This window comes from Lissotriton helveticus, chromosome 5_1 (assembly GCF_964261635.1).
Source record: "Lissotriton helveticus chromosome 5_1, aLisHel1.1, whole genome shotgun sequence".
NCBI lineage: Eukaryota > Metazoa > Chordata > Amphibia > Caudata > Salamandridae > Lissotriton > Lissotriton helveticus.
The window spans coordinates 1,483,284,490-1,483,572,847 of NC_136065.1; the positions used below are offsets into that span (position 1 = coordinate 1,483,284,490).

General features: G+C 44.5%; 1 protein-coding gene across 2 annotated transcripts; it reads right to left on the reverse strand.

The window, feature by feature from the left end:
- Nucleotides 1-5,695: 5,695 nt before the first annotated feature.
- On the reverse strand, nt 5,696-149,039 carry C5_1H6orf132 (chromosome 5_1 C6orf132 homolog). Of its 2 annotated transcripts, XM_078644484.1 has the most exons (6): nt 147,593-147,864; nt 46,084-46,181; nt 19,305-19,380; nt 15,658-15,971; nt 12,599-15,609; nt 5,696-7,267 (listed from the first exon to the last, which is right to left on the reverse strand). In XM_078644484.1, the coding sequence occupies exons 1-6, from the start codon at nt 147,726-147,728 to the stop codon at nt 7,177-7,179; spliced, it is 3,726 nt and encodes a 1,241-aa protein (XP_078500610.1). In that variant the 5' UTR covers nt 147,729-147,864; the 3' UTR covers nt 5,696-7,176. The 2 variants fall into 2 exon arrangements, with proteins under 2 accessions (XP_078500610.1, XP_078500609.1); XM_078644483.1 differs by having other exon boundaries at nt 12,599-15,971; nt 147,593-149,039.
- Between the last annotated feature and the right edge of the window lie 139,319 nt (nt 149,040-288,358).

The window sequence follows — 288,358 nt, forward strand, 5'->3', positions numbered from 1 at the left end:
TATAACTGATGAATTTCAGTAGGCGTTACGTTGTCACTGAAATTTTTAACTAACTAGAATGTCACTTTAACCTTTGAGAGAGAGAGGGGGAGAGAGAGAGAGGGGGGGGAGAGAGGGAGAGAGAGAGAGGGGGGGAGAGAGTGAGAGAGATGGGGAGAGAGAGAGAGAGATGGGGAGAGAGATGGGGAGAGAGAGAGAGAGAGGGAGAGGGAGAGAGAGGGAGAGGGAGAGAGAGGGAGAGGGGGAGACAGGGGGAGAGAGAGGGAGAGAGAGGGAGAGAGGGGGAGAGAGGGGGAGAGAGGGGGAGAGAGGGGGAGAGAGGGGGAGAGAGGGGGAGATAAGGAGGGAGAGGGAGGGAGAGGGAGAGGGATTGATTTAACTTCTAGAACAGGATCCTCAGTGCAGACTTTAAAATGGACGTCTGACGTAGGCCAGGCGAGCAACCATAGCAACACCTGCTATTCCAAGTTTGCGAGCTCATGTAAGAATGTCTTTTGAGAATATCCTTCCAAGAGGCTCTAATTTGCCAGCATTCATCCACCGTGTCCTGCATGAGGGAGCGATGTGGTTATTATTATCACGATTTATAAACACAGCTGTAAGCCTCTCCACAGTCACACTATTCCTCTATCTGTTTAAATGTACTGCAGATGCTCTCTTGCCTTTTTCTTATTTCAAAAACGCAGCAGAATGGTAAAAAATAAATACTGCATGAAAAGTGGCCACATAAACTTTTGGCTGTTATCGTACGCAAATTATATTTTGTAGCATTGTAGTTTGAAACATTTTCTTGAGAAAATATCTATTGATTTTTACATACACTTTAAATATGTTGTGCAGCTTACCTTTAACCTATAAAGATATTAAACGTATTAAATTTAAGAAAAATTGAAAGCCTTACGGTAAAAGATCTTTAGTTGTCTTCTTCAGTACTGTGTTAGATGCAATGCTAAGCTCCTTCCCCATGACAACACATAGAAATAATGTAGCATTTGCTTACAGAAGCAAGCTATATTTTTGGGGTTGGTCAATTACCGAGGTCATAAAACCTGCTAATACACACATTCCGATCTACAACTATAGGTACATATTCCCAAAGAGCACGAATATTTCTTTTTTCAAGAGTTCTCACCACAGCTTTCCTTTTTATGAGAATGGGATTACTTGATTCCCCCAACATTTTTCATGCTCTAAAAGTTTTGTAAGTTATCATTTTCATGTATTTTCAGAGACTTGATGTTTCGATACAGAGACTCTCGTTGTTTCAGGTAAAGTGAGTGGACTAGTAAACATGCCTAAACATAATAATCATGTTAGTAGTACCTAAAATATATTGTGTTGGGTAATCTTTTACTACAGGGAGATAGCAGAGTGACCACATGTAAAACAAGAGGCAGCCTATTTCATTATTTCTACATCTACCACTCTTCCTTTATGGTGCCAATCCTGTCAAATATTTGAAGGCAACCACTGAGGATTGGGAAAGGTTTAATCTGGAGCTACTTAACCTTCAGTGTTGAGATTTATTAGAAATACATTATGTCAATGCTTTTTATTCTATTTAATTTTTAGAACTCCGTGCAGATTTTCTAGGTATTTTATGGTGACATTATCTCTACATTTTGAGATCAATCTCATGTAATTTTGGGGGGTATTTCCTGATGATAGTAAAATAGAGTTTTGGAAACACTCAAACTTACCCTAGGCATGAGGATAGTTATAGACTGCATGATAACATTTCATGCTTCTGTGTTGGTTCTTGTAGTCTGCATCCTGCCAGTCCTACTTTCAATAATTGAATTCTTTCTGATTGCTTTAAGAATGCCTTATTCATTCGAAAAATAAATACTTAACTCTGAAAGGTGACATGAAAAGTGATATATAAAGAATACTATTTCAAGTCCTATACGGTTGGAGGAAAAAAAAATCTAATTGAAGTGATGGTACAGTACATGTCTGTATAACAAATACTGTAACATTTTAACCTGAATATAAATTATTGTCATGGTTTTGAGCAGATCCTTTATCAGCAAGACAAATTTTTGAAGTTCGAGAAGAGAATTTTCATAGTATCGAAATAGAATAGATAACTCATATTTACAAAGCTACTAAATTCGCTACACATAAATGACACCATATTTCTTCAGTTAGATTCTAAAATGTCACACTTTGCTTGTTCCAATAGAAAAACTTCACTTTGAAACTGAATAATGTCTACAATTCAGCACAGAGTCAAAAGTAGCCCCCTCCCTTTAGAAGAGTCTGTACAAGACATATGCTTTAAAATTGAGCCTGGGCGGAGTTCCGCAAAAAAACCTCAGACACACTACGCGGAGCTCCGCAAGAGTGCGTTAGATAAATGCCTTTCGTAGTGATTCTCAGTTCGAGCCACTTGTCCGCACTGTGCAATAATCACGAAGTGCACCATGCACAGCGCAAGCGAGCGCTGCTTCCTTTCTGCAGCTCGAGTAGATTTTTACTCGAGCGGCAGCTTTCTCAACGCGATCGGACAGTTTCTCACTGTGAGCGATCACAAGCATACGCGACCACTCGTAATGAGAAATCTGACCGCCCGTGTTGAGAAATCTCGCCGGTTGATTTTCCACGCTCACCAACTGTATGTTGACTATCGTGAATGAGGAAAAATCTCGCCGGGAGGTGGATTTTCCTGGCTCGTGCTCGTCAATTTGACGTTGAAGAACGGGAGCGAGAGAGAAAAACTCAGCGAGCTCTGCGTAACGCGGAGTGCGGAAATCTCTGCAAGTGAAGCGGAGTTTACCACCCAGACTTGTTTAAAATGACTTCACTCACAAAGAAATCAAGATAGATACATTCAAAAAAGTACGGACTCAAACACCGGTGTTCTTGAGACTTCTATAGATTCCAGTATTGAAATCAAATACTTACTTATTTTTTTACACCTAGCAAGCTTAGACTCCTCATTGAAATCCAATGAAAAACTGGGCTCATAATTCCTTTTCACACAGCATACTGAAATTTATGGAGTGAATTAGATAACAACCGGTGTATCTTCCGAAGGGTTTCTTTCAGATCATCCTATGCCCTGTCCAGCTACATTGGCAGATACACAACTTAAGTTTACATAACGTTGTCATAAAATGATTCAAATATTTTAAAATAATATACCAAAATGAATTATTTTGAGCCATTTTATTTATAGATAACCAAATCTTTTCTTTAACCTGTTTATCAACAATTTTCTTTATATTTTATTCGGAACATAAAATTGCTCAGTGTATTAAATAGGCATTTAAAGAGTCTACAAAGTCAGGTCCACTGAACACAGAAAATAATTTCAATTCTATGCAGACTGCATTACAATAAAAACAAGGGTATACTACTGAACTGTAAAATATAAAATATGTGATTTCAATACAAAATACATCCTGGATACTTTTTTAATTCCAGCTAAAGCTGCCTTTTATTCTGAGCAGTAACACTGGTTGCGTACAACATGTAGGATAATAAGGTCCTCATCAATGCAGACTTCAAACTCATATCAAGGACTCCTCACAGAGGCAAGTGTTTTCAACTTTTTGATTAACCCCTTGCGTGCTCGTGACGGAACCATTCCGTCACGAGCCACGGTGGGGCTGTGCTGGTGACGGAATGGTTCCTTCACGTCCCGGCCGCCGCGCCTGCGCGCTGCAGATTCTGCGCCTGCGCTGGACGTTCCATTAAGCGGGCGGGGCCGTGAAGGAACCATTCCATCACAAGCACAGCGCCATCGCGGCTCGTGACGGAGTGGTTCCGTCAAGAGCATGGTGGCGCCCGGCAGCCCCCCTCTCCCCTAGCGCCGCGGCGGAATTACCGCCACGGCCAAGGGGTTAATCAAAGCAAGGGATCGCATGTTAATGAACCCAATGTATTTCGCAATGACATAAGTGATTGATGTGACCGTATCAGCTATTAAACTGTCTGTGCTGCGCTAATCCACGATTGGAGAGGGGGGTAGTGAACAACAAGGCTGGTTTCATTCAAAAAGAAGGCAATCCCCTTACTCTCATTCCATTCATCAGGGATATTAGGACTATGACATCAAAAGCTTAATTTGGTCATTGGATAAAAACAAAAAAGGCCCAGACGTTTAGGAGGACATATATAAAAAAAGTTACCGGGTTGGAGATTAGATGCAACTGTATAAAACTTGAGCGATTTAATACCACGTTGAGAGGGGTGTCAGTTGATTTTATTTATGGATGGTTGTGAGAAAACGGAAATTGTCCAATATTTAGCATCTGCAACAAACACTACAGTGTCCACCTAAAGTGTCACTGTACTCAGCAACAATAAGGTCCGAATTGAACAGATTAAACTAAGGAACTTTTTGACAACAGGTTTCTAACACAGTTTTGCTTGGTTTTATTTGCTATCCCTTCACTTTCATGGGATCAATTTAAACCAGTCTTCTGTAGCTCTTGGGGCAGATTATTTCACTTGCAGGCAAATTTACTTCTTTTCTTTTCATGGGTAAGGATTGTGCCCTGTTTCCATTACAGAATTTGCAGTAAATACCACCCGATTTGCTGAGTTCAAAAACAAATAAACACTTAACATGTTTAGATTTCCATGAAAGTGTGCCGTTCTACATTAAGACCTTGGGCTCACAACTCTTTCTGGGATTTGGTTGAATGTTAACGTTTTCTCGCTATCAAGTCATCCAAAAATACCTTTTCTTAAAGCACTGGTGTGATGTCAGGAAAGAGTAAAACATTTAGGCTGAAGCTCACATTCGACACTTACTGGCCAATATTCCCATTTAATAAACATTAAACTAGGATTACTCACCTCAAGAAGTTTAATCTAAGAAGTCTGTTGCTCTGCTGCAAATATAGGTAAAATAACAATTGCCTCCAAATGGGGCTTGATAATACAAGCGTGCGTATGTGCCCTTTTCTTGTAACCTTCCCACCCAATCTGGGTCTGAGATTGAGTGTGTCATGGTTGAAAGAGGAAGTACGGAGCAGTGCCTTGGATACTCAGAAAGGATAGCGCCTATTGTAGAAGAACGGACTGGTGTAGGCCTGCTGCAAATTTCGCTAAATCCATATTGACCAGAATCAACTTCAATCTATGGTTTTCTTTGGAGTAAACTTTATAGTGGTTGCTTATCACCCATAATAATCAAGGCAAGCCTCTTCTCCTCTAGTAGCTTCAAGGGCCCCATGGTTTGGAACTAAATGGAAGGCAGGAGTAGGGCGTGCAAGTTCACAACAGCTGAGAAAAAGATTAATGTATATTCTAGGTTGCTGGAACAGTGATGAAATGGGTGACACCATTGTCTTTTAAGTGTCTGATCTTTGCACTGGAGATTCATCGTCATTTGAAGACTTCACTGATGAGAATCATAAGTGAAGTCAGCTTGAATTTAGGTAAAGAGACAAAATGCAAAAAACATTTAATGTCTAGCATGGGGGTGCTTCTCAGTGTTCTGTAATCTTTCTAAGCGGACACTGAGGCTGTGATAGGTCACAGACTGTCCATGGCTTTGCCTGGATTAAAATACTTGAAACACGAAATCCAAGCCAATTGACTCCAAACTATGAATTCACACCTCCAATCTCGCCAGGCGAGCAGTGAACGCACTTCATAAATAAAGGCAAAATATCTATCCTTTCTTTTGGAAAGCAGGGGCACTTTTACACATTCAGATAGTGAAGAAAATGCACAATGCTGCAGGAAAGTTCCCAGTTTATTCATAAATAATATAGCATTATCATTAAAATATATACAACTTAAGAAATATTTAATAAGTTTCTCCCTAACACTTTATTTTTACATAATACACTGAAAAAAGTGCTTTGAATAAAACATATAATAGGTGTGAGAGTAACTGAAAAGTGCTTTATCTAAAGCATGCTTTTTAGCCCCTGTACACTTCATTAAATATAGCCATTTATTTTACACGTTCTTAATATATTTATATATATTTATATATTTTGGTACATCGAGGAGAATAATTGGACCTGTTAGTTTCTCACCTGGTTGCAAGTGTGAGCCATTGGGCGTAGCAGATATCGTTGCTTAAACATTATGCGTATGCAGGGCTTGCAAAGAAAAAAATAGAACGTTTACAGCAGGCACAACCTTAACATGCCTAAACACACCACGACACATGCCTGCTGAGGATAGAGCGAACAGCCACCTTTCTGTAACCTGACAAACCTGTTTCCCAGTCTAGAAAAAAAAATTCTCGCTTTGTAATTTCTAGTGATGTTTAGAAATGATGTTGAGTTCTAGGTCTGTGATGACTGAATGGGTCAACGTTGTAGGTTCAGCGGTCAAAATAATTAGTTTTAACAGTTTTGTTAAATAATCATGCACACTAGCGCAGAGAGGCACTCGGAGGACATTTGTTGAAGTTGCACTGTTGCACGTTGCAATTCCAGACAGTTTAGAACTGGGCCGCAGGACAGCCCCGCGTGAGTGTGGGCACGCGACATTGGCCTTTCCTTCCACGTTCCTGGGAAGCTCCAGAGGGGGGCCTGGAGTGACAACCTGCATACGAATGTGGCAGCTCCTGGTGAAGACTTTGGAGGGAAGAATCGACTGAAACAGCTCGACACTAGTTTGTGAAAAGCAACCTACAGCGCACTTTTTAAGCCTCTAACCCCTGCACAGTCACCCATGGTACCAGGACAATAAAAAAAACTGCACTCACCATGGTATCAAACTAACAAAAAAAACTTACGAGAACATGTAAAAGAAAGCTCAGCCTGAAGAGAAGACACATCTGCTGAAAACGGGGGCGATTTGATACCAGGTTGAGAGCTGAGCAATGTTGTTTTGTGGTTGCTTTATAAAAATAAAAAATAAAAGATTTGTTCATTTTTTTAACAATTGCATCAAAAACACTGTTATTGATACTGTTCATTTGTTAGTCTATCAGTAGAATGAACATAAGGGGTAGACACAAATCCTAAAATGGCACTCTGTAAGGAATCCACTTTTCCCAGTTTTTAGCGAATCATCTGGCACCTTGGACTCTTGCAGGCCAGAAACCTTCTGTTTCGAGAAGTCCTTGTGGCATTCAATGGTCTTCAATGGTCTTCTGGGATGGCCCCGGGTCCTGCAGCAGACCTGTGAATTTAAATCCCCTCAAAGCTCGTCCATTGGCTGCCTCAGCGGGAAGGTGAAGCGTTCCGTCGAGCCCCTTTAGTGGCGGCCCCCTTGTTGCGTGTAAGAAATTGGCTGTCTTGTTCCAGGCCTCACCGTGAACGTCGAGCCCGAGCCACCCTGTGAAGTCCTGGAAGGAAATGAAAGGAAGACAACTTAAAACTATGGAACGAGACAGCAAAAGAACATTCAGAAAAAAGCAACGCAACTCATGAGGCTGGAGGGATTCAGCATTAGATTTCACAATCTGTCTATTAACATGAGCAGATCTTCCTTTAGCAATCTGGGTTCATTCGTGTTACGACGTCAATACCTCAATCTCCAACACTAGGTGGGCAGTTGTGATTTACTGTTGAATGATCAGACAAACCAGGTGAGCCTATGAAAACCTTCTGCACACCCAGCTTTTGTGCCAAAACACAGGGTAACAAAACCCTGGATGACCATATGAGAACTCAGGGAGAAGACTGAAACATTCAGATTAAGGATTTTCACACAAACTGTGTATGAGGTTTACACACAATGGCAATCCAGTCTCAGAGTAATGAAACTTCCCAATCAAATGACTGCAGACAAAAGATGTACCAATATTCCGATAATAAACTCTGTTACTAGGCAGACCATTGTTAGTGGTCTTCGGGTCATGTGGCCAGACCCAGTACCACCGTTGCCTTTGAGACAGTCTCTAGGATGTATGGCAGCAGGGACAACAGGGGCAAAACGAGAGAGAGAAAGAGAAATGAGAGGACTAGAGAGAATGAGAAAGAATAGGAACAGAGGACGTGAGCAGGGCTGCTAATAGTTAATAGTCGGACCCTGACCGCGTCTGTATCAGTCTCTGATGCTAGTGCTTGAATTGAAGAGCCTTTGTTACCCCCTGGGAAGTTTCTCCCTACTGAGAAGTGTCCATTTTCTCCAACTGCTCCCCAGAGAAGAAGGGTGGGTGCATTTAGTTTCAAATGAAATAAAGACAAGTATTCAGAGCCTAACTGACAGGAAAATGGGCCGTCCTACAATACTCACTCCTACGTTGGGGGCAGTTTTGTGCTTCTTCAATCTCAAGATACCAACAGGGGACCCTGCCCCTGCACAAACTGTCCTGGCACCACAGTGGGTGTTCTGTAGAGGTGCTCAGCCCGAAGGGAGGTTAGGAAGCCCAAGTGCCTCGGTTTCCGCAATCCTGCTGTGAGCGCATGCTTCTTACAGGATTCTAACACACTGATGCTCAATACAAAGGGACAGCTCTACTATGGCTTATTCCAAACATTTTTACCTGGCATACAATCTTCCCTGCCAACTACATCCAACGCATTCACAGAGAGTATCATTGCTTCTCCTGAGTCATTTCAAGTGCCTCTTCACTGGATCTTCCCAGAAGCGCCACGAGGCCTGACGAGACACCTCCAAGTGTATGTCCCTCTATTGTAACCTCCCCCTTGGCCACCACAACCCTGTCAATGATAACTTGTGAAGTCAGGCAGACGCCCACCTCTACGGACACTGCGCTCCTCACGCTGCCTCATCTTCCATCAAAGCCCTCTTCTGCGGCTGAGCATCCGGCGCTGTCCCTTCACCAACTCCTAGGTGTCTATCGTAGATGAAGGTGCGCGAGTCTTAGAATTCCCATCTAACACAAAAGTCTGCCCAACTCATAAGATGGTGTGGCAAATGGGAGGTGGAGAGGTCCAGTAGGGTTGTACCGCTGCCAGTGGGAGGGAGTGCGGGATTATGAAAAGATGATAACATTCTGGAAGCCCATTAAGCATTGAGGTGTCTCCATAAAGTAGGACAAGAGCCTGGTAAAACCTAGCGATTAACAGAATTCTGATTTGAGTTCATCCCACGGAAACTGACACTTGTAGGATGCACGCTCCCGATGAGGGAGCTCAGGAGGGTTTTTTCCTGTGCGTAACCTGCTTGTCACAAGTTTCAATGGCCGCGAGAGAGCATGCATGATTTCTAGCTGTCTAAAACGTGTGAACCAAATTGAAAAAAACGGTGAAAGGCTTTACATAATCGGGGGCATCTCAAACGTGCACGTGGCCCACTACTCTGTGCCTGGAGTTTAGTTAAAACCAGATCACAAAAATATAGAATATGACGAAGATGTGTCAGATCGCACCATAATAAGGGGGCATTACTAGTGCGCACAAATTACGGCCAGTTTCATCATCACGCATTTAAACATTAGACATCTTTAATGTCTGAGTCACCGGGAGCTACATTGACTTGCCCACAATCACACAAAGAGCCGAAAACAAAATTCGGGAGCTGAGGTCCACGTTCAAAATGGGTGGATTTACAAATGCTAATAATGTGCTTAGAATTACAATTCTTTGCTCCACTTTCTAGGAATAGAAACATTTGACTATCTGTATCGGCACAAACGATGTTTATGAACACTAATATCTGAAATAGATGCACGTTTGCCAAACATGGCTGGATTTACTTGCTGCGAAGAAACAGCTAAGAAGGATGAATAGAAACACGAGTGTTCCGAGGATGTTCATTTATTTCCACTTTAAAACAGAGAAAAATAGGTGGAAGAAACAGGTATACTTTTGTCTGCCTTTGCAGCAGACAAACAGGGAGGAACCACGGTTTTTCCACTGTTCTTCCCTGCGTGTAATAGAAAATACATTTAGATTGTGTCACTGTGAAACTTTAAGTAGCCAATGAAATCGTATTTATGTAACAGTTTGATCTAGCGCATGCGCACCGACTGAAAAGGTATAGTTGTGCTTTTCAAATACCAGGAACCACGACACAGGGTCTTAGAATGAACTAAAGAAACTCACGAGAGGAAGTAAGAAAAATAGTGGGGAGACTTGAATGTTTGGTGGAGGGAGAGCATAAGGAGAGACAAGGGGAAATGTTAGGAAAGTGGGGAGGCAACGGAGGGTAAGTCAAGGCTGTGAGGTGAGAGGCAAGAGAAGGTAGGGAAGTAAACGTGGGGGAGAAGACAAATGAGGAGGGGCTTGGGGATGAGGGAAGGGCGGGTCAGATAGAAAGGGAAGGGAAGCAGCAGGGAAAAGTGGGAAAGGACTCAGAGGAGAAAAAGAAGGGGGTGAAGGTAAGGACGTGGAGTGGGTGGAGATTGGGTAAGAAGAAGAGTGGGGGCGAGTAAGGAGGAGAAGGGGAGACGGGGAAAAGGAGGGAAAGGGGTGGAGGGTAGGAGATAAAAGGAAGGAAGAGAGGGAAGGCTGGAGTGTGTAAAAAGAAGAAATGGGAAAAAAGCAGAAGAGCGACATGCGCCAGGGAACTTAGCGGAGAGGACTCAAGTATTTGGCTAACCAGTTTAAGGGTGGAAAAGGTCGCGGTGTGGATAAGAACATCTGTGCTACAACTGAGACAATGGGTCAGATATAGTCTAAAGAGATAAAAGCTAATAATCAGTTTTAAATGTGGACGACTTCTCTGCAGAATGCTTTGTAATTCTTGAATCCACATTGGCGGATCAGGATTTATATGAAGCTCTTGGATAAATATGTTTTCTATCTAAATAAATTTGAATTCATATAATGAAAAGTAATTCTCAATTCAGTTCTCGAATCCAACGGCATAGAAACCACTACTTTTGTCAGTTTTTTACACATTATCCCATATTTTTCTAATCTAAATTCCACAAAAAGTAGTGATAATATTCACACCAACAAAGAAAAGATTTAAAATTTGGTTTAACCTTCATTTTAAATTTATTGCAATCATACTCAGAATTTGTTCTGAGCTTGAGCAAATAATCCTATACATATAAATGGTAAAATGCAACTTTTGGGGCCATCTATAGCTATGGCTTCCCTAGACCAATGTATACAAAATGTGTGGAAAATATAGGTGGGCAGATGTGTACTCTTGAACACTTCAGGCAGACTAATCAAACTGGGTAAAAGTAATTAAAAATCAAAAACATTAGCTTTGTCAGATCAACGTAACCCAAAAGGGGAGCACCTGTTCCTCTGTAATATACTTCATATTAGCATTCCATTGCGACACTCGGCTACATTCATTGTCCAATTAATATATTTTGGTTTTCAGCAACCACCACAAAAGATGGGCATGAGTGCATCAACGGCGCCACCTTCTGTGATTCACAATCTTCAGCATATTACTGTGACTTTAAAAAGAGGAAACCGTATGAAATATCCAATTCCATGTATTGAGAGACTGACAATCTAAATTTAAATCAGCCATAAATCCTAATATGAAATGTACACATTTCCACTGTTCTAATTGCAAAAATTCAACCTTTTCCACGAGAAATGATTTTCACATAGTTGTAGAAACAACATCTTCTTCTTGGGCTATTGAGGCGAAGGCAATGCTGAACAGGTAGGCATTCCTGATTTCAATTGGCACACTTCATGGAAATGATGTAGGCTGCCTCTAGGCTTTTTTGCAAATCTAGAAAATATGAGCCTCTATCGCACTAAATCTTAAATGACTACCTGGGGTTCCTCTGCATTCTAGAGTAGAATTTAAATGGAATGCCTGGTTTGTGTAGCCATTCATTATGCTGCAGTTATTTACCTGGCAAATATATTGGAAACCTCAGGTGTTATCAGAAAACCTAAAGTATTCCTAATCTATGGTTCTAGATGACCAAATGTAGGAAAAGGATGCAAGGAACGGTTGATAACATTAGCATTTTAAATGGATTCTGGGTATTACAATATGTCAGCTCTTACTGTCAGAAAATGAGAATTTCTCAATTTGAAAATATCTGCTGAATAAATTAACATGGTCTAGGACGGAGATCCGCGAGACAGCAGATCTACGATCACCAATGAACTTCCGAGTTATTGTGCCATCACACACTGCGTCTGTTTATCCCTTAAATAAAACACGCTCTCCACAAACATATCTTCAATCCTGAAATAGAGCCTTATTTGCAGAATTCTGAGAGTCAATGTGACTTCGCATGATGAGTGATTGCACTATAACAACTACCTCTACATTTACGGTTTGTGTAGAATAAGCATGATCAATCAGTTTTGTTGCCAACGCAGGATGCAGCCTCCTTAACCAACTTTCTCAACAGGTTATCTAGGGAAGGTGGAGCAGAATGGCAGCAGCAGAACTGAGGGACTTCAGAATGACAAACTTCAAGGTGAAAAATGAGAGCCTGCTTGAAGGTAAGAATGACACCCAGGTCCTTGGATTCAGGAATCCGCTGGTACCCAGTGGAAAACTCCTTATAGGAACTATAGGGCGCACATTATTTTTGTCTACATACAAGCTAGCCTTTTGCCATGTTTCCTTAATGAGCCATAACTATATTTTAATTCACGAAATGCTATTGTGACCGCAACGCAAAACACGTCAGTACTGCCACAAGGCAGTCTCATCTCTAATGGTATAGGACCACTATTTCATGTAAAAAAATAAAAGTTACTGCAACAAACAATATAAATATTACTGAAACAGTGAGAATTCTAAGTGCAATTCAGTCATTTAAACCTACCGTGCTGCTGTTTGACCATGAGAATATTCCCGATTCTGGGCTATCTGTGTGACCTCCTTCACAACAGAGCTTGGCAGCATTGATCGCCCTGGAGCCTCCATGGATGTTCTTCTCTGCATTGCAGCCTTGGATGCGGTGTTAAATCGCCGAGCATCTGAATCATGTGAAGAGCTGTACTGTCCGAAGTTCGAGTTGTAAGGCATACTCGACATTTGAAATCGGCTCGCCCCAGGAGCCCTTCCGTAGCTTTGTGGATGCTCAGGCTCAGGCATATACAACCGCTTCTTAATCAGAGAGCGGCTTTGAGGGTCATTGGAGAAGCGGGTGGAATTGTAACTTGAATAGGGGTCATAGTTCCTTTGATTTGAAGTAGTCTGTGAAACGAGAGGTGCGTGTGGTACAGAATTATGGTCAAACCTCAGACGATTAGAGTCTCTGTTTATGGTAAATGTTTCTACTCTGACTGGTGTGTGGCTCTTGGGATTAAAGTCCTTTTGTGTTGCTTCTGATTCCAGGCAGGATGTTACTTCAAGGTCATTGCTAAATTCAGGAGGCGGTGGTATCAAGTCTACATTATAGGCTTGTTCATTGTTATCATTGGCAACTGAATATGGAGTGGGAGAAGCAAAGGAGGAGACTTGCATGTCTGCGGCCTCTTTTTCATGTAGCCCACTAGAAGACTGTGGAAGGTTCTGAAGGGATCTGGTTTTTCCCAAAGCCTGATGGTCCTGATTTTTCCAGTTTTCGTTTCCCATAACTGTAAACGGTGTAGGGGAAGTGAAAGAAGATATCTGAACATCAGGTGAGTTATTGTGATTGGCATTACTGGAACTCTCAGTCTGATGCCGAAGACCTAGAACTTGTCCTCCAATGCCATCCTTTGGAGATAAGGATTCATCATTCCTTAAACTCAGTTTGTTCAAAATTCTTTCTGATGGACTGATCCAGGGCTTAGGATCTGCTTGCTGTTGCTCCACAGAGGTGGGCATTCTACCATTGTATGCGGCTGAAATAGTATTGTCTTTTGTTTCCGACATGAGTGGGATAGATTTCGGCTTGACAACAAAAGAATTTGGACTGGAATTACTAGGCCGAAATATTGCAGCCTTTGCCTCAGGCTTGACAGAGCTTGAAGATTCAGACAGATTTCTGTGCTCCCTGGGTTTTGAGAGTTTTGCTTTTTGTGCTCGCTCCTTTGCAGCCAGTAGTAGAGCCATGGGTGAGCCAGCTTCTACCTTCTCTCCTGTAACTGGATGCTTCAGTTCTGTGCTTTCATTCTGAGATTTCTGTGGGTCGTCAGAAACTGAATAAAAATGAGACGTTTCTGAAGATGTTGACTCACTGTCCCAGGACTTACTTGGACTTGCTGGTTCATCATGGGCTTGTGTCAAAGAAGACATGCTACTAACAGACACTTGCCTTCCATGATGTGGCTTGTATTGCTGTAACAAAGTCTCAGTTGAACTTTGAGGCACCTTTGTGGGTGTGACGACCTCTGTGGAACTAGGAAAGGACACCGGTGCAGCAACCTGACTTTTTGGCATGGAAGGGAGTGTAGGGGAGGCTGGGTTACTACTCGATTGTAGGTAATCCGGGGGTGGAAGAACGATGTCCCCAATCTTATTACCAGTACTTATATTTGATGTCCTGTAGACCCCATCTTTGTTCTCATTATCCCTGGGCAACGGCAGGAGTGGAGCAATCTTTATTGGAGGCTTGGTTATTATAGGTTCTCCTCTATTTACCAGATAGCTACCAAAATTGTCAGATTCTTTATTTACATCCCATCTTTGCCTTGCATTTGTAGATGATTCCCTTAATGTATCATCGTTTTTGGGCATCAACAGTACATGGCTAAGGTTATTTTTGAATAAACTAATATCCTCTTGTGACTTTTGACTAGTGTCTTTAAATAACTCGGGTGGGCTAAGAACTAGGGTTTCCATGGCCTTTTCCTTGAACTGATCAGTTTTAGGATCATGTGATATTTTTCCATTCGCTCCCATTATTGGCATTGGTGGGATGGCTTTCTCCGTTGATTTGGTAGAGTTAAAATCATCAGATCTTTGCAAATCAGCATTAACATCTATTTTTTTTTGTTGTGTTGAAAATTGTTCTCCCTTTTTAGACATAAGATGTTCAAGGTTGTTCTTGAGTCTATCAACTCCATTGGCCTGCTTTCCATTGGTCCTTGCAGTGAGCCCATGATCATCGCTTGAATTCGGAATTACAATTTCATTGACATTTTGACGTTTTCCATTTGTTGGTATTCTTGTATCCACAGGAAGGGTGTTTATTTTTAAGTCCTGGTTTTTCTCATGTTCCATAGCGGGTGCAGGTGGGGCCTTTATCACAGGTTTAGGTAATTCATTAGGCTCCTGGCTGGTTGGGCTGGAGGGTTCCTCCATCATGAGCATGGATCTTCTTTTGATAATCGCTTCTTTTAATGAGAAATGATCTGGGCCAGCAGGAAAGAGAAGTTTGGCCTCTGCTTTTGGATTAAAACTCGAGGGAATTGGGGACCTAGCCATGGATTTCTTGGATTCACTGTCTGGCTCATCATAGGAGACGTCCTTTTTTTCTTGTGTTATAATGGAGGAAGATCGAGCGGGAGCTGGAGGAGGAACTTTGAATGACTTGGGTAATGTTGCAAGGGGATCTAAATGTGATTTGGGTCTTAGGGTTGATGGATAGACACCACCATTTGAAGAGATTTGATGCGTTACATTTGATGGCATGTTGGATTGCAAAGTATTTAAGCCAGTCTCTGATTTCCATTTGGAGACATTTTGTGGTGGCTGTAGAGCATGGGCAAATGCAGGGGTTGGTGCTGTAGGTGGAGACAGGACATTTAATGGTGGTGCTGGAGGGACAACTGTTGAAGGTATAGATGCCACAATCAGCGGAGGTGGGGCCACTGGTGGAGGTGCAGGTGGGGCCACTGGTGGAGGGGCTGGTGGGGCCATTGGTGGAGGCGCCGGTGGGGCCTTCGGTGGAGGCGCCGGTGGGGCCTTCGGTGGAGGCGCCGGTGGGGCCATTGGTGGAGGCGCCAGTGGGGCCTTCGGTGGAGGCGCCGGTGGGGCCATGGGTGGAAGTAGTGGAGGACATGCTGAAGGAGCTGCAACTGGTGTAGGTGGTATGAAATCAGGTGGACTCGGTGAGGTGGGAGACATGAAGGAAGGTGAAGGTGGCTTCCCTTGAAATGAAGGTGGTGGAGGAGCAATATTTGTTGGTGGTGGAGGCGGTGGCATTGAAGGTGGTGGAGGAATATTGTCATCATCATCATCTAGCTGCTCGTCTGAATAACGGCTTGTCCTCAAATCCCCAACAGAACTGTACATCCGGTAGTTTCCATTGACCTTTGTCCCATAACCTGCATAAATCAAAGCGTAATAATTAGAAAAATACATTTAAATGGTGAAATTGATAGACTTCTATAGGCTTCGAAACGCTATGGCAACAGAATGTGACATACCTTATAAAAGATTTGGATCCCTAATTTCACAAGTCAAAAGCTGTACACATTAAGGTCCTTGTCATCATTAAACGTAATGCTCAAGCTTAGACTGACTCCAGGCTATCTCCATGATATTACAATTGCAATCAAAAGGTGTTTTTACTAGCAATGAAGACCACTATTAATCACACACTTATTTTCAACATACAAACACTATAATGATTCATTGCCCCACCAAGACTTCTATTTAACACCTTCATGCACGCAAGATCCCTTTGTCAACTAATATACTCTAATATGGACAATCATCCCAGCTAGATTGTGTTTTAAGGTAATCCTAATGTTGGGATGAAAGGCAAAAATGTGACAAGTAAGTGAATGGTTCAGGATAGGACCAGGAACAGGATCCTAGAGGAATTCCTGCTGTGGTGTCATGCAATGGAAGGAAAACAATTCATCCCTGGCATTGAATTAAGCATGCCCTAAACTAGAGAAGAGAAAAGAGCAGACCCTTGATCAGGGAAGAGAAACAGTAAGCAGCAAAGCCCAGCAAACTGAAGCCTTGAAGGAGGTAATCACAAGGAAGTGAGCCACATAAAAGCTATAGTGCAGCTGGCCAGAATTAAGCTGAAGGATACAGAGTGGCAGAACAGTATAAAGCCTTCTAGTGTGGTGGGCTATCCTCGTCAACGAGCCACCACATACCATTCCTGGCTCTGTTGGTTGGGTGCACCAACCGCATCAAAAGAGGGACACAATAGTGTTTCCTTTTAATCTGCATTGATAGGATGGTGCTCAGTTAGCTGCCGCTCACCGCTACAATAGCTGATCTAATGATCGTATTCTTTTCACCTTTATTGTTTGGGTGGATTACAATCTTTAGTTGCAGTTAGAATATCAATGTGAAGTCCTGCTGAATAGTTCTGTCTCATCAACATGAACAACCCAGTGGGTTCCTGTAGGCAACTAAAAACCCCAACTGTCAAGATTAAGCATACAGATCTGAGATGTTCGGTACTATAGGATGCTAGACCGTCTCCATCACAAGCAGTCCTTGACTGACTACTGACTTAGAGACCAACTGGCCAAGTAATTAGTCTTACCTTTGAAATGTGGCAGTGACCAAGATACCCATTACCAGAGTTATGGTGCCCCCAATTAAACCAGCCATATAAACTTTAGAAACAAGTCATGTGGCATCCTACACTTCCGTCTTTGCAGTGGACATCTACTCATTTTCGGTGGTGGGTTTCTAGGCACACTGTCCCCAACTATCCAAGTTGTCCTACTTTGCAAATGGAGCTGTTGAAAACCTAGGGAAATGGGCAGACTTTGAATAGGACTTCGGTTGAATTGTATATTTGAACAAAACACTACCACCTTGATTCTGGTAACATGACTGAGCAACAGTGTTGAGAGTGAAAGAGGAACGGAAGGCCTTCAATATAACACGTAAGCTTTGATGCCTTCTTCAAAGCAATGGCAATGCACAGCACTTCAAAATAATGTGCCGGGAGATGGGCAACTTTTGGAGCTTTCCGTACAGCCTGGAGATGTAGTCATATTTTCTAAAGCCAAGCAGCAGCTGCACAGGTAAATTCTGTATATTTTAGAGTTTACTTAAAAAAGCAGCAAGGAGCCCATAAGTTGAGGCATTATCATCACAACCAAACCTTTCTGAGATTAAAGCGTTGACTAACAGCAAGGAGAGGATTAAAAGTGGACACCTTGCATGCCCAGTAGCAGTGCACACAACTGATTCCCTGGTTGCACATCACAATTAACAACCTTACTATTCACTTGTATTTCAGAAGAGCCTCCAGGACATCATGAAGGTTATGGAGGCACTCTTTAAGGTGGTGACAACCAATATCCTTTCAAAATGCCCTGAAGATGTGGAATTTTTCCGTAAATATGTATCTCCTGGACAAAAGGACAGGTTAGAAAAAATGCTGGAGTGTGGCTCACTGCTTAGAGGAGGCAGACCTGGAAGCAGAAGTCAGCCCGGGACCAGGGTTCAATTCCCGGCTCGGCGGGGTCTTGAGTCCTAAAATGTCCATGGACTCGACAATTCTCGCTCCGGTGCCTACTCGATTCACGGGTTCACACTCTGCGACTCTGGGCAATAGCTTGCTTAATCTCCACAACGGCCCCTCGCGGCGGGATGCCTGGCTTTCACCTTGCGGATACCCTGCCGGGGTTATCTCACAGGGGAATACCAGGACGGGTTCCCTAAGCAAGCGCTTATAAACCGCTCGGTGATTTGCGCTATATAAATTCCTGTACATTTACATTTACAAGGAGTGCTAGTGATGAGAGTTTCTCGGTGACTTGAACATAGTCAGTTTAGGCTGACAGAACTACAGCATGTAAGACACCTGACACCCCACTATAACATAACATAACGTGTATTTGTAAACCACAAGTTCACCAAAGTATATCTTGGTGATGAATAGTAGAAGTTTGAAGTTTATTGTTACCCAACTCAATGGTACTCATTTTATCGACCACAGATGGATGAAAGGCTGAGTGGACCCGCTGGGATTTGAAACTGTGACCTTGAGGTCGAAAACAGGCTCCTACAGTGGACGCATTAGTCCACTAAGCCACCAGCCACAGCAGAAGCTCACATTCTGGACAGGCCCGAAGGCACCATCAAATTTAATCGAGTCCCACAATCTAGAATTACAATTATGGTCAAACTTAAAAGGTTCAAAAACCTAATTTCACACTCTTTTGGGCTCTTTACCATTGTGAACTTTGAACCAGACAAGCCTTTCTGTATTTTCCAAGACATAACTTGTAAGTTTTAGAATGAAATGGCTTACATACATGACATTCTAGCAAAGATTAGACTTTGCTGTACATGCCCTGTGACCTCACTCTATCAACATGCATGGGAAATCGCAAGCAACTGGAAGTAAGTTACCCCTGGAACTTATGTCTCGTTGTGCTTATACCCTTTAACTTACTGACACCAAGAAATACTATACAAAAATACAGTTTAAAAAAGATTGCCAATAATATAAGCATAAAAAAGCAAAGCCTTAAAAGGTTGAGACATCTTCGTTCATTTTTTAATTTGAGTGAAGACAGAGATAGAAGTGAAACATTACATGGACATTGTTGCCCATTACTAGGTCAGACCATAAAAACAGCCGCCATTTTGTTTTCCCGACAAGGCACCCGCATTGCAATCAGCTTCTCTGGTTCTCATGGTGCTATAAAGCGGTGATCAAACCATCTTACCTAGTGAGGTGTTGTCCACAAAACCGAATGGAACCGATGGAGTTGGCACGGCCAGTCCATGCACTTCATGTGAGTTCTAGAAAAGGGCAGGAAATGGAACATAAATACATTATAAAAGAAATTTCAACCAATGTAGTAGTGTGACCTTTACATTCACCACCAGTCACTTAGATTTCACTATTGGTTAATCTTCATCTTCCAACCTACCAGAAGAAGATTGCTTAAGTATTAGCTGTGGCACATACTTTTACAGCTACGGACTAAATAGTTTCAACAATCAGTATCGACGGCACTTCCCATCTAAGGAATGAAGACAAAGAATCCAAAGGACGCGACAAGGAGCCCCGCCCAGGAGGTGCTCAAATGAGATGCTCCAATTAACAGTTCTGAAACACTTTCATAGCATGGATTTGAACCATTTTGTTACATCTAATTAGCACTGAAGCCATCATTACAATATTCCCTTTCTTAACGGCAATAACTGTATTTAATAATAACTGTACTTAATACACAGTGCTTCCTTTGTGCAATGAGGCCATATCACCAACATCACAGCAGCAGCAGAAGCAGTAGAAGCATCTTTGACTATTTGGCTCTTTATAAAATAATATGATGGAGGCCACATGCTGATCTGGACCACGTCTTCACTTCTTTTTCAGCAGAAGAACTCGAGGCTGCAGCATGTAGGAATTGTGATGCATGACGGAAGTGGCGGCTGGTGATATTTTTAGTCAGTGGGGCACAAAGGTCCATTGTGAACAGCACTAAGCGACCAACCAAAGCGAGGCCGAACATCTCTCCCACGGGGAATAGGCAGGGTCTCTGCAAAGGGAAGGGAAATCTTCCACTTTGTGGCCCCTCTCTCCCCCTCCACTCCATGTTGTTCGCCCTCTTTGTCTTCAGACCAGAAGGCTTGCTGTGTCCCCCCCCCCCCCCACATGAATTTTGGCTATACAACTTCAATTCGTGGTGCATGGGGGAGAAGTCACACCGATTAAATAATGAACGTACAAAGTTTTCCTTTCACGTTCTTCAGTGACTTAAAATTCCAGCAAAATGTCTGCTGAACATATGTAATGGAACAGGAGAACGAAATTCTCACTGAAATAATTAGTTCAGACATTCCTATAGGCCGTGCCTGTGATTTGTTCAAAGCTAATTGCACGAAATAATCTGCAGCAAACGCACAATAGAAAGAGGGTCCTCTATACAATACATTATTTAAGAAGTTATGGTTTGTATCTCCCTAAAATGTATTTTGATTTAGGGGCACTGACGGTTCATTGTTTAACATGTTTACCCACATGAGATGTTAAGAAAAGGGGCAATTCATGTTAGTTGCATTTTCTGGAGATAATGATTGTGTATATATGTCTATCTATATGCAAGGGAGTGCGGTGGCAGAGACCTCAGCACACCCAGGAGGAAGTTAAGCTCCACTCAGGACCTACGAAGTACTCATGTGCTGAGCTATGCCGCTAGCACTGAATTGAGATGGAAAAGCAACAGCAGTTAAGCCTCATATTCAGGCCTTATCAAGAAAGGATCCAGGGTGACCACTTCCCTCCAGGTCATTGCAGACACTCTTTCCAGGCATGGACTTTTATGTCAAAGGCTTATACATCCTAGGTCTTATTTTGCAGCTTATAAACTAGATAGTCGTACACACCTGACGTTAGTACTTTGTAGTTGTAGTCCTTTAGGCATTGAACATAAAACACACTAGCAGGATCTGTTGGTGGAGAATGAACTCTACTAGCCAGCGTTAGGCCTAACTTGGGAGGAAAGTTTAAACAATCTTAGTCGAAAATCTGCCATTTATACATTTCTGTAAAGTTTGGTTTTAGCTATAAAAAAATCGCAGGTTTTTGATAACCACAGGAAGGCTGCAAGCAGTTTTTCTCAATGGGAGTAGGCACTTTAAAAACAAGTGGGCTAGCAAAACAACTATATGTGATCTGAATAGTTCCTAATATAAATGGTGTATTCTTCAGTGTTTGACACACTACAGGTAACACATGCAATTAAGAGTCTGCAGACCACACGGTGTAGATTGAAGTCCTGCAGAGAAGGCCAGAATGAAAGAGTGTTTTCTGCACTTATGGCAGGTGCAAGACAAGGGACGGGGTTATGCAGAACTGTAGGACATCGAAATACTTCCTGTGCTGTTGCAGGAACACGTAATTCCCCACCTTTTGCCGCTCTGTTTTTATGACCGTACATTAGAAGGTATAAAAATAAGAGGCGGAAATGCGTGCAGCTTCGGAGCCCAAGATCCCTGGACAGTTTCGAGGATGGATAGAGTTGCTATGAATGCCTGCTTACTAGTACCAGTAGAGTAGTGATTCTAATTGTAACAGTATTAGGGTTTCATATGATGCCTGCTAACCCTTTTGTTCTGTAAATAGTACGTGTTAGTATTTTCTGGTGCACGTTTTATGGGCCTAACAGGACTGACTCTGAATTTCAAGTAATCAGGGGCAGCTCTAGGCTCATGGTGGCCCTGGGCAGGAAGCGTGGGTAGGGGGCCCCGGAAGAGGGGGTCCGGGCGGGGCGGCGGGTGGTCAGGGTGTTTGGAAGTGGAACAGAGCCGGAGGCTGCCAAATCCCTGCCAGGGGCCACCACGCAAATATGTATCCATCCTCAGAGGATTATTATAATAGGGATATATATTGGCGTGGTGGCCCCTGGGGTTTGGTGGCCCTGTGCAGGTGCGCAGCTTGCACATGCCTAAGGCCGCCCCTGAAGTAATCCACAACTCTCTCCAGAGGCACTTTGAACGCTGGGCTGTCTTAGGAGGGGTGTAGACGACACGAATTGGTGTTGTGAGAACATGACATCAGTCTCCTTGCTTGCAGATTTTTCTCTGGATCCTTATCTAGACTTTTGGCTGTGGGCATGACCCGGCTGACAATCCAGAATGTACGAGTGCAACAGCAACATACACCATCACTCAGCAGCAGCTAATGATAGGTTCTCTCACAACAACCATGAGGGTTTGCCTTCCTTTGTCTGTGTCTTGGCGCCACCCGCTCATTCCCAGGTCTTGTGACAAGTCAATAACCCTTTGCACACAAGCACCACCCAAGCTCCAAGTGGATGTGGATTTTGGTGGATGAAAGATAGAGCAAGAGGCCGAAAAGCTCCATCGGGTGTATTGAAGCAGACGCTCAGGCTTCACTTATATTGGTCACCCGCTATTGCCCACAGGCACCACAATTATCTCAGGACTGAATCCTCTGAACCCACCAAGCAAACCTTGGCCTGCAACATCTGGTAAGAATATCTGCCCAGGACCTCATGACTCGTGAGGGATATTCGACTACTCCCACTTTTTTCCTCAGAGAAATGCATTGCAGGAGATGAACAAGAGGTCTTGGCATGCAAAAAAAAAACCAAACAAAAAACACGATTTTGTCTCTAAAGACCTTCTACCCACAAAGAAAGATTCACCAAAATATAAACGTTAAAGTTAGTTAAATATTACCACTTATTAAATGTAATATTTAACCGACAATCAAAATTTGTCAGCGAGGGAATTATAACCTAAAAATTGACAATCTGTGGCTAAAGAGCAAGCTAGTCAAACTTTTCAACCACACATGAAAACAAGGCTGAATCAAAAACACATAAAACATAAGTATTTACAGAGAGATGTCAGCCCCAGGCAGACTCCCATCCTCCCGGTAATGCCCCTTCTATGAACCTTGCACCCTCGCACTGGAAGCAAACTGTTCTGTGCCCTTTGTGTACACTGCTCTGCTGAGCACACTCTCCTGCTCGGTTCCTCCGGTTTTAGGTTAAACAGGCATTCCTAAACTGTATTTGCATTCACCAAATGCCTGCCAAGCCTTGGAGTTATTTATCTTTTACAGAAGTGCAGGTGAGGCTATTTGCATATGTTGCAATTAGAAGAGGCACACCGAGAGTTGAACGCAGATACAGATCGGGAAGTTTAGCTACTACAATTCAGAACCTCATATAAAGTGTCAAGATTCCCACCTCTGCTCTGCCCCTATGGATCTTCGGTCTCTAACCCAGGCTTTCTTAACTCCACTGACTGTTCTGCCTTACCATCTTCGGACAGATGGCTGACACTACTTTGAATTCACTCCCCGCACTTTGTATAGTAGTACTATTACTAGCAGTAGTAAAATTAATAATTTGTTTTATATAGTATTTTATACGCCACTTCTGGGAGCTCAAAGGAACATATATTATAGTCCAGTTAAAAGGTCAACACCTAACCGACCCTGGAAAGTTGGGATTCTGGGTTGGCCTGGATTGGATCGGTTTCTTGCTCTAAGCAGAAGTTCCTTAGAGTCACTAGTCACTTCACCCTCTACAGTGCTCTACACTGCAGTAGTAAGTTATAAGACAGGGCAGGCTACCAGAAGAGCAAAATGGGCAAAAATGAGGTCAGTGTTAAATCTGAAAACCCCTCTTTTCTGTTTTCTTCGGAAAAACTTTAAGGAGAATGAGAAAATGTGAAGCAGGAAACCATAAGAAAGCTACATTGCTGAACAAACCATTTTGTTAAGTAGTGTCACCAGAAAGTGATGTGAGGGTCCAGAAGACATTCAGTAGAACGAAGGGAGTTCAAATGGCAAGACACCAATGAGAAAGGAAGTCCAAGTGGAGGTTCCCAAATGTCGGGCTGGACCTTTAGAAAGAAGCTTTCTAAGATGGAGGAGGCACTACTGGGGCCAAAGAAGCTCTCAAGAGCTAAAGAAAAGTAGAAGGCATCGACAGTCCCCAGAGTCTGAAGCAGGAATGAACTGTAATGCTGTACACTACTCAGTCTGACCAACTGGTACTGAATGAATATAAGCAATTATAAAGAAAATAGCTGCCAATTATCTTGAAATTTCAAGGTGGCATGAATTGAGTCGACTTCGCTTCATATGAGGAATTGTCATGTCAGACACATGTAATTTCGTTTTTGTACAGACTGACCAGGCAACTGGAACCAGGCTGTGTGGTGTACATACTTTCTCAGTCTGCTGTACAGTCTTCTAATCTGTGTCAAGGTCACCTTTCTCCAGAGCTGTACATGACCTTTAAAAAACAAATTATTGAGGTGTGCTGAGGCGATGAAGGATAACTTTGAAGGAAGCTGGGATGGAGACAGGTATTCTCAGCAGAAGTACACTTCTTCCTAGAGCTTGAGAGGGAACAGCAGGGTAGCGAGGCAAGGAGCTCAACTCTTTCATTATTCTCAAAAGAAAGTGTTTGAATACACTAAGATCAAAATGGAATGGCTAGCTAGTGGTGTATGTGCCATTCTTTCGGTATCCCTTAGCAACATGAGGGTGGGTAGGACCTAGAAGCCTATGTGCCTGGACCAGAGGATGATTGCAGAGGCAGGAAGATGGCATGCCCAAGAAAGTACCTTCTGCGCATTTGAGAGAACCTGCTTGGTTAATTTGAGAGCGTTGAAGATTCTAGTGAAGTTGGTACTAAGCATCCTAACGGTGCGCACCTTGGGAAAAGCCCCCCATGCTTTGATTCCTACCCTCCACCTAGGCGGGCCCCAACTTGATAAGGCTCCCAATACCCGAGCAGGTTAGCACCAGTCCCAATTGGTGTGTGGTCAGTTGAGGTGGCCAGCCGCCCTTCAAATGGCCCCGATTCTGGCAGGGTATGTGGCACTATGCAAGACAGACCTAAGTGGGCCAGATACAAGTAGCACAAGCAGACATAGTATTGCCCTTTGTATGCTCGGATTACATTGCCAGCCTGTGTAGGCATGTACTTTAGATACGAATTTGTGCGCACTGTGGTTGACCCACAGGCGGGCTCCTCCCTCATGTATGAGGATAACTGCTTTTTAAATCGTTGTATCCATCAATGTAATATACAATTTGAGTCCTTATTTTATATATGTCAGATAGTTATGGTAATTTTATGAACTGTTAAATATGAACTCAATATTATGATCGTGTGCGTTTTATGGCTTTGATGGCCGAAATAAAGTTTTATTGACTTGAGAAGCATTATTACAGCCACCAACCTTGTGGGCAGGTTCGGCTCCAGGTCAGTGCCCTTACGTCTGCCTGGGTAGTGTTGTCCACTGTCCCGGTGGTCTGACACCCTAGTATAAAGCTTTATACATTTCCCATCCCTTATGTCCGAGGGATGTAAAAAAGGGAGAAGAATGGACAGTGGCTTGTCAATGCAGGCCCACAGACCTGCATGCTTTCTGTTGCATGGTCCAAGTTCCAATTTCCTCTTGTTGGATGTGTCTGGAGTGGAAGATGCTGCTGGGAGTAGGAAACGGGTGGTCGGTGGGATGAGTGCTCTGATAGTAAAAATACAGAGAAACAGGTGTAATCATGGCTGTACTACCACATGACCTTTGACCATGCTGTTGCATCATTAGTGTTAGCACAGGTGTCTCGGCCTCTTAGTGAGACACAAAACATAGTCCAAAAGGTCAGAGTCAAACTGTCAGCAGTACTTAATTAGTTTTTTTTAAAAATAAGCTTTGAAGCCTGCCGCAGCACACTACCGAATTACGGGGTTGCTACAAATGAAGGCTCCAAACTGTTGATTCCATCTATTGCCTCTTTCATCCACCACCCAATAGCTGCTGCCTCTCACGCCATCTTTTTTTTAATTTACTACTTTCACCTTTTGTCACTGTTTTCCTATTTTGCTTGCCTTGTGAAAATCAGTGTGATTTAGCGCCGGACGTCCTTTTGATGACTGAGACATATAGTTACGCGATTCAAGGAGTGGTAGAATGTCGGGTACCTTGTGTGGATTAGACAGTGGTATGTAATAAAGTATGAATCTCCAAGAAGTCAGGTAGTTGGTTCCAAGTAGTAACTTTATTGTTATTAAGTTACAAGTAGTATAGATGAGCCAAGATGGAATAAGCTGTAAAGTATGCCCCACCAGGAGCAGGATAACCTTCCTGCTCAGCCTGCTGACATCAACTGCCTAACTCCCTGCAAACCACATTACATGCAGTCATGACATTCTATAGGCTGAACAAGAGGAATGAGCAAAGGAAGAAGAAGGGCATGCAAATAACATACAACATGGTACCGCAGACGCGAACCCTCACACTGCTCAGAGCAACCCTCCGGGCTTGTGGTTCATTGCTGTCACAGTACAGATTGTGCTATCTTAGATACTATCCCAGTAGGGCTCGGAACTCTGCTCCAAGGTATTTACTCCAATTAGGATAGCCATGAGGTACCTGGATTTAAAGAAACACAGTGGGCTCTGGCTTTCAGAAACTACAGCTGAACCAATGATCAAGAGGACCTTGGTATTTAGGAGCAGTGTACCAATGTGCAATGTTTTTTTCTGCCTCCCTTGTTATTGCATTTAATATTATGATTTACATCCCACATTCTAGTATAGTCCTCTTCGAGGAATAATTGTTGACCGCTGCAGCAGCATGGACATCCATGAAGAAGCACTCCAGCTGGCCATTGGCTCCTCATTTTCAGAATAAATCTTCAGAGAGTTTTACCTGCTGGTCTACGCCTCACCTCTTCACAGTCAGTGATGAGTGGACATGCAGGAGCCCACCAACACATTTCACTTTCACTGCCGTACAGCTGTTGACTCTGGTTATCAGGGCTGCTGTTTCCATGCTTGAAGCTGAAGATACACCCTCATACTAGCTGTGCACAGTCTCTGTGGCATGTTTTCGGGCAAGGTTAAACCTGGCCTTTTACATTACATACGGCTATGTGTTGTTCTAGTGCCTGGGTAAACTGATTGCAGTTTGGGCTATGTCCAGGCTATAATTGGAGTAATTAATCACTTTTTAAGCGGACTCAAGCTATGCCTCTGCTGCTACTTGGGTCACCCACATTCCAGTTTACTGTCATCCATCTTGCATTGGTTTGAGTTCCAGATAGTAGGCATCACACTGTTGCAATGGCAGCCTTCTTGGATTGGACTGCCATTCAATACACAGGCTAGCTTCATTTACGGCCATTTTGGATTGTACTGCTTAGTACAAGAAACATTGTTTTGGATATCTAGAATTACCTATGTACATTTTCAGCTTTTGCTCTGCCAACTTTATTTATTGCTTCATACTTTATGACTGCTATTACTCACGTTTAAAAATGGTTTTTGCTCATTACTTAGTCCAATTCACACTATGCTCACAGCATCGTAGGAAACCACTCATGAAGTGGAAGTCTAGGTACCTTCGAAAATTAGCTCTTTGCCATAGATGGGGTAGATGTTGAAACTAAACAAAAAATCAGAATTACTTTACAGCCACCTTGGTCAAAAGGGGCAACACATGTTTGACAATCTCTCTTTTGTGATTGATGAACCGGTGTTATCTGGCGACTGGGGCAAGTATGCCCAAGCCATTGCCAGACTTCAAAGAAAATTATCTGAAAAACCCAGTGTTCTTTTGGAACATTTCAGCTTCTTCAAATGGAATCGGAGACCAAAGGAAACTGTAGACGGAGTACATTTCAGAACTTCGGCATTCAGCCTCTACATGCAATTTTGGAATTGCATTTGATGTGTACATTAGAGACTGATTTGTCTATAGGTGTTTTTCTCCTATACACAAATTCAAGAAAAACTCCAATCCCGTAGAGATCCTATTATTACAGAAGTCGTAGACACTGCCAAGAGCATGGAACATTCCATTATTTCAAGTAGGATCATCACTCAAGAAAGGAAATCAATGTCTTCTGCAACAGTGGTACAGGCTCAATACTACTGATGCCATTTCGGTGGAACACAGAAGTAGTAAAAATGCTTTACGAGCATCAAATACTATATGTTTTAGGTGTGGTTCTAAGAATCAAATCGGTAATAATACTAATTGCCCAGCTCATGGCAAATGCTGTGTTCAGTGAAAATTACATCAGTCACTTTCACAGAGACTACAGAAGTTCTGACGTATCTGTGAAGGTTAATAGTTTGGATGCTACTTTAGAGGGTTGCTCTGTCATTTGTCGGATTTAATGCTACCCTTAGATGTTGTTACTGATGTCAGCAAAGTTAAAAATCCTTTATGTGAAGTCACTGTTGGCTTTAAGTTAATGCTAAACATGCTAGCGGATTCAGGTGCTCCCATTACAATAATTTCAACCTCTTTATTCTTTCAACAGTGTGGGGCAGACCACTCCCTGACAGCTCCTGAGGTTGACCTCAACACATACCGGGAGCAGGTTATTGATATGTTTGGCTATTTTACAGACAGATGTGTCTTGGACGCACCATCACAATTAAAATGAATGTAGCCAGGAAGGGCAGATTCATAGGTGGCTGGCAGCCTCTCGCCAGGTTAGGACTCATGCTGGTACCTGGCGATGACCTACCAGTCAGAGTTGAAGATGCTTCAGTGTAATATAGATCACATCATTTCTGACTTGGTTACAAATTTCCTGACATCTTCCTGAGAGCTTCAATCATAAAACCAGGGTTATCAACACGTGTGGACAAAATCAGATTAAAGAATAATACCATTCCCATGGTAGCGAAGGTTAGACCGGTTCCATTGAGTGTTAGGGAAGAACTCAAGAAATTGCTTGATACTTAGGGTGCTGATGTTATGATCCAACCCATCAACTCAGCGGAATGGGTCAGCCCAGTTATTATTGTGCCCAATAAATCAGACGAGATCCGCTTCAGTGTTGATCCCTACACAATTAAAAAAAAATATTCTCATGGATGGTCACCCACTACCCAAAATACATAGAATGCAAATCAACTTTGGGCAAGACAAATTCTTTAACCTGCTTGGCCCGAGGTCTGCCTCCAACCAAATCCCTATAGCTCCGGAATCTCAAGAACTTACTATATTCATTACACTATTTGGTGCCTACAAGTACTGCAGATTACCAGTACTTGTAAGCCTCAGTACCAGCGACCAGTGTTTTTCAGAAACTGATGGACACTATTTTAATATACATAAGAGGAGCACAAGCCTTTCAGGATGATTTACTGATTTTTGCAAACAGTGTATACGAACATCACACAACTCTTGACAAAGTACTTAATGTTTCAAGCAATAAATACAGTATCGCTTTACTACATGACAAATGCCAATATTTAGCACAGGAGGTTTACTACCTAAGTCACACTATTAGTGAAAAAGGTAAAGGACCTACATTTTCTTTAGACAAAGCTATTGAGGAAGTAGATGCACTCAGGGACAAGGACACTCTTAGTTCTGTTTTTTATCTCATTGAATATTATTTGCAATTTGTGGAAGGGTATCCTTTTATTATAGCGCCTATGTGCAACTGACTCAAAAAGTGGGAAATTATGTTTGGTCAGACCATGTTGATGAGGATTTAAAGAAAATGACTAGACTCATTTTCTCTGCTACTGCCCGGACACCTTTTATTGCTGGTAATAAATGCTTGTTGACTGTTGATGCCAGTCAAATTGGGCTAGGAGCGCTTCTGTCCCAATCTGTAGACAACTAAGAATGTACCACTGCTTTTGCTTCACGCTGCCTCAAAAAAACTAAATCTACTTACAGCAGCCTTGAGTGTGAGTCACTTGCATGCTGTTGAGCAGTAGAGAAATGTAAAGCTTTCCTGGGGGACACACACTTTGATCTATACATCAATTACAAACCATACTCTCCAGGTAAATGGAAGGTTTCCTTAACTCGCATCACATCAAACACCTACAAGTTGCTTTGTACTCTCCCACCTCAAATGCCTTAGTTGAGAGGATAAGCATATTCCTTAAGGAGGGAATCCAGACTGCTCTTGCAACTTGACACATGTTGAATTGTTTTTACGACAAAAAGTTTAGTCTGATCATGTGACACTGCAAAGTACCACTGGGGTCTCTCAGTTTAAGCTGCTGTGCAACAGAGACCCATGGACCGGGGTGTGTCCTGAACGGATCTTGGAGTTAAAAAAGGAATCCCCCACATTCACTCTTTGTCAACAGGATTCTATAGATGCCACGACAAATAGTGGTTGTACTAGAGCTTCATGCTAAGGAAACATTTGGTATAAACATCATGACAAAAGTTCTTAGAGTGAGTCTGGTTCCTCATCAAAAAACCACTAAATTCATAAAGGCAGAAACTAAATTCATGGGCGGAGTACAAGCGGCGAAATAATCAAAAGGGTCTTTACTAATTTCTGGGAAGGTTTGGTGGAGCATGAAGTATTTGATGAAACTTACCCCTTGAGAGGCAAAACAAAATTTCAATGCCAGAAAGAGGAATGTCAGCGACGTTATTAATGGTGGCAATGCTCTTGATGGCGCTTGGTGGCCTCAATCACAGGATACCGTTTCGTCAAGTTCTGGTACTATACTGAACAGGTTCAGATCACCATTCAACGCTACTTTTTCCTGTTCCATGCCACATTCACCTGTGAGTGTTGCCAACAATACATCACCTAACAGCTTTAACTTGAGTGCTTGCTCTGATGTGTCGCTATCGCCCCCTGTTAATAATACTCCCAATCACAACAAACATATATTCTGCTAGGATTGTCCATGACTAGCCACTTTATGGATTTCTCTGTAAGTGAATGTATTGTGCTTTTCCCAAGTCGGTTTGTTTTTGTTCATCTTGATATAACAGAAAAGGTGATGTATAAATATGCAATGGTTTATTTATTTCTCCTATGTTATTATTTGGTATGATCTACATTCCACAATCCAATAGCGTTTTTTTATTGCATCCTTGTCAACCACGACAACAGTTGACTCTGGACATCCACGAGGAAAGATTTCAGCTGGACATATCTCAAGAAAAAAATCTTCAGGGAATTTTACCTACTGGTCCCTGAATCATCTCTTCACAACCACATAGAAAAATGAGTTGGCTTGCTCAGCCTGGTTGTGTAGTTAAACTAGGTCATTGAGACTCCGAATTAAGATTAAACTTAGGTTCATAGACCCAGAAAATAGGCAAATCCAATCAGGGCCGGAGTAGGGAACCACAATGAAGTAGGAAGGGGGTGCAGGCCGTGCCGGGTGTCATCACTGAGGGGGGTGACAAAATGGCAAAAATATGTGATTAAAAAAAAAAAAGAATTTTGGGTTCAAGACACTTTTTTGAAAAAATAATATTTAAAATGAGTTTAATAACTTCGTCTGACAATTAATTAACCTCAACACGTCAACATAATACGTATTGAAACTTTTTTATTCAGTTAACAAAACGCAACGAAACGCGGCTGAACTAGACGCTGTGTAGTGGAGAGCATATGCATAAGGAAGGGGAGGGGGTGTTTCTTTCCGCCGAAGTCTGTCTCTGCAGTTTGTACTCGAGCGAGACGTAAACAACTGGTGACTCAGCCGGCAACCAATCCTATCCACTGCTGTGCCGGTTAATCCCCCCACGTCATTCTGTTGAGTTAGTTGTGCATTATTACTGAAGCTTATAAGTGCCATGCTGAATTAATTTTTGTTACATTTTTTAGTTAATGGAGTCATTGTGATCATCCTCTTCTCTAAGATATTGAGTTTGGTAAGTAACGTAAACGGTATGATGCATGCTATTTGTTTGTATTTGTATGTTAAGCCGGGGGTGACAAGACATTTTCCGCACCGGGTACCACCAGACCTTTCTACACAACTGTGAACCAAAAAGCTGCCCTGGCAAAAATGCTCAAATCAGCCCCACTCCCTTTGTCTCTTTGTGCAATCTCTTGTTATCCATCCATCCATCCATCCATCCATCCATCCATCCAATCCTCTATCCTCTCTGTCTGCTCTCTCTCTGATTGCTTTTTTATACCTTTACCCATTTTTCTCTCAAAGCCTCCCTGTGTCTGCTGCAATTATGGTTGGGTTGCTGGGAAAGTGTCAGAGGGCCCAGGATCGGCCTTGGGCTTTCAAAACTGATATGCAGGGTCCCCAGCCCACCAGGGAAAATGCCCGGTAGAATAAAAGGCCTGTCGGGCCCCGGATGCAGTAATTTCTCTGGATAGATCTGCTAATTTAAAATCCACCCCTTCCTAGCAACGAAAAGACATAGAGTCATTAAGTTTGTTTAAATGGAGACCAGAAGCTGCCATGCTTAACGCATAAGAGAAGTAAATACTTGTTTGCAGGTTCTATGAAGTTCTGTACTGACGACCAGATGAGGTCGCATTATCACACCCATTAGTATCAGAATTCAGTTCCAAAACGCCCCCTCACCTCAAAGTAGCACCCAGACTTTTGTAGTCTGCTCTCTGTTTCCACTCTCACCACTCCCACTTAAATTACAGACTTTCCCTTTTAGGAAGATGCAACTCCAGAAACTGACACCCACTCATTTGACGTGGAATATTCAGTAGGGAAGCAAGCACGTGCCCTGCTCATTTGCCTGTTTGAATGACTCACCGTCAACTGAAAAATAGTACCGCTATATTGACAATATTTTTGACTGTCTCCTGTTTTTAGCAAAGATCAAACATCGAGCAAATGAACGAGAACGCATCCTAAACATTCTCGAAGACATAGCGCTGAAAAGTGATTAGCAACGATAAGAACATAACGCGCGCAAAACATGCAGAGGGCGGGGACACCGTGACTCAGGCGAAACGACAACCTAAAGATAGATGAGCAGGTTCCGGCAAGTGGCGCAGCAGGTAACCCTCGCTTGGCACACACCCTGCACAGCATCCTCCCTGCCGGATAATGCAATTACTCTTCTGTTTGAAACGGGCACTTAACACATGATGGGAAGCATGCTCGGGGTGGAGGGATGGAAGGCTACAGCCGCTGCTTATCTCGGCCCGGTCATGCAGGTGTTTACAGACACGTGGCGGAAGTATTTGTTGACATGCGCATGACGACATCATCACAGAGACTGGATGCGCGTTTATGTCCATCCTCCACACTGAAGATCGGGACTTATTCTCAGATTGAGGCGTACTTCGTTTAATATCGATCAGTTCCTTCATTTCTAATATGGGACTAGCTAATATTGTAAACCTGCCTTTGATGTTGTAGTGACCTTCAAGATTGTTGAACGGTGGTATAGTAATTGGTGCTTATAAGTTTCCACTCTGTTGCTCCTGCTGTAGTCTGTTGGCAAGACGGCCCTCTTCAGTGGGTACCAAGCGTAGGGTCTAATCTAGATGCAGAAGTGGCATACATGTGACCCACCACTCAGTATGTTTACTGTGGACGCATGGACGGCAGCATCTGGAATGGTCATGTGGACCACACAGGCCTCCTTAGATCCCGAACTTGATCAGGCCCCGGATGCCAAAAAGGGGCGAGATCTCTTATGTTGGCACCCAATTGTGGAATGTATTACACTATTCGGCCTTCCTCATTGGCACCTCTCAGCCCTGAGGATTGGACATGTACAAGTACTGTGGTATGTGCATAGTTCATGCCCACACATTCTGGCGCCGATTCACAGTTCCAGACGTGTCACCTTAGCTGTTCCCGACATCCACTTAAAGTCGAGTCTCGTGTTTTCAGAAATGTCCTGATGGCTTTTCCAGGAAGAAAGAGCTCCATGCCCTTAGCATGAGACCAGCTGTGATATATGGTTTAGGATTGAATGCACACACTGCAAACGTGCACACAGTCATCGTAAGCATTTTGAGAGCTCTAGGCAGGACATTCTTTACGGGCTCGAGATAGGAAAACTTTGCGTTGTTTTATTACCCATGACGCGAAACAATATTGACTAATGCGTGAAAGGCTGAGATTGGTAAATAAAGGTGAGAGAGGGAACTTTCACTTTCTCAGGGTCCCTGGACAGGTGCTCACTTTGCCCATGCCTCCAAAAGTCTCTACAAAACACGCTCATGACAAAGGTATTTCTCCGGAATATGCGATAAATCCACCCACTCATAACACAAATAGTGCAGACTTGCATTTTCGCAGAAGTAGGTTTTAATGCATAAAACCTACCCGGTTTTTACACTTTTGGATCCCTGTTTTAGACCACTGCTGTGGGGCACATCTTAAGAAAGTCTCTCTCACCAACTGTACCCCCGATGGTAAAATGGTTTTGAGCAGTAACCTCCTTGTCTAACCTTAAAATGCAAGGTCAGCTGCTGTCCAGCTGTTGTAAGAGGCTCTATGTAGGTTACCCATTAACGTGTGCATCGCCATATCCACAAATGTGCAGATTGAGCGAGGATGTTTTGTCTGTCTTAGGCTAACACCTGTGCCAAGGCAGCACTCTCACAGATGAGGCCAAGACTAAAATTAATATGGTCTGACTGGACACCAAGAGCGACTCCACTATCACATTTTGGATACAGTGCAAAGTGTTTTCACTGTAAACTATATGTGCATAAATTGTGTTTTACGATCTCCAAACCGCCCTATGTGATAGAGGTCGGAGTAGGTGTCTTGTACTCACATTAATCGGCCAAAAACACAAATGAGCACATTTTTACTTATCTGGGGTCACATATTAAATAATTCTGCTGGTTTCCCTGAGCTGCCTTAATGAGATTCATACACTGAACGTCCATGTTGAAAGAATTAATTGGTTAGCTGCCCAAGCCAGCAGACAAAAGCCTCCTGAACACAATGTGCTCACCTTAATTAAAGTAAAGTCGTGTTCTGCAGATAGAGGAAGGGGGCACTGATGAAATCTCTGTACCTTTTAGAAGCATCTCCCTGCAAATTGTCTTAAAGGATGTTCCACACACGTGACAAAGGACTGGGAGGAATACCTCTGCTTCTCATCATTTGAAGTAAGTTTTAGAGGAAAGAAGATATCAAGTGCTCCCCACACCTCCTTTTCAGTCTAACTCAACAAATCTCTTGTAGTGCCCTCGCCCCCAAAAGCGGTCACTAAGCTGCACCCATGGCGTGCAGGGAAACAGATTGAACCTTTTTGCTACTCTTTCTCGGGCTCTTCTCTTTATCCATCCTTTTGCCCAGCAGGACTCTGCCCTGAGCACCGTAAAGAGCCATCTTTCTCCTAGCTCAGCATTTCTGCAGTTGCATAATCAACCACCCCTCTTAAAATCCCCTATTGTAAATAGGTTCTTGAAAGGTTTGCAATACATGTTTCCACCTTTGCCTTTCTTCATGCCTCAGTGGGACCTTATTCTTGTCTTAACTGTTCCGATGTGTGCTACATTAGAGCCATTGCACAAATGTCCTCTCAGGCTTCCTACCATCAATACGGCCTTCCTGGTGGCAACATCGTCCCGTAGGGCCTGTGAGCTTCAAGCCATGTCATCCAACCCTCTATACCTGATCATCTACCCAAGACCAGCTGGTTTTATGGACTGGAGCTTCCTTGCTGCTCAAAGTTGTCACTCCCTTTCTTGTAGTCCAGTTCATCACCCTGCCTACTTTTTATGCTCCACCACATCCCTCCAAGGAAGAAAAGGGACTTCACGGTCTGGACACAAAAAGAGCTTTGTATTTCTATCTTGACAACACAAAAGAGTTTCAAGTGGATGACCAGCTCTTCGTGAGGTATTTAGGAACAAAAAATGGAAAGGCCCTACAGAAGTGGACCATCTCCCATTGGATCAAGCTCTGTATTAAAATCTGCTACGCATTGGTCAAGAAGCAACCCATTGAGGGCTTGCATACTCTTTCCACCAGAGCTAAGGCCTTGACCACTGCCTTAGCACACAGAGTTCTGGCCTTGGACATCTGCCAGGCAGCAATGTGGGTATCTATGAACACATTTACCAAGCACTCGGGATGGGAATTGTGCCTGTTAGTCCCTGCAGGACTTCTTAGTGTGAAATTGTTTCACAGGCTTGAGGTTTTGCTTGGGTATCTATTCGAGGGTAAGGAATCTACAGTTAGAAGTCCCTATCAGATGAACAAGTTACTTACCTCAGGTAACACCTGATCTGGTAGAGACTCTCTAGCTGTAGATTCCTTACCAACCCCACCCATCCTTCTTGCTCCGTAAAAAGATTTCCAGGACATGGTTTCCACTTTCAGTCCCCTAGGTTTCCACACGAGTCCATCCACTTGAGTGCATCTTGTACTTGAGTTTGCCGCACGGTGCAGGTCTGCTACAATAACTCTTATGTGTGGTACTAGCACCAGGAGACCCATTAGCGTAAGGGCTGTGCTTCATGAATATTTTTTTGTTTGTTTATTGAAGCAGGCAGGCTTGGTTAGGCAAAGCTTGGCTCAGCCAAGAAACGTGCTATGATTTCAGAGGGAGTTGTCACCTTGAAACTGTCCCACAGTGCAACTCATGGACAGTGCAGGCAGTAAGCTTGGTCCTTTGAGTGTCATAAAGGGGTGGAACGATGGTGGGACACCACCAGGGTGGTTGGGTGCCAGTCTAATCAAAATAAACTATCTCCCTTTTTAAATCCTTGCACGTCTGAGGAAAGGATTGCAAAACTGGTGCTTGAACCATCCAGAATTGATGCACCCTTGTCCGTACCTGTGGACTCTTGGCTTGTATTCTGGACTTCAGTAGACTCTCTTGTGACTGCTCCAAGGACCAGTAGAGGGTGGTACTTTGGGAGTACCACGTAAAGGAGATCCCAATGACTTCTCTTGACTGAAGCTCTTAATTTAGCCAGGCACTACAAGAAGCAGTCCAAGCTCTACAAAATTCCAATTTGTGGGATATCGGGGTGTCACCTACGCATTTAAGAAACAACGTAATGCCATAACAAAAACCTGCTCTCTGCAACAGGATCAATCAACTTTAGCAAAGAGAAAGCCTACAGCAGTCTCAAGCCACAGCCCTATTTTGATCAAGGGAACTCTTATCATACAAATGCTCCAGTTAAGAAGTCTAAAGTAAGGTGTTCATCCAACTTTGGATCCAGCACCTTCTTGGATTAAAACTGCCATCAGTGAATCTTGAAGACTCTGTGACTCTGGGGAAAAACATGATTCATATTCTCTGCACCTGCCCCATCTGGTTTCCTGAATGCAGTGTTGTTAAGAGCGATTTTCAATCAAGAAAAGATATGCTCATGTATACAAGCCCTCATGATAGCACATGCAACTAAATGCAAGATTTGCCAAATTTTTGGCAATATTTAGTACAAAGGTAAAAGGTCTGCTGGAAAAGACGCTTACAGACATGCACTGTCACTTTAGTACTTTTTAGTTCCATTAACTGGACAGCAATAAGATCACATTGACAGATGGAGCCATCTCAGTTTTATTAATTGCGTCCCAAGCGCATGCTAAGAATGCGTTGTGATGATACGTACGGTCATTTTATTATTTATAAGCTGGCCAGCAAAGAAATTATAAACACGTTTAGTCACTAACAGTTTTAAGAACGTGGATTGTTTAAAATTAATGTTATTGTTGAAAACTAGCACCTGGTTTTATTTTTTAAAACTGTGCGTTTTGTATCACCAGATAAAATGTGGCAACGTGTAATGGTTTCAGTTAACTATGCACTTTTAAAAAATACATTTACATTTAATTGCCTTCTGTGTACTGATCCTATTGTGGGTGCTGCAGGACTAAGCAATACAGGCACTGGGGAGTGTTGACAGCGAGAGTGACCTGTTATGGAGGATCATGGGATGCTGTTGACAAGAAGGCCTCCAGTGAAGAGACAATCAGTGCTGGACAGGAGATCATGTCTAGTCCCTTATAGCCAAAATGATGCTAAGGCGTAGGAAGCAGTGTGAGAGGTTGCCGCAAATAACCCAGAATCCTTGCTTGAAATTTTGGGGGTCACAGGGCTCCATAATGCTACCCCTGGTGTCCGAAGTGTACCGTAAGTAGCCCCACGCAACCAGCCCTGTCAATATTGGTACCTAAAGGAGCCCAACGCAACAAAGACAGTTAAATTCAAAAACACTTTTTGATGCTTTTGATTGGGAGCCCAGAGGGATTGGGTTCCTGACCAACCAAAAATAATCTAAGCATGATCATTCGTTTTGTCCTGTTGATCCCATGAGGATTTTGGTTCCCCTGAACTCTCCCTAACCTAAATCCCCCATGGAGTCTGAAGCGCTAAATTTAGACTATTCCGTTAGAGGTGGTGGAACCTGGTTAGTTGTCTCCACAGCCAGTGTGGGAGTAAGAAACTAGCCACTTACACCCGGGGTGCCACAAGAAAGCATTAGGGAGAGAAGAAAAGCCGGCTCCACTGCCTGGCATGGAGAACCCCTTGTCAGGGAGTGAGGACCCGGCATACACGTGATAGGCGATGCCCGAAGAGGGCAGAGGCACCCACCTTGTAAGGTTACTGCATCTGCCGGTTCATTAAAAAGTAAGAAAAAGAAAAGTCAATATTGACCACCTGTGCCATGGATGTATCAAATACAAGGCCTTTGAGCAAACGAGCTCCCCCACGATGCTCTGGGGCCTAAAACATCTCCATATTTTTTGGGGATGTTATCGGAGGGGCAGGGAACACCCACGTCATTCCGTTTATGTTCTCTGGCCACCTGGAGTTGTGGTGAGCCCCCTCCAGCCTGATGTGCAGGGAGAAAGATTATGGGGTCCTAAGTCTCCCAGAAGGGAGAAAATCAGTGACCAAGGTGAGAATTTGGCATCATTGGCAAATCGTTCCTGGGGAAGTGAAATTGTGTTTCCTGTTCTGGGTCCTCAGTGGTTGCTCGGTTGTTGACATGTTCCTCACCCTGTCAGGAACCAAGACCTTCTGATAGTTGATGATCGATGTTAGTCAATAAACTTACAGTGTTACATATAACGTTGATTGTCAAAGGCTGTAGGTCTGCTTTAACATTGCGATCCCCCTTAACAATGATCGCAGACCTGTCTTTTAATAAGTGTTTTACTTCGTATGATTTCTTATAGGCACTATAGGTTCTTGTCTGGATTTAGGGGGTTATGTGCCCACTGTCCTTTTTATTTAGTGTATGTATTTTGCACACCAGACAGTTTGCGAGGCCCTTTAGGAGAGCATCCACACGGATTTTCCACCTTCTATTTAGGACACGTTTCTATGTATTAAAAATGTTTATCCTTTAACAAACAAAAGCTATGACAAAATAATCATTCATTAAGTGTTATTTGATAAATTGATCATTTCTGAGTTTATAGCCTGGAGCATCCCCCTGGGTCAGCTTTGACCTACTCTGCTCTGCCTTGCTATCCAGCGAGTCAAGTGCTGAAAGGGGTACTTTGTTCCCAGTTTAAGGATCGGCAGTATGGGGACACCAGCGATGAAAAATATCAGGTGACACAATTGAGGGAAAGTATTTGGGACATCGTGAACCGGATTTTTCCACACTGTCCATGCAGTATCCTTCAGAAGTGACATTATAAACGTAAGGGGGGGGGGGGGGAGGGCTCTTATTCCAATGCAAATATTTAATCTATCAATCGTACATTCTACTCTAATTCTCGTTCTTTAAGCTCCTATAAGCCTCTAGCTCGAGTCTTAAGTAATTTACTGAATTTCTTTATGGCGTGGCCTGTGATCACAGGATGGGTTGGCTGTGCCAGCCACGTTTATGGCTGATAATATTTAAGGAGCTGTTTTCACGGAGGAGTGCATGCTTTCTGACAAGGCCAAGGGAATAAAAGAGGTCATGGCTATATGCAGTACGGTAAGGGAGCCTTTGGTGTGCTGGCGCGAGATCCTGTCAAGGGGATGGGGGAGCAGGTACAGCACATGAAGCTAGAAGCTTATTGCTTGTATAAACGGGCAGACATCCCTGCCCCTCCTGAAGGAGTCTTTGCTTTATTTAGCCCTCAGTGATGGGTCTGATTGTCAGAGAGATTTTTCCCAATGAGTCCTAATTTTGAATACATAGCAATTTCGGTGACCTAAACTGTAGCCACATTTTCTAGCTGAGGCGTAGAAGGATGGTTTCCTTTGTAGGTACCCCAGGAGATTTTTACAAAAAGTTTTGTTGACTGCACAGTGTGTTTGCATCTTTATTCCACCTTGAGACTTTTAAGAGTCTTCAGGGCTTGGGTGATGCATTTACTTAGTAGCATCGACAATAAAGCAGCCTCCATTCACCAGGGGCTTCATCTAGCAATAGTTGGCACTACTGTAAATGATTTCCAGAAAGCAATCACACATACTTCAAATTGTTAAAAAGCACCGTTTCATGTTACATACACCGTTCAACTGGTTGCAAAACTACCTCAAACACCAAAAGTCAGTTCTGACTAAAGCAGTATTCCTTTTCCAGCAACATGGTCTATGTTAAAACAGCCTGGGTATCAGAGACAAATAATGGAACTTGACTTCACATCTCAAATGCCCAGTGGTGTAGCAATGGGTGAGGGTTGGGGGGGGGGTGAGTCCCCCCACTCTTACCTGCGGCTGTTGGGCAGGAATTGCTAGCAACCCCCCCCCCACGCTTTTACCTGCAGCCGTCACGGGTCGCACAGGAATCGCCAGGAACATCCCCTGCTCTTACCAGCGGCCGTGCGGCAAGAGCAGTTACCGCCACGGGCAGCATAAGGTCTAGCTAGGCCACTGCAAATGCCCCAAGATTGTGGCAAGAAACAACTCACAACAAGATCCTTGTAGCATTCCAAAGGAGAAAATGCCCACCCAGCACACATGCGCAACTAGAGGATCAGCCTTCAATGAATTATTTCAACAGGGAAGGATTCCTAAACTCCTACACCCGTCACACTGCATGTGAATCTCACAATTTGTCTCAACTATCAATCCTATCCATTGAAAAGGATACTACCTCTTGATAATGTTGATAAGAAATTATTCTTTAACACATCCTACAGTTCAGGGATGAACCTTAGCAGCTCAATTGCTTCTTTATCATTTCCCTATGTAAAAAAAATAACTATATTTTATCCCAGCAGCTCCCCAAAATGGCCGTCCCATCACTAACATTTCTATTTTGTTTTAAGGCCCTACAGAAAGAGTATGCTCCATCTACAACCTTAGAGATTAACAGAAAGCAAAACAGCTCCATTACCGAGATTGTCTCCACACTTCACAAAAACAGGCCAGTTATTTGGTCTTACTCAAACCTAATTCGGCCATTAATATCTTGGGACAATTAGTCTGGATACACATATGATAGTGGTGTCCGGGAGTCCAATCCAGCTTTGTCCTTGTGTTGAACTTTCCTCTTGATTTTCTCAGTCTGGATTTTAAAAACACCTGTCGCTTTTCAGACCCTTCCTATGTAAGTGAAAACCCGGAGAGGTGGGCTACTTAACGTTCGTTCTTAACATCTACATTACATCAACCAGCAATATTATTGACCAGTCAGGAGCTTAATTTCTTTCCTATTTTCTGGTCGATTAGCAACATCACAGATGACAAGCTAGCAAGAATGACTTGGATAGACCACAGCCTCATCAGTTTCAGCATACCCATTCCATCACACCACAGACCTACCCACACTGAACTCACCCACTGCAGCTAGAAAAGCATTACAGAAGAGGACTGGGCTTCTGCCTTCTCTGAACACACCAGCAACTTGCCCAAAGCCACCAAGAACCTAAACAGCTAGATCACTGCATGCACCAACATCCTGGCTGCCCTTAAGCACTACCCAGCAGTAAGATCCCTGCCAGCGGGTATCTGCTACACCGAGGAACTCAGGCTGGCCGAGGAAACACCACTGCAATCAACTGGAGTGCAAATGAAGAATAAGTCAAGACACCACAAAGACTTCTTCAAATCCACCCTAAGACTCTCCCACCAACAGGACACCAAGCACGCTGCTCTTGCAGACCACATCAATGCCAGCACAAATAAGTGCAAAGAAATCTTAGCAATCATGAAAGATTTCACAATGCGTTCTGCCGCCTCCTGCAACACCACCCCCTTTCTAGACTTTAGCAACAAGCTCTTCGAATTCTTCTTTAACAAAATCACCTACACATACGGAAACTTTGACCTTCAATCAAACACTATCAACCTCCCATCATGGCTTAGGAACAAACCCTGAATTTGTGGCCCATCATCACCATGGTCAAATGCTCCTACAGATTAGTGTAGTACTAACACCCATCCTCAACATCTCCATCGACTCATCCACATGGCTGTGATACCTGGAAGACTTGATCTGTGTCCGGCAGGCCCTGCACTGGTTATCAATATGGAAAAACCCTAAGTCTGTCCTAACAAGAGATATGATACTGGACTGCCTCTCCCCGTATACAGGTTTGGAAATGCCCTGGATTGGTTATGTTAAGACCGTTTATATTCGTATAGGGATGGAATCTTTTTTTCCTGGATCCCTCGACCTGTGTTTCACTAAATAAAAGGTGTGTGATGGAAGCTTTGTTCCACCTTGAGGAGTCTCCTTGTTTCAGGAGTCTCCGAATACGTCCAACGGTAATAAGATATTTGGATTTATACAACACAGATACCATCACTAATTATCTATGAACTGCTCACAGCAGACGGGAACGTTCACTATTATTTTGTTTTTGATCAGGCACTGTTAAGTACCGGTTACGCCTTTCCCTGGGCTATACACAGCATCATGATAATCCATATCTTGCCTGTGTGAAGATGTTTCTAAACAGACTATGCTTCATTTTATTTTTCTGCAATTTTTACTCACAATATTCAAAGTTGTTTTAACCCCTATTTTAAAGAAGTACTGTTATGACCCAAATCAATGCAGACCCACTCTTAGATTCTTATTACTTTTACATAATGATGCATGGACTTTGATGCACTGATGAGATATGCTGCTGTAATTTGGTAATGCACGGGATATTTTGTCTTTCTAGCTGAGACATTTTATGCATTGTCAAATCTTAATCTAATTTGTTACGATGTAAAATGTTTATCATTTCCGGTTTGTGAATAACTTTTATGGCTGCCACTATGCTGCCCAAAAAGTTTTGAATTGTATTGTCACAGCCACATTCCTGGACAATTGGAAGCACATCCTGCTCAAGGGAACTCTCCACTGACCCAGTCACGCTCTCCAACTACAGACCCATCTTCCCTCATGCCATACCCAACCAAGTTCTTGGAGAAAGTAATTAACTGAAGCTTCACAGACAACCTTAGAAACCACTGGTTCTTCGACTACCAACAGTCTGGATTCAGACCCAATGACAGTGCAGAAACTACACATCACTGCCACTGACTACATCCGCATGATCCTTGACAGAGGCGGCATTGAAGCCCTCATTCTCCTGGACCTCTCAGCAGCACTTGGCTCAGACTCCCACACAATCCTTATCAGGCACCTGCTGGAGATTGGCATCCAAGGACAGGTTCTACTCTGGAGCTTCTCTTTCTTAACTGAAAGAACACAAGTTTTCAGACGGATATCTTACACCTTGGAGGTCCGCACACCCATCTGCAGAAAATAGTCGTTCACACTTTAGTCACAAGCAAGTTGTACTACGAGAACACCCCATACACCAGGATCACCAAGCAACTCACCAGAAGACTGCAAACCATTCAGAATGCTGCAGCTAGATTCATCCTAAACAACCCACACAGAACTCACATCATTCTACACTGCAGGGACCTACACTGGGCCTCGATACAAAAAGCGCTCATTTCAAACACATCACACACTCATTTAAAGCTCTACAGAACTTAAGCCCCACCTACCTGAATAATGACATCTCCTTCTACTAACCTCCCAGCCATCTTGCTCTGCAAGTCTCATTTGCACATCTCTCGCATACACAGAACCAGATCAGGAGGATGGACATTCTGTTATATCATTCCTAAAGCACAGAAGGACCTCCCACTCAGAGACTCAACCTCTCTTCCTGAATTCTGCAAGAATCTAACAACCTTATTTTTCAATATCTACCCAACTCTAGGCAAGGCTAGCCACATTCACCTACCTAGCACCAGGATACCCTCACTGGCAATAGTGCTCTTTACAAATAAACATAACAGCAACACTAAAAATCGGTCCAACCCTCTGTTAAGACCAAATGTAGGTTATAAGCAGAACCATTTATCAACACATGATTGTCTTAATTTTGCAATTCATGGTTCTCATACTTGGTGGTCAAGCAAAGGTCAGGTGTGAGAGGGGTCTTTAGCGATACAAAAACCTCAGTCAGATCTTGGTTGTATCAGAATTCTTGCTCTACCAAACTTTAGCACAAGAGGTGTTGTCTTGTATTTGTGCTCTATTCTGTCAGGTTAGAAAGGTTGCAGTAAGGCTTTTCTTGAATGGGATGAGCCGATGGTAATAAGTTGCCGGGTAGTGACATGTGGGCCCCCTCTAATGGCTGTCTCAAGGGCAGCAGCCTCTTTTTATCCTGGGCACTCCTGCCCGGGAGAGCCACATGTATGCCCTGCACTGGATTGTGGATGGGGGGGGAGTGAGGATCTCCTGGCCTCTCCCTGTCCATTAGGGATACATTTCTCTGGGGTAACCATACCTACTTTTACAGCAGTTCCCGTGTGTCCTACTGCGAACCATCCCAGTGTGAACCTCTACCATAATCTAACATGGCAAACACCTTTCTTCTCCTGTTCAAAGCTACTGTGCCCACCCTAGAAGTATGGACAGGGAAATGGACAACTACTCCTCTGTGGTCACTTAAAACTGATTCTGCAGGCAGCTCCTCTACCACTGGGGTTGGAGTTTGGTTGGCTAGGAAGACAAAAGGTAGGCAGGCCCAAGTGTGAGCTACACCTGCCAGTGACATCCTTGGTGATATGCATGGGGCTGGGAACAACCCTCAGACCATCCTGTCAAGGGAAGGTCAAACTCTCTCCACAACCAAGGTCTTTGTCTCAGTTCTGGGGGCAAATTTACACACTATCAAAAAGCTATTCAGCTGCTGAGTGACAGCTGGACGCTGAGGCACATGAGCTTCTATAGTCATGTTAAAGGTGACTTTTCAAAAGTACCTTTTGTGAAATTGGACTTTAGCAATAAATTGTATTGTAATAAATATTCTAACAAGTCCAATAATTAACTTTTAAATGGTTCCTAGGCAAAGATAACATTATTTAATTTTAATATTAACTCCCAGTCTTATGGATGTGCTAACCCCGCTGCAGTGAAAATAGCTTTTAGGGCCCGGTCGCTGTAGCTTTGCTTTTAGATACAATGCACTCTAAGCATTAAGGCTGACTTAGGGATGACTTGTTAACATTTGCAAGGAGGGTTTAGGGCTGTCAAAAGGGAGTTATTTTGACAGGTCAAATTGAAATTGAAACCTGCACAGGCAAGTTACTGATGGCAGGCCTGCCGTCATGTTTTGCATGGTCACTTTAGTGGTGGCTCAATAAGTGCTGCATTCCACTAGTGCCAATTAACTTACAGGCCATGGGTAAACTTTGCACTGTATGCTAGGGGCTTATTCACAAGTTAAATGGGCTTATTAGGAACTATCGCCAATTTCAACACATTTTAGGGGTTGGAGCACATGCACGGTGGCCTGGTTAGCAAAGTGCCAATGCACAGAGTCAAACCAGCAGCACTAGCCCAAACAAAACAGGGAAGGTGACGCAAAGGGAGGCATTTTATTAAATCAATCATAGTCTAGCATACAACTGTAATCACATCTGCAGAACGCATCTGCAGAATGCTGCACTTCAAACTAACCTTGCAGAACTTTCATGCTAGGGCTATATGGAAATTTGACAGGCGTGCACAATACTTCATCCCTCACTGGGGTCATCAAGCTCCTTGCCTTCTTTATATAGGACAACTTTAACATACTAAGTTTGTCTTTGCAGAGCAAGATATTGGGAGCCACAAGAGCTTAGAACAGCCCATGAGAGTAGCACATCTTTCCGACAGGAGCAACTATGATTTTTTGTACCAGGATCATACAGACTTTCCCCATACGCCTGTGGACCAGCCTTTTTCCTCCCTCTCTTCAACAACCCCAGATTACCATAATGGCCGAGAGCTCAAAGCATTACGTGCATCTTTGGTCAACGCACTACGAAGATGCTATCCATGCTGTAAGTGGACATGTCTCTGTCCATAGGCTATGGCAAAGCTTTCTTGCAATAACATGTACTCACATTTGATGAGAAATGAAGAAAAGGCCGAACTCTTGGCCGGGCCTGGAGCGTTGCAGTCCCAGACTCATCTTTAAAAGAAAACGATGGGAGCCCTCCATCTGTGTGACAGAAACAAAATACAGTATTAAGATAACTAACGCATTTTAATGAAAAATGCAACAAATATTTTTGTATAGAATAAAATACGATGTCATTTGTTCACTTTTTAAAGTCCATAAGAGGTTCAAGGTCACTGGTCCTGGTTGACACCACGTTTGACAGTCATGAGTGTGCAACCTCATATAAAGTCCAGCAGCCCAGCACCAAGATCCTCCCACACTGTGCCTTCTTCCCTCCTCGTTATAGAATGCACAGAGTACGCAAATCTACGACAATGCTTTCATGAACATGTTTACATCCCTGGTTTGTGTAGCCTAAAACTCACACAGGGGCCAGTGTAAACACTCTATAGGACTATTATGGTGGTTCAATGTTTACAAGTTTGAGTTCGAAAGAGTAATTTTCAGGCAAATTCTGACCTTTTGCAATATTTGGGTCATTAATCTTGATTTTGAAATAGTGGGTATTGCACTGATTTGGCAACCTCTTAACAACGAGAGTGAGGCTAGACTACGTGATGGAGAATCATATCCTCGAATGTTGAATAATCAACATTAAGAGCCACACAATGTACATCGAAGATACTTCGCTGCCCTGGATGCCAGGATGTCTACCTACTTATCTACCTGGAGTCTGCAGTCTGGCCCCCTGGGCACTTGGTGAACCTTCCATTTTATGACGCTTAGCTAAGAGCTCAGTAGACGGCTCAAATGTCCAGGTTTCAAAATGATAGGATTTCTTAGATTCATATGCAGCATCATCTAATGTACACTGCTAACAGTTGCAAATCTTTACAGTTTCAATAAAAAAAAGTTACTATTCCTTTCGCCTATCACAATAAAACACAAGAGCACTCCACAAGCCACACAGAAATGGCTCAAACATGCGCCCTATGCTTGTAGAAACACAGTATCGACCTGCCCGCCACCATCCAAGGACAGCAAATCTAGCCATGGCTGACACGCTCAGACAGTTTGGCTAGTGGAATACTTGCAAGAATGCAGCTCCACGTGGACAGGAGCGAGCAATCCTTTTATGTAAGGTAAAGCACTGCACAGTGCCCTCAGTCAGCACAACCAGACTCCAACTGCGGCTCAACAATGATCAACCAGCTTCTACTCAAGCTTCTACTCGAGCATGTAAGAATGCCACCATCTTACCTTCCATAACTAAAGCATTCTCAATATTCAATCTTTCCCAGTGCCTATCTCACCTACTCATCCAGGCAGTGGAGGCTCTTGATCCAACCTCCACCACTCAAGCAGCAGAAATTGTAACCTAGTGGTGAGCGAATCGCTGTGCAAGGGCGAGAGCGGTGATGAAACAGATGTTGCTATCCTACCCCTTTTCACTGGAGCCTCAAAAGGCATATACTAATACATCCATGCCAACATAGCCAATTCTGGCGTTGGGATGCATGTCGTGGTACTGGCTCCAGGGCTCCCTCGCTGCAGGACATTCGAACCAGTGCCTGCATCTTCTCTAATAGGCATTTGTGTGGTAATGCATGCTACAACAGGCCACCACAAATGTGCACATGTTGTCTGTGCAGCCTCCATGCTCTATCTTTTTCTGTGCATCTAGGTTTGTGACATTTTTTATTCCGTTTCGAGGTTGATAAAATTAGTTCGTTTAACTTGGATAATTAAAACTCTTACTAGTCAGGTGCCAAGGACTGTTCATTTTCTGGTAGATGCTAGAGCTGAATCAGGTCAGTTGCACCCAGGGCTTTAAGTGGAACAATAAACTGGGGGTGCTCTACAAGGGTCGTGGTAAATCTCTTAAAGGGGTGTGGCCTATCCGAGTAGGGACGTGGTCTAAATCAAGATAACTAGCACTGCTGCTCACGGGATCCCTTTAATCCCCCGGTGACTTTCTCCCAACTAAAACTGTGCAGTTTTTCTGCTTGACCTTTTAGGTTGAAAACCGGGGCTATCAAGGGCAGCCGAGTATAAAGAACATTATTTTTGTGCCCGTATCACATCCACACACTCCTTTCACTCTCCCCCCCCCACATACTCCTCTCTCTGTTTTGTCTTCCTCTCTTTCTGTAGGAATGAAGGTCCTCTACTGTGAACTTAACCTCTAGAATATTTTCTGCCTGACCCTATAATCTCCATATTTGGTCATTTGATTGAACCAAAAAGGGTCAACAGGCATTTTGGTGACCAGCTTTGTTTTTAGGTTTACATTTTATTTTCGTGAATCACACAAACAGCATCTAACAATGCTGTTTGTATGCAAATACCATCAATATGGAAAAGCCGCCATACAGTAGTATCTCACCCAGGAATTATGTTTCAGCTTTTTATTTTATCTTCATTAGTTTATTTTTGCAATTTTATATGGTGCAGACTCAACCCAAAGGCATTGACGCAGGAAAGTAAAAAGTACCCTTTGGATAATACACATCACAGAGTCAAAGATAAGCATTACAGAACTAAAAGTAACAAACAATTTGTTGCAGCGTAGACAGTCCCTTGCCAGGATACACTTGGCTGTCAATCACAACGCACGCATAAAAAAATAAAGATGCAAGTTTGTAACTGGAATCTACATTATACAAGCTCAAACTAAAAAACGATTTTAATCAAATTGTGGGGATAACCCACTGCACTTACAGATCAAGAATGGGGCTCCACAGGTGAAAAATGGTGAAACTAATTTCCCAGACCTCTCCAATTCAAAACATGGCGCCAATTCACTAAGTGAAAGTCGTTTAGGTCCTGCTGGAGCAGGCTGCCTGGGGCAAAGGCGCAACTAGAGCCAAATTTCTGGGGAGGGGGTAAGGGCTAAGAAAAAAAATTCGGGGGGGGCTGAATCTTTAATCAATAGGCAGAGTGGAGCTGCAGGGGCTCTTAAAAGGGGCGAAACAGCAGCAAGGCCTCATTAACAAGCAAATTGTCTTAAAGACCTGTGAAGTGCTGGGGTGCGGCTGTGTGGCAGTCGCGGGCGGGCTGACACAGACGAGGGGAGGGGGGGGCACTGCGCACCTGACTGGGGTCCTCTGCCTCTTCAGTTTTTCATCATCCCCACACTGGCACCACCACGACGTTGCTCCTGCGGGAAATCCTTAGAGAAAATGGCTCTCTTAAAGGATTTCCCTTCCTCCAAGAAAGCTCACCTTGGCATGATATCATGCTGTGGACGTCATGCCGTGACCACTACTCAGTGAGGAAACTAAGCTCTCACTTCAGTAGCATAGGTTTAGAGATCGCATTCTAGCCCCCTTAGCTGTAAATTCTTCTCCCAAAATGTCACAGACACGTTACCTAAAAGAAAATGTTAAAACATCACAGCAGCAACCACCAGGGCTTTAAGTGGGCAGAGTCTGAGCACCGGCAGTTTTTTTTTGGGGCCCTCGAAACGGGTCGGAAAAAAATAAAAATAAATGAAGGACTACCTTTGCCAGCCGCGAAAATAGAGCCCCTATAGAGACTCATTTCGAGGGCCCCAAAAAAACCTGTCAGTGCTCAGACCCGGACAGACTTAAAGCCCTGGTTGCACCACACACACCCCTCTGTATTAATCTGAAGGAGGATGGCAGTGTCTGAGCTTAATGCAATTTTTAAGGATGGTATTAGGAACTGCTTTGGTTAGTTTGTAAAAAGCGAATCCCTACATGCCAACCCTCCCGATTCAGACTGGAGACTACCGATTTCAACGCTAGTCTCGATTCGTGTATGCAATGATCAGATTTCTCGCCAGGCTTCTGCAGACAGGGACAGGTCTTGTGTGAGTCAGAGTATGCACTGCCAGTAACCTGCTACTGCAGGCCAGGGCACACCATTTTTTGTCACACTCTCTCTGCCAGCCATAGCACTTTCTCTGTGCTTCTAAATTATATTTTCATTTAGTCTCAGTACATGATAATTGAACCGATTGAGGCCTCAATAGAAGTCAATGGGAGTAGATCTCCCACTTTCCCCTTATAAAATATTGGCATTAATGCAAATCAAATTGCAGAAAAAGAAAAAACAGCGTCATCCCTAGAAAAAAAACGGAGTCACTGTCAAAAAAATAAAACCAACCACGCCCCTTTCTTCAGTCTCAAGGGCACACCTCGCGAGCCCAGGCATCAACATAAAAACCTGCCTCTACGTCATCGAGTGCGTACGCGCCCCACGGGGCTGGCGTCTCTCACGTGGGCGAGGTTATGTGTGCATGCGGAGACAAGAATGAATGTTACACTGGAGTACAGCTGGGCAAAACACTGCAGGTATCTAAGCTACCATTCCTGAAAGGAAATGTTACAACTCTTGATCACTGTGGCTTCGAATTTAGTCTTTTTGTAACAAATGATTGCTGTATGACACTTAATTCACTTGTTTACATTGTGATTCCAATCACAGCTCAAAGAATACGCGACTTTGTTAAAGCCAGCAATGGAACCAGGGACTGTTTAAAAAAAATAAAATGGCAATTCCATTTACAGCATTTTCGCTGTTCTTGCAGTATGTCAATTTGTGGTATACACTTACTTCATTATTTGTTGTGTATACATAAAATGTGGAAACAAATACATGTTATTTGCTTTCAAACGTGAAAGACAGGTTAATTTCAGTTTCTTTTTTGTTACATAAGCAGAAAAAGTACAAAGTGTAAATCAGTGTGCTCACATTTAAATGCGAGTTTCTTAGGACCAGAGTTTCTCTGCTAAATTCTTTGTGTTACTATTTTATAATGCTTACATTTGTGACATAAAATGCAATAAAGCACGGGCTGCATGCCTAAACATTTCTTAATTGTTCGTATGTAAACCATCCATTCTATATTGCCCAAGCAGCAGAATTCGCCTCACTTTTTACACCAGTGCAGTGTTGCAATGTTTCTTTCACAGCTGTTGGGGTCCTGGTGATAGGGAGCCATATGGCCACCCTTCCAAAAGACTTGTGTCTATTGTAGTTTTCTTAAGTTGATGCCCCCTTGCCGCGATTGTGTGCCCGAGGCAGGAGTTTTTGTCTAACTGGTCTTAGTCCCCACCTGGCTGGTGGGGACTAAGATATTCAAATACCTGAATTCAGAGATACTGTCCTCCGCAGCATCCAGACCCAATCGCTGAAGCCTACACAGTGTGGAAGTGGGAACTAGCCAATCAAAAAGCAGAGTGACAGGTGTGTGCTTCACTCTCACAAGGCGGCAAAGGTGGTAGATGAATCATTTACAAGGAAACCCGCTAGAGTAACATTAGGAGGCGGACAAACCAAGTTATCGTTTAAGGCATCTCCAATCTAATGCAAATGTCAAAGACTCACCTTGATTCAATGGAATCAGGGTGGTGTTGACTTTTTATCCACACAAGATAAGATGATGGAAGAGGCAGGGGCTGGTTCACAGTGGTAGTAGGAAGCATCCAGTGGGAGGAGACTGGAAGACGGCTGGCTGGACATCCACACACTCCATCCATTTCATCACATTCACAGAACGAGTTTCTCAATCATTCCAACCACTGTGCCCATTCACGAGCTGGCAGGAGCGGAGTTCATGCTTCATGGACTTTGGACCATTAGGAGGTTGAAATTTGCAGGATAGATTGCAAGCTTTACAGTCTCTTCCTTGAGCCGGAGAAGAGACTTACATGGCATGAACGTCACTCATTCCGATCTTATTAGTATGGGTTCTTACACAACACACCTCAAGCCATATAACACCCCAGCGCTGTACAACAGGAGGCGGGTCTACAATGTTTAGAAATGAGGGTATTCTCCGTGCCGGCATCCATGAGGTACATAGTTCTGGACAAGGAGTCCCTTGGAAAGGATGGTGGTCTTCATCTTCCTAACGTGGAGAAGTGAAGGTGCTGCTCTCTTGACCTGTGTGGATCAGGGATTACAGATCCTACGTGCATTGCTATATACAGAAACTGGTTAGTGCACCACGAGGAGACCAGTGGTTGCAGAATCCCAGCAGAATTCTTCATAGCTGGATAAACACCCAGATCACCCTGAAGAGTTTCTATTCCCAACATCTCCTACACCAACCACCTCTAGAAGTAGTCCTGGCAAACCCCGGGCACTTAGACCCTCCGTGAAACCCTCACACTTTCTGGTGTTTAATGCCATTCTCCCTCTGTTCTGCCACTGTTTCACTACCGATGGCGAGTCCCCCCTCATGTACAGTGCTCCACTGCTTGGTAGCTAGGTTGATCGCAATCTTGCACATTGGGTGAGTTAGGTCAGTAGGCCAATGCACCTGTTGTGGAAATGATATGGAACAGCAATGAAACAACACGTTGTTTGTCCTAGCACTTTAACTTCATTATGGTTCATGGGAAGCCAATAATATAAGTGCGTGTATGCACTCAGTATTAGATGAAAAGGCAGAACTGGAAAACGTTGGCGAGATCTAGGTGAAAATCCGATTCAGAGATTTCATTCTCCAAAGGTCGTTAAATTGAGAACCCATCGAATTAGGAGGGAACTTTTTTAGGGCTTCGTTGCTGCAAGACTAAGACAGCAAGAGGTACCTAAAACAAGTTGTTTCTTTGCGATAACAGATTTAAACCTACAACATTCAAGACAATGGAAACACGGTTTTTCTATATTTGCTACTACTGCTCTACATACACACACTCACTGCTATGGAAACGCTATTGCCATAGAAAGCGCCATCTTATGCCAGAAGGTCACTTAACAGGGCTTTCGGTTACGCGCACTGGGTGCCAGGGTTGCCGGCTGCACCCATGGGTGAAGTTGAGAGGTGCACACCCTACTTTATGTTTCTGCTTCTCGCACTGTGAGAACGCAGAGGAGTATGCCTGGTTGGGGGAAGAGTGGTGAGTCAGGGAGGAGTGAGCAGAAGGGTATGCCTGGTTCGGGGCGGGCAGGTGGGCGGGTCGGGTAGGAATGGTTGCCCAATGATATGGGCCCAGACTGTTTTCGCTGACCAAACCAGTCATGTGCACTCGCTGCCTTTTCTCTATGTAGGCTGCATGCAATCAACAGAGAAAATGGCCTCCCATAGGTGCTCTGCTGGGCGCCGTCCGCACAAAATCACAATGCTGCCATTGCAGGGTTGTGATTAGTTTAGGGGAGGGAGGCTGCCTGTGGCTGCTTCCTGTTGGGAAAACACAGTACCGGACCCGGCCAAGAGCTGAGGGGGCACAGGAACCACCGACTCGGTAAGGTAAGTTAAAAAAAAATTAAATTCAAGGCCGTTCGGGCTCACTCACTAAACTCGCCGTGGTGCGCTTCAATGCACATTTTAGGCCTCACCACTTTTAAATGTCACCAGCCACCACTGAAAAGGGCCAGTCCTCATGGAAGGTTACAAATGAATACAATGAGGTACTAAGGCGAGACTAACAAACCAATAACGAATCAGAAGCCAGCATTTGCAAAGGACAATGACACAAGGCAATGAAAAAAGTTCTTGTTTAACAATACCAATAGGGCTTTGGGGGGGGTGGCCACCAGCGGGAGGCCTGCCACCCCGGGTGGTTTTGGGGCCGAGGGAGGGGGCGGGGAATAGCCAGCACTGTAAGTGGGTTGGTTTTGGGCTTCGTTGGTAGCGTTGGGCTGGGGTGGGCTGCTGTTGGGCTGGGTCTGGGCTGGTTAAGGATATAACCAGCCATTTTAGGTCACAAGCCACAATTTCGGAGGCAGTGACACAGCAGCCAGTCAGGGTGGTTTCGGTGGGGCTCTCATTTCTTTTTTGGCCTGTCTGTCTTGCTGATGCTTTCCTTCTGTGTCCTACTTGTGCCTTTCCTTCGGGGGCATGTGGGGTTTTGTTGTCTTGCCTTGCGGTATAACTGGAGGGCAGGGCTCGGTGTTGAAGGTGCCTGGTGTTGAAGGTGCCTGGGGTCGCTCGTGCTGTGGCTCCATGGGTGTTTTGTTTTGTGGCATGGCGGGGGAAGTGCGGTCCGTGGTCTGGGAGCGGATAGGCTGCAGGGGATTGAAGAAAAGGGTGCCCGCGTGGTGCCGGCCGAATGACGTACCTGATGGCTCGTATTGAAGATCCTCGCGTCGTGGAGGCCCTTCGTCTATTGCTGGAGGCGGGCCGCATGGACATTGTGCGGCCCGAGGTCAAGGTAAGGCCCCTGCAGCGTGCAGCCAGCAACGCCGCGGCAGCGGTGATGGCCACTGAACTGCCGCAGGTGCGCCTGCGGCGGAAGGGGGACAGGGCCGGAAGGCCGGAGAGGGAGTGCGGAGCGGCCACACTGCGGACCCAACTATGCGAGGAAAGCGGCGGGCTGGAGGGAAGCGGGCTGCTGCCAATAGGCCAGCCTTGGAGTTTGCGGCAGGGGGGCGGGCAGGGGAGCAGCGGACCGAAGCGGGAGGGGGCGGGGCCAGAAAAAAGGTGAGCATCACGCTTGCAGGGAGTTGGTGGAGGAAGGGGGAGAGCCCCTACACAGGAGGACGATAGGGGGGGCGTCACCTTTGTAAATTGAGGAATCAGGGGAGGAGGGAGGAGGGAGGAGGGAGCCGGGGGGACAGGGGGAGTGGCGCTCGTCAGAGGGGGAGGGGAGTATGGTGTGACTCAGTGGGTCGCAGTCCCCGGGGGTGGTGGCAAGGGGGATGGAGCTGGGGGAGGCGCTGACTGGTTGAGGGTAGATGGCGGGTCAGGGGTTGGGGCGATGGTGTCCCATCGGGGGGTTCAGGAGGGGTGGGGTGCGTGTTCAGGGGGATGGGGGGTCAGAAGAGGGTCAGTTTGGGGTCAGCCACGGGGGCAGAGCTCATGGGGGTGGGGGTGGGTCGGTTCGTCGGGAGCTGGAGTCTTTGGAGTGGACCGCCGGGGAGGGGGAGGACTGTGGGTGGGAGGGTAGGAGTGGGAGCAGGATGGGCTCAGGAGGTGGGGGGACTGACGGGCGAGGAGGGGTGGTCACTCGGCGGGATTGGGTTGGGCGCCCGTGGGGGGCTTTTGGGGAAGCGGGCTGTGTGGGGGGACATTTTTCCCCCGGCATGCTGTACTCAACCTCTTTTTCTTGGCAGGAACGTGTGGCAAGGTGCTCGGGAGAGCAGCATGCGGCTCCACTCCACCGAGGGGATGGGCCGGCTCTGCCTTGTATGGGCGGTCGTGCTCCACCGAGGGACCAGGCAATGGCGCACACTGGGAGGCGGGGCAGTAGGTCCCCGCCAGCCCCACCCCGAAGGGTCGAGACGGCCGCTGGAGGACGGGGCGGAGGGCAGGAGCTGGGGAATGGCCTGTGGAGGAGTATCAAGTGGAGGGGAGGAGGGAGAGCTTGGATTTGGCAGACCTATTGCGGGCATGTAGAGAGAAGGCTGGTTGAGTCGGATGGAGCCCCGAGGGGGCGGCCGGGGTATGGAGTTGGTGGAAGGCGCCGGTGTGGAGCAGGGTGAGATGGTGCAGCTGGATTATGAGGAGGACACCTCGAAGGAAGCGGAGATTCAGGAGGGGATGGGGGAGGGTTGGGGGGGAGCGGTGTAACGATGTTGCTAGTGTATTACAGGAATGCCCATGGAGCGCCTAGAGTGACGGCCCCCCTGCTCCAATGGTTAGGCGGCGGGATCCAGTGCGGATGCCAGCCTTGATGCCAGGTAAGGACGGTGGCGGAGTAGGGAGTGGGTTGGGTGAACCTCTTTGTGTGAATGTGTCGGTGGGGACGGATGCTCGAGGGGGGAAGTTGGGAGTGCGTCTCAGCAAAGGGCGGTATGTGAAGGGCACAGGAGTGTGCCCGGATGGGGCGACGTCAGAGGGCGCCGGGTGGTCCGTGGACGGTAAGGTGGACTGAGGCGTTGGTGGTGCCGGTGCGGCTAAGACGGGCGAGGGAGCCGTCGGGGACAAAGGTGGTAAGGAGAGCTGTGATGTTCCGGTGCGCAAGCTTCCCTACATGGGTGTTACAAAGCCACTGGGGGCGCACCTGTCGCTAGCGACTAAGGAGAAAATATGGGAAGGGGAGTATGTGGAGATCCTGAAGCTCCTTCACAGGGAGCTAACGGCAAAGGAAGGGTCGAAGGAGGAGGAGCAAGAGTTGGCTAGGTGACCCAAGGTGCCCTTGACAATTGGTCAGCGGGGTTTCTGATATTCGCCAGCGTGTATTGTGAGAAATACCCGGACCGGGCAGTACATGGATGTGATCAGGCAGGCGCATATCACATATGGGTGTATGCCTGGTCACACTACGACGAAGAGTTCTGGGTGTGCTTGGCGTCGGATCCGGAGGCAAAGTGGGGTGAGCTTGATTCAGACTTGTACCCCCAGACCGGGGGGGGAGGGCGAAGTTTGGCAAGACGATTTATATGACCAGCAGTCTCCCACTTGCGGCATCCCCCTTTTCGGCCCGCCCTACCCGAAGGGGGTGGGGCAGGGAGAAGGTGCCGCAAATGCCACAGTTGGAGCATGATGGGATTTTTAACTAAGGCGCGTGTGGCAGGCAGTAATGTCGCTTTCGGCATGAATGCTCCAAGTGCGGGAAGAGACACCCCGTTGTGCGATGCTGGGGAGTCGAGGGGGTGCCCAGAGGCAGCATCCCGCGGCGGCCGGGGCTCAGTCAAGGGGCGGGAGGGGGGTAAAATGTGGGGGGCAGGAGTTGTGGGAAAAGGCTCATACGCCAATTAGACTGGAGCGTCTCGAGCCTTATGCGCGGACGGTTGATGCGGTCACGTTGCGACTAAGTTTTTGGGAGGGTTTCCGGCTGAGGTACGAGGGTCCGCGGATCACCAGGTGGGCGAAGAATTTAAAATCAATCAATGCACACAAAGGGGTTGTGCGGGAGAAGTTTTTCAAGGAAGTGAGGGAGGGCAGGATGACGGGTCCCTTTCGGAATTCGCCCATTCGGGATCCGATTATCTCGCCTATCGGTGTGCCCAAGAAGGAGCCCGGCCAATTTCGCTTGATACAACACTTGTCGTGGCCAGAAGGGACATCGGTGAACGACTATGTATCGGCGGAGCTGACGTCGGTGTCTTACTCGTCCGTGGATGTGGCAGGGAGGCTGGTGGCGGCGGCGGGGGCCCTCGGGCAAAATGTGACATTAAGTCAGCGTTGAGGCTGCTGCCAGTACACCTGGCGGATCACCAGTTGTTGGGGATCCAGTTTGACAGGGGCATTTTTGTGGATAAGGCATTGCCCATGGGGTGCTCGATTTCGTGCGCATTGTTTGAGCACTTCAGTTCGTTTTTCCAGTGGGCTTTTTTCCTGGTGCACAGTCCCAGATATGGTGACGCCCTATCTGGACGACTTCTTCTTGGTGGGACGGCCTGGTTCAACGGACTGCCAGCAGCAGCTGGACGGTTTTACGGAATTCATGGGCTTCTTGGGTGTGCCCCTAGCGCCGGAGAAGACGCACGGTCCCAGTACAGTGCTGTAATTTTTGGGAATTGAGCTCGACTCGGTGGCCATGGAAGCATGCCTGCCAGAGGAGAAGAGGACGCAGATGTTGGCTTTGGTGGGCGGTGTTGGAACCGGGACTACCGGTCCACTTAGGATAGCATGGCACTGAGTGGAAGGCTAAATCTAGAAGGCTTTGGCTACATACTTGCATGACACACACTACAGCACCCCAGTGCACATTCACCAAAAATGACACCACACCGTCTTTTTTAATTAGAAAATAGTGAGGCTTTATCTCTGTGTATTAGAAAGGAGGTATGAAGGTTCCAATTAATAATAAATTAGGACTTAGTCATTCGACTTTAGGAAAAGAATCATTACATAAATTATACAATAAATCACATTTCCTCACGGCTGTCAAGCAACAGGTTTCTAAATACATTTAGTGAGACAATTGATTAGTTAGAATATCACCCATAAAATTAGATCAGTCCATTAATTTCTACTTTAATAGGTGTAAGTTTCCACTTGGGCCGACATTCTAGTTAATGAAATAAAGCTCTAGCCAGCTTCTAAGTCAATTTGTGTAAGCAGTAAGATTTCTTAAAATGAGATTAATGACAATCTTTTCATACTGAGCGCGCTATTTCTTCTCACTCCTGCGCAAAGATGACTTCTTGGAGGCTTACTTAAAAGGGAATTATTGAAGTCTGGGACCCTCTTTCATAAAATGAGCCATTCACGACGTGCTTGGAGAGGTGGTTTACTTGGGGCAAGTTTGTGGCTCTTACAATCATCACAATTTGCCCCCTTCTTGCATGTCCCTTTTTTTACTTCAGACCCTCCCTCCTTGGAGCCCCCCCAGATACCTGTGAGCACGATCGGCGCCCTTGTTACTTCTTCCTGGAGGCAAGCTGAGGAGGCCGCACTACCCCCGTCTTCCCGCTCAGGGTCTCCGTCGCTTTACCTGAGGTGGGGCGGGGGCCGCAGCCTAATTGTGTTGCGCAGATTCTGGCGGCCACAAAGCGGACGGGCCTCCGGGCGCCCGCTCCCATCCACCGGAGCGGCAGACGGTGAATGAATCCCTTCTTCTGGTGTTCGCCTCAATGAAGAGCTCCGACTTCCTCGAGCCAGGCATCGCGCTAGGCGGGAGGTCGATTGCCTAGCGACCACGCCCATGAACTTTGCATGCTGGGTCGTGAGGGCGGGCCGGACTTTCTGCAGGCGGCTAAGTCTTGCGTTGTTCGGTTTGACGCTGCCACATCACCATTTGCGGTTGTCGACGGGGACGAAGTAGGACTTGCGCATGTGGCGGGCTTTCCTGGAGCGCCTCAATGGTATGCCCATGGTGCCCCCGAGGATTGGGAGTGGGACGTCACCTTGTCATCTGATGCGGCGGGGGTTGGCGGCTTCGGGCTTTACTGGGAGGGAAGGTGGTGCGCTGAACAAAGGCCGCAGCATTGGCAGGGTGAAGGGCAGAGCATTGCCTTTTGGAACTCTTACCGCTGGTGGTGGCGGTTTCAGTGTGGGCACGGGAGCTGGTGCAGAAACGGGTGCTGTTCAAGGTGGACAACATGTCGGTAGTGCAGGTTGTCAATAGGCAGTCGGCCAGGGACCAGGGCCGGACTGGGAACCAAAACCGGCCCTGGCAAAGTGCTCGGCCGGCCCGCTTTGCCAGGGCCGCTTTTCGGCCGATTTTGTTACAGGGCCGATTTTGCAGCTATGCTGCAAAAACGGCTCTGTAACAAAAACGGCCCCCAGGGCCCAAAACCGGCCCCCACCCTTGCGGCCGACCGGAGGATTGCCCGGTGCACACAACGGCCAGTCCGGGCCTGTCAGGGACCCACAGGTGTTGAAGTTGATGAGAGTTTTTGTGCTGCGATGTTTAGAGCATGACATTTTGTTTCAAGCTCGACATGGGCCAGGGGTGGACAATGACACTGCGGATGCTTTGTCTTGTTCACAGTGGCAGAGGTTCCATGGGCTAGCCACTGAGGCGGACGAGCGAAAGACGCTGGTGCCAGTGGACTGGTTGGTGGGAGAGACCGGGTCGTACAACTGGTAAGAGCCTCGGTGGCCGTTTCCACATGGAAAGTGTACGAACAGGCATGGGAAGAGTTTTTGCATGGTGGAGCAGAACGACAGAGCGATCTGTGGTGCCGGGAGGAGCAGGTGGTGCAGTTTATGCTGAGCTTGATGGACAAAGGGTTGTCGAAGGTGACGATCGCGGGTAAACTGTCGGCCGTGGCTTTCTTGGGGAAGTTGTGGTGGGGTTATGCACCGTCGGCGGGGGAACTGGAGACACGTCTCTTGGAAGGTTGGCGAGGGAGAAGGGGATCAGGGTGAGTCAGCGCCGGCACATTACAGAGAGCCTGCTCGCGGGTGTGTTGCGGTTGTTGCCGGTGATTTGCCATAATCGGGGGGAGGCCATTTTGTTTTCCACGCTCATGTCGTGGATGTATTTTGGAGCCTTTAGGGTTTCAGAATTGGTGGGCCTTAAGGGGGGGGCAGGGGTTCTTTGGGGGGAGGTGGATCTGAGAGCCCAGGAGATAGTAGTGCGGCTGCGGCGTTCCAAGACCGACCAGCGGGGGGTTGGAACTTGGGGGGTGTTGGGACCAGTGGGGGACTAGGTGGTTTGCCCGGCGGCATAGGGCAGGCGCCTAGCGTCCAGACGGCGGGAGTTGTCGGGCAAAGTGTTTGACCGGGTTGGCAGGGGCAGGGTGACGGCGGCTCAGTTGTTGTGGGTCCTGCGGCATGCCCTAAACGTCATGGGTGAGGACCTGAAGGCTTTTGGGATGCATTAGTTTTGGATCGGAGCGGGGACGGCGGCGGCAAGGCAGGGTTGGGGGAGGGAGGACCTCATGCGTCTCGGGCGTTGGAGATCGGACTGTTACAGGACATATATCAGGATGAGAGGGTTAGGGGCGGAGCAATGAGATGAATGGTTTTTCCGCTCTCTTACATATGTGTCTTTGCAGGTGCAGTGACGGGGCCAGCTGTGGCAGTTCTGGAGATATACATTATAGGACATTCATTTGTAAAGCGAGCAGAGAGGGCTGAGTGGGAAAAGCAATGAGGTTTGAACTTTGAGTTGGACCCGAGGTTGTTTCACTGTCAATGGCAAGGAAAGGGGGGGCATGAGATGGTACAAATTAATACCAGCATTGAACACAGTTGTCAGGGAGGGGTGTGTCCGGATGTGGTTGTTATTCACTTGGGGGAGAACGATTTGGTCCAGTGCAAGGGGTTAGCGTTGGTATAGCAGATGAAGAAGGACCTGTGGGAAATACTGCGCAGGTGGGCTGGGTGCGATGTGATATGGTCAGAGTTTGTTCCAAGGCAGGTTTGGAGGGGTGCAGAGAGGGTGGCGGCCATTGATAAGACTCGGAGGAAAATCAACAGGGAGATTAAGGTTTTCTGTGAAAAGGAGGGGATGGGTAGTATGGAGCATCCGGAGCTTAGGTATGGGGCAGTGTACTTCTTTCAGGAGGACGGAGTTCACCTGTCTAGGTATGGAATGAAACTCTACATTGTTCAGTTGAAGGAGGCACTGGACAAGGCAATTGGGGTGTGCAGGTATCCAAAAGTTCAGGTGTCCTAGAGGGGGCGAGGGGGTCAAAAGTCGTTAGTACGTCTTTCGAGTGGCGGTTTTTCGAAGTATTCGGGCAATTTTAGGAGGTCTGGGTCTTACCGGGGAGGGGAAGGGGGGCAAGTACACAAAGTTATTTAGCTAGGTAGAGAGGCAAGTTGAAAATTGGAAATTGCTTTCATGTTTGTTGTTTGGTGGGAACCATGTTTAGGGGAGGGGGTGGAGGGTTTGTTAGGAAAAATTATATTTAGCGAGGTTTAGTTTTGTACGGCACAGGCCAAGAGAGTTTTTTTCTTTGTAAGGTGCACCTGCTTCCAATAAAGCGGCCTTTGACACACCATAAAAACGAGACTGTGGTCGGTGCTGCCCCCCCTCCCCGGTGGGCCCAATAGGGCTTTGGGGGGTGGGGTGGCCAACCGGCAGGAGGCCTGCCACCCCCGGGGGGGTTTGGGGCCATTGGGGAATAGCCAGCACCGTAAGTGGGCTGCTTTTGGGCTTCGTTAGTAGCGCTGGGTTCGGGTTGGCTGCAGTTGGGCGGGGTTTGGGCTGGTTAAGGATATAACCGGCCATTTTAGGTCACGAGCCACCATTTCTGTGGCAGTGACACAGCAGCCGGTCAGGGGCGGTTTAGGTGGGGCTCTCTCTTCTTTTTTCCCTCCTGCACCCCCTGTTGCTTTGGTACCTTGCTGGGTTTTTTGTGCTGATCGGTAGAGTGGTTGGTGTGAAGTGGTTATTGGAAGGGTTTTCTTGGGAGCCGGTGCATCGGTGGGGTTTTTTATGTAGGGGGGGTTTATGTCGCTGGAACAGGTGCTGTTGTGTTGATCAGTCGTTTGGGTGGCGGTTTATCTAAGTATTGGGGGAATTTTAGTTAGAAGGTCTGGGTTTTACCGGGGGAGGGGGGGTTAAGTACACAAAGTTATTTAGCTAGATAAAGAGGCAAGGTGAAAATTGCAAATTGCTTTCATGTTTGTTGTTTGGGGGAAACCATGTTTAGGGGAGGGGGTGGGGGGTTTGTTAGGAAAAATTATATTTAGTGAGGTTTAGTTTTGTACGGCACAGGCCAAGGGAGTTTTTTCTTTGTAAGGTGCACCTGCTTCCAATAAAGCGGCCTTTGACACACCATAAAACGAGTCTGTAGTCGGTGCTGCCCCCCCCCCCCTCCCACGCATGTGTGGTAGGTTGAGAGATAGCTTGCCAGAAGGAGCATGCCTTAAGGGCCCACATCACTATATCTGGTTTATGGTGGAGGGGTTTTTCAAAACTGCACCTCTTGCATGACATTGGAAGCATTGCGTTGTAAAATTTTTACAGAGCTAAAATCACCTGGCGATTGCTTGAAATAAGGTAGAGACAGTAAATGTTTTTCGAGCTCTCAGTACAATTACTTACATATTTAGGGTAAATATTGCGCTTGACATTACTTTGGCTTTATTTGCCCAATAAAGACGTGACAAATCCATCTGTGCCTTGCTTTTCCTACCCTCATTCTGCCAGTCACCACAGCCTTACTGTGGGGAAAATGGAGTTCTCAGCAGGCGTTCCCTGACATGCAGCTGATTCCGCCCCTGCCCTGCCAGTCTGCTGGGAAGGCTCCCGGTGCTCTCATTGGCTCTGCTGCCTCTTGCAACTGCATGACATGAACCTGCAGAGAAGCATCGAACTCAGGCTCAACCACCGCCCTCAGAGGCAAACACTAAAGGCCAGACCTCGAATTGCAGGCAATGAGGACGTGTGTCAACAGGTTGCAGAGGGCTAAAAACCCTACCATCGCCAGAAGACTTGCATTCAAAGTAAAACTCTTTGTAATTGCTAAAATATGTATATTTTTTAAATGCGCATAAATGTTTATAAGCTAAAAGGTAAGGAACCGTTTCAGATATTTATAAAGCACAATATAGTCGTTTCTTTTTAATCACCATGCACTGGTCACAATTAGCAGTTCTCAGCTGCCAATGTATAGAGAATCGCAAGTCTCTTTGATTGCAACTGCATGATATAGAAAGTCCAGATTGGAAGCCAATGGCATTATGCTGCTCCAAGTTCGATATGACCATGCAAGGGGGTTCTCCCACTTCTGCTCCGTTCATTCCAGTAATGAAGAGACATTGGTGCTCCCTGTCTGCCCAGATACTCTGCAGCCTCCTAGAGCTATCACAGCAGGGTTTTTAGTGTCAGAGAAACTGTGGGCGCACTGCCAGTAGTAGACGCACAAGAGATTTGTATCTCGGAGAAAATAATAAACTAGTGGTGCAACTGGGTGAGTGGAGAAACCCTAATAACCACTCATAGGTTAAACCAGCAAGCTGGGAGAACACAAAGAATCAAGGAAAGGAAACCCCATGCACACACACATGTACTATCAGTTGCATGTCTTATTGCATACGTTAATTAATTAATTTCTGATAGTACATGTGTGTGCATAGGGTTTCCTTTCTCTGCAGCCTCCTAGTCCTAAGCAGTCAGCACTTTTTGTGGGGCGGGTGCAAAAACGAGTTGGACATGTACCCAAAATATCTGGTTTCAATCCCAGCTACCTAACTTGACTGTGTGACCCTGGTCAATTACTTTTCTTCACTGCACCTCCTACTCTATGATCACATTTGAGAGCACATTAAAATAATTGACCTAATTCAATGCACAATGTACACTGGACAGACCTCTCTATTGTACCTGGCTTAATAGACAATAACGTTGCATCATCTACAAAAGTCAAAGCTTATAGAAGAGGCACAAGACACATGACGTGCCTTTTCAATTATTAATAGAATGGTCAGGTTACCAGGGGTGTGGATCACTAATTCTAATAAAGGCCACTCAGTGGAGTGCTTTGATTGAATATGCTAAAGTGAAACCATCCAAAATACACTTTGTTTCTGGTTAAAGGTTTACACCGCCACTCTAAGTGAAGTGGCAGTAAGCAGCACCTGCTGTAGGGCGGGCTGTCCAGGGCAGAGGTAAGGTCCACTACCTTCAGTCTCCGATGCACTGCTCCTCCAGGCAGGTGAGCCGAGGAAAAATATGGACCTGGCCATCACCGCTTCACTACAACTGCCCTACTGATGCTGGTAGGAACTCACTGGGCGTTTAGAGCACAGGTGTGCCCTCAAGGCTTGTGTGCCCGTGGCCTGCTGCCCACAACCAGCCAGCACGGAGCATGGCTTGTCAGCGTGGGCATGGCCCGTTTCATTGTGCCAGTTATGATTACAGTAGCTTGCACCTTGTAACATGCCGTGTGCGCCACTAAACCTGGTCGCCATAGGGTGCTGCATTGAACCTTTTCAAGGATCAGGGCCTGGGGAAATGGCCATCTGCCCCCATAGGAGGTGCTGGCAGCCTCTCAGATAGGTTGGCCACACTTGTCCATGTCAATGCAACAGCACAGGTCAGACTCTAAACCTTTTCTGCAAATGGTTAGGCCTTGCTCCGATTTTTCAGAAAAAGCGGGTTCTGAAACAGACCCCACATTTAGAATGTTACGCTTGCCCTAAATTTAGCAGGTGAACCAGATTACTCAGGGGAACTCGTGGTGTAGAGTCAAGGTGACGGAGACTCCAGGTGTCCATATGGACAGGGTACTCTCAGCAAACGGCAATGAATATCTTGACTTAACCTCTGCCGTTGTGCATGGCGATACTTTTAACCACAGTGACGCAATAGCACAGACCACTGCTTGGTAATCGATACAACAATCTGTCAAGATCGCGATTTGAATCCGGATCGCTCGACGGGAAATGGTCTAAACACGGTGCTTAAATTGTTCAAAGCACGCTGGAGCCAGAAATAACACAGCTCGACTAAGCTAAGTGTTTGGCTAATGTACAGTGAAAAACAAACTCTAAAACTTTACTATGGACACAGAACAGATGCATCACAAGCAATACTAGTCCGAAATTGCCTCACAATCTCAACCAGGTAGCTCCGGCGGCAGCAATGCAGGTTTCATTCAACAGAGAAGGGGTACAACATACACAGCAGCTAGGCACACGTCCCAGGTCTGCTTTCCCTCTATTGTGCAATAATATGGCAGCCTCTCTCACACTCAGGCTGCAGCAGAAGCAGTTTATTTCACACCCGCAGTAAGTTTATTTCACACCCGCAGTAAGTGCAGCGTGAACGGCGGCAGTGCAGACACACATAGCTGATACAACCAGGCATGATCCAGAGGCCGAAGTGGACAGGGGAACAGGGGCCACATTCCCAAGCTCGATTCATTTCTTCAAAACAGTTCCCATAATTTTATTGATCACCCACCTGCTCTGAGTGGTTGAGTCGCAACATGTTGAAAGTGGGAGGAAGGGTCTCCTCTAGGGAGAAGGGAGAGGCAGCTAAAGAAACTGGCCCTCCCTCAAGGGTCCCTGCACCTGGCAGAATGTACATTTGTGCAGAGTTTTAATCGGAATATCTAGATCCTATTTAGGAGTCAGTATTTGCTTTAATTTACGTAATCTGGAATTTGGTCTTTTAAAGAAAACCTGTAAAAAGCTTTGCACTAGGTACAGAGACTATTACTAAAAAGAGAACTTTTAAAAGCACTGTAAAAATGTAAAGACAAATGTTTTGCACTTTTTATAAACAGCCTATTTATACTGCGTGCAACCTCTCTTTTACTGTGTGTAATGCATTTTTAAACTACTGATTTACATAATCACAGTGCTTTTTGTCACACACTTCGACCTCTTATCACTAAAAACACACATCACTATTTCCCCAATGCACCGATCAGGATACAAATAAGTGACCCTCCGACAACCATAGACATCTGAAGTGATCACATTAACCATCCGAGCTTTCCTACCAGAAAAATGTATTTCCTACAGATGAATTTAATTTGCATTTATTTTTCATTTAAGGAGTGTTCATTGTATTTTACATGCAGTAACCTGTTAGTGAAAGGCCAACAAACTAGTTCCAGAATATTTTGTTATTTTTAGTCCTATCCTCGATGTTGTCAGGATCACTGTTCCCACACTTTCTATATGCACTGCAACCGCTGGCATGATCAGTCCTTTTTCAGTCACGCAGCACACAGGTGGACAGCATGAATGCAAGCTTGTTTCACACGCTGTTAATAAACTTTACAATGAGTAGAAATGCATAACATTTATAGCCAGGGCGTAAGTCCTAAATACATTTTTTTTTTTTTAAAAAGAAGTGGGAGGGACTAACCAACTCCGGCCGTATGCAAGTGAAATCATGGCGCGTTACATCATAGCACGCGACGTCGCACATGGTATCTATCACAGGAAGGGACATCACTGTAAGTGGCATCACAACCCTTGACCTCACAGGAAGTGACATAACAAAAAGTGACATCAGATCTCAATACCTCTGACATATGTGTAGCAATTCTATCACAAGTACATTTAAGTGCATTACAAGATTAAACGAGTGAGACTTTGCGTCAGGGTTGTGTCAAAAAAGTAACTTAACACCAACACAAAATATGGACCTCAACTTATGCATTTATGTTTTTAAAACTCTGTCTCAAAGAAATTTGCAGCAGGAAGAAATTCGACAATAAATATGTTGTGCTTAATTGGTGGCAAAGTCTGCCTTGTAAAATATATTATGGGATGAAGGCACCTGCTACAAAGATCTTTGTGTGCCCAGTAAATTTCAGGGAATAATAATAATTGTAAGATAACTCTGGAGGTTAATGCATTTGCTGGAGAGATCTGTTTTTTGTCTAGCCCCAGTTTTGAGTCATGTGATCATGTTTTTATCTCTACCTGATGTTGTTTTTGCATTATTGTTCCTTCCTTTCCTTCCTGATGTAAAGCGCTCTGATATCCTCTGGGATCTTGTTCGCGCTACATAAAACTTTATAAATAAAAAGAAGCATTGATGGTTAATGTGTCTCCTGCAGAGCACGTCATGTAACATGCAGCTGACAGATTTGCATTTTATGGAGCAAGGTAAGTGGGCTTCTGCTTTTAACACAAGGATCCTTTTGTTAGTTGCAGTTCATAAACTGTAAACCTTCCAATATAGCACAGTGAGATATGAAGGGCATGCGACTCCTACACCTAGTAGCCATCACAGACTTATAGAAGGCACTCTGTAAATTCATTTGCACACGTTATTTATTGCCAATGTATAATGTTAACATGTGATGTAAAGTGCTCTGGCACCCTGCACTGGGATGAGTAGAGCTATAAAAGAAATAAAACAAAATAGTGCTATTCAAATTGTTATTTGTATAAATAACGGGACAGACCAACATATCTGACATTCTGGCAGTGCATGCTTATCTTTTATATACAGGGACTGAATAAAGTCAAAAGCATGCCGCTCTTAAGTGCCTGTGAAGTGATAAGCTGTGTGCCTTTTTCCCCCCCTCCATTGCATTTAGGTACGAGATAGCTCCCAGTCAGGATACTCGAACAAAAGGAGGGCTAATGGCCCCTTAAATTAGGCCTTTGTTTTGGGCCCAGCTGGAATTTAAAATAAGTACGCTCCCTTTCTGCCTCCACGTTGCTGCTCAGAATGCAAGCAGACAACTTGCAGGCGCTGCTGAAAGTATCCCTGTTTCTGAAGCCTACACCGGGACAAATTCAGCATATTTTAGTGGGGCCCAAGTTCTTGGCAGGATGGACCCTGTCCACCCTTTGAAAATAGTGGGTGGACGTGTTACCCATGTGTAACCCTGACTTGTGTCCTGAGTACACTACATTCTGCAGCTGTAGACATTTTCCTCACAACAGTGAAGAGGTACAGCACAGACTGCAGCAGAAATGAGTCACACCATGTTTACAATGCCCTCAAACCCGAGGTACGACTGTCGGGTATCGAAAAGCAGCCGGTCGCGGTAACCAATGAGCAAAGGCCATTAAAAATGGTAGCAACCCTGACCGCAGGTGAGGATGTAAAGGGGTTTGTTTGCCATTTTTAAGGGCTGCGAGCTGGGTTGCTACTATTTTTAATCGCCTTCACTCATTGGTTACCGCGACATTCTCAGCAGTTACACTTACTCCAGTTTGATTATGGAATAATGGGCACTGCACCAGAGTAATGTGCAGAGTGTTCCCTTGACTCCGTTTATTTAGTCTTATATCTATATATAATTTCATTCACTGACTCATTGGAGACAAGTTCATAAACTCGTCCAGCATAGTATTGTGCTTCTAGCTTATACAAATGTGTGTGTTTCTGTTTTGTCTGTGTTTCTTTCTTTGACCTTGACTTATGTTGTTGCACATCAATGGAGAGTTCTACGTGTGTAGAGACTGTAGATGGTAGAGTCGGACCTTATGCATTGTTCTTGGGTAAGGTCCCTCTTAATAATTTTTGGGACGAAGTATACACGTTTGAGTGAGGTGGTGGTGTACACTAGTGCTTTCAAATTCACATTGATGCAGATGTTTGAAATGTGCCTCTTTACGATTCCTTTTGTAGGTCTATCTGACCCACTCAACTACCCGTTGCCACTGTGCATTGTTGATCAAGAAACAAACCTGAGTAGATTTTTGATATTATAATTTGTACATGTTTTATGTAGCTGACTGACAATACACTATGGTCCTAAAGAATGTCTGGAACATCTAAGTCACGAGGGTCAGAAACATTTTGACCATATACAGGGTGAATATTCATAACCCTGTCTCACTATGCTTTTAACCTCTATCCCTTTGGACATAGGAATACAGTTGTCTTGCCCCTATTGAGATAGTTTTAACACACGTTTTTGTTGCACTCTGCCCCTCACTCGTAACCTTGAGGTATTAATATATAGACGTGCTACTAAAAACACTCCTGCTTCTTTCCTGTGGAAAAGTTGTAGCCCACACTGGGTACCTTACGGTTCCAGTGTGTGGAGGGACTCAATGATGAAGCAGGTCACCCTCGGATGAGTGAGGGTTCTCGTACAAACACTTGTAGTGTCCCCACCTTTTGATCCCATTTCTTTCGTTTTTCTTGCTCCTCGCTACTCTATACTCCGTGTGAGCAGAATAGTTTTTGGAAGCAGTATCGGACATAATTTTCTATTTAATACCATACACTTCCCCTTCACCCTATGTGTGAGATACACAAACGAAATGCAATCACATTACAGCACAAGTATCTTTAGCTAATTTTTAAGACAAAGTACTTAAGCATTAGCAAATGCAATGTCTCTTTGCTTATAACTGAAAATGCAAGTCAGACTTACTCTTTTGCCAATGCTCGTTTAACCTGCTTCACTTCCTCCCAGTCTCCTAAGATCCAATGTAGAACTTGGATACAGATTCGCAAATGGAGATTAATAACTTTGCTGGCAACTACAATAAAAAGCTCAGTTGTACCACAACAATAATGGGCATTAAATTCATCATGTTCCAAGCATTTACCGCCTAAAAATTAGTTATACAGCAACACTTGTGCAACTGTTCCTGATGCTGCAGCGGTTCAGCCGCCCTTCCGATTGCAAAGAACAAGAATTTTTTTAGACTGGCTTCTGATTGGCTGGAGACTAGCACTCCTCTCCCACAAAGAACAACATGTATGTTGCTTTGAGACAGTGTACGACAAAATATAAAAAGCCTGCCAGTACTTTAAGCTACTAGCGTCACGAGAACTAGTTATTCACTGTTGGTGAAGACTTGGACGTGCTTTTATCCTTGAGGTTTAGAGGAAAAAAAATAGGACGATAGGAAAAATAGCCCTTCCTCACAGTCCCCCAGGCCTAGCACAAGGGAGACTTTTGTTAGAGCCTAGGAAACCAGGACATTATTACCGTGTTGTAATTGATATGAAAGCACTAGCAGTTGGGGGTCAAATGTCTCTTTATATTTTTATAGTCCTCAGGCCCTAAAGGTTTCCTGATATATCAGTTACTTGCACTGATTCCTTTTAGAAACAGGTTAGTCTCACCATTCCTTATTTAGTTCGACTAATTTATCAACTCACAAATTGAATATGTCCCTTTACCTTCATTACATTATTTTATTTACCTTTTACAAACGTTCCAATAAATCATACTGAAAATATTGGCAAGCAGTCAAAGAGATATTAAGAGATAGGTGGGCAAAGCAATGTACAAATATATTACAGCCACGCAAATGGCATTTATACTTTTTAGGTCTAACTCACAGCACCTACTACAATTTCTCCAAGTACTGCCATCTTGGCCTGGGGAACCAAGGTTTCAGCAACTGAAAATTCTGCATTGGGAATGTGGGAGATCGGGCTCAGCTCACATTAGAGCCGTGGCCTTTCTTCCACATAGTCTGCCACTGGAATTTCCAACATTCATTTTATGAAGAGTGTTTTAAAGCACGAACAGATTAGTACATGTATATTAGCAAAAACAATGCACTGGAATACTTCTATTCTGTTTTTACGAGGAGGAATGAATACTAAAGAAAAAAAACACCAATAAAAAAGTGTTATGTGCACATCAAGGTACAGGTGGTCAATGGACTCAAATTACTTGGCAAGGTTCGGTTCATTTGAATATACCATCAAATGTCTGGGACTCCAATGGGCCATTCCGAGGCTAGTGGTAGCTCGTCCATGGCCAGTGAGTGGGTCTTGGACGTTCAGGCTATAGCCAGGTACATGGTTCAGATGGACCACAGCTTTGTGATTCTGCTTCCTGGAAAGTGCAGGAGGCAGCACTGTTAAGTGGCAGACCAACAAACCAATGACAGACGCAGATGACAGCAGAGAGCCTGCAGAACAACCAAACCATATTCAACAGAGCCACTGCTACGCCAGGACCCGTGCTGCCCGTCACACTGAGAGTGTGCACCGAGAGCAGGGGCAGCTCCGGGGCATAAGTCGAAGAAGTGAGCACGCTTAATGAAAATGGCAAACCCACGGCCTTGTCTGATATGGTAAATATTGTAACTGTTATAATACTTGTTAATAACTCAAAATGATGAGATCATTGATTAGGAGTAGCTCTCACTAGAGAAGAGGCTGGAGTCTCCTGATCGTGTAAAAGACACACAATGGCATGGTGAGGAAAAAAACGATGGATTTAGGCCCAGATCTCTGTAATGGGGTGAATGTTTGACATTGTTCTGCATTCTTTCCATCAACTGCTCTTTTTCCATTTGTCTCCTGATCGTGTGCCATCTCTTAAGTGGATCTCGCATCTGGAGACCTTTATCAGCTCCACTTGCACAACTCAAACGTTGACCAAGGTTCGAACATTAATTCTGGTGTCTAGCTGTGATTTCATTTCCTAAGCCTTTCTAAGGCAAAGTAGTACCACGGATAACATTTGGTCTGGGAACTGAAGGGATGCAGTCCCACCAATGCTTACAATAACAGAAAGTAGGAATTATAGACGGGCATTTGGATTGCCTCCATGTACATACATACAGATAGAGCCTAATGTCATGAGCTAGAGTTGCCGATAAAATGTTTTTGTTTATTTGTAGAAATTTAGCTTCAAGGTTGGCCAGAGGTCCTAAGTTAGATCAAACTAGCATTGGTAAAACCAACAGGTCTGTTGTTGGCTGCCAGCCTTTTGGTTTTGTCAACGTTATTAGGTTCTCGCCTAGCGATGCAGCGCATGCGCTGCTCGCTTTGGCGAGACCTATAGTGGTTGCTTTGTCCCCCGAAGGGAGACAGGAGGTGGCACGCGCGGACAGGAGATGTGCACTCCGTACGCATGCACATCTCCTGTCTCTGAAGGGTTGGTTTTGTTTAGTCATGGTTTTTGGGAAACTTTATTCTCAAGGAGCTGCCAGGACCATGGCAAAATTAAAATATAATGTTGGCAAAAATCATAAAATATTTTTTGGCCCCAGAAAACACACTTTGCCATAGCACTCCTGTCAGTGAAGGGAACTACTCTGTTTGGATGTGATTTTTGTAAAGAACAAAGTGCTTCCACTCACAGTGAAGTTAGCCAATGGCTGAAGTGGGTTGACCTATTGCCCCATGCTGTATATTGTAAATAATAAATAAGTAAATAAATGTATAAATAATTTTAGTAATTTCAAAACACCTGGCTCACGCCAGAATTATAAAAGAATGTGTACAAATGAAAAAGCAACTAATGCAAGTTTTTGCAAGACATAATTCTCTGAGAACGATGAATCCATTCAGAATGTAATGCTATAACCAAAAAGGCATTGAGCACGACTAACTTAATGAACACTACAAATGATATATTAACTGAATCAACTGCCCTCAGTTAGTCACCGTTATTGTTTGTAATCTCCAGATGGCCTGCAGCAGTACCAGATTGACTCTCCTGATAGAGCCACTGAGAAATTACTATTGACATTGAGAATTTGGATATTTAACATATTTGCATGGATTGGACTAATCCAACGTTCACCTCAAAATGTCCTTCTACTATTGGATCTTTGTTTCATATAACTATTTATTGTCCATTATCGTTGGGAAAGAGCCAGAGGAAGCCCCACTGATCTTTCTAACTGGGACATCCAGATATGTAATTACGAAAAAATATAATATCAAATGTAGCAGTTTAATATTGTAAATATGTAATAGGTAGACATAGTTATGTAAGGAGCCTGGAATTTGCTTATTGAGTTGTACTAAGAGCTGTTTTTTTATATAATGTAAATTTTACTGCCAGAAAGTAAACAAATTAATAATAGGCAATGGGAAAATCTACGATTTGCCGCATGACTTTATAATGAAGATAAATAGAATTAAATGAGTAATTGAACATCTATGATAGGAACTTCAACTGCTTGCCACGCTGATGTGTTGAGAACTCTATCATGGATTCAGATTGCTACAGACAGGCAAGCCAGGGAGGAGGTGGCTGGGCGCGGTGAACAGGCATTTCACCCACAACACAGAACATACTTTACAGATGGGAATCTTAGCAAATTTCTTTTCGGCAATGCGGCCCCCAGCTGTGGCTAAAAGCAGAAAAAAGTACATTACGGAATGAAAAAAAAAAAAAAAAAAAAAAGAGTCGGTGTTCAGCCAGAAGCAGACAAATACCTTTCGGATCGGCTATATAAGCCATTTCTAACTAATACAGACTACAAATTGTTGACCTGAAGGGGATTTATGAGAGTGCTGAACAAGTATTCGATGACATTCTAGAGATTGCTAATAATAGGACGCATATGCTGCCAGCCTGTCCACATTCCAGCTCAAATATGCAAGAGCTTTGATTAAACTAAGCCTATGACGGGTTATCACTGAGGTACAAACAAGCAAGAGCTGCATACTCTGCCAAGGGCTGTTCATGAACCAGGATGGTAAAAGGTATTGCCCAACATTTTACAGTACACTCAGCCACCCCAAGTTCTACTTTTCCCCTGGTATGTGACACATCATGGTCATGAAATTGTTCACATTGCTTATCTGCATTCTCCCAAGCGTGAATTCCTTTGTTTCACTTCCTCATTCATATTTTCCACTCATCGTTGTGTGTATTAATTTTTTCTACCATTTGCTATTCAATTATCCAATTTTCTCTTACGCACCCTTTTGACTACACTTTCCTTGATCCTTTATTTAGTTTTTTACATTTCTCCCGTACTCCTTCCATTATCTCTCCAGCAAGGCTTCCTTCCTACATGCTTGTGGTTGGTTTTGTGACAGTCAGCAGTCACGATGAAGAGTCTTCTCACTTAATTTGTAAAAAAAACATAAATGCCAGGAAAGAAAGTTTTATCTCAGAAACTCATTGCCAGCACTGCCAAATGCGGTATTGACATTTGTTTCATCTACCACCAGACACTCTTTCCCTCTTTATCTCCATTTTGCAGGTACTTTTCACTTCTACTTGTTCTCTTTGTCTCTATTTTCCATTTGTTCCCTTTTTGCATCTTTACCCATTTTTACCTTTCTCTCTCGTTCTGTCCGAGACCCTAAAAATAAGTGCTGCAGGCAACCAACTACAATCACCAGCCCAAATTATGCACTGGAAATAGAATTTGTGATGGTAATGTTGGCCTAAACTTTGGCTCTCCGGGCCTTACCTGATTCTTTAAAGTAAGCAGCCCTCAATTATGAAATAAAAACATGCACTTATTTGTTACCAGAGTTAAGTTGACATTAGTTAGTTATTGAAAGGCTTCTCTCTTTCTGTGTAGCCGAGCATGTTCAACAAGGACCACTATAGGAGGAGGCAGAAAGAGGCATTCACTGGCAGATTCACAGTGAAGTCCATCCCAGCAGTCCCATCCAGCTCTGCTCTGGCAACAAAGTGCCCAAGCGGCTGACCCAGGAAGTGAGGTGCATGCAATGGCAGGTCACCACTGCACAAGATGTCCATAGTTAAGGCATTATTCCTAATTGAAAAAAAAAAGAAGGCACACTAAGTGACATTTATTTACCCAATACTAACATTTCTGTAGCACTTGTGAAACAGGCAGTGTCTGAGGGGTGAGAACTGTGGGCTCCGCCCTACTGCTAACTTAGCTGGGGAGACACATTCATAGGCCTCTGTGAAATATTTTGTTACTAGGCACTAAGCACACATGCTAGTGTAATGTACGCATGCATTTTCGTTGGATCATCACGTTCCTTCCTCGTCCTGGGCCTGCTGTTTCCAAGATTGCCTCCCCCAAGCTGAGTCATGAGCCAGCCCCTAGCAATAATTATCCAATTAGAGGCTCAGGCAGTGTGAAGGCCTTTTGACGAAATGGGCAAAAGGGAAAGCAGTTCTGAAGAGGATTTGGAAAACATACAGCAGCCCTGCTGCGTGCATTCCTCTTTCAAAAATTATCTGCAGCATAGCTGCCCACATAATAAATAGCTATAGTGCCGGTCCTGGAAAATAAGTGCTGGTGCAGAGCACCAGAAACCACAGGCACAAATTAAGCACTGTCTAAGGTAGCGTATCTGAAACCCAGACATGTTGGGCCTGGAACCGAGCCAGACCTACTTAAGCATGTACAATGAGTTGACTCCACTCTCCTCCCCGGGAGGGTTCTCGTCTCGCCTTCCTTAAGTCAAACTAAAAACATGAGGTAACATGGTGAACTAACAAAGCAAGCTCTAATGGTATCAGTGGTACGGCAGGCTTTAGGTGGGAGACGGGGGTCTTAGCCCCCCCAGTTTTTTTTGGGGGGGTGCCTGAAAAGGGGCTCTAGGGGGCTCTATTTTCAGGCCTCAAAGGTCAAGCTTCAGTGTGCTAGATTCAGGCAACTTGCCTTCTGGTGATGAATGCATTCTTTATGGTGAAACAGGGATCCAGAAACTGTGTTCAGAGTTTCAGCTGCCAGCAAGACATACTATCCAAGCTTTTAGACTTTTCAAATATTTTGGTAGAAAGGAAACCCCTGAAGCATTAAACAAGTTAGTAGTTTGCATGGAAACACTGCCAGCCAGTAATGCGGATTGCGAGAAAGGTTTCAACGCAGTGAACTTAATTGCTAGTCCAACAAGGGCCTCTCTTCGTGTAGAAACCACTTCCTCATGCTTATGGGTAAAACTCAATGGTCCTCCATTTCAAACATTTGACGCAAAACTGTATGTAAAGAGTTGGCTGGCAAAAGGTAGAAGGTCTGCTGAAGAAAATTGTTGTGAGAAACCCCAGCAAAATAGACAGTGAATATCTTCAAGGGTTTTGGGAAATCCTGCAATAGATTTCTAAGTAATGTAAATCATTTTTACATGTTTTTTAAAGTGTTTGATATTTTATGGCTTATACTTAATAAATATACTTTTTTGCCTATTTTATTATCCTTTGCTTGATGCAACTTCATAATTTTCTTAAGCACACAATGCTAGTTATCTTGATTTAGACCACGCCCCCTACTCGGATATGCCACACCCATTTAAGAAATTTGCCATGCCCCTTTTAGAGCACCACCAGTTTTTTTCCCACTTAAAGTCCTGGGTACAGGTGTGGTTTCTTCATGGAACAAACTTAAAGACTTTATGGTGAACTTTTCTTTTACAATGCACCACTGTTATGTTTAATTACTATGGTGTATTTGTCGTCAATGAGCTTCATTTCCTGAAAATATACTGTGGCCACTGACAAGGTGGATCATATATCATGTGCCGCCCGAAAGCCGGTGTCAGGGCGTTTGCCAAAAGCAGTATGCCAAGAGATGTAAGCTCACACGTACAATGGAAAATGTGAAAAGGTTAAGTCTAAGAATAAAAAAAACACAGGGCTCGCTGAACAGGTCACACATAACATGGGGCGCTTGGCAGTAGTGGGAGTCTAGCGCGCCATAGTTACACAGGACATTTGTAAACTCAAAATGTTTGCTTTCACCTTGAAGACACAAAAAGTCTTATACCAGTTGCTTTCGGAGCAAATATGTTGAGCAAATATTTGCACAGCCAGTGGCAACATGCACGTGGTGTGCAGAAGAACAAGCCACTGTGCAACTCCCATCGGCACAGAAGCAGAAACAGCATGCCTGCACATGGATTCCTTGTTTGTCCCATGTCAGTGTCTCAGTAGCTCTTGCTGTGGTGAGCTTCTTTCTGCTGGAAAGTTCTTTGTTTCATGTATTCACCATATCTTCAGTGGGAAAAACATTCGAATGATGCTCCTAAACGCGTCCTATCCAGATTCAACCGCTAGTTCTAGGGTTGGAAGCATAGATGGAAGTCACTTCTTTCAGCACAGAGCACATGTCTGCCGGAAAGTCAGAACGTCGTGTGGGCTGCACTTGTTACCTACGTTTGTCAGGTTCACAGAATGGCCTTTCTACACCTTTCACTTCTTAACACTTAAGGATAATGTTGAAGCAGACATTTCATACGAGAGCAACAAGTAGATATTTATTTTAATATTGCAGAATCAGGTCATCTGGCTGTAGGTGTTTTTGGTGTCACGCCTTACAAGGATTCCTACCTACTTGACAGTGGAAATGCTGTTAGTAAACATGTTAGTGTCGCAGCTACCCTGCATCAACGCAGCAGTTTGAGGTCCTTACTAAGAGTACGGGTACGAGCTACTCTGTCCATCTACTTTTGCAACTCTGTCTGTCCATCCACCTTTGGAACCCTATCTGTCTCTACATCTACCTGTACAACCTTATCTGTCTCTCTATCTTGGCAAATCTCTGTATCTTTACAGTTTTATCCGTCTGTCTGTGCAGGCTGCTTGATCTGTGCAAGCTTCTGCCTGTCTGTGCAAGCCTCTCGGTCTGTGCAAGCTTCTCGGTCTGTGCAAGCTTCTGCCCGACTGTCTCTGCAAATCTTTCTTTCTGTCTAGCTTATCATTTCCATCGGTGCAAGCCAGTTTGTGCAAACCTATCTTCCTGTGCAAGCCTCTCTGTCTGTCTATCTGTTGGTGCAAGCCTCTCTGTCTGTATGAAAGTTTTATGAAAAAGCCTTAGAAAAGGCAAAAGGCTGTCAGCCAATGTCAAACCAATTGTCTTTTTTCGGTCTGGTGTTAGTCAAGACATTTTGATTTTTCTACAGATTAGTACTACAGTTACTAATAGGGGTTTTCAGTCAGACTTCATCCATTAGTTTATTGCTGGGTCATTCAAATTTTTTCAACCACTTCTTCATGCATCATGGGGCAGTGGGTCAGCACACTTCTGTCACTGGCTGATTTCACTTTGAGCTAGAAATGCATAAAAAAAGGGGTGGATGGAATGCTTGAATTGAACGTAGCCACTGGTAATTACTCAGTTTGCAAAACAGTCTTGCCCCTACTCCAATGGGAGCAGTCCAGCCTGAACTGCCGGGCCAGGTCCTCCCAGAAACAGAACACAGGCACCCCAGGACCAGTTTCTCTCTGATTAGGGCTCATCAGCCAGGTATAGCGTTTACAAGGAGTACATCCACACACAAAGTAGTCCTTGTTGCCATCAGGGACTACTCTGGTAATATGCGCTTTTATTAAACAAAAACGTTTTTGGGGCTTTAGCAAATGAATTGTTTAGATTAATGGCCCTACTGCTCCTCCAATAATAAGGATCTGCAGAAAGTATGTCCAAACAAAACAAGAATTGCAAAAGACAAAGAGGCTTTTGGCCAATTCCAGACATATTAGCTATGCCAATGCTTATTTTTTAACGCAACAAAATATAAATATAAAGTAGACAATGATGGCAACTGTTTGTAATTCATTTGTCTAATGAATACCAAGTAGTTGTCCCTTCTTTCTTTTCATATCACATAACAATTAGACACATTTTCTATGAGAACTACATTGCTGCTCTAATATGGCGACCTATTGTTAGGGGATTGTTTCACTTCTATTAATGGGACTGAGCGGGCATTCCCTGCAGGCCGGTATCCTGAAGGACTGGACTTTTATCAGTACCAGCGGTGCCAGGGAACAACACCTATAACCTTCATGGGATACCTGTTTCGGCGCACAAACTACAGAGACACGGGACACTTCCTTAAGCGTCAAAGATTCAAGGTTTATTACTGCAGGGAACACAGAAGTCACGACAAGTACAACACGTGCAACTTGGGGAGACTGCTTCAAATTGGTTCTGTGGATCGCTCCTTTTATACAGATTTTCCCCATAGGACATCATGATACACAAAGTTTACAACCGGTTCCCATAATTATTCCTCAGAGGGGTCGCTTTGGTCACTTTGAAGCACATAAGGTCCGGAACATGAGTGCGGAAACATTTGGTGGTTCCCAACTGTAAAAACCCATCTTCCCAACATTAGCAAATTCCAACCAGCAGTAAAACAGATCGAAATAGGAACTAAAACAGGTGGAGAGGAAGATGGAAACAGTGGGCGAGTCGAAAAGGGTGTAAAAGGGGAGGTATCGGGAAACACGAGATACAGGCATCAAAGGGACGTGCCTAATGAGATGTACGGCTGAGACAATAAACTGGCACGGCAAGATGAGCCTCGAGCGGGGCCATCTGCCTTACAGTATCATCCCCCTCATCATAAAGACACTTACAAAGAGCATGTGTCTTCCGCAAATATCGTGGGAGTCCCAGGGTCGCGAAGCGGACAGTGTCCGTTCGCTGCCTACTTGAGGGCAAGAGACAAAAAATGGATGCCGTATCTAAGATGGAACCCGTGGGTACAAATGGAAAACTCACATATCAAATGAACGGTACAAGTTAGCACAGCGAAACTGCGCACAACTACTAGACTCGTCATTTACGGTTCTTAGATACCAGACTCGACCATATTCGTGCGAGTCGAAAACACCACCTAAAAATTGTCACGGAACCTCAGACGCTCCTTTTGCCCTCATGTAGGCAAGCACTAGTCGGAATCATATTCGATATTCATCAGACCCTCGAGATGTTGTTGCAGCATAGCTCTGTCCAATCGAGACCCTTTGGTAACAGGTGGCTGTCTCATACACGTTGTAGCACAGAGGCCACATAAGGCAGGACCGCACTGTACACAAAGGCAACACGTGAACAGGAACACTACAACGACTCCAATGATCGTCAGAATTTTCCAACCCCAAGTCGACATCAGGCCCCAAAACCAACCAAGTAGCGTCCAATCCCCTACATCCACGTGTATGGATTCGGAGATCTTATGCAACCTCGAGATGGCTTGATAGACAGTCGGAGCGTTATCAGGAATAAAAATACAGCAAGATGAATGGATCACCTTACAAACTCCACCTCGGTCTGCCAAGATTACATCTAAAACCATACGGTTTTGTAACGTCATAAGTCTGTCCGCCTGAAGTTCTGTGGTGATATTACCAAGGGCACTGGCAGTAATATTAGCTGTCGATTCTACCACTCGAGTCAACTGTCTCAGATTCCTACTATTAACCATAGGTCCCCAAAACGGGAGGAAACCCTTGAAAAAGTCTCCTGCCTCTTGACCGGCAGTATCCTCTTCGCTAATTACGCCTCTCACAACTCTAGTCTTGTGATAATCTGCATCTACAGTGAACGTAGGAGGCAACAAGTTGGCAATAAAGCATGCACCTATAAAGTCAGAGGGTAACCATGCATATGCACGATCATGACAAATAAAGTAGGTACCCTTGGCAGCCAGGAACACAGGGGAGGAGACCATTGGCAGAATGTAATTTTCAGTGCAAGCACTCTCTCCAAGTCGGGCTTTCGATCTACGGCCGCGACCTATTAGGCAAAAATTACCAATGTGGGGTACGACCCATATCGGAGGCGAGCTTTTAAGCTGTTTTTCATTAGTGAACACACTATATTCGCCTCTACTTAGGACCCTATAGGCTTGTACCTCTTCTTCAGGGATAAGCGAAAGATCATAGATATCGCTATCTAAATCCTCTATTGCTATCGATAAAGTTTTTTGGTACGAAGTAGGACCAGAGTAAGGGGAACGTGGTTCTCGAATGGGGTGGAAACCCAGTGCGCTTCGGAACATTGTTTGAAATGCTCGAGCAGACCCTTGGGAGCTATACGGTAACACCAGATATGGAATTCCCTTATCCGTAGTATGTGGCATCAACCCACACACCCAACAGTTAGTAGTGTTTACCACTAACTGATGCTGATGAAGGAGTTGAATAAAGGAATTATTGCGGAATTCTGCACGTCTAGCCTGCTCGTGTTCAGGTAGGATGTGAAAAGAATGAGGAGAAACAGTGGAGATGAAGTTAAAATCAGGGGTAGGAGTAGGTGTGATAGAAGACAAGAAGTGAAACATTGTGTAATACACTGCACCTACCAAAAATGCAGAAATAGTCATGAACAATACGAATATTTGAAATATGAAACATTTGGTACGACTGAGTTGCTGCAGCTTGAATCTTCTTGCTTGAGCTCTTTCCAAGTCCATCAGCTTCGAAAATGCCATTCCCTATGACCGTCCGCAACGTTTCTTGACGCACTTCGTTCTGTGTAGCAATAGTCAATTCCTAGGAGTTCCCAGGAATCGACGGTCTTTAACCTAGCGTCAAGACCTACTAACCAGGAGGAAGTACACGCGCGGCCCTACGGTCTTTATTTCAATATATATATATATATATATATATACGCAAAAACAATGTCTCTCAGCTGTGGAAACAAAAAGGTGTAAAGAACGGAGCTCGATAAATATACAAAATAATTGTAATAACGTGAGTGTTTTTACAGTGTTCAGGGAAAACGGGATAATGCACTTATCAAGGGACAGAACGGATTTTTTTATTAGTCTCTGGTGCTTGATCGCAGAAAATAACGAGTTTTCCCAGAACGTGTCTGTTCATTAAACAAAAGATCTGTAGAAGGGACAACGCCCTGTTGATCAGCTGAATGCTCTGGTCTTGAGTTTTCTGTTGACAAATGTTCAGTATTGCCTTTTTGCTGCACTGGGGATTCTCCGACAGGTTGTGCGTCGCTGAAAGGTACAAACGCTGGCAATCCTTCGGTTTCAGTTGATGCAATGCCTTTCCTCACCCACGAGTCTGCTGGCAACGGAATGGGGACTTTCTTGGTGTGGGTGGCATGCACCCAATTTCTGCGCCCCTCAAGACGAACTGCAGTTCTCGTGGCAAGGAGGACTTGGTAGGGTCCAGTGAATCTAGGGTCCAAATTGTTCTTGCGTGAGAAGTTGCGCGTCACCACCCAATCTCCGGGTTGGAGTTGGTGGCCTGGACCCTCCGTCTGTGTTGGCAATGCTTCGTGAACCTGTTGGTGAATTAACCTCAGTTTAGCAGTCAAGTCATGAAGATAATCGATTAACATTGGATACTCAAGTTCACAAAAGACACCTGGTCTAGGGACCCCCCAAACATTGGCAGGACGACCGAATACTATTTCATAGGGACTGAGCCCTACTCGGGAGTGTACAGTTGCCCTTGTTGACAGTAATGCTAAGGGTAAAGCGTCAGGCCACGAAAGACCTGTCGTAGCCTGAATCTTTGCTAGTTTTAGTTTAAGGGTGCCATTGTACCCTTCCACCAATCCTGCTGATTGTGGATGGTTTGCACTATGAAATTTTTGAACAATCCCTAATCCGCGACACACACTCTTCATCACGCTCCCAACAAACTCACTTCCGTTGTCTGACCACACAACCCGAGGCATTCCGTAACGGGAAAAATATTCTTTGAGTAAAATTTTTGCCGTGGACAAAGCCGTATTATCCTTAAGGGGGTAGGCCTCAATCCATCGGGAGAATGCGCACACCACAACCAATACATACTTCAAGTTATTACATCTTTCCATGTGAATAAAGTCCAACTGGATAACTTCGAAAGGGTATGCAGGAGGAGCAAAATGGCCAGGTGGAGTGGGAGTGCCCTTACCAGGATTATGCATCAAACATACCATGCAATTCTTAACCAAACGTTCAGCACATTTCGTAATACCATCATTCTTCCACACAGGAAACAGCAATTTACAGATACCTTTCGCGCTAATATGTGCTAACCCGTGTGCCATAGTCACAACAGCCAGCACATACGCATCAGGCAACATCCATCTTTTCTGTTCCGACAAGTCAATCCAACAACCATTCGTATCCAACTTTCCCGTACTTTCTTTCCACTTCGTCTTTTCAGTCTCGGTAGCCTCATTCTGAATGGATTTCACACTCTCAATAGTGTTTTCACACATACTTGATTCTGTAGGCCACCTAACCGAACTCGTCACATACATTCGAGTGCTAAGGTTCCGGGCAGTTTCTTTAGCAGTTTCATCCGCAAATGCATTACCACAACCAACATCATCCGTCACTTTACAATGCGCACTACACTTAACAATCGCCACTTGCTTAGGCAACGTAAGTGCATCCAGAAGATCATTCACAAGCTGGCCATGCTGAATCTTCTTACCATGTGACGTAAGGAATCCTCTCTCTCTCCACAGTCGTCCAAAACTATGTGCCACACCAAATGCATACTGGCTATCTGTAAACACATTCACTCGTTTATCTTTAGACAATACACATGCTCTCGTCAAGGCAATGAGCTCAGCAGCCTGAGCTGAATTTTGACTCAACCTTGCGCTCTCCACAATCGTTTTCAATGTAACTATAGCATACGCAGTTGTCACATCACCATTCGGTAATTTGAAACAAGAACCATCCACATACAGAGTACCATCGGGATCTGTCAATGGAGTATCCTTTAGGTCAATGCGACCCTTGGTTTCTTCCTCAGTTCTGAGGTAGCAGTCATGTACTGCTTCACTGCTTGATTCTGTGTCGATCGGCAGCAATGTTGCTGGACTCAACACATTACATCGTTTTATCCGTATATGACTGGCCAGCAACGTCAACTCATACCCAGACAATCTTGCGCTCGTCAGATGTTGAGTTTTCGTTCGGTTTAATAGAGTGTCGACTGCATGCGGAACCATTACCGTGAGCATATTACCCATGACTAGACCTGCAGACTGTCGAATGGACGCCGCAGCTGCCGCTGTTGCCCTTAAGCAACTTGGCAAGGCTCTTGCTACTGGGTCTAAAGTCGAAGAAAAGTATGCACATGGGCGTTGCTTACCACCAAAAGATTGTGTCAAAACACTCAACGCGCAACCATCCCTCTCGTGAACGTATAGTGTAAACGGCTTACTGTAATCAGGAGTACCCAACACAGGAGCCGAACACAACGCATCACGCAATTCAGAAAAACTTTTCTGACATTCTTCAGACCAAGGTACTGGAGATGAAACATCCTTGCACGTAAGGGCTATCAATGGTTTTGCCAACAATGAAAAATTTGGAATCCATTGTCTGCAGTAGGACGTAATACCTAAAAAGGCACGAACATCTCTCTGGGTTTTCGGCACAGTCATTCGGGAAATCACTGCAATTCTCTCTGGGGTCAACCTTCTCCCTTCTTTTGACAATAAGTGACCTAAATAGGTAACTTCTTGGCAACAATACTGTAGCTTCGAAGGTGATACCTTGTGGTGCAAGTCATGTAAATAGTGCAATAATGATACTGTAGCCGTTTTGCAAATAGCTTCTGTATCAGCTGCCACTAAAAGATCGTCTACGTATTGAATCAAAGCTGCACCTTTAGGCAATATAAAGTCATCAAGCTGACTTTTAAGTGCTTGGCTGTAGATTGATGGACTCTCACAGTAACCCTGTGGAGCGCGTTTTAGCCTAAAACTGCGACCTCCTAATGAGAATCCGAACAGGTCTCTGCTTTCTTCTGCGATTGGAATACTAAAGAAAGCATTCTTTAAATCGATCACTGTGAACCAGGAGGCAGATGCCGGAATCATTGTTAGTAAAGCCGTAATGTCGGGAACCACAGGAAATTGCGGAACCACTATTTTGTTTACCTCTCTCAAATCTATAACAAAACGATACACAGGAGGTTTAGTTGGGTCAGTTCGTTTCAAAATTGGCAATACAGGGCTATTGCACACGTTTCCACGAGTTTCTTCAACAACACCCTTTCCAATGAGATCATGAATGATTCCTAACAGTGCTCGTTCGCCTTCAAGAGAAATACGATATTGAGGTAACCGCGGTAATCGCGCATTTGGTTTTAATTGGATCACATAGGGTGGAATGTCTAACAGACCCACATCATTGGGACCTGTGGCCCATAAGGACGCTGGGAGGGAATTCAATTCCGGTGGGAATTTATCAACCGATAAATACATGGGAGAGATCACTCTCCTCCCCAATGTAAGTTCCACTCCTTCAGGGGAACAATACAATGTTGCATATAATCGTTTCAACAAATCCAAGCCCAAAAGATTTTCACCACAGCCTGTAGATAGAATCAGTGGAGCCGTTAGCTCACGTGGTCCAATCATAAGAGGCAAAGGGTTAGAGACTGGGTTACTAACAGGGGCGCCAGAGAATCCAACGGAAACATTCGTTAAGCCAGACAAAGGTGCGCCAGGGAGTTTTGAATGCATGATGGAACTTTTCGTCGCACCAGTGTCTAACAGAAAAGGCTCAACTACACCCGATGTAGTCACTGCAACGTAAGGCCCACTCTGATCGACCGGAACTGACACTACTCCCTCTCTTTGTCTTAGGCTGTCCTAGTAGTGGTCATTTACAACAGTCTCGTGGTCTATATAATAATCATCAACATTATATTGTGCAGACTGAACTGATCCCGCATTTCGCTGGTCAAAATAATTATTTGCATCCGATTGATTCTGATGACGATCAATCTGATTGTGGGATGAACCACGACCTCTACCACGTGGTGCCTGCTGAGGACCACTGCCACGATTTCCTCGAGCTGACACACCATTTAAACGGTCTTTTAAAGCAAGACACTCATATTTCAGATGTCCCTCTTTCCTACAATATGCGCATTGATTATATCCTAGTGTAGATCTGGGATCAAAGTTGTCAGGACGCTGCTGCATCCTATCAGGCTGTGCACGGGGTCGATACTGCTGTTGCGCATCATTTTGGTTCGATCGCGGAGGGTATGCTTGCTGCAACAAAACCTTCGTTTTGAGTTCTTTCGTTTTCTTTTCTACACGATCACTTTCTTCCTTTTCCCTATTCTCATAATACTGAGCCGTTGCCAATATTTGCGCAGGGGTTGAGACTGCCCACGCACTTTCTGAATTCTTTAATTTGTTGCATAGCTCAGGCAGCAAATTTGACACAAATTTGTCAACGAATAACCGCTGACCTCCCTCAGCGCCCATGTCCTGGCCGCTGTGGTCGATAAACGCTTCCTCAAACCTCGTAAAGAAATCCGAGACGCTTTCGTCTTTCTTTTGCTTACAAGCTGACAACTTATCCCAGTTCACCTTCATCGCTGGCATGAGAGTTTTCATGAGCGTAATGATTCTCTGAGGCAAATCCAAGATCATTTGTTCAGGTTTAGCTCCACCAACTTGTAATGCATCAGCTGCTAGCAGTGCAGCCCAATCACCCCCTAATTCAACAGCGTGATTGGCTTGACGAATTTTAGCCCAAACTGGTTGCGGTACAACATTGCCAAACAACATGTCGATGTCGGCAATATTCATAATAGAAGCTTCCACCAGTTGTGATAACTCCTTATAATAACCAGCCGGATTTTTACGCGGATCGGGTAAGGATTTCTTCACCTGCAAAACTTCCGATCGTTTCCATGGAAGATGTATCCATACCCTTTGAAAATGCGGCAGAACCGGAGGGTTAGCTTGCGGATCTCCAGGCACCCACAGTGGCGGGACTTCTCTCATGGGATACTGACCAGGAACCGCTTTCCAATTCTCAGTGGTATCATCTAATGACACTCGAGAACGTGCTGCGGGTCTAAATGCTAATAAACGTTCCACGGCACGTCGTACATCGTCACCTACAATCATACCATTCGAAAAGTTACTCTGGAGTTCAATTATGTCGGACGGTACATCATCTACATCATTATTGTACCATTCTTCCCTCAAAAAGTTACACATTTCCTCAAATACGAATCTCTGCGTAGGCTCATTAAACTGAGAAAATGTATCGAACACTACACGTGGAGTGTAATTGGCAGGATGTCTTATCCACCTATGGGCCATTGTTACTAACGTCTCTTTCTCCCTACCACTAGGGATCTGACTCCGTCTCTGAGGAGTATCAGATGAATCCGACGAAAATAACGGACCAGGAAGGGGTGAATAAAGGGTAGCAACAGAATTAGGAACACGCTTACGAACAGAAGGAGAAAGAAAAACAGGAGCAACAACATTAGAGGTAAAAGAAGACATAGTAGGAACGGACAAGGTAGTCGGAGAAGCAGAAACAACAGTCTGAGAAGGTACAGGTACAGGAGCAGTAGGAACGATAATAGATGGAGGTACAAACGTAGGGTTAACAGCGGGCTGACCCGCAGCCGCTGGAGCAACAAGAGGAACAACAGGAGGTATTACAGGAGGAACTACAGGAGCAGTAGCACCCTGTACATAAGGAGGTGGTGATTTCATCAAGTATGATAGCAAGGGATCCTCCTTCAAATCTTCTTCTTTCTTTTCTAATTTATTCGGTAAAGCTGGGTAACATTTATCTATTTTCATATGATGCAATCTAGTAGCTATTTCCAGGTCTTTTTCTTCTTTGTCTTGTCTACATTCTTTTATAGCTTGCATTATCGGAACAAATTCTTGCTTTTTATCCTTTTTAAGTTGTTTGATTTCTTTCTGTTTGGCCTCTTTACGCCATATTCGAAAGGAATCAAACATAGCTGGCCTAGCTTTCTTTAAAAATAATTTAGCCTCAAGATTATCTAAAATCAAAAGTTCAAAAGTTCCGTGTGGTGGCCATCTAAGGTCACCGTCCTTCTTCGTGTAGCGGATCCAGTAATCATTATAGATTATGGGACCCACACCGTGTCGACTATATAGATCATGTATCGGAGTTCCAACTGGAGGTATCGGACATGAGTCCTCCAACCGGGAGTCCATTGCGCAACATTTGAAAATACGAAACAAACCACTATGGCTAGGCATCGTGCACACTAACCTAGTATCAAACTTCAAGGATTACCGAAGCAATAAAACCTCGTGTAAGTCAAAACCCTCGGTTTTTGGCAATTGCAACTGTCAAATAATACTAAGAACCAATACTAAGAACCACAAATGCAATGGAACCATGCAATACAACAAAGCCGTAAGGCTATTACAAAGCTCGGAGAGCTATTACCACAAAGCCTGAGGAGGCTATTACAAAGCTCAATGAGCTATTACAACAAAAACCTTAAAGGTTAACACCAAAGCTTTCAAAAAGCTAAAAACAATCACTAAGGACTGGGAGCGACCCACAAATACTTAACTCAGAACTTCAATGGCGTCACCAGGAAGGCCCGTCTATCGTCTCGCTTTGTACAAAGATCTACGCCGGGCGTCGAAGACAGGTCGACAGTCAGGGCATCGGTCCATTGCAGCCGTCAGGAGGCGGGAATCTTCGCAGGGAAAAACTTCGGGCCACTTATTTCGACAACAGGATCGATGAAGCGGGGTGCACCTTCCCTCGGAGATTTCACACGAAGTTCCTCACGAACATCAGGCTTTGGACCGGACCGGTACCGCTGAAGTCGCCCCACGTTGGGCGCCAACTGAAGGACTGGACTTTTATCAGTACCAGCGGTGCCAGGGAACAACACCTATAACCTTCATGGGATACCTGTTTCGGCGCACAAACTACAGAGACACGGGACACTTCCTTAAGCGTCAAAGATTCAAGGTTTATTACTGCAGGGAACACAGAAGTCACGACAAGTACAACACGTGCAACTTGGGGAGACTGCTTCAAATTGGTTCTGTGGATCGCTCCTTTTATACAGATTTTCCCCATAGGACATCATGATACACAAAGTTTACAACCGGTTCCCATAATTATTCCTCAGAGGGGTCGCTTTGGTCACTTTGAAGCACATAAGGTCCGGAACATGAGTGCGGAAACATTTGGTGGTTCCCAACTGTAAAAACCCATCTTCCCAACATTAGCAAATTCCAACCGGCAGTAAAACAGATCGAAATAGGAACTAAAACAGGTGGAGAGGAAGATGGAAACAGTGGGCGAGTCGAAAAGGGTGTAAAAGGGGAGGTATCGGGAAACACGAGATACAGGCATCAAAGGGACGTGCCTAATGAGATGTACGGCTGAGACAATAAACTGGCACGGCAAGATGAGCCTCGAGCGGGGCCATCTGCCTTACAGTATCATCCCCCTCATCATAAAGACACTTACAAAGAGCATGTGTCTTCCGCAAATATCGTGGGAGTCCCAGGGTCGCGAAGCGGACAGTGTCCGTTCGCTGCCTACTTGAGGGCAAGAGACAAAAAATGGATGCCGTATCTAAGATGGAACCCGTGGGTACAAATGGAAAACTCACATATCAAATGAACGGTACAAGTTAGCACAGCGAAACTGCGCACAACTACTAGACTCGTCATTTACGGTTCTTAGATACCAGACTCGACCATATTCGTGCGAGTCGAAAACACCACCTAAAAATTGTCACGGAACCTCAATCCCACATGGAGCAAATGACCTCCTGTACCTTCAGTTGTTACTTGCATGCAATGATTTACAGCTGGGAGCCGAGGACAGTGGAATATATCTCAGATGAACTTCAATGAAAAACGCAATGGTGGTTGCAAACAATCCCTGAATGATCCACCTTATAATAAACATGTCCAACAGCAAGCATGTGCTTCAGCACTGCCCATAACTCATAGTACTCGTTATACATATCGCCATGCCAAAATACATCAACTCTATCAGCTCGTCCAGCACCAATCTGCTAAAGGGAACATGCTCACTTCAAATAAGCTGGTGGGCTAACCTAAATATCCCATACTGGTTGCATCATTCCTAGTCGAACATGCATTGGTAAATCCAACAAGTCTGTCCGTGGTAAGCATAAGTGGTGTATTTTAAAAAAAAATTAGAACTATTACAAAATGTTAATTAAAAAAATAACCATCGCATATCATTAAGGCTACATGAGCTTACACGAAAGCAGTTTTGATCAGAACAGGTGTAGACATATTTTCCTGTGATGTGCACTAAATCAAAGAACGATGAGTCTTATTGGAGCAAAAGAAAAGTACTATTGCCTTTCAAAACAAAAAGGAAACGGATAAAGAAAGGAAAAGGATGCTGGCAAAGTAAAGTACTGGGACACTGAAGTGCACTTTAAGGCAGATGTGCACGTTATCATGCACAATATCATCACTCACTCTGCAGGACAGCCAATACTGTATGCTGTGGTGGGGGAAGCAAAATCTGAATGACAGTTGAACAGATCAATGGATGAAAAATGCTGACCGAAGGACCCTCTATGTTTGTATACATGTATTATTTTTGTATGCATTTTATTGATTACATGAGGTTATTCAAAAGCGCTCTCTGGGTGGCCAGACCGAAATTTGAAAATCCAGCCTGTAAGTCAGATTCCTCTATAGGCAACCAGTAAGAACAGGGAACTTGATTCAATACATAAACTGTCAATCCGGAGAATTCTAAGGCAGCAGCAACGCCCTGGATTTCGAGGTAATGGCCTGGTCTGAGAGGAACTGCGAACATTCATTCATAGCTCACACCTCTTTCAGAAACCCTCCGAGCACTCACAGACGCTCAGAGGCGGCCAGCACTGATCGGAGGTAGGGGGGCAGGAGGGTGGGGGTTGAGTGGGGAGAACGGGAAGCAGGTCTTAAAAAATATTATATAAATTTAAAAAACGTACCTTTGACGCTTCCTCGCTGCGTCTCTCCAGCGTAGTCCCATAGTCCTCTCTCCCTGGCCTAAACAGGATGCACACCCAGGCTCCCAGTCAGCCAATTACAACGCTGCCTTAGCAGCATTGTGATTGGTCTGAGCGTCGTGATTTGGAGCTCAGATGCTGACTGGGAAGCCTGGGCATGTTCTCCACACAGGCTGTAATGCAGCCTGCATGGAGAACAGGCGAAGTGCGCAAGACTGTTTGGCCAGCCCAAGAGGGCCAGCCAAGCAGCCACAGCGCAGTTAGGAGGGTGCTAACACTCCACCCCTGCCCCCGCCCCTCTCATGCAAGGCTGCAGGAAGTAGGACAAAATAAAATGATAATAACGTGAGTTATTTTATTTTACCTTTATTTCGCTGATAAAAAGCAGTGGGGCGACGCTCCTCCGCCTTCGCGGAGGAGTCGCCACTGCGAGTGACACTGCCTCAGCCACTACTACTGCAAAATCCTGCATGCACCCTCAATTCCCCTCTCCTCTAACTGTCCTCTTGTGTCGAGCATGTGGAAACAGCAGCCTGATAACGGTATGCAAATATACAATAAATATTGGTCCATTCGACAGTTCGCTGCTTATCTCCTGGAAGGCCTGCACATGCTGGCACCGTAATCCTCCGGCCATAAAAGGGAGCAGGTTTAGAACAGTAAATGAGTATTGACATCATTGAAAGTATACTCATGCCTGCAGAGGACTCCTCTACTGACATAAAGGAATGCACCAATGGACATGTAAAGGAACTCATTACTGACATACATGCAAAGTCTTGTATTATGCGCTATAGAAATGCAATGACAATACAATACAATATGCGTTTAAACAGCAGGTCTCTACCAACCAACTGAAAAGTGTGCACATGGCCGTCTACCCATGTCATATGACATGCAGAAAGGAATGTACATTGGTACACGGTAATGAGTTACTATCTTGAAGGCAAACATTTTCATCCAAGCAAGAAATTTCTCCACGGACTCCATCACTCCTGAATTTAAAAGCATGCCCATTATAATATTTTACTTGCAGACATAGAGAAAGTATTGCTCTAGCAAACGCTTGCGGACCAACAATGCGATTTGGTACTGCCGTTCAGAAAGCTTCGTAAAATTGTGTCCCACTGGCCTCAAAGCAGTCGGGTTTGACTGCTTTGCAAGTGGACCGGATTTTTGAACTGATAGATGTACAGATATTTGCACCGCAAAGCGCCATTCTGAGAGAGTCATAGAAACTACTGCTTCATAACATATGAGACAGGATTCCTTCTGCAGCTCTTTGAGAATGCAGGCCGACCGACTCGTCGCCGCAGGGGACCCTCATAAGAGGGCAGACACCGTAGTGCCACAAGATGGCAAGTGCACCAGCCTTTTGGGTTCCAGCGGCTGGCAGCCGCTGCAGGCACGTCACTTCCGGTAGGGGGGTGGAGGGGGGGGGGGGGGGAGGGGGGATATTTAGGCTTCCCCCTCCCTTTGGGCGGCCTCTTTGTCGTCTCCTACTTCCCTCGATGTTGCCCTCCCTGCCGCTTACCCTACATCTCTGGGGGTGGGGGGTGCTATGCTTGTAATATTTGTTATTTGTGTTGCAGGAGGAGTTACAGGATGAGCCAGAGGCGAAAGGTACTCAGGAGTACCCTATGCAGAAGCACAAAGGGTGCTGAGGCCCAATATCCCCGGGAGATCTGTGCGGTGGACCCTAGGGTGCAACGGCACCCCGTTATCCTACGGGCGGTTGGTTACCTGGACAACCGAGGGTCGCTTGAATGCTCCGCCCCTCATCGGACATGGGGGGGGGCTATCCGCTCACTACAACCGCAAAGCACCGTCTGGCCAAGGCCGCGGGCTACTTGGCCTATCAGGTGGCGAGGGGCGGCTTGCCTTTGGATCATCTGTAAGATAACCCACCATGTTTTGGCATAAGTTATGCTAATAAACCTGCAGCTACTTTTTTCCCAACAACAAGTTGTCTTGTCTGTTTATTTATTGATGTACAACATGTTTATTGGGGGGTTGGTGTGCGGGCCGATATTGGCACTACGGGCTGGGAATGCAAGGACGGAGGCCTGGGAGGGACAGCAGACTGCTATGTTTCACAGACAGGAGCGACTCGAGAGCTGGGGGAGTTCTCCTTTTGATATCGCCTCCTCCTGCGGACTCAAAATCCCTAACGAAGGACATTTTGTTGCTTTGACTTTTTGCAGGTTACAAAACCTGTGATTTTGTGATTTGCAACCAAAGGTTTACCAGGGCTTTAAGTGGGATGAAAAAACTGGAGGGGGGGGTCTCACAGGGGTGTAGCCAATGTAATCAAGGGCGTGGCTTAAAAACACTAAAGCTAAAAATATGTGCTTTGCATAGTGTGCCCCCCACCCCGACTTGTATTATGCTGCTGTTTCTGTCATTGAATCCAGTTATATGATACATGTAACATCATACTTACAACAAGTCAGGACTATTGGCTTTGTCAATGGTTGTTAGTTGCTTAAGATAAATAAGCAGCAACTATGGCTTCTACTTAATGCCCTGTTGACACCACAACAATGTTGCTGCTCCTGAGTTTCAAAAAGAGAAGGGAAATCCAGAGAGAAAATGACTCTCTTTGAAGGATTTCCCTTCCCCTGCAACTCTCACCTGGCATGACGTCATGCCCTAACTTCTCCACTAGTGAGAAGTGAGTAAGCACGGGCGCAGAGATGTGCCCGCTGTCACTGCAGTCCGGAAAAAACCGGACCGCCCGTGCCAGGGCATAAAACAGAGCCCGATAGAAACCCGTTTCGAGGCCCCCTGATAAAAACTGCCTGTGCCCAGCACCGGTGAGACCCAGCCCACTTAAAGCCCTGGGTTTACCACAGCAGCCTTTAACGAGGTAAATATAGATCTAATACAAGGTTCAGCATTTTTTTTAAATCAATATAAAATTGTCTTTGAAGATGAATGTTTCAAAGTTTCAATTTAACATCTTTTTATTATGAAGATGACAAAACGTAAGGGGACAGCATTGTCCTCATCATTTTACTTTTTGTTGTTGCCAAATGAATGTTCACAGGTGCTGCAAAACAGCAAACAGAGGTATGTCTACCTGGATGCCACAAGACAACATCTACCAATATTTGAAACACAAGATACTAAGGACACACTATTTTCTTTATTCCTATGGACATGCCTTTAGGAATCATTTCCCCTCTCCTTGATCTCTGCAGTGCCGTTTAACCAAAACCTTACCTATTTGACTTACTTACACCAATTCTCCTCAAACTCAGGGTCACTTCCCACCCAAGACAGAAATATGAATTTCATATAACCAAAATGCACCTTTGAAATATTAAAGTAACATGTGCTGTAAATAGTCCTGGTTAATTAAAAATGCAGAATGATGGAATGCACCATTTTTCACCCACCGGGTGGATCTTTCCCTGTAGTGGTAAAAATCTCCTTTAGAAAACGGCCACACCGCTCATGCTGTCTGTGGATACATGGCCTTCAACATGTGCCAAAAAGGTCAGCTTCCAGGTATTCAGATTGTCTAACAGCCAATTTTAATGCTTTGAATAGGAACCATTGGTTGAATGGCAGCCAGTCACATTGGGTGAAACAGAATGGTGTTTCTGGAACAGGTGAGCAGTCTGCACCTTATGGGGCATTTTTTTAGTCCAGGAAGATAGAGGCTGGCTTACACTGGGTATGTAGGGCAAAATAAATTCCACAGTGGTCAATTGCTGGCTGCAGAAATGTGCCCTACTATTTACTGCTATTTGCCCCCATTCACTGATCTGGAAAAGGGTCACAAAAAAGGCAGATTAGTCTGACGATCAAAGATCTGCAGAAAGAAAAAATACTGTTTATCCACCCCTAATCATGATCAATAATATGATATTTTGTTGCACTATTACTATGTTATCACAATAATGGATTGTAACCACCACAGTCTTTTGGAGGCACATCTCATCATTTCATGAATTGTTTGAAATTTAAGAACTACTAATATTACATTGCTGTTCAGTTAAAGATGCATTGTTATAAATGTGTGATATTATGGAACTGTACCACACACACACACAATTAGATTTGATTTACCTGTCTCATTAGCTAAACAATAACCCTTGTAAAACCTTTCTTCAAACAGAAACTGTCTCTCTCATGATACTTAGGTCAGTCTTTCTCATCGAAAGTGGCAATACTACTAGTGCCTGACAGATGCATAATCTAGACACATCGCCCGTTTCACAATCTCACATGTGACAAATTCTAGGTGTTCCCCTCTCCACCCAGAATAAATCATTCCTGAACCAAAAGGCGTAAGCAAGAAGCCTTTGTACCATTCCATACCAGGTCATTTCTCATCATGTAACCAGAAAGACGAGAGCTTCCTATTTTAGGGTTGGTGAGTCATGCCACATGCGCAGGTCAATCCCATACATTTTGTAAAAGACTGTCAAGTCCTCTGGATGATGTGCAATTGGATAACATAGTTGAAACTTTATTTTGGTGCCTGAAAGCGTATTCTATCGCATACAAATTGAACTAACAAAGAGAAGCCAGCAGCTCAAGTGAGGTCTTTAAAGTATGTATTCTTGGTTATCCCAGATTCTTTTTATGCATTTGGTTACAGAAAAAGGGGGAAGAGGCTTGGGTGTTCTAGGTCAACAATGCATAGGAAAAGTAATCTCTTGAGAGGTCAATCACAATTGAAAAATGAAATATAGAGGCTTTATAGCAGAGGTCTTCAAACTTTTGTAGGTTGAGCCCCCCTCCAGCTGATTTTTTTTTTAGATATTGGGCCCCCCTCCCCCACCTGACAAATTTCTGGAATCAACCGCCATGCGCACATTCCGGGCATATCCAGCAAATAATGTTCAATACAATAAGAGTGTTTAGTAAACTGCAGGTTTGTGAGTGAGTGTGGTGAAATGACAGAGGCTTATTACACAGCTCAAAATACCACTTTCCAAGATAAAATGTTCATGAATTGCTTGTACTAAGATGCTTTGTTTCACACATGACATGTGCGCAGGAGTGTGGGGGTACGCAAACATCAAAAACCTACAAGTGGCAGAAAATACATTTCTCCGATTTCTCCTAGTGGTACCTAAAAGCACATCCACCTTTTCGTGCCATACAGAACTGGGAATCTCCTATATAACGGACCAAGTAAAAATACAGCCACTCCTTCTTTGGCACTGTATATGGTCGGGGGATAAAAACACACTTACCCAGCAAATTATCCTTGATTGTATGACCCTGGACCACTCACTTAAAATTGGTTGGCTAGCATACATAAAGGGTTTCTTATACGACCTAGGATTGGAAAAACACTACCTGGATCTCTTTACAATCCGGTCATTATCTAGAAAGGCCTTACAGGCGCTCTTATTGGCCCACTTAGAAGAAATTTGATTAGTGAAAGAAGCCTCCAAACCATCTGTTCAACACTGTGTTGCTGTTCAAACAACTCTATCAACACAGCCATATTTAACCTATGATCTTATCATCTTCAAGAGATTTCTCTTAATAAGATTTAGATTAAATATCTTTCACCGTTTGGTTGCTTTCCCAGAAAGAAATAACTGGGACTCAGTATTATCTGTACTCCTGTGTGACGAGTTCTCAACCCAGGCCACCATTCATACTCTCTTTTTTTGTAAGTTTTATAGAGAGCATAGAAAGATTTGGCTGACACCCCTACTAAAATATGTTGGAATAAGAAGATGTCGTCCGGCCTTGCTATCTTTACAATTGCTGAGTGAGGAGTGGATGTCGGAGTCCATTGTCAAATTTTTGAAATGTATCTTTCGACATCAACTAAATCTGTAACTGGGCTCTGTTTAATATAAATTAATTGAGTAAAAAGTGACTGATGTTTCCGCAGATTGTTTTAAGTATTTATAATCCATTTGTTTTTAATACTATATAAATTATAGTGAAATGCATTAAAAGCTTCCTTCTTAGGGCCTTGTACTAAATGTCAGTATTTCGTTTTAAAGATGATCATGAAATGTAATGGTTTCTTTTTTTATGTAACTGCTTTTATGGTTTTTTACCTGCTAAAAATCGAATAAAGAAATACTTGACTTGACTTGACACATGACATGGATTGATAATAACTCCACCAACATAAATGTGACAGGTGTGCCTGTTTTTCAGAGACAGTCAATCTGTGGATGGATTTTTGCTACTGCCATCCTCAGGTTGTGCTCCACATCCAGTCTTGAACCGTACTTAGTCTTTAATACCGGACGTGCTGAGAACCCAATCTCACATAAGTAGGACGAGCTGAAAGGCAAGAGTGTTTTGAAAGCAGTTTCTCCCAAAGCTGAATATTCAGCAGACATTTTCAGTCAAGACAGGGACTGTAAGGGAGACAGGGTTGTCAGATGTTTCGAGCACTCCCTAGCTCAGAGCTGGGACAAGAGAAACAAATCTTATCTAGAAATCATTAACAAACATTTTAGGCAGCATTATAATGGGATAATTGCCCACCAACCAGTTATGTATCCGAAGACAGTTGAAAGCCCACAGAGAAGGCGCTGAACAAACACCTAATTGAGAATTCCTTAGTGGTACGATAAGTTGCTGGCCTGAATCAGTGGGGGTTTGGGACACACAGGCTTATGTTTAAAAAAATAGAAATAATAATAAATGAATGATGTTGTCTATTTTACTTCAGAGTAATGTTGTCTGACAGACTTTGTGATGGCAGGGACATGTTAGGGATTTTGGGTGCCCTGGGCCAATACTATTATGGGGCCCCTGTTGAGTACAGCTTTGAGTTTAAATGATTTACTTTCACCTCTAGTTTAGGCTGGATCCCCAGCAAATAATATTCTCCAGTGTCGTTTTTCAAGTTTCAAAAGTTTTTATTATACTTCTTTTTATATCCATTTGAGTTGTGTATCACTCATGTGGTAGTATTTACCATAACTTCATCACTATGTACATCCAAATTTATACATTTAAAGTGGCCTCCCAATGCATTTCGGCGTACATGCGCCTTTATCAAGGGATCTGCAAATCAAGAATGAAGTTAATTAGTACCACTATACTATCGACCACTATATAATGCCAATACATCACATTTTGTATCTACATCAGTTCAACCGCCATAGTTCACATTAATATTCTCATCATAATAAACAAAATATATACATCAAATGTCGTAGCTGTGTCTAGTTCATCAGTTTATACATAGCCTGTGTATTTCATCAACCAATGTGCGTCGTTCTCATTTTCGCTATTACCCACTTTTCATATGGCGCATACAAACATACGTTCTATCCCTAAGGTCTACATTATGCTCTATTTCGGTGCACGGGTGGTAGCTCTAACATTGCGCCCTCTAACATTAAGACTGTGTTCTCGCTTACCCTGGTTTAATAAGCTCCGTAACCTGGATTAACTGCTGCTCCGCTGTACTTCGACCTGGGCGTACAGAGCCGCGGGCGGGAAAGTTTTGCTTGCCGGAAGTTTACCATCTAAGTTTGAAGGTTTAGAGATGCCGGGAAATGTATTTCACCGGAAATTTATCCCGGCATCCCTAAACCTTCAAACTTAGATAGTAAACTTCCGGCAAGCAAAACTTTCCCGCCCGCGGCTCTGTACGCCCAGGTCGGAGTACAGCGGAGCAGCAGTTAATCCAGGTTACGGAGCTTATTAAACCAGGGTAAGCGAGAACACAGTCTTAATGTTAGAGGGCGCAATGTTAGAGCTACCACCCGTGCACCGAAATAGAGCATAATGTAGACCTTAGGGATAGAACGTATGTTTGTATGCGCCATATGAAAAGTGGGTAATAGCGAAAATGAGAACGACGCACATTGGTTGATGAAATACACAGGCTATGTATAAACTGATGAACTAGACACAGCTAAGACATTTGATGTATATATTTTGTTTATTATGATGAGAATATTAATGTGAACTATGGCGGTTGAACTGATGTAGATACAAAATGTGATGTATTGGCATTATATAGTGGTCGATAGTATAGTGGTACTAATTAACTTCATTCTTGATTTGCAGATCCCTTGATAAAGGCGCATGTACGCCGAAATGCATTGGGAGGCCACTTTAAATGTATAAATTTGGATGTACATAGTGATGAAGTTATGGTAAATACTACCACATGAGTGATACACAACTCAAATGGATATAAAAAGAAGTATAATAAAAACTTTTGAAACTTGAAAAACGACACTGGAGAATATTATTTGCTGGGGATCCAGCCTAAACTAGTGCCCAAGGAGTCAAGCCAAATCACGTCTTGCCTTTATTTTTATGTTTACTGGTTCTCCTGAGTGGGGAGAAAACCTTGGAGCACAGTAAAACAACGAAAGATACAACTGTAAATCTAAGCAGTGCACGAACTAAGTCCATTCTTTACTTTCAGCTCTGCCATACCCTATTTAGCCAGGCTACTAACGGTGCACAGGCACTGTAGTCGAAATTCTAAAAGCGTTTACATCCAATATTCAGAGATAGTGATGTGTTTTCACTGTTGTAACAAAGCACCAGCCCACTAATTTTACAGTGAATAATATCTGTGATATCCTCCAATTTCTCATATGTGAGGATCCGATTGGATCTAACTTTTTTATGGTTAACTTTTTTTATGGTTTTTGCATGAAACAAACACATTTCTCTGCAAATAGTAATAGACTCCCTCACATCAATTAAATTAAAAAGAAATTAAACAAACTGTATTGTTAAGAATCGGTTTAGGAATTATTCTAGTCCATCAGTGCAAAAACAGAACTGTCTCTATCCAAGGGCCCCTGGAAGGCTGGATTGCAGTGCATTTAGATGTCTCCTTTTGTAAATTAGGATGAAAACATGAATGGGGCACGACATGCCCATACCTGTGTACAGGGGTGAGTGAGGAAACTTTACGGAAACTTTGTCTCCTTTCTGGGAAGAGCTAACTCTCCCAGGAGTGGGTTAATTCATACAGCTGAAATGCTTCAGCAGCAGTGGGAGGGCAATGGGCCTCGTCTAAAACTGAAAGTGTGTCTGTTTGTTTCTTTTCTTTCGGTTTTAGCAGAGGAGACTTCTTGCCTCCCACTGCAGCTCGAGCATGTCAGCTACGAATTAACCCCCTCCTGGGACGGACGCAGGAAACAAAGATAAGATTGGTGTGAAACGCGTGCCCCCCCTGGGATGGTGTCGCGCCCTCCCCCCAGGGGGGTGCGCCCCACAGATTGAAGAACTCTGCTTTATAGTGTGTTGAGCCTTGAACCCCCAACATATATTACATCTTCTTTTAAGTCAACTCAAGGAAATAAAGCTCCCCAAAAATATTGGGCAGTGAGAACAGAAAGAAGTGAAGAGGCTGAATCTACAGCAGATCTTGCTTAAAGTCATACCGCCAACATCAGATCTATACTCTGCGACAGAGCAAATTATAACAGTGCCCGTGATTTAACATTTTGTGCATGCATTGAGGAATAGTAAAGAACTGCATCTGCACCAGTTCTGAAACTTAAAAAGAATTCATTTATGTTGTGGTACTTACTAAAACCTTCCAACAGATACACTCTTTAGGCAGAGTTGTGTTGATTCTAAGGACTTAATGATCACCACAATGAAGGTGTATTTTTATTTAACATAGTTTTATGTAGCATGAACTTGACCCAAAGGTATCGGGTATCAGAGCGCTTTACAGAGCACCAGTTGCGTTACATGAGGACACAATCATTTTTATGGCTCGCCCCTCGCGATGCAATGTGTAGCACTGCTCACGCAGGTGAGAGCCCTTTTGTGGAGGGTTCCAAAACGGACCCTGGAATCGCACACGCTCGTGCGATTCCTTTTGGTCCACGGTATTGGCGTTTGCAGTCATCTTTTTTAGAAAGACAGCACCAATAGGCCAAAGGCGGTCGCGTTGCTCCACCCATGGCCTATTGGTGTCTGTTACCCGCACGCAGACATCTGTTTTCAATTATCGTGCCCAGACACTGGCGCGATAATTGAGAACAGATTGCTTGCTGTGGCGCTGGCGCGCACCACTCGCAGTCTTGTTTCCCTGTCACTGGTTTGTCTCAGCTGCTTTCATTACCTGTGTATTTTGCAGTGCTTTCTTAATATCTTTTCTACGTCTGTTTGTTTTCCAAGGCATGATACCGGCACGAAAACGTTTGACTGCAAACATCTATTGTGGGATATACTCTTTACTGAGAGGAGACATGAGTCCTCACTCCTTTTCTTTCACTGCACAGCATGCTAGGCCAACAGCCTCAGGCATACTACGGTGTCCTGCCCGGGGTCAATTTATGCTTCCTGTGTGTGCTCAAAGGCAAACAGCAGTCGCTGTAACCAATTAGATTATTTTCTGCAAACCTGCATTTCTCTGACTCAGAATGGACGGGACAGGCTCAGGTTCACTTTAATTGATTTTAAAATGTTTCTCTGGGCCACACCGGACAGCAACATGTGGAGTTGTAGCCGAGCCGACCTACGAGCTGACCTAAAACTGGCAGACACCTTCTCAGTGCTTCATTTTTAAAGGAAGTAGAGCCCATATGCTTACATTTGTTTTACAAGCCACTTCTTCCCACAGACTGGTGCTTTAGTATCAATGTTAATCAAAATATACACACAAGAACCTGATTGCCTATTTATTTGTAACAAACCAATCTGTAATCGTTTCTAACCCACTGTTACTTCGAAAGATATTTTTATTCCATTAACTTACATTATTCATGAAAACTTCTTAACAATAACAGAAACTTAATTAATATGCTCTTTCAAATGTGCTCATTTCTTCCAAGATTACTTCTAAAGTATGATTTTTCATCACAACAATTTCATCAAGCACAAAAGGAATGAATAAAACGAACCCCAACTGATCTCACATTCATACCAAGCATTCCATCAAGCATACTCCAAACAATACACCCCCTCACCTCCCCTGACCCCCCCCCCCCCTGCCGGATGTCCTCAGAGTGGCACAGAGAGGAGACCCCGCTCTGGTCTTCCATCAATATGTCCTGGCCAGGGGTTCAACACACGGTCAACGGACGTTTAGGTGGTCTTGATAATTCAAAATTACCTTCGTAAGGGCCACTTCTTCAATATCCATTTTCATATCAAAGAATGAGGTTTGTGTTAAAGTCAAGCTCCAAATTTCCTGTTTCTCCATATGCCATAATGTACGTATCGTCTCCAGACATTATGTTCGATAGTCACAACCTTTTTTTTTTTTGGTTTCAGAGTTAGGAGCAGGGCAAGTCTTGGGGCTCCGGTTACCTTGGCTCCACATAAATATTCAGCTCCAGGCAGAGTTAAGTGGGCCAGCGCATGTCAGGCTCAGCACCGGCAGTTCTCAAAACCAGGTGCTGAGACTGATTAGTATCAGGCTCTCTCAAATTTTAGGTCGAGCCTGGGCATCGTATGTGTTGCTCTGCGAGATATGCTGTATTCAGGTAGGGACCTGAAGTTCCACCCACTATCAGCCCATATTTTTCATTGGCTTGTGTCATTGACCACTGTAAACTGTGGCTGTTCATTGGTCAATAGGCTTAGTAGTCCATCCTTAGTACTGGCTGGTCTCATTTTGTAGCCTCCCATGTTGACACCCCTTGTTAAGTGTGTTGTTACTCGGTAGGCCTTAATTACAGCCTCCGGGCACTATTTTCTCAAATAGCTTTGTCCTGCCTGCCGTCAGGCTCTCTCCAAACGCTTTTTTATATTTTTATAGCTGAACGTATTTACAATGCTATAGGTCTCGCTTTTGCGAGAGTTTACGCAATTGGCATTGTAAACGACAATGCCTTTTATTTATCGGTTTTAAAAACCACATATAGATAAAAGGCATTGCCATTTGAAAATGCCAATAGCTCAAACTCTTGTAAATGCGAGGCCTATTTCATTGCAAATGCTTGTTTTTGTTAGGCACGGGGAGATTAAGTTATTTCCCCAGAATCACAGGATGTTCAGCGTAGTTGTCGAGACTCAAACCCAGTTCCCCAGATTCAAGGTCGACCGCCCTAGACGTTAGGCCAACTCCTCTCCCCAAGTGTAGAATCATACACTTCAGAGGACTAACGGAAACAATACCTCAAGATATTACTTCTCCTACATTTCTGAAGTCACAGGGTGTACTAATATAACCTTCTGGCTTGGGAGGAAAGATACTTCTTTCAATCGCTGTTATTTACTCTAACCCGAAATGCTTACTTCCTTATGTGAAATGGCAGAAACAGAAAGAAAATTGCCAATAGTTTGCCACTAACCTCACTCACATCTTCCAGAAATAATACAGATTGATCATGTTGAAAAAAGAATAAATGGTTTGTGAAAGGATTTAAATTCAGGGTTCTAACAGGACATATGTTACAATCCAGGTTGTGGATAACATAATAAATGAGATCATAACCTGGAATAATTGAATTGTACACTACACTATCAGATTGCCAAACCAGTCTTTGCTTCAACCACACAATACCTGTGAATTTGTGGAGCTCAACAAATGTCATCGCATTCCTAGTTTTCAGCAGGTTTCGGAGCTTTCCCTCCTTTTCACCTCAACTTAGAATATTTCAGCCATTGAAGAGTGTTGAGGCCCAACCAACCTCGAGAAACGTCCTACCTTAACCGCTCCCAGTATTTCAGCCAAGTGATTAATTTTCTTTCCCGGTGACACGCTTTGTGACTAAAGTCTGTCCCAGATTTCCATACCCACAAAACCAAAGAAAGCAATTCGCATCTAAGCTTTCTCATGTCCCCCATCTCCACCCCTACATTTTAGGCTGCTCTTAGCTAGCATTTGCTACCGGCTTCCTATTTTTCACTGGCGGGCAACACATGGATTTGGTGCTATAAATTATTTTTTTACATGAATGCCCGATTTCCAGCTGCAATAAGTTTCTGCTTTTTGATCCTACATATTCGGTGGCCGGTCCATTGATGTAACAGCTGGCAAAACGAGGTGCAACAATGGTTATTGCCGAATAGAAATCTGTAGGCCTTTTGAATGCATTTCAGCTTCGTTTATATTCCCAAAATGTTATAATAGGTCATTTACCTCCACCAGTGGTCTTTTCATGTTTGATTGTCAATTCACTGCAAAAATATTTTTGATAACATCTTCCTATCAAATTGAAGCAAACAAATTCACACTCCTCTATTCAAAGCTAGATCCTAGTTAGGCAAACGTGGTGTCTCTAAGGCTGCCTAGTCTACCCCTCATTCATACAGGACCGAAACGGAAAGCAAGTAGTACCAGCACAACTTTCGCATCAAAAACAACTCCGTAAATCTCCCAACAATTTAATAAATTCATATAATATTTTATCAGTAAAATAATGCCGAAATGACACAAATTGGATCAGCCACTGAAAGGTTAAAGCTCCTTAAAGTGATACTTTCATTCCACATGGTTTCTCCATTCTGCATAAACAGTCAATGAAAGCTCCTGCTCAGTACTCACAAGTGTCCAATGGAAGATTATTGTTCCTCCAATCACACAGCCCAACTCTCTTTTAGCCGTCAGTCAGGCCACAAGGGCTGGATGATAGTCAGTCGTCTTATGCAGACTGGCACAGTTCACAGCTACCAAATGTTAGAGTTTCTGTAGGGGTGTCTCTGGCTTGGGTCCCCAGAGTAAACAGTTGCTCTGATCTTTCCAAATCTGCTTAACCCAGAAGATAGAACTTCGCTCCGCTCTTTCTCTGCTTCTAGGTCAGTTCTTGATGTTGACCCAAAGTTCTCTCCTTTTGTTTTCAATTTCATGTTGCAGAAACAAGTATTTATCAAGTCAAGTGCCAGACCAGCTACATCTTGTCACTTGCACTGCTTCAGAAGAAGAGTTCTTTGGTGCTCTTGGGTGGTGTAGTTCAGTCTACTGGGGGAATCAGCGGACACTGAACCTTTACTATAATAAAACACACAGGTCTGGGTCGGAGTGGGCCCCATTTGTACACAAAGTTTATCAGGTTTGATCCACCTCCAAGTACTGCACCTTCTAGGTTTATGGATCTGGTTATCCATTACTTCTCAGAATTCCAGCTATGTTCCAGTCTGGGGTCAAACGGAATCAGACCCCACACAAGCCGCCGCCACCCCCCCCAATCCTCCCACACACACACTTTACTGGGTCTGTGTTTCTAAGTCTCCTAAACAAACAGTTAGCAGGAGTATGCATGTCACTAGATCAATTCAACCCAATTATTCTCAATCAAACACCAACAAATCTAGCACCTGGTTAAAGGGGCCGGAGGAGAGGGTATTGTAATTCACTACAGCTACAGATGTACAACATGTTCTCCTTTATGACAGAGACCCCACTGAATGTTGAGGGCAGTCCACACCTTTAAGAAAGTCTACACTAGTAACATTCAAAAACAGGGCTGCCCTTGTTTAGCCCATTTAAATTGTTTTTTTCTCATCACTGGTTTGGTAACCTCACATCTTAGGGTTCAATGATGGACAGGCGGAAAATGTATCTCCCCCATCCCTTGTATCCCAACCTTGCCAGTTATATTGAAGATTCAGTGAAGGATAGTTCTTTCATCTTCTCTTGGATCTACAAGGAAGGTGACATACCCCATCCCCATTTCCTCCTCTGCAGACCCCTGTGATATAGTGCAAAGGGAGAAGAGGACATCTGCATCTCTCTCCTGCACAGAACAGGCCGGTTGAATGCAATCAAGTTAGGGCTCCTCAAACGTTTCATTGAAGCAATCTATTTTCCTTTAGTAACAAAATGTCAACAGTGTCCTAACAAAGCCAAGAAATAGGATTTAGAATCCTCAATTGAACGAATTGAGTAACCATGAGCAAAACTCTGCATGTCCACATTTTCTTAGTTCCTTTATTTGAAAACCGTGGGCAATATGAGGGATAGGCAAAACCCAAGTTTAAGCAGCATCTATAGGCAGGACATTTATGTGAGAACCCGGTGAATAATAACTTTCCAATGGATGAGTTCAGATATTTCCATAAACTGACAGCTATGATTTATTTCATTTCAATTTACTGCACTTATATGGTGCACTCATCCAAGTGTCAATAGGCAAGGGGTCCATTACGTACGGTAAAGAAGTAAAATAGACAAAAGGTACATTCTGTACGGTAAAGCAGTAAAATCATTATTAAATAGGGGAATATCTAGCAGGATCCTCTAAGAGATGTTCCCTTAGAGCAATAAAAAAGAAAGTCAAGGCGGAACTAGTGCGAGTAAAAATTCCCAAATCTTGGCAGTAAGGAAAGAGAAATAAAAAATTTCTTTCAGAGAGAGCAGAAACAAGAAATTGAGTTACTGAAAAAAGATTCTGAGAGGGAAAGTAGATGCAGATTTGCCAAGAAAGACAGGGAGGGACAATATCATGAATTCATAATAGACAGTGCACTCGGGCAAGGAGGTGGTCTCAAAAATAGCCATATCACCTTTGAGTTGAAGCACTTGCCTCAACATGGGAGTTATGATGGATCAAAAAATATTTCCAGTAGCCTAAAAAAACTAGACAGCAAATCACCTACTCAAAAAACTTTACACAACATGCATTTGACTATTAATCAAGTACCTGACATCTTTCTCATGTTAACTTAATGTTATTGTTTAATGCTTTTTTTTCCAGACGGAAAATACATAAAAACAGCAACCTCGTGTAATAAAATAACAATACTTCAACAAAGGACACATTACTCACAATCATTAACATATCAAGGCTAACATGAACATTTAAAATGTGGAAGCCATTCTTTGGAACAAATAGATAAGTATCATTACTTACGCCAATGGATCAAATAGGGCAGGCATTAACTATCTTGGGACAACCTGACATGTATAAATGATAAAACACTTAGGGCCTCATTACGCACCATCGCGGGTTTCACTTTCGACTTCCGCATTACGATGCAGGCGGTCGAAAGTGAAACGGGCCGATCATTCGGGCTGGATTCCGACGGGCTCAAGGAACCAGTCAACCAGTCGGAGGCCTGGCCGTAATCCCTATGGACAGCTGTCCGCTATAGGGATTACGATGTCAGTTTCTGACAGGCTTACCATGTCAGGCTTACCAACATGGAAAGCCTGTTGGGAAGCGACTTTGGGGCCCCTAGCAGGGCCCCCTTCAGCCTGCAGCTTCCGGTTGGGGGCTGAGGGGGCACCTGCGGTGCCCCCCTGTTAATCCCTGCATCACGTGGTGCCTGCCACGCGGTGCAGGAATGAACAAATTCTCTTATTTCTCTATGGGAGCTTGTGCTACAACTAGTTTATGGCCGCGTGGTAGGTATTAACGGGGTAAACCCTTTCCTCACCGACCTGGGTTAGCATATAGTTACAAAAAAATGGTCGGTTATATAACATATTCTGGCAATGAAATCATCGTTCAATTATAGAGGTACACACATGCACTACGTAACATCAAAAATGGATTTAATTCAGCAGGAATTATTAGTATCCAGTACTTTCATAAGTATTATATTTCATTTCATACAATACAATTTCTGAAAATTTCAATCAAAATCGTGCTCGGTGAGTGTCAGAGAAAAGGGGGGATTTCAGTAGGATGGGGTGTGGTTGGAATAGAATAAGGGACAAAGAAAAGGAAATTGTATTGTATGAAATGAAATATAATACTTATGAAAGTACTGGATACTAATAATTCCTGCTGAATTAAATCCATTTTTGATGTTACGTAGTGCATGTGTGTACCTCTATAATTGAACGATGATTTCATTGCCAGAATATGTTATATAACCAACCATTTTTTTGTAACTATAGTTTATGGCCGCAGCACAAGCGCCCATAGAGAAATGTGCGGTCGCATAGTAATTCTCCGGTTGGGATCGCCGACCAGACGTCGGTTGGTCCCCATTCCGCAAAGGTGTTCAACATCGTAATAAGGCCCTTAGTGATATGTAGGTTTCAAGGTTTAAGTAGAACTCTTTTTTTTTTTAATGCAGGTTACAATATGGGACTCTAAACCTAAACTCTTCAGGATAATGCTTGCCAAAGTCAAATAGTAATCAGGTTCCATATAATTATTCTACTTTGTAAAGTTAGACTAATGAAAGTTCTAGCGTAGGGGGACAATAAATGCACAATTTGAAGTAAGATGTTAGACATCCTTTCATAGGCTAAAGAGTTGAGTCAAAAGCTGGTGTCATGAAAGAATGCTTAGCGTTCAATAGCGGATACTCTCATCAGGGGATATGTGAGTAAAAGTAAAATAAATAATAACTTTTTAATATATTTTGCAACAGCATTAAAGATCGAAAGGTAATTTCACATAAAGATAGTCATTGCAACAATTTGAGTCCAAAGGGCACTCATTTAACTAAATGCCCTTCTTTAATTCATCGTTTGGCTTGGAATCTATATTGTGCTCTTACTGTTGTTACTAAATAGATAGGAGGCACTTGTGCTTTACACAGTATTACAAACTCTATTGCAATCAGTTTCAAAAGGGACCATGTCGGGCATGTCCTAATAAAGCAACATGGTGGAAGCCGGTCTGGCAAAGTGTAGAAAAGAATTGACCAGCCATGTGTGGATGGATGTGTACGAAGCGCATATTGACAGGTAACAGACTCTCGTCTCGCTGGGACTTGAATTCTATAAAATATCGTAGTTGGTACATACATTCCTGCGCCATTGTTACTGCAGAATTATATGTGGCAAAAAATGAAACATATCCTCACCCTAGGAGTGTAAATTACTAAAACGTATTCGGTCAAACTAATCAAAAAATGCCGGAAAGCGCGCATGCATTTAGAGAATGTGTAATATTCACTGGAGGTCATTTGCCTGGTTCTTTTGTCACCAAATGTACAAGCCAAATGCACTAATTGAATGATCAAACGTTTCATCAAATAGAAACGTGGTAAGAAAGCAAGTAAATACATTATTAATGGAGTGTAACCGGACTTCAGGCATGAGGGATTGTTAAATATGGAGTTAGCTACTTACGGAACTTGAAACGGAGTCCCTATGATCATTGTTTAAAGCAAGACACGGCTGTAATTAAAAGGAGGGGGTAGAAATCGGCAGAATACAAAGGAGGAGGGGCGGACAATTAAGAGGAAAATAATGAAATGAAAACAAGTACTTCTTTCTACAGACCTGGAACACTGTGAGCTTCCACATGCACTTATGGTCACATGGGCTGGAGAACAACCCTGGCAAAGTGCTTGAGGATGTGCCACCCGCGAGTTTGGACTGGCTTATAGGGCGCTTTGGTCTGTTTACGTTCTGATGGGCGTTACCAGAAACATTGAATGCAGCAAGCAACTAAACATCAGGTTGCCCTTCCACGTCAAAACACCTATGAATGGTATCTTTACAAGTTCAGTACAGCCTCGATTTGCAAACTTTTTTAGTCATTTGATTCGCTCTTGGGGACCGCTTTTACTTTGGTGCCCAGGTCAATTTCCTGTCCCAGCCTGACCCTGGAAAACTACCCTCGGAATCCCTCCCGCCTAACACAAACAAGTGTAACACTGTTGTCAGTTCAACCCCCTCCTACGTTCTCAGACTGTAGATAAATCAACCTCCCTGAGCCAACTAACCACAAACACTAAAGCCTCAAGTGCCAATATTCTTTAAAGAACTGATGGCCAGAGTGAGAGTGAAGAGTGAAGTCGCATGGTGACCCAAAATAAAGCAGAGACTGAGAAGAAGACAATCTCTCAAAATCAGACTTCTACACGCAGTAATTGCTTCACAAATGATCTTTGCCAGTGAAGCGCTGGAGCAAAATACTATTCTTTAGCCAACATTCAAACTGGCTCTGTCAGACCTCACTGTATATGGCGGCACAAGGACGAATCGTGGACTGGAAGCTCTGCTGAAAGAGCTTTTACTTTTAATATACTCATTCTTCGCTTTGATCGCATCACAGTTTGATTGTTATGTAATGGTTGGTAACTGAACTCAAGAACACGCCTTCTGTAATTGCAGGGTTTCAAGTGGTCCCATGTAGTCAAGGAATGCAGGACCAATCAATGGTGATGAGCTCAGAAACTTTGTTCTCACAATGTGCCAACAGAGTGCTCCCTGGCAAGGTACCAAGGCAGCCCCACACCAGCTGAAATGGAACAAAAGACGCAGGAGCTGGCCATGTAGGTAAGGGGGGCGGGGGGAGGCGCTAGACGGCAATGTAAAATAAAATTAAAGAAAAACACTTAACTTGCGCTCGCTTCATGGCAGAGCGGTTTTCTTTTTTCTTTTTAATTTAATTTTACATTGTTGTCGTCTGATGACTCCCCCATCAACACTGCCTCCTCCCCAATCTTACCTGCATGGCCACTCCTGAGTAGATGAATTGGGAACCATATTGAACACAGAACGCCAGAGAAAGTTCTGCTGATCCATCTGGATGTCATACATCTTTCCATTTAACAGAAAATGGCTACATAAAGAACCATGAAAAAACAAGAATACATGAAAGGAGAGCCAGTCACCATGTGGTGCAGGCCTGAAAAACACTGGGGGGCATATTTACTAACATTTCATGCAATGCAACGCAGCACAAGAAGTTGCTGGGCTTTGCTGCACAGCATAAAAGGGAGAGAGCAGAACTCTAGGATATTTTGAAAGATATGGTATAGGTAGTCTCTCTCCAAGCATTGGTGCTTGTGGTTGCCTAGCGCCAACTCAGACACATGTGCGTCATATCACAAGGGTGCCTGCGTGGTGGTCATAATCGTTCTTGTGCAGGAATGGGCACAAAAACTATCCTGGAAAGCTATTTCCTCTTTCCAAATGTGTTGCAAAATGCAACATACATGCAACGCGGATAAAAAGTGGAGAAATAAAGGTATTTCTCCTCTTTACGCCAGCTTCAGGTAGAAGCAGTAGTCGGTGCAAACTCATGCTTACAAATCTTTGTAAATATGGTTTTGCGTCAAAATAAATGGATGGATGCATGGCAACACCCATGCACCAATCATGTAATGTCCACTTGTCGGGAGGTAATGCAACGCAGCGCTATTTTGCATGGCTTTTTAAATCCCAAAATAATTTTGCATCGGCGCTCTGTCAAAAAAGCGACACACCCTCTACGCAAAATCTTAGTATGGGTGATTATCTTTGGATGGGCTGTATGTTACTCCCCATAAATTATTTGGATGCGTTCCACTCCCTGCCCCACAGTGCCACCGTATTAACGTAAATATTCTATATATATGAGCCCAATGGTTCAAAGTGGTCGCCATGTTGCTCTGCATTGATTTCAGATCATGCTTTATAATCGTTTGCAGCTGATGGATGCTAGTTTTGTAAGTATGCACATCATCTTTTCTTAACAGGATATGGAGTACAGATGCATGGAAGTGGCAGCTGCTGGAAAGCACCATATTTTTCACTGAAGCCTGTGCACTACAGGAGCCCCCATGAAGGGCAGTGTGCCTGCTCACCAGTGTAGGATGAGAGAGCTTGCAGGAACCAAGGAAATGCATCATAGGCGTCTCTGAGGGGGCAGTTACACAGTTAGGTGTGGTGCTGTGCAAAGCTTGCTGGGAGGCAGGGTTGAGAAGGAGCAACTGTGTAGGGTGGCAGGCGGCTGGGTCTGAGGCGTTGGATATCCACTAGATGCAAAAAAGCAGCGCTTAAAATGTTTCTCCAGGTGAGGAATGGCTGGATCACGGCCCGATAGGGTGAAACAAGGGCCTTCTCCGAATGTGGGTTTCTGGCACCACTGTTAGGCTTATGAGGCGTGTGCGCGCTCAGGCAGTTCGATACCAAAATGCAACAGTCTGAAATGGGCCATTAGAAGAGGTTCAAGGCACCACTCTATACAGAGGACAGAACACTACAGAGTTTTCTGCTGAGCCCTCTGGGTAGGACACTCCCCATTGGAAGGTTTGTTTAAAATCCCAGAAAGAACCTCTTGGAAATGGTTTTGTCGCCAGCAGTTTCAGATTTCTACCAGCTGCCTTTCATTGGCAGACCCATCAACCTCATTCCCCTCTGAAGAGTTGCAGTGGATTTGAGGCGCCAAGTCGGTAACAGCGTTCAGGGCAGAAAAGAGTAGGGAAATAAAAATCACAACACAGGCTATGGGAGGGACGCTGGCAAGCCCTCAAGGTTGACAGGACACATTGTACTGTTCCGATTGCTGCGAGGATAAGCAAATGAAAGACATGTGAGCCAGAGCGGAGGAAATACACAACAAATGAACGCATGCTACAACCACAGACATATAGGTAGTTTTAGAGGAGACCGCATATCCCATAGCTGGCCAGGCTGTGCAACGCTGCCCGGTAGGACTTTCTCTGGTGTGTACAGTGATTTCTTTCTTTAGCTCTGGTCCTAGAAATAGCTTTGCTGCCTTGCCAGACTGCTGTTTTTACAAAACTTTCATAAATAATATTTATAAACGGAGGAGAATTTGGTCAGCAGGCTTCATTCATTAGTCTGTTAAATTATTGTTTGCATTTTGCTTAGGCCAACCTCAGCAAACAGCATGGAACACGGAGTTATGTTATTGGCGCTTTTATAGCACGCTATTCACCAGTGAGGTTACTCTGGTGCTTTGTAGCAGGTGTGTGAGACCAGCCATGGGGCTTAGTCAAAAAGCCAGGTCTTCAGCTTCTTGTCAAATTCGAGAGGAGAGGATATGGCTCGGATAGGTTTAGGGAGGTAATTTCAGGATTTATGAGCCAGGTACGAAAAGGCGCAGCACCCTGCTCGGCTTTTGTGTATGCATGGGGTGTCTGCTACTGAGACACATGCATATCGTTAGTGGTATCTGGAAGGATGGTGGAAGTGAACATGGCTGTTCAGGTAGGCATAGCCAGTGTTGTGTAGAGCTTTAATCGTATGGGCAAGGACATTTAAGTGTGTGCGCTTCTGAATGGGGAGCCAGTGGAGTTCCAGAAGGTGTGATTTGATGTGATGTTGGCTCGGAGTGAGAGGTTGAGGTCTATTCTGGCTGCTGTGTTTTGGATGGTTTCCATTCTTGTGAGATGGTTGGTTATCCCTGCGCATAGGATGTTTCAATAGTCAAGTCTGCTGGTGAGGAGGAATTGGCTGATCATTTTGCTGGTGTTGTCTGGTAGCCACTTGAAGATTTTTTTCAGCATCCTTAGTGTGTTGACACAGGCCGGGTCCGCAGTGCTAACTTAGGCAGTCAATTCCAGTTAATAGTCTATGATGATTGAAAGGTTTCTCGCTTGTGTCCAGGGCATGAGTTTACGTCCAAGGTCTGTGGGCCACCAGGTGGAGTCCTATGGTGAGCATTCTTCCCAAAACTGTCATGTCAGAGAAGTCTTGGCAGAGTTCAATTTGAGGCAACTGGATTTCATCCAGGTGGCTACTTCGGTCATGCATGTAGTGAACTTGTTCCTGGTGTTGGGTGTTTTGTCCAAGCGGGACAGTATCAGTTGCAGGACATTGGTTTAAGTGAGGATGTTTTTGTTGTGAGCGTGTATGATATCTGCCAGTAGGGTAATGTAGATGTCGAAGAGCATTGGACTGAGCGAGGAACCCTGCAGGTCTGTGCAAGTGAGATTGCGTGTTTCAGAGGCGTTTGGGTTCTTCCGGTGAGGAAGGAGCATATCCATTCAAGGGTGAGTCTCTGGATGCCTGCTTTGTGGAGTTGTTGGATTAGGATGGGGTGGGTGAGGTCAGCTGACTTTACCCATTGGCCTGATTAACTTTGAGTGACTGCTCAAAGCTTGTAGACTATTATTCAAGTCCACTAAAAATAGTTAATTGCTTGGCAGTGATAAACCTGTTTCAGAGCGTGTTTTAGTTTGTCTTTAATACAGGCAATTTTTTTTTTCTGGGACTGCATTTTGGATGACTAGTTAAATGGTGATTTATTTTCGGTCTCATTTTTAAAGTTGCAGTTACAAAGTGTTTAAGTGATACATAACATTGTAGGTGTCTGCACTTTGAATGTTTGGTTGGTGGAAATGTATTCTTCTCTTCACAAATAATCGTCAAATCCACAGCACAATTAAAAGGCTTGTTATTTCAAAAACATCACAAGTAGAATGGCTACTTTAGTGAATGGTTTTTAATTGTACTTTTTTTGTAAGCTTAATTCTTGGGTGACGTCATGCTTTTTAAAATTTTATGGCATATGCTTGCAATAACAATAACAAATAAATGAACCTATCGCAGTAGCTTGCGCAAGTGAGATCTATTGGGTTAGACAATGCATGGGTGCTGTTGACTCAGCAATCTGAAAGTTCACCTCTCAGAAGGGATTAGCAGTTGGCAGTGGCGGCTGATAAGTAGGCGGGGGGGCTGGCACATTTGTGGTCAGTGCATGCATGCGTGCAAGGCGAGTGGTGAGTCTAAATAAAATAAATAATCACTTACCTTGCTTGCTGCACGACGTCCGCCATCCTCCTCGCTCCGGTCCATGTTCTACTCTGTCTCCTCGGGTTCCAGCAAATTCCCCTAACCAATCCGGATACTGCTCTCATGCTGCCAATCAGCATAACAAGAACACCAGGATTGGAGGGAGCGGCCTATCTCAGCGCCCTCAAGAGTACTGGAGGCCTGTGCTTTCTCTAACCCAGCTGTCCAAAATAGCTAGGTTAGAGAAGTTTAAAATGTGAATGTCTGGCTGGTCATGGCAAGACAGCCGGCCAAAAGACAAGGGCACGTTAAACTGATGTGCACAGCTCACTGCTGCCACTTAGTAGAAACCTCCCCTCCCGGCCTGACACTCTGTTTAGGATGAGTGGATGAAAAAGAAAATGGTAATAAATTAACTTTATTCAAATTTTATTTTTCATCTCTGGGGCATTTTTGGGCAGTGGGGGTGACGCTCCTCTGTCCTAAAAGAGGAGCCGCTCCTGGCAGTTGGATCAACCCAGCTATAAAGCATCTCAGTAACTTCAATGAGGAAATGAGTCTCATTAAAACACTATACAGTTCCGATAAAGAAGGTCAACATACAGGTACCTCCTGTTGAGCAGAAACTATGTCATAAAGTGTCACACGAATTTCAAAGCTCTAGATCAATATATTCACTACAAAATGGCCGGCATCACCCAGCTGCCTGAAAACTAAGATGAGATCCCACAAACCAAATATGCAAAGACAAACTTTTGCATGCCAAGCTCTAAGAATACCGAATGAGCGTACGCCTAAACCCTATTCTGTTTACATTCTGAAAGGCAATAAATACATGCAATAAATATATATACACATATTGTTGCAGCAAGGACATAAGTCGTAAGTGTAAAAGCTATTTGAATCACAAGGACTTGCCCTGTCGCAGCTTTTAAATTGCCCCTAGGTATCTGTATGCCTCAGAGGTTGCTATGGATGAATTCACGGACTGGGCAAGCAGCAGTGATCAGCCTATAAAGTAGTCAGAGTGAATCGGTAATGATCCAGCATGGAACATCCATCTAGTACAGATCACATCCACAGTATATTTAAAGAGTTCTTCTAGCATATGTCCTTGGAACAGTACTGGTCACAGATTTGCAGGACCTAGTAAAATGCTGCAATTGATTTGGAAAAGAAAACTGAGAAAGAGGGAGAGAGAGAAACACTTGTAGCGCCCTACAGGTTTTCATATTTGTAGCCACTCTCAGACCCTGCTCAGCCCACAATCCCCTTGCTTATGAAATGCTTACATTTAACTGCCCCTTTGCTCGGAGTCCATTGGCCATCACCCTCAGTGGTTACCTGTGCACTTCTTTCGTTGCCCACACAGAACTTCTGATAGTCCAACCATCTCGGACTATCCTTCAAAAACTGCTAATATATTCAACCACAGGGTCAGGGCAGCAACACTGACCTGAAGGCAAGTTGTCCAGGTCACCCGCTGCTGGCATGAGAGCGAGAAGGTGTTTCCATCAACCTGATCCTACCTACACTGTTCAGTGTACTAATGGCTGGGCAATACTCATGAAAGAGCATTTAAAGGGTGCCGTGTGGCAACGTCGTGGCTCAGGGCACAGTAAAGAGTTATTAACGTGCCTAAGACATGGATTTTTTAATGTGTAATATATAAAATCAGCTTTTTCCTTTTAGACAGTACTTGCCTTTGAAGAATACTTGGCAGCAGACTAGGTGCCATGCTACGAAATTGACTCTTATGTTGTGCAATTCTCCACAGGGACAACCAGGCGCTTAGTGAATTGAAATTTCCAAACTATGTATAGATCGCAGAGCCTTGAGAAATCATGCGAGGCACGTGATGTTCTCTGAAGAGTAGCAAGTTTGTTGGTTAGTGGATGAGCTAAATATTTCCCAGTGTAAGATTTGGCAAAATTAGGTGTTTGAAGAGAAGACTGGGCATAGGGGTGATTTTATACTGCCCATGTTGGTTATGGTCTGAGTGTATTGCAGGTGGCTCCAGCGATTGCTTTGTGCATGGAGCGGAGGAGCTGAAAGGCAGTTCATGCTTAGGATGACAGGAAGTGCATTCACATGGTGATAGAAGTGATGCAAGCTTTCCTTGTGGTTCTAGTCATGGCCCCACATACTCCTTTTTATCGACTTTGGGTGCCGGCTAGCCGAGTGTTGGTAAGAAAATAATTACGGTTTCTTTTATTTTACACTACATTTTTCTTTTCTTTCCTCAGAAACATTTTCACTAAATATAAAAGTCGAGTCCAACTCCATTATTTTAATGTATTGAATCATGAGGGTAAGTGGTGCATTGGAATAATTACTGAAATTAATGAATTGTTTTGTCAGTTTCGTTCAACTTCCTTAGGCGTACCACGCTGGTTAAAAATGAAGAGGTTGCGAGAGAGCGTGTCCAGACAGGAGGAAGTCATTTAAGAAAAATAGTGCTCACAGACTGCAATTAAAACATACAGTGTAACAACACATGTAACAGAGGTAGTCCTCATGGGAGGTAAGGAGAAAAGGAGGGTTCCAAGGAAGGACTACTAAGCCTAGACTGGGCAAGCGCTGTCTAGGTGAGACCTAAACAAAACCAGACCTGACAGACCAGCCCGTCAGACACTGCCCTTTGGCCCGATAGGCTAGTCCGACCCAAAGTACAAGACAACGATCCTAGATGTGGTTGAGATGATGGCACGTGGTGCTCAGTGGAGAGGCTAAGCAGTACGACAGTTTGCATATTTACTTGTGCAGGATGATGCTACTCTCTTTGGAGCAAGTGTAGCCAAAGTTAAAGGGGTTGGTCGGTTTACTGTGTTTTTGAGACTAAGGAGGTGGAGGTCTGAGGTAATTATAGTTCGCATGCTTGATCTTTAAGATAGGGAACATTCCCACACTCTCTAGGCAGCACATTCCAAAGGCAGGGGTTGAGCAATACAATACAAAGCACTCTATTGTCATGACAAAGCCAGAAACGTGTTGCCAAAGTAAACATGAAAAATGCATTAAATATTACAGTCTGTCCTGTAGTGTCTGAGTTACTAGGATTTTTTTTAATCCACGTTTTATGAATGCATAGTTTAAAAAAAAATTCTAGGATGAAGCCTAGCCTTTTTTTCCAATCAGGATTTATAGAGCGTGGCTAATCAGACGATAGGGTATCCAGGCGCTTGCAGGTCCCGGAGGCTTATTTGAACAGCCGCGTCCTGAGGGCCATTCAGAATTTCAGTATTAGGTTCTACTAGCAAAGTCTTTCTTTTTAAAGCACCATTTGAGAATATAAGATCCTTCAACAGCAATCTACACTAGTAAAACTGTAAGGAGGGACAGGCTGACTGATGACGTTTTGTGTGTAGTAGTTAGTAGAGTTTATTGTGTAGGCTGCAAGCTGCCTGGGTGATTAGCCGATGGGGGTGAAAAGTAGGGGAGGGGTTAGCCATCTATTATTTTGACCTCTAGAGAAAGCACTTTGCACGGGGCCCTGTGTACTGCCAACAGCTTGACTGCTTGTGAGGTGAGGGTCTGTCTGTAAATGGTAAACAGAATTCTTGTGGCAAATGTAATAATAGTAAGAAGGTTACAGTGTGTAATAAATGAATGTTGCAGAGTCCACTTGATAGGTTAAGATCCTTTATTCAGGTTCCTTCCAGGTTAGACAGACAGGTTACTTTGTAATGTAAATAGATAGGAAACCCCACCAGGAGCTCGCTGTCGTTAGCTCAGCCTCAGGTGATCAACTGCCACAACAGGGAATAGAGAGGTACAATCAGCTAGAGAGACATCCTGGCATTCTATGATGTCATAAGTATTGTAGTATTGTCTAGCCAGAGAGGAACAGTGAAGATTGTATTTACTACACATCCTCTCTCTTTATGGAGTAATAACAAAACAAAGGAATAATTAGCAATAATACCTCATATGTCTCAAACAGTAAGGAAATACACATTTTAGAACAACCAAAAGTAGTAGTGTACGATAAAAGATGACTTTAACATGAGGTATTATTATTTGAGAAAAGAACAAAGATTAAATATTATGACATCAGACTATGACATAATATATCACATCCCCTCTCCTTAACAAAAGAGTGAAACAAACTAAGACTACCCTCAAGACAACCCTTGATGAAGAAATGTCGACACTTGAAGTATGATAAGAATGTAACTCGAATCTTTCCTAAATGAAGCCCTGGCCAGTAGCCACAAGAAGGTAGACTCAGGTAAAACTTAGTGTACACACAATCTTCTTCAATAACAGGAGACTTTGAACTTCTCCTGAGAAGGGTACTCTGCAGGACAGCATGGGCATTGACTACCCAAAAAAACAAAGTTTCCCCTGAAAAGGGTACACCGCAGAGCAGACTGAATATCTCTGGGAACAAAAGCATGGAGTAGCCTATAATACTCATAAAACATACTATGGGCGTTGACTACCCAAAAAGAACACATAACCTCCCCTGAAAAGGGTACACCGCAGAGCAGACTAGATATCTCTGGAAAAAGGGTATGGACTAGCCATAAATACTTATGGAACATACTATGGGTGTTGACTACCCATCAACATCCCCGAACAACCAACCATGGCATAGACTACGACTGACACTTACATCTCCAGGAGAGGGTATAGTGCAGTAAGGACTATAACCCTGGGACAAGAGACGGGTATGGACTATCCACAGACATCAACATCCCCAGACTAAGGTACAACTATGGGCATGGACTACCCACATAAACCAACATCCCCAGAAGAGGGTACAACCATGGGCATGAAATACTCACAAAGATTAACTTCCCCCAAAAAAGGTACTCCACAGGATAAAGACACTAACCCTGGGACAAGATATGGTGCATGTACTACACGCAAACATCAAGTACATGGGGCATGGACTACCCAGACCAAATTAAAAAAAAAACACCTCCCCTAGATAGGGCACAATTCAGGATACCAACCCTGACAACTTGGATGTGTATTGACTATCAAAAAAAAACACCAAACTACATCTCCAACGCAGACTTTCACAGACTTTTCATATGAGTAGACAGATTTGCCATATTAAAAACACACATCATATTCCTGAAAAAAAACAGTGTTAACTAACAAGTAAAGATGAATTAACTGCAACACAAATAAATAAATAATATGAGATTAGCTCCGGTGAGCGACCTCTCACCCGGGGTCTTTGTACTCTGCTCCCTGCCGACGCCACTTAAGTCCCTGCAATCGCTGTTGAATTTCGCCATGAAAAAAGGAAGTGATCCAATGTATGAGGAAAGTTCTTTCAACTCCGTAGTTGCGCACTTTCTTGAAAAAGACTACTGAAAATTGTTCATAGTGCTGGACTGGAATTAATTCAACTCGTGTGCCAAAACTGATTGACTCGGCAGCACAGATGCGTGAACAAAAGGTAGTCATTATGCCAAATGAGAAACTCCTCAAAAATGCCTCGAGCTCCATGACGGAATTTACAGCACAAGACGCTGTTACAACAGAAGCCTGGAACAGCGCTCTGCACGCTATTACGCCTCCGCCGGATGGTTCACGGCAAAGACGTGCTGTGTAGAGTGGCGAGTGATTAATGGGCAGACGTCACAAACAGTGAGTGGAGCGAGGCAGGTAGCGCGCGGTGTGTGTGCGTTGGGAGAGACGATAAAAGTTTGAAATTGAGCGATTAAACTGCCCGGCCACAGTGAGTGCAAGAAAACCATTAAGAATGTCCTTTAAAATATGTTTAACTTACTCTGAAGCGCGAGGTCACAGTCATGGCTCAGAAATATACACAAACCAGATTATTGCTCGAAAACAAATGTTCTTTTAGTCGTCCCACAAGTACATCAATATCCGAACATCAAACGTTGACTTAGATGTCATCTGATGTCTGAAAGCTCTGGTGTTGCAATCACTAGGAAAATAGTTCCCAAAATCGCCGAAGGAATGTCAAAGTGATGGCAAAACAAACACACTTGTTACTGCCTCTCACAACTGGAACACAGCTCTCATCAGATTTTCTTTCTTTCAAGGTGCAAGGAAAGAGTCGATTTGTAACCAAAAGACATTCCAGTAAGCACTTGTTTCCAATGTTTTGAAAGGCAGGTATGCAGATGCTGTATATAAGTCACTTACAGCATAAAAGGCGTAGGTTGCAGGCTGCTCAAAGACACGTAGACAAGAACTTAAAGACACCCGCCCAGGATGCAGGCTGTCCAGGTGTGATGGGACACTGGTGGGGTCAGCTGGGCGTTACCTTCTTTCTTATAATAGATTTTCTTGTCAATTCTTGATTCTTTGAGTTCCTTCCTTTAACTTGAAAAGTCCTTTAAGTAGTCTTTACCACGCGTAGGTTCCTCCTTTTAAAATCGTCGCCAAGTTGTAATAAATGAATGTTGCAGAGTCCACTTGATAGGTTAAGATCCTTTATTCAGGTTCCTTCCAGGTTAGACAGACAGGTTACTTTGTAATGTAAATAGATAGGAAACCCCACCAGGAGCTCGCTGTCGTTAGCTCAGCCTCAGGTGATCAACTGCCACAACAGGGAATAGAGAGGTACAATCAGCTAGAGAGACATCCTGGCATTCTATGATGTCATAAGTATTGTAGTATTGTCTAGCCAGAGAGGAACAGTGAAGATTGTATTTACTACACAGTGCTTTATATGACAAAATATATAAGTGCAGGTACTCGCTGTTTAGAGTACTTGTTTGTTCCTCATTAAAATGTATTGCCACGGGTACTGAAAAGTGCAGGTACTCTCGCTTTCAATGAAAGAAGTGCAAATACTTGGTACCAGACAGTACCTGCCCATTTAAAGGACTGAAGGAAGAGGACGAGAAAGTATACTTAAGGAGGTGAAAGATTACAGCTGGTAAATCATCACAGTAGTCATTTACTAAATACCAGCATGAGTGTGATTCACTGCTTAGCGAGTGACCCTTCTGCATGGGAGCGTGGGACTGATCTCGGATACGGAGCTGCCTCGCCTGCTGCCTGTGGCAGAGGAGAGCATAATGAACACAACTCTGATGGTGGACTTCACATGCTCAACCAAGTTCCTTGCCCAGGAAGTGGGATTTGTAAGATCAGGGACCTGAGTGGTGGGGAAATAGTGTTATTGGAGCAGGAGAGCAGGGAAACACATAGGGCCTATTTCAAGTGGACAAGCCATGGAACAGAAGTATGTGTTAGAACAGAGTGTTGTCTGTAGATGTCCTCTGAACGAATGCACCAGGCCATAGGTTGAACATGTACACACACTCTGTCCGTACGGTGAAACTAACATGCAGTGGCTGCAGACACAACGTATTTGTAATGAGTGGTAACAATAGTTTTTACATAAAGCAGTGATAGTTACTATTTGTGGAGGGTGTTGCATAACATCGAGTAATATTGTTATTTCTCTCTGGTTCTCATTTTATTGACCTCAGGATATTAAAAGACTGAGTTGGCCCTGTTAGGATTCAAATCCAGGACCTACCAATTTCTAGGCCCAAACACTTTAGGGACTGTTTCACAAAGGCATTTATGAGTATGTGAAGTAGTACCCCTGTAGTAATACTTCACATATTAAGTGACTTTGTGAACTGGCCTCAAAACATCTGAAATGGGAACATTCAGTGATTATTCACATACAATTAGTACAAACAGAAAATACTGTGATCTCGTAACACTTTTACTTTTAGTGAGTTGGACATTTCGAGGCTAAATCACAACAACATTTAGGAGGGATATCTTACTTATAAATAAGGCTCCCTGTTTTCCGTTTTTACTGTTTTTTATAGATAAATACAGACAGAAAACCATTTATTTTCTTGTCTGTATTTATCTTTAAATGTGGATAAAACCAGAAATTCCAGGCTTTTTGAGTAATTGCAAATATACTTTGCCATGACTGCAGGCCAAGAGGTGTGTGGATTGATAGGTAAGACACTTAAAAAAAAAAAAAGGAATTTTAGTAAAGAGGCTTTAACACCAGTAGTATGCACAAGGCTGATACTGAAATGTGTATATTTTCATATAAGTGCATTTATTTATCTGCTGTGGGTGTTCATATCACTGACACCTGTCAGGCATTCAAGCAGGAATGCATATTTATTGGGTACATAAATGTGGAAATATACCAGTTTCAGCTTTATTTTTTCCCCCTTTACAAAACCCATAATAAATATGGATAAATACAGAAAGTTGACAAAAAATAAATATGGATAAATAGACAGAAATGTAAAAAAAAAAAAAAAAATTACCATAAAACCGGGAGCCCTACTTATAAATGCCTTTATAAAATGTCTGCTTTGACATCAAAGTCTGCAACTACATTGGAAGGGACAACGCTGAGAACCAAATAGGAGGAGTTTGGGCCTGCTCTCTAATCATGCAAATTCTTTTGCATTAATACAAGCTTCAAAATAAGCAAATATCAAGTGCAGCATGCACTCCTCCCCGTCACCACTTGTCACAGACAGGCACAGCTCCTGCTCTGGGGTGTTAGGGCCTTGAGAGAGAGAGAGAGAGAGAGAGAGAGAGTGGTAGTAAGCTGAGACATTGAGAACAAACAGGCTGAGAGGCAGGATGGCAGCAGGGTGAGAGGTTTGGGGCAGCAGGGTAACAGGTTAGTAAGGTGAACGATATTCGGAATACAGCTTTACAAAATGCAAACTAAGACCTGGACTAAGATATATTACTGGATCTCAAATATTCACTTTTAATGCTAGTGTTCCGGGTGCAAAGGAGGCAAGGGCACCCTATGTCAGCGTGGGATGCAAATGAGGCACTCCAGCCCCCAGGCCATTGGATGATCATGAGAAATTATCTGCTCCTAAAAACAACCAATTTCCGGTAACCAACCTTAACACAAGATCTTTAGTGAAACATCACTTGGATATTTTTCTCCTTTTGACTGGCCAAAAACCAGACATTCTTTTCCTCACAGAAACGTGGCTTAACATGGACTCTTCCCCAGATATTCTAGCAGCGCTACCTGAGAACTATTATATTCTGCAGGTAGACCGCGCCCCAGGCAAAATGGGTGGTGGAGTTGCTGCCATCATCAATAAACGCCTAGTATTTTCCAAATTGACGTCCCTTGACCTCCCGGCTACAGACAATATGGTGATTAAGCTGGACTCTGGGTTAGGTCCCCTTATATGTATCTTGATTTACAGACCTCCCCATAGTATGCCCGCGTTTCCATTCTCTTTGTGTGACCAGTTGGCCACATTGGCCACTGATTACACTAGGATACTGTTGATTGGCGACTTTAACTACTGGCTGGATAGCATGTCTGGGGATCCGGTAGCAAGTGAGCTTGTGGATCTCCTTGCTGGCCTCAATTTCAGCCCTCATATTAAATCCGCAACCCACATCAAAGGGCATACATTGGATCAGATCTGGAGTTCTAACCTCAGTATCGCGCCCCCCACTATCTCCCCCTGCATATGGACCGACCACTTCCTGATCCAATTTTACATCTCCATCTCTAAGCCACCTATGAGTATTGACACCAGGGAGGGCCTGATCAGGAAATGGGGTTCTCTGGAGACCTCTGCCTTTCTCGGTAGTTTGGAGAATTCAGTTCCTGCTTACAACGCTAATCTGTTGCCGACATTTCCCACTGGCTTGAAAATGCTAGCAACATACATGCCCCGTTGAAAACGTCAAAAACTCTGCGCCAATCCGAGGCTCATAAATGGTTCTCCTCGGACCTAAGGACTATGAAACTCACTGTCCGCCAGAGGGAACGGGAATGGAGAAGGAACTATGACCCCCTTGGGAAGACCCAATACTTGGCCGCTCGTTCCACCTATATGAAGGCCATTCTCTCAGCCAAAGCGGAGTATTTCTCCAATTACATCGAAATGTCCAACAATAAATCGAAGGATATCTTTTCCATCGCTGATAGGCTCACAAATCCTGCAAGAACCCAGCCCAAACCCAAAGCTACACAAGAATTCTGTAATACTCTTAACAAGTATTTTCAGGAAAATATTATGCTCATCAAGGCTAGTATCCCAGTTACTCTTCCGATCCCCCGGACACCACTTTTCTTCCTAATGAATCCTTCCTTGATTACTTTCCTCCTTTGGATGTCCCATCTCTGCTCGCCCTGACAGCCAGGGTAAAGTCAGGCTCCCCCCGTGACTGTTGCCCTCCTCACATCCTAAGAGAGGTAATCTCCGCTTTCCCTCTGCCTATATTAGGCGCCCTCAACAGCTCCCTAACCTTAGGCACGGTACCAAACTCATTTAAGGAGGCAGTGGTGGTACCCCTGCAAAAAAAGTAGGTACGGAACCCACTATCCTGTCTAATTATAGGCCAATCTCTTTGCTTCCATACCTGGCCAAAGTTTTGGAAGCTCACGTCACAACCCATCTCTCTAGCTTCATCGAGGAGTCGAATTTTCTGGACCCTGCTCCAGCTGGTTTTCGACCAGCCCACTCCACCGAAGCGGTCATTACAGCAGTTCTGGATTCCCTACGCCTTAACGCCGACCTGGGTATCCCTCAAGCTCTGGTCCTGCTAGATTTGTCGGCTGCATTTGACACGGTCGTCCATGACATCCTTCTCGACCGTGTCAAATCAGCCGGCATTCGTGGCCCTGCACAAGATTGGATTAGATCCTTCCTTAGTGACCGCTCATAAGCTGTTGGTCTACCTCCCTTCTCCTCATTAAAACTCCACACTACCTGCGGGGTCCCTCAGGGTTCCCCTTTATCACCTATTTTGTTCAACATTTATATGCTCCCTCTGTTGCACTTATTAAATTTTTTAAAGTCACTACTTTTAATTATGCAGATGATCTGCAACTTACTTTCACCATCGACGACTCCCCAGAATCTGTGCACCAATTCCAGTCCACCATGCTCTCCATGGGCTATTGGATGGACAGCAACCATCTCAAATTGAATCCTGAGAAGACGGAGCTTGTCCTCTTTGGGAAAAGCAAACTCCTCTGGGGGCCACATTATTGGCCGTTCAAACTTGGGCGGCCACCTACCCCGTCCAAAGTGGTTAAAAGCCTAGGGGTACTTATTGATGATGAGCTCTCACTGAAGCCTCAGGTCAACGCAGTGGTGTCATCCTGCTTCTTTCAGCTGCGGAAAATAAAAAAGATTAGCCGAATGCTCACTCAGTCCGCTCTGACCCAGGTTGTGATGGCATTGGTACTTTCTCACTTAGACTATGCAAACGCCATCTATCTGGGCCTTCCGGTGGCTCTCACTAAACTGGCTCAAAATCAAGCTGCCAGACTTATCTATCATCTTCCACGCTGGCAATCTGCCAGACCACTGTTGAAGCAACTTCACTGGCTTCCGGTTATACAGCGCACACTCTTTAAAACTGCCTGCATGACATTTAAAGCTCTTCATGCACGCAGTTCCAGGTTCATCCAGGACCTTCTGCCCAAGTACGCCCCTCCACGCAATCTGCGGTCTGCTTCTCAGATTCTCCCGATTGTCCCTCGTTTTAAATTCCAACGGAAGGGAGGACGCAGGTTTGTCACGCTTGCCACTAAACTGTGGAATTCCCTCACTTTAGAGATCCGCTCCTCCACCACTCTTCTCCAGTTCAGGCGGCAGCTTAAAACGTGGCTGTTTGTTCAGACGCCGGCCTAGTTCTACATCTCTCCTCCCCGGGCTTAGTTTCCAGTTCTATCGGTTTGTGCCATGAAACCCCCGGGTGAACGTGTGCTGTATACATTTTTGTTAAGATAAGATAAGAACCTAGACCTTCTTTCTTATAGGAGCTGCTCATGCTGTAAAATGTTCTCTGAGTGACATGTGGTACGTGCCCAAGGATAAGAAAATATAGCAGGACTATACATGACATCTCACCACATCAATGTAACACACACTTATGGCGTAATAACAGAAGAGAGAAGATTCTAGATCAGGGGTCTCCAACTTTTTCTTTAATAAGAGCTACTTATTTTCAATGAAAATCATTCTGTGCTACTAATATTAACAGTATTGTTGAGTTGCAATAGTGACCACATCAGACAAAATCACATTAGTGTCCACCCTCTGCAAAATTACCACCAGTGATCACCTCAGTGCATCAGGCAGGGTTCCCAGAAGCAATTTAAATAAAAAAGGAATTTGTCAATTTAGAATGCCTTTACAGGGGAACTACATGATAATTATAATGGCAACGTCCCTGACAGCAAGGTGATACGTTTAGTAATACGTCTCCTCAATGCCAAAAGATGTATCACTCAAACACCAGCGTTAAATATATCTTGCCAATTCAATATTTTTGTTTATAAAAGGGCGCTCAACCTCGGACCTGGGAATCTGGGTTCGAGTCTCGGTAACGACGCTAAACATCCTGTGATTCTGGGCAAATCCCTTAATCTCCCCGTGCCTAACAAAAATGAATGTGTGTCCTCATGTAACGTAACTGGTGCTATGTAAAGCGCTCTGATACACGATTCGGGTCAAGTTCGCGCTATATAAAACTCTGCAACAATTTTGGCATACATACATTAATAACTTCAGCTAAGCAAAAGCTTTTATGATTTTTTTAAATTTTTGTAACTCAATTCAACACATGCTGTTATAGAAGCCATGTCCGTCTTCAGCGGACAGGAACTTTTATTGCTTCAAACGAACCTGGGTAAAATGTGGCTCAGTGCACTCACGAGAGCGAGAAAGAGGGGCGATGCGAGTCTGGCAGGTAGTCAAAGTGAAGAGCCTTTGAGTGGCTCTGTGGCTCAACTAGAATAGCACTGTAATGTGGGATTCATAGTTTTCACCATTTATTAAGCACAAAAGGTTCCATTATCTTCTCTCAAACACAAAGTTATTTTTCCCTATAAAGAGGTATTCGTTGGGGTTTTGTTTGCAATTGATTACGGTGAGTTTCTCAACCAGCTGGCCTCATTTATATGCTATAAGCAATATTTTCTAACCTGCAATGCCTACCGTGATAAAGCAAGAATAAAACAGGGATATACCAAAGACAGAGTGAACCGGTTCTACACAGGAAGCAACCAGAAATTACCCCAATCTAATTTGTCACAACAATAATTTAGAGGGGGGGGGCTGAGGACGGGGGTGCGGACAAAGCAGGCACAGTTGCTAAATCCTGGAAATGCTAGCTCTACTTTCTCAGTATGGACCCTGCAAGGATTTTGGGTTCTCAGAATCCTCAGGAGAATAATATTGACCTTTCTAGGCCGAAACCTCAAACATGTATGGGGTGGTGGTTGGTTTGCGAGCGCAAATGAGTTCGAATACGACCAGCAGCGTGGTGCCCCTGAGCCTTATGGCCCAGTTTTACACCTCTGATTAAACTAACAAACTAGGAGTTAAAAGGATTGCAGGTACACAATCAAGCCATTTTTACACGTCCCTTTTTCTTTTTTCAGTGCGTTCATAAGAAAAGAGGCTTCAAACCTTCGTTCCTCAGGGAGAAAGACAACGTTGGCTAACCAAGCTGTTTATTCATAAATGCCTCACAAATCACTCCTGTGGGGAACCAGTTGATGCAAGGGCATGGGAAGCTAACACGCTCACCTCTGATCACACATCTCAGATCAGAGAAAGAGTAGCCAAGATATCAAAATATGAAAAGATCCAAATGTTCGCACCGTGCCCACAGGCAGGTTACCACAGGGAGTTATTTGGTTGAACTATTGGACCAACGAACAGCGGAATAAGAAATAGTATGCAAAAGGACTGTCCCCTGATGCAGGATATGCAGCGTCTCAGTAGATGAAAATATGACTAATTTCTAACTGGAAAGCCCACAAGATCAGGACCATAAAAAATGATTCCTTAAAATATGTGCCATTATTTTGTCAAAAAGATGCTTATCCAATCGCAGAATTGTGGTATAACACTACCAGTTGGCCATATTTGGATACTGCAACTTCCTGGGGCCTCTACCCATTAAAAGACTTAAATCCTCATCCTTGATAATAATCCTATACATTAGCAGACACCAGCCCAGCATTTCTCTAGATAATTACTGATGTGCCACCCCAACCATCCACTGACTGTCATTGCCACTGAGTGTGGCCCACACGGGAGTGTGGCCCACTACCGTGTTACAAAAAGTTCTGCAAGGGCGAAGTAGATATCTGCTCAAAGGAACACAAAGCGTTGCGGCACCATTAATTTCAGGACTCCAACAATTTCATCACCACTCCCTCCGGTACCAACCACTCACAATTATATGTGTGACTAGACATGGGCCAAGCAACCGTGCCAGTAATAGAATGAAATGAATGAAATGAAATTAAATTTGATTTATAAAGTGCATGGCTGCCCGAAAGCGTCCCAGCGCTACAGAACAAAAAGCAACCTAAGATGGAGGCCGATTAGTTAAGGGTCATCGGGAAAGAGAAAAGTTTTAAGAAGCTTCCGAAACTTCCAATAATTGGGTTCAGTTCGGATAGTCACAGGAAGGGTATTCCACAGCGATGCCGCGTTGACCGAGAAACGCCCCCCCCCCCCCCGAGCGTGCCTTCCTCACTCTGGGGACGATGGCCAAGTTTCCCCGGTCAGATCGTAAAGTCCGGGAGGACTTGTACGGGTGGATCAGACTCCTCAAGATGGGGGGTCCCTTGTCCCGAAGGGACTTGTGTGTTATACAAAGAGATTTGAATTTTATTCTTTCCCGTATCGGGAGCCAGTGAAGAGATTTTAATGCTGGCTTAGCAGAAGTTCTTAATGAGGAGCCAGTAAGCAGCCTAGCTGCTGAGTTCTGGACACGCTGGAGGGTGTTGATGGTTGCTTTGGGTGCCGCCACGAACAGGGCGTTGCTGTAGTCCAGTCTAGATATTATTAGAGCCTGGACTAACAGCTCCCTGGACTGGAAAGGCAGAAGTGGAAGAACCTACGCTAGCCACTGTCAATGCCCAAAGTAGAGTCAACAGACCAAAGAGAACGCTGAGCAACAGAGATTCTTGCCCCTGACTGCAAAACATCAAAGATATGCAAAGCTGTGTGATGGTTGTGATCTGCAGGCAGAGGTCTACCAGTTCACATCTCTCTGTACATAATGCCCTAGAGGACCAAAGACTTCAAAAACCTCTGAAGTGCAGTCTTTTGCTTGAGGTTAAGAACTCAGCATTAGGGTATACCTGTGGACTCCCATGCAGGACTGAGATCACTGCATTCCTGGCTAGTAGAGCATACATTTATTCTTTGGCCATAATGTCCCTTCAAGACAATGACCTTTACCGCAACATCCTTCCAGTGCCTGATTACAAAGAATGGGATACAAAGCCGAAGGCATACAAAGAGAGGGATGGTGCCCCTTGGGGTATGTAGGGATGGTGGAAGCAAGCCAGGCTGATCCATCCAGTGCTACTAGTATTAACCCGGCTCCCATGATGGACTAACAACAATTATATATCCTTTGAAAATATAGAGGTCATTGGGGACTGATGCTCACTCCTCTTTGGACATAACTGAGCGCACCTTCCCCGCTGAGTCCCCAAGCCTCTGCCTTAGGGAGTGGATGAAGGAGACTAGCTAACCCCCTGATCAGGATAACCTTGTGAAGAAACTGAGAAGGAATAGGCTCTACCGCTACTTCAACAGAGGCGTCCCAGTTCAGCAGTCAGTCACAAGTAATGGAAAAAGGATGTTTTCAGCTACTCTGTAACCTTAAGTTCCAAAGTGAACTTCCTTAACTCAGAGGGTAGCTCTAAAGTTTAGCTGCCAGAAATGAAAATTAGGGGCTACCCTTCTTGTTTCTTTCTATCCTAGGATATTCAGAAAGCCTTGGTTTGCTGAAATGAAAGATCTGGTTGGGAAGCAGGCAGAAAACTATCCCTCAGATATCATGGGCCCTTCTTGTACGTAATCACCAAGGCCTTATACTGAATAGGTTTCCTAACTGGGAGCTAATGCAGTTTTTCAAAGGAGAAGCATTGGAATGCTGTAGCGGAATGTTAAGGACTACCCTAGCCCCTGCATTTTGGACCATCTGTAACTTCTGGGCCCTAGATAAAGTGCATTTGCATATCCAGTCTAGAAGTGATCAATGAATGCACTATTGTTCCCCGGGTAGGATCAGGAACCAACTTTAAGATTTTCTATGTTGATCTTAATAAAGAGAAGCAGGTGGTAATGATGGTTTGAATTTGCGGGACGGGGGCGAAAAAGAGCTCCTTATCAAACTTGATTCCTAAATACCCTGACAGTAGAAGACTGAATGAATTTCTCTGATCATCAACGCTTAGCTCATGGCGACGGGATGTTGCTAAAGAACAATATTTCATATTTTTGGGAATTAAGCTTTAGACTGATTTGCTTCATCTGTTGACCTTATCGAAAGAGATCTTCAATAAGGTGTCATCTGCATATGACACCACTGAGACCCAAAGATTAAATATTTTTTTTTAATTAGATATATATATATATATATATCTCTATATCTATCTATCTATCTATCTATCTATCTATCTATCTCAAGGCTGGCTTCTTTGGAACACAGAGTCTTTTTTTTTTCCAGTAATTTTTTTATTGAATTTATATATACAAGGTGCATTGCACTTACAGGGGTAGAAGTAAGGCGATACAAAAAGAAGAAAATACAAGAGGCAAAATAAACGTCCCGGGGGAGAGTGGGGGGGGAGGGGACAAGGGGACAAGTAAAAGTAACAATGGCGTTTCTGACCGGTTACATAGTTCTGGCGCTGCATCATGTTCGTATAGTCTCGTTGTTCTTGTCTCGGCTTCTGGCCCGTCCCCCGCCCGCCCTGTTCTTGCGGTTGGGCTTGTACGAGTTCATGTGGCCGGTGATTTTGTCCAGTTCGCGGCCATTGATTGTCCACCCCCACAGTGGCAGGAAAGGAACCAGAAAGAGAAAGTGGGAGGTATAGGGAGAGTTTTGTATGGTTGTGGTGTTGGACGGAGCGCATTACTAGCCTAGGACGGGTTTATGACTCCCTCGGGGGCGTTAGCTAGCTGCGGGCGACTACGGTGGTTTGTGTGAGGACAAGTAGTTGTCCAGAGAGAGCCACATTTCGCACTTTGTGTGTGTCTTTGGTGTGTGGTCGGCCGTTATGGTGTCCGCCCCCCTTAGGAAGTTGACTCAGTTAAACCAGGTCTTGAAGGAGGCCTTCCCTGTGTCTTTCCAGTTGTTCAGGACTGTCTTGACCGCCGCTGTGAGTAGGAGGTCTATCAGGTCTCTGTCCTCTCTGGATTTGATTGTTGGGGCCATGAATCCTGTGGCTAAGCTGTGAAACTCGAGCTGGAGTGGGGTGCCTAATATGTCGTTTATAAGTTTGCCTATCTTGTGCCAGAATTTTTTTACTTTGGGGCAGTGGAAAATCAGGTGTGCTAGATCGCCTTTCTGTTTGTTGCAGTTCCAGCATGTGTCATTTTCGCGGATGCCTATGGAAGCTAGGCGGGCGGAGGTCCAGTACACTTTGTGTATCAGCCAGTATTTGGTCTGGTCTAGGGTGGTTGTTACTTTCCTTTTCGAGGTAGATGTCCAGTGGTCGGACTTTTCTCTCTCACTAAGTTTCCTGCCCATTAGTGATTCCCAGTATGCCGTGGCCTTGTTATTTAGCTTGGTAGTTCCTGGGCACAGTGCTTTGTAGAGGTGCGCTACCTGGTGTCCCGTTTTGTTTAGGTCAGTGGCGTATTGCAGGATTGAGGGTGTTTGCTTGTTGAGGTCTGCCTTGCTGATCGCTACTTTAATCTTAAGAAAGTTGTATAGCTCAATGCTGTCTAGTTTGTATTAATTCTTGAGTGAGTCGAAAGTGGTGTGTGTGCCTTGGGTGTGCAATTGACTAGCTGTGGAGATGCCGTGCTTGTACCAGGAGTGCATGTCTAGTGTTCTATCCTTGTATTTGATCTTGGGGTTATGCCATATGGACTCCCACTGAGTGTTCCTCACACTTGTGTCCATCTTCCTGTCTATCTTGAGGAGGGCTGTCTTGGTGTTCCTGAGTATGGGGTTGAGCGTGATCTCAGGGTGTTCGGTTGCCGTGAGGAGGTCGATGGGTTCCATTCCTTCTAGCAGTCTCCTCTCTAGTGAGAGCCATGCTGGGGTGTAATCTTGTTTGGGGGTGAGCCAGTACAGCCCTTGTTTCGCTATGCATGCTGTTTGGAAGGTTTTGAAATTTGTTATATTTAAGCCCCCCAGGTCTTTGGCAAGTCTAAGTTTTTGCAGGCTAATTCGGGGTTTTTTGTCTTTCCACAAGAAGTTGTTGATTAGTTTATCCAGTTTTTTGTGGAAGTCCACTGTGTTGATCAGCGGGAGCATGTTGAGCATATAGTTCACTATCGGCGTGAGCATCATTTTGACTGTCTCTACTCTCCCCACCATGTGGTGAATTTGGGTGACCACCCTTCTATTCTCTCCTTCAGCTTGCGCAGTATTGCCTGTTCGTTCTGGTCTAGTGTGGTCTTAAGGTCTCTTTCAAAGAGCAGGCCCAGGTAGTTTATGGATTTTTTCTGCCATGTTAGACCTGAGTCTCCCACTACCGTCTTCGTGGTGTGCACGTTCAGGGGTTTGCACTCTGACTTTTCTCTGTTAAGTTTGTATCCTGATACGTGTGTATACTGTTCTATGGTGTCCGTGAGAGCCGTTATCGACTGCTCTGGGTTCTCAGTTGTAATCAGGATGTCGTCAGCGTAGGCTGCTAGCTTGACCGTTTCATCGCCTATGGGAATTCCTGTTATATCTTTGTTCGACCTTATCATACTGAGCAATGGTTCTATAGCTAGTAGGAAGAGGGCCGGTAATAGCTGGCAGCCCTGTCTGGTGCCGCGTTCTAAGGTGAGTAGTTCTGATGTCCCTCCGTTGACTACAACGCATGCCTTGGGCTCATTATAGAGTGCTAGTACCATCTTCCTATAGTTAGGTCCCAGACCAAATTTTTGCATGCATTGGTCCAGGAATGGCCAGGACACTCTGTCGAATGCCTTTTCTGCGTCTAGGGCTATCATGACTGCAGCGTTGTCGCCCCTAGAGGCGTGATTGATTATGTGACAGAGCTGTCTGGTGTTATCATGGGATGTATGACGTTACAACGCATACTTTTACTCCGCATACCATTACAACGCGGTATTTACAACGAATACCGTTACAACGCATAGCGCTTTGGGGTGCTGGATAGTGGTAAGTATAATTTACTATTCTAACTCCAGTCCCCGTGGACCCTAGGGAAGGTGTTGGATAGTAAATTAAACTTACCTCTTATCCTAGAGCGCCCCCCAGCGCAATGCGTTGTAATGTCATGCGTTGTAATGCCCGCGTTGTAATGGTAGTGCGGAGTAAAAGTTGCGTCGTAACGGGTGTATACCGTTATCATGGGCCATCCTGTTTTTGAGGTAGCCTACCTGTGAGCAGTGTATGAGTTTGGGTAGGTGTGTGTTCAGTCTGGTCACTAGGATTTTCGCATAGATTTTGCAGTCCACATTTATCAGGGAGATTGGTCTGTAGTTCTTAGGGTGTTGCGTGTCTTTCCCCTCTTTCGGTATTACTATAATGTTGGCTTCTGCCATTGTCGGTGTCATGCGGCCTTTTTGGACGCAGCTTGAGAACACGTCTGTCATCGTGGGCCTGAGTAGAGGCAGGAATTGCTTGTAGAATCTCGCTGTGAAGCCATCTGGGCCTGGGGCTTTGTTGTCTTTGAGGCTACCTACTGCCTTTTCTATTTCGTCGCCTGTGATGTCTGATTCTAAAGTCTCCCTCTGTGCTTCTGTGAGTGTGGGCATTGTGATATTTTATAGGAGTGCTTTCCCCCCCATCACTGCCTAGGGTAGGATCCTCTTTGTAGAGCTGCTCATAGAAGTCTTTAAATACTTTAAGTATTTCTTTGTTTGCGGTCTGTGATTTGTTTTTGTTATCTGTCACTGCAGCTACTGAGTGTTGCTTTTGCTTGCTTTTGAGGTGAGAGGCAAGTGCTTTCCCTGCTTTGTTGGCGGTGCACGGGTTTATAGCTTTATACTTGTTTATCCAAGTTCCTGCCCTTTCACTAAGAATTCTGTTTAGCTCGTACTTCTTTTTCGTTAGTGTCGTGAGGGTATTTCTGTCTTTTAAATTGGCCATGTGTCCCGTCTCCAGGTTTTTAATTTCCTTTTCCAGATCTGCAATATTATTGTTCCTCTCTGTATTTAGTCGGCCTTTGATGGAGAGTATTTTGCCTCTGATCGTTGCTTTTAGGGCGTCCCTTAGGGGACATCTGCTTATTTTGGAGTTGTCGTTAAGAACAAGGTATTCTTTTATTGCCACCTCTATCTTTGCCCTAGCTGTCGTGTTCTTGAGTAGGTCATCGTCAAACCTCCATCTGCGTGTTGGTCTTTCGTTGTGTTTTCCTGACAGTGTCAGGCTGATGTGTGAGTGGTCTGAGATGGTCCTTGGGCCTATCTCGGTTTGGTCAATAGGGTGAGTGTGTGAGTCTGATATTAGAATGTAGTCGATCCTGATGTAGGAGTTGTGTGGATGCGAGTAGAAAGTGTATTCTCTGCCGTCCGGGTTCTGAAGTCTCCAGGGGTCTTTGAGTCTGAGTCTCGTGCATAGGTACATCAGAGTGTTCCCCCTGTGTGAGTTTTGGCTATGTATTTGCGGGTGTCTGTCTATTGCTGGGTCTAGCACCTGGTTTAGGTCGCCTGCCACTATTAGGAGGTCTTCTTGTGGTAAGGTGTTCAGTTGTTCTCCGCCCCCTCTCCCAGAAGAGTCTGTCCTCTGTGGTGGGCCCATAGATGTTGCTTACGTGTATTGTCTCTTCCCCCCTTGCTAGACTGGTCACCAGGGTTCTCCCCTCTTTGTCAGCCTGTGAATCTTTTAGTACTAGCTTTGACCTCTTGCTGATTAGTGTAATAACCCCGCTCTTTTTATTTTGTGCGGGTGAGCCTATGACTTCGCCTATCCAGCTGGCTTGGCGGCGGCCTATATCTTCCGCTGCGAGCTTTGTCTCTTGTAGGACATATACGTCGCTTTTGAGTTTTGCCAGGTGTTCAAGGACCTTCCTTCTTTTTACGGGTGGTTGAGACCCTTCACGTTAAGAGACACTACTTTGATTTTGGCAGAGAGGCGGCTGTGTTGGTTGGGTGTCATTTTATGTATTGTGTTCTTCGCAATGTGCCTTGCTTACTCTTGTATGTGTCGGTGGGTCGACCCGTGTGTCGTGCTGCATGTTCTCTGGTGTCCGGGTATTTGTGGCAGTGTTGCCTGTCCTTGTATGTCAGTAGCTGCCTATGCGTTCTCCTTATCAGAAGGTTCAAATGGAGAGGTGGAGAAGAGAAATAGGTAGAGTGAAGAAGAAGAAATACCCCATATATTTGCACCCATAACCCCCCCCCGAAACCCTGGTCGGTGTTTGTGATGACAGGCACTCTGGTGTTCATGAGGTAGGTCGTTGTGGATTGTAAGAGTCTACTATATGCATAGATTAAAGTTCGTTGGCTAGGGAGACGGCGGGTGTTAGAGGTAGATAGTAGTGAGGTAGTTGCGTTGCTTCTATCTGTGGCTGGGATGTGCGTTAGCTTTTAGTCCGATTTCTCTGCATCGTCCGGTGAAGCGCTTCTTTTTGCAGCTCCTGCGCTCTTGGTTTCCTTGTCTTCTGCTGGCGGTCCATGTAGGTATCTTCTTAGGTCCTCCGGGTCATCGAAAAACATTGTTCTCCAGTTGTCCATGACTTTGAAACGTGCAGCGCTTGCGAAACTGAAGTTGAGATTCTTCCTACGCAGCGCATCCCTTAGTGATAGAAATCCCTTTCTAGCCTCCACTGTGGGTTTCGAGAAATCTTGTGTTAGAATTATTTTGTTGCTTGAAAGCAGATGTAAAAGGAGAGAAATGTGTAGCTTGGGAACTGTCCAACAGAAAAAGATTGAAGCCATTACTGTGGAAGTACTTGAATTCCTGTGTCCTCCAAGTTTTCTAATAGAATAGTATGAGACACCGTGTCAAAAGGCTGCTGACAAGTCCAATAGGATAAACCTGATCTAGGTTTACCTTAATGAATTCTGCTATTTCTAGTATGGTGGTTCCAGTTCTCAATTCTAGATGGAAACCAGATTGAGTTCTATCGAATAGCTGTTTCTCTTCCAAAAACTGCTAGAGTGGTTTGTTGATCATCTTTTCTAACATGCTTTTAAATTGTTGGGAAAAGAAAGATTGGCCAAAAGTTACTCATAATGATTTAATCTGCATTGTTTCTTTTCTATCCAGCTTATACGGACCACTCTTGGTTCCAGGGATCTACTGAAAAGGTCATTCAAATTATGATTGATCACGTAAAAGGGCAATTTTTAACTTGTAGTGGGCAGGGGTGATTCTTTTAAAGATATTTTGTTAAATGCATTTAAGACGGGACCTTTGGGTTTAGCTCTCGCAAAATCTATTCTTTCCTGGGTGGTTATATCACCCTTGCCATCAAAATTGGCATAAACATTTTTGTTGTGAGAAAGAAAGAAAGAAAAAAAATCAGACAAGTGGTCTCATTAAATCTGGGAAGGAAAGACACTTTGTTGATATGCTAAATTATGGAGAAAGGAGTGGACAACTCTGAAAATCTCTCTTGGGGCATAATCGCAAAAGAAAGTTGGGTGATAAAGGACTTAGGCTGCGCTATACTGTTTAATTTAAAAAAAACCTTGTAAAGCATCCTTATATGCTTTCTTTGCCGTGTCCTCATGGTTTTCGCATCTAACTGTTTACAGTGCCTTTTGTCTTCTGTGAGACCAGGGAAAAACCAAGGAGAGTACGGAATCAATCCTTTAAAGGGGCTTGGGTTTATAGGCGCAATTTAGTTAATGGCCTGTATGAGCCTGTTATTGATGGTGGTCACATCTGCTTTCATATTACCCCTAGGTGTTGGCTAGCAGGAGAAAGCAAACCTGGAAGGTTCTTTTCTGAGATTGTATCCTATGCACAAAATGGTTTGGGTGTGCCAAGGTTGTGTGACTGCTCTCCCTGAAGAGAGACATTAAAATGAACTAGCCAATGATCCGTTCAGATAAGGTGATTTGGTGTGCCTAACAAATCACGATTGTGGCTTGCTTTATGAGTTGGCCCTATTTACAATTGCATGAGATTCAAATCAAGTAAAGCTTCTTTTAACAAACTGCCATACAGTCAGGGTGTTCCTTATGAACTTTGAAATCTCCCAATGCAGTAAAGTTTGAGAATTGGATAGAAAAATCCCTAAAGCATTAGCTAGTTTCACGGGTGGAGAAATTAATGCTTCAGAGAAGCAGCAATTAGGAACACTTTTATTTGAAAACAGCACACCTTATGTGTCTTGCAAGTCTTAAATGTTGGTCATGGGTGCACAAGAAGTGGGAAAATGCCTCAAGGTCCCACCCCATCCTGAGCCGTCTTGCAGATCCAGCTGGATCAACGAGAACCCGTCTGGAATAGCACAAGCTAGATAAGGCACCAAGGATTCCCTTAACTAGGTTTCAGTAAGAATAACTAAGTCCCACCTGTTTTCATTCAGGAGGCTAAAAAGGTCTAGCAAGGACCTTACGTTAATGAGGCATGCCACAATCTGATCTGTCATCGGGCAGGAATCATTATTAAATTTATTGCATAACACCACTGCTTTTTGACTGGTGTCTCCTGTTATTTTGTTTAGTACACACACAGGAAAAAATAACACGTGGGACAGGGGGTTGTCCAATTTCAGTGGGGAGACAATCGGGGAGTATGGCTGGCGCAGGACGTGGGCCTGACGGATGCAGATGGGGTTGCATTTGGCTCACCATCGGTGCTTCTGCACCCATTCAATAGGCGGGGTAATTTCAACCCAGCTCGGATGCCACACACTAGAGTGCGTCATTCTCATAATGCGCCTCGGTTGTGATGGGCCTCTGGGTAAAAAATGCCTTCCTATTTCCCTCTGCAATAACAGACTGGGAATTAGGTTACTGTCCAAGAAATCAGGAAACAGTATTTTTAAAATTACCAACCTAAAAATCACAGAGGATTAGGCAAAAACCTAAAGTGCATAGTGCTGTGCCACAAGTTACTGGCAGCGTGACTGAGAACCATTGTCCATTAATATGTGGGGTTATCCAAGTCAAGCTCGGTCACCACACACTAGAACACATCTATCTAATATGGTGTCTCTAGGGTGGAAATGTCCTCTGTGCAAGATCCTGTTCAAGAAATATGGACATTGGGATCAGTGACGGCTGCTATTTAACAGCAGTGGTAGGGGGGTAGCCAGGGGCAGAGGGAAAGAATTTTACAAAATGTAAACAATCACTTAGTTGTGAGCCGCCACCTCTCGGTCCTCTTCACCCGCTTCAAGGACTCCAGGGTAGGAAGCAGGAACAGTAAACACCCAGGGGCATCCAGGCTCCCCTAAGCCAATCAGAACTCTGCAATGCAGCTTTGTGATTGGTCTGAGTGCCGTGGTTCAGCGATCAGATGGGGACAGGGAGCCTGGGCATGTTCTCCACCCAGGCTGTAATGCAGCCTGGGTGGAGAACATGCAAACTGCACATGGCGGTTTGGCCAGCCCGATTCGACGGCCCAAATCTCCATGCACACTTAAGAGTTTGTGACCCACTCCTCCTCCAGCTCCTCTGTGAAAGCCCCGCCCTGACCCTACCCTGCAGAGCAACAACGGAAAAAGAAATCGATGATAATAATGAGCTGCCCCCGATTGTGAGAGTAGAAGGGTGATACCCTACCCCTATGATACTGCTTAGGAACCCTATGAAGTGCTTTTCACCCGCTGTGATTCAAGCATTCCGATTACTAATCTTTTTAAAGTGTGTACTTCTTCAGCGGTTCTAGTTTAAGTGGCTGGTTCGTTCTACTTTAAGTGGCTACTTGTTGGTGTCAGATCACAGTTTATAAACAAGCTTCAGCCTAAAGCATAGCTCGCCACCCCAGCTGAAACAGCTGCAGCCTCCAGCATGACTCGCCATTCTGGTACAAACCGCATTTCTAGCTAGGCTTACCTATGCTGCTATTGGGCTGCCAAATAATATTTAATCAAACTTTGGCTAACCCTATGATTTTGAAGAAACAACACAGCGATGGTCAGTAACTTATTGTACTAACTCTGAAAATGCACCCAATACTTAGGTTTTATATTTCTTTTTGAACCTTAACTTTTTTGCATTAAAAGGAGAATTTTGTGAGCTAGTAAAGTATAAGTAAAATAATTTGCACGCCTTCCTCTATGCAAATTGTTTGTGCTAACTGTGCATTTGAACCTCTCGCAAGATATTTTAGCCATAGGCAACACCAGGTTGCTGTATGTATATACATCTTACTACCAAAACCAATTGTTTCCTATAGAAGTGAAGGTCAAGGGCAGACTGGTCTATAGGGCAATCACATTGCTCAAAGTGCTGCTCAGACAGACCAGTGTGTGGGTTATTTTTTGGGCTGTTCCTGGGCCTGTTTTAATATTAAAAGAAATATTGTCTGCAGCAATCTCTAATCCATGCAGTCATCCACACCAGACGAAACACCTATACAGCGTATCCTTACAAGTTAAAAAATACCACAGTTTGCAAACATGGGACAGTTTTTTTTAGCTATCTAATTCACTAACTTTTTACTAAGTTCCTAAGGAGCCAAAAGGTAGAGTTTGAGTACAGCCCAATAGTTTGCATTTCCTTGATATGGCCACCAGCGAATGGAGAATACCTCTGAAAACGTTACACGAAGGAGTGGGAGACAGGGATTCACCTGACAACTACTAGACCTGCCCCCTTAAAAAGGATTGTATTGTTCTATTTCAATGTCACATTTTTTGTATGTGCAGAGTTAGAAATAAAATACTACTTTTTCTTATAAAAGCAAGCAGTTGGCTGACCATTGATTTATTCTTAGGACTGCTTGCACCCACCCACCCACCTCGCCGGACACACACTCGACGCAGTCTTCTCTTCCAGCACAGACATCGACTTCAGCCACGCCACAGAGCTTCAATGGACGGACCACAGCTGCGTCCACTTCACCTTCAAGAGAACGACGACCCACCACCACCAGCAACAGGCCGCCCGCAGAAGCTGGAACAAGGTCACAGCAGACCAGCTCGCCACCTCCCTGAGCCAGCACCCCCCTGCCAGCTCAGCGAACCCCAGCCAGGCCGCCGACAACCTCACGAAGTGGATCAGCATCTGCGCGGACGAGCTCGCCCCGCTGAGGACCCCGCCCAGCAGACCCGGAAGCAAGAAAGCCCCGTGGTTCACCGACGAACTCAAGAGCTCCAAGAAGAACTGCCGAGCCCTCGAGAAAGTCTGGAGAAGGGAACCTACACCGGACAACAGGACCTCCTTCAAACTCGCCACCCGGAAGCACCACCAGCTGATCCGCGCCGCCAAGAAAACAGCATTCAAGGAACGGCTGGACAACAACGCACACAACTGCAAGGAACTCTTCAACATCGTGAAAGAGCTTTCCAACCCCAGCGCAGGAAACAACGACATCACCCCATCGCAAGACCTCTGCAACTCTCTCGCTTCATACTTCCACAACAAGATCGCGGACATACACAACAGCTTCAACAACCAACCTACGCACACCATGACCGAACAGCCACCCCCCACCACCGCCCTCCACGCCTGGACCCCGGTCAGCACCGAAGACACCATCTGCACGATGAACTCCATCCACTCCGGATCACCGACTGACCCCTGCCCTCACCACGTCTTCAACAAGGCCGACGCTGTCATCGCACCCCACCTGCGAGACATCATCAACACATCATTCGACACCGCCACCTTCCCTGAGAGCTGGAAACACGCCGAACTCAGCGCCCTACTCAAGAAACCAACAGCGGACCCCACCGAACTCAAGAACTACCGCCCCATCTCGCTCCTCCCGTTTCCTGCCAAAGTCATCGAGAAGACCGTCAACAAGCAGATGGCCGCCTTCCTCGAGACGAACGGATCCCTCGACCCCTCACAGTCCGGCTTCCGAGCCAATCACAGCACCGAGACCGCCCTCATCGCCGCCACCGATGACATCCGAGCCCTGATGGACAATGGGGAAACAGCGGCCCTCATCCTCCTAGACCTCTCCGCGGCTTTCGACACGGTCTGCCACCGCACCCTAGTACAGCGCCTCAGCAACATCGGAATCCAGGACAAGGCGCTGGAATGGATCATCTCCTTCCTCGACGGGAGAACACAGAGAGTCCGCCTACCACCGTACAAGTCAGAGGCCTCCGAAGTCATCTGCGGCGTCCCTCAAGGATCATCTCTGAGCCCCACCCTCTTCAACGTCTACATGAGCCCCCTCGCGGCCATCGTACGCAAACACAACCTCAGCATAATCTCCTACGCCGATGACACCCAGCTGATCCTCTCCCTGACCAACGACCCCGCCTCCGCCAGAGCCAACCTGCACGAAGGGATGAAAGAGGTAGCCGAGTGGATGACGACCAGCCGCCTGAAACTGAACTCTGACAAGACGGAGGTCCTCATCCTGGGCTCTTCCCCCTCCGCCTGGGACGACTCCTGGTGGCCTCCCGCCCTGGGCACCGCACCCAAACCGACAGACCATGCACGCAACCTGGGCTTCATCCTGGACTCCTCCCTCTCCATGACCAGGCAAGTCAACAACGTCTCCTCGGCGTGCTTCAACATCCTACGCATGCTACGGAAGATCTTCCGGTGGATCCCCACCGAGACCAGGAAGACCGTCACCCAGGCCCTCGTCACCAGCCGACTGGACTACGGCAACGCCCTCTACGCCGGTACCACCGCCAAGCTCCAGAAGAGACTCCAGCGGATCCAGAACGCCTCAGCCAGACTCATCCTCGACATCCCACGAACCAGCCACATCACCGGACATCTGAGAGACCTTCACTGGCTCCCCGTCAACAAAAGAATCACCTTCCGCCTCCTCACCCACGCACACAAAGCCCTACACGACCAAGGCCCGAGCTACCTCAACAGCCGGATCAACTTCTCCGCTCCCAAACGCCACCTCCGATCAGCCAACCACGCCCTCGCCGCCGTCCCCCGCATCCGAAGAGCGACTACAGGAGGAAGGTCCTTCTCCTACCTGGCCGCCAAGACCTGGAACTCCCTCCCGACCGACCTGCGCCTGACCCAAGACCACCTCTCCTTCAGGAAGAAGCTGAAGACCTGGCTGTTCGAGCAGTAGCGGCACCCCCCCCCCCCCCCCCACCCCCCAGCGCCTTGAGACCCTACGGGTATGTAGCGCGCTCTATAAGTGTCACTGATTGATTGATTGATTGCACTTGGAGTTACGAGTCGGGTTCACTGGTCTGTTTCCGCATCAGCTCCCCTGCCCCCCTCCCCTTGAGGGAGCCTTTTGCTCGATCATAGCTACCACTGAAAGTCCAGTGCAGAAGGCATGCTAGACCCAGTTGAGCAGTATTCATAGTTGATTGGGCCCCAAGATATCTGGAGTAAAAGGCATTGAACACCACGTTTAGACCCAGTAGCCCCTACGTGGCCTCTGAAAGGGGTCCTGACAACTGCCGGCATGCAGTGGGGTGCCTAATGTTTAGGAGACAAAAATATAGAGGTGGCACTTATCCATTTCCAACTTGCATCAGTACTGCAATGAATCCAGTTTTTTTCTTCTATGCAGGAAGGGGACATGCATAAGCAACACAGGTTTGGGAATTGATCTCAGCACAATGTCCATGGATCATTGAAGGATTTATGTAGGGATAGAGGATTCCCAGGAGTAGAGATAGGGAGGTCCTTGCTAATTTCATTAGTGACCAGTTTGAGATACAGGGTGAAAGGGAGAAGGATGTAGCGGACTCTGGGGAGGGAACCATGTTAGGAACCTAGAAGAGAATGCTGTAGACTCAGGCTCTAGGATCCTCTTAGCACATATATATTCCAGACACACGCAGAGTGTGTCCCTGGATGCATTTTCTTGAGTTTTACCAAGACACTCACCACCCTTACTTTCCAGAATATCTCAGGTGTGCACACCACCTCCTTGGAGAGCTCCACTGGCTCCCTATTACCAAACACAGTAATTTCAAACTCCTCACGCACACATACAAACCCTTACACAACACTGGTCTACCATCCCTCAAACAACCACATACACTTTCCCCAGCCTGAGACACCTATGCTCAGCCTCACTCTCACACATCCCCATATTCACAATAAAACAGGAGGTGGTTAGTTCTCATACTTTGCACCAAAAATATGGAACGGCCGACGACAACACATCAAAGCCTTCTCCTCACATCTTGAGTTCCACAAGAAGCTGAAGACCTGACTCTTCGAATTACTCGGAGAATACACTCACCTACGCAAGCACCTGAATACCCTCACAGGTCAATTGTGCGCTATACAACCAGACATAACATAACAATGGGGGACACTTGGAGCACAGGCCTATTTTCTGCCCAAGTGCGACCTTGGTGTAGGGGCCACATGTGGGATAAATCTGTGATGACAAGGTTGATACCGTTCCATCTTGGCGGGTTCTGGTCAGCGATGCCTGTATACCTTTAACCCTGCAAAGTGTCCCTGCCTGAATCAGCGGGCAATGTAAACAAGGGAGCTCGACTGCAAGAGAAGAAAACATGCCTTGTGGTCCTCAGGAAATTACAACCCAATCACAGGTAAAAACAAACACTATACATCAGCACCAGAGCGTGTGGTTGAATATGGGAATGAAGGAGATATACAAACCAGACATGGGAAGATGGCAGATCAGAAATTCTAAATATGCGGCTGAAATAGCCATAGTAGAATAGAATTGTTCAGTAGCCACAAAGCAATGATTAGCACTTTTCCAAAACTCCCCAAACTAGTACGATGCGGAATAGAGGGAAATACTAACCTGGCCATGATCAATTTAGTGAATTCACATGGGAAGGGTGCCTTAAGATCAAATGACTCTTGGTTCTACAACTAGCAAGGTAGGCTTCATCTTTAAATGCAGAACTATGTTTCGAAATGAAAACTGTGAGAACATGCCTTCGCAGTTACTTGGAACAGCCACGACACCCAATGATCTGAGCCAAGGCGATGCCATGACTGCTTTGCAAAGCTTTGAAGACACCCCTCACAAGCCAATTTTCTGACAACCGAGTTATAAGAGAGATGACGCAGAACAGAATTGCGATTGTGTCGTGTTAGCAATCCCAGGAGGGCCATAAGGACAGGGATCGATTACAGCAGATCTAGTTTCCCTAATTCTTTTCCTAGAGTTTAGTTTTAACGCGATGGTAAATGGGCAATAGTGGTCTTTATTTCTGCCCCAATTAGCTAATACATTGAATTTTGATTTTCTGGTGAGGGTAATAATTTTTAACAGGTGTGATCATTAATGGGCCTGTGAAACTGGGACAACAAGATAGCTCTGTGTGAACAAGAAAATTGATTCTAGTCCCACGATTTCACTTTGCAGATTGTCATCACCAGGTGCGTTAGCCCACCTGCCTCAATTGAAGAAAAGAAAGACTAAAAGACCCAGAATGCAATGGTTTTTAAATGACAGCTCGGGAATGGAAACATAGTACCGAAAATTAGCAACCCCACCTGTACAACTGATGTTATTTTTAATGCCCATGTTGAATACCCCAAAAAAACGCTAATATTAAAAAATGTATTTTCAAAATACAGCGCGTCTTGCAAAAAGATGAATACTAAAGCTCACAGAGCGCATAAACATAAACCCTTTGGCACCCTTTCATAGCTACTAAGAAACCCCTTGACACTCACATCTTTTTCCAGACCTACCTTTCGACCTACCTTTTTACCTAAAGGAAAATTACCAATATGGGAACTTGCAGTTTCGCTGTAACATTGTGAAACTGCAAGTTAATAATAGTCTAACACATAGAACAACGCAAGTCTACGCTGCAGCTACACTCTTTGAAAAAGATATTTATCCAATATTATCAAGTGGAAGAAACCCGCGCTCCACCACATACATCACTGTAAAAAGGGCTACACCAAAAAGTTAAGTGGGTTGGCAAATATCTCGAGTTTCCCAGATCCATATAGGTCACTAGCGGTTTTCATTACATTCTGGGATGTAGTCCCGATTTTATAATGGGAAAAACAAGACTACAAGTCCAAGACGGCAAAGCAAAATCCTGGACTGGATGAGCTCTCATGCAAGGACCTGAGACACTGGAGTGCTCCAGGATTGTATGGGTGGGGGTTAACAGGGTAAAAGCTTTAACATTCCAGCTACAGTGTCAGCACACTGTAGACACGCTGCTATAACGCCTCAGTAACCACATAACAGGAGTCCAATGTTTAATGTCAAAGACTGAAAACAATGCATAGATAATTCAGAGTGCAAAGACATTGTAACCTGCAGTGCAGAGCATCAGCACAGCAGGCCCCTGGGCGAGAAGACGATTGCAATCATCGCCTACCTGCAAAGACTTAAACCAGCTTCGAGGCGCTAACGACGAAAGGAGTGGATGTTGTCTGCAAGAAAGGAAATTGTGTTGTGCTCTCTCCTTCCACAACTAAAGTACTGTTCATTTCCTTTATTCTAGTAACTAAACCATCAAGTCTATAGTGTTTTCTTTATATTCTGGTACATGGCGCCCGATTTGCTTTAATTAAGTCTGTAAAAAACACAGTTGATGGACAGAATGTAGAACAATGTCATACATTCACCCCAGTACAAGGATCTGGGCCTAAATCCATCGTTTTTTTGCACTCCACACCACCCTGAGTCTGTAGCATCTTTTCACAATACCAAGGTCAATGCTTAATTTGAACAGATCAAGCAAACTAGCACTTATTTTTGGTGGCGGCACTTCTTTTTACGCCAATCCAACACACCATAGGATTTAAATGAGAAATTTATTCATACCTATGTGTGATGTAATTTGGGAACTTTTTTCATGTATTTGATTGTAAAGGCGTTTCTGATTTTAACGCGATGTTCTTAAAAAGTCACAGCACCTTTACCCTGTCCCTCACACCTTTTGCACACCCTTTCCCCTCTTCACAGAGAGCACTTTGAATGTAATGATTCTACAATTACATTGAAATAATCTGTATGCACATGATAGAAACTGTTGCAAAATAATGAAATAATAACCTTGCATAAATAAATGCCACTTGAGGTTTTGAATACTGCAATATTTCTTTAAAAATTATTTTTCATTTGGTCTAAAGTTTGTGGTGAATGTCTGTACAAACAAATATTTAAGTGATTCTTGGTACTAGAGAAACCATAACTCGGACCCAATCTTTTTTGTACTTCTTTTTTCTCATCAAAGTTTGTCCCAGAGGAAGAGAGAGAAAAAACACAAAAAGGGAAAATTTGGAAGAGAAAGAGGGAAAAGCAATGACAAAGACAGCAAGGATGAAAAAGGACATACAGAAATGAGATCAAGGGGCTGATGGTGGATTAAAGAGTCATGAGGTGGATTCCTAAATACGCAACCTTGGTATTCGACGACCCGTCATTCGATTGCACGGGCTATGGGCTTCTGAGCAAAACTTTGCGCCCCAGCACTAATTATTTTACAAATTATTCACTGATCAATATCTACTAATACTGGCATCAGTGACATCAATGTGTCCCCTTTAAGGTGTCAGCAGTTAACGAAGCTCTAATGCTTGCTCGAGAACCATTGCCTTTCTCTTTATGAATGCAGGACTACAAGTAGCAGAACGCAAATTAAAAATACCGGAATTTACTAGATACTCAGACGAGGTATGCTATGCTTTGGTACCCCTATTCACCAGGGAAAGTTTAATTCTGCTTTCTAAACCCTCACCCAGTCACTTCATCAAAGTACTTCATTCAGAGGGTACTCATTTACGAATAATATTTAAAGCTCTAGCCACTTTTTTAATTAAAGTCTGCAAATGCTATCTTCAACCTGATTTTTAGGGGTAAATTTAGATCCCACGGTAGTCATGAAGAACACTTAAACACAAATTATCAGATTAAGAACAGTTTTTCTTGCACAAAAAAAAACAAAAAACACGTGCGCCAGCCTATTTGATTCAGCCCTACACTTACGGTCTTAAAGTTACCAGATGACTCCATGTCTTCGGAGATACAATGCCCCAGTCTTAGACTTCCCTTTCACAAATTATTATTGTTTTCAGGTGTGTTGGTTCAATTAAATTGAACCTGAACTACGATGCCCAGAATTCATTAGGACGTTAAACAGAACCTTAGAGTGAGGCATGGAGATATTTGCTCAATATATACTTTTCAGTCCTTTACTAAGCGTCCTTGCTCTCTAAGCATTGTCAAGCTGATACACCCCTGCTGTTTCCCAGGTCCATGTATGATGTGCTGCTCCAGTCCAGGTTTATTCTGTGAATTCTGGGGCTTGCAGTCTTGTTTATTCAATTATAAAACAGGACTAAAAGTCCTAGAATTCCAAGGAAAAGGTCTGGACTGGGGCAACACGTCACACGTGGGCATAGGAAACTTGGCAGCTATGCTGAATATGGTAGCTATGATGCCATGGTAACAATCAGTTACAAAAATGCTCTGTTTTGACCTATATACTATTGCAATTTATGCTTGTTTTGAAGCACTCCTAATTTTTGACAAAACAAGGAACGTAATCTCAGGCAAATAAAGGGATTTTTCACAGGATCACACAATGACACGATGAAAAGATACCTTAATATAATCAAGATGGAAATATTACAACCCTGGGCTTTTTATTTGCAATCACTGTTTCTAGATGTGTTCGTTGTATTGCATCAACTACGCTAAACCAGAGCTACAACTCATAGAAGGCATTTTGTTGTAATACAAAAATACATGAACGGAGGACTGTGCCCCTGCTGATGACGTTATTTGGCACTTCCATGACGATAGACCAAGTGTCAATCCTACCCTACCTATTTGTGTGGGGCAGTCAAGGTCTCCTTATTCCTGAGATAACAATCTGACCACTCCGCCACATCCTCGGCAGTCCAGGGTACCTGTTGCCGGCCTCAGTTGGCCCGCTGTAAAATGGTGCGTGGGGTCAACACGCAGTGCTGTGATGTGTTGTTATTAATAATTGTCACTTGTGTGCCACTAAATATGTCATTAGTACGGTATCGATGGACAGATGACAAGTTTAACTAGGGGCGGCCTCCTGATGGCCACACTAGGCCCGGAGAGCATGAAAGGCGGAGCCATATCGGGAACCCCCGTTGTTGACAGTACAGTTTAGGTAACGATACTTTTTAGAATGTCGACTTCCCAGAACTCCGATCTATCTAGGAGGTACTAACCAAATCTAGAGGTTTGCTTGGCATTCTTGGACCGGTTCTGTTTAACAGCTGGATCACAAGTACCAGAAACAAGCTCGCCTGGATTAACTAGCTGCTTGCGCACAGACCTAGAAACATTGAGAGCTCGGAGACGACCGAGGCCAACAAACACAATTAGGCAAAAGACAATCATTAAAGACCAAAACCCACTGAATGACACCACTGAGAATTCCACAAGGGTTGAAAATCAAACATTAACATGTTATTTAAAAAAAAGTAAGAATGGAGGGATTTATGATAAATGCTATACTGACCGTGGGTGTTCTTGTCTCCTTTGCTGGAAGTCTGTGGTAGGATCCAGGGTGGATTTGGGGCAAAGAGGTTGTCGTTGGCCTGCTTCTTTCCAAAGAGCCTGGTCAGGGTGCCTGATTTGGAGTGTGTCTTCTTCATGGCGTCGGGTGCTGGGCCGGACCTGGGGTGCTCCGGGCCTGCTGCTCTAGCAGGGCATGCTGCGGTATGGGGCACACGGCGGCGGTGGCTGTATACTGACGGGCGCAGGTGGAACGCGTTGGGCTGGCCCACACAGGGGGGAGGAGAGCAGGGAACACCCAGCCCTCTTCCTGCAAGAGTGAAACTCGCACAGGTAGGACGGACGCGCCTCTCTCTCTCTCCCAGGGATCTACCCTGCCCTTCCCGAGGACGAAACTGCCCTCCTCCCGGTGGGAGCTGTCAAGAGAAGCTGCTGTCCTGTCTGCTGCCAGAGAGTGGACTTTGGAAGGGTGACGCAGCAGGGAACACCTCCGTGAAAATATTTCACAGGGTCCGACGCATTGCCCTGCAAATTCTGGCCGCAAAGCGCGACCAAACTGTCCGTAGGGAGAGGGCACCGACAAGGGAGCTGCTGTGCTGTGTTGTTCCACAGATCCCAGAGGGTAAATGTACTAAAAGCGATGTCAAAATGGCGTGTGGACTGGCGTTCTGTTATACAAATCCTGGCCCTGCATTGGCCACACCGTCGCTACTGCAGGTTGGAAATAGGGCTGTTGTCGGTGTGCCTGCCCTCTCACAGAGCGCCTGGCCTTTCAGAGTGTAGAAATGCCATGGCAACAGTAAGGGTGAAAGTAACAAAGGTGCTGCTCCGCTTTTCACCACGAAAGCCCATGTAACATGAGTTAAGGTAAGCCGATGCTTTAAAAATCCTGCTCGGCACAATGAGCAAAAAAACACACAACTGGAAGCAGGAGGAGGATATGTGGCTTACTCCTGCGGCGATGTGTGGTCACTCAAGTGCACCTTTATGGCCAGCCTGTGATGTGCTGCTGTGGGTTAGCACGTGTGCCTCGTGCTGGTTCACTAGTGCTGCAGCCGTGTGTCAGCACAACAGTGCAGGGCTGGGCGGAGCAGAGCAAACAAGCGCCATTACTCATCACATCTAAAAACACACAGCTACTGGCTTCCGGGCAGTTTGTAGCAGAGTTTAGACACACAGGTAGCTGTTGACTCTAAGACCAGTCCTTCCGAGGCGGAAGGCGCGCAGCAGGCAGTGATGTCTGCTGTCCCTGAGACCAGCGATCCGGCGTCAGCGATGAAACACCCAAGCAGCAGACAGGTGAGGCGCTGACTCCTGTCGGTTCACTTGCTCGCCTTACCTTTCCCTAACCACACCCTCTCTGTAACTACAGCAACTGCCCGGGCCACATTCTTCGCTGCTATCGCTGCCTTCCACAACGAGGCATTGTTAACAAACGCAGGAGGACACTTCATTAAGAACTAGCACAGATTGTGGGACAGGGACAAGGCTTTCAGCAGCCCAAGCGCCTCTTTGAAAAGTCCCACGGCTCCCTTCTTCAGCCGCTCATATTACTCTTTAAAAAACAAGTGCATAGTTCCAAAATGCCTAAGTGCGTTATACTATAAGGAGAAAGATAACTAGTGAGGTGAGGCATCTGCAGCAGGAATCAACCTCGAGGGCATAAGTTCATGTTCTCCCATGTCAGCTGTGAGCATTTCAGCAAGTCTGTTCAGTTCATTTATTTTGTTGTCTGGTTCTTTCAGTTTTTCTGTGCAAAAAATGAGCATGAAAAAAGGCTTGGCATAACATCAGCAAAAACAAGCATTTGCAATGCATAAGGTCTCGCATTAGGAAAGTTTGAGCTATTGGTATTTTAAATGACACATTTTTTATATATGTGTTGGTTTTGAAAATAGCAAAAATAATAGCTTTGTCATTTACAATGCCAATAGTTATAACTTGTGACACCTATAGCATTTGTAATGCAATATGTGTTGTATTCACGTGACTTAGATGTATTGATATTACAAATAACAATGGCTTTGAATTTTTTTAATAATTAATACTTAAATAAAAGTTATTGTAATTTATAATGGCAATAGCTTAAACTTTTGTAAATAACTTTTGTGAAGAATATGTTCAGTGTATTTTATTGTGACGAAAATCCAAGAACAGAAGTGAAATACTAACCTCTTTTTGTGACATTTGTAATAAAGCTTGAAACATTGAGAGATCATATTTGACCCAGTTGTCGGTAAATGGTTGCAAAGATTGATGCTGTGGTGGGGCTGAGAGATGTTGTGGTGGCGACTAGTGATGCTGTGGCATTCAATGATCCTGTGGTAGCGCATAGTGATGTTGTTGTGCCCCTTAGTGATGCTGTGGTGATGCGATAGATAGAGTGAGTGGGATAGATAGATAGAGTGAGGGCGATAGATAGATAGAGGGAGGGCGATAGATAGAGGGCGATAGAGAGATTGAGTGAGCGAGATAGATAGATAGATAGATAGGAGTGAGGGCGATAGATAGCTAGACAGATAGATAGAGTGCTGGCGATAGATAGATAGAGTGAGGGCGATAGATAGATAGCGTGAGGGCGATAAATAGATAGAGTGAGGGCGATAGATAGATTGATAGATAGATAGAGTGAGGGCGATTAGATAGATAGAGTGAGGGCGATAGATAAATTGATAAATAGAGTGAGGGCGATAGATAGATTGATAGATAGAGTGAGGGCGATAGATAGAGTGAGGGCGATAGATAGAGTGAGGGCGATAGATAGAGTGAGGGCGATAGAGTGAGGGCGATAAGATAGAGTGAAGGCGATAGATAGATAGAGTGAGGGCGATAGATAGATAGATAGAGTGAGGGCGATAGATAGACAGATAGAGTGAGGGCGATTAGATAGATAGACTGAGGCCGATAGATAGAGTGAGGGCGATAGATAGACAGAGTGAGGGCGATAGATAGACAGAGTGAGGGCGATAGATAGATAGATAGTTGTGTGTGTGGTTGTGTGTGGTTGTGGTTGTGTGTGTGGTTGTGGTTATGTGTGCGTGGTTGTGTGTGTGTGGTTGTGTGTGTTATGCTTTGTTTTTCTATGTTTTGTTATGCTATGTTTTGTTGTGTTTGGTATGCTATGTTTTGCTAGGCTATGATATGTTTTGTTTTGTTATGCTATGCTAATTTTTGTTATGTTATGTTTTGTTATGCTATGCAATGTTTTGTTTTGCTATTCTATGCTTTGTTTTGTTATGCTATGCTATGTTTTTTTGCTATCCTATGCTTTGTTTTGTTATGCTATGCAATGCTTTGTTGTGTTTGTTATGCTATGCTTTGTTATGCTATGCTATGTTGTGTTGTGTTGTGTTTTGCTATGCTATGCTTTGTTTTGCTATGCTATGTTTTGTTATGCTATGTTTTGTTATGCTATGTTTTGTTATGCTATGCTTTGTTATGCTATGCTTTGTTATGCTATGCTTTGTTATGCTTTGTTATGCTATGCTATGTTTTGCTATGCTTTGTTTTGCTATGCTATGTTTTGTTGTGTTTGATATGCTATGTTTTGCTATGCTATTATATGTTTTGCTATGCCATGTTTTGTTATGCCATGTTTTGTTATGCCATGTTTTGTTATGCCATGCTTTGTTATGCCATGTTTTGTTTTGCTATCCTATGCTTTGTTTTGTTATGCTATGCTCTGTTTAGTTTTGCTATCCTATGCTATGTTGTGTTTTGTTATGCTATGCTATGTTGTGTTTTGTTATGCTATGCTGTGTTTTGTTATGCTATGCTATGTTTTGTTGTGTTTTGTTATGCTATTTTTTGTTATGCAATTTTTTGTTATGCTATGTTTTGTTGTGCTTGGTTATGCTGTGCTTGGTTATGCTGTGCTTGGTTATGCTGTGCTTGGTTATGCTGTGCTTGGTTATGCTGTGCTTGGTTATGCTGTGCTTGGTTATGCTGTGCTTGGTTATGCTGTGCTTGGTTATGCTGTGCTTGGTTGTGCTGTGCTTGGTTGTGCTGTGCTTGGTTGTGCTGTATTTGGTTGTGCTGTATTTGGTTGTGCTGTATTTGGTTGTGCTGTATTTGGTTGTGCTGTGCTTGGTTGTGCTGTGTTTTGCTGTGCTGTGTTGTGCTGTGTTTTGCTGTGCTGTGCTGTGTTGTGATGTGCTGTGTTGTGATGTGTTTTGCTGTGCTGTGCTGTGTTGTGCTGTGCTGTGTTTTGCTGTGCTGTGTTTTGCTGTGCTGTGTTTTGCTGTGCTGTGTTTTGCTGTGCTGTGTTTTGCTGTGCTGTGTTTTGCTGTGCTGTGCTTTGCTGTGCCGTGCTTTGCTGTGCTGTGTTGTGTTTTGCTGTGCTGTGCTGTGTTTTGCTGTGCTGTGTTTTGCTGTGCTGTGTTTTGCTGTGCTGTGCTTTGCTGTGCTGTGCTTTGCTGTGCTGTGTTTTGCTGTGCTGTGTTTCGCTGTGCTGTGCTGTGTTTTGCTGTGCTGTGCTATGTTTTGCTGTGCTGTGTTTTGCTGTGCTGTGCTGTTTTGCTGTGCTGTGTTTTGCTGTGCTGTGTTTTGCTGTGCTGTGCTTTGCTGTGCTGTGTTTTGCTGTGCTGTGCTGTGTTTTGCTGTGCTGTGCTGTTTTGCTGTGCTGTGTTTTGCTGTGCTGTGCTGTGTTTTGCTGTGCTGTGTTTTGCTGTGCTGTGTTTTGCTGTGCTGTGCTTTGCTGTGCTGTGCTTTGCTGTGCTGTGTTTTGCTGTGCTGTGTTTTGCTGTGCTGTGTTTTGCTGTGCTGTGTTTTGCTGTGCTGTGCTTTGCTGTGCTGTGTTTTGCTGTGCTGTGTTTTGATGTGCTGTGCTGTGTTTTGCTGTGCTGTGTTGTGATGTGCTGTGTTGTGATGTGTTTTGCTGTGCTGTGCTGTGTTGTGCTGTGCTGTGTTTTGCTGTGCTGTGTTTTGCTGTGCTGTGCTGTGTTTTGATATGCTGTGCTGTGTTTTGCTGTGCTGTGCTTTGCTGTGCTGTGTTTTGCTGTGCTGTGCTTTGCTGTGCTGTGTTTTGCTGTGTTTTGCTGTGTTGTGCTGTGCTGTGTTTTGCTGTGCTGTGCTTTGCTGTGCTGTGTTGTGCTGTGCTGTGTTTTGCTGTGCTGTGCTGTGTTTTGCTGTGCTGTGCTGTGCTTTGCTGTGTTTTGCTGTGTTTTGCTGTGCTGTCCTGTGCTGTGTTTTGCTGTGTTGTGCTGTGCTGTGTTGTGCTGTGCTGTGTTGTGCTGTGCTGTGCTGTGTTTTGCTGTGCTGTGTTTTGCTGTGCTGTGCTTTGCTGTGCTGTGCTTTGCTGTGTTTTACTGTGTTTTGCTGTGCTGTGCTGTCCTGTGCTGTGTTTTGCTGTGCTGTGCTGTCATGTGCTGTGTTTTGCTGTGCTGTGTTGTGTTGTGTTTTGCTGTGCTGTGTTGTGCTGTGCTGTGTTTTGCTGTGCTGTGCTTTGCTGTGCTGTGCTGTGTTTTGCTGTGCTGTGCTGTGTTGTGTTTTGCTGTGCTGTGCTGTGTTGTGTTGTGTTTTGCTTTGCTGTGCTGTGTTTTGCTGTGCTGTGTTGTGTTTTGCTGTGCTGTGTTGTGTTGTGTTTTGCTGTGCTGTGCTGTGTTTTGCTGTGCTGTGTTGTGTTTTGCTGTGCTGTGCTGTGTTGTGTTTTGCTGTGCTGTGCTGTGTTTTGCTGTGCTGTGCTGTGTTTTGCTGTGCTGTGCTGTGTTGTGCTGTGCTGTGTTGTGTTTTGCTGCGCTGTGTTGTGTTTTGCTGTGCTGTGCTTTGCTGTGCTGTGTTGTGTTTTGCTGTGCTGTGCTGTGCTGTGTTGTGTTGTGTTTTGCTGTGCTGTGCTGTGTTGTGTTTTGCTGTGCTGTGTTGTGTTGTGTTTTGCGGTGCTGGTAAGGGTATGTGAGGGTGTGTGTGAGGGGGTGTGAAGGTGAGGGTGTGAGGGTGAGGAGGTGTGTGAGGGTGAGGAGGTGTGTGAGGGGTGAGGGGGTGAGGGCGTGAGGGTGAGTGTCTTCAATGAATGTCACTGCTTCGCCTTCTTTGAAAATGTTCAGTGCTGCAAATAGAGCATGCCGCCCTAATTATCACAGCATGAGGCACCAAAGTGATCATTATCACAGCATGCAGAGAGCTGCCCCACGCTGCTGGAGCACTCAACTGCACATTAATTATAGTTGAGTGCTCCAGCAGCCTGGGGCGCCTGTTGACATGCTGTGATAAGTGGGTCTCATGCTGTGATAATTGTTGCGGTGCCTGAGGAAGTGGAGACTCCTGCTGGGATAATTGGTCTTGTGGGCCTCAGGAAGTAGAGTTTCATGCTGGGATAATTGGTCTGGCGGGCTTGCAGCGCCTGACGTCCAACAAACGTGCACAAGCTGCTCAACCTTGAAGCGCGTTCACAGACCTGGGTCGGCTCGTGCCCAGGTCTGTATCGGGCTCGTTCACAGCTGCTACTCCCTTGACAGGGAGGAAGGTGACTATAGTCTCGCTGGCGGGAGCGCTTCGCGCTCCAACGCCAGCTCGACCTAAAAAGCGATGTCATGCATTCACACGAATGTACGCCTACAGACCATGACCCGATGGTGCCCCTAAATTGATGACGTGCATATTTTTGTTTTGAACTGTTCAAAGACGACAGACGGCACTTGGAACGGTACATAAAACAAAAAATTATTTAAACATATGTGAAAGTGTTTTTATAAAAACCTGCAGGGTATATAGCAGCTGTTGGGCAAACAAAATAAAATGGATTGGAAACCCTTTTTTAAAAAACGATACACGGAGGGGGTTGAAGGAACAGTGAAGGGGGAGGGCCGTGGGTAGATGGGGTGGGTGGTAAAATAGAAATAAAAAAGCAAGCTAATAAAAGCAGTGGACGAGTTGGTGTGGAGGTTGCAACATGAATGGCCGAGCTTTATTAGATTGAGAAAGGAGCAACTTGCATGGATAAGGTGGGTGAGGGAGAAACATGGAGTGCGGGGTGGAAGCTTGCAAGCAAGCAGCACATGATGGAGAGAACAAGAAAACCCAAGTGCTCTCTTGGAGTGCTAAATACAAATAAGTACGACCCTGAATGCAAACAGTGGAAGGATATAAGTTATCCAATCAAAAGGATAGTAAAGTAGCTGTGCTCCAGGGGCGGGATAAAAAAAAAAGAAGAGGAATGAAAGCCACTGAATAAGAAGCAAGGAAATGAGAGTGACAAGGAAGGTAACCAATGGTATGCAACACACAGGACGAAGGCCCACTGTAAGTTTTGGTATGGCCCACAAAAGGATTTGTGACAAGCAAGACTTACATATCGGGAGTGGATGAATTTCTCACACAGCATAACTTGAGATCTTGTTGTATGATATTGGAGTAGATGATGTTTCATGGACGTGGCCAATACAATGAATAGTTTTAAGTTACTGTATTAAGAAACAGCAAGATTGTAGCAGAAAGGACCCCATACACAAAGGAAAGTAATTTCATCCATCATTTTGGTGCAGGGTTTCTATTTTTCAGATGAAGACACAGTCATTTTTAGTTTTGAATAACCTTCTTTCAATTGGCTGTGCCATTCTATTACAGGCATATAATATCTACTGAATACTGTTCAGCTGAGAACACAGTACACAATTTTACTTATTTCCCTATGAATGATGAAAGGTTAACTATGCCCCACTATTAGCTGCAACATGTAGGTAAGACAGCAATTTATCACAGCTGGTGCCTAGCTGATTGAGCTATCGTATGGCGAGCTTATTGAATGTTCTCATTTGACCTGCAATTTCTTTTACTAGACATGGGTATTGCAATTGGTGCCAAGTAGATTTGTAACCAGCATCACTTATATTCTGGGACACACACTTTCACCCCTACTTATGGTCTCAACATTCCAGCATTTAATTTTTTTGGGTTAAACAGCCAGGACTCATTAGGATGCTAGTCGTGGCATTTATACATAGGAAGATCAGTTATTCAGTAATGCCAATTCCTTAGATATCAACTTTTAGAAGTAATTCGGCAGTCATTAAAGAAAACACACATCAATGGATAGGGATTCCATTTAATTGATACATTTGAGGAGTTCACAAAAATGTTTCTTTTTATTTCAGCATTCTGTTACAATTTAAAAAAATGGTTGAGTAATATTTGCAGCTTTAGATGTTTTAAGCAGTTTCAGCTACAGTTTATCCCACATTTGAGTGCAAAAAGTGAGTTCTGAATGCTATTACCTTTTAAAAAAAAATGTTTTATTGTGCAGCTTGCAAAATTACATCATTTGGCTTATGATTAGAACGAATCATGACACCCAAAAAATCCTTAGAACAACTTGGTGCATAGGACAAAAGAATTACAAAAGTAACAAAAGACCATACGTTTGCATAGGGTAACAAGATTAATAAAATATCGTATCAATGGACAACAGCAATATATAAAGCCCATCAGGGAATCAATTATTCTGCCAATGAACAAATGGAGCCCAAATTCGCAACCCCCTCTCTCGCCTCCTCTTGCCTCCCCGCAAATACACTGCCGACTCTAAGTTATGCAGAGCCAAAAACCTGGCTCGCCAATTCACAAATGTGGGGGGATCTGGGCTGATCCATTCCGATGTGATACATAAACGTAATATAGACATCGCTATAAATATTAAAGCTGAGGAATCGCACGGTCCAGAGTCCACCACACTTGTCTCACATCCCAGTATTACTACTTCAGGAGATAGCACCATGGATATTTTAAGACTAATGTTAATAAATGTTTGGACATCTTGAATGAATATAGCGAGATTGGAGCAACTAAAAAACATGTGTATGTCATTAACAGCTACTAAGCCGCATCTCGGACAACTATGGCCCCGATTGCTTCCCCACTCAGAAATTTTAGCCGGGGTATAGTACAAATCCATTAGAGCCATATATGATTGTGAGCACAAGCTCCCTGATATTAAAAACATATTAGATAACTCCAGTGAGTGCATGATATCAGTTCCTGACTGACCAAGTTTATTATCCCACTTAGAATTTTGAAGGACAAGGTCATCGGGAAGGCCCAGTATAAGATTTTGATAAATCAGCCCAATTTTTTTTTTTGCAAAATCAAATCCATAAATACATTTTTAACAAAAAGAGTTGGATTCTTAGTCGGGTGTCTCGCTAAATAACTGCGGATCTGTGGATATTAAAAAAATTTGTGGGCATCCAGAGCAAACTTCTCTTTAAGAAAGAGAAAAGGAGCAAGACTCCTGCTGGGCTAAATTTCCCAAAACAACAATACCATGCATCCCCCACCTAATTGTGATATGGTCCTGAAAAATGGGTGGAAGTAATCTAGCTGCTGCAATAGGTGTATAATAGTTATTATTAAAAATTGACCATTTCCGCCGCACTTTCTTCCAAATCGAATACATGGCCATGATAACTCTAAATTTAGTTTTTTTTATAATAACATGGTTCGAGAACAGTTAATAATATTCCTTTCACGTCCTCCCCCAGCCCAATTGCAAAGATAGAGGGGCTGCAACACACTGGAAGTACCGCTCTATCTACAAACAGTGGAACAGCAAGATGTTGTAACAATGCTGCCCAGTTGTACAGCAACAGATTAGGGACTGACCAGCCACCCCGATCCACCGGCAACTGCATCCATCTCGAGGCCCTTCGTGGCTGACGATAGCTCCATAAAAACCTATTACAGCATCTCTCTAACCTAGCCATATTGGTCTGTGCAAATTCTAACGGGATAGTTCTAAAGAGATACAGAAGTTTTGGTAGTATCAGCATCTTTAGAACGTTTCTCCTTCCAAATAAGGATAGGTGTAGATTATCTCATCTATGTAAGGTGGTAGCAACTGAATCTATAATAGGTAGGATGTTCATTTCAGGGAGTTGTTCCACCGCTGCTGTAATAGTCACACCTAAATACATTGCACTTGAGAACACTGGTGCATCGGATGGCCCCATAGCTAACGATTGGACCACCTGAGTCTTTTGAGCATTAAGTTTATAGCCCGAACACCGGCCAAATTGCCCGGCCAGGATCTTTAAAGCCGGGAACCAGGTTGCCACATCGCTTGTCAAAACCACAATATCGTCGGCATAAGCCAGAACTTTAAACTCAAAGATATTAACCCTTACTGGAAGTATTGACAAGGCAGTCTCAATTCTGCTTAAAAATGGATAAATATCTAAAGCGAATAGCAGGGGCGAGCAGGGACAACCCTGCCTGGTGCCCCTACTAATAGGAAAAGGGCTCGAGGTTATACCAGAGATGGTTTCAGTTGCCCGCGGCCTGATATAAAGCGCCTGTAAAGCCAGATTAAAATCGGATCAGAACCCCTTCCACTCTAAAACTTTCCACAGGAACCCCCACGCAACCCTGTCAAACGCCTTCTCGGCATCTAACAGGATTACGCCAAGGGGGGACCCGGTGGCTTGGGCCCAGTCTAGGAGTGCAATGAAACGATGAACATGGTCCACCGTGTCTCTGCCCGGAATTAATCCGTGCTGATGGATAGAGACTAACGGAGAGATGACTAAAGCTAATCTGGTGGCCAGAATCTAAGCAAAAATCTTGTTGTCCGAATTGATCATAGAGATCGGGCGGAATGATGCTGGATTGAGAGCAGGCTTGTTCTTTTTTTTTTTTTTTTTTATAAAATAATATTTGGTATATTGCCAAGAATCTGGTATGTGCTGAATGCTATTTCTTAATAAAATTTGGATGTTGTCTTAAATATAGTGGATGTTGGCAGCAGGGCAACAATGGTGGGGGGTTAATAAAAAAAAAACTTGCCTTATCCTGAGGCCGCTTAGCGCTTCTGCTGCTAACTAGTGCTTCTCCTGCTGCTCACAGTCCTGACAGTCCCTGTGACAGACTCCCCAACCAATCCAGATGCTGCTCTCATACAATAAGTGCAGCGCCGGGATTGGCCTGGGCCGGCCTCTTAGACGCTTCACTTAGGCACAGGGAGTCTGTGTCATTTCCCCACGCGGCAGTAGAATTCCCGGTGGCCTAAGACGGCCGGCCATACAGACATAAACACTTAGAAGTGCACAACTACTACTCCCTGTGACCCCACCCCCTGCTCTTCTACTGCACGCGCTGGCTCAGAGCCAGCAGCTGAAAAATAAAACAATATTAAAATATTGTTTTATTTTTCAGTAGCTGAAAAATATTGTTTTATTTTTCAGCTGCTGGCTTAGTCAGTGGGGTGACACTCCTCCACCATTGCGGAGGAGCTGCCATTGCATATAAGATTGTATATTGCTTTTGCTTGAGGAACATTTAAATCATGTGTCACCAAAGAATTGGAAACATATTATAGTGGAGAGATACATAGCAACTTGTAGTCGCAAGAACACAAACCAGGTAGTGGATACTGTGATTGCAGATATTCAAAAGTAACAATGGAATTGCCTTACCATAGTTGACCCATGAAATACCATTATTTCCTCAATGTTTTGTCCAGAAAGGATAGTGGCAACATACATGAAGTACCTAATGGAGAGAAAAGGGTTTGCATACCCAAGGATTTAGTGCCCAGTTATGTGGTGAGAGATGACACTGATAAAAGGTTTTCTGCATGAGGTTGCACTGAATTTTAACAGGGTTCATGAGGAGCACTGGGGGGTGGGAGTGGTCTGTGGAAACACATGCCAATTCTTGGGAGGGACACACTTCTCATGCTAGAGGTTGGGGACCAAACCAAGCATACCCCTAAGAAGGCCATTTGGATTTTCAAAGGTGGGCTGCCCCCTTAAAAGTATAAGCAAAAATTAAGGGACAGCCAGAAGCTCCCCAACCAATCCTTGGTAGATTTTTGTTGATTACTCCAGATAGGAACAAAATGGCTTTGTGAGGGGCAGCAAGGTTAGTGATTTTAACGGGTTTTACCATTCAATCATGAGAGCAGAACAGCTCAGTATGTTTTTCCAGAGTTGCGGCAGCACTTTGTGGACAGTAAGCTGATTGACCCCAGGAATCTTGCTGAGGAGGCGGACCTCTGAGCTAGCACCAGAGTATCCATAAAGGTATCAAGGGGGTACTCCCCTAAAGGTGCTCAGAGGAGGGAGAAAAACTTAAAAATAAGGAGTTTTCCAAAGCCCCCCAAAATAATACCCAAGAAAGCAGTGGCAACCAGTCCCAGTCTGATCCTAAAAAGAAGGGGTTCTTTGATCATAAGTATGGGGGATTTGTACCCCAAGGTACATCATTCTTAAACGTACTCCAGCTAGATCCGTACATGCTAAGTTCAGCGTCTAGACATCTTAGGGTATTTGTAGCTCTTTATAAATACATCCTCATCATACAAGTATGGGTACTCCAAGGGCGACTCCAAATGTCCCAGGATGGCACAGCCCCCTACCAGTGGGCAGACACCTGGGTTGGCGAGTGGAGCACTTGGGGAGGAGGCAGTCCCAATTAACTTGGAAGGAAAGACAGAGGTGACCAAAGTTTCCCTGAGGGATAGAGAAATGGTGCCAAAAGCCCACTTGCCTGAAAATATTCTAAAGTATAAGGAGTGGGTCACCATTAATGGGTAATGGGTGTAGGCTCTGCGAGACATAGGAGCCAGCATGATAACTGTCAATTGCCAGCTGGTGTCTGCATGGCAGGACTTACTGAACACATTCCACCAAGACATAGTCATCTATCAGTGACTCTGGTTCCTTTGAGGAGGGGAGGTCTCAGGTTATCTGAAAGTTGCTGTGAACCCTGCCATGCCTTTTGATTGTTTGCAAGCCAACGACCTAGGGCACACTGCCTGGAGGGAGGTAGAGCTTAGCTCTCATTTAGAGATTGTTGGAAATGGCCCTTTCTGCAGTGTTACCCCCAACTATTTGCCTTCTTCATCCTGTGTTAGACTTATTTTTTGCTGATTTTAGGGCTATCTGCACTTTTTCACTGCTGACCAGTGCTAAGGTGCATGTATTCTGTATCTAAAATGTAATTGCATTTTGTTTGTCCATGATTGGCCTATTTGATTTACTAATAAGTCCCTAGTACCGTGCATTACATGTGCTCTGGACTTGTAAATCAAATGCTACTAGTGTGCCTGCAAACACAATACCTGGCTAATGAAGTGTGATACCCCGAAACCAGTCCCAGGATGGTTGTTTCCGGTCCAGGGACGATCTGGCATGGCAGTTCAGGCTGGATTGTTTCCATGGGGAGTAGGGACCGGACTGATTGGCATATGGCTGGGTTTAAACAGGAATTGCATGGGGGGGGCAAAAAGAACATGGATTTAGGTCCAGATTTTTGTAATAGGGTTAATGTTTGCTATTGTTCATAATTGATTGTGCCACTCACATGAGTGGCCCTTCAAAGCTCTCTCAGGCCTACCACTGCAGAGCCTGTGTGTGCAGTTTTAACCTGTCATATCAACCTGGCAAGTTCACCTACTTGCCAGGCCTAACTCCTCCCTTTTATTACATCTAAGTCACCCCTAATTTAGACCCTAGGTTGTCCAATGTGCAGTGTATTTAAAAGGTCGGACGTGTGCCTTTGAGTTTTACATGTGCTTGTAGTGAAAAACTGCTAAATTCATTTTTCACTACAACAGGCCTATATCTCCCATAGATAAGCATTGAAGCTGCCTCACAACACTTTACAAGTGTAACTTCTAAATTGGGAACAGATAGAAAATTGGAGTTTGGTGTCTCTGGACTCTTAAAACCACATCTGTTAGCGAAGTTGGTTTTTAAATTGCAGGTTTGAAAATGCCACTTTTGGAAAGTTGGCATTTTCTTACTTTAACCATTCTGTGACTCTGCCTGTCCCTAGAATACATGTCTAGGTTGGATGACAGCTGGGCTTTGTGAATTGCCTCTAGACAGTTACACAAAGTGAGCTGAGGTGTGCCCTGCATATCCTGATGACCCATCACCAGGCTGATGGGCCTTCCTGAGCTCGAGTGGTGGGAGGTGCTGACACTTGCACCTGACTAGGGCTGTGCCTGTCCCCACACAAAGAGTTGCATACCCCGTGTAGTGTGTCTGGAGCCAGGGCCAGGAAGGGCAGGGTCTTGTCTCCTCTGCTGTGAGTCCTGCTTCGCCAAGTGGTGCCCTATCCAGTCCTGGGCGCTTGGAGGTGAGTGTTTGGTGCTACGAAACTGACACATGGCCACTGCCTGCACTGAAGGCATGGACACCGCTCGCTGAGTACATGACGTAACAATCTCAACTTATAATGCATTTCCGAATTTGCCGATGCAGTGCCTCCAAATCACCGCTGCTGCGTGAGTCTCAGACACCACATCACCGATGTCTGGGATGTACCGTCCTGACTCCGACGCATTCCTTGCCCGGCGTGGCTTCTCATTGACGTATCGCCTTTAGCCCAGTGGTTCGACATGAACACCTCGGAACTGATGCACAGCACTCTTGACCTGCATCAACAGCTTTGCCTGACTTTGGAACCAATGCATCGCCTACGGCAGCGACGCATCACCTCCAGATTTCAACGCACTGACCCTAAGCATCGACGCATCCAAGGTACTGTCAGCGAGTCTGCATAACTTCTGTATCCCTCCTGCGCTCCATCGCAGTCTGACTGAACTTTTGGAGTTGTCCTGGTCAAGTGCGACCAGATAACCTCAGTTGGAGCTATTGACTTCTAAGCACTGTGTTTGGATCTAATCTTGCAAAATTCATATCTTGACTTGTGTATGTTGCATTATTGTTGTTTTGGTCTTGTTTTACTCAGATGCATATTCTTTATTTTTGTAAACTATTGTGGAGTACTTTTGTGGTGTTTTCACTGTGTTACTGTATGTGTGTGCACACATACTTTACACATGTCCTCTTTAGTTTGGCCTGACTGCTCTGTGCCAAACTACCAGATGATGAGAACAGCTAAACCTTTAGTGTGCACTACACTTACCCTGACTAGAGTGGTGGTCCCTACTTGGACAGGGTGCATTCCTCTTCCAACTAGAGACCCCAATACTAACGAGGTCCATGGCTGCCTGGAAAGTGAGTCAAGGGCATCTAGAGATTGGAAACAATGGCTCAGACAGCTGGCAGGGAAAAGGGCAAGGGCCGTGGGAAACCAGCCCCTGAAGTTGCAGCGGTGGAGGTTGGCAGGGTCCCTGAGGAGGCACCAAAGCCAACAGGGAAAGATATTGCCACCCTAGGTGCCCTACCTCAGCTTACCAGTTGCCAAGCTAAAGGTGGACCCACCAGGGAGCAATTCTGTCAAGTGCGACAGACCCATGCAACAAGTGAAGCCTCTAGGGATCACCTGATCTACTGGGAGAGCAAGCTCCTTTATAGCGAACCTAATGCTCCTGGACAGCCCATGAACTGGCGGTTCCCCTTTGTTACAGGGCTGTCCTACTGGGTTTGGCTCACAGCATACCCATGGCAAGACATTTAGGGCAAGACAAGACCTTTGCCAGGCTTGCCTCCCACTTCTATTGGCCCAGAATGAAGATAGCCACAGATGCATTCTGCAGGTCCTGTCCCACCTGCCAGGCCAGTGGGAAAACAGGGAATAAGCAAAAAGTTCTCCTAATCCCACTACCAGTTGTTGGCACCCCAATTGAAAGGGTGTGCATCAAAGTAATTGGACCCTTGGACTCCAGGACAACCTTAGGCAACAGGTTTATCCTGGTCTTGGTGGACCATGCCACCCCCTATTCAGAGGCCATCCCTCTGAGGTCAGTGACTTCACCTGTGGTGGCTAGAGCTCTGATGGGGATCTTTACCCATGTTGGGTTCCCCAAGGAGGTAGTGTATGACAGAAGCACTAACTTCATGTCTGCATACTGAAGTCCATGTGGGATGAGTGTGGTGCAACTTACAAGTTCACCACACCCCATCACCCCCCAAATAAATGGTCTTGCGGAGAGATTCAATAAGACCTTGAAGGGCATGATTATGGGCCTGCCTGAGCCCATGAGGCGTAAGTGAATGTCCTCTTGCCATGCCTTCTCTTCGCCTACAGGGAGATGCCACAGAAAGTAATAGGGTTCAGCCCCTTTGACCTCCTCTATGCCCACCTTGTGAGAGGACCTCTGAGCCTTGTCAAGGAGTGGTGGGAGAAAGCTCCCAAGAACCTACACCAGGATGTGGTCAGCTTTTCTTAGCTTACTGGAATCAAATCTTACTTACTATATATTTATAATTAGGGTTTCATTCATATATGTTATGAACTGAATACCCAGCAATAATGAGCGTGGAGATTTCTTAGAGGGTGATGTCCAGTTCTACAGAGAAACAATATTAAAAAATGGCTTATTGATATATTATTCCATATGTCTATATATTCGGTTATCTCGCAAATATTCTTCTATATGAACCTCATATATCTTTATTACCTTAAGAGTCTTTTCTCTTTCATGGATTTTATGCTTCTTTTAACGATATTCACAATTATTAAAGTGAAATTTTCTGAATACTCGGGACTCTGATGGCAGTGCTAGGAGAGATAAAAAATATATATATTTCACCATATAGTTCTCCATATAGAGCAATATAGATTTTATTCTTCCATATATTAGAGTCTAAACCTCACTATGTAGCTGTATCTACATCTACTTATTACAGGAGTATTGTCTTAATATTTCAAAGATTTTGTTATACATCATTAATTAATGCATCTTTGCAGAGAATGTTATCAAGCGAGTGGATATTACATATAGTTGATACGATATGGCAAGATAACAACGTCGCCTATCTAATGATATCTTGCATCAATAGAAGCGGTTACTGACGACATATCTCCGAGTTCATATTCCTACATTTAGATATTTAAAGTCCACTATTTGTCAAAAATGTTTCCATCTCTTGTTATTTTGTATTCCGCCACTATTAGCAACTAATAGAAAACGGATTCAGCAACTTCGCTTGTCTGTAGGCTTTAAACTCCAATACAAAGTATCTAATGACAGCCTTAGAGACAGCTCATAAACCATCATTTCAACTGAGCCTTTTACAGGGATTATTTTCAAACATGAGTGCACTTACAATTTCTTCTCTTATACCTAGACGTCAATAGAAATAACTATGTAAGTTGGCTATATTGACGGCGACTCAATATTAAACATATAGAGGGGGCTCTCCACTATCTTTTGTAATTATCATATATAGCGAACCTATACGGGAGTAAACAGCTTACCTATTCATGAGCGCTGTTTTCTTATAGTCCTTCTTGTCGGCGTTTAATCGTCCTGACTCGTGATAGCAGCCCCAGTATGTAAACTGCGGTTATTTATTCAGCTTTTGCCCGCGAAAACGAAAAGGTAGCGCCAAAATTGGGTCGTCTATAACACGTGGTTTAGACTGACGTCCTGCGTCGCATTGGTTTATTTATATCTATTACAATAGGTTGCTTTAGGTCAACATGGGTCGCGATTTTTTTGATACTACCTGGTATTTTTATTGAAACTAGATTAAATAGGTTATAATAGCACACATTTAGGGGTTGATTCCGATTCGGGAAAAACTGCTCCGAATAGCCGTTTGGAGCATTTTTCCCATACGAATCGTACCCTGCAACGTCCCCCGTACGTACGACGAAGTACGATTCGTACCAGGAGCCATACTCCGTACGAGTCGTACAAGACACCGTACGACTCTAATCTCCATACGATTCTCCCTCGGAACCCGCTGTACGTGACATCTGTACGGTTCGCGGCTGGTTTTTACGACCCAGCAAGTACGATACGTGTCGGGTACGCACCGTACAACCCTTTTTCTACGGGAGTTGAAAACAGCCGTAAAAGCAGAGTTCGCACCGAAATAGGTACGGAACAGCCCCCCCGGGTACAGTGCATACCCCCATGATCGCAGGGGTACGCACCGTACCCCTGCGATCATGGGGTTTACGAGCCATACCCCCATTGTACGATGGGTGTACGAGCCGTACCCCCATTGTACGATGGGTGTACGAGCTGAACCCCCATTGTACGATGGGTGTACGAGCTGAACCCCCATTGTACGATGGGTGTACGAGCCATACCCCCATTGTACGATGGGTGTACGAGCCGTACCCCCATTGTACGATGTTTGTGTGCTTTTCCGTACGACTCGCCCTTACCTGACGTGAACCGTACGAATCGCGTCCTCATACCCCGGTCCGGATCGTACTCGTCGGGTCGTACGGCATGTGTACGAGTCGTACGGTATGTGTACGAGTCGTACGGTTCACGGTTTCAGCCTTGCAATACGTACGGATCGCGACGATTCAGACGGATTCACGGAATACGGATCGTACTTCGTGACTCGGATGGACGGGTACGATTCGTACGGAGAGGGTTCTGGATACTAATCGTACGGACGTTTTTTTTCCCGAATCGGAATCGACCCCAAAGTGTAAAGATCCCTAATTTTATACAGAGGATAATTGAAACAGTGATAAGAATAATTCTCACTTCCTGGTATTTCGAAAAGCTATATACAATAAACCCGATTAGCACATATGATGCATGTAGATCCCTGATTCTATATCAAACCAGTGATTAGATTATGCATTAACTATTTAAACAGCATTTATATTGTCATCTATTATCTCTCTTAATATCTACAGTAGTTTATTCCTAATTCCATCTAAATTCTGCAATAAGTATTTTAATCCTCGTTTTTATATATTATATTCGATCACTTCTCTTTATATAAATACATTATTTTCATAATTACTGTAAAGGGGCCCATAGTGTAATTACAGAATTATATTATACAGTTCTTCCTGTGCATTCCATCGAGGGCTCTGAGTCCCTTGCCTTTCTGCTCAGATTATCTCCGGGTCAAGCGTTTAAGGGGCTGTTGGTTTATAGGCCACCCGGCCCGGTGAGTTCTTTTTGGGAGGACCTACAGACAGCCATTTTAGAGCTGGCGCTGTCTGCACAGCATTGTCTGCTGGCAGGCGATTTTAATTTCCATCTTGATGACCCGGACAATCCGGATGTGATTAAATTGCTGGACATTACATCTCCGCTTGGCCTGACACCGTTTGTGTCAGGACCTACACATGAGAAAGGGCACACCATCGATCAAGTGTTCTCGTCAGTTCCAATTACTGACGTTGAAACGTTGCCGGTACTCTGGACGGATCATAGACTGATTAGGTTTTCCGTGTTGGAGAATGGGCGGTTTGACAACTGCGCCCCCACGGTGCCTAGATCAGCCTCGAGAGCGCTGCACAGAGTGACGCCTGCTATGCTGGAACAGGCGCTCAGGGAACATCCTGGTCATCTTTCGGGGGATCCGGAAAGAGATACTGAGGCTCTGCAGCGGTGGCTGACTGAGAGGCTGGATGATCTTGCCCCTAGGGCAACCCCCCGGTCCACGGCAATACGGCAATCTGCGCCGTGGTTTACGGAGGCGCTGCGTGTGGCTCGCAGCCATTGTAAGGTTGCTGAGCGGGCCTTGCGCCTTCAATATGACGGGGAGGCTAAACTTGCCTACAGGTCCGCTGTGAGGGCCTATCACCGCGACATTCTTGCTGCCAAGAGGGAATATCTTGCCAGGAGGATTGAGGCGTCGGCGAACTCCTGTAAGGAGATCTTCATGATCGTGAAGGAGTTCACGACCCCGAGCTCCTACTCACCCCCGCTAGTACCATCAGATGCGTGGGCGTGTGACCTTGCCACTTTTTTCACCGACAAGATTAAGGCGATTCAGGCCTCCTTCTTGGAGAGCTCGGAGGAGGATTGTTGCGGCCCCGGGGCAGGACATGGAACATCGTCCACGTCGACGGCAGTGCTGGCAGACTTTCCACCGGTCTCCAGTGACGCGTCCCTGGCGTTGTTGGCCAGTCTTAAATCTGGCTCGCCACTTGACCCTTGCCCTGCCAAATTTTTGGCTGGGATGGCGGCGGTGGTGAACCCTCTGGTCAATGCCTCCTTGAGGGAGGGGAGTGTCCCACGCACCTGGAAAAGGGCGATGGTGATCCCCCTTCTGAAAAAGCCTGGTCTTGATGCCGAGGCTCCGGCCAATTATAGGCCAATTTCACTTCTCCCGGCTTTGGCGAAGATCACTGAGAAGCATGTTCATGGCATCTTGTCGAGCTTCCTTGAATCCAACAATGTGCTCCATCCATCCCAATCCGGTTTCCGTCCTAACTTTAGCACGGAAACGGCGTTGGTGGAGGTCTCAGAGATCATCAGGGAGACCTTGGATGTGGGTGGCAAGGCCATGTTAGTCATGCTGGACCTGTCGGCGGCCTTTGACACCGTCCCCCATGAGGCGCTTTTGGCCAGGCTTTATGACATCGGCCTAAGGGGGATGGTGCTCAAATGGTTTACATCTTTTTTGGACGGCCGCCGCCAGACGATCTGGGTTTCCCAGAGCTCCGCCGAGATGCCGCCATTGGGAGTTGGGGTTCCACAGGGTTCTGTGTTGAGCCCGTCGTTGTTTAACATCTTTATGTCCCCTCTGGCGGCTGCGGTGGAGGCTTATGGAGCCCAGATTGTGTCCTACGCCGACGACACGCAACTCCTCTTCACATGTGGTAAAGACCAGCCATTCGATGGAGAGAGAATTCGGGACTGTCTGGGTATGGTTTTTGGATGGTTCCAGCAGAACAGTCTGAAGGCCAACTCCAGCAAGTCGGAGGTTTTATTCTTTGGCTGTACCACCGACCCCGAGTGGCGGCATTGGTGGCCAGCCACTATGTGTCCTCCGGCACAATCCTCTTTGGTTGCCAAAAACCTTGGCGTTAAGTTGGATAACAAGCTCTCATTGAGAGCGCACGTTCTTGGCCTGTCCGGCACCTGTTTCGGCATTATGAAGATGCTCCGCAAGTTTCTTCCTCTATTATCTGCGGAGCACAGGCGGATCATGGTGCAGGCGCTCATCGGATCCAGGCTAGACTATGCCAATGCCCTTTTCTTAGGCCTCCCGGACTACTTGGTCCAGCGCTTGCAGGTGGTACAAAACTCTGCAGCCCGTGCGATTTTCGGTCTGCACAGGCGAGCACGAGCCTCTGGGTTGCTGCAAACGCTCCACTGGTTGCCGATCAGGAAGCGGATCATGTTCAAATCCCTGATGCTGATGCACAAAGCATTGTTTGGCTCAGGTGCGGGATATCTGCAGAGGAGACTGACTTTCTATCGCCCTGCCCGCTCACTGCGTTCTGAATCCCTCTTTACTGCCGTGGTCCCGCGGGTGAGGAAAGCCCGCATTGGGGGGCGTTCTTTTAGCCTTAAGGCCCCCCAGCTGTGGAATTCGCTTCCGTTGGCTCTACGCAGTACCCCCAATCTGCTTCAATTTAGGAAAAATCTGAAGACCTGGCTTTTTAATCTTTCTGTTTAGTGGGTGTCTTCTTTTCTGAGTTGGCTTTTTCTTGTTATGTTGTTCTACACTTGAGCTGCCTGTGGAAAGCGCCGGGACACTCTGTTAGAGTAGCCGAGCGCTATATAAGCACAATTTAACATAACATAACATAACATGATATTTTCGCATGGTAACTCATTATTTAATTCTTATACAGCTGTATTTAGAGAAAAAATCCAGAATACTTCCTTCTTCTTTCGTATTTTAGTACCTTCAATTTCTCCTTTTGCTTTAATTTTTTCTAATATTCTCCATTTCATGTCCTCAGGTTTATGTTGGAGATCAAGATAATGTTTTACTAAGGGCGCATTGACTTTCCCCGTCGTATTGCTGAACGATGTTCAGTAAGTCTGACATTAACTGCACGCAAAGTCTCTCCTACATACCCCAGTCCGCAAGGGCATACAATCAGATACACAACGTTCTGTGACTTACAATTCCACATTTGTTGTGCCCGAATTGAATAGCCATTGAATAGGAGAGTTTCTCCTTCCATGACGCCATCACAGGATTTACAGACACAGCATTTAAAAGTTCATTTCACCGGGTTACTACCATCAATAGTTTTCTGGATTAGAGTATCGGCCTTTGTAAAACTTGAATGAACAATAGTATCCTTGATGTTTTTATTGCGTTTACACGCAAACAAAGGTTTCGGAAGGGGAGGTTCTTGGGTGGGATTACTGTTTAAAATGTGCCAACTGGAGTTTATTATTTGCTTTACTTTAGTGTTTAATGTTGAATGCTTGGTAACACAAACAAGTTGGTTAGATCTCTCTTTTGTGGTACCTGATAGGAGATGATCTCTATCGTAGTATCTCCCTCTATTGTAGGACTCACACACCAACCGGTGCGGATATCCTCTGGCTAAAAATTTATTTTTCATAGATGTCGCTTGAAAATCAAAATCTGTTAAATTAGTACAGTTTCTTCTCAATCTTAAAAACTGTGAAAAGGGGATACTTTGTTTTTGTGTCCGTGAATGATAACTGTAAAAATGTAGTTGTGTGTTACTTGCTGTAGGTTTTACAAACAGGTCAACTTTAAGTATTCCTGGTTGTGTCTTATTAAGATATCCAGAAATTCAACTTTCTGTGTTTTTGAATGGGCTGTAAATTTAAGGTTAGGGTCTGCTAAGTTTAACCAAGATAAAAATTCCTCGAGCCCATGTTCCTCATTGGTCCAGATAAAAAAGATGTCATCTATATATCTGGACTAATGGGAGATGGACTCGAAGAATGGGGCGATCTCATTAAAAATAAACTTAGTCTCAAAATGGGCCATGTATATGTTCGCTATTGAAGGTACCACAGATGCCCCAATACTTACGCTCTTAATTTGTTTAAAAAGTCAATGTTCAAATTCGAATATATTTTCATTCAGCACTTTGTCCAAGCATTCTAATATAAACATACGTAGACCTGGAACCTCAAATTCTTCCATGAACCATTCTACAGCCTCCAGTGCTTCCCTTTGCGGAATATTGCTATACAATGATTCTATGTCAAGTGTTACTAAAATTTCCCTTTCAGGCCTAAACGATATATTCTTCACTTTATTGATCATATCTCTCGTATCTTGAATATACGACTGAATTTTAGGAATGAATGGTCTAATTTTATTATCTATATATTCAGAAAGAGGTTCTGTTACTGAACCAATTGTGGACACAATTGGGCGGTATGGTGGATTTGTTTAATCTTTATGCCTTTTCGGGGTGCCATAAATACATGGTACCTTTCCTAAAGAGGTGTTCAAATATTCACATTCTTTAACACTGATGTCTCCAGAGTCAAAGGCTCTCTCTGTTAAAGTTCTTAAATTATGGGCTATCTGAGTAGTAGGGTTAGATCTAATCTTCATATATAAATGCAATAATCGCCCTATACAGCGACACTTGGGCGAGAGTGAAATTAGGCGATGGATGCAGCACAACTTTGAGCATTGATGCGCAGCAAAGCCTAAAACAAGGATGCGTGTTAGCACCAAGCCTATTCAACCTGTTCCTTTCAGACATCAGTAAAGTCATGGAAGCAGCTGAATGTCACCCGCCGACTATGGCCAATAAGCCGATCACTATATTACAATACGCATACAACATTGTAGTGCTAAGCCAAACTCTAAAAGGCCTACAAAGAGCAATAAATAATCTAGCATACTATTTGAACGGAGAAAAATTGAACTAAACAAGGCAAAAACAAAAGTCGTTCGCTTAGTGGATCCCAAAAAAATCAATTTCAAATGGACGGTGAATGGGGCAACGGTGGAAGAGCAAGGGTCCTATAAATACCTCTGTATAATAATAGGGCAAGGCTTAACACACAAGGAGCATAAATTGGCAATGAAAGCCAAAGCGCAATCGCTAATTTTTGCATATCAATTACTAAAAACAAAACTGGACTGAACGAATCATAACCACCTCTTAAAGGTGATGGCTGCTCAAATCTGGCCCACCCTGTCTTACGGTAGAGTCACTTGGTGTGGCAAGGAGGCGGACCTACTAAATGACCTCCAGACAAAGGTCTAAAGGCCGTTTTCAACTTGCCAAAATCTGCCTCTCCATCACAAGTGCGGCTCGAATTTGGCCTCCAACATCAGAAATTGCGTTGCATGAGCGGCTTTGTCAAGGTATGCCAAAAATTTCAATGGACAGCCTATGCTGGGAAGAAATTATGTATCAGGTGGACCAAGAAACATCGAGTTCCTGGGGAAGGTATTTGAAAACTTGTTTGGCCGACCTTGACCTAGAAACAGTATGGGAAAACTGGGCAGACAAAGCAAGTTTTAGTAGAGCGGTCAATGACGCAGTAAAAAAGGAAATATTTTTTGGATGATAAAAACACAATCTCTAAACGTCGGCATGGGTGAACCATCATGGGGCGTGGCTTGAGCGCCGATGGTGGAGGTCGCCTGAGCGCTCGGCTCCGCGATCGCGCCGCCATTTATCCTGATTTCCTAGCGTCTGCCGATCCCCAACCCGTGTGAGACTGTACGGGAGGGGTCTCTCGGCTGGTAGGCCGGTGGCGGACCGACATCGTGGAGCCTGCTGACGACAGAGCGAGTTGATCGAGGGTCGGCTGTCCGGGACGGAGCTATGCCCTAAGATGGCGGCCGGGCGGAACAAAACCCTCCCGAGCGGCCGCCGAACCCACGGAGCCTGAGACCCACACTGGACCCTCCCGCCTACTGGTGAGGCGTGCGGCAGCTGCTCGGTCGGCCGGTGGCATTCAAGGACCCCCGCGCGGCGGCTCCAACACCCGCCTGCCGCGCGGCCTGCGCTAGAGGCTGAGCATCCGACTAGGGTCCTAGCGTGAGGGGGGCTCGCGCACCGGAGCGAGCTCGTGAGCCTGAACCACGACCCAGCGGGCTCTGGAGGAGGGCGGCGCCTCTTGATTCGGGATCAGGCGGATTGAACCGGACTCCTGGGCTATTGGAGGGCACGAACCCCTGGTCATCTAGCCGGTGAGCTCTTTGGGGGGGCTCCTAACAGGACGGCCATGAGACTGGCCTGACGTCCGTGGTGCTGGAGGCGGAGGGCGGCGCCCCCGACCTGGGGGCTGCTGGTGGTGGACTCCAATCGGTGACTGGACCCGGCGGAGTATACCCGGACTGAGGGGCTAGCGCAGGAGGGGAGAAGTGCGGGCGGGGCGGGCCCGCTCCGGAGACCCGAACTGTTGCTTGAAGGTTGGTCGTGGTGTGGGGGGCGGCGGCGAATACCCCTTGCCCTGGCGAAGCCTGAGGGGGGGGGGAGGATATTGCCGTTGGAGGCCCTCTCTTGGTTTGGATTGCTGGATTTCACCGGAGGACGTGGTGTCCTCCCCTTGCCCCGCCATTTTCTGAACTGCTGTGGCCTGTGGGGATTCCTGCTGGGGCCATTGACCTGGGGAGAGCAACGCTCCTTGAGTCGGGGAGTGAGAGTGACGCCATGGGCACCTGGGCCCTGCGTGGAGGGCCTACCTATGGGTCCGCCTGCCCCCCAGTTACTCGAGGTCTGGGCAGACCGGATGCTGAGACTGCACCCACGGAGAACCTTTCTTACAGTGCGGAGGGGCACGAATAAAGCTCGGACCAGCCGCGGATGACCCTTAGTGGCGGCGACCACTAGACAATGGGAAATTGGAGGAGGATAGAAAGCGTGCCGCGCGGCTGATCCCCGGAAAGGCACAGAGCGCGGCTGCCTTGACTGTGGGCCCAGGGCCAGCTATCATCGCTGATGAGACGTTCATTCTTCTGCCCCCTGTGAAGTGGCACTGTAGCAACGAGGCTGGGGAATTATTATTGGCGGACCATTCCTGGCTTTGAAGGCTGTGTCAAGCGGACCACCGCCTGAAACTGGCACTCAGGCGCCTGAAACTGGCCCTTCTCCGGGGGGCGGCAAACCGCGGGTGGACCTGCGCCTGGAGCGGCAGCTGTATAAACTGGGGTGCTATGCGGAGGTCCCGGTTGATTCGACTAGGCACCCGCTGTGACCTTTGGGCGTGGGAGATCAGCGGAGCCCTGGTTGGCACTGCCCTGGCTTGAAGCGCCTACTGTACCCTGTGGATTAACGGTAGATTGGCCCTCTCTGATTGTTCTTGGGAGCTTGAACGGCGCACACCCAGGCGAGATTCCTCCCGGCAACCAGAGGCCTGCTGATTCGAGCGGGCCTTGGCGAGCTTCATCTGTCGCTGGGCGGTTCGCCTCCCACTCGTGGCAGCTGAGGTTGGACGCCGCCACTACCATGGGGAAACTGAAAGGAACCAGGGGCGCCATGCAGTCCACGTCGGACACGGAGATGCCGGACAAGAGTGATCAACCTGACCCGGAGGCGACACGGGATCCAAACCTACAACACCAATTGGATAAAATCTTGATGGCGATAACAGATACGCGTGCTGCCCTCCAGCAGGACATAGCACAAGTGGCAACGGGGCTCGGATTGCTCAGAGCAGATCATGGCAAACTTTCGGATAGAGTCAAAGAGATGGAGGGCACAGTTCGCACCCTGGAACCGGCACAAAAGGCCCTCTCCGCCACGATGACTGAGGTGTTGAGCCGCATAGACGAGCTGGAGAGGAGGGCAGAGGACGCTGAAGGGCGTAACTGGCGGAACAATGTCCGTATAGTAGGGCTTCCAGAAAAAATTGAAGGAGGAGATATGGTTAGCTTTCTCGAGGACTGGCTCAGGACAGTGGAGGCGCCGGAAGGCTTATCCCCCTTTTACACGTTGGAACGGGCGCATAGGGTCCCGTCCCGGCCGCTGCAGCAGGGCCGGGACGGGACCCTAGGGATAGAGACAAGCAGCTTGTCTCTATCCCTATAGTGCAGCAGCCGCGCCCGGTGGTTGCGCGGCTGCTGCACTATAGGGATAGAGACAAGCTGCTTCAAAATGCTCGGCTGAACGGTCCCTTCCAGCTGGAAAACAGTAAAGTCAACATCTTCCCGGACTACACATATGACACACAGCGTAAACGGACCTCTTTCCTGGTGGTCAAGCGAGAATTGAGAGGCGAGGGCATCCAGTACTCCTTCTTATTTCCGGCCAGACTGCGAATAATAATTGATAATACCACCAAATTCTTTGATACGCCTGATGAAGCATGTGCCTGGCTAGAACTGTACAGAGCTGGCAAAGACGGTCCTAGCTCACACCTTGCAACACTACCTGAAGGTCAACTGCGACGGAAGTCCAGACGGATCCGCAACAGACGCAGAGGACTTGGGCGTCCTTCGCTGCTGGAAACGGCGGTGGAGCGACGGGGTGTTCTGGAAGTGGTCTCCAGTATATCGGGATCGCAAGAAGCTGCCGCGACGGAAGGCACGGAGTCCGGCAAGGGCGATGACCGCTCCGAAACTGAGTACTCAGAAACCGACAGTATGCCGCTGCCTTCAGTCACCCCGGGGACGGCAGAAGGAATATTAGATGAACAATGAGAACTACTGGTGAGCTGTTGTGGATGGGGACCGAACAATGGTGCACTGATTGCTACGCACTGATGGAGGGTGTTGATAACTGATTTAAGGATGGGAGGAGGGTGAAGCTTTGCGCTGTACGAATCTCTTAAGGGCTCGATCGCTCACGGGATGTCTGAGTGGAGGGCGACTTCCCGTTGGTACTCGACCCCCCCTATTGCCCTTAAGGCGAACCTACGGTGACTACCGTTTAGACTATTTGACTGGTTCTTTTGGGAGTGTTTGGATGGGAACTAGATTGCGATCTTTGGGTCCTGTTCTGGGGGGGAGGAGGGCTTGGGTAATGTTATACTGTTGGAGGGTGGGCATGCCATCGGTGCTGAGAATTTTTTTCATTTGAAACACATGGAATCGGGGAGGAGAAAGGGGAGTGGTACGTTGTGGGATAATGGGTGAAATATCTAACTTGAAATGCATTACCTAGAATGTACGGGGACTACATACCATGACGAGACGACACAAAGTGCATGCTTATTTGATACGTAGGGGAGTTCAGATAGCGTTATTGCAAGAGACACACTTAATGAAGGCTGAGGGGATAGCATTGCAGCGCAGATGGAGAGGCCAACTATACAACACTACATACTCAGCTTACGCGAGGGGCGCGCTGATTTGGATCAGGGCTGGAGTCCCTTTTCAAGTGGCCAAACAGGTGGTAGACCCGGAGGGGCGGTTTGTGGATATAGCGGGGAAACTTGGAGACAAAGACGTTAACATCTGCAGCATTTATGCACCCAATGCGGACCAGCTGGCATTTCTTGCGACACTCTCAGGCTCACTGGCCCACTTCTTGGTAGGACCCCTGCTGTTAGGAGGCGACTTCAACTCGGTGCTAGATGTTGACCTCGATAGATCACATCCCCCTTTGGTAGACTCCCCGACGCATCGCATAGCTAAAGGTAGACAGGAGTGGCAATCAAGGTGGGGTCTTACTGACATTTGGCGCGCCCAGCATCCGCATACCCGTGATTACTCCTTTTTCTCGAGAATGCACGAACTGCATGTACGACTGGACGCGCTGCTGTGCTCCTCGACGCTGATACCAGCCATTACCAAAACTGAATATCTGACTAGGACGATCTCTGACCACAATCCTTTACTGATTGATGTGCGGTGGTTGCCGGGCGCCTCCTGTGTTCCTACCTGGAGGCTGCGCCCCGTGATGCTAGCGGACCAACCCTTCCAAAAAGAGTTAGAGGAAAGGATAACACAATACTTTGGGGAGAACGAGGGCACAGCGGGGGAGAGGGCGACAGAATGGGATGCCTTCAAGGTAGTTGTCAGAGGGTTTTGTATAGCTAAGAAGGTGGGAATACGTAGGGTGCTCTTGGACGACCTCGATAAGGCAGATAGGAAACTCCGAGAATTGGAGCTCACACGGCCTGGACGCCCAGAGCTACAACAACAATGTGTAGCTGCGAAGGAGGCAGTAGCAGCTGAGGTTGAAAGGTTACATAGCTTTGACCACAAGGCATATGTAACCAGATCCCACGCGGAGGGTGACAATTCGGGAGCCTTGTTGGCCTGGCTTGCCAACCCCATGCGGCGCAGCTCCCCTATCGTATCCATGTGCACGGCTGAGGGTGTTGAAGTATATACCCAACCTGAAATCCTGCACTGTTTCACAAGCTATTATGAGACACTATATCAGAGTAAACTAATGGCAGGCTCGTCGGCCATAGACGAATTTTTGGAGGACCTCCCCTTTCCGGTGTTAGACCCTGAACAGGCGAAGAACCTGGGCAGAGATATCGAACTAGGGGAAATCCGCGGCGCCATAAAACAAATGGCCCGCAATAAAACTCCGGGGTTCGACGGTTTGCCCATCGAATTGTACGCTGATCTATTGGATCCACAATTGTTGATAGTCTATAGGGAGGCGAAGGAACTGCGCCGCCTACCGCATTCTATGCGAGAGGCGTTAGTAATCCCTCTCCTTAAACCCGATAAGGGGAGCAACGATACAGCATCCTATAGACCATTATCGATGCTCACGACAGACTACAAGATCTTGAGTAGCATCTTGGCATCCAGGCTGTTAGCACACATGACCACATTGGTTCATGAAGACAAAACGGGCTTCATCCCGAAACGCAACACCACTATGAACATACGCCGCCTGATACGGCTACTGGAGAGAGATCATGCGGAAGCTCCCCACCCCATGATATTGTCGGTCGACCTGGAAAAGGCATTCGACAGCCTCGAATGGGAATACCTTTGTAAGGTGTTCAGGCACTACGGGGTGGGTGAAGGCTACCTGCAGTGGACATCTGTGCTATATGCTTCGGCAAAGGCCAGAGTAAAATCGGGCATACTGATATCTCCGCAATACCCGGTGGAACGAGGCACGAGACAGGGGTGTTCGCTATCCCCGTTGCTCTTTGCACTGTTGATGGAGCCTCTTGCAATGGTGGTCCGCACGGGGGCACACTGCAGAGGTTTGCGGGGCTTGGCGGGGCAGCAGCTCATTTCTCTGTACGCTGACGACCTCTTGCTTTTTCTTGAAGATGCTGATGGAGCTCTGAAGGGAGTGGACAACTTATTGACCACCTTGGCGAAATGTCTGGCCTCCGAGTCAACTGGTCCAAGACATGCTTATTCCCGGTGCGGAAAGGGGAGACCCAGCCCACCACGATGAGGGCAATCAGATGGGAACCCAACTGTCTGAAATATTTGAGGGTTTATGTCTATCATACCCCAACAGATCTCTTGGAGGGCAACATCTCTCGTAGTATCAGAGCGCTGAAGGGTAGTATGTCTTTCTGGGCCACCCTCCCGTTATCGGTTGCGGGCCGGATAGCGTTGCTGAAAATGGTGGCGCTCCCATGACTACTGTATTATTTTAGGACGCTCCCCATTTGGATTCCTCCTGCTGTCTTCCGGCTCCTGAAATCATTGGTGGTATCTTTTCTCTGGGGTACAGGTCGACACAGAGTAGCCCTTGCAACACTTATGAAACCCAAACCAGAAGGGGGGCTGGCTGTTCCAGACTTTGAAGTGTATTACGTAGAGGCTCAATTGCAGATTTATACTCAGGAGATAGCACGCGAGTTCCGAGGACCGTAAGATAAACGGGGCCTTGGAATACCTAGACATGTGCTCTCCTATATAGCCATGTAGCAAAGACTAGCTCTTAATGATCTCACACAAGAAGAACACAAGAAGAACTCACTCTTAGACTATGCTGGAATCGAACACAACGTAGAGCGGGAGCGAGACACCCATATGCCCTGGAAATTCCACTGGGAATGTTGACCGCATTGCCACATGGCGGGAACTGGTCGAGATTGCAGAGCTGGGAGGAAGCGGGGATACAAGTCGTGGGTGATCTGTATGAAGATGGGACACTGCTGCCATTTCGGGCGCTCTTAGACCGATATGATCTGCCTAAAGGAGACTTCCTGCTGCACTCGGCGCTCACGAGGGCAATACAGAAGCACTGGAAGGGAGGGCTTGCTGAACCGCAAACAACAATGGCCTGCCAATATACTATGATGGCGGCTGGCACGGTTAAGGCAGTCACGTGCCTATATACTAGAATGCTTAATGAGGGTTTGCCTACCCTAGAGACGCTTAAGAGTAAATGGGAGGCGGATATAGGGAAGGAAACTCCCGAGACAGTTTGGGCGCAGCTGATGCGTCGGGCCTGGAAGAGCACGCGCAACGTGCGATTTCAATTAGTTCATTTTTATACCCTTCACCGGGCGTACTTGACCCCGGGGAAGATGAAAAAATACTTTGCGGCAGACTCCGCGGCTTGTCCCAGATGTAGGGCGGGTGGGGTGGAGCTTGGCCACATGCTATGGTCGTGTCCTTGTTTAGGCTCTTATTGGACAAAAGTGAGTGAAACACTTAACGCAGTGACAGAGCGCGAACTTCAGCTTGACATAGCTGTTGGGATCCTACATTGGTTTCCGCATACCCCTAAGAACAAGGTTACGAGCAAATTCATTGATATGGGACTTATCCTGGCAAAGCGCAAAATCACACGACGCTGGAAGTCACAGACGGGCCCAGCGGCTACTAAATGGCATAATGAGTTCCTTAAATGGGCGGGTGGCGAGAGTACATTGAGGTTTCAAATGGAATGGCGCTTGCAGAACGACAAGGCTTTAGAGACTGCGCAGGCGTGGGAGGCCCTGGTGCAAACATTACGTGACTATGATGTACGTCATGACCTAGAGGATTAACACTGTGGCCGGACTGCCCCCACTCACACGACAGGTACATTGCATAACTTTTCATCTGACAACGTTCACGCTTCAGACCCACGACGACTGTACTGTAACATGCACCGATGGCGGGGACTGGGAGGGGGGGAGAGTTGAGTTTGACTTTATTATTCTTTTGAGCATCATGAACACATAGATAGGATCGGCCTAGTGGGCTAATGTCCAGTTGGCCTAGCTCGTGCTGGGGACCACCATCTAGAACCTCATTGGGCGGATCTGATTGCGAACGATTGTGGGGAGGTGGGAACTGTTATAACTGCTGTATGCTCTGTGATAAAACTAATAAAATTTGTTTTAAAAAATAAATAAATGGGTGGACCATCATTACCTCCTACAAATCACTTAAACCGCAAGCATACTTAGTATCACACTTTAGCGGGTATTTAAAAAAGAGCTATACAGACTATCGGATGGGTCAGCACGTTTCAAAGATCTACAGCTATCCTGGACATACAAACAACAAACAGCGCAGTGTCGACTATGTGGATATGAAAAGGAATCCTTAACCCATCTATTATGCGTATGCCCAGCAATCATGGCCCTGAGGAGACGGTATTTAAAATCAATCTTTAATGAACATAACATTCGCACATGCAGACAGGCTGTAATAAGCTGGCTGGGTGGTACCTCCATAATTCTGGCCTGCCGGGGAGTAAAATTCCTGGCAGAAGTAAGAAAACGCTTATGGCGAGCCAAGCAGGAGGAAAACAGAGGAGAACGATTCTCCAGGCTTGGACCCTACGGGCCAACCGCGCATTACATGGACTGATTTTAAAACAGATTAAGACTTCACTTAGTCGGCAGGAACATAGAAGCCGGGCTAGATCTAAATTTTAATTACTGTATCAATAACATTTTATATGCTAGCTAATCATATGGTACCAAGTAATAAAATTAATGAGTAATTTTTAACGATGTTTGGTATTAATTGTAAAAGTCATTTCTATTCTTTTTATTTTTTTGGGGATGATTGTAAATATTTTAATTAATCATACAATACACCTTTTTACTTTGACTAATCTTCATGTAAAATCTTTATTCATCAAGCATGGATAACATTTTCTGCTCATATACCCCAGTGTCAATAACTGCTATACCCTCCTCCTTTATAGCACTTTTTCACTGTTATGTCATGATTTTGCTGTATAGCTTTTAGTGTAAGAAATCCTTCTTTGTCTAAGTTATAGATTGGTTTGGGTATAGATTTACATGCTTGGTCTAAATGTTTAAGAACTATGTTTTCAAAAACAAAACACCTACTTCTGGGCCAATTTGATCTAATGACAGAGTGAAGGTTGATTTAATGCGCAATTCATTATCTTTAGGTTGTTCTACTGGCTCCCTTTCTTCATTAAAGTACTTTTTTAATCTGCTTTTTCTAAAAAATGAAACAATGTCTCGATATAATTCAAACTTATTTGTTGATGTGTGGGGGACATAAGACAAACCTTTTGAGAACAGTGAAAGACTAATGGTATCAATAGGGTTGGAGGACAGATTAAAAATAGGGATTTCTTCCCTTACCTCCAATATTGTCTCTTGCGTGTCTCTAAGACATGAGGGTTCTCTGGTTGATATTGGTTACTCTGACATTCTTCCCTCGATGGTAGCTGATAGCTCACTTTTTGTCTGCCCCGTCTCCCCCCTCGTTGAGCTAAAAAAGGTCTTCTTGATTGTTGATTGACATTATGGGGCCGATTCCGATCCTGGAAAAAATGTGTCCGTACGATTCGTATCCAGAGCCCTCTCCGTACGAATCGTACACATGCCGTACGAACCGACGAGTACGATCTGGACCGGGAGATGTGGACGCGATTCGTACGGTCCACGTCAGGTAAGGGCGATTCGTACGAAAAGCTTACACTCACATACACACCGTACAGTGCGTATATCCCATAATCGCAGGGGTACGGTGCGTACCTCTGCGATCATGGGGTTCGTGATAAGTAGAACTACTTTCTCCTTCTGAGTCAGAAGTGTCAGAAAAAGTAGTGACTTTTTGGTTTCTATAGCCGTTTTCATTAAGATATTGATTTTGGTTATAAAAGTTTTCAGCCAAATAAGGATACGTTTTCTCTCTTGAATAAAACTGTTTATCTTTAGTCAATTTCTCAGTTTTACGTTTTGTTAAGTATTCTGAGAATGATGCTATTTCCTTTTCAGACTCTTCTAATTTCTTTTTAGCTTCCTCAAATTCATTTGATTTTTTTATTTTATCCTCTAATTCCAACATTTCTTCTTTCAGTTTATTTACTAACTCTTTAGCTGTCCCTATTCTTAAAATTTTTAAATCTCTGGTGCACCTATTAGCTATCATGCTCTATTTTTCTAAGAGCTGTCTATATTCTACGAATAATCCTGGGATATTTCTGACTCTTAGTCCTTGTGGTATAATTCCTAGTTTAAGATAATCTCACATAAATGCCCCATACACTTCCATCCTTTTTAATTTCTTTTTGAGGTTTATCAGCTTGTTGATATCATCATTGTTACGGGTATTGATACTTGAACTGTTATCAAAGGAGATGCTTGACCCTACACGGGTTGCGAATTCCTCATCGGAAAAGCCAAAGGTTTTTAGTCGATCCATCAGGAATTACCTTTTATAAAAAAGGAGGGTACAGCAATATCTTAATATTCTATGGTAATGACGCTTAATGTCAAACTGATTGATATGTAATTCTGATTAATAGGAAGGTCAGTACTTATAGAATTAATAAAAGAGATAGATAGATCTCAGGTGAGAAAATATTTAGATTAGAAAAAGTACAAGATATTTCAGCACTAGGAGGTCTGTTAGTGCAAACCTAATAAGCCTAAAAGATGTTTGTCACTACTAACAGTTCAGTCAGAGTATTCCTCCAATTCAAAGTACCATGTATTTATGGCATCCCGAAAGTGCAAAGTGCATAAAGATTAAACAAATCCACCATACCACCCAATTGTGTCCACAATTGGTTTGGTAACGGATCCTCTTTCTAATTATATAGATAATAAAATTAGACCATTCATTCCTAAAATTCAGTCGTATATTCAAGATACGAGAGATATGATCAACAGAGTGGAGAATATATCGTTTCGGCCCGAAAGGGAAATTTTTGTAACACTTGACATAGAATCATTGTATAGCAATATTTCACAAAGGGAAGCACTGGAGGTTGTAGAATGGTTCATGGAAGAATTTGAGGTTCCAGGTCCACGTATGTTTATATTGGAATGCTTAGTCATAGTGCTGAATGAAAATATATTCGAATTTGGACATAGCCTTTTTAAACAAATTAAGGGCGTAAGTATGGGGGCATCTGTGGCACCCTCAATAGCGAACATATACATAGCCCTTTTTGAAACTAAAATTATTTTTAATGAGATCGCCCCATTCTTTGAGTCCATCTCCCATTGGTCCAGATATATAGATGACATCTTTTTTATCTGGACCAATGAGGAACATGGGCTCAAGGAATTTTTATCTTGGTTAAACCTAGCAGACCCTAACCTTAAATTTACAGCCCATTCAAGTACACAGAAAGTTGAATTTCTGGATATCTTAATAAGACACAACACAGGAATACTTGAAGTTGACCCGTTTGTAAAACCTACAGCAAGGAACACACTACTAGATTTTAACAGTTATCATCCACGGACACAAAAACAAAGTATCCCCTTTTCACAGTTTTTAAGATTGAGAAGAAACTGTATTAATTTAACAGATTTCGATTTTCAAGCGACATCTATGAAAAAGAAATTTTTAGCCAGAGGATATCCTCACCGGTTAGTGCATGAGTCCTACAAAAGAGCGAGCTACTACGATAGAGATCATCTCTTATCAGGTACCACAAATGAGAGATCTAACCAACTTGTTTGTGTTACCAAGCATTCAACATTAAACACTAAAGTAAAGCAAATCATAAACTCCAGTTGGCACATTTTAAACAGTAATCCCACCTAAGAACCTCCCCTACCGAAACCTTTGTTTGCCTATAAACGCAATAAAAACATCAAGGATACTATTGTTCATTCACGTTTTACAAAGGCCAATACTCTAATCCAGAAAACTATTAACTGTAGTAACCCGGTGAAAGGAACTTTTAAATGCTGTGTCTGTAAATCCTGTGATGGCGTCATGGAAGTAGAAGCTCTCCTATTCAATGGCTATTCAATACGGGCACAACAAATGTGGAATTGTAAGTCACAGAATGTTGTGTATCTGATTGTATCCCCTTGCTGACTGGGCTATGTAGGAAAGACTTCGCGAGTGGTTAATGTCAGACTTACTGTACTGGATGAACTGCAACCACCTCAAACTCAATAAGGACAAGACGGAGTTAGTCTTGACCGGAGGTGGTTGCAGTCCCTGGTCCCCTTCCCACTGGCCTTCTTCACTTGGTGTTTCCCCGCTTCCCGTTCCTAAGGTCAAAACCCTTGGCATCTTTCTTAATTCTTCACTCTCTGTTCACTCACAGGTTAATTCGGTTGTCTCCTCCTGTTTTTTTCCCTCAGAACTATTAGGAAGATCTCTCGCTTTTTTTCCCTACCCGCCGTAAAGATTATAGTGATGGCTATGGTGCTCTCGCGCCTTGATTATGGTAACATCATCTATAATGGCGCTCCGGCCTACGCCACCCACCGGCTGCAGCTAGTGCAGAACCAGGCTGCCCGCCTGATCCATGGCCTGCCTAAATACCATCGCGCCACCCCTTTACTGCAGGCACTGCACTGGCTGCCGGTGAAAGAGCGAGCCTTATTCAAGCTTGGTTGCCTCACCTTTCAGGCTAAAATGGGCACTGCCCCGGAGTTTATTTGCTCCGCCATTAAGCCTTACACACCGGGCAGAAAGCTCCGTTCCACCCACCAGGCACTCCTCACCACTCACCGGTTCAGAAAGAAAAAGGCGGGCGGAACCAAATTTGCAGTTCTCACCCCCATGTTTTGGAACTCCCTTCCTGCGGAACTTCGCATGACACCCTCCTATACTGAGTTCCGTAAAGGTCTTAAAACCCTGCTTTTCTCCCGAGCCCACGCTGTCTAAAACCCCCTCCGCTCCTGCTGCCTCCTCGCAATCTAAAAGCGCCAAGAAACCGCGTGGTAAATGCGCGCTATATAAATGTTTTTAAATTCAAAATTCAAATTACTGAACATCATTCAGGAATAAGTACGGGGAAAGTCAATGCGCCCTTAGTAAAACATTATCTTGATCTCCAACATAAACCCGCGGACATGAAATGGAAAATCTTAGAAAAAATTAAAGCAAAAGGAGAAATTGAAGGTACTAACATATGAAAGAAGAAGGAAGTATTCTGGATTTTTTCTCTAAATACAGCTGTACGAGAATTATATAATGAGTTACCATGGGAAAATGCCATATAATTCTGTAATTACACTATGTGCCCCTTTACAGTAATTATGAAAATAATATATTTATATAAAGAGAAGTGATCTAACATAATATATAAAAACGAGGATTAAGATAGTTATTGCAGAATTTAGATGGAATTAGGAATAAACTACTGAAGATATTAAGAGAGAGAATAGATTACAATATAAATGCTGTTTAAATAGTTTATACATAATCTAATCACTGTTTTGATATAGAATCAGGGATCTACATGCATCATATGTGCTAATCTGGTTTATTGTATCTAGCTTTTGGAAATACCAGGAAGTAAGAGTTATTCTTATCACTGTTTCAATTATCCTCGGTATGAAATTAGGGATCTTTACGCACTATGTGTGCTATTATAACCTACTTAATCTAGTTTCAATAAAAATACCAGGTAGTATCAAAAAAATCGCGACCCATGTGACCTAAAGCAACCAATTGGAACAGATGTAAATAAACCAATCCGATACAGGACGTCAATCTAAACCACGTGTTATAGACGACCCAATCATGGTGCGCTACCTTTTCGTTTACGCGGGCAAAAGCTGAATAAATAACCGCAGTTTAAATACTGGGGTTGCTATCGCGAGTCAGGACGCTTAAACGGCGACAAGAAGGACTACAAGAAAACCGCGCTCATCAATAGGTAAGCCTTTTTACTCCCGTATAGGTTCGCTGTATATGATAATTACAAAAGATAGTGGTAGAGCCCCCTAAATATGTTTAATATTGAGTCCCTGTCAATATAGCCAACCTACATAGTTATTTCTATTGACGTCAAGGTATAAGAGAAGAAATTGTAAGTGCGCTCATGTTTGAAAATAATCCCTGTAAAAGGGTCAGTTGAAATGATGGTTTATGAGCTGTCTAAGGCTGTCATTAGATACTTTGTATTGGAGTTTAAAGCCTACAGACAAGCGAAGTTGCTGAATCCGTTTTCTATTAGTTGCTAATAGTGGCGGAATACAAAATAACAAGAGATGGAAACATTTTTGACAAATAGTGGACTTTAAATATCTAAATGTAGGAATATGAACTCGGAGATATGTCGTCAGTAACCGCTTCTATTAATGCAAGATATCATTAGATAAGCGACGTTGTTATCTTGCCATATCGTATCAACGCTAACATTCCCTGCAAAGATGCAATAATTAATAATGTATTACAAAATCTTTGAAATAATAATACAATACTCCTGTAATAAGTAGATGTAGCTATAGCTACATAGTGAGGTTTAGACTCTAATATATGGAAGAATAACATATATATTGCTCTATATGGAGAACTATATGGTGAAATATGTATAGTTTTTTATCTCTCCTAGCACTGCCAACAGAGGTCCGAGTATTCAGAAAATTTCACTTTAATAATTGTGAATATTGTCAAAAGAAGCATAAAATCCATGAAAGAGAAAAGACTCTTAAGGTAATAAAGATAATTGAGATTCATATAGAATAATATTTGGGAGATAACCGAATATAGACATATAGAATAATATATAAATAAGTTGTTTTTAATATTGTTTCTCTGTAGAACTGGACATCACCCTCTAAGAAATCTCCACGCTCATTATTGCTGGGTATTCAGTTCATAACATATATGAAACCCTGATTATAAATATATAGTAAGTAAGATTAGATTCCAGGAAGCTACTAAAAGTTAATTCAGAGTCTATTCTGTTATTAAATCCATTTTCCTATATCACCTTATAACTTTACAGCTTTGGATTTTCCTCTACCCGACCATCAATCATTGATGTGACAATAAAGCTTTTTTATCAAGTAAGAAATGTGTTTCAGCAATTCTATTACAATAAATTATAATAATTCTAATATAATAGACATTATAAAATTAGGACGCATCACCAACTGGTTAATTGGAAGTAATGGGATTTTAGTCATCCCCTTCCTTTGAAATCCAAGACTCCTATAAAAATTAATTAGAAATGCATTAATTGCCTGGACTATTATTTAGTTGAAAAATTATGAATCTACATCAAAAGTCATCCTATTATTCTTTTTCATCTTTTTTCACTGGGTGAAGGTGAAGGTCAATGTGGTCAATCTCTATCAAGGAACTGTACTATAACTGTAGAAATTATGTTTTAGGTTTAAATGTGGCCTTCCTGATGAAGACGCAGTTTGCGTCGAAATGCGCGTCGAAGACTACTATTTTTCTTGCCACAAGAAATGCTGTAATTAATGTGAATTGTTTGAAGACTATTATTTTTGTTGCCACAAGACACGCTGTAATTCATTGGAATTGTTTTTATGAAATGAAATGGAAATTATTGATGTTTGTACATATGGTTATATGAGATAACAAATAGACACAGGTTCCAAGCTAGGTCATTTCTACTGTGTTTGTATTTTAATAAAATCGTGTTTTTAACTCAACAATATTAATTTTAATTGTTATACTTCAGTTGTTTTATATTTTTATTTGCATTTATGATAAGCAGTGAAATATAAAGATCTATGATATATGTGTATTTGTAAAAATGCAGTGGGATATACTTTCGACTTCCAATTGGACCCAGTGACAACAATAATCAAACAGAGATAAACCTCGGCACTCTAATTCAATTTTGTATTAATTCATAGAGTTGTTCACATAAGAAAATTCAAAGTACCAGCAGGACATCAATAGCGTTCTTGCCTTATCAATTTAATAAGAGTATAGGTAAATGTTAAAAAACAATAACAGATAGTCAGAATGAAACAATTTGATGTAGCAGTCTTTCTTCCAAGCGTTGAACTGGCAGCCGACACGTGTTTCGTTTCATGGAAACTTTTTCAAGGCTGCAAATAATGCCATGAGAAAAATAATTTACATTGTTCATATCCATAATATTTAAAACTATCGAAGGAAACAGGAAAATACACAATTCAATTGATAAAAAAGAGAAAAAACATGAAGATCAAAAGTTCAACATGTTAAAATAGCTTGTGAAAAAATGTTATAACCAAGGAAGAGTGCAGATAGACCAAGAATAACCGTGGTAAAAAATAGGCAGGCCTGATCATCAAGGCAAGTAAATGCCAGAATGGGCAGGGTGCTGCGGTGTACCTGGGGCACCTGGTAGGTGGGGTCAAGGTGCAGCCCTCTCCTGGCCAAGACTGAGACAGTCATGGCCTGGTAAACACCTAAATCCCGGACAGATGTGAGGTTACTACCAGAGCTTTGTTAAGGCTTATGGCACCATTGTTGCCTCTTAACTGAGCTGACTTCCAAGAAGCAGCCTAGATTAGTGATCTGGACAGAGACTTGTTAGAAACCCTTTGATTCCCTCAAGGAAGCCACGTGCACAGCAGCTGTGCTCAGGCACCCTGATGTCTCCAAGCAATTAATTGTGAAAACTGATGTTTCAGAGCATGGCATAGGGTAGTATTCAGACAACTGGATGACGAGTGCCTAGAGCAGCCGGTAGCCTTCATCAATAGGAGGTTACTTCCACAGGAACAGAGGTGGAGTTAAATTGAAAGAGAAGCTTTTGCTATAGTCTGGGTCCTGAAGAAGTTTAGCCCTTGAAATATTGAAGTGGGCCGCGATACTGACAATCGCTATACGTAAGAGCTGAGTTTCATATAAAGTGTTCGGTCAATTGAAACAACTGGATACATGTGGTTGTGCAGGGTTTGGAGGTAATATATAGCCTTCAAAATCCCACCATCACAGAAGGTATACTCAGACCTGTGAATTTTGGATGTACCAGAAATCCTTTGGATGGATATTCGATTTTATTTATGAACTATTCCATATCGTAACCCACCAAGTAATGCATGAATGCATTGGTTAGCAATTGTTCTACGTCTCTACTTCGCAAGTTGATCTTCTCATGAACAAGGAAGTAATATACCTTTTTGTTTCAATTTGATCGGTATAAGTGATGTTTAGAAATGCCCTGTGATTATTCTGAAGAAGGTGATGAATAATTGTTTTTCCACTGAAACTTTGCATCGACAATTCTTCCACAGCATTGAATACAGACACCATTGTTGTCTTTTTAACCAGTTTTAAACACAATGTGATATTGGATATTAAAAACTTTTGTTTATTTTGTACTGAATTTTATAATTATGTGTATGATACTCTGTAGGAGTTTTTAAATCATCTGCACCTGCACTTTAGAAAATCTGTTTTTAAGATATGTATTGAGTGTTTGAACTATATAGATACTTTATTGCTGATGAAAAATGAAATATATACATTTTGATGGCACTATAGGCTTTTTATTGAAAAGATTGTGAACTATTACAGTTGAATTTTCATTGTGCTCATGTTTTGTTTCTATATGATTATTGTTTACCTGTTTGGGATCCCACATTCGTACCACACTTTAATAATAACTGAGTGGTTTTTATACTTATGTCTTGTAAAATAATTTACCTTGATTAACTGATATCTATGGTGAAAAGGGATCTTTCTGCTGTTGATTATTCTGAAGAAGTTCAGACCATACATGTTTGGCACTCACAATTAGCGCCTTGAGACCCTCGCAGGTGAGTAGCTGTGCTTTACAAGTCCTGATTGACTTCCTGGTTCAGACAGACCACAGGACCCTCAGATGGCTCATGCAGATGAAGGGTGAAAATCCTAAACTTTTGAGGTGGTCCATCTCCCTACAGGGAATGGACTTTACCATGGAGCACCGCCCGGGGACAGATCACGCTGAAGCTGATTGTCTCTCCCTAGTAAAGTGCACTACATGTGCCCAGGGCCTGTAAATTAAATGCTAATTGTAGGCTTGCAGCACTCATTGTAGCATCCACTTAAGAAGTCCTCTAACCATGGCTCACGCCTGCCATTCAGAGCTTAATTTCAGCAGGTGGTTTCCGGCACCTGGCACCGGCACTTAATTGTCAACGCCGACTCTTATGACAGTCTGCCACATGGTTGCACTGTTAATCTAACTTAGAGATCAGCAAAACAAAAGTTTATTAATTCAATATACATTAAAAATGGCTAACACATGTTGCTCAAGAAATTCCTATAGCTTTGGGGTTTAGAACAGTACAGTCTAAAATGTCACACTTATAGGAGTGTGATGGTTAGTAGTAGTGTTGATACTGTAATTCGAAGCGCTAGCTGTGTAAATGGCTGGTGCAAGCTGCTGTGGCCTCGTGACAAGGTTCCTGCATTTTTACAAAGTAAGCACTGCTGCCATTGCAGAGCCTATCTGTGCGATTTACACTGCCATTCAGACGTGTCAAGATAAACCTCTGGCCAGACCTAAACCTTTCCTTTTTTACATATAAGTCAACTCTAAGGTAGGCCCTGGGAAACCCAGAGTGCAGGGTGCAATGCATTTAAAAGGCAGGGTATGTACTGTTAAGTGTGACGTGCCCTGGTAAAGAACAACTCCCAAATTCATTTTTCACTGCTGCAGGCCCTATCTTTCCCACAGGATAAAATGGGGAATACTTTATTACATTGTTTAAGTGTTACTACCAATTATGAAGAGATCATTTTTCAAGTTTGGTGTCTCTGGACAATTTAAAATCACAACTTATGGTGAGGTTGGATTTTAAATTGCAAGTCTAAAAATTCCACTTTTAGAAAGTTTCTAACTTTAGCCATTCTGTGCCTGCCTCCTGTCTCTGAATACACATCTGGGTTGGTGACAGCTGGGATCTATGCATTGACATAGACAGCCACATATGAAGTGAGCTTAGGTGTGACTGAGAGGCCATCTACTTCTTGATGGGCACTCCTGGGCAGCATGGGAGGGGGGAGCTGGACACATCCTCACATCTACACCTGAGTAGGTTATGTTATGTTATGTTATGTGCCTTTTATATAGCGCACGGCTACTCGATATGAGTGTCCCGGCGCTTTCCACCTGCAGCTCAGAGTAAAAATAACACAACACAGCAAAAATAAGAAAAAAAAAACAAAGAAGGAGAGCAATAAAAAGAATAAGCAATAAAAACAAACTACAAATTAAAAAGCCAGGTCTTCAGGCTTTTCCTGAACTGGAGCAGACTGGCAGTGCTACGAAGCAAAAGAGGGAGCGAATTCCACAGCTGGGGAGCTCTGCAGCTAAAAGAACGCCCTCCCACATGGGCCTTCCTCACCCGCGGTACCACCGCTTTATAGAGGGATTCCGAACGCAGGGAGCGGACCGGTCGATAGAAGGCCAGTCTCCGCCGCAGATATAATAGGCTGGATGTCCTGTGCCTCACAAAGGTCTGCATACCCCCATGTAGTGAGTCTGGAGCCAGGGCAGAAAGGTAGAACCTCTGTGCACTTTAAAGCCTAATTTGAAGTCTGTCCTACTTCAGAAGCCCAGCTGGGTGTACGTCCTGGACCACGGACACCATGAGTTCAGTGCACTTCTGAACCTGTGACCACTCTGCCAGGAAGAAGAACTGTTGTGCTGCTGAAAGGACAGACACTCTGCTGGACTGTTGCTTTGCTGGGCTTCTGCCTTGCTGTGCTGCCCTGTGGCCTATTGTTCCCCTGCCTGGGTGAGAAGGACTGGACCTGCACTCCTAGATCCCGGAGTGACTCCAAGGACTTGCTGGCTTGCCTCCTGAATGAAGTCTCAGGGACATAAAAGATTTCCATTTTACCTGCATCTGCACCTGGACTCTGCCTTCTGTGAGTCTGCCCTTCCAAGTGGTGCCACCACAGTCCTGGTCTCTTGGAAGTGAGGCCTATGGTGCTTCTTGAAGCCAACCCACGCATCTCCATCAGAACCTGTGCATCTTCACTTTTGCATGGCTCGGAACCGGCATATCTTTGCCTTTTCACGGATCAGATTCGGTGCATCCTCATTGTGAGTAGCGGACCTGCACATTGCCTTCTGAACTATTGCATGTCCCTCAGAACCAACGCATACTCTCAGTAGTGCATCAAATTCAGAACCAGCGCATCACACTAAGAACCGATGCATCGCTGCAGTTGCGTGAAGAAAATTGACGCATCTCATCCACTTCATGGCTCAACACCGATGCATTGCTTCAACTGCACCTCACATCTTCGTCGTTGACGATGTAATCTGGGTTAAGGTACTTTTGTTCAGTGGTCTGAAATGGGTCCCTGTATCGGTCTCATGTTCCATCACTGTAGGCCTAAACTTTGGACTTTCTCCCGGTCAGGCACCACCAGATATCCCACTTAAGAGCTAACTTTCAATTTATTCTTCAGAAATCCATATCTCAACTTCCACTTATTGGATTTTGGTCAGTTTGGTCTTGTTTTATTTATAAGATTATTCTCTATTTTGATAACTGTGTGTGGAGTCATTTGGTGTTTTTTCACTGTGTTAATGTTTGAAGTGTTGCACAAATACTTTACACGTTGCCTCGTAAGAATCTTAGCAAAAATTTTACAGTCATAATTAATTAATGATATAGGATGATAATTTTTACAATAAGAATGATCTTTATCAGGTTTAGGAATTATAACTATTAAGGCATCCATAAAAGACCCAGAAGCTCGAGCATCAGCAATAAAGGAGTTAAAAAGCTGTAAGAGTTTGGGGGAAAAAATAGAGTTAAAGGTAGAATAAAATTCCACAGGTAACCCACCAGGGCCTGGTGCCTTCGATTTTTTCAAAGAGTGGATAGCATCTATTACTTCCTGGAGAGTAATATCTTTCTCTAAAGCGTCAAATTCATCAGGAAGAGATGGTGGGGAGGGGAGAGCTGAGAAAAAGGTGTTTACATTTTGAGTAGAGGAGAATGTGACATCAGAATAAAGAGATTGATAATATTCATGAAAGACTTCAACAATGTCTTCATCTGATGAAACTAGCTTTTTAGTAGACTCGTTGAGAATAGGGCCAACAGTTTTACGTTCTGACTTAACTTTTAAGTAGTTTGCTAACATCTTACCCGCTTTATTTTGACCTCCATGATATTTAGACTTGACATTAAGCAGAATATTACATGCTTCAGTTGTTGTTAATTTATTAAGTTCAGTTTTTGCTGCTATTAAATCATGAAGGGCATTAGGAGACCTGGAGGTAAAATAGACATTCTCTAATCTTTTAATTGCGCGTAGTTGATCCTCATATTTATTTCTTGTGGCCTTCTTCTTTTTTGAAACATAAGAAATAGTGAAGGCACGGAGAGCAGCTTTAAAAGCATCCCAGTTATTAGGAACAGAAGTATCTAACGGATTATTGAAAGTAAAGAATTCATTAATAAAAGTAGTGACTTTAAAAAAAAAAGCTGAGTCAGATAGTAAAAAAGTATTACATTTCCATCTGCTAAATTTGGAGGAAGTAAGTGAAAGATCTAAAACAGCATAAACAGGTGTATGGTCTGAAATAAAAATGGATCCGATTTCAGATTGTTGAATAGATGGAAGTAGGGATTTACTAACCAGAATATAATCAATTCTAGAACGAGTGTGATGCATATTTGAGAAAAAAATGTATTCAAGTAAATCAGGATTACAGGTTTTCCAAACATTGTATAATGGACGAGAGGCAATGGCCGATTGAAAAGATTTATGGGATTTATCAGGTTGCAATTTGCATTTGGACAGTCTATCAGAAAAAGGGTCTAACCATTGGTTAAAGTCACTAGCAACCACAATATTAGGACAGTCAATTGAGGAGAGAAGAATTTTAATATCAGTCCAAAATTTGGGATCTGGTTTAACAGGACCATAGATATTAAACAAAACTAATGTTTTATTTTGTACCACAATCTTAGCCATTACCCATCGACCATCACCATCGTTCTGAGTAGACAAAATTTGAACTGATAAAGCTTTATGAAATAATATAGCAACACCCCCTTTCTTGTTAGATGTAGGAGAAAAAACGACTTGGCCCACCCATTGTCTTTTCAACTTTAGCGACTCCACATCTGTACAATGAGTTTCTTGAAGAAAAGCAATTTGAGAATTAAGTTTAGATAAATGAGACAGTACCTTTTGTCTTTTGATTGGATTTCCAAGACCCCGGACGTTCCACGTAACAAAGTTACACATAATGGAGGATTGGGAGGGTGGAAGACAAGTGGGGTAGATACACTTCAAGGACATGACTATAAAAAAGAACACACCATACATAAAAATTACATAAAGACAATCCAACAGCAAAACCCACAGTATTAGTATACATTAACCCTAAAGCAATAATAGAGAGCGATGGAAAGTGAACAAAAAGGCAAGAAAAAAAGAGTATATAATCAAAAATAATGTAGAAGAAGAAAAAGGGAAAGAAAAAAGGGATAGAGCAAGAACAGAAAGAGAAACAGACAGAACGAAGCAAGAAATAAAATGAATAGGAGAGCATGAAGAGAAGAAAGGGGAAAGAGAAAGAGAGAAAGAAAAAGAAGGAAATGATCAAACAGATCAGGGCAAAACAGCCAGACCTGTGGCGAGAAGAAAGAACCGTGAGGGGAGAGCATGGTAACGCAGAGTGAAGTGGATCTCAAAAAGAAAAATAGGAAAGAGAACGAGAGCCTCAGTAAAGAGGGAACCGAGTAAAAGAGAAATAGAGAAAATGGGATGAGAATAGGGAAGAGGAATGAGAAGAAATGACAGTAACACATATCAGAAACAGTAGAGAAAAGACAAACATATAAATTGAAAAAGTTAAAGCTAATAAGTTAAGTTTAGGAAGATAGAGGGAAAGGAGCAAAACAACAACACTCAAACATTAATGTCCATTCCAGCGGAAGAAAGGGAGTGAAGAAAAAGCTTAAACTTTTCAGGATCATCGAAGGATTGTGAGCTCCCATTATGTGTAATCTTGCAGAAGCAAGGATGAAGAATTCCATATTGAATATTAAGGTGTCTCATCTGAGGTCGGAGAGCTAGAAATTCCTTTCGACGTGCGTTGGTTGCATTGGAGATATCTTGAGAAATGAAGATGTTATGCCCAGACCAAAGAAGACGACGTTTGAGTTTAACAGCCTTCAGGACAGTCATCAATTCAGTAAATTCCAAGAATAACATAATGTTTCCACGAGTCCTCGCAGGATTAGAGGTAGGACGGCCTAGGCGATGCGCTCTTTGGATGTTAAGAGGAAGATTTGCAGATGGAAAAGGCAGAAGCTCAGGAAGAAATTTTCGAAGAAAGAGTACCATGTCTGGACCTTCAACATTTTCCGGCACACCATAAAGGCTTAGGTTTTTACGACGGTTACGATTTTCCAAATCCTCAGTGTGAATTTTCAATTTATGAATTTCCTGCTCCAACAATGGGACCTTCGCGGAGATATCCTGTATATCACTAACACGTTGTTCTAATTCCAGGACCTTACTTTCCATAACAATCCCCCTCTCTTCAATTTGTCGCAGCTTTTCATTTGTTGCGGTCATAAAAGGCTGGAGACGACGTACTTCATCCAGGATAGAGTCCAGAACAGGTTTAGGAGAGGAATGAATAGGAGATGGTGGGTCATTTTTATGATGTTTAGGTTTCGTGCCCGTGACAGAGGATCTTGCAGAATGTGAGTTGTGAGCCATAATAGCAGAAATGGCAAGAGAGCTCTGTGAAGGACACAGCAGGCTGATCCAACAGAATTGGAGTCGGAGATGAGTGCAAACTGAAAAAAGAACTCAAAGGATGCACACACAATGTTCCTCAAAGAAATACAATAAAAATCTGTGTGATATTTGAAGAAAATATGAAAACAAAATGTGAGCTCAGCGGCTATTGATAGCGGCCGCCCACATCTTCATCAGGAGAGAAAATGCCAGGATTAGATGCCAGCAAACATTCAAGTCCTTGTAAAACCAACTCGTTGCTGGTGAACAGGACTTCAAGTGATGTATTCCGTGAATTATGACAATACTCCTCAACGTTGGGAATATTAATGCAAACAAATGAGTAGAGATATCCCAGAGCAGTCCTGAATGGAAGACAGTAAATGAAGTGGCACTAGAAAAAAGCTCTCCAAAAGTATAGCAGGAGGAAAGAGCAATATCAAAAGCAGGACAGGGGCAGCAAGAGCAAACTAGCAGCCATTTATGTCCCCCTTGAAGGAAAATATCGTCAAATGTCACCAATTTGAGGAGAAACAGTTCATTTTTGCTAAAAACAGCGCAGAAAACAAAAGAGGAGCAGGTCAAGATACATTAAAACAGGACGTGCCTCAGAAGAATAGCAGTTGAAGTGAATTACCGAAGTATGAAGAAATCGCGGGTGCGGCGCTTTAAAATGGCGGCCACCCGCGACTTGTGAGGAGAAAGTAGCAAGGATAACAGCAACTCAGGCGTCCCATGCCGGAAAACTCTGCAACCAACACCAAAGCGTTCCACACATCTTCCAACGGCAAAATCGGCTCCGTCAAGGAAGAAAGGCGATGCAGAAAGGTGAATGAGTCCCGCGGATATGCGGAGCTCACCAGGGATCCGCCATTTCGCTACGGCACCAAGCCACCCCCCCCCCCCAGAGCCACCTTTCTATTCAGCCTTCTCACTCTAAACAACTCAAAGGGAGTTTTCCTGCAACTGAGTGAAAGTTAAACTGTACATCTCAATTTTCTTGTGCACCTCCTCTGTCCATCCCACACCACAACTGTTAGCCAGTTGTATGGTTTCCTTTTGAACTTGATTAAACCTCTCAACCATTCCATTGGCCTCGGGATGTACAGGCCAATTTTCTTATGTTCAATTCCATACTTCTTTAAGAATACTTCCATTTCCTTAGAGATTAACTGAACTCCATTGTCTGTCAGTAGTGATCCAGGTAATCCTTCCCATTCAAGGAGGTCTTTCCGGAAGGTTATTACATGCCTTGTCTCAGTACCATCAGGGCACATCATTTCCTGCCACCTTGAGTGCATGTCAAGCAGTGCTAGGACATAAGTTGCTCCTCTTTTTGAGTATATGGTTCCCAAAATGTTCGCGGCTACTTCTTCCCATGGGCCCTTGGGTAGTTTTCTTACTGTCATCGGTTAAACCCTTGCTTTGAGACCTTTATCCCTCATCATGTATTATACACAAACCCTCATGCATCTCTCTACCTTCACATCCATTACTGGCCACCAAACACCATTCTCAAATGTTCTTTAGTTTTAGGCATCCCAAAATGTCCTTCATGCGCCATCATAAGAAGATCTCCCATGCATGGCTTCAGGAGTAACTAATCTTCTCCCTCTAAAGAGTAAGCCCTGACTCTCTGACAATTCCTCCCTTACTTCCCAATACTTCGTACACTGTTCATTCACATCACTCTTCTTACACCAACCAGATTTCAATTTTCTGAATATTTTCTACAGCATCTCATCTTTCCCAGTTGCTGCTCTCCACTGCAGCTCTGAAAATGAAAACCCTTCAGTCTCACACACATGCAAGTATTTTATGTTCTCATCCACTACTTCCTCATCTTTGTCTGTGATCAATCCGGACAAAAAATCTGCCACCAGCATGTCTAGCTCCTGGTATGTATACCACATCGAACATGTACTCTTGAAGTGCTACCACCCACTTACTGATCCTAGTAGAAAGCCGCATCTATACCCTTCTTGTGCAAAATCTCCCTGAAAGGCTTATGATCAGTTTTACTGTAGACTCACGGCCCCAGAGAAACATTTTTGTTATAGCCCTGTTAATAGCCAAAGCCTCCCTCTTAATGACTGAGTATAAAGTCTCAGGTCCTTTAAAATTGCATGATGCAAAACTTATCTTTCTCTCTCCTGTACCCTCACCTTGCACCAACACATCTCCTAAGCCCCCTTCACACTAGCATCTGTTATAAGTGTAGGTTTGCTATTAGGATCAAAACTCTGGAGAACATTATCATTTCAAATTCTTTTCCACACATCCGCTCTTACACAGATTCTACACCTTTCTTCAACAGCTCCCTCACTCTCTCACTTCTCAATGGCAAAATCTGGTATAAATTAATTGTAATATTCCACAGTTCCAAAAAATATTTGCAACTCTTCTGCTTGTGGGTGACACCAACTTGCTTATAGCCTCCTCCAGATTCGCTTTTGGTGTTAGGCCGTCTGCTGAGATCTCATGTCCTAAATACTCAATATGGGATGGTCTGAGCTTACGCTTCTCTCCTTTAATTGTCAGGTTAACCTTTTTGAACTTCCTCAATACTTCCCTTACTTGCAGATCATGTTCTTCTCGATCGTCTTCAAATATCAAGATGTCTTCTTGATAAACCTAATGCTTTCTGCATCCTTCAACACCTTTTCTTTTGCTCTCTGGAAAGTGGTATTCTCCAGTACCTAAAAGTCCAGAAGGGCATTACAAATGCTGTCAGCTCTTTTGACAATTTTCTAGCTCCTGCTGGTGGTACGCGGACTTGAAATCAATTGAAGAAAATACCTTTGCCTTGTCCAGCAGTGTAAACATCTCAGCTGTCTTTGGAATGGGATACTTATAGACTACAACAGCTTAATTCAAAACTCTCAAATTGACACAAAGGCGCAAGTCACCATTACTCTTTCTTGCTGCAACCATGGGTACCGACTACTCTGTTCCCTGTGCATCTTCAATCCCACTCTTCTTCTCCAAAATAGCCAGCTCCTTTTCCATATCAGCTCTAACTGACAAGGGTACATTCTTCACTTTCCCTCCTACCGGCTGTACATCTTTTCTAATCTTGATACTATACACATACCCGCGCAAACATCCCAGTTTTTTGACTGAATACTGCTGGATACTCTTTCATGACATTATGCTTACATTTTTTACCATTTCTAAGAACAATGGTCCCCCAGTAGTCAGGGATAGTTGAAAGAAATAAATATAGATCAACATTGGAATCTATATTATCTGTCCAGCCGGACAGGGTTTAATAACATATATCATAGTATGGTCAGTTGTCTGTACAATATCAAGTGGGACACGGCCTGTGTCCTACTACCACATAAAGACAGGTGTGACAAACAAGAAAGGTGTCAGGCAAGAGAAGGAAATCTGCATACAGTCAAAGTTTCGCAGATTAATGATTAAAAAAATACACTATTGTGACTTTCCATATAATACAGTCAAAACATATAGTGTAAGGTGCCGACGGCGTTTCGATCCCCATTCTAGCATAACGGGATCATCTTCAGGACATTGTGATTCATGCCTTATTCATATTACTACCAGGTTTCAAGCCCAAACATTTAGAGGGAAAACACAGTACAATTTATTTAAAACAAGGGGAGAAAACAGGGTGGGTAATGGGAGGAAAGAGGGATATATACATGGGTTATAGTACATTCTACAATAAACATATTGCAACCAACAGTCACTCCGATCATTGTGATAGAACTCGTTGATTAGACATGTTTGAACTATATGTTTATTGTACAACCAGGAAGTGTGAGTCTCCATACTGCACCTAATTGCCTGCACCTGTCCCAGAGTCAGTTGCTGGCTGAGAGACAGAGTGGAGGGTGTGTGGATTTGGCTCTGAGCTCAAACAGTGCAAAATGGATTCACAGGCTGCAGAAAAGGAAGGTGAAGAGAAGCAGGCAGAAGAACAATCCAGAAAAAGGAAGCAGACATTTTTTGAGAGGGAGTTGGAGGTATTAACAGAGGAGGTGGTGAGGCACCATGATCTTCTTTTTGGAAAAGCCTCACTTCGTGTGCCTGAAGCCAGAAAGAGGAAAATATGGGGAGAAATCCAGGAAAAAGTAAATGCGATTGGCGTTACCCATCGTACCACCGATGTCCTCAGGAAGCGGTGGTATGATATGAGGAAAGGTCCAAGGAGAGGGTGGCCACAAGATTGGCAGAAGCCAAAGCAACTGGAGGCGGGAACTCCACTACACCTGAGCCGACGCCCATGGAGGAGTTGGTGGAGACAACCCTAAGGCCAGAGGCAGTGATGGGCGTGGCTGACCTGGAAAGCTCTGAAGCCAGAGACACAACCGAAGGTAAGATGCATGCCAAAATCACACAATGCATTGCCATCCCACCCAAACTCCAAAATCCTCATGCATGAATAGGAATCCGGTCCATGTATTTAGTAATACCCAGTGAAGCATTTTGGGAAATGTAGTCATATGTTATGTACATAGGGGCAGATACACATACAAAGGGTATGTAGGAAACAGGTCCATAATCACAATGCAAAGTACACAAAATAGGCAAGCAGGCATGTAAATAGTGTCATCATAAATCGTTATAGAAAAAAAAAATACACACAACTTGTGTGATTTTTTTTTACAGATGGACCAACAACACAGGACACTGTTGTACCAGTGGAAGAGTCAGCATCAGCAGAGGACCAGCCAGTGCAGGAGAGCCAGGGTGCCACACGTGACACACCTTCTGTACCAACCAAACGGTGCAAAACTGTACCTGCATTAATACAAATGCAATCTGGGTCCACAGATGCTGAAGACGAACCACATGCTGATGTATCACCTAGCGCAGCTCAGGGCACATCGCAAACACCCATATCTAACATGACTGGCAGTGGAGCCAGATCGAGGGCACGGAACAACACCTGCAGTGCCACCACAGGTTCTGAGTCTGTTTTTGTTGGGCTGGAGGGCCAAATGTTACATGTGCAGCGCCTGCAAAGCAAAGGCATATCGTCAATTCAACGTCAGCTGGCGCAACACAATAGGCACATGTCTGAGGTGAGAGTTGGCATCAGACAAATTGATAAAAATCCTGTTTGGTTTGGTCAAGTTCCTGCTGTGTGTCTGGAAATTTTATGTGGTTATGCATTCTATGCATCATAGCATTAAGGAAAGCATGGAAGAAACGAGAAAGAGCGCTCTGGGACACCCTCCCACTGCGGCAATTACCCCCTGGAAACTCCCTGATGCCAGGAGGTGCAGTGAGCACAACACCTGTATGTGTGTGGGGATGGTGTGGGCCCTGTATGTGGGGTGCTCTGGCATGGGTGTCAGCTCCTCTATCAGTTCAAGAATACTGTCTGGATGCAGCCTGTAGTGCACATGGATGTCCTCCTCAGTGCGTTGGAAGAGGGTGATGCGTGTCCTGTAGATCCTCTCCTGGCATCTCCTTCTCTGTTCTGCCTCTCGGATGCGCAGCCTCCTGGCTATTACATAGAGCCCAGCCATTGTGAGAAACCACTGATGCATCATGGGCCACTTTATATAGGTTGCACCTGGTTACCACCTGGCCTGAGTTGGTGGTAATTGCGAGGTGCAAAATTGTGAATTTTGGAAATTCGATATTTGCGAATTTTACCTACATTGGAAATTGCGGATTCACTTTTTGCGTGACGGTATTTGCGATTTTCGCAATTACTGATCCACAGCTTGCGAATTCGCATAGATATTCGCAGAATCCTAAACGCGCAAAATTGCTAATCGCAAATTTTGCGATTAGCAATTTTGCATGCCAGATTTTTACCTACATAGCATTTCACACTTTTGCAAATCGCAAATGCAGAAATTCGCAGAATTTCCGCATTTGCGATTTGCAAACGCCTACGTACATATGTCCCCTAAATTCTAAATTGGTGTGGGACTTTACACATTACCCCCAAGTTAAGCCTTATTGCTTTGTACCAAGCTACCAGACAGTTAAGAACACGTATTGTTTTGTGTAATATATCTTTATTGGCATTTATAGATACACACAGTTATTGTTTAATCTTTAGTTACATTCAGGAGGTAGCATAGTGTTGAGGGGAGGCCCCCTCCGTATCTACAACTCTTATGAGCTGATAACATCAACCAAACATGTTCATCTTTGTTCTTAACAATGTAATACATTCATCTACTAAATCGCATGCCAAAATAACTCTTAAACTTCCCAGCCTCCCCTCCCTCTTCCATGTCAGAGTGTTCCTTCCCCCTAGAATGTTCCGGTAATGCCTATTAGTTATTGTATCTCATTGTTCCCTTCCGTCGGTCTCCCACACATATGGTATCTGAGGGTCAGTGTTGTATGTTGTGTTCCGCTCAGTTGGGTGCCTTGGTTGTCAGTGGACCCCTTGTGTCTGCTATCATTGTTGCCCAGGCTCACAAATCATCCTCCAGCTTATCATCCCATCTAACCTGTTTCATTAGACCCGCCTCTGCAGTTGCCCATTCACATACATCTCTTATCCAAGCCTAAGTCTGCTGTGAGGTGGGGCTCAGCCATGATATGGCAATTCATCATTTTGCTAGTGTGAGCCCGAAAAGTGCAAACGTCCTGCTTAGTTTTTTTATTCTTGGGAGTAGGTAGCAATTCCAATAACGCTGAACAAATTCACCCTGGTACCTCCCATCCCATGGCATCTTTTATTTTGGTTTGTATTTTGACCCAGTAAGGGGCTAGAGCTGGGCACATCCAAACCATATGCAAGAATGCCACCTCTGGCTCTTTACAGCGGGGGAACTCACTTGAGCGGGTCAGGTATATTTTGCTTAGTGTTTTGGGGGTAAGGAAGGTTTGGTGTATGAAATTATATTGGTCTAATTTTAACAGCACATTCAAGCTCACCCTCTTAACTCCCTCTGATTTTGGGTTTTATTCTGTTTCACCCTGTCAGAGATTGTGCTTGCTGCTTGAGTATGGTTTAACCCCCTCAAGCAGTAACCCAATTTCAATTCAATAAAGTTAAATGCTTATTTTCCAACATAATATTAACTACTACCCATAACCCACATCATCACAATCTCTAGAGACATCTTTTAATTTCATAGATTTGATTCACAATATAGCAACCCCACGATTATGATCAAATGCAGGGGGAAAGAAAACATTCCTAACCCAATTCTGTTTCAAGTTTATTTTTTCAGCCTCATTATAAATTGTCTTTGGCTGTATTTATGCACCTAATACAGAACACAAAGCTTTTTACACTCACCTGTCCACGATTCTAGCTGATTGGACCCCATACTACTGGGTATTTGCGGGAGACTTTAACGCAGGTGCAAGACTTTAACGTGGTGCAAGATAGGTCACACCCTCCACTGCCTGGGACCGCACCAGCCCATCAGGCCAAGATCTTGAAGCAATGGGTGGATCGTTGGGGACTGTCATATGCGTTGCGCGCTCTGAATTAAGGTATGTAACTGTAACTGTAATTTTTTTATTGTTTAGTCAATTAAAATCTTAACAATATAAACACGTATTAAAATAGAAGTTAAAACATTAAAAAGAGAAAAGTCCCTTTTCACCCAAAAATATTAGAAAATCGTAGATTATCATTGTTTAACAAATATTTTATCACATATTGTCCCTTTTCTGAGGTCAGTCCTAATAACGAACTTTTGTGTGCCTGTACAAAACCTTTGATAAATTTGATAAATTTACAGTTTAGTTGTGTGTCCGATGGATTTAAGCATGCTAATATTGCGGCTCTAAAGGACCTGATGCCTCTGTCTTTCAAAGTTTGTCTAAGAAGCGTGGCTCGAGCATTGTGGAGTTGGTTGCATATACAAATTACATGAATGAAATCTTCTTTGTGGTAACCGCAGAATCGACATGATTTTGTCCCTTTGTATACCGAAGTAGGCTGATCCGCTATTGATGGTAATTTTCCGAAGCGTATAGCCATTAATTGCTTTTTCAGGTAAATAGAAAATGCTTTGTTCAAATAATGGGCTGGTGCAAGTGCCTTGTAATTGTTGATCACCATCCAGGCATGCAACCTTGTCCTGAAGATGTTTTTGTCAGTTAGTAGTGAGTGAGTTTTTGCTACTTATTGCTTGTTTAGGACTGGAATGGCAGGTTTTTGTTCCATAAATCATTTGTACAGGTTATAGACAAGGATTTGTTTAGATATTGATTATAGGGTGATTTTCTGTTATCTTCTACTTCGGTCCAGAGGGCTTTATTGATTGGTGATGTGGCCACATTCAACCGGCACCAAAGATTTACAGTGGCATACATTCTCCCTATTTTTTCATTTATTAGGCTGAATTCAAGACGAACCTGTGCTGGAGAGGCTGACCATTCTACCTGAAAAACCTTTTTATACGTGGAAACTATTAGTTGGTTTAGACGCTCTGCATCTTTGCTGTGAAAAGTGGCACTAGCATATGTTATCGTAGGGAGAATTTTCGCCGTCATCACCGCTAGTAGAGGTTTATGTGTTGGGCCTTTCAACTTTTTTGCCAGTTGACTGAAGGCGAATATAAGTGCACTAGTTCTCTGAGTCATATGCTCTGTGTGGTTTTTGAAGATTGTCTATATAAAATCCCAGATATTTGTAGATCTTTACTTCCTCTAATTTTCTGCCATTAAGCCAGATGATCTGTTTGCATCTCTGTCGACTTCCAATCACCATTGTTTTAGTTTTTAATGTATTTATTTCTAGTTTGTTCTCAGAGATGTAGTCTGACATTTCATTTAAGACTCTTTGAAGGACGATCTTTGTTAGACTCATTAACACCAGATCGTCGGCATGAGTGCTAGTCCTCCAAGTTTCGGCGGATGAGAGTTAGTGCTGTCTAGCCTCTGAGCAAGGTTGGACAAAAACAAATGAAAGAGATGTGGCGCCAATACGCAACCCTGTTTGAGGCCTTTTGTCGTATGTAGCTTTCTTGATAGTCTGGTTCTGTCTCCTATCTTGATTCTTATCTATGCATTCGAGTAGAATAATAGTATTCCCTGTAGTATCCTTTTGGGAATGTTCCAGATTCGCAGTTTTTTCCAAAGGAGGTGACGGTCTACACTGTCAAATGCAGCCTTCAAATCTATGAAACAGAGGTAAAGTTGTTGTTTCCTCTGTTTACTTTTATTTGCCATCAAGAATAGGGCTAAGATGTTTGATATTGTCCCTATAACTTGCCTAAAACCTGTCTAATAAACTGGAATAAGATTAAGGTTGTCTGTTCATTCCTTAAGGTCTTCCAAAATGAGTGCGGCGCGATATTTGGCTTCAACGTCCAGAAGGGTGCTTCGCCTGTAGTTTGATGGATTAACTTTATTTCCACCTTTATAGATAGGTGTCAGTATCTAGCCTTGCCAATTCAGTGGGATACAATTTAAGAGCTCTATTTAATTGTATAGTTTGAGTAAATACTTTCTCCAAAAAAGACGGATCATTTTTAAAAATGTCTTGTGGGATTCCATTAGGTCCTGGAGCGCCATCTCTTCTGCCTTTCTTTATTATGCGTATTATTCCATCAACTACCATGGAGGACTCACTTATCTTTGCTTTTGGAGAGTTGGTGCCATTTTTTGCCAGAGCTTTGGGTTTTGCTTCCATTAGTAGGGTATGTGAAAATACTCTTTTTACTCACATCCACATACCCTGCACACACAATCAGATCGCTTAATATGCCCAACGCACCTCCAACCAAACATGGCCCAGGCCACCTTCTTAGGCAAGACCATCTCAGATCATAATCCCCTGGAGATCTTGTTAGACTGGGGCAGGGTACCAGCTCCAATCCCCACATGGTGGCTACAACCTAGCATATTGGAAGAATCTTACGTGACAACCTGGCAACTACAGTAGATACATATTTTACGATGAACGTGGGTACTGCTTCCTCTCCCACCATAGAGTGAGAAGCATTCAAGGTGGTGGTTAGGGGAACAGCCATCAATACAGTTGTAGGGGTTAGAAGGGAGATACTTTGAGATCTCATTGAAGTGGAGGAATCACTGGGACCCCTTGAGAAAGAGGCATCCGAAACCAAGGGCGCAGAGCCAAGATTGCAAGAGGCCAGGGTACAATATGAGAAGGTACCTGAAAGTCTTAAAGTGGTGGGTTTAAGCCACTACACACAGAGAGTACATATAGAAGCAGATAGATTTTGTACCCTATTGGCACGTATGATCTGTCCAAACCTCTCCCCCACACTGATTTTGGCAATAAACCCCCTGGCTCTGGGAACAGTGGTTATGCAGCTCAAAATTAACACTGCATTTTGAGACTATTACACTGATTTATAGTCTGCACATTCCACCCCTACCCCACAGAGTTACTGGAGTTCTTTCAAGGGGCGCAGCTTACCAATGTACAGGCAGCAGACAGGGAGGACCTAACTTCCACAATAACGATGAACGAAATTAGAGGGGCCCTGAAGGAACTGGCACATAATAAAACAGCGGAATCTGATGGACTTCCGGTGGAATTCAACTCTACCTAAACTACTCAACTAATCCCACAACTAGAAAAATTGTATCATACGTACTTAGATTCCGGACTACTACCCCTCCACCATGGAAGCGCTTGTTACATCACTATTGAAACCCAGGAAACCCCCACGAGAGCTGACCTCTTACCGCCCCCTTTCAATATTAAAGACTGAGTGCAAAATACTTCGTAAGATCCTCACCTGCAGACTACGTCCGTTGTTACACAAGCTAATACATACTGGTCAATGTGGATTTGTACCTTACTGATACACCTCATTAAATATCAGGCAGTTGTTTCTGATCATGGATGCCAGCTGAGCTATCCATCCCCTTCCCAGTTGTTCTTCCTTAGATATCCACCAAGCATACAATTCCTTGAACTAGAATTATATGCTTGCCACGCTGACTCGATTTAGAAGAACTCAGGCCTAAATGAAATCAGCCATACATACAGCCCCCATTGGCCAGAGCTAGAACAGGTCTTCACATTTCTCAACCCTATATGATTTGGCACAGCACTTGGCAGGGTTCTCCTCTTCCCCCTCCTCTTTAACCTTGATGTTGAAACCATAGCACAAAGAATTAGATAGGAAGCAAGACACCAGGGAATTCTGGTGGGTGGGCACGGTTCACACAATTTCACTGTATGTGGATGACATGATCATATATTTCAATGATATTCGAGATGAGCAGAGGAAAATGGCCCACCTATTGTCCACCTTTTGGACCCTCTCAGGCCTCCACATTAAGGGAGACAAATCATGTGAGTTTTCCTTCGCTGGCACATATACTGAACTGGCCCTACACTTTGGGGAATATGTGATCCAGGATCCCCGTTACCTTTCGATATCTATGGATACAAATTCATAGAGAAAGCCCTGATATATGGGTAAGCAATATCTCAGGCACAAATGAATCGTTTAAATCATAGGTCATCTTTTAGTCAACTTTGCCCCTGTCGGTGTGATGGAGCGGGTTTTTCACAAAATAAAACCTGCTTGAATTGAACCCTCAGTAACAAATATTAACAGTGTGCAGTAGAAAGTAATGCGAAAAAGTGCTTAACATGGAGGGAATAGCTACTGTGAAGCACGTACTAAAGCACTGAACTAGGCCGCAAATGCTTTCGGACAAAATGAAAAGAAAAAGACTCATGTTGCTTTTGTGCACTTTATTAAGGTTTGCTGGGAAAATAATATTAACTTGGGGTGCGCATCGATAAATGCAGCATTGGGAGGGTGCGTAATGGAAAGTATTATAAGTGATTAATAATACCTGTGTTTGTTTTCCGTAGAAGCATGGTTTTCTGCTCAGCAGAGAATATGTGAGGTTAATGAAATTAAGAAATAAATCCAAAGAAATTAAAAGACAGGGTAAAAGTGGAAAATGAGTGTCCTTCATGGGTCTTGTGTGCCTGCCAAGAGTCAACAGCAAGAAACTGTTTCTTCATCGAGTAAAAGAACATTTCCTTAGGATGCGGCACGGAAGGACAAATGTTATAAAAAGTTTGCTACATGACCGGCATGAAGAAAGTGAACATTTTGATAGTGGCTCGAATATGTATTTCCTGGGGTGGAAGCTGACTTCATGAATAAATAAACAATAGGACATTGAATAAGATGGTCATGATGAATGTGGTGTGACAATACACCTCCTTCCTTAACCAAATGTAAAAAAAACTTCTGTTCTGACACGGGTGTAGGTTGGACAGCTGAGTTTTAGGGAGGGGTTTAGGTTAGTCTGTCGGAGTTAGATGGTGACTTGCTTTCCTACCTGCATGAGGAGAGGCCTTGTTTTCTGTCTCCTATTCTTGTGCTGGCTGTTCCTGTCTGCTGAATTCCTGACTTAGGGCCAGATGTAGGAGCCAAAATACCGGTCGGTAACGGCCGAATTTGGCCGTTACCGACCGGTATTTGGGTTTTCAAATGTAGGGGCATATATTTTACAGAATCGGTAAATTTACAGATTCAGTAAATTAACCGATTCTGTAAAATACCGAATCGGTATTTTTACCGATTCGGTATATCCAAATGTAGGTGGCACTCCTGAGAGTGCCACAGGCCTTACAGATTCGGTATTTTACCACCCAATCCAATTGGGTGGTAAAATACCGAATCCAGGTGTGCATGCACATGTGTGCATGCACACCTAGCCATGTGACAGACAGACATGCCCTCAGGGCATATCTGTGTGCCACATGGCTCACATGCCCGTCTTTGGGGTGCTAGAGGGTGTCAAAGTGACACCCCCTGCACCCTTGCTAAAATCGGTATTTACCGATTCTGTAATTACAGAATCGGTATTTCCCATTGATTCCTATGGGCTTCAAAGCCCATAGGAATCAATGGGAAATACCGAATCTGTAATTACAGAATCGGTAAATACCGAATCTTAACGATTCGGTATTTACAGAATCTGTAATACCTACATCTCCCCCCTTCATATTTACCGACTCTTAAATACCGAATCGGTAAAATTCGGTATTTAAGAGTCGGTAAATATGAATTACCTACATCTGGCCCTTAGTCTTTGCCTCTTCAACTCTTCTTGAGGTGAGGGGCCTTACTGCTCTCATGGCCAGGAAGTAGGTTTCCTATTTCAACTGGGTTAGTATATATAAAAAACTGAATTTGCATAACCATTTGCAAATGTATTTATCTCTGAACCTTTTGCCTCTTCGCCTTTCCACTCCTTTATGCACCGTCTGATGAGATGGGTTCTTGTCTTTATCTCTTTGATATTTTTACTCTGTGATGATCTATGATTTTACTGTATGTTGCTATTGATGAGTATTTATTCACATTATTTTAGATACAATTTATAAATATATAAGTGAGTTTGTCTTTATTAGTGGTGTTTATTTAGATTTATGAGCATTCTTAGAACCAAGTATTAATTTGTCAAACCCTGTCGACTATATAAAGATTGCATCACTATAATTGGTATATTAGAAATGAAAATACAAATTGTAGTTTGGTATATTGGGAATTTAGTTTAGTAATTCATTAACCCAGCGTGAAGGGACTTGTTGGGTAATGACATTGGGCTTTGTCTGTGGAATATTATTAGTCCTAGATCGCTGGGTCAGTTTTGGTAGCAGACTGATGGTTTATATTGATTATTTTGGCAAATTAATGGTTGAATTATTGATTTTGGTTACTAATATGAAAAGGTAGCATCTTTGTTTTATGTACTTTGGAAGTACGGGTACAGAGTTGCCTAAGATCCTGGGATGTTGATTTAGCCTCAGGGGAAGAGGGAGAGTGTGGAAAAGTTTTGCACTGGCGAAGTACTTTGTACGTTGTTGTAATATCGAAGCGTGAAAGGCTGTTGATATTATTCTAAGGGACCTATTTCAAAGTGAGTAAGTGAGCTGGATGTAATAGTGAAGTCCTCTTCCGAAACTTTAGAAAGTACAACTAAAGGAGTATCAAGACCTCTTTTCACTTGACTACAATCGCGAGAGTCCTCTTCTGAAACTTTGGGAAACATGCCCAGAGGAGTACCAAGACGCTCTTTCACTTGATTGAGAAGTAGAGTGATGCTGGCTGTTGTTTTACTGGATATGAAATTATCTCTGAAATGATCGAACTATCTCTTTATTTAGTGGAGCAGACAAAGTAGCAGCCTCTTGTGTCGTTTCTAATAAGAATTTATTTAGAAAGTCTTTGTAGTACATTGCTGTATTATTTTGTAAAGGGGGTCAGTCGAATCAGTTATACTGACATCACAAAAAGCTGCGCTTGCATTGGTCAGAACAGCGGGTGTGTATTGTTCTGTGATTGGTTGGTTAGTGTGAGTTGCGTTGGTATTGGCTGAGTGTGAACATATAGAGTGAGGGGAATTACGGAAGGATTTACCTTGATTTCTGAAATATTTAGCGAAAAGAGAGAGTTTAAAATGAAGCTAGTAAAAATTATACAAGATTTATTTAAAAAGGATAAACCTATAGTTACTAGAGAGGGAAATCCTGTACCTCCTGCAAGATCACCTGCTTCTCTTATGATGATAGAGCGTGGATATCATACGTGTACATAGTTAGAGAATTGTGTGAGATATACAGAGGACGATGGAGTTTTAGCTTTACCAGAGCATGGTACCTTTAATGTAAAAACTATGGAAAATTTGAGTAGGCAAAATAATTTGTTAAAACCAAATCCTAGTCCTATGCAGTATGAGGCACATGAGGAATGGGAAAATGAGGCATACAGAAGGGAGAGAGATAGGAATGGGATGAAATATAGAAACACAATGAGATGGTAGTCAGAAGCTAAATGGGATGCTCCAATGAAAAGGTGGAGAAAAGATGTAATCATAGATGGATTAGATCCAGTAATGATTGCTGAGGAACAAGTTGGCGGAAAGTGCAAGGAGAAAAAAAATAATGTAGAGGCTTCAAAACTAGATATGGATCTGAAAGAAATTGATAATGAGTTAATAGATGAGATGTTATTGAAAAGACCTCCACCATATCAGGAGAGTCTGGATGGGATTAATCGAAGTGCACCATTAATTCAAATAGAAGTTCCACAGGTTCCACAGGCATCACAAGCTTCACAAGTTCAGTTGGCCTTCCAGACTTCACAAAAGACGAGAGTTTCACAGGAAAGGGAGATTGAGATACTAAGTAGAACAAAAGAAGAATTGACTCAGATAATGAATCAGATGTAGTATACTTGTAAAGCGCACAGCTGCCCCAGCAACGGGGCGTCCCGGCGCTGTATAACTCTGGGGAACCCGTCCTGGCTTTCCCTGTGGGATGGTCCCTTGCTGGGAGTCCCCAAGGTGGAGCCAGGCATCCCCGGAATTGGTGGGGCCGTTGTGGAGATTAGGCAAGCTAATGCCCAGAGTTGCCGAGTGGAACCCCTGATTAGAGTAAGCACCGAAGCGAGAATTATCGAGTCCGCTGACCAAGGTCCACGACCCTGCCGCGTCGGGAATTGAACCCTGGTCCCAGGCTGACTTCTGCTCTCAGGCCTGCCGCCTCTAACCAGTGAGCCACACTACTCCACAGATGAGTTTAAATGCAGAAGCGTTGTCAGTTCCAGTGACAATTGGTCATATAGTCCTGTTGTATAGTGAGGGTCAAAATATTTAAAAAGTGCATGCATTGACAGTTCCAGTGAATGGTGTTAGAAATGTTAGTGAATCAGAATTGAATGAAATGGGTATGTCACTGATTGACATTCCAGTAAATTGAAATGTGATTGAAACACCAAAAAGGAGTGCACAGATCGATCCTAGAAAATTAATGTCAAATTTGAGAGAAACATTTTCAGTTACAGGGGGTTCAGTGGAACCTTCGCCAGAAGAGTTGGAAGAATGGCACTTAGTAAATCTAAACCACGAGTGAATATTGAAAAATCAAAACCTTTACAGAAGACATATCAGTTGAATTTTAGTGATAAGGACTTAGAGAGTTTGAATGCATCTGGTAAATGGTTGCAAATAAAAGAGTTGATTAATACTCTGAAAAGATGGGGTGAATTGGAATGAAGGAAAGGTAGATGGGCGAAAAAGAAAGGAGAAATGCTTGCAAGTAAGGGTGCGACTGCATTTCTTCTGCTTCCGTTAAGGGAAACGGAACCTGCTGAAATGATATATCCAATGAGAGAAGTTACGGGTAATGTATATATTCATGTTCCATGGTCAAGACAGGACATATTGTCTTTTGCGAATTAATTTCACAGATTGAGAGAAAAGCCTGTCTTGTGGTACAAACAGGTAGAGAGGTTTGTAAAGGTTTCAAAGGTCTTGCTAAAAGATTTGGATGATTTGTTTGACATTGTAGTCCCAGCTGACTTATGGACTGAATGTAAAATAGCAGTTGATTGGCCGAAAGAGGTGTTAAAACGGGCACGCCTTTAGAAGAGGTAATGAAAAAATATAAGCAAGTGATTACTTATTTGAAGAGGAAGATTTCCCGAAAGGAAACAGATTGGTTTAAAATTGACAGAATGACACAGGAGGCAAAAGAAACAGTACATGCTTATTACGAAAGACTGTGTTCAAACAATATAGTGCTTTTGAAAGTATAACTAGCAAAGATAAAGGACACTTTGTGTAAAAGTTTGTGACAACGGCGAGACCGCATCACTCATCCTCCTAGACCTCTCTGCCGCCTTTGACACCATCTGCCATCGCACACTACGTGCACTCCTCCACGCCGCAGGCATCCGAGACAAGCTCTGCATTGGACCACCCGCATCCACTCCAGCAGTACCCAGAGCATCTGCCTCCCCCATTCCGTTCCAAAGCCTCCAAGATCATCTGCGGAGTAACCCAGGGATCCTCCCTCAGCCCGACGCAGTTCAACATTTACATGGCCCCGCTCGCACACGTAGCCCAACAGCACAACCTCAACATAATCTTCTACGCCGATGACACTCCGCTGATCCTCTTCCTCACCAAGGACCCCATCACCGCCAAAGCCAACCTTCACGAAGGAATGAAGGCCGTCATCGACTGGATGAAGACCAGCCATCTGAAGCTGAGGATACTCAAGACCTGACTGTTCGATCAGTAGCGCCGCCCCCCCCCAGCGCCATGAGAAACTCTCGGGTATGTAGTGCGCTTTACAAATGATTGATTGATTGATTGTTTGGGTTGAAACCTGAGATTAGTAATATGATTCAGCAGCATTTGATTTGTTGGCAAAATAAAACAGGGGATGAAATACTGAGGTACGCAAAGTTTTGTAGTGATGATTTTGAGTCAAGACATAAGAAATTGAAAGAAAAAATGATGTGGGCACGAGTGAAAGCGGCACATCAGAAAAATGGGAATTTTGTGGATTATTCTCAAACAGGTTTTCAGATGAAATGGTAAATCTGAATTTTCAAAATGGTCTGGTACTAGTATGAATGTTGTACCAAATGGTGGTATTCAAGTGCAATTACCAGGAAAAGGTAGAGCTAAAGGTAATAAAGAGGAGATGAAAAAGAAATATCCTTGTCATGCGTGCGAAAGGTTAGGGCATTGGAAGAATGAGTGTAAGTTTTTGTTACGAAATAATGGAATGGTTCAACATTTTAATCCACAGATGCAGAATGAGGTGGTTGTGAATCAACAACAGCTGCAACAGCAAACGGTAGTAACACCACAGGTACAGCAGGTTCTAGTACCCCAAGCTCCAATGCCAAATAATGTGAATGCTCAGGTACAAAGAGTGTGAATGCTGAATTTCACACGAGTGAACAAGTTGGTAAGAATCAAAATGTACAAATGGTTTCGCAATATTGGTTGCAGTGTCCTCAGAGTGATTCATACTCATCTCAACGATGGCGCCTGATGTGGGAGGAAGGGAGCATGCTTGGCGCATCTCTAGAGGTAGATCAATCAGGTCCTTTTGTGAATGGGAAAATGGAAGGTAAGGATATTACAATCCTTGTGGACACTGGTGCTACCCGGTCTACTGTGAGAGCAGCAGAAAATCCAAACCTACCCCTCTTGGGAGAAACCACCCAAGTTGAAGTCGTTTCAAACAAGTATATTAGAACTACGGTGACTAAACCAATGGAGGTTCATGTTGGAGAGTTTAAAGATTTGCATTGGTTGTGGTGTGTGATACGGGTCCAGTGAACCTTTTAGGTAGGGACTTACTGTGTAAAATGAATTGCACCATCTATTGTACACCAGAAGGTATTGCTTTCCAAACACCAGATGAAGGTGTTGCTTTCAAAGTGATGTTAGCAAGGCAAGGGACAGGAGTGAATGATTTGTATCCTTTATTTACAGCAAGGGATTTTCCTGTTGAATTGAGAGATACTGTGATGACTGATGTGTGGGATTTTACAGGGAAAGACATCAGATTGATGAAGGGTGTTGATCCTATTAAAATTTTGGTCAAACATGGTGCAGATTTTCCAAAAACACCACAGTATAAAATGAGCCCTGAGACCATTGTGGGAGTTACTCCTGTAATTGAGCAAATGAGTGAACAAGGTTTTCTAGGAGAAATACTAGCGAGTCCTTATAATTCACCTATTATGGTAATTAAGTAACCAAGTGGCAAATGTAGAATTGTGCAAGATTTGAGGAAAATTAATAACATTGTAGTACCTTGTTGTCCGATAGTGCCTAACGCAGCAGTCATTCTTTACCAAATTCCCTGTGATGCGGAATGGTTCACAGTGATTGATTTGTGTCAAGCATTTTTCTCGATACCCTTGCGTCAGGATAGCCAATCTCTATTTGCTTTCCAGTTCGAAGACCGCGTTTTGGCATGGTGCCGAGTTCCTCAAGGGTATGCAGAGAGTCCTTCAATTTTGAATCAAATTTTGAAAAAATTCTAGAAGCATTGGTTATGCTACAAGACTCAGTATCAGTGCAATATATCAATGACCTATTGGTGGCATCGAAAACACGAGAAGCATGTGAGACAGATACAATTACTCTACTGAACCATTTTGCAATAGGTGGGCATTAGGAGTCACCAGCAAAATTACAGTTTTGTCAAAAAGAAGTTCAATATTTGGGACACAAAATTGAGAAAGGATTGAGGAAAGTATCACAAGATCGGATTGCTGTGATCTTGCAAATGGGTCATCCTAGAACACAGAAAGAAATCCAGATGTTTCTGGACATGGTCAGATACTGCAGACAGTGGATACATGTTTTTTTACTGATAGCCAAGCCATTACAGAGATTGACTCACAAAGATGTAGTCGATCTGATTGAATTGGATGAGGAAAGTATGAAGGCTTTTGTTGAGTTGCGAGATACTCTGTCGAGCACCTGCATTGGAAATGCCAGATTATTGTAAAGATTTTGTATTGTTCTGTCGTGAGAAAGATGGATGTGCAGTTTCAGTTTTGAAATAGACACACGAAATGGGGTCCAGTGGCATATTTCTGTGCTACTTTGGACTAAGTGGCTGCAGGGTTGCCAGGTTGTTTAAAAGCAGTGGCTGCTACTTGTGTGAGTCTGGAGCAGAGTGAATGAATTGTAATGGGACATCCAGTAAAAGTTATGTGCCATTTTCTGTTGAAATTTTATTGATAAGGACGAGAACTCAGCATATGACGAGTAGTCGTCTGACGAGATATGAGAGAGTGATCTTGGGAGCTGAGAATGTGACAATATTAAGATGCACAACATTGAACCCAGCGACTTTGTTGCCGAGTCCAAGTTGTGAAGAAGTAAAAGAGGAAGCAGATTATGATTATTTGGATGTGACAGAGTTGTGTATAAAACCAAGGCCGGACATAAAAGATACACCATTACCAGAATCAGATTGTGTGATGTTTGTTGATGGTTCCTGTCTGAGAGATGAAAATGGTGCAAAAAGGGAAAAATTCATCCCAAATTTCTGATTTGGTTGCTTTGAGCAGGGCTTGTATTATTGGCAAAAATTTGAGAATAACCATATTTACGAACAGTCAATATGGTTTCGGGGTGGTGCACAATTTTGGTCAATTGTGGATGCAGCATGGATTTCTGACTTCTTCAGGATCCCCAATTAGAAATAGCAAAGATGCAAAAGATTTGTTGAATGCATTACAATTGAGCAAAGACATTGCAGTGGTCCAATGTCAAGCATATACATCAAGAAATTATTATGTCACTACTGGGAACAGATGCGCAGATGGAGTGGCTCGTTTTTGTGCACAAACTTCAATTTGGATTAACAAAGGTACAGAGAAAAAGAATACAAATTGACACCTGATGTTCTCTACTGTAGAAGCATGTGGTGAAGTTAGACAGTTGCAAGAAGAAGCCAGTATGGTATATGTGGATGATAGACCCGTAATGCCAGACTGTTTACTTTCTCAGATGGCAAGGATGTACCATGGAGTAACACATGTAGGGAGAGATGCAATGATTAGGCTCTTTAAACAGTCATGGTACAATCCTAAGTTCAGAGTCATTGCAGAGAGTCTTTGCCAGAGATGTGTAGTGTGTCAGCAGCTATATCCAGGTAGAAAGACAGTTGTTAGTTGGGGGCAAATTGGAAAAGCAGCATGACCCTTCACACGGTTGCAGGCTGATTTTATAGAGTTCTTTCCTTGTAATGGACTGAAATATGTATTGGTTGTTGTCTGTCTGTTTTCTCATTGGGTAGAAGCTTATCCAACAGGAAGACATGATAGTTTAACAGTTGCTAAATTGCTTTTGAGAGAAATCATGTCTAGATTTGCATTTCCAGTCACTTTAGAAATGGATAGATGTACACATTTTAATAAGGAAATAATAATTCGGATGATTTGTGCGGTATTACAAATTGAGCAAAAGCTGCATTGTGCCTATTGACCTGAAGCCTCAGGTGTGGTCAAGCAAATTAATGGCACTATAAAGTCCAGACTATCTAAGGTGTATGCATCCACAGCACTGAAACGGCAAGTTGCTTTACCCTGTTGGTATAAATGAGTCTAAAAAGCATTTAGAGAAAAAGACTGGATTATCACCTCATGAAGTTATAATGGGCAGAGTAACGCAACAGCCAATTGTACCAGCGAATCAACTGATGAATATAACTGATGATCTAGATTATGGATTGGCTAATGTGGTGCGTTCTGTGTCTCATCAGGTTGGAGAAATTGTGACCACAACACAGCAAGAACAAGCACATGATTTAAGTCAAGGAGAGTGGATTCTGGTGAAGAAAAATGTAAGAAAGTCATGTCTGGAACCTAGGTGGCATTGCCCTTACCAGGTAATACTGGTGACAACAACAGCAGTAAAGTGTGGAAGCTTCCAAATTGGAAACACACAAGTCATACTAGGAGAGTCTCAAGTCCATTTGAAAGACAAGTAGAAGAGAAGCGACTGGCAGAGAATCGGGAAGAGCGAGAAGCTAAAGAACGTGAAACAATAGAGTCTGACGCTAAGGATTCTGAAAGTGTTGAACATATGCTTGAAGGGAAAGATAGTCGAATAAAGTGGGCACCAGCTACTGGGTCTCGTAAGACTGCTTTTGAAGGTAATGAAAATAAAGAAAAAGTGCAGAAAAAAGAATTGAGTAAAAGAACTTGCGAACTTGACACTGACGCAGAAAAAATTGATTAAAGTTGAGAAAGCAAGAAAAGGTGATGTGTGGCCAAAAGGAGTGAAAAGACTGAAATACACTCTGAAAGAGAAAACACCAAACACAATAATTGAAGAATTAAGTCAAGCAGAGCAAAGTGAGTCAGAAGAATCAGTAAGGAAATCAAAAAGAGTAAGAGTTCCGAACAAGAAATACACAGCTCCAGAATGGACATATGTGGTACTGGAAGAAATTGAGAACACAGATCAGAGCAAAGAAAACGCTGGAACAGAACAGAGTGAAGCAAACAATTTTGAACCACCTTAAAGAACTGTGTAGCATAAGGCGCAACATTTTGATTCATTCAGAGAAATATTAGGAAACTAAAGAAGAATAAAAATTGAATTAAAGGAGGTGAAAATAATAATATTAAAAAAAAGGGGGTGAAGAAAGAAGGCTTGAAGTGTTTGGATACACTACTTTGGATATACTACTTCGATAGTTTTATAGTATTAGTTCTATAGTTTTCAAATTTTTATAGATTTCTTTATTAGTTTTTCTTATTTTTTTATTACTTTTTTTTATAAATGGCAGTTACAGCAGAGACTGGATATCGAAATCATAGTTTTAAATGTAGATGTATTAATGCTTGCTTATTTAGTATTTTATTACTAATGTTGATGTGGTAAATACCAATTGTTATTGCGCCAGTCTTAATGGTAACTAATCACAAAAATAACACTAATGGTGTGATGAGTGAGAGAGTAGATTCTAAAAGTCTTGAAGAAATCTCACATACTAAAATAGAAAAAATGGAAGATAATAATATTTACCATCAAGATAAATCAATTAATGACTTTTCGTTAAAATTCTTTACTAAATTGTTGTACGATTATGTAGAAACAAAGGATGTGAGAGAGTGTTATGTGTGCATGCAATTACCACTGTCTGTCTCAGAGGGGGTTACCTATCACCACCTACCTTTAACATATGGAGTGTCTTGTAGTGTGTTGACTAGTCTGTTTTAGGAAAAGGGTAGCCTACAATATTATTATTATAACTTGGATTTAGTGTTCTCAGAAATTCCTATTAGAAAAGAATATGAATAGATTGAGTAGTGCTGGAAATTCAGAATATATGGGAGAATTTTTTCATATGACAAAGACAATAGATACAGTATATGCACATTGACACAATTTAACCTGTAGATTGCGACTTGAAGAAATAGAATTCATTAACATGGTAGAGGATAGAAAGCAGGAATTCGAAAGAAAGGCTGCTGAGCAAAAGCCTCATGTATCTCCATGGACTTTCAGAGACAGATATTACAAAAAGGGTGAGACATATGCTGCCATGACCCTGGACTGGCATCATAGAGGAAAACTTTGTTTGCTTAGATTAAAAACTGATTATAATAATTATTTAATTGGTTCTAGTGAATATGATCATACTTTCCTAATTACAGGAGGATGGGGGATAAAAGGAGGGACTGATCCTGTTCTTTCGGGAATCTATTATGGGTTTATTATAGGTTGCCTGCACATTGGTATGGATCTTTCTATATGGGTATTGTCTTTCCAAAGGTTTACCATTTGGATAAGAATGATAGAATCAATGAAATAAAGAATGTATTAATATGTGATGAAAGTGGAGCGAGTTTTTAAGAAATAGTGGGAGATCATTTTGGAGCATTGATACCTTCAGTTGGAGTCATATTAAATTCAATTAAATTAGAAAATTGTCCACAGTGGTTGATCATTTATCAACTGATACTGCTGTTGGTTTCTTGGTGATTGATACTTAAATGTTTGCGACTAGGTCCATGGTTTTACAAAATCGACTTGCCCTTGATGTGTTATTGGTTAAAGAGGGTGGCGTCTGCAATATGTTGAAAATACAGCAATGTTGCACTTATAATCCTGATAAGAGTAAGAGTATAGAGGGGTATATTAAGAATATTAAAAATCTTCTAGAAGATATGGCTGAACTGAAGGTTGACGGTGCTTGGGAGAAACTTGGCAGGAGTTTTTCCTCCATGGGAATTTGGTTTTCTACCTTTGGAAATAGTGTATTAGGGAAAATAGTAACACCTATCATCGCAGTGGCTGCAGCGATACTAATGATTTTTCTGATCTATAAGTGTTGTAAATGTAAAAAGGAGACATCTGATGTGAAACGAAGAGCAAGAAAGAGAGACAAAATAGAATTAGAGGACAGAAAAGGAAATTATTATGAAATAATGAAGGATTTAGATGGAATAATGATAAAACAAGAGAGAAGAACTACTTTCTGAAAGTGATAATTTGTATTGGCGGGTATTTTGGTGATGGCTCAATACGCCATCAAAGGAGGGATTGATGGAGCGGGGTTTTAACAAAATAAAACCTGCCTGAATTGAACCCTCGGTAACAAATATTAATAGTGTGTGGTGAAAAAATAATGCGGAAAAGTGCTTAACATGAGGGAAAATGCTACTGCGCAAGCACATACTAAAGCACTGGACTAGGCCCCAAATGATTTTGGACAAAACGAAAATAAAAAGACTAATACTGTTTTTGTGCCCTTTATTAACGCTTGCTGGGAAAATAATATTAACTTGGGATGCGCAAAGATAAATGCAGCATTGGGAGGGTGCATAATGGAAAGAATTATAAGTTATTAATAATGCCTGTGTTTGTTTTCCGTTGAGGCATGATTTTTTGCTCATCAGAGAATATGTGGGGTTAATGAAATTAAGAAATAAATCCAAAGAAACAGAAAATAAAAGTGGAAGACGAGTGTCCTTCATGGGTCGTGTCTGCCTGCTAAGAGTCAACAGCAGGAAACTGTTTCTTCTTCGAGTAAAATAACATTTTCTTATGATGCGTCACAGAAGGACAAATGTTATACAAAGTTTGCTATATAACCGGTATGAAGGAAGTGAACATTTTGATAGTGGCTTGAATATGTATTTCCTGGGGTGGAAGCTGACATGTTGAATACATAAACAATAAGACATCGAATAAGATGGTCACGATGAATGTTGTGTGACAATGCACCCCCTTCCTTAACCAATCAAATGTAGAAAAACCTTCTGTACTGACACGGGTGTGGGTTGGACATCTGAGTTTTAGGGTATAATTGAGGTTCCTGGTGGGAGGGGTTTAGGTTAGTCTGTCAGAGTTAGATGGAGACTTGCTTTCCTACCTGCATGAGGAGAGGCCTTATTTACTGTCTCCTATTCTTGGGCAGGCTGTTCGTGTCTGCTGATTCCTGACATAGGGGCCGATTAGGATGGTGGACGGAAAGCGTCCTGACCGCCAGTCACGTGGGAAATGACCGTCCGACTGCACCCTGTGAAAACCGGTGGTGCAATTAGGATTCCCCTCCAGCAAAACCCGACCGCGGCGGACGGAAGTCACCAAAGACCGCCGACACGGACGGAACCATAGAAAACCCGTCCGTGGCGGGGGGATGTCACCAAAGACCGCCGACTGCGGACGGAACCATTGAAAGAACCGACCACCGCAGACGGAGTGGCCGCGGTAACAAGCCCAACCGCCAACAGTGCAGCGGAGTGACCGGCCACACAATTAGGATAACACCTCCAGGGCAACGTAAAGAATCACCCTCCACGACCGTTGCGGAAAATAACCATGACAAATGTATGTATCAGCAGAAGGGCCAAAGCTAATCTCCCACGGTTGTCAGACCGCAAAAAAATGGCGGCTGCAAGGTACCATGCAATCCAGCAAATCCGGACCCAAACCTACCATGAACACACCCCTACCACAATAACCCACATCAAAAACACACCCCCATGGTGGAACACCTGACAGGCAAGGGTCCACACCCACAACATACCTGACTGCAAGATACCATTGGGACACAGCCACAAAGAAGAAAATAAAAGGTGCCCCTTCCAGCCCCACAATCCTTTGTATCACAGCAGAACTTAGAGGAAGAGGCACACAGCAGAGCACAGCACCACATACACCAATATCCACACAACAACCTGCACATCAACACACACACCTCACCATCCACCACAACACCATCCCAACAAACCACACACCTGCACCCCAAACAGCCTGCACAGCACACACAATGGCCCACAAGAAACAGCCTAAATCCACAGAGAGTGAGCTAAAAGTCATGGTGGATGAGATTATACGTGTAGAACCCAAACTGTTTGGAAACCTTGCACAACAGACCACACTGGCCAACAAAAACAGAATGTGGGAAAGGATAGTCACCAGAGTGAATGCATCAGAGACCGCACCACGCACCAAAAGAGACATCCAGAGGCGGTGGCACGACCTCAAGGCAAAGGTGAAGTCAATCAGAGCCAAGAACCGCGAGCGGGCCGAGCGTACTGGCACCGGCAGTCCCATCCAGCCAATACCATAGAGTGAATGGGAGGAGAAGGTGTTCGGAATACTGCATCCGGAGAGCCTGGAAGGAATAGCTTAGGAAATGGAGGCTGGTAAGTACAACCTAATGACCACAATCACAATGCCAAGTACTGCCTTGCACAACTGCTAAGATACTCCGTCTAGGCCCCGCACTATGCATGTGAGGCACACATTCATCCAAATGTGTGAATGCCAGACCCAAAATGCATCCACCATGACCACCCACCACACGGAGCAACTACCATTTCCTGGGTCACATGTGGCTAAGCAGCCAGCATTACAACTACCAAAAGGCCCCCTTCAGCCACAGCTCAGCAAGATGAAGTCCCTCCACCATGTGCTAGCAATGCAACCGCCCTCACCAAAGTAACAGGTAGGTAGCCATCTTCACGGGGAGGGGAGTACCTGGTTGAGGGGCCAGCACTATAACTACCAACAGGCCCCCTTCAGCCACAGCTCAGCAAGATGGAGTCCATCCACCAAGTGCTAGCAATGCAACCCCCCTCACAAAACTTACAGGTAGGTAGCCATCTTCACAGGGAGGGGTGTACCTGGTTGAGGGGCCAGCACAGTATGACACCTAGCCAAGTGGCGTATGCCACCCTAACCCGTTATGATGCCCAGCACTGTGTACCACAACAATGTGATGAGTTTGTCAATATTGTGCTGCATGACATGACATCCCAATTGTCACAACAACCAACCTGTGCAGTACACATCAATGTCTCTCTGTCCTTTGTACAACAGGTGATCGTGAACTGGCAGGAAATGTCAGCAACCGGCAGCACCAGCCACCCCCTCAGACCATGGACTCTCCGGTGCAGATGACCTTGACGCCTCGGATGCTGTGGATGAAGCCAGTACACCAGTGTCGCCAGTGCCTTCATGGTCCCAGGACATTGCTGTCACCACCACCTTGACCACAACACCAACAGTGGCCCCTGCCGTCGGGACCTGTACTGCCACTACCACCACCACCACCGCCCGTGTCCAGTTAGCTATTACCATTTTACTGGGCGTTGTGCCGTAGCTGTAGACTCTCTATCATGCAACTATCAAAGTAAACTGCCCCGCCACATCGTGAGACTATTTGGCCTCTACGACAGCTGACCCAGCCTTTGTATTAGAAGCTACAGAGTACCACTGTGGACATTATTCTTTTGTCCATATTATCGCCATATTAGGATCTTTATATTCGGGGTGTTCAAAAGTAGAACCCTACCCATGCTGAGAGCTGCAATCTTGTATTACATTAAGGTGGAGTTTTTCTTCTATACAGGATCTATACACCTGTGACTTTTTAAAGTAGAATCCGCTACATGTTGAGAGCTCCTTTTCTGTGTCAGATTACAGCATAGTTTTTCGTCTACTCAGTTTATATAAATTCTTACTATTGGACATCAAAGCACCATAATTTACAGTTTCGACCTATATCCTTTTTCCTGATATTCCAGTACGCTAAGACGGTGACCTGATGAAGGCGACCTCGCCGAAACGCGCGTAGTCTCTACTACCGCCTTGCCATCATCATTTGTGTCTTTGTTTTATTCTGTACTGTACACTTGTACTATATAACAAGAAAAATTGTTCACCACGATTGAGTAGTATAATATTTTTGATATCGTATTGTAAAAATTATAACCCTTTTTCTATATAAAATAAGAATACATTTTAAAATGATTGAAATTATGAACTCTTGAAGTATAGTATGTTTAGGCCATAGTTTTTCTCGTGATATACACGTTTGGGTTTTCTTAGAATGTCACAGCCTCTGATTAAGCTATAGACCTTTCCCTATCAATTTCTTTCCCTATGTATAGCTAGTCCAGTCACTATATAGGGGTCCCCTGTTTTTCAATTAAATAAAAAACTACCACCACCACCACCACCACTGCAACAAGTCTTCCCTGTGCCACTCTCCCAGACCCATTGGACAATGAAACACCCTCCACATCCCAGGAGAGCATGGAGTGTGTCTGGGCTAGGACCTAGGTGAGGCAACAGGTCCCGGACAGGAGGGCAGGTGCAAGGGCAGGTGGCCAGCAACACCTACCCAATTGTGGTGCAGAGGCCCTGGATGCCATCAACAGGGTCGTGGACGTACATGAGCGTGCACAGGCACCAAGACTCACTGGAGCACCGGCAGCTGTTGAGGTCCATCGACAACAGGATGGCACAACTGGTGGACATCATGGGGCAGCAAGTAGCGGCTCGGAGGGACCAGCCTGCAGGCCATATACCACCTCCTCCTCCCCCCAGTGGCCTGCAGGATGTCATTCCACAAACATCCCCTGAGGCCACAGAGAGGGATGTGTCCCCCGAGCAAGCTGCCCCCACAGCAGCCCCCCCTCCGGCCAAAATACAGAGGGGACATCTGAGGAAACAGCCAGGCGAAACCAGTGGCAAAGCACCAGCCAGCCGGCAGACGAGGAGCCAGCGCTGACTTTACCATACCCTGAGCCTGTGACTCACTCTGCTGACTATCCTCCCCACACTGCCAGGCCATCCCATATATCTGTTGTATTGGGTTCCCACAACAATGTGGGTTCTACACGATGTTCTCATCCTTCATGACTTTCAACTTGCTGATCCCCACCCCCATCTTGTAAATATGCACTCCCCCAACACTGCCACCATTGTAAATAAACACCCTTGAAACACTCATGTCTGTGTGTACTCTGTGTTTTAATCACAGGGTGTACAATGATGTAAACGTTACCATGTCCAAGGAGCAATGCCTGTCTGTACTCATGGTGAAAATGAAGCGACCTAGGGAGAACAAGAGAACAATATACACATGTCAGGAGACTGCATCACAGCCTTCACACCACACCGCACTTCACGGCTGTGCTATCTATCCACTCCACAATTTGCACCACTCACAACATACCCATTCGTGAGCTGTGCATGACTACCATGTCCCACACACATTTGCATCCAGCACGGAGCCAACCACAGGCAGCAGTCTCAACCCACATCCAGACATCATCACCAACCACCCCTCCCGCATACCATGTCAACACGGTACGTTGACATCCACCTTCAAGGGAAGTAGCGCTCAATGAGCTGACATCTCTGGTCCACACCTTCCTCCTCTCCACTATCAGCATCACTGGACACGGGCGGGATAGCATGCCGAGCCACTTGTTGGTCTGCAGGGTCCAGGATCAGGGGGATCCCCTTGCGCAGGGCCAGGTTGTGTAGCATGCAGCAGGCGACCACGATTTTGCAGACCTTTGCGGGTGAGTAAGGCAGGGCCCCTCCGGTCTTGTTCAGGCAGCGGAACCTTGACTTCAGCAGCCCGAATGTGCGCTCTACCACCCGACGTGTCTTGCCATGTGCCACATTACATCGCTGTTCACCTGGGGTAGTGGGATTATGTACTGGGCTCAACAACCATGGGCGGTTTGGATACGCAGAGTCACCTATGGGAGAGGTGGACAGGCACATCCAACATTACTACTGTGGTGTGGGTCAGCACCGTTCGCCGTTCCCCGGCGGTGGGTACCACTATCTGCATGGCGGGCCCCTAGACTGAATGGGCATGGGCGCTGACTCACCGCCGGGGAACGGCGGTGGGCACCGCTATCTGCATGGTGGACCCCTAAACTGAGTGGGCATGGGCGGTGACTCACCGCCGGGGAACAGAGGTGGGTACCACTATCTGCATGGTGGGCCCCTAGACTGAATGGGCATGGGCGGTGACTCACCGCCGGGGAACGGCGGTGAGTACCGCTATCTGCATGGCAAGCCCTTAGACTGAATGGGCATGAGTGGTGACTCACCGCCGGGGAACTGCGGTGGGTACCGCTATCTGCATGGCGGGCCCCTAGACTGAATGGGCATGGGCGCTGACTCACCGCCGGGGAACAGCGGTGGGTACCGCTATCTGCATGGCGGGCACCTAAACTGAATGGGCATGGGCGGTGACTCACCGCCGGGGAACAGCGGTGGGTACCGCTATCTGCCTGGCGGGCCCCTAGACTGAATGGGCATGGGTGGTGACTCACCGCCGGGGAACGGCGGTGGGTACTGCTATCTGCATGGCGGGCCCCTAGACTGAATGGGCATGGGCGGTGACTCACCGCCGGGGAACGGCGGTGGGTACCGCTATCTACATGGCGGGCCCCTAGACTGAATGGGCATGGGCGCTGACTCACCGCTGGGGAACAGCGGTGGGTACCGCTATCTGCATGGCGGGCCCCTAAACTGAATGGGCATGGGCGGTGACTCACCTCCGGGGAACAGCGGTGGGTACCGCTATATGCATGGCGGGCCCCTAGACTGAATGGGCATGGGTGGTGACTCACCGCCGGGGAATGACGGTGGGTACCGCTATCTACATGGCGGGCCCCTAGACTGAATGGGCATGTGGGGTGACTCACCTCCGGGGAACGGCGGTAGGTACCGCTATCTGCATGGCGGGTCCCTAGACCGAATGGGCATGGGTGGTGACTCTTCGCTGGGGATCGGCGGTGGGTACCGCTATCTGCATGGCGGGCCCCTAGACTGAGTGGTCATGGACGGTGACTCACCGCCGGGGAACGGCGGTGGGTACCGCTATCTGCATGGCGGGCCCCTAGACTGAATGGGCATGGGCGGTGACTCACCGCCGGGGAACGGCGGTGGGTACCGCTAACTACATGGCGGGCCCCTAGACTGAATGGGCATGGGCGCTGACTCACCGCTGGGGAACAGCGGTGGGTACCGCTATCTGCATGGCGGGCCCCTAAACTGAATGGGCATGGGCGGTGACTCACCGCCGGGGAACAGCGGTGGGTACCGCTATCTGCATGGCGGGCCCCTAGACTGAATGGGCATGGGTGGTGACTCACCGCTGGGGAATGGCGGTGGGTACCGCTATCTACATGGCGGGCCCCTAGACTGAATGGGCATGTGGGGTGATTCACCGCCGGGGAACGGCGGTGGGTACCGCTTTCTGTATGGCGGGTCCCTAGACTGAATGGGCATGGGCGGTGACTCACCGCCGGGGATCAGCGGTGGGTACCGCTATCTGCATGGCGGACCCCTAGACTTAATGGGCATGGGTGGTGACTCGCAGCCAGGGGAACAGCGGTGGGTACCACTATCTGCATGGTGGGCCCCTAAACTGAATGGGCATGGGCAGTGACTCACCGCCGGGGAACAGCGGTGGGTACCACTATCTGCATGGCGGGCCCATAGACTGAATGGGCATGGGCGGTGACTCACAGCCGGGGAACGGCAGTGGGTACCGCTATCTGCATGGCGGGCCCCTAGACTGAATGGGCATGGGCGGTGATTCACCGACGGGGATCAGCGGTGGGTACCGCTATCTGTATGGCGGGCCCCTAGACTGAATGGGCATGGGCGGTGACTCACCGCCGGGGAACAGCGGTGGGTACCGCTATCTGCATGGCGGGCCCCTAGACTGAATGGGCATGGGCGGTGACTCATCGCCGGGGAATGGCGGTGGGTAACGCTTTCTGCATGGCAGGACATACCAACTGCCATTTCACAATGTAGATTTAAATGTGGCGGAAAGCCTGCCCCGCCCACACGGTATACGTGATCCTCCATCGCGGTGCCGGAAACAGGATGCATTTGAAAGATGCAGCCTAGCGGCAGCGCACGCATGGCCGCGCCGGTGTGTCCCCGCCATGGCACCCTATTCAACAGCCAATGGGAACCGCCATCGCGGTTGCAAAATGCAAGTTTGAAAATCGTGGAAGGCGTGGACTGGCACCGCGGGGCCAGTCATTGGAGAGTTTTAAATAAGGCAGACCTGGGACATCAATTGCAGCTTCCCTGTACCAATGAAATTACCTCTGGGCCCTATAAATGTGTGGGAGTGTGCACCACATCTCCACTGCTCCCAGCCAGTGCTGCCTGCACCCATCACCTCTACCTGCTGCTGCTTGCTCCCCACTACACCCACTGCTGTTGCTGCAGATCCAGTCTCCAGCCAATGCTGCCTGCACCCATCATCTCTACCTGCTGCTGCCTGCTCCCTACAACACCCACTGCTGTTTCTGCAGATCCAGTCTCCAGCCAGTGCTGCCTGCACCCATCACCTCTACCTGCTGCTGCCTGCTCCCTACAGAATCAGGTGCTGCTGTGCCAGTGTCCTGGACACCTTGATGTCGAGGGTTGTGCAGATCCGGTCCCCTCCCTTCACCACTGTGAAGCTGCATGTCCTTGTGGACGGGGTGCTCAACCAGTATTGGAGGCTATACAGTACCCTGGAGTGCTGGTAAGTGCAGTGTGATGTAAATGAGGGGGCATGGTGTGCACCACTTACTCTGTGCATCTGCTGTCTGGGCATGCTGGGGGCTGTGTGGGACACAGTTGGGCATGCTGTGTGCATGGTAATGTGATTTGTACCCAGTTCCTCATGATTCGCGGTCCGCACTTTGAGATGGGTGTGGCACGCAGTGTCGCAGAGCACATGCCATATGAAGGCTAGTAATCAGTGGGCTGACTCAGGTCTGTTGTGTGCATGTGACAATCCGTGGTGGTGGTGTGGAAATTGCATGTCCATGTCCCTCCATGTTGGGGCCATGACAAAGATCCCTTTCCACCAGGGCCATGTCGGTCGGTGGTGTACATTTTAGGGCAATGTGGGTGTTCTCCAGCCCTGCCTGGACATTGTGGGGTTTGTCTGGTTCACTCACAGGCTGATTTGCTACTATGATATGACATCTGAGTCACCCATGGGCACCAAGAAGATATGTGTATGCTGGTATATGTGCTGTTCCAAACCCCATACCAGCTATCTAGTTTGTGTGTGGCTCCCATGCCTTTTCTGTAAGTCTCATGGCATAAGTACCTACCAGCCATCTCTGCAGTTCCCTTGCTATGTTTATGTGATTCACATGTACAGTGTGCCTGTGTTGACTGACTAATGTACACTGACATGTCTTCCTCTTACCTCCCAAATCCGTAGCTCACCAGCGTAAGGCCATATGGAGGGCCATAGCACACGATGTGCGTGCGGTGGGGGTGTGCAACAGGCGACATACACACTGCCACGAGCGGTGGGACGACATCTCCAGGCTCAGCAGGAACGTGGCGGAGATGACACTGGGGGTGATTCCACGTGCTGGCAGGTTGGCACACCGTACCATGACCCCACTGATGGCATGCATCCTAGCAGTGACACATCCTGATCTGGCGGCACGTCTGAGTAAATGTAAATGTAAATGTACATGTATTTATATAGCGCAAATCACCGACACGGTATCTAAGCGCTTGCTTAGGGAACCCGTCCTGGTATTCCCCTGTGAGATACCCTGGCAGGGTATCCACAAGGTGAAAGCCAGGCATCCCGCCGCGAGGGGCCGTAGTGGAGATTAAGCAAGCTATTGCCCAGAGTCGCAGAGTGTGACCCCGTGAGTCGAGTAGGCACCGGAGCGAGAATTATCGAGTCCGTGGAATTTTAGAGCCCGAGACCCGCCGAGGCAGGGAATCGAACCCTGGTCCACGGCCAATCTCAGCTTCCGGGTCTGCCGCCTCTAACCACTGAGCCACACTTCTCAGGAACACCCGGAATCTGGGGGTGAGTTTACAGTATGGGCTCATTTTCTTAATGTGTGCCCACATAGTTTGCATGTCAGAGACAGTACTTGCCCGTGATGTTGGCAGTGTGCTTCAATTGCTTGTGAGTTGTGTTGTGTGCAGTTGTCATGGTTTTCCTGCAGCATGACATACATGGTGCATTCCTGTGTCTGGCCCTGTACTTGACAATCAGATCTGTGGCCTCATTGCATCACCTGCATATTTGTCCGCATTGACGTGCCATGGATGTTTGACGAACATGTTTCACATGTACAGGCAATTTGTGCTAATGGGGATAGGTGAAGGAGGTTGTGGATGCCCAGGTTGGGTACGACATGTTGTTTTGACTTCCAGGTCTGTCCGCCACTTGCCTAGGAAGTTTGTGACTCTGGCACTTACATGTACCCACATCTCTCTCTCTTTCAGCATTGGACGAGGGCAGTGTCAGACAGACAACAGAGGCAGTTGGTGACAATGCATCGTGCTCTGATGTAACACAGGATACGACCGAGACAGATGTGAGCAGCATCGTTGAGGGTGGCAGTGGTGACCATGAGGACTCACGTGTTGAGACACCAACATCCTCGTCATCCAACAGCGGGGGTGAGTCTTCATTGTTAGGTGACACAGGGAGTGGGAAATAAACCCACTCAACCGGCACACAGCGTACAGGGCCAACACTCCCACAAACTGCAACAAGTACTGCCCGTGCTCGCCAGAGTCGGAGACACAGAGTGTCCTTTGGTCCAGGTACCACTGCACCTGAGCCTGTGTGCCAAACTGCCCTCAGTGCTGAGGCAGTTGACCTGCTGCGCCAGCTGTGTGTGGGTCAGACTAACATGCTAAATGCATTCCTGGACCACGACAGGAAGTTGGGCCAGGTGGTAGCTTTCATGGAGGGGATGCATGGGGATGTGGCTAGTATACACAGGACTGTCCAGTCCTTGTCCTCGAAAGTGACAGCAGCCATTCAGCTGTCACATGCCCAAAGTTCAGCTTCCGTACCTGCATCCACACCACAGGCTGTAACAGAGGAGAGGGACCTCTCCGATCCTGCCTCACACTCTGGATATGGCACACGGAGCTAACACAAGCAGCAGGCAAAGCAACACAGGCCACATACACCATCCCCTGGGAAAGCTAGAGGCAACGCAGGGCACGACCTATGCTGCCCCTCAGATGAGACAAGGGCACTCAGGCGTCCCCATCCATGGCCACTCCCAGGGACAAGGCATCTTCCAAGGAAAAGGCACATGCCAAGGACAAGGCATCTCCCAGGGAAAAGGCATCTCCCAAGGAAAAGGCACCTCCCAAGGACAAGGCACCTCCCAAGGAAAAGGCACCTCCCAGGGACAAGGCATCTTCCAAGGAAAAGGCAACTCCCAGGGACAAGGCACCTCCCAAGGAAAAGGCACCTCCCAAGGACAAGGCAACTCCCAGGGACGAGGCACCTCCCAAGGAAAAGGCATCTCCCAGGGACAAGGCACCTCCCAAGGACAAGGCATCTCACAAGCAAGCGGCACATAGCAAGGACAAGGCACCTCCCAGGGACAAGGCACCTCCCATCGACAAGACATCCCCCGAGGACATACAGCCATCAGCCATGCCTCCCCTGAAGCTGGTGTTGATGAGGGATCATAAGGTACATGTATCAGAGGTCGATTCTCCACATACCTCGACTCCCAACACCACTCCTGTGAAGCAGAGGAAGGAGTACAGTGTAGTGGGGTCCCCTGTTACACAGGTGTTTGAGGGCAGGAGGCAGCGCTAGAGCAAGCGTTCAGCAGGGTCCAGCACGTCCCCAGAGAGCAGACCACCACCAGCACATAATCCACATTTTATGGGAAGTGTGTCTGTGGTGCCAGCACCACCTCCCAATCCTAGCAAGTACAAACTGACCTCACAGATCCACAAAAAGCGTAGACATACACCGCAAACAACTGAGCCTCATACTGTCTCTCCTGGGCAGCTCTCTCCAGCTCCCAGGGCCACCCAGCCTCCTGGACCATACAGCCCAGTGGGTCATCAGTACAGTGATGTCACAACCTCAGCTGCAGTTCACTCTCATGTGTCTGATACTGGTACTGTGTCTGTTGTCCACTCTCAAGTGTCAGATACTAGCACTGTGTCTGTTGTTCGGTCTCCTGTATCAGGTACTGCCACTGTGTCTGTTGTTCACTCACATGTATTAGATACTAGCACTGTGTCTGTAGTTCGCTCTCCTGTATCAGGTACTGCCACTGTATCTGTGGTTCACTCTCATGTTGAGGATACTAGCATGGTGTCTGTTGTTCACTCTCCTGTATCAGGTACTGCCACTGTGTATGGAGCTATCTCTCATGTATCAGATTCTAGTGTTGTGGCTGTAGTTCAGTCTCCTATGTCAGGTGCTGCCAGTGTGTCTGCACCTCCGATGGTACACAGTCAACCTGATTCTCTGGTGTGAGTTTCAGTCCCCCTCACACACATCTCTTTTACATTGCTGGCTGGACAGTCCATTGTAGGCACCCGGGCGGTGTTGTTGTCCATGGCAGTGTATATGCACCACATATCCCTCTGCTGCCTCAGATGTGCCTGCTCTGTTCTGGCCACTGGCCCTGTTTGAGTTATGATGCTATGTGCCCCTCACTTGTGCTGCCTCAGATGTACCTGCTCTGGCCACTGGCCCTGTTTGAGTTATGATGCTATGTGCCCCTCACTTGTGCTGCCTCAGATGTACCTGCTCTGTTCTGGTCACTGGCCCTGTTTGAGTTATGATGCTATGTGCCATTGACTTGTGCTGCCTCAGATGTACCTGCTCTGTTTTGGCCACTGGCCTGTTTGAGTTATGATGCTATGTGCCCCTCACTTGTGCTGCCTCAGATGTACCTGCTCTGGCCACTGGCCCTGTTTGTGTTATGATGCTATGTGCCCCTCACTTGTGCTGCCTCAGATGTACCTGCTCTGTTCACTGGCCCTGTTTGAGTTATGATGCTATGTGCCACTGACTTGTGCTGCCTCAGATGTACCTGCTTTGTTCACTGGCCCTGTTTGAGGTATGATGCTATGTGCCACTGACTTGTGCTGCCTCAGATGTACCTGCTCTGTTCTGGCCACTGGCCCCGTTTGAGTTATGATGCTATGTGCCCCTCACTTGTGCTGCCTCAGATGTACCTGCTCTGGCCACTGGCCCTGTTTGAGTTATGATGCTATGTGCCACTGACTTGTGCTGCCTCAGATGTAACTGCTCTGTTCACTGGCCCTGTTTGAGTTATGATGCTTTGTGCCACTGACTTGTGCTGCCTCAGATGTACCTGCTCTGTTCTGGCCACTGGCCCTGTTTGAGTTATGATGCTATGTGCCCCTCACTTGTGCTGCCTCAGATGTACCTGCTCTGGCCACTGGCCCTGTTTGAGTTATGATGCTATGTTCCCCTCACTTGTGCTGCCTCAGATGTACCTGCTCTGTTCTGGCCACTGGCTCTGTGGTAACCGTGCTGCTTCTTGCCCCTTGGATGTGCAGCTTCTCATGGACATGCTCTGCACTCTCTCATTGCCCTGCCTGGAACTGTGCTGCTTCTTGCCCCTTGGTTGTGCAGCTTCTCATGGACATGCTCTGCACTCTCTCATTGCCCTGCCTGAATCTGTGCTGCTTCTTGCCCTTTGGATGTGCAGCTTCTCATGGACATGCTCTGCACTCTCTCATTGCCCTGACTGGAACTGTGCTGCTTCTTGCCCCTTGGTTGTGCAGCTTCTCATGGACATGCTCTGCACTCTCTCATTGCCCTGCCTGGATCTGTGCTGCTTCTTGCCCTTTGGATGTGCAGCTTCTCATGGACATGCTCTGCACTCTCTCATTGCCCTGGCTGGAACTGTGCTGCTTCTTGCCCCTTGGTTGTGCAGCTTCTCATGGACATGCGCTGCACTCTCTCATTGCCCTGCCTGGAACTGTGCTGCTTCTTGCCCCTTGGATGTGCAGCTTCTCATGGACATGCTCTGCACTCTCTCATTGCCCTGCCTGGAACTGCGCTGCTTCTTGCCCCTTGGTTGTGCAGCTTCTCATGGACATGCTCTGCACTCTCTCATTGCCCTGCCTGGAACTGTGCTGCTTCTTGCCCCTTGGTTGTGCAGCTTCTCATGGACATGCTCTGCACTCTCTCATTGCACTGCCTGAAACTCTGCTGCTTCTTGCCCCTTAGTTGTGCAGCTTATCATGGACATGCTCTGCAATGTGTACTGGCCACTGGGCTGGCTCCTGGGTACATCAGAGTGCTATCTTTGTGATGTTTAATAAAGTAAGTTACTCATGTTGTGTACTTTGTCAGTGTCCGTGCTTGTTGTGTACTTGCATTGTGGCTTTCTTGTGATTTACAACATGCCCTGTCTACCACGGATTAGTTCACACTGGTGACGCACCTGACAACAAGTGAGGCAAGTTTTGATCATGTCCCCTGCGCCGCTCAATATACATATATTACTGGGCCTGCCCAGCAAGAGTAAGGGAGTGACACCTCTGCCATTGATGGAAGGCTGGCAATGAATGCCAATTTGCTTACAGAAAGGCCTGTCAGGCACCCATTGGGCCGCTGGCGGTCGTTTACAAATGCAGAGACCGCCCAAATCGGTCCACCACGGCTGCCCACAAATGCAGCCCTCAGCTGGGACTGGACACCGGCCCCTCGGGCATTGCACTAGTGCCCTCGTTGCCAATCAGATGCTGCTGGTGTGAACAGGTAACAATGTTCATGCATGCTGTGGCGTGGTATGTGTGTATTGCATGCTTGCGTGCCTGTGGCGGCGTCCACGACGGTGCATGACTTGCTGGTAGTGAAGTACGGACAGGGCCGGGAAGGCATGTAGGGCTGGGTCCATGGCGGTCGGGTCCGTGCGGTGGGTCTCGTGGCACTGCTTTCCCTCTCCGTTGTGGTGCTTCCGCCGTCTATGAGATGGAGGTGTTTCCACTGCGGTGTTCTGGTTTGTTTCCGACTACGTAATATTGCAGGCGGTCGGGACGTCATTCCGCACGGCGGTGGGCCTGGATTGGCTCCGTCTGCCCTGGTGTCTGGTGTGTTCCCGCGGCGGTGCATGTTTTTCCACAGTGGACAGTAAATGTGCCCAGTTCCCCTTCCTAATATGGCGGACAGAAGGCCCGCTGCAGGCGGACGATGAGGTGCATTTTCCGCCGCCTCCAGCACAGCGGTCATGCATCCGTCCGCCATCCTAATGGACCCCTTAGTCTTTGCCTCTTCAACTCTTCTTGAGGGGCCTTACTGCTCTCAAGGCCAGGGAGTAGATTTCCTATTTCAACAGGGTTAGTATATATAGAAATCTGAATTTGCATAATCATTTTCAGATGTATTTTTCTCTGAATCCTTCGCCTCTTCGCCTTTCCACTCCTTTATTGACCGTCTTATGAGATGTGTTCTTGTCTTTATCTCTTTGATATTGTTACTGTGTGATGATCTATGATTTGTATTGTATGTTGCTATTGATGAGCATTTATTCACAGTCTGTCTTTATTAGTGGTGTTTATTTAGGTTTATGAGTATTCTTAGAACCAAGTAATCATTTGCCAAACCCTGTCAACTATATAAAGATTACATTGCCATAATTGGTATATTAGAAAGAAAGATACAAATGTTTTTTGGTAAGTTGGGAATTTAGTTTGGTAATTCACTAACCCAGCATGAAGAGACTTGTTGGGTAATGAAATTGGGCCTTGTCTATGTAAAAAGATTAGTCCCAGATCGCTGGATCAGGTGTCAGGGCGAGTGACATGATGATAGTGCTGCTGTGTCTTTTATATCATTTTGTGAATCTAACAATTGTAATTCTTTATGTGTTCCCCAGCACCTCAACACTCTCCTGACTGATTTTATATGGAGTCCGGGTCGTCAAAGGGTCAGCCTAGCGAAATTACAACTTCCGACAGTTAGAGAAGGACTAGGAACCCCTGATTTTATGGTGTACTGTATTGCTGGACAACTGCAATGGTTGTCATACTGGCTCATCGGCAATAACCTACTCGAAATAGACTTTAATGAGGCACAATGAGCACATGGACAATTACATCGTCGGCTGTGCCCCGGCACCCCGTCCTTGCCCAGACAGAAGTTACTAGTACTTTTTGTGCTTTCATACTGGAAAACGCTGATTGAATATTTCCGGTTTAAGGTGCCTTACACACCCAATATACCCTTACGTGACCTCCCCACCGATTTTGGCACCTTCATGAGCAAGAGGTGTATACCCTTGGGAACAAGAGGGGGCTACTGTAGTGAGACACCTGCTTGCAGAGGGCACCCTCATGACCCACGAGGACATGATCCATGCACACTCAATTCCAGACACCCTATTCCTAACGCATGCTATTCTTCTCTGGTATGTGCATCTACACTGGGCAGCTGGTGATCTAGATCTCCGATGCATGAGCTGCTAAGGAAATTGCACACAATGGGACTTGGACGGTACCTGGTATGGTGGCTTGATAAAGACCTTTGTGACCATCTGATGATATCACCTACTGCACTATGAGAGAAAATGGAAACATATTTGGGTAGGGCACTCTCAGACTAGGAATGGGCACGGCTGCTAGAATACCGCATGAAAGTACCTTGTAAGTCTAGATTTAAATGTATACAATATGCCATTCTCCACCCGGCGTATTTAACACTGCATAAAATCATGAGAATATACCCTGCCACATCCTCAATGTGCCCCCGGTGATAGTTAAAAAAGGCAGACCTAATTCACTTGCTATGGGCCTGCCCACAACTATCAGAATACGGGGCAGGCGTTGCCAGAGGTCTGTGTGCTTTTACTGGCCAGACCCAAGGAGATACCATGGAGTAATGCATATTGGGGTTACCCGTAGGGCTCTAACGTAGGTGTGAAATTTGTAAACTTAGCACTGTTATTGGCAAAGCGTCTCCTCACACGTCGCTGGAAATTCCTGAGGGCCTTGGATTTGAGGGGTTGGCGCAAGTAACTACAACAATGTGGCCTTGCAGAAAGCTTAGCCCTCAGGTGGGAGGAGTATAGAGGGCTCTGCAAAACAAATATTTCAATGGATTAGGACGCACTGCTGGAGCACTTCAAGACACACGATTTAGAACTTGAGGAGGTTACATGGTCCCAATGAACAAGCATTCAACGGTAGAGAAAGTAGAATGTCCCTGGAAATACAAATACTTGCCTCTCTCTTTCCCCCCACCCCCTGCTCTGCTTATTGCCTTAATGATGGTTCTTTGGTAACACACAGGTTTTATGTTGGTTTGGGCGCCTGGTGGCGGGAGACAGCTTTATTGGGTTTTTGATTGTGATCCATATATCTACATTAAATAAAGGGGACACTGAAAAAATCAGAAGTTTATGACTACATAATACTGCTATGTTGCAACCTACAGTGTAATACCCTTATGTATGAAATGCATGCCCAATATCCTGTACTATGGATTACAAAACAGCAATCTTTGTATTGAAACTGCCAAATTAGAAAGCACTTTTTGGCTTTTAACAGGGTTTGAAGCCTTTGGATGATCCAGTAAACAAAAGTAGATTTTTGTGATGGTGTAACTGAAACATAGATGCTAATCACCTGGGTAGATGAACAGTTGTTGAATTGAAGATAAACACTCCAAAGTAGGTTCAAATATGTTTAATCCATAAGTGAGCAGGTACACAGCCTGACAGGTAACCAGTCAGCATCAACTGAATAATATTAGAACACATATGCAAGAACACAGTACACTATGTTCCATAGAATGTAGAATGCACACAGTTAAAGATATATTATACAACATAACACATCCCCTTCGGAACAGTATTAAAAAAACATAAATAACTTACAACCAGCATCATCCCCTCTCTTATAACACAAAAAAAATAAAATAAACTAAAATAAACATTTGAATGAAAGAAACCAATTGAATGGTTTCTACAAAGGAAAACTTTCAGAAATATAATCAGCCAACCAAACAGGAGGCCTTTTTTCACGTCTAGAGTTCCTGATAGCATTTGACTCTTCTTGATTGGCAAGTCCTGAAACACACGGAACAGCCATACTCGACATCTCATCTTGATTAACCAAACCAGAAACATTAGGAACATCAATTCTGGATCTATCCAAAACTAAATCTTGATCAATGGCGTTAAATGACTCTGAGGAGCTTGAGCACAACAAATCCTCCAAATCAAACAAATCAGAAGATTTGCTAAAGGAATTTAGAGGAGGAGAACACTTAGCTATTCTTTTAAGGATCCACACACGTCCATCAGTGAGGCGTACTGAATTATTCATAGTTTCCACAACTTGCATAGGCTCATAAAAACGACTTTCATCGTTAGGAGATTTAGCAGTTTTTTTTTTAACTCTTACCCACTGTCCAACATCAATATCAACATCCTTCACTCTATGCTTGGAATCATACCAAACCTTACTCTTGAGATGAGAAGCCTGACTTTTTTCCTTAACAAAATGTTCCGACCAGTTAACCACATTAGATTTAAACAACCATCCAGGTGTAAATTTTGTTCGTGGATTTCTACCACGCATGAGAACAAATGGAGGATAACCCGTAGCTTCACATATAGAGGTTCTGTAAGACCAAACCATTTTTAATACCTGAGTTTCCCAATCCTTGTTATTAGCAGACATATGAATGGTGTTTTTGATAACCCGGTTGAAGCGCTCAACCATGCCATTGCTGTTTGGGTTATACAAAGCAGTGGTTTTATGTTTGATACCCAATCTATTAAAGTACTCTTTGGCCTTACTCGACATAAACTGGACACCATTATCACTTAATAAAACAGAGTGAATGCCCTCCAAAGTGAAAGATTTATCTAAAAATCGTAAAACAGTATCAGTATCTGCTCTATTTACAATTTTAACAAAAGGCCACCTTGAAAACAAATCCATTAACACTAAAATATACTTCTGATCATTTCCAATGGGACCCATAATGTCAATCGCTGTGTGCTCCCAAGGTGAATTAGGTCCTACCATAGTACCCATAAGAGGTTTAAGCGTCACTAAAGATTTATCAGCAGCTTGACAAGACTTACCATTCCTCACAAATGTATCTATATCAACATCCATTCCGGGCCACCAAAATGAAGTTTTAACCGTGCGTTTGAAGCGGACAATGCCAAAATGTCCTTCATGGCATAAAGCCACAATAGACAAACGCAATGTTTTAGGAGGTATGCCTCTTTCGCCAAACCAGATATTACCATCCCTAACACTTAAATCAAATCTGATCTCCCAAAAAGACTTCAATGGATGTTTACTATCCACTTTCCTCGGCCAGGACTCAGCTAGATGCGATTTCACTAATGCTAACTCATTGTCTTTAAGATATTCATCATCCCACTTCTCCTTCATAATGCCTGCACCTTCCAAATCCTGAACATAAGCAACCTGAAAAGAGTTCCACAATTTATCTTCACACTCTTCAAGCTGTTTGGGCATTCTAGAGAGAAAATCAGCTATACAATTCTCTTTCCCTGGTAAATATTCCATTTTCTAACAAAAATCTTGCAACTTGATAGCAAGTCTGGCTACTCTTGCAGAAGTATTTATGGTTCTTTCAGTTGTCAAAACTCTGAGTAACGGCTTGTGATTACAGCGTAAAATAAATGTTGTACCCCACACAATAGCCCTGAAATGATTTACCGCCCACACACATGCTAAAGTTTCTTTTTCGATGGTCGAATACTTTTCCTCAGTGGGCGATAATGACCATGAAGCATATGCCACAATTTGTTCTTTGCCATTCACAACAACTTGGGATAAAACTGAACCTAATCCTTTAATTCTAGCATCAGTGGTGATAATGGTTTGCGCCTCAGGATTAAAACTCTTTAAAGAAGCGATTTTTGTGATGCAGCTTTTTATGTCCTCAAAATCTTGTTCACATTCCACAGACCAAAAAAACTTAGTTTTGCTTTTTAAAAGTTGTCTAATATTATACGTTCTGGTTGCAAAATTGGGAATATATTTGAACAAAATGCAGCTAGACCAATGAAAGATCTAACATCATCCTTCCCTTTAGGAGAAGGAGCGCACTTAATTGCATCAATGAGGTTAGGCTTAGGTCTGATCCCATCCCAATCAATGACATGACCTAAGTAGGTAACATGATCACTGGCAAATGTGCACTTCAAAAATTCTATTGTCAAACTCTTTACCTCTAAAATACTCAACACCTTTTCCAAAGTTTTATCATGCTCCGCCCTGTGTTTCCCAAAAATGAGAATATCGTCCTGGAAAAATTTGGTGTTTTTAATGGTGGAGAACAACCTGTGCATTAAGCGCTGAAAAACAGCCGCAGCAGATGCCAACCTTGCGGAGTTATAAAAGAAGTGTACTGCTTGCTGTCTTTGAACAATGGAATCTGGTGGTATGCGGCAGATAAGTCAGTTGTGGTGAACCACCTAGCTCCATCAAGCAAAGCCAGCATCTTGTTTATTTTTGGCAAAGGGAATTGATCCACCACTATATTATCATTTAAATGGAGCAAATCCACACACAATCTCAATTTCCCGTTTGCACGTTTCACCACAACCAAGGGAGAAACCCAAGCAGATGCTTCAATTGGCTCAATTATGTCAGAGGAGACCAATCTATCAAGCTCAGACGCAACATCCTTTCTTAAAGCAATGGGTACACTTCTGACCTTATGAATTTTGGGCACCGCATCATCCTTTAAGATTATCCTATGCTCAAAATCCTTTAATTTGCCAATTTTCTTCTGAAACACAGAAGGAAACTTCCTTAAGAGTTCCTCACCAGTCTTGGTCCCTTCATGCATCACCAGAACCTTTTCCACCGAATTAGGATCAAGAATTATATGCAATTCCCCTTGATCTCTCCATCCCAATACCGATGGTCCTTTCTTAGAAACACACAACTTGCCAAAAAATTTGCGATTCTTAAACTCAAATTTCAACCAACGAAAACTAATAATATCAATCTTTCCACCATTATAACCCTCCGGGTCAATATCAGGAGGAGATAATTTCGAGCCAACTCTGTCAACTAAGGTGTTAAACCAAACATCCTCATTGACAATCGTATAGGGCGAACCGGAGTCCGCATATACTCTCACACGCACACCACCTATGTGCATCCAACATTCAGGCTTATTTTCAACCAATAAACATCCATCACTCATGTTGAGAAGGAGTTTCTTTTTTAAGACCACCGCACATTCAGAGGCTTGATCATCACCACTTGAGGCATTGTCGTCAGAATCTATGTCCTCTTGAATACATTTAACTGTCCTAGTCTTCCTCCTACATGCTTTGGTATAATGACCATACAAACCACAAGCACCACATTTACTCTTCTTGGCCGGACACGACTTAGCGAAAGCCAAATGCTCAGAACTCCCACACCCATAACATTTGGGAGGCTCACCGCTCATTTTATGTTTTGCCCATGTTTCATTATTTTGTTTAAAACTGCTGGTTTTTTTTTAAAACTGGAACTAACTCTAGCAAATACATCTTTGTTAGTGTTATCAGATGCAATGCACTTGCACACCTGCTAGAAGTCTCAGCTTTACGAACTAAAGCTAAGATGTCATCTAAACAAGCGTCGCCATTCATCCATAGACGTTCTTGAATGGCAGGATTATTAGCATGCATGACAACCTGATCACGAATCAAATCTTCCAGTAACACACCAAAAGCACAATCATTCCCCATTTTTGTCAATTCACCAACATAGTCATCAACAGTTTCATTTTTAGACTGCTTCCTTTGAAAGAATTTGTATCGCGTAATGCCGATACAGACCTTAGGGGCAAAATACTTATCCAAATTAGACAAAGCAATAGTGAAAACATTACTGTCCCCACCCCCAACAATGGGTTTGTTCATCTGGTTATAACATTTAAGACCTTGCGGACCCAAAGAATGTAAAAGAATACGCTTCTTTTGTTCGGCTGACATTTTACCATGAGAGTCCACAGTCTCGATGTAATTTAAAAAATAATCTTTCCACTCCAACCATTTCAAATCTGGTTCAGAACCCTTTGACCAGAAATCTTGAGGGTTACTCAGAGAAAAGGTTTGTTGACTCATGTTGATATAAAAGTAAGTAACGATGTTTCAAATTATAATGCTTGTGGTGGAATTGTTCAGAGAGAGAGTGTATTGTTAAAATAACAAAAAATAAAAATGGTCCTTTCTACACTGTCCTTTCTTCACCACCAGTAGAATTCAAATCCAGAAAATGCCAATGAGTAGTTCCAGTAACAATTGTTCAAACGAATAAATATTCATAAAACAGTACCTTAAATCACTTTTATAAGTGGTCTTTTTAGTGTCAGAATCGGGTTAAAATCCTTTGTGTTGTTTTCCGAAACTCGAGTAGGCCTGCCCAATTCAAAATGGCTGCCACACATCACATGACGCGCCACGTTCACGTAGAACGTTTGACGTAAGAAGAAATACAAAGAATCTTCAGGGACAGACTTGCGAGCGTGAAGAGCGGGTATCGAGCACACATCGCTGATGACAGTCTCGTGTCCAGGATCAGATTGGCATGTTTCAAAAGATAACGGTGGGAGCTCCTAAGTTTCGAGCGTCACAGCATTTGCCCGTTGAATTTCTCTGCCAGACAAACAGTATCCACGCAGAATTAACATCCAGATAGTGCTCACCCCTGAACAGCTCTTCGTCCTTGTCGATTGTCCCCAATGTGCCGTCAAACACTTTCTAACGTCGTCTCTGCTCGTTAATCCACTCAAACCAGCTTGTAAAAAATAAATTATTGCGGTCTGGAGGTATAAAAGATCCCGATCGTCGCCACTTGTTGAATTGAAGATAAACACTCCAAAGTAGGTTCAAATATGTTTAGTCCATAAGTGAGCAGGTACACAGCCTGACAGGTAACCAGTCAGCATCAACTGAATCATATTAGAACACATATGCAAGAACACAGTAAACTATGTTCCATTGAATGTAGAACGCAAACAGTTAAAGATATATTACACAACATAACAACAGTGCACAGTAATACAAATTGTTCCTGTGCAATTAGGAAGCATGAATACATAACACGTAGCCCATGTAACAAAATCAGGCTCAGGAAGAGAAATATAGGAAAAAAAGAAAAAAAACATAGAGAAAGAAGGTCAGAGCCCTGATCTGAATGCGAGATACATAAAAAGGAATTAATAGCATATTGACAACATGACATGACAAGACAGGCAGGAGAGCATACGAATGGAAAAACAAATGTATAACACAAAATAATAGAAAAATGTTAACCTCTGGAATGAGAGGTTTCCATTTTAGTAGAAGAGAGACTAGGAAGATAATTCCTTAGATGGACATGATCTTCAAAAGTTTTGCAGTGCCTTCATAATATTTTACAATTGCAAGGATGGAGTATATAATATATATTGTTTGATTATCTCATTAGTGATCCAATGGCTAGAAATTATTTTTGTCAAGCATTAGTATCGTCAGACACATCTTCTGATATAAATAGGTTGTGACAATACCAAACAGTTTTCTTTTTGTCCTTGGCAGCTCTCAAAACACTCTGTGTACTGCAAAAACAACAGAATAATGCCTCAAGGTCTTGAGGAGAGAAAATGGAGTTTACTCAGATGATGAGTATGAGAAGTTTGCCCGGCCTATGATGTCCACTATTCTAGAGGGCACCTTGCACCAGTCCTAACGACCCTTATTGATGGTAGGTTTAAAGTCAACCTTTATAGAAAGCTATCCTAGTGGTAGCTGTGGAGAGCAGCCTTCAGGCTAAGACTTAGAGGCTGGTTAAGCTAGTTGTTGTACCAATTATAATCTCTTGAATGATCAAATGAAAGCACACCACACAAGGTATATATATCAAATATATATGTATTTATTCTAAACATAACCCCTCTAGACTCTTTATGAGGGCAGAGGTAAAAGTACAATACAAGGAACTTAATTAGCATACGATAAGTTGCACAGTATACGTTATGCCCTAGGGGTTCTCACAAACCATATAGTAAAATAGTGGTATAAGAACCCTGTGAGAGTTAGAAAGCAGGCGTGGGGCTTGTAGAACCGCTGGGGCTACCAAGAACCACCCAAGGTTAGGATGCAGGAGCCCACGGGGGACCAGTGCAGTGTCTAAACACAGCCGCAGATCACCATTGACTTTCTATGGAGAACGAGCAAGGTACAATTTTAAAGATTATGGGCACTTAGAGGTGAACTACTATGGAACCCTTTTAGACTAGGACACTTCGAGAGTCAGGACCCATGGGAGTACCGGAGTACCCGCATAGGTAAAGACACCTATGTGCATAGGTGTCTTTTGGTGTTGGGTTTTGTCATCGATTTCTATGGAGAGCTGCGAAGAAATCCTGCAGGCGACCAGAGGAAAACTGTCTGGGTGGATCCAAGGGTGGATCGGAGATGTGAAGAACCTGAAAGTAGAGGGGACAGAGTCTGGGTCACTAGCCAGTGAGCAGGATGGCGAGGAGAAGATGCCAGGCGATGTCGGGTGTTTTCAGGTGAAAGAGGTGAAGCTTGACTCTTCAGCCACTAGGACCAGGAGTCATCAACGATGACCTCAGAGCTGGATTCGAGCTGTCCCACAAAGGATCTAGCTTACTGCGGTGTCGGAATCTGGATTGGACCCAACAAGCCTTGGCAACAACAACCCACATAAGATGACAAGATTGGCTTTGGTGCAGACCAGCAAGGTCTGAGGGATTTCTCCATTGGAGAGGAGTGTGGGCACGTCTGAAGCAACCAGGAACGTTCAAGGAACAAAGGATTGGTCTTCGTGGGGGCTCACTAGCCAACAAACTAGGAACCGCAAAGGTGCCTCAAGCTGCGGTGAAGAAAGGGGACTCACGGGTCACTCGTGGAGTGATGGCCTTTGTACTTCAGTGCCAAAGGAGCTCGGGCAGGGGCTTCAAATACCCCAATACACAACTTCGGGATACCTAAGGAAGTAGCTGCAGTTGCAAAAATGCAGGATGTCCAGGAGTTCCGGTCCCACGTATCTCATGTCAGCTACGGGCTTTGCTGGAAGCTCGGGTTAGCTTCAGAGATGTCTGAAAGTCTGTGTAGCAGATTCTTCGGGATCCGGGGGGAGACTCAAAAATGCAGACCGGCAAAGATGCAGTTGGTGCCTGTTTGAACAGGGTGGTCACTCCTTGACCACAAGGGAGATTTCTTCCGTCTTCCAGTCGATATGGAATGTCGAAGGTCCAAGATAAATGTTGCAGAGTTTCGTCCAGGGTAATCTAAATTCCTAGGGACTGGGGTTCTATACTTATAGTAAGTTTAAGGGTTGGACTAACTCTAAGGTCCCTCCTATGGGTGGACCTGGGGAGGGGATTGTTACACCCTTCCCCTTTGTCCAGTTTTGTGCCAGAGCTGAGGCTGAGCACCACAGCAACCGGTTTGAACTGGGAAATGCATGGAGCACCTTGTGTGCCCCAGGCAGTGTCTGAAAAGCATTAACTGAATGCTATAGACCCTGCCCCAATACAATAAAGTCTGTCTGGGGAGGCGCTAGCACCTCCCTGGATAGGAAACCTATTGTCCAGGCCTCCCCTGCCAGAGTTGTGTCCAGCAGCAGGAGGGCAGACTCAAGTCTGTGGCAGCAGCATCCATTTTGTGATGCTGGGGCTCTGTTTAACTTTAACCAGGTTTACCAGTAAGTACATGTCTTCTCCCTCTAGAAGGGTGGAATGCTACCACCACCGCCAGAACAGGCGGGGTAGTATTCCAAAGTGTTTGACACCTTACACGACATGTTTTAATAAACCCAAACCAAAGTTAGCATTAACCGCGAGGATTGTAATGCACTTAAGAGTATATGGTATGGCTATATCATAGAACAGCTATAAGGAGATGGTTCCGAAAGCTGCAGAGGGGCTCAGCTCATGCTAGGGCACCCTCTAACACAAAATCAAGAAACAAACACTCTGCCTTCAGGATTGTCAAGGCCTGCCATAGGAGTGACTAATAGGTTACAATCACCCACATGCATCATTGTTACATTTTGCGATTTCTTAATTGCGAAAATTAAGGAATCGCAATTAAGAAATCGCAAAATGCTATGCATTAAAAAAATCGCAATATTTTTAGCGATTCCTTATTTTTCCTTAATTGCGATTCACAATTTGCGAATCACAATTAAGGAATCCCTCCCCATTAATTCCTATGGGCTTAGAGGCCCATAGGAATTAATGGGAAGCCATTCTCATTTTGCGATTCGCAATTAAGGAATCGCAAAATGAGAATGCTATTTCAAGGGTGTAGGGGGGGTTCAAAGGACCCCCCTACACCCCTGAAATGTACCTTTAAGTGCACTTTTCACACACACATGCCCCAAGGGCATGTGTGTGTGTAAAATGAAACTTTCAAAAATGCACTTTTGTGCATTTTTGAAAGTTTTCGCAAATTACCATGTAGGTTGACTTCATGGTAATTTACCTCTTCCAATTATTCATGCATTGCATTCAAGAAATCACAAATTGCGATTTCTTAAATGCACTCGCAATTTAAGAAATCGCAACATAATTGCGATTCCTAAAATTGCGAGAAAAAAATAAAAAATTATGCATCCCAAAAAATGAAATTGCATTCGCAAACGGCCGAATTTTGCGATTCGCACCGTTTGCAAATGCAATTCCCTTTGATGCATGTGGGAATATGTGTCTATATATAAAGGTAGATATAGGTATACTATATATCAGTAACGGGTGCTTGCGCCACCTTACCCTGGCTGCAAGTGCAGACCTGTGGTGTCAGTTTGGAAGGCCAGCCAGGGGTGGCACAATACAGGCTGCAGCCCCCGGTGTTCCTCTGGGGTCCCTATGCCCTGGGTACCTAAGGTACCCTATACAGGGGCTCACAAGGGTGACCCAGTAACAAATCTGGGATGTACCTAAAGTACCTGGTACCAATTTAGAGAGAGAACAGCTAGGCTGTGGGCCTGATTAGCAGGGCCACAGCCATACTAAAGTCAAGAAACCAGTGAAACACAGCAAAAAGTGGGGGTAACCATAGAAAGCAGACCATACTCTCCTACATAACTCCCCCCTCCCCAAACACAGGGACATTAGACTAACCTTGACCAGTTGAGTCTTCATGTTCTAAATGGAAATATCTGGAGAGTCCATCTGCATTGGCATGGTTACTCCCTGGACTATGTTCCACTGTGTAGTCCATCCCGTGTAGGGAAATGGACCACCTGAGCAGTTTGGGATTTTCACCCTTCGCCTGTTTAGCCATAAGAGGGGCTTATGGTCTGTCTGAACTGTGAGTAAGTACCAAACAAGTATGGCCTCAGAGCCCAAACCACAGCAAAGGCCTCCCTCTCAATAGCTGACCAACGTTTCTCTCTAGAGGTCAGCCTTCTGCTAATAAAAGCTACTGGCTGGTCCTGACCTTCTTCATTCAATTGTGATAGCACAGCCCCTACCCCCAACTCAGAAGCATCTGTTTGAACAATGAATTATTTGGAGTAGTTAGGACTTTGCAGAATTGGTGCAGTGCACATGTCCTGCTTCACGTTATCAAATGCCTTTTGACAGCTGACTGTCCACTGAACTTTCTTAGGCATTGATTTAGAAGTTAAATCATTCAGGGGTGTCACTATGGAACCATACTCCTTGACAAAGCTCCTATAGTACCCAGTCAGGCACAAGAAAGCTCTGACCTGAGTCTGGGTGGTTGGAGCAACCTAGTCCATTATGGTCTGGATTTTGCCCTGCAATGGTTGAACCTGGCCTCCACCTACAAGGTGGCCCAGGTACACAACCTGACTCTGCCCTATCTGGCACTTCATGTACTCTGCCATCTGGCAGCAGCGACCAAGTACATAGTCCACAATATCCTGTTTAGGGGGTTTGAGAGGTAACTCCCATCCCTCCTTCACTAGACAAAGTGGTCCTCTAACAGGATGCCCAAACAAAAGTTCAAATAGGCTGTAGCCGACCCCCTTCTGTGGAACCTCCCTGTATGCAAACAAAAGGCAGGGTAGCAGGATATCCCATCTCCTCCTGAGCTTTTCTGGGAGACCCTTGTTCATAACCTTTAAGTTCTTGTTAAATCTTCTAACTAGACCATTGTACTGTGGATGATACGGTGTGGTGAACTTGTAGTTCACTCCACACTCCTTCCACATTGCAGTTAAGTAACTTGACATAAAGTTTGCACCTCTGTCAGAAACTACCTCCTTAGGGAAACTCACTGTTGAGAAAACTCCCAAGAGGGCTCTTGCCACAACAGGTGCAGTAGTGGTCCTAAGTGGAATTACCTCTGGGTACCTGGTGGCATGATCCACTATCACCAGGATAAACCTGTGCCCAGATGCAGTTTGGGGATCCATTGGTCCAACAATGTAAATTCCTACACGTTCTAAGGGAACCCCCACCACAGGTAGTGGTATGAGGGGGGGCCTTTGTAGTGCCACCTGATTTGCCGTTGGCTTGGCAGGTGACACAGGAGCGACAAAACTCCTTTGTGTCTTAAGACATGTGGGGCCAGTGAATGTGAGGGCAATTCTGTCCCAAGTCTTGTTCTGGCCCAGGTGTCCTGCTAGGGGAATAGCATGGGCTAGTGCAAAAGAAAGCCCCTGAATGCCAAAGGTATGACCAACCTACTGGAAGCACCAGGCTTGGGGTCTTTACTCTACAGGAGCCCTTCATTCCAATATATTCTGTGGGTGCCACTAACATTCCCAGCAGCCTCAGCAGCAGCTTGCTGTCTGAGGGGTTCAAGAGAAGTTCAGTCTAACTGCACCTGACTCAGATCTGCCCTAGAAGGGCCCCCTGTCCCTAAGAACGCAACCTGACCAGTTTCAAGCTCCTCTGGGACAGTTCCTTCTTCAGGCTCATAATCAGCTTCCTCAGAAGGGTGATCCTCACTCTGAGTCAGGGGGGAAGGCACAGCCTTAACCCTACTGCTCCTTTTCCTGGTAGGCAACTGGTCCATTATTCCAGAATCCAGTGCCTGTTCAGTGTTGCACTTTTTGACCTGTGACCTCCAAAAACGTGCAAAAACATGTGCTGAGATTCCTAACATTTCTGCATGTGTCCTAAACTCCATTTCAGACCAGGCGGAAGTCTCTAGGTCATTGTCAAGCAAATATTCCACAGGGAGATCTGAACTAACAACAACCTTCTTAAGGCCAGTTACCCCTCCCCAAGAGAAATTAACAACTGCCATACTAGGGGGCCGATTAGGATCGCGGTGAATCCGCATCCTCCGGGCCAGTGGAAGCCACCGCCGGCCCGGAGGGTGCGGATACACCGCTGCGGTGCCTCCAAAGACCCCCCGCCAGATTAGAATGGCTGGGGGGTCATCGGCGGACGGCAAGACTGTCCGCCGCTTTTCCGCCGCGGTCGCCTTCCGACCACGGAGGAAAAGCTCTAATATGGTGGCAGTGTCTATCAGACACCGCCAGCCATATTAGGATGGGGCTGAACACATGCCTTTCCGCGGCGGCTTTTCCGCCGTGGAAAGGCATACGGTCTTTTCTTTGGGGGCCCATTGCGGGCCCCCAGGGTGAAGGGGGGTGGGGGGTGTACATGGGGGTACCATAGGTACCGCGCGGTGCCTGACGCTTTGTGCATGCAAATGCAAAGCATGCATATTTAACACTGTGGCGGGTGCTGCTTAAAGCAGCACCCGCCGCAATGTTAAATATAGAGGATATGACCGCAAGGGTGGCGGTCACATCCTAATTGCACTAGAGGGAACGCCGCAGCCCCTGCGGACGTTCCCTCCACCTTGGGGGTGGCGGACGGACGCAGGTCCATCCGCCATCCTAATAGGCCCCTAAGTGTGGTAGTGACATTGCTAGCATTGGTCACTTGGTACATCTCACTAAGTATCACTTGTCCAGGATCCACAAAGTTAGGCATCACCATTGTGACACTGGCATCTGTGTCCCTATAGGCTTCAGCCTTTTTCTCATTGATTAAAGGAGTTTTTCTGTACTTGCCCAGATTACTGGGACTCACAGAGGAAGTCACATCCAGGCCCCCATCACAGATCAAAACACTGACTAGGCCAAAATCCATCTCAGTTCCCAGGGTTAACCCTACTATACCCTTTTGTTGAGACCCACCACTTGGAGCTGAACTAGGGGGAACAGTTGCCTTAGGGGCAATGGTGGCTCGACCTGTCTCCTTCTTAGTGCACTCACTAGTCCAGTGAGTATTATTTTTACAAACTTTGCACCATGGTTTTCTAGGACCTTCTTTCTTTTTGGATTGGGGACCCCCACAATTAGAAGCTTTTTGGGGACCTTGTGAAGACTTCTGGGGCCATATGTAGGTAGCTTAATACCGGTCGGTAACGGCCGAAAATTGGTAAATTTGCCGTCACCGACCAGTATTTAGCTTTTTCTAATGTAGGTGGCTGGATTTAAGGATTCGGTAATTTACCGATTTGATAATTTAAGGAATCAGTAAATTACCGAATCCTTAAAATACCGAATCAGTAAATTAAAGAATCCTTAAATCCTATGTAGGGAGCACTCAAGTGAGTGCATTTTTGATGTAAGGATTCGTCATTTACCACCAACTACAAGTTGGTGGTAAATATCGAAAACCTTTAAAAAAGCAATTTTGTGCTTTTTTAAAAGTGCCATGTGGCAGACATACATGGCCTTAGGGCATGTATGTTTGCCACATGTGCACACATGCACGATTCAGGGGTGCAACAGGGTGTCAATGTGACACCCTGACACCCTTGAATATGTTTCCCCTATTACTGATTCGGTATTTACCCATTCGGTAATAATGAATGGCTTCCTATTTATTCCTATGGGCCTCCAGGGAATGAATGGGAATTACCGAATCGGTAAATACCGAATCGGTAATACCGAATATTACCGATTTGGTAAAATTTACTGAATTTTTACCTTCATACTATTTACCGATTCTTAAATACCGAATCTGTCAAATTCGGTATTTAAGAATCGGTAAATAGAGATTACCTACATCTGGCCCTTAGTCTTTAGCTTTCTCCCCACCCTTTTGGTCTTGCTTCTTCTGGTCACCACCTTGGTTCTGTATCTTCTGCTTCACCCTGGTTCTGACCCATTTGTCTGCCTTCTTTCCCAATTCTTGGGGAGAGGTCAGATCAGAGTCAACCAAGTGCTGATGCAACAACTGGTTCTGACAGTTATTAAGAATCTGTTCTCTCATGATTAGATTATACAACCCTGTATAGTCACACACTGCACAGCAACCAGCCCCCCAGAGCCTTAGTAGCACAGTCCACAAAGTCAGTCCAGTCCTGAGTCTGTGTCTTCTGGGTATCTCTGAACTGCAACCTATACTGTTCAGTGGTTAGGTCAACCCCATCTATTAGAACACTCTTCAGGACTTTGTAATCATCAGCATCCTCTTCTCTGACAGTGAGGAGCTTATATCTACCTTTGTCTGCAAAAGAGAGCCCCAAGATTGCTGCCCACTGCTCCTGGGGTACCTTCTGTACTTTGCAGGCCCTTTCCAGTGCAGTGATCCATTTGTGGATATCATCTCCAGTCTTATAGGGAGGGACAATCTTGTTTAGGTTTCTATGGTCATAAGACCTATTCCTACCACTAGGGATATTGCTGCCACCATGGGGCTCTAGCCCCATCTCTTTTTCTCTCTTTCAAGAGCTAGGGTCTCTTTCTCCAGGGCAATTTCTTGCCTTCTTATCCTAAGCTTGACTTCTTTCATTCTAGCTTCATGTTCCCTCTTCTCGTGAGAAGTTCTCCTTCTATGAGCAGAGGCAGAGGACCCTACATATGTACCAGAAAGGTCAGATTCCACTGAAGGTTATCTTTCCCTTCTAGGCACGCCTACAGGTCTACATTCTGACCTACCTCCTCTCCTGGTAGCCCTGTGTTTCCCAGGTTGAGTCTACTGACATCATCCTGGTCTGCATCTTCCTCATCATCATCAGAGGTCTGGTGAGGCAACCCACCATTATCCTCTTCTGCTGATGGATGCACCTCACTCCCATTACCTAGTCTTTCTGGATCTGATGATTTGTCTAAGTCATCTGCCAATAGGATCAATAGGATATCTATCAGGTGTTGGGTGGTGGGACTTTGTCCTTGCTTTAATTTCCTTATGGCACACAAACCCCTTAACTCTTGGAAGGAGAATATGTCTTATTTAGATGTCTGCACTTGGCTGACATCTGGCAGAGATACACTAGCTCCTGCAATTAAAGCCATGACTAGTGAGGTGTGGTGTGTGTACCTACCTACACTACTTGGTTTCCTACTAAACCTCTCTAGTAGTTGTAGTCAGGGCGTGCTAGTCCCTTAACACCTACAACTGCTAGAACTTATGTATTTTAAGCTTGATTTATATGTACCTACTGGTACCTTAATGTGATTTTTCAAATGATATTCCCAAGATTATTTGGTAAAACAATGTAAGCTCTAATCCCACACGCTGAACACCAATGTGAGAAGTTGGCCTGCCATATGATGTCCACTATTCTAGTGGGCACCTTGCACCAGTCCAAATGACCCTTATTGATGGGAGGTTTAAAGTCAACCTTTATAGAAAGCTATCCTAGTGGTAGCTGTGTAGAGCAGCCTTCAGGCTAAAACGTAGAGGCAAGTTAAGCTAGTTGTTTTACCAATTATAATCTCTTGAATGATCAAATGAAAGCACACCACACAAGGTACATATCAAATATATATGTATATTTTCTAAACACAACCCCTCTGGACTCTTTATGATGTCAGAGGCAAAAGTACAATACAAGGAACTTAATTAGCATAAGATAAGTTGCACAGTATACCTTATGCCCTAGGGGCCTCACAAACCACATACTAAAATAGTGGTATAAGAACCACGTGAGAGTTAGAAAGCAGTCCTAGGGCCTGTTGAACCGCTGGGGCTACCAAGAACCACCCAAGGTTAGGATGCAGGAGGCCCACGGGGGACGCAAGCAGTGTCTAAACACAGCCGTGGATCACCATTGACTTTTCATGGAGAACGAACAAGTTACAATTTTAAAGATTAAGGGCACTTAGAGGTGAACTAGGATGGAACTCTTTTAGACTAGGACACTTCGAGGGTCAAGACCCAGGGGAGCACCGGAGTACTCGTGTTACATCACCCAGAGAAGCCGGTTCATAGGTGTGTTTTGGTGTCGGGTTTCGTTGTCGATTCCTATAGAGAGCTGCGAAGAAATGCTGCAGGCGACCAGAGGAAAAGTGTCAGGGTGGATCCAAGGGTGGATCGGAGATGTGAAGAACCTGAAAGCAGAGGGGACGAGTCTGGGTCACTAGCCAGTGACCAGGATGGCGAGGAGTAGATGCCAGCCGATGTCGGGTGTTTTCAGGTGAAAGAGGTGAAGCTTGACTCTTCAGCCACGAGGACCCGGAGGTGTTGACGACAACCAGGAGCTGGTATTGAGCTGTCCCACAAAAGATCTAGCTGACTGCAAGGTCGGAATCCAGATTGGACCCAACAAGCCTTGGCAACAGCAACCCATGCAAGATAAGAAGATTGGCTTCGGTGCAGACCAGCAAAGTCTGAGGGACTCCTCCTTTGGAGAGGAGTGGGAGCTTGTCTGGAGCAACCAGGAATGCTCAGGAAACAAAGGATTGGTCTTCTTGGGGGCTCACTAGCCAACTGACAAGGAACCACAAAGGCGCCTTGAGCTGCGGTAAAGAAAGGAGACTCACAGGTCACTCGTGGAGTGCTCGCCTCTGTACTTCAGTTCAAAAGGAGCTCGGGGTAGGGGCTTCAAATACCTCAATGCACAACTTCAGGATACCTCGGAAAGTAGGTACCGTTGCAAAAATGCAGAATGTCCATAAGTTCCTGTCCCGCGTCTCTCGTGACATCTACGGGTCTCAGCTTTGCTGGGAGCTCAGGTCAGCTTCGGCGATGTTTGGCAGTTCATGTCCTGTGTCACAGATTCTTTGGGATCCGGTGGTAGCCTAAAAAATGCAGACCGGCAAAGATGCAGTTGGTGCCTGTTTGAACAGGGTGGTCACTCCTTGACCACAAGCGAGATTTTTTTCCGTCTTCCAGTCGATATGGAATTCCAAAAAGTTTTGTCCAGGGTAATCTAAAATCCTAGGCACTGGGGTTCTATACTTATAGTAAGTTTAGGGGTTGGACTAACTCTAAGGTCCCTCCTATGGGTGGAGCAGAGGAGGGGGTGTTTACACCCCTTTCCCTTTGTCCGGATTCACGCCAGAGCTGGGGCTGAGCGCCCCAGCAACCGGTTTGAACTGGGAAATGCATGGAGCACCTTGTGTGCCCCAGGCAGTGTCTGAAAAGCATTCACTGAATGCAACCCACCCTGCCATAATACACTAAAGCCTGTCTGACAGGAAACCTATTGTCCAGGTCTCCCCTGCCAGAGTTTCGTCCAGCAATAGGAGGGCAGACTCGTGTCTGTGGCAGAAGCATCTATTTTGTGATGCTGGGGCTCTGTTTAACTTGAACCGGGTTTACCAGTAAGTACATGTCTTCTCCCTCTAGAAGGGTGGAATGCTACCCCCGCCGCCAGAACTAGCGGAAGGGTAGTATTCCAAAGTGTTTGACACCTCACATGACATGTTTTGATAAACCCAAAGCAAAGTTAGCATTAACCGCGAGGATTATAATGCACTTAAGAGTATATGGTATGGCTATATCATAGAACAGCTGTAAGGAGAAGGTTCTAAAAGCTGCAGAGGGGCTCAGCTCATGCTAGGGCACCCACTCACACAAAACCAAGCACTCTGCCTTCAGGATTGTCAAGGCCTGCCACAGTGACTTATAGGTTACTATGTGTTATGTTATGTTATGTTATGTTATGGATATTTGTTATGCGCACAGCTGCTCCAGCGAAGGAGCGTCCTGGCGCAGTGACAAGGTAGGACATAACATAACAGGCACTAAACAGGTAAGACCACTAGGAAGAAAGACTAAAATAAGAGAGTTTTAATAGCTTTCCGGAAAAGCATAAGGTCATCTAGCAGGCGGATTTCAGCCGGAAGAGAATTCCAGATGGTTGCAGCTTTAACACTAAAAGAGCGTCCAACCGCCCGGCAGAGCCTGAATCTGGGGACCATAGCAAGAGCCTGGCCTTGAGAACGGAGGGTGCGTGTAGGTACGTAACAGGACAGAAAATTCGACATGATTTGGGGGCCTATACCTTTCAGAATTTTAAAGGTCAAACAAAGGACCTTAAAATGAATTCGCTTCCTCACTGGAAGCCAGTGCAGGGAGCGGAGGACATTTGACACAGGACAAAATCTGGGCAGGCCAACAATTGCTCTAGCCGCAGCATTTTGTACCGGTTGTAAGCGGGTAATTTCTGTCAGGTTAGCCCCCACCAGGAGAGAGCTGGCATAATCCAGGCGGGAGATGACAGTGGCCTGGATTACCAGCTGCCTGGTTGGGGCATCAAAAAATTTGAGGGCAGGTCTTAAACCCCTAAGGAGGCCAAAACAGCACGCTGCTGTTTTCTTAGTGTGGCCCACAAAGGTAAGACCAGCATCCAACCAAACTCCCAGATTTTTCAGTTCCGATACCGGAGTTGGAGTTGGTCCCAATTCTGCCGGCCACCATTGATCACCCCATAGTTCCACTCTCTTTCCGACAATCATAACCTCTGTCTTGGTGGCATTAAGCTGGAGACAGTTCCATGTCAACCAGCTGGCCACCGCCTTCAGTCCATTCTGGAACCTGGGGGCATCTTGTTCCGCATCCCCGCTGAGAGTAACCGCCAGCTGCGTGTCGTCGGCATATGAGACCAAGGTCAGGCCCCACTGCCTAGCGACCTCAGCCAGCGGTCTCACGTACAGATTGAATAACGTGGGACTCAGCGAGGACCCCCGCGGAACCCCCATGTCCAGCGGCTGGAAATTGGACTTGAAGGGAGGGATGGCCACACAGAAGGAACGACCGTCGAGGAAGGAGCGGAACCACTGCAGAGCCTGGCCCCCAACACCAATCTCCTCAAGCCAGTGCAATAGGATGCTATGGGAGACCGTGTCAAAGGCGGCGCTGAGATCTAATAATATCAGCGCCGCCGTCTGACCTGCATCCAACCCTGCTCGCTATATATAAAGGTAGATATAGGTATACTATATCTAAGTAAGGGGTGCTTACATCACCTCACCCAGGCTGCAAGTGCAGACCTGTGGTGTCAGTTTGGAAGGCCAGCCAGGGGTGGCACAATACATGCTGCAGCCCCTGGTAGGCCTCTGGGGTCCCTATGCCCTGGGTACCTAAGGTACCATATACAGGGGCTCACAAGGGTGACCCAGTAAACAATCTGGGATGTACCTAAAGTACATGGTATCAATTTAGAGAGAGAACAGCTAGGATGTGGGCCTAATTAGTAGGGCCACACATACTGAAGTCGTAAAACCAGTGAAACACAGCAAAAAGTGGGGGTAACCATAGGAAGCAGACCCTACTCTCCTCCAATGAGCTCTTTACAAAATAGACAGTGAATTACAAATACCAATCAGGTAAATTAGAAATGACAAACATGTCAGGAATTAATTTTTTCAAGAACTCAGAAAGATCCTCTCCCTCAACTCTTCCTGGTAGGCCATACAATCAAAGGCTGCTGCAACAATTTATATTCTTTAAATCATCAGTATGGTTTTTTAAACTTCATAGTTCTCCAACGTTATAATATCACAGTTGTATCTTGAACAGCTTATACGTTTCAACATTTCCAGTCATTCTATTTTCCATAGCAACTTATCTGACTTCAATCTGTTGCATTTTCATGTTGGTAGCAATCATGAAAGCTTGCAAAACTCCCACCAAGAATTAATTGTGTCCAAAATTGAATCAGAAGTGATAGGTGAGGTAGAATCATTTTTAAGTTTCTTGGTCCCGACACAAGACAAGATAATTTGGGATTTGGCACGAGAAACTGTATCTGTGACATATTGGTGGATGAGTTCATAGTTCTAGTAATCTTTAAATGGATTTTTAATCTGACTGTGCATCAAATTATCTCATTCAAAAAAGTATTGCTAACATCTATGCAGGAAGTATCCTGGAGGCCAACATTTTTAGTTGTCAGTGTATTGCAGGAAGAATGTAAAGAGAAGGCACAAGATAACATATCAGAATGTAATCAAAATATCGACAAAAGGCTGAGCTACTGGTATAAATAATTATGATGAATAATGGCAAAAAGAAAGCCTCTGCTTAGTGCACTGGAGAACATGATAGTCACCAGAACCATGCCATCTAGTAGATATATTGGTAAAAAAGGTTGGGTTGCAACATGATCAAATTGATGAGGCAAACGTTAAAAGCCAGTGAAGCCCATGTAGGAGAATTCACAAAGTGCCAAATACTTAAAAAGTAGTTATGTAAATTCAAACCTCTGGCCATTGTTATAGGACCTCTTCCCTGTCTTCCTGATTCAACAAAAGGTCAGGGATAAATACGTCACAGTCAATAACATTTCAAATGGACCCTTATACACAGCATGTTTTGCTGGGGGTCAAGTTTTGTAATTCACTTTGATCTTGATTAGTTAATTCACTGCAGACTCAAAATTATTCTTGAGGATTTTATTTAATGTCTAACTAATCTTCACAGATCAACACTCTTCCTTTGGTCGATAGACCGTTAGTTGACTAGTTGATGGTGATATTAACAATTAACTAACTTACAGATCTTAGTGAAATAGCCACAGACTCTGGGTAAGATTCAAATATTTTGATCTAAATCTCAGTCATAAATGAACGCTCATCAGTACAATTTCACAGTGCAAACTCCATCAATTTTCTTGGGAAGGAAAAATTCATTTAGCAATACATTCAACTCACACAATCATTCAACAAATCAATGCATTAAGAGTGGATAGATGAAGAGACAAAAGGCATAATAAATCATTAATTTGCCAAAGATATGAAAATTTGAGACAGAATAATAGTTACCCAATGGTGATACCAGGAAAATCAGCTCTCTGACCAAAGGACTGGCTTAGGTCACTTGATTAAGAATCAGGAGACAAAGACTATAGGACAGGATCAGGACAGGGCAATACTTACTAGACTCCTCTACAAACCTGACGCACTGGGACACATCCCTCTCTTACACTCTCTCCTTCCTCAATATTATTCCAGTATCTTCAATCTAATCAGGTTGTCATTCAGGTATGAATCTTCCCAGTCTGTTCTCTCCTTCCTCATCAGACGCAGCTCTCGCCTCTCTCTCTCTCTCTCCATTTCTTGCACATGCTAAACTTAATTCACTCTAGTTATAGTCTTCATTTCTGCATGTCCCACCCTCAAAAGTTGCTAATATCAATGGATTACGGACTGTGATTGGGCAGTGACAGGGGGGTTGACATCACCTCATGCTGACATATTCACTTTTTTAATAAACTCTTTTGTCTAACAAACCCTTTCCCTTTAGTTCATTTATTATTCTGTCTTATGTCCTTTCCCATATATCTAATGTTGCAAATCAAAAACCATATTTGAATGCAATTCCACAGTCAAGAAGAGGTTTCACACTGCGTGCGTCCATGACTCTTGGCAGCCTGTCAGCGACACGGTCAGCGGGTCTCATCATAATTACACTGCGCATGCTTAGCTTGCCTCCATTTTCGCCTCCACCTTTTTCTCTTCCATGTAATAACAGGCCCAAACGTACACTATTAATAAAGGAATCTTAAACAGATGTTAATTTCTCAGATATGTTCACCACCCACTTCTACTCTATCCCATGTTATTATCTGTTTCTTTAAGCAAAAGTATTAGCAGCAACAGCTCTCTTTAAAATCCGACAAGCATATGCCAGGCATGCAGTGCCTCAAGACCTATTGTTAGTAATTCTTGGGCATTCGTGAGAGTTTTCCCTCTCAAACAGGTTAGTCACGCTGTTATCTACGTAATTCTGGCTTGCACACGTGCAAAAGCATTTTCCAATTTAAAGCGGGTTTTAGTCGCATTGTAATTTATTCTTTGTTATTTAAGCATGCATAAAGCTCTCTTCCTGTCTATAGATCAGGGGTCTCCAACCTTTTCTGTAGTGAGAGCTAATTCTGTTCAAGGAAAGTCCTGCCGAGCTACTATTATATTTTATCACTGTAAAATGCTGATGATATGTATTAACATTACACTATGACCACCCTAAGAAAGATTTATCAGGAGTCACCACCCAAACATTCCAGATGAAGTTATAAGCAGAATGCTAGGAAAACGTTTATCAATATTGAATGCTTATAATCAAGTAAAATTCAAATCATCACATGCTGTGTGCCACAAAGGGTACTACCCACAGCAGCAAGTCTCCCCAACTCAAATTAAATTATCATTCAGCTAACAACTTTAAATGTGTTTTAGAATTGTACTATTTTGTCTTCATTAGCATATTAGTTTTTAAAAATACACATATTTTTCTATCAAAACGACTTTCCGCTTTCCAGCAATCAAACTAAATTTTCCAAAAGAAAAACCTTTTCAGAAAAAGTATAATTTTTTCTTATAAAATCAAATCAGTTTTCATTGTTAGAAAATACTCAGACCCTAAACATCAGCTTTTCGTTTTCATTGCGTACCGCCATGTAAAAATGCCAGGGATGGACAAATTCTGCTTCAAATACTCAGGAATTGGAATCATAGGCCATGCTTGCTCACCACAACACTATTAATGCATCTGGTATGCTAATAACGCCCACCATTAAACCGGGGCTACCACTGTGCCACAGCTGGATGCCCAACATATATCAGTCAGTTATGGACATTATTATGGGAGAAGCGGTTGCCACTCTGTCAGGAATGGCTAAAAGCAAGCCAGTCATGCTCTTAATATATCAGTGCTGGCAGCAAGTATGTCATTACTAGACTTGTGTGCCCACAATAGTCAAGGATGTAGTGTTATGGCAATTGCACAACTATACCATGAACGAGCACAATTGCGTCAGAGATAATACCCTCACCGGCTGGTGAGGGATTCCTATAAAAGGGCAAGGTTTTTTGACCGTGATCGCCTTTTAAGATCTAAGGCTAATAAAGAGAATACGCAATTGGTTTGTATCACCAAACATTCAACTCTTGATACTAAAATCCGACAAATTATCAATGCCAACTGGCATATCCTTAACAGTAACCATACACAAGGTCCGAAACTGGCCAAACCTCTATTCGCCCATCGGCGCAATAGAAATATAAAGGACTTGATTGTTCACTCCCGTTTTGATAACAATACAAAAAAATCTAGTTTCATTCAGAAATCCATAAACGGGAATGTACCAATCAAGAGAACCATTAAATGCTCAAGTTGCAAATCATGTGAGAATCATTCACTCATAATGGACACACAGTGAAAGCCACATAAATGTGGAATTGTAAAACACAAAATATAATTTATTTTATTTTGTGCCCATGTTTATTAGGATACGTGGGAGAAACATCTAGAGGAATTAAAACCCGTATCACCAAACACCGGTCAGCCATTAGAACAGGTAAAATGCAAGCACCTATGGTGAAACATTGCATTGAGAATAATCATGAACCTGAAGAACTGAAATGGCGAATTTTGGAAAAGATTAGAACGCCAGATAATAAGGGAGGTTCAAAAATACGCAAAAAACACGAGGTTTTTCGGATCTTTTTATTTGACACCTTTGGGAGAGGTCTCAATAGCGAAATACCCTGGGAAAACGCAATAATTTGATATGTTAAGTTCTACAAAATATTGCATTATTTCCCTAACTGAACCTGACGTCTTGTAGGTTCTCTATGGTTATGGTTGTTTATTTTTATGTTATATATGTGGACTGTTGATTATATACTGACAGTTCCCATAGTTGTTGGTTGGTTCGTGTATAAGATTACTGTCCCTTTTTCTAACTGTTGACAGTGGTCCTTTGTTGTGTAGTTATAGGTTAACATCATTAATATACACACTGCTTCTTTATTGTGGAACTCTTTGACACTTACTAACTTTTTTTGGGTAACTGAGAGTCCCTAGAGAAAAATTAACATTTATACACTTTAATAATTTTCCTCTTCAATGCGTATATATTATGATAGCTTTGTTGATTAGAGACTAGAAATGAACCAATAAAGTTTGATATAAAAAAAGGGAAAAAAAGCTGAGTCAACATTGTGCCGTATGTCCTTTCTTTATGTCGATGTATTTCCACATACATTGACATACTGGAATGTATAAAATATCTTGTCCTTCTTCACTGATTATGATAAACATAATGACGTAGTCACTCTGTCGTATGTATGGTGGAGGTTTCCCACATGATCCACCCAATAGAATACTTAGGAGCCGCCGACAATGGCGTTGCGTCTCTATTTTCGTCCGACATTGAACGCGAGACGCGGACGGCCATCTTTCGCTACTGGCAATGGCACACTATACCATGAACAAGCACAATTGCGTCAGAAACAATAGTCTTATGATGAGGACCAGCATACATATTTGTCAGCCTTGACACTAGGAGTAGCTTTAAGGAACCAACACTGTTTATTAGGGAAGGACACAATGTCATACACCACACAAAAATGAATATGATGCTTCTAATTTTCTCTGCCCTGGATGCATCCTCTCTTCCCTCAGCTCTTTGGTTGATCATGCTCCCAACTAACACATTTTCACTCTAGTTCTTGCAGTCATACACTTTGGTGGGTCAGCCCTGGTTAATGCTCCCACTATTCTTTGATGTCACACATGGTGTGACTGATAGAGCAGGGCATATAACATGGGCAATCTCCTTCTTAGGTTGATTTAAAGTGGATAAAGATGGTTCATGTGACAGACCCATAGGCCAACACCATAGCCTACACATGCTTCAACACCCTCCGCATACTTCGGAAGACCTTTAAATGGACCCCTCCCAAATCCAGGCAGACCATCACCCATGCACTCATCACCAGCAGGCTGGACTACAGGAATGCCCTCTATGCCGGAACCAACAAATCTCTGCTCCACAAACTCCAGACCAACCAGAACACCTCAGCAAGACTCGTCCTCAGAATCCCACGACAAGACCACATCACCCAGCACCTACAGGACCTCCACTGGCTCCCCTTCGAAAAAAGAGTGAACTTTAAGCTGCTCACACACACCTACAAAGCCCTCCACAACACCGGACCCCAATGCCTCATTGAAAGAATCTTCTTCTACACCTCCAAGAGAAACCTCCGCTCTGCTGACCAGGCCTTGGCCAAAATGACCCGCATCCACAGAGCCAGAACAGGAGGCAGATCCTTCTCCTACATCGCAGGTAAGACCAGGAACAAACTGTCCCTCAGCATCAGACGAAGCCCCACACTGAAAGCATTCAGGAAGAGCCTGAAGACCTGGCTTTTTGAATGACCGGAGCTGCCCAAATGCCCCCCCCAGCGCTTTGATTTGATTGATTGATTGATTGATTGATAGGCCAACAGAGTGTGTGTTTGAGTGTTATCAAGAGGTCCTGCCATTGGCTTGGCTGTCTGTAACTCTTACGTGTAATGAAACGAGCAGTGCTGCCTTCTTTAATATACACAGAATCCCTGAGATCAGATTGGTTTGGCTTCACCTCTGAGAGCTACTTTGAGGGTGCTGGTGAGCTAACAGTAGCTCCCGAGCTACTGGTTGGAGACACCTGGTATAGATGTTGTGTGTATATTAGTTTTGTCTTGTTTACTATTTTTAACAATTAGTACTGTTAATGAGTAAGTTTCATTTTCTTGAATCCTTGCTCCATCATACTTATAACAGGATCAAGCAACGTGACATAAACAAAATGGTGGTCTACTTGCTTGAAACTCACAAGGCCGACAGCAGCATCAAGGAATGACAAGCCATCATCAAAAAAGTATGCCCAATTGATACAGGGATTTTACTCCATTCTGTAATCATTGGCTCAGCAGCAAAAAACCCTCCACAGAGAAAATATTGTCTGACTGTAATGTTGGAGCTATGAGCCAGTGGCCATCTTGAACAGCATTCAAGTCACGCTTTCAACATTTGTACTTATTTCACATTTCGTGTCTTTCTTTGATACTTCTCTGTGCATTTCTCATTCTTTTTCAAATAATTCTTTGCCACTTTTTTCTGAATTTCTCGTTCTCTCTCTGAAACGCTTCTGTGCTTTTCTCATTCTTTCTCGCGCATTCTTTGCTGCTTTTTTAATATTCCTATCTTATTCTCTGCTGTTTTTCAGAACATCTTTCACTCTTCTCACGCATTCTTCTCTGTTCTGTGTTTTTGCCTTTCATTCTATAAAGTTTCTCAGCATTTTTCACTCAATTCTTGCTGCCTTTCGCGAGGCTCACAACCTCGACCTCTTCTCTCATTCATCTCCACCTTTCACCACTCTCATTCTTCTCCTCTCTCTTCTGTTTCACCACTTTCTCTGCCTCCTTGTCCTTTGACTTACTTCCCCGCTTTTGGTTTTGTTTCTCTTTCCTTTCTCTTATCTCTGCTACTTTCGTGAACAATTCTCACCCTTTCCTTACCATTTTCGATACAGCTGTCATTCATTCTGAGTAATATCTTGCTTTTTAGTGCATTTCTATGTTTTTTCTAATGTTTCTCTGTTTATACCCAATTTTTTAGCATTTCCCACTCCTTCTCTTCTACTTTTCTGGGCATCTATCACTGTTTCTCATTCATTCTTTGCTCCTCTTCTCTGTATTAGCTTTTTATTTGTCAGCGTTTCTCCTTTCACTCAGTGCTTGTTGCCTTTTGGCTTCTTTAGTCTTAGCCTTTTTAACCTTTTTTCTGAGTTTCTTGTGTCCTCTGAGTGAGTCCCTTGTTTGCATCTCATGACATAAGTCTTAGAGATGTTGGTGTTAAGACCTAAGTCCTTCATAAAATTGCTGAATCTATCCAAGACTCTCTGGAGACCGTTTTGGGTGCGTGCCATTAGCACAGCGTCATCCGCATAGAGAAGTGCGGGTATAGGCCGGCTGCCGGCTTGAGGAAAATCTTTGCCCTTCATGAGCAGCGCTTCTCCTAATCTGTTAATGTAAAGTTTAAAAAGAAAAGGGGCCAGCACGCAGCCTTGTCTGACTCCTCTCCTAATGGGAAAAGCCTGAGTGCATTCGCCCCTTGTACCATACTGAACACTTGTGGTAGCTCCACTGTACAACCGCCTTAAAAAGGCAACAATTTGGGAATCCAACCCTGCAGTCTCGAGGATCTCCCACAGCCTATTATGTCTAACGGAATCAAAGGCCGCGGTGAGGTCCATGAAGGCCAGAAAAGGCTCCCTTTTTTGCTCTGGTATACTTGCCTACTAAGATGGACAAATCCAAACTCTTTTCAATAGTGCCAAGCCAGGCTCGAAATCCATACTGCAAGTCTGATATGATCTGGGTGTCTTCTGCCCAGTCTTGCAGGCACTCCAGAATGACCCTCCCTACCACTTTAACCATGGAATCCAGGAGGGAAATCGGTCTGTAGCACCATGGATTCTAACGATCCTCCTTTTTGAAGTTTGGAATTATTGTAGATTGGACCCAGGTGTGGGGAAAAGATGATTTTATTAATGTCAGCCCTTTGCCACCCCGAGTTACCTTGCTCACTATACACCTTGGAGAAGTGACTAATCCAGGTTTCTTTTGAGGTTGCTAGTTCAACAGAAGGGCTGTTATTGGGAGATACAAAGGGTGTCCTCAAAGCCTTCCAGAATCCAATGTTATCTTTCTGCTGGGCCGCACAATGAAGGGAGTCCCTGGCTTTATCTCGTAAAGTGTGCTTCCTTTCCTTAATAGCCCCTCTTTATTCTGCACTAGCTTGCATAATTTTAGATGGTGATCTAGGCTGTCTGTGCAATTCTTTTTTAACTTTAGCATAAGCACTACTACATTTACTATTAAACCACCCAGAAGTTTTCAATGTATTGCTTTACTGAACCGTCAGCAAGTTCTTGACCGCCCTGGAAATATCATTAAAAGAGTGCACAATATCTGCGTCAGACACTGACTCACTCAGGCAAATGTCTAATGCAGACTTACAGTTCACTATCACTTTTTTAGTCAATAAATCGGTGTCTACATTAGCCCACCTTAGAGTATAACCATTTGTTTTACTCAATACTATATTCCCCAGCACTTGAGTTGGCAAGTTAGACTTTATAGGTCTATGAGTGGGCAGCTTGAGCAGTAAAGAAAGGGGGGAAATGATCACTTAAACTGCTGTCCCCTACCCTAAAAGAGAGAACCACATGTGCATGGGATCGTGAGGTCAATATAAAGTCAATAGTTGTTGCAAACCCTCTCCATTGAAGGTGTGTGCCATTCAAGATGTATTAGCGATAGTTCGTTAGCGTAGCCAAGGTTTAATGTAAAGATAAGCTTGTTAAACAAATGCCCCACCCTTGAATGACAAAAGTGGGTACTACTCTCTGCTTTGTTTGACAAGCCACACATTCTATCATCAATATGGTTACGCAGAACACAGTTAAAATCCCCCATCAACATTAACATTGTATCTTTGGCATTCCCCGTGCATATGGCCTTCAGGGTCTCCGTTATGTCCTTTACCACTCAATCAATCAATCAATCAATCAATCAGTGGATTTGTAAAGCGCACTACTTACCCGCTAGAGTCTCAAGGTGCTGGGGGGTTAGGGGGAGGAGGCGCTGCTGCTAGTGGTCGAAGAGCCAGGTCTTGAGCAGTCTCCTGAAGGCCGGGAGGTCTGCGGTCTGTCGAAGGTGGAGGGGGAGGGCGTTCCAGGTCTTGGCGTCACGGTGGGAGAAGGATCTGCCCCCGGAAGTGGTTCTGTGGATGCACGGGACGGCGGCCAGGGACAGGTCGGCGGAGCGGAGTTTCCTATAGGGTACGTAGAAGAAGAGTCTATTGTTGAGATAGGCTGGGCCGGTCTTGTGGAGTGCCTTGTGTGCGTGGATCATGAGTTTAAAAAGTGATTCTTTTGTTGACGGGGAGCCAGTGCAGGTCTCTCAGGTGTGGGGTGATGTGGTCTCGGCGTGGGACGTCTAGGACCAGGCGTGCGGAGGCGTTCTGGATTCTTTGGAGTCTGCTGATGAGTATGGACGGGGCTCCGGCGTAGAGGGCATTTCCGTAGTCGAGTCGACTGCTGACGAGGGCGTGGGTGACGGTCTTTCGTGTGTCCGCCGGGATCCATCTGTAGATCTTGCGGAGCATACGGAGGGTGCGGAAGCAGGAGGAGGAGACTGCGTTGACTTTGTTGGCCATGCTGAGATTTGAGTCGAGGATGACTCCTAGGTTGCGTGCGTGGTTGGTAGGTGCCGGGGGGGTTCCCGGTGATGCTGGCCACCAGGAATCGTCCAAGGCTGAGGGGTTGGACCCAAGGATGGGAATCTCCGTCTTGTCCGTGTTCAGCTTGAGCCGGCTTGCCTCCATCCAATCAGCGACGGCTTTCATACCCTGGTGAAGGTTGGATTTGGCGGTGAGGGGTCCTTGGTGAGGGAGAGGATCAGCTGGGTGTCGTCGGCGTAGGAGATTATGTTGAGGTCGTGTAGTCTGGTGATGCGAGCGAGTGGAGCCATGTAGACGTTGAACAGTGTTGGGCTGAGGGATGATCCCTGCGGGACTACGCAGACGGTTTTGGTGGTTCCGGATTGGAACGGGGTGAGGTGGACTCTCTGGGTTCTGTCGGAGAGGAAGGAGGTGGTCCAATCCAGGGCCTTGTCTTGGATCCCTGCGTCGTAGAGGCGTGTGCGTAGTGTGTGGTGGCAGACTGTGTCGAATGTGGCGGAGAGGTCCAGGAGGATGAGGGCCGCTGTCTCGCCGTTGTCGAGTAGGATTCTGATGTCGTCTGTGGCAGCGATGAGGGCGGTCTCGGTGCTGTGGTTGCTGTGGAAGCCTGACTGGGAGGGGTCCAGGATGCTGTTGTCTTCTAGGTAGCGGGTGAGCTGGGTTTTGACGATCTTTTCGAGGACTTTCGCTGGGAACGGAAGCAGGGAGATGGGCCGGAAGTTCTTGAGGTCGCTTGGGTCTGCCTTGGGTTTCTTCAGTAGAACATTGATCTCGGCAAGCTTCTAGCTCTCAGGGAAGGTCGCGGTCTCGAAGGAGAGGTTGATGACGTTACGCAGGTGGGGTGCAATGAGGTTGTCAGCTTTGTTGACGATGAGGTGGGGAAAAGGATCAGACGGGGAGCCTGAGTGGATGGTGCTCATGGTCTTGATTATGTCTTCGGTGCTCACGTTGGTCCATGTCATAAGGAGGTCGTGGTCGGTGGGGTTCGGAGTGTTCATCGTGGCGGGGTCCGTCGGGTTCAGCCGGGGGTGGAAGCTGTTGTGGATGTCGGTGATCTTTCGGTGGAAGAAGGCAGCGAGGGTGTTGCACAGGGCTTGCGACGGCGGGATGTCGTTGGTGCAGGAGCTAGGATTGGAGAGTTATTTCACGATGTTGAAGAGCTCTTTGTTGTTGTGGGTGTTGTTGTTGAGGCGGTCTTTGAACGAGGCTCTTTTGGTGGTCCTGATGAGGTGGTGATGGTTGCGAATGGCGTCTTTGTGGGCTGCGTGGTTGCCGGGCGTTCTGTCATTGAGCCAGATGTTTTCAAGTTTCCGGCAGGTGCGCTTGGAGGCCAGGAGCTCCGGGGTGAACCAGCAGACTCTCTCGCTGGTGTCTCTGTCGGTGGGTTATCTCACTGGGGCTAAGGTGTTGGCGCAGTCTTCCATCCAGAGTCTGTGGACGTGGGCCCCATCCTCAGGGTCGGTGGGGCTGGTCGGTGGGCTGAGTGCGAGGTGTGTTTCTAGTAGTTCCTTGGTGACTTTGCCCCAGCGTCGGCGGGGGATCTGTAGGGTGCGGTGATGTGTGACAGGTTTCTGGCAGGGGAAGTGGACGCAGTGGTGGTCGGTTCAGATGAGCTTGGAATTCTGGCTGAAGGCAACGTGGGGGCTGGAGGAGAAGATGGCATCGAGCGTGTGGCCTGCGATGTGGGTCGAGGAGGTGACGATCTGTTTCAGTCCGAGGGTGGTGAGGTTGTCGACCAGGGTGGAGGAGTTGCTGTAGTTGTTGTTTTCCAGATGGTAGTTCAGGTCGCCGAGCAGGATGTTGTCGGTGGAGGTCAGTGAGTGCGTGCTGATGAAGTCGGTGATGGAGTTGCAGAATTGGGGACGTGGGCCGGTGGTCTGTAGACGAGGGTGCCTCTGAAGGTGGTCTTGGGGTCAGTGTGGATCTTGAAGTGCATGTGTTGGGCGGTGGTGAGGATGTCCTGATCCAGGACCACTGATGTGACCACTGAGGTGACCACTGATCCAAGACCGTCCTGAGATGCATTGTGTGATATCCTTATCTCTATGACTGTAAATTGTAGTATCCTTTCTTCATGGTATTTTCTATGGTTCTCATGCATCACTGTTAGAACCTTAATATGCCATAATGTGGTAGGATTAGAGTAGAGAGAAACAGCTGTGCTGAGATACTGGTTGGATGGGATCTTCCTCCTGATGAAATAAACTTCCATCAAAATCTACATTGCTTGGAACTTGTTTCTTAAATTTCACACTGGCGTAGTTGGCTTGTCTACCTACTTTTGGAAGGAAGATCTCAACACCTGTGAAAAACTCCATTGCAGCTTTCTTCTACCAGTGGTGAGACTACTCTGAATAATTTCTTTAAAAGTGAGTTAAAGATTCTCAAGACTTTTATTTCAACATAATTATTAAAAAATAAGAGGAGGGAAAAGACTTTGAATGGTAACATTTTCCACCTCCCTTCTTATCAGAGTTGGGTGCATTTCGACACATACTCGCTTTTTAATGTAACATAATGCTGGGAGGTTATCGATGTGGCTCACTCTGTACAATGGTTATATGATTATGGATGGAAGTTTTCACGAAAAGGTGTAATTTGACTGTATTGAGTGAACCTGTTGTTTCTGCTTGAGCTAACTTTCAAATCTAAACACATCGTGATTCCATAGAACTTCAGCTCACCGTTTTCTTCAGGGTTGTCTCGTTCCATATCTAATTTTCGTCATTGCAGTTCGATATCCTGTTGCGTGTAACACGTTCATCGTCATTACGCTGATTTTGCTGTTTCCTGGCAACTGCAGAAGCCACTTTGATTCATCGTCAAACACGTCCCTAATCTTCCTCACGCTTATTTGTTGACGTTACTTAGCAACAGAGTGAGCGCTTAAGCATCATCGTGTTCATTGTTGACGTTTCCTTAGCAACAGAGTGACACTTATGAGCGTACGCATTGCAGCTTTCATTTACCGCAGCGATACACGCGCTTTTCTAATGGAATTTAAACCATCAGCGATGCGCATGCTTAGATGTTAAACTTTGTGCGTTACCCTACTGTTGTCCCGGTATCGAGATCCGATACCCGTGTCCCGAAACATCAACGTACCATGACGAATTTGGTGTCGACAAACCGATAATGATTAGGACATCATTCCTATGCATTTGCGTCATGATCAAGACATGCTAACACCCCTGAATCGTAGTTTCCGTCCCGACCCCTCAGACTCCATTTTGTAAACGGTATCCATCTTGTGTCTTGCCCTCATGATAAGTCAATTAAAGGTCGAGCTTGATCTAAAAGGACACGTCCACCTTCCCTGACTCCCCCCTGACCTGTCCCAACTGACTCCCTTGCCTCCAGCCAAACCTGTTTGGGCAGCTCCTCGCCCAGTGGCCAAACACGATAGCATCAATGCACAACATACCACAAACCATTTACCTCTTACAGATCATGTTTTCTACACACATACACACCTGTCCACGCTCCCTGTTTATGGCCAGTTTTATGACTAGGAGGTGCCTTCTTTTATTGGGGCTTCACCGATATCTGATGGGAGTTCCGGGCCTGGCTAGGTAATCTATCACGAATTGGACATCTAAAATACAGGCTTGCCTACATGACTTCGCTCTTTTGTATTATAGTAGAAATATGTGTATAGCCATATCATAAACTCAAGAATTCTTGCTTGCAGCTATTATTTCTGTATATAAGGAGAAGGCTGGTTCTGTAAAAACGAACAGTCTCCTGAGAACACATGACCCGTGTTTGTCGTGCTTCTAGGACACCTGTTACTTGGTAGCTGCCAATAAAACTTGATCTCTGACTCGACTAGAAGACTCCGTGTTTCTGTGGTCCGGAACAGGGAGAACTCAGAGGTCTTCGGGTGTTATCCCCTGGCACCAAACGGGTTCCTAAAAACCCGTTACCTCAGTTGGCGCCCAACTCGGGGCGGTATCAAGCGGCGACGGTCCAAGCCAGATGTTCGTGAGGAGCTTCGTGTGAAAATTCCAGAGGACGGCCAGCCACTTCAGCGACCCCTGTATGTCGACGTGGTTCCGAAGGTCTTTGCTGCGAGGTTCCCCGCGTCCCGACGGCTACGAAGGACTGCTGCCCTGACTATCACTTTGTTTTGGACCCAGAGATCCTTGGTAGAGCGAAACGATAGACGAGTCTTCTAGCGACGTCACCGATCTTCAAATACTTCAGTTAAGTATAAGTGGAGCGTCTCCCAGTCCTTAGTTTGTCCTTAGTTTTTGGTATCCTTGAGATACGCTTTGATTTGGTACTTGCAAGCCCCAAAGCCGAAGGACTTGTGTATTGACGAGAAATATCGTAACATATAATCCTTTGAAGTTTGAAGCTAGACTAGTGAGCAAAGATGCCTGGTTTTAGCAGACTTGGAAACTTGTTTTGTCTTGGTTATAGTAAGGACTCCCGATTAGAGGATTCCTGTCCGATTCCTCCGATCGGAACTCCAACATATGAGTTATATATAAAACACGGCGTAGGTCCTATCACATATAATGAAGTGTGGATAAAATACACCCGCAAGGATGGTGTTTTAAAATGGCCCCAATATGGTAGTTTCGACTCAGAAATATTAGATAACCTAGAGGTCAAATTATTTAAGAGAAAAGCCCGGCCGGCGATGTTTGACTCTTTCCGCTTATGGCGCAAAGAAGCCAAACAGAAAGAAATAAAATAGCAAAAAAGAATAAAAGAGGTATGTCAATGGTGCAAGCTGCCGTTGCATACAGGGATAACGAGGAAGAGCAAGAAAGCGAACAAATACTTAGGAGCAAGAAACTAGCAGTAGATAAATGCTACCCGATGTTACCAAATAAGGGACAAGGTCAAGAGGAGAGATCCGAGAAAGATCCATTAATGTCCCACTTATTAAGCTCACCTCCACCGTATGCGTTAGACACTACTACAACGCCAAAGCATTTTACTATACCGCGCCCCGGTGCACGTAACCCAGCTCTTGCACGAACGCCAGCTCCTCTTCAGCTGGTTTCTACTTCTCCGGCGCAGCCTTCTCAAGGGCCGCCATCTTTGCTACATACTCCATCTACTTCTACGACTTTGCCTACAGCTCCAGCTATTGTCTATGATACTACGTCTGCTCCTACTTCAACTTCCTCTGCTATTGCCTCTACTTCTTCTTTGCCTCAGCCTGTTTTTTCCGATGCACTTGCTCCTCCGCAAGGTTCTCCTTCTATTAGACAAAGAGTGACAGGTACCGTCACTGGTCTGCTTTCACCTTTCTTCGGGTCGCCTAAAACGACCCCTAAAACAGAAGATAGACAGTTACGTAGTCAATTGCCTGATTACGAGGAAAGAAAAGTGCTGAATGAACTAGCCCGTAAATGGATTACGGATACTGTTAGATATGATGTTCAGTCTGTTATGGAAGTTTTCCGTCAATGGAATGCACCCACTCAGAGATACGTATTCAAAGAAATGTGTGTATATCTGGGCGAAGATGTGAAGACAAATGATCCCAAATACACAATGAACAAACTATGGCGTACACGCTTTAAGTTCTATGAAGGTATGATTATAGGTGCAGATGTTGAGAAAGCGATAGAGTTATTGCTCTCTTATAGGAGTAAGGGAAACGTCTCTAGATCATGTCACGAAGACGATGCACCAGGTGGAAAAAGAGCGAGACAGTACCCCATGAGAGAGGTTCCTCCGGTTTGGAGGGAAGGTGATGCGAATGCGAATCCACCAATTCTGCCTCATTTCCAGCGTGTATGGGTACATGTCCCCTGGAAAAGATCCGATGTCTTAGCACTCAAGCAGACACTGCCTGATCCTCGTAAAAACCCGACTGGGTATTATAAGGAGTTATCACAAACTGCAAGCTCATGTATAATGAATTTAGCGGATATTGACATGTTGTTTGGGAACGTTGTTCCACATCCTCTATGGAGCAAAATACGTCATACGAACCATGACCAAGAACTAGGTGACTCATGGGCGAACATTGCCGCTATAGATGCTAGACAAATTGGTGGTTCTAAACCTGAGCCGTTAATAGCTGAACTTCCCGGTAGAATTATCGCGTACATGAAAACGATAATGCCTGAAGTACGCGTAAACTGGGACAAGCTATCTGCGTGCAAGCAGAAGAAAGATGAGAATGTGTCTGACTTTTTCACAAGATTTGAGGAGACTTTCACCGATCATAGTGGTCAGGATATGGCTACCGAGGGTGGTCAAAGATTGTTTGTAGACAAATTCGTACATAATTTAATCCCTGAACTGTGTAATAAACTGAAAGATTCAGAGAGTGCTTGGGCTGTCTCTACGTCAGCGCAAATTTTAGCTACAGCCCAGTACTATGAAAATAGGCGCAAAGACGAGCTAGATAAAGTCGACAAAAAGACAAAAGATTTAAAAACTAAAGTTCTTCTCCAGCAAGCCTATCCTCCTCGTACGACTAGTCAGCCCAATTACCAACAACAACAGCAGTATTTGAGAAACGCGCAAGGAAACGAGTTTTCCCATCAGCGTATTGCTTATGGCCCGAATCAATGCGCGTATTGCAAGGAAGAGGGTCACTTTAAAGGTAATTGTCCGGCTCTTGCGCGACGTTTGAGCGGTGCTTCAGGTGTAAGGGGACGAGGTGTTCAACATGCCCCTAGAGGTAGGGGCCGTGGAAATTTCACCCAGAATACAACTTCTTTTCCGCCTCAGAATTCGATGAACAGCTTTGACCAACAGAATAATGCGTCGTCCAAGTCAGCTCAGTACTATGCTGATGACTATTACACCGAACACGAAAATGAGGGTAACGATTGCTAGGACAGCCATGGACAAAGAGAGGGAGTTGTTTCAGTTCCAGTAGATCAGAATGGACCTTATGTCAAGGTAATTACCTCAGGAGTGTCAGAGCCATTTCTGCTGGATACTGGTGCTACAAAAAGTTCTATCATGCACTCGAAACTTCCTGGCGCACCTTTGTCTGGCGAAATGAATGTTTCAGTAGGTTTCTCTGGCGCCCCTGTTAGAAACCCGATCTCCAGTCCTATATCTCTTTCTATTGGCCCGTGCGAATTAGAAGCACCCCTCATTCTTACAACAGGTTGCGGTGAAAATTTGTTAGGTTTGGATTTGCTAAAAAGGTTATATGCGACTTTGTACTCTTCCCCCTTGGGAGTACAACTTACTTTAGGTAAGAAAGTCATTTCTCCAATGTATTTGTCAAAGGACAATATTCCGACTGAATTGTCATCACTTCCTGATATACTTTGGGCTAATGGCTCTAATGATGTAGGTCGTTTGGAGATAACACCGTATGTCATAACATTGAAAGCCAACGTTAGGTTGCCACGTATTCCCCAATACAAAATATCTAGCGAATGCGAAAATGCATTATTGACGATTGTTTATGACCTGATTGATAAAGACGTCATCGAAGAAACAACAGGAAATGTTTGTAACAGTCCAGTTCTGCCCGTCTTAAAGCGTACTGATCCTTTACAACCGCCTGTGTACAGGTTCGTGATCGACCTCAGAGAAGTGAACAAGATAGTTATCCCACAGTTTCCAGTTGTCCCCGACATTACTGCTTTATTGACGATGGTTCCAGCTTCCGCAAATTGGTTCTCGGTGATCGACCTGAAGAACGCTTTCTTCAGCATCCCGATTGCCGAGGAGAGTAGAGATATTTTTGGATTCAATTTAGGAGGACGAAGCTTCCGCTTCAAGTGCGCTCCTCAAGGCTACTGCGAAAGCCCATCAATATTCAGTCAGGCCCTGAAAACACAACTAGACACGATTATGCTACCGAATGGTTCAACTCCGATTCAGTACGTAGACGATCTGCTGATCGCTGCAGACACTGAAGAGATTTGCAAGAAAGCTACTTTATCATTATTACGTAACTTATGTGACATGAAGCACAAAGTCTCTCTTTCCAAACTACAATTTTGCCGACAAGAAGTAACCTACTTAGGTCACATCTTGTCGAAGGAGGGAAGGAGACTGACACCAGAAAGAATACAGGCAATTGCAGAACTGAGTGCCCCAAGGACACAGAGAGAGGTTCGAGCCTTCTTGGGCATTACATCGTACTGTAGACAATGGATACCGAATTTCTCACTACTAGCTAAACCCTTGCTGGCACTACTCTGCAAAGACACGCCAAATCCTATGCCTTGGTCTGAAGATTGCCAGACGAGTTTCCACGAGTTGCGTGATGCATTATGTTCGGCTCCTGTGTTGGGAAACCCCAACTACAGTAAGCCTTTTACATTATATGTCCATGAGAAGGAAGGTTGTGCATTATCAGTTCTAACACAACATTTTGGGGACAGACAGCGCCCATGCGCGTATTTTTCGGCAACTCTAGACCCTGTGGCTAAAGCCCTACCAAGTTGTCTGAGGGCTACCGCCGCAGCAGCTGTCTGCATCCGACAATCCGCTGGATTAGTCATGAACAATACTCTGATCGTTATGGTTCCGCATGCAGTAGACATTTTACTAAACAGGACGAAGACACAACATCTTACTAGCGCCCGACTATCCAGTTACGAACTTACACTGCTAGCAAGTCACATCCACATAAAGAGGGGCGATGGAGTGAATCCCGCAACGTTATTACCCATTCCGACAGAAACAGACAAGATTGATAACCATGACTGCTGTTTTAAGACAGAAGAAGAGACAAAAGGGAGAGTAGACTTACAGGACACTCCCCTTCCTGAATGCAACGATACTTTATGGGTTGATGGTTCATGTTTCAAGCTGCCGAATGGTGATACGACTGCAGCATATGCCGTAACGACATTACACACCATTATAGAGACCGCGCGCATTTCCCATAATTCTGCACAAGCTGCAGAGCTAATTGCGCTTACCAGAGCATGTGTGTTAGCGAAAGGAAAGCGAGTGAATGTGTACACTGACAGCCAATACGCCTTTGGTGTGGCTCACAGTTTTGGGAGATTGTGGCGTGAACGTGGGTTTCTTACGTCACATGGTGCAAAGATACAACATGGTCAGTTAGTTAATGAACTCCTCGAGTCACTGACCTTGCCACTACAAGTTGCCATTGTAAAATGCAGTGCACACAAAAAGATTCAGGATGATGTTGGCCGCGGGAATGCATTTGCAGACGAGGTTGCGAAAGAGAATGCAAGGAACACAATGAGTCGGATGTATGTTGTAGGTCCCTCTAGATGGATTACTGATGTGGGAATGTGTGAGGACACCATCGAAAGCATGAAATCTATACAAGCCGAGGCAACTGAGAAAGAGGTGAATGAATGGAGAGAAAGTAAGGGTAGGTTAGATGCGAATGGTTGTTGGGTCGAATTGTCAGAACACCAGCGATGGCTATTACCTAATGCCTATGTACTTGCAGTAGTAACAATGGCTCATGGATTTGCGCACATCAGTTCGAAAGGAATCTGTAAAGTATTGGCCCCAGTATGGCAAAATAGCAATATCCCGAAATATGCAGAGAATGTGGTCAGAAACTGTATGGTGTGTTTGAAGTACAATCCCGGTAGGGGAACCCCAACTCCAGCTGGTCATTTTGCGCCTCCAACGTATCCGTTCGAGGTTTTGCAGCTCGATTTCATTCACATGGAGAGATGCAACAATCTGAAGTATGTGCTCGTTGTTGTTTGCGCTTTCTCCAGGTGGGTGGAAGCATACCCCCTTAAGGACAATACTGCTTTGTCAACTGCCAAAGCCCCTGTCAAAGAGTTCTTCCCGAGATTCGGCATGCCTAGAATCGTCTGGAGTGATAATGGAAGTGAATTCGTAGGACGCGTGATGAAGAGAGTGTGTGAGTGTTTAGGCATACAACAAAAGTTTCACTCTGCGAATCACCCCCAATCAGCTGGATTAGTAGAATGCTACAATGGCACTTTAAAGCTCAAATTAGCCAAGATCCAAGCCTGTACAGGTCTTAAATGGCCTGACGCCTTGCCCCTAGCACTCCTGTCAACCAGAATGACCGTCCACTCCAGGTTAGGATTTAGCCCCCATGAGATAGTGTTTGGCCGCCCAGCCAACGTCTGGGGCGTGCCAAGGCCAAAGAAACTCAGCGAAATAGAGCACCCCGTACTGCTTGACTATTTGTGCGAATTAACAACTAAATTGCGTGTTTTACACCAACAGGTTCACAGTTCCTCTCCGCCAGCCTCTGACGATCCAGGTCACTCCATCGAACCCGGCACGTGGGTCTTGGTGCGGAATTTCCAGCGCACAAACAACGGACAGCCGAGGTGGACCGGACCATACCTGGTACTTCTTTCCACGAGATCAGCTGTTCGGGTGGAAGGCAAAAAGAACTGGGTGCACGGGACCCATTGTAAACGGGTCCCTCTGCCCCTTCCATACGACCGGTGGGTCAACGAAGGAATTGCCGACTCCGAGACAGAATCCATACCTCGCTTCATCCCTTTCAGCGATGCACGTTTAAAAGAAACTGGTACTGAAAAGGAGAGTGATCATATTTTACAAGGACTTGTGCCACCGTCAATGCAGTTGGACACTTCAGAACCTAAGACATTGTTTGAAGACCACACCGTACCTGGGAAACAACAATATAATCTAAGGTCAAGACAAAGAGACAAATAAAAAGCAAACCAATGTGATTTCCCTTCCCCCAAGAGCTATTTTTGATTTTTCAGCTCTCTCACTCTCAGGAAACTTGCTTATTTTTGATTTTCGAACCGCCATCCGGTTCTGCTGCTAGGGTCGCGGTTGAAGTCTGGGGAGTGCAACTGGGGACGTCTAGGTCAACGGTTCTGGTTGGTCCAAGGGAGTTACCCCGGACTGAACAGAGCGCACTCCCTGGCAGAACCAACCTACCACCGCGGGCAGCAACTAGAGGATGGAGTTTCCTAGGGTAAAGAGACCTACCAGACTCACGAACTTTGAAAGACAATTATGCACTGTACTGGCCAAAAGAAGGTTTTTGATAACATGTATTTTAATGTTGTGTAGCATAACGATGTTTTTGACTGGTTTTACTCTATTCGTATTCCAAGTTACTTTTTCAAATGACACCCGGCCACCAACTCCTCCTACTATCTCTCCACACTACTTTCACCCTCTACCTGAACACGAGTCTGCCAGAAGACTCGAATTTGTAAATAACTCATTCATTCAACTTCTACACCAACACCAGTCCATAATGAACACATCGAACTGTTGGGTATGCGGACTCATGCCGCACACAACGGATAAGGGTATCCCATACTTCATCCTGCCATTCAGTTATTATGGTTCTCTGTGGGCTTTCCAGACCATGTTCCTATTTGCCCTAGAACCATACCCGACCCGTTCTACTGAGAGTGATTCCAGTAACAAGGCACTAGTAGCAGGGATAAGAAATATGAGTAGAGAGTTCGACACCTATCTTACGATTCCCAAAGATGAACTCACTCCGTACACTCGTTGGAACGTAACTAAATATGGGGTTTACCTGAGTAAGAGCCAGACAGCAAAGAAATCCCGCCCAGTTTGGATAGTACCCAACCGAGGTCACTTATGTTTACAAGGTATCGGCAGGGATCCCAAAGCACAATTAGGAAAGAGTATATGCACGGAAACCTATGTGTTCGCTTCCCGAACTTCCCCTATACTATTAGCAGCCAAAGGCACGTATTTCTTCTGCCATGACCAAGCCTACACCTGGTTGCCCCCTGACTTCTCAGGTACATGTTTTATCTCATTTCTGCTGCCTCCCACCTACACGGCCAGAGCAGATTACCATCGGACAAGGACAGCTAGAGGTGTCGTGAGTAAAGACGACACCGCGGGTCAGGAATTCGCTGACTTCGCAAAGGGTTTTCTGCCATTTTGGGGGCCTATGGTGAACAGCAGGAATATTCGCCAGTTATCGAGGATAGTTGAATCCGCCGTGATTACAACGGCCGGAGCCCTTGGCAATTTGACGACCGAACTTCAGTCGGATCGACTTATGACCCTTCAGAACCGAGTTGCCCTAGATATCATACTCGCCGATCGTGGTGGTGTGTGTAGAGTGATCCAATCCAGTTGTTGCATTTTCATCCCTGATAACGCACCGACAGTGTACCAGGCCATCTCTAAGCTACACGAGATATCTGGTTCCCTTCACGTAGAAAAAGGGGACTGGTCCTTACTAGGGTGGTTCTGGGAACTGATCGCTACCTGGGGATGGAAAACACTGATTTTCATTGGGATGATCTTAGCACTTCTGTTTATGTTCTGTCTGTGTGTACAGTGCGCTCCTGCACTATGTGGCCTTTGTGCTACCTCATGTGTACGGAAGCCTGTGTCAAGGGACGAACTGAGCAACAGAATGATGCTACAGCAGCATCTCCACGAATTCCTTCACACAGATTTAGACTCGGATTAACATGAATTATTGCCTTATATGAGGGCAAAAGGAGGGTCTGTGGTTCTGAAATTCTGGACCCTACTGTTGTCCCGGTATCGAGGTCCGATACCCGTGTCCCGAAACATCAACGTACCATGACGAATTTGGTGTCGACGAACCGATAATGATTAGGACATCATTCCTATGCATTTGCGTCATGATCAAGACATGCTAACACCCCTGAATCGTAGTTTCCGTCCCGGCCCCTCAGACTCCATTTTGTAAACGGTATCCATCTTGTGTCTTGCCCTCATGATAAGTCAATTAAAGGTCGAGCTTGATCTAAAAGGACACGTCCACCTTCCCTGACTCCCCCCTGACCTGTCCCAACTGACTCCCTTGCCTCCAGCCAAACTGTTTGGGCAGCTCCTCGCCCAGTGGCCAAACACGATAGCATCAATGCACAACATACCACAAACCATTTACCTCTTACAGATCATGTTTTCTACACACATACACACCTGTCCACGCTCCCTGTTTATGGCCAGTTTTATGACTAGGAGGTGCCTTCTTTTATTGGGGCTTCACCGATATCTGATGGGAGTTCCGGGCCTGGCTAGGTAATCTATCACGAATTGGACATCTAAAATACAGGCTTGCCTACATGACTTCGCTCTTTTGTATTATTGTAGAAATATGTGTATAGCCATATCATAAACTCAAGAATTCTTGCTTGCAGCTATTATTTCTGTATATAAGGAGAAGGCTGGTTCTGTAAAAACGAACAGTCTCCTGAGAACACATGACCCATGTTTGTCGTGCTTCTAGGACACCTGTTACTTGGTAGCTGCCAATAAAACTTGATCTCTGACTCGGCTAGAAGACTCCGTGTTTCTGTGGTCCGGAACAGGGAGAACTCAGAGGTCTTCGGGTGTTATCCCCTGGCACCAAACGGGTTCCTAAAAACCCGTTACCTCAGTTCCCATTGAATTTTTATATGACACAGCGATGCGCACGCTATGATATTCAAGTTGAAGATTCGGCGATGTCCACACTTATATTTTAAGAATTTGGTATGCTCGCCTTAAATTGTTTTGTTTTGTTGGTTGCAGCCATTTGCACCCTTTGACACTTAATTAGTTTTCAGCGATGCACACGCTTATACTTTGAGTCTTTGTGCGGTCGTATTGAATTTTTATATGCTACAGCGATACGCCCGCTTTCACATTCAAGTTGAAATTTCAGCGATACGCACGCTTGTACCTTGAAACAATTATACATTGTATTGTGTATTTACACATTGTTTTAAGTGGTTTTCAAATATTTTTCTGCTTTTCACTACTGCCTTAGCTTTACGCATGTATATTTACCTAACTTATACATACTTGCAACACTATTGTATTTCAGTGGGTTCATTCTGTGACACATTTATGAGCATACTTTATACAGCGGAGTTAAAGTTTTATATATTCATAGTTGAATTGAGTATTTATTAATCTCTTTACTTTCAGCTCATTTTATCTTTATACATGCTGGTTTAATAATTTACTTTACATTTTTTCTGATCTTCAAAGTACATATTTGGAGCCATGCAGAATGTCACCGCTGCCTCATTTTTTCTTGCTTCATCTGGTGAGCCTCCAATTAAGTAGAAAAAATGGGAGAAAGTCTTTGAGAGGTATGCAAGAGTACGTGGTGCATCATTGAGTCCAGAAACAAAAACTTCTTTGTTACTCCACTGTTTAAGCTCGGAAGGGCAGGACGTGTTCAATCATTTACCTGAGTTGACTGCTGTAGAATCTGAAGGTTTAAATGATTATGAAATATGTATCTGTAAGTGGGATAAACATTATCTATCTAAAATTAGCACAATCCTAGAAAGATACCATTTTGGTAAAAGAATGCAGAGAGAAGAAGAAACGGTTGAAAGTTATTTAACTGATTTGAGAAAGCTTGCTTCATCGTGTAAATTCGCAAATTTATTAGATGAGCATATTCGGGACCAATTCATGTTGGGTTGTAACATGGATAAGGTAAGAGAAGAATTATGGCTAAGAAATGAGCCCACACTTGATGAGGTTGTTTGTGTGGCAAAAAGAATGGAGCATTCATTGAAGTGTGTGGCAATCATTAAAGAGAGTAATGCAAAGCATGTTAAAGTGCAGAATGTTAATGAGAAAAGTTCCAATTCTAAGGTCAAAATAAAAGAGAAGTATGTTAAAAGCAAAAGTAAACCTAACAGCACATTTGTAGTGCTTAAATGTTATAGGTGTGACAAAACTGTACATCTAGCTAATGATAAAAGATGTCTTGCTCTGGGTAACATCTGTAATAAATGCAAAAAAGGGACATTTTCCATCTGCATATAAGAGTAAGCTTGCTCCTAGAGTTAAGAAAGTGGAAATTTATGAAGATGATGGAGCCAACACAAGTTCTGACCTGACAACTTTGAGTGTGGTCAGATTGTTTCTGAAATTAAAAGTACAACTGTGAAGAAAACGTGTCCATTCGACGCTATATTGGTCGATGAAGAATGTACATGTGTTTTATTTGATTCTGGTGCTAACTTGTGTACCCAATGCTTTTAAGGAAGCCATTGTAGTCCCTCTTCTAAAAAAACCTGGTGCTGACCCACAACTGGTGGTCAACTACCGTCCCATTTCTCTGCTTCCCTTCATGGCCAAGCTACTGGAATCTCATGTAGCCAGATACCTATCTAATTTTCTGGAACAGACAGGATTTCTCGATCCATGTCAAGCTGGCTTTCGCCCAGCCCACTCAACCGAAACTGTGATGTTAGCTGTACTCAACTCCCTACGTGAAAAGGCAGATACAGGTACACCACAGGCCTTGGTATTGCTCGACCTCTCGGCAGCCTTTGATACGGTCGACCACGGGATTCTTGCCGACAGGGTCGAGGAGGCCGGCATCAGAGGCCCAGCTCTCCGCTGGATTAAATACTTTTTGAACAACCACTCCCAGGCAGTCCGTTCTGGCCCGTTCACCGCCCCAAAGCTAACAACTACTTGTGGGGTTCCACAGGGTTCGTCCCTTTCCCCCCACTTGTTTAACATCTACCTTCCCCCACTAATAAGTGCCCTCAAGGAGAGAGGAATCACCACATTCAATTATGGGGACGATCTCCAAATCCTATTTCAGATCGACAATTGCCCCCAGTCAATCTCTGACTTCAAAGACACTATGACCTTCATCCGCGCATGGATGGATCCCAACCATTTAAAGCTGAATTCCAGTAAAACTGAACTTATTTTGATAGGTGTGGCACAAACCCACTGGGGCCCACACTACTGGCCAAACAACCCAGGTCCTCCCCCCACTCCCGCTACCTCAGTAAAAAGTCTTGGGGTCGCCATAAGCAACGATTTGTCCCTTAAAGTGCACATAGGCACCATGATTTCCATCTGCTTCCTGCAATTACGCAAGATCAGGAAAATTAGCAGGCTGCTATCCCAAACTGCACTGATCCAGGTCGTTATTGCCCTGGTCCTATCCCAGCTTGATTACGCTAATGCCATCTTTCTGGGACTTCCCATTGGACTTACCAAACGACTACAACTAGTGCAAAATCAAACGGCCAGACTAATCTACCAACAACCCAGACGGCAACACGCCTCCCTCCTCTTAAAAAACTGCACTGGCTACCAATCCCCCAGTGGTGTGCCTTTAAAATCGCCTGTCTGGTGTTCAAATCCTTAAACAGTCACAGTCCCAAAAGATACTGTATGCACTGTGAAAAAATCTGACGATGATGAGTTTACAGATGAGTTAAAAAAGGAATATCCTAATGTGTTCAAAGAAAGTCTTGGTTGTTTAAAAGATAAAATTAAAACATATTTCTATTCCTGTTACTTGCAAAGTTCAAGATGTACCATTGTCTATTAAAGATGACATGGAGAAGGAAATTAATAAACTAAAGGTTAATGGAATTATTGAAGAAGTGGAAGGAACAGAATGGTTAGCTCCGGTAGTCGCAACCTGCAAACCTAATGGTGATTTGCTATTATGTAATGATTTACGCCAATTGAATACGAATGTAGTAGTAGATAAATATCCACTTCCTAATATTAGTGAATTACTGGTTTTGTTGGGGGGAGCAAAGGTTTTTAGTACTATTGATTTGACTTCTGCATACCATCAGATTGAATTGGAAAAATCTTGTAGAGACCTCACGACGTTTATTACACCATTTGGTATGTTTCGCTTCATAAGGATGCCTTTTGGCCTTGTTTCTGCCTCATCTGTGTTCCAGCGTGCTATGGAAAATGTTCTGACAGGTCTAGGAGGCGTTTGTATTTATCAAGATGATATACTTATTTATGGAGATGATTTTGAACAACATGATTCTCGTCTTAAGTTGGTATTGGAGAGATTGAGTGTGAGTAACAACCATTAAGATGGAGATATGCAAGTTTAGAACAGACTCTTTGAACTATTTGGGTCATAACATATCTGTATGTGACCAAAGGATGATTTAGTAAAAACCATCTGTAATTTATCTTCCCCATCCTCTAAGAAGGAACTTATGAGTTTTCTCGGAATGATTGAGTATTATTCAAAATTTATCAAGGGGTTTGCAGAATTGACTTCTAACATGAGATCGCTTTAAAAAAAGGTGTTAGCTTTAAGTGGTCTGACATGTGTCAAAAAGAATATATGCTTATTAAAGAAAGTTTAGGTAAAGCCCCTTTCTTACAGAGCTATGATACAAAACTAAAATCTATTTTAACTACAGATGAAAGTGAAAAGGGACTGGGGGCTGTCTTACAACAGGTTGGTCCACATGGTATGAAAACCATCTTGTTTCTTTCACGAAGTTTGAGGGATCCCGAAATAACGTATTCTGTAGTAGAGTGTGAATCTCTTGCTATTTTCTGGGCTGTGAAAAAACTTGTGGGGTATTGATTTTGAGATAAGATCTGACCACAAACCTTTGGTGGAAATTTTTGAAAGCAAAGGCTTGGATATGATTTCCAGTCACATAACTAAGTGGATAATTGCTCTCCAAGAATATTTTTTTCCCTCGGATACATTCCAGGGGCTGACAATAGAATTGCTGATGTTTTTTCACGTTTAATCCCAGATAAATGCTGTGAAGATGAAGAAGTTGAAGAAAGCGGTCATTAGGTCTGTGCATTGGAAGTCAGTCATATTTCAGAAGAGAAATGGTTAAAAGAGGTAGCTCAAGATGCAACTCTTAATGAAGTCATGTCATTGATTAGAGGTAGTTGGTCAAACATCAAAGTTGTATCTGATTTGTCTAAACCGTTTGGATATGTGAGGGATGAATTATCGTTTGATAAAAACATATTGTTTTGTGGTGCTAGATTAGTTCCTCCCGTGAATCTTAGGAGAGAATTAATAAACTTAGCACATGTTAGTCATCCTGGTATCACTAAAACCAAAGAAAGGTTACACTTGTCTTACTGGTGGCCATGGATGGATAAAATGATTGTAAGAGAGATTCATGATTATGTTCCCTGTAGCATTAGTGATAAATCCAAATCAACTAGGGTGCAACCTATGATTGTGAGGAGTCGGCCTAAATGTCCATGGGATGACATTGCTTTGGACATTTTAGGACCTATTAATAGCTCAGGTTATCAAGTTTTTCTTTAAGTTGTAATGGACATGTACTCTCGGTGGCCCGAAGGTTTTTTTATCCAATGTTGATTCGGGTTGTATAATTAAATGCTTAAAAACTGTTTTTGAGGAAAGGAATACCAAAATCTGTATTATCTCGAAAGAAATGGAAGAATTGTTGTCATCTTGTGGTATAATGCACAAACAAATGTTCTCTCTATCACCCTGAGACTAATGGGATGGTGGAGAGGTTTAACAGAGTCTTGAAAGAAACCATTACTCTGGCTAAATCTCTAACATTAGATTGGAGAAGAGAAGTGCTTAAAAGAGTTGAAGATTACAGATTAACACCTCATTCCACTACAGGAAAAACTATTTTTTTTTCTTTTTCAAGGTAGAATACCTAACACACATCTTGAACCATTTTGGGTCAACAACTATTGTTCATCTATGGTTAGAGAATGTGTGTGTAATGATGATAATGTTCAAGCTAAGGAAATCCAGAAGGCTCTGCAGAGGAAAAACTATTTTGACAAAAAAAAATCAGTTAAATCACTGAATGTCAATGTTGGTGATCTAGTTGCTATTAAACGTCCTGGGTTGATTGGAAACACTTGTTCAAAATATTTTGAACCCCCTGGTAGTCATCAAAGTCTTCAAGAATGCTATAAAACACAAGATCGTCGTATTTAGAACCTCAATAGAGTTGCTGTATTGAGAGGAGGTCACAATACTTATCTGGAGCATCGTGCCGAAGATATCGAGCTTTCAAAGGATAAGATCTTACCTTCCTCAGCCATTTTAAATCCTCGTTGATCATCAAGAGCAACTAAACGTCCTACTTATCTAAAAGAATATGTTTAACCTCTTGTTAGAGACTTTTACATTTTTATTGTACTTTTTGTTTGTTTGTCATATTTTTCTGATTATTACATAGACATTTATGTTTTCTGAAGAAGGGAGATGTGTGATATCCTTTGTAAATTGTAGTATTCTTTCTTCATGGTATTTTCTATTGTTCTCATGATTCACTGTTAGAACCATGTCATAGTGTCGTGGGTTTAGAGCAGAGAGAAACAGTTGTGCTGAGATACTGGTTGGATGGGATCTTCCTCCTGATGAAATAAACTTCAATCAAAATCTACATTGCTTGGAACTTGTTTCTTAAATTTCACACATTGTTATAAAAATTATCATTATAACGCTATGGGTTGTATTTAATATTAATTCAACTAGATGAAATTGGCAATCCCCCATATGAAAGATAATATTGTTTAGGGTCAACTTACTGGAAATATAAGTGCAGATACCACCTTTTGGTCTTCCACGCCGACCCTTCACTGCCTGGTGTAGAAGGTCTTAAAACCATTTATGTGGAGGGGTTCGATTGCCAAAGTTTCCTGCAGACTTAAGATATCAATATTCTCAATAAATTCGACCCATACAAGATTCTGTAACTTAGTGCGTAAGCCTGATACATTCCAAGAGGTGACGGTACAAGTGTTAGTAGCCGGCAAGTGCGGGGGGCTGCAAGGAGTCAACATAGCAGCAGTGGGTGAGTCCATACTAGATGGCACGAGTTGTCCAGTTGGATGCTCATGTTGTTCTGATAAGGGAACCCAATTCGCACACCAACTTCTCTCACCTATATGTTCCTTTGTACACACTGGGGGTAAAACTCCTACTGACTCTTCCAATATATGTATACCAACATTCGAGGGTGGATCTAAAGGACTAATAGCTCTGCGCTCTCAAAACCCTCCATCCCTGTCAACAAGAGATACCAGTCAATCAACCTCATCCAGCATGTAAGGAGGGTCGAAGAAGTTGTGTACTGGAACATCATATCTCTGCTGTAATGGGCCTAAGATGTTTCCTATTTTTGGGAGATACTGTGATGCCAGGGGGGTTGGTAAAAGAAACCCAGGGGGGGCAAACATATGCCCCTGCTTCTAACCGGGCAATGGCTAGTCATATCCAGTATATTTTTGACCAAGTTTGGTGACCTGAAAGTAATCACTACGCAATCCCCGGGCAGCGATTTATTAGAGCTTCCAACCCAAGGAATTCAGTGCACCATCTTAAACTCAGAGAACAGCCCATTAGAATAACCTATCTTCGTGCTCAAAAAGTGTAGCACCTTATTTTTCAAGGTTGACCAATGCTCAAGTTCTCCAAAAGGGAGTATAGGTACATTAGTTAAAACGATAGTGTAAGGGGTGGCTTCCGGGAGGAGGTGCAGCTGCCTAGGCTCTGATAAATTGCCTCTTTCCATGTTTTGGTTTGCTAGACTATTAGAAATCTGCCTCCCCACGTTAGATTTATGACTCTGCCCAGCCGAATTTACCTGCATTGGGATGCGTTCTGGACAATCCTCCCCTCTACCTCCATACCGTCTGGTCACAGGGAACTCAAGATGACTCTGCAGAGGAGGCAAGGTAGCATCACCTAGCACCCCAGGTCGCAACATAGAGTTAGCTAAGGTGAAGGAGTCAGGTGCTTGCGTGTGCTGCAGCGATCTCATCACATGGATTCCCTGAGGATTGTTTTTGATAGAACCTCTTCTCCTACCCGTAGGTCCCGCCTCACCTCTTATTTGGGCTTAGGCCGGTGGGGGAGCTGACTTACATTTTACAATCCCTTCCAAATAAACTAACCTTTCCCCAATAGAGGACAACATGTTTATCAAAGGTCTTATTAGAACTGATATTTTACCCTCCAACTTTTCCCAAAATTCCATTTGGTCCATTCTCGGAGCCCCCCCAGTTGATAAGTTATCGGCTAAGGTCATGGGGTGCTCCTGTAGTGATACACTTACACCATTCTCCGTCACAGTTCCTGAGCATTTATTCCTAGGAGGCACTAGCTTATAGTTATTATTTCCCTGCCCCCTACCCTTTTTATGTGGGGGAGCAGGGCCTTTCCCCTGGCTAATCTTAACCTTTTGGCCCTGCGTCACTACATTCGATTTGGTAGTTACATCTAATGGTTCCTGTAATGCCGGTGCCAATGCCAATGCCGGTAAAGTCGGCGAAGCCTCATCTGCCGGGGCTTTGGTAAGTAAATGGCTCACATCTGATGGCGGGGTTTAGTTGTATCTGCAGATATAGGGGCTGAAAGGGTGGGTGTAGCATTTTGCTTCTGTGGTAAACCGTCTAGGAGCTCAAGCAACAATCTACGCTCTGTTAGAGCTTTTTCGTGTATCAGGGCCGATTCTGCCCTCAATAGCAAGGCGTCTAAAGTCTAAATACCCCCTGCCCTGTTAACGACTTTCATTTGCTCATGCTCCCCCCTTAAACTTTGTATATACTTCTAATCTCTAATCTCTAGATCAGATAAAATCCAGGTTCGTAGATGGGAATCAAAATACAGCAACTATTAAACAGATATTTAATAACACAGGCACGTGAAAAAGTCAATACCGTGGCCCAGCCCAGCCTCTTCCGGGCTCTGACTAGATCAGACGGGCCCACCATTGGCCCGGGCTTTGCCCGGCGGCCCACGTGCATCCCGCGTAGTGGTAGGTGGAGCTCACTTTGTAGGCGTGCTGGCGCTGTTGCCATGACGTGTGCGGCTACGCGCTTGGGTTCCTGGAGATTTTAGACCTCAAAGTAAAGTGCAGCGTGCCATGAAGTTTAGAAGTCCCCAAAGGTAAAGTGAAAAGCTGTAGGATTCCAGCAGTAGCAAATGCGGTGAGTTTTCAGCTGCGTTTCTGTAAGGTGTAAGGCAAAGCCAACGCAGAATGTGGTGCAAAGGAGCAGTTTAGCCAGCAGGACTTCCTTCAGATGCAATAATCCTCCAATGAGCCTGAGGAAGGTGAGGATGTTTCTGAAAATAGCTACTGTCATCAGTGGATTCAAAACCTTTCCCTGACTGCTAATCCTTTATTCAAGATTACTCACAGTGATATGAAGGATCCAGCACCATTTGATTTCAAATGCATGAAGGCCTTTCGAGAAGTATGAGAAAATGTATGTAGTCGACCCGCCCTTGAAATACCCGATTATGCTCAGCTGTTTTATTTCTTCTACCACGAAAAGAGAGGGTGCTCACTTTCAATGCTTACTCAAAAAACATGGAGTGTGACTTGTTGCTTACATTTCTGCTACATTAGATCCAGTAGATGTAGCTCTTCCTAGTTACAGCTGTTTACCTTACAACACAACAAAGTGAAGAAATTGTTATGGGACATTCACTCTTTGGGGTCGATTCTGATCTCTTATGGAAAGCCCTCCAAACGACTCGGTCCAGGAAAGCTTTCTGAGTGAATCGCACTCTGTGAGTCTGAACGACTGATTTTGATGTGTCTGTATAGTGACTGACTCAGTTTGGACCGATTCGGAGCGCCCTGGGTGAAGGGGGGCCTTCTACAGCCCCCCAATAGTCTGATTCCCACAGCTATTTTGTCTCATTAAAATTGAGTGGGTACAACTGTCAGAATCCGGCACCTTACTCGCTTGTTCGGAAAGCCGACCCCATTGAGCTGAACGAATCGGCTCTGATTTAGTCGGACTGACTGATTTGAGTTTGGAACAGATTCGGTAGGTGCAGATGGCTTCCTCACATTGTACTTGGTCATTCGGAACAGGGGGCAATTTGGTTGTAAACATATAATCCGAATCGGATTTGCTTCCTCTGAATCCCGTTTGGAGCCCTTCCGAACGACATTGGAATTGACGGCTTTGTGTTTGTCTCCCATGCAGTTGAAATCTTGTTCACTCAAACCAGAACTCAGCATTCGACAAATAGCCGCCTCACAAGATATGAGCAGACAATATTAGCGGATAAAAACAATCAATTGGAAGGTATAATACCTTAAATTCTGCAATACTGCTGCCAATTTCAGACAACAATGAAGATGATGATAAGGACCTAGACTTTGGTTGCGTTAATGTGACAGAATTGTTTACTAAGCCAATACAAGATGTTAAAGATGTTGAAATGGCTGATCTAACTCTATTTGTAGAAGGCTCTTGTAGTAGATACCATAATGGAACACTAAAAGCTGCTTATGCAGTCGGTTCCATTTCTGAAATCATTGAAGCATCATACTTGTTTGACGTAACTTCAGCACAAGTTGCACATCTGTTTGCTCTGACAAGCGCTTGCTGCCTAGCAGATGAATTTAGTGTGACAATTTACCCAGACAGCCAATATTGATTTGGAGAGGTACACGATTTCGGGCAGCTATGGTCACAAAGGGGCTTTATGACTTCCTCTGGTACTCCTATTCGAAGTGGTTGCTATAATCTTGATCTTTTGAAAACAAAAGAGCAACCCAGAGAAATAGTGGTGGTCAAGTGTACATCCCACATAGCTGATGATAGCATGGTCACTATGGGAAACGATTATGCTGATCAAGTGACAAAGTACTGTGCCCTTGAAAATGCTACGGTGGGATCACACGAGCTAACTACAGTGCAAGAATCAGAACAATCTGAACCTTATGGGGGGACCATGGAAAATGCATATTATGTCGATTGTTTTGTATTGAATCCAAAACAGACCTCATTAAGGGGGCGATTACAATGTCAGACACCGTCTTATAAACGGGACCCACCGACCTCCGGTCGGTGGTCCTGTCCGCCTCATTAGGATGCGACCGAACGTTGTTTGGTTGCATACTGACATTTTCCTAAAAGAGTCAGCTCCACTATATTAGCTGTAGCTCTGCATAAGCCTTTCATAGTAGGCATGGATTGACTCTTTCGTTATTTTTGCCCTGTTTACTCTCTCACTCAGGTACTTAAAAAAAAAATCTCAATTACTGCTTTGTATTTTTCTATAACTACATCAGCTGGAGCATTGTTAGGTAGAACCCTAATGGTTCTTCAGTTGGCCACGCAACAGTAGACTTGCACTCTGTCCATAAATCACTAGGAAACACAACCTCAAATAATGTACCTAAATCAATTCAAAGAATCTTTAAAATTGTCAGTAACTTATGAACTTCTTTATACCACTTGTCAAGTTCCTTCCTCAGTTTTGGAAAATTTGTCATAAAAGCATAGATATCACCCTAGTCCAGGGCTCATGCACATAACATCC

Excerpts from the sequence above, each read along its gene's own strand:
- C5_1H6orf132 (XM_078644483.1), bottom strand. The coding sequence starts at position 147,728 with ATGAAGAAGACACACTCCAAATCAGGCACCCTGACCAGGCTCTTTGGA. Across the intron at positions 19,381-46,083 it reads TTCTTCATTTCTCATCAAAT|AACTCACATGAAGTGCATGG; the intron begins GTGAGTACATGT and ends GCCCTTTTCTAG. Across the intron at positions 15,972-19,304 it reads TGTGGACAACACCTCACTAG|GTTATGGGACAAAGGTCAAT; the intron begins GTAAGATGGTTT and ends TGATTTATGCAG.